Below are 257410 nucleotides of genomic sequence, written 5' to 3' on the forward strand. Positions count from 1 at the left end.
TAAAACGTCTTAACGAATTTCATATTATGCCTACTAAGGTAGTTATGCAATTATTTTTTACCTCCAAACACTATTTTTCATCCCTTGCACTAATACGTGTTCGTATAAAATTTTTTTGGACAAATATTTAAGATAATATTAAGATGGTAATTAATAAATTCCAATGAATTTGATACTAAGTTTTTTTTTTCATTGCATCCTCTGTTTTTATGGCAATAGTTGGTTTCGTTAAAAATTGTTTCAGCCGAAGGTTTTAGATAATTTTTAGGAGTTTTACAATAAATTATAATATTGATTTGAGATATAAAATTTACTTTATAAAAATGTTTTCAACAACATTCAAAAGTTTAAACAAAAATAAACATTAATTCAATAGAGTACATGGTATGGAATTTTTATTTCTTTTCTTAATTCAACCCCAGGTTTTTTTCAACCCCATGAAGTAATGGTTTGTAAGTATTATCAAAAATGTCAGACAAAAGTTTGAGAAAAATTTATAATATTTGAAAACAATTCGAACGAATTTGATAATGTGCCTACGAAGGCATTTATACTTTTTGTCCTCCAACCCTTGTTTATGCCACCCCTTGCAATAATGGTTGGTCGTATAAAAATTATTTTAGAGGGATTTTTTCGATAATAATTTAAGGTTATAAATAAACAAGAACGGATTTAATTATGTATATTGTACGAAAATGATATATATATATATATTATTTTTAATTCTGCCTCTTTATTTTTCAACCCCTGCAACAATGGTCCGTCTAGTAAAAAAATGTTTTAGACGAAAGTTTTAGATTAAAATTATAGATTTACAAACAATTTGAACGGATTTGATAGTGTACCTACTAAGAGAATAATGAATAATTATTTTAATTCAACCCCTTGCAGCAATGGTTCATCTAATCAAAAATTGTTTTAGACAAAAGCTTTAGATGAAAATTATAAGACTAAAACAAAATTTCTACAAATTCGATGTTGCGCCTCCGAAAGGAGTTATGGTTATTTTTTTTCCTTCGCCCCTTGATTTTTAAACCCCTTGCAGTTATTGGTGGTCGTATACAAAACTTATTCAGACATACAATTTTGGTATTACTCATACGTTCAAACGGATGTGCTATTTTCCATATTATGGGAGTTACAGCGATTGTTCTGTTTTTTAAAAAAAAACATCCCCATTTATACCCTTTTGATCGGAAATTTTTCATTAAGGAACTCGACCGATATACATATAGTCTGGAATATAGTCTGAGATAATGATAGTAATATTTCATTTGGAAATGAAAATAAATCACTGTTAGGATTAAACCGAATGAACTATTTGGGGACATGGAACCTTAATTTCTGCTTTTTTCACACTTATAAATACACAATTTTTTAATGTGTTTCACTGTATTTATTTGTGTTGCTAGATTTCTTTATCATGTAAGATCATTACTCGTTTGTATTTAACAATGTCATAATTAGTGTACGTTTCGCGAGCTAATGCACAATGCAGCGATCCTTGCAGTGGCTCCTTTCACATGACGTTACTGCTCTACAGCTCACTGCGCTGCCTCAGTATAGAACAAAAAGCCGAAGAAAATCAAACGGTCCAATCACAACGCATGTCCTCAACTTGTGCGCTCGCACCCTATCATCGCACCTCACTAGACCAGTTGATTTTTTATATTTTAATAGTATATTAATTTCAATAATTTAGGTATTCTTGTTTAGTCATCAGAGCTCTACTAATGATTACCATAATTTCTTTTTAACATTTACGTGCTTTTTTACCTTTAAGTAGCTGTTATTTTTTTTAGACTTCGTGTTGAATTTGTGAATATATATTTTTATAGCTTTTTTTTAAATTCCATATAGATGCAGTGAAAATACGTGTTGCGGCTCTCTAAAATTTGGCTCGTCTCACTCGAAAGTCTGCTGACCCCTGGTCTGGGCGATGACTCGCCAGGGCGTGACGAAAAATGCAACATTCCTAAGGGGAGCGCCCGTAGGCGTAGATGAGGTGTGAGGATATCGAGCGCCCCATTCCTCGCTCTCGGGCAAGCGCTAGAGAAGCGACGCTGGAAACGACAATGAGTTTTCTCTCTGATAGTTGAGGTAAATTAAATTATAGTTCTTAACACTTGCAGACATTTAGAATAGTGCTAGGTGTAATATTTTAGCTGTCACACACCGCACACCCATTGTTTCATTCTCATATTCCTCTGAAGACACGGACACTGGTGAATAAAGGTCATTTTCAACACATAATTACATGTCGTACAGCCTACAAATCTCGTATCCTTACATCTGTGAAGTTTCGCTTGTAACGCGCGTGGCGGCCATGTTTAAGCGATCCAGTGTGGTCTGGAGTATTACTGCAGAAGAAATTCAATCAAATAAATACGTTTTCGTTTCACCAGAAGTCTTTATACATGGATTTATTTAAAACGAGTAAAGACATTTTGGCCTCATGTTTGTTGTGCCATGTTGGGTTTATGAAACATTAAAATTTTTATTAAAAGGGCTTATACGAGAAGGGCAAAAAGGGTAGCTGCCCCACCCCCTCCTTTCCTACCGAAGTGGAAAAACAAGGACCGTGGAGCTGTAGTTACAAAGAAGTTTTCTTTGATAAATTATGATCTTCCTTTTGTTACTGCTTATTATTTTGTGCTATATTGTAAGCTCCTCGACCGTGAAAGAGGTTGAGTTTCCAAATCCCACCCCCACCCAACTTTCCTTTCCGTTTGAGCCCTTGCAAACACGCTCGCACACACACACACGCACACGCCCATTAAATGGACCTAACAACAGTTCTCAGCTTTGCCGTATGTTCTGTTTGTTGCTGTTGTTGTTTGTATTGACTGTTATTGTTGTATTTACTGTTTTTTTCAGCAATGGTTCGTCTTATCAAAAATTGTTTCAAAGTTTTTTTGAAAATATTTAAAATATCGTCTTACTAAATGCCTTCCGCGGAATAATTTTTGCTGTCTCTGCATTTATCATTTTATATGAGCTGATAATGGCTTGTCCTCCGTGTTATTATTTATTCATCTTTTGCTGTCCATTCTTGAGGATTTTAGTGACATACAATGAAAACCGGCAAGAACGTATGCCTATAAAATTGTTTTAAATATAAAGTTATCATCAGAGAGTAACAAATTCGTTATTCAACTTAATTTTTAAATGTCTAGGCTGAAAAATTAATTTCTTACAAAAAACTACTGAAAGGAATATGTTTTACTAACGTCATTTTTTTTTTTAGTACTCGTAATGAATATATTTAAGAGAGAGAGAGAGAAATCTTTAACATATTTTCAACAATAACTTACCCCATTTTGTTGCAGAGGAGAAGCATATGAGGAGAGAAAATTTACGAAGCGTGCGTTTCCAGACGCGATTGGAATCGCTGGAGCGGAATTAGTGGAATCCGGATATTAAAAAAAAAAAATTTATCTTGGATTAAATCTCGATTTCTTCAGGTCCGTTCTTCACCAGTTTATGGTGAAAAGTTTTGAGGAACAAAAAATATTTTTATGTACAAGCCAATACAAAATTATGTACGTATATATTGGGAAGCGAGAGTTTTATTGATTTCCTGTCAGAACGGCTGAATAGGCAACGAAAGATACGATATCCTAAAGAATACGAAAAAGGATTTTCTTTCTGGCAAGAATAAAATGATTTCCGTGTTTTCTTTATTCCGGGGCTAGCAGATATTCGTCATGCTGTATCAGGAAACTTCTCAGATTGCTGCCTTAATATAACGTGGGAAACACCAACCGGAACCAATAAAAACAAGGAAAAAATCCCTTTCCACATAGCCTACAGGTTAAAGTAGATTTCGAAGCACTTATTTCTTCTAGAGCGTACTGGAAACTTCTGAACTTATTATTTGACCTTCAAACACTATATTTCCTTTGCTATAATAAGTGATAGTAAAAAAATGTTTTCGAACAAAGTTTTATATCATGTTTAGACGTTTTACAATAAGTCTGAAATAAGTTGATATTGTAAGTACTAAGAATGTTTTATATATTTATTATTTTAACTCATGTTTTTTTAAAAAAACTTATAGTAATAGTTCGTTTCGTAAAAAAAATACAGCTAAAAGTTTTAGATAATATTTAGGATTTTTTTACAATGATTTCAACAGATTTCATAGTTTACCTATTTAAGGAGATTATGTATTTTGTCCTTCAACTCATGTTAGTTCCACTCCTTGCAGTAATGATTGGTCTTACAAATTCTTAACTATAATAGAAGACATAGAATGAAATTAGTTATCAGTTATTCAATCTTGGATAATTGAATTACATATTAGAAAATATTTCATTGAATAGAATATAAGAAAAAAATTTATCAATCATTTTATAATATTGGAAAATATCTAGGATGTTACGAACATTTCACAAAATAAGATATTAACTCAAACGATGAGCTCTTCGTAATTTCAAATAACTGAAACTTCGTAGAAACTACGCCGTATTCCTATTCCCAAGTCGTGTTTATTGTTGTAAACAAAGGCAAACACACACATGGACAAAATATGCGCTCCTACTGTAGACTTAACCATTTTGTTGAATATTTCGTTAACATACTGTTGCGATTTACCGCGGGTTCATAAAGTATAGCCCAATTAAAGATTTTTATCAAACGCACAGTTTTATTTATGGCCACTACTTATGTCACTTACAATTAATCTTATAAAATTACCAAATAATCAATTGCACTTAAAATAATGTTGCTTCCCCAGTCACTCGTTCTTACAATCCACACACCTCGCTGGGCCGCACCTCTGGCGCAACTCTCGCCGCAGCACCCCTCGTGGATCTCCGCCGCGGAACTCCGTCGCCGCACTCCGCCGCCGCCGACGCACTTGCCTTCGCCGAGGTTACGCTTGACGCCTCGCTCGGAACTTCTCTCGGGACTCCGCCGCGCCCGCGACACTTTCGCCCGGAACTGAACTCTCTGCCTTGGAACCTTCGTCCAGGGACTTCGCCGCTCTGCCGCACCCGCGACACCATCACCCCGGAAACTCCCTCGTGGGAAAGCTCCCACCTGAACTCTCACTCTGAACTCCACTGACTCACTGCCCTGACGTCCTCGGGCATATATATATATATATAGGCCCTGGCGCAATTCCAGAACTCACGAGAGCGGACGGGGCCAGTCGCGTCATTTCGAGCCGTCCCGACGGCAGAAATCTCTCGAAAACACGTGTCAGCGGCTTGCGTAACTCCGCGGCTGGTAGGCTTCGGATGTCAAACTAACAGTGCCGCGCGGGGGGAGCGGAGGGCTGCTGCGAGTGACGTGGCCTTGCTCACGTTCGTAACAATACCAAGAATATTATTTCGTATTGTGTTCAGAATAAGTGAACTCGGTGTTCATAATGCTACGAAGAAAGCCGTAAGTTTAAGATCCCTGGATAATTGGTGGCCAGCGTTCTTCGTAAATTGAAGGTAGAAACTTTTTAACGGTATAGAAGCCCGTCGCTCGTCGTCCACTATCGCTCGCCAAGAGGTCACTCGCTGCTCCTCGCAGGTCGGTCCCTGCAGTCATGCCTCCGGGTTCGTCCATGGAAAGGTCTCGAAACCCTGAGAAGTGTCGAGCAATCAAAGCCTCTGACCTAACACTCAAAGCTGCTAGAACAATGGCGTCCTAGAAGCGCCACTTCACGCGATGGGGCCCTGGGGACCTGCCGAACCCTCCATAGAGACTGAGAGGTGCCTGGGCTCCATGGAAAGGCGGTGTGTTATGGAAAGAGGGGGGGGGGCGAGGTTGGTTGTCAGAAAGCGGCTTCGCTAGTGGAGGGTCCTTGAACCAGTGTTGCGCCCGCTCCATGAGAGGGGGAGGGGTTCCCTAGGCATCACGCAAGGGGGGGGGGGGGGGCGCGTGCCGAGCCGGCTGGTTGGCCTCGTCTTTAGCTGCCTCGTAACATTTTACATAGCATGGCATAGATATATTTCAACGATCTGCTGGAAGTTCATAGAAAATGACTGTATTTTTACGAACCCCAAAACTGCTTGCCTTTCAGCCAGGTCACGTATTTTTTGTTTACTTAAAAACTCTTTCATTCGGGATTATTTTTTTCCCTTGAGTTTGAGTTAATATGACTTTCATTTTCCTTAGTGACGAACAGCATTTTTGGCGAAGGAAGGTGCGTTAGCTTTTTAAAAACCCATATATTAACGTGTAGAGACTTTGCTTTTTTTTTAACGATGAGCGTAGTTTTTTTTTTTGTTTTCAGCCTTGATAAAAAAAAATCAGTCTAATCTTTAATATAGCCCTATAAAACAATCAAATATTTCACATATGCAGCTTTTGATTTCTGATTTAATATTGCAGGATTTTCAAGGTTTTGTTTGTCGGCGGTAACTGCTTGCATTTAATGTGGGTTTTTTAAATGCTTTTAATTGTATAGAATGTGAGTATTTGTTATGTCAAAAATATATTACAGACAGACAGGACCACAAAATTAATAACATTTCTACTCTATAAATAAGTGGAAAGAGAGGACGATCCTGTTAAAATACCATCCCATGAAACCGTAGTCACTGTGAAAATTTAATTGTCATTCACTAGCACTCTGATTGCCATGTTTCTGGCTGCGACTAAATAATGAAGTAGGGCTGTCAATCACGTACCATATGAATTAACAAAGTAATACGTCGACCAGCATGGCAGTCAGCTAGGTAGGTTACCAATTCAGCTAATTGAATGATATTCCCGCGATACAAAATAAGAAATAAAGTTGCCACTTGTTTTGAAACCAAAGCTTTATTTGGTTACCGCGTAGCAGTAAACAAAGCTTTGAGACGCAAAAAAAAATACATATATATTTAGAGAGGGCGGAATATATTTTATTTAACGTAAAAAATGTGGCGGAACGATTGGCAAAAGAGAAAGTTTGTTTTCATTGGTTTTTCTTCGCCTTGCGAAAGGTTTACACCTGCACAAAGGACGGAAGGCAAAATTAAGTAAATCATTCTGAAAATTCAGCCCCTTTGCGACTTTTGAACACACAAACGTTCGTCGAGTGTGTTACAAATCAACAAACTGCTGCTCGCTAGGCAATAAAAATGATGTTCTCTGATGTACATGTAGCACTTACTTTGTTGTTTCTCCGCGCCACATTGTTCGTTGTCTGGAAAAGCTTACCGAAATAATAATAATAAAAAAAGCGTAATTTCCACCTCCCCTCATACATATTTTTTTATCTTATTTTTATATTTGTGAAAGAACATTTTTCAGAGTTTCAAATCAAAAGACGTGCATGTTTCGTCTCACTTAACTATGATACCAAATTTATTTATAAGTCATTATTAAAAATATATACTTTATTTTGTACATAGAATCTAACACCTCAGCTCACAATACTTATTTGAATGAGACGAAGCTTAGAGGACCGGAGACAAAAACATAATAGCATTATGTAGTTCTGCGTAGAGTGTTGCATGTCAAACTGAAGCTGTAATACCTACGCCTTTTTGGAATAACACTGTAAAAAACATTTTGAGATGTAGTCGTTGCCATTTAAGTATAGTCGAAGGTCAGATTTAATTATATGTATGCAGTGAGTGCTAACATTAAAAGGGAACCACACATAACTTAGAAACACACAACTTAGAACAGTCATAACTTAGAAACCTCGTTAAAATCAACGTAACTTAGAACTGTCATAAGTTAGAACGATCATAACTTAGAAACACACAACGTAGAAACACACAACGTAGAAACACACAACGTAGAAACACACAACGTAGAAACACACAACGTAGAAACACACAACGTAGAAACACACAACGTAGAAACACACAACGTAGAAACACACAACGTAGAAACACACAACGTAGAAACACACAACGTAGAAACACACAACGTAGAAACACACAACTTAGAAACACACAACTTAAAAACGTCATAACTTAGAAACACGCAACTTATAACAGGCATAACTTAGAAGATTCTATCTTGTTTGTTTCTAAGTTGTGACAGCACTCCTAACACTGACACTGTTCTAAGACTCTGTACTTCATAGCCAGATTGGTTTTGCGTGTTAAGGAAATAGTTATGGTTAATTGGAAGGTAAAGGTGCATGCTCCCAGAAGTTATGAAATGTTGTAGCTCAACTTTTGGCTAAGGGGTAAAGTTTAAAAATAAAATATTGATACTCCACAAAATTGTAGGTATTCTAGTCAGTAAGTTTCATCTGGCTTTTTTCAAAGCCATGTTCAAGAACTAACGCCATTAAAATATAAAATCTATGGGTTTGAAACCCTCAAACATCAACAATTTTTTTTGCAGCTCAAAAGTAATTGTTCCTTACATAAAATGTGTGAAACTCTTTTTAAAAGTATAAGTTTGTTGATAATCGCTGAAAACATAAGATAAAACAAGAACTATTGATACAAACGTAGCAGCTGACCAATCGCTTGAAACCTGAGAACGTCAGTCAGACGTAGTTTCTGCACAACTGGATCTTCAGACTACACTACAATAGTACAACAGTGTTTAGCGATTGAATATGTTAGTCCACTTCTTGCTGCCAATGTTGTAAAAAAGGAACAAGAAAATATTTGTGGGAGAGGGTATTGACGGGAACGCCGTACAAAGCTGAGTTAATAGAAAAATTAGCAACACAAGAGAAACTCAAGTAAACTGAAAAACGCAAGATCTTTAAAAAAAACATTGAGCAGAATGACTATCTCTCAACCACCGGTGCTGGAAACTCTTCAAATAAAGCAATGTATTTGATGAAATCACGGAAAGTAGTGCATTGTATGTATCATCGGCACTGCATTGTATGTCACCTACTGGCGTAAGTGCAGCGAGTGCAATGTGTGGGCTCATAAATCATGCGCAGATGTCCTTAATAATAAACGTTTTATCTGTGAACTATGCGAAAATGATTAACGGGGTAGTAAACAACTGAAGAGACTGTCCCATCTTAAGAACACTAAAGGGTAGTATGGGACGCGAAATAGCTTCCATTTTCTCCATCATAAATTTGGACAGCTAACCTCAAGTATTTTAAAATAATGTCACACTATCGAATTATTTTTATGAGCTGATAGGTATCTCGCAAACTTTTCTATTTTAATCTAATTTTGGAATTAAAATGCATATCCGTGCTGGATATAAATTTTGAACTTATGCTGATTGTGCATTTAAAAATAAATTATGAATGTGTTTATATTTAACTCGCATACTCGTTATATAATAAAATACAAGTTCAGTGACTTTTTTTTAAGTTAGACAAATAATTTCCTTTTAACACATAAAATTATTTCACACAAGACCTTTATATTAACATTATTTTAGTTCCTATTTCACTTTTATAACCTCTTGAATCAACCATGTGTTCCTCGCCATTTTAAAGATTGTTGTGACTGAAACGAATGTCATTTCCTTTTCACTAGGAGCGATTTTGAGTGGCTGATTGCATCCAACATCCAACATATTTTGGAACCTGCCCTATATCGAAAATATTTGATCGAAATACAAGTCATCCAACTTGCCAAACAAACTTGGCTGTGCGTTTACGTTGACACCATAACCCTCCAACTTTGTTAGACAACATTTTTGAAAGGTGTTAGAAGAAAATGTTTGACAGTGTGGAAGGGCCTTAACAGCTGACTTCAAAGCTTCTCTTGTTTTACTGGACATTTAAGGGCACACACACTTGCACACACTTGCACACACTTGCACACACTTGCACACACTTGCACACACTTGCACACACTTGCACACACCAACACACCTAAACGCACACCTGCACACACCTACACACACCTACACACACCGCACCCTTGGTTAGAGGTTTTTCCCTCCCAAGCTAACATATATTGATAGAACTTCCCCCCCCCCCTTTTTTTCTTTATAATTTATTCTAGAATATTTGTTTGGTGATGCTTTACTGAACAGAGCTAGCTACATTTATGGATTTAGACCCTGCTTAATTCTCTGACTCGCAAACTAATTTGTTGGGTTGGGTTTCCGTCGTGTTTTTAACCTTTTTCTCCGGTAATTGTGCCACTGTGCCATCTGGTAATAGTAAGAACGTGGTATAATTTAATGTAACATATGATGAGAATAAATCGTTTTACTCATTATTGGGAGACGTGAGCACATACAACGCCACGGTGTTAACAGCCATTACGTCCCTGTGCTTGCCAGGATAGAATGATTCTGCGGTGGTTTGCCAATGCCTTCCACGGGGGGAAGGTTTTGAAACTTCCCTCTCCGGCCGGGAATAGGCCCACCCGCAGGCATGCTAGCCATCAGACCAAGTGGGCGGACTATGTTACATACAAACGAAAAACTCTGCTGAATTTTTTGTTTTACATAAAAATATCACATATCCGTAGTTAATCAAAATTGAGATATGTATGTGTGGGGTTTAGCATAAAAACTGCTAACTCCTCTTAAAACTGTCAGGAAATTCTTCCTCGAGAGGCGCAACGAGCGTTATTTGGTGTTATGAAATCAAGTTTATATATTCTTATCGTTACAGTGGAAAGTACGAAACTGGGCATTAGTAGGCCTTACACGTAGCGTGTTTCCACGAAATCTTCGAGATTTGCTCGCTTATCCGGGCGAGAAATTGTATTTCGGTTTAATAATAAAATAATCATTACTTTGAGTCTACTTAAATGGGATAAAATAAACGTGGCATGAAAACCACACCAAAATACAGCCTTTTATGACTATCCATTCGTTTATTTATTTTAATGAGGTTAAAAATCTTTCTTACTTAAGCATATATTGAAAACATTTAAGCAAGAGTTAATATATTTTAGCATTTTTAATCTAAATTGAAAATTAAAGAATATTTAAAATAAATAAACCAAATGTTTCATTCCTAAAGTTGTAAATACAGGGACAACAAGTTTGGTCAACAGAGCGTTAGTAAGGACTTTTCCCATACAAATTTTACACAGAAAATAAAGTTAGCAACTTTTTATTCACCACAGGGGATGGAATGTTTGATAATTTTTTTCTGTTTAGGTTCAAGCATGTAACTTTCTCCAAACAAAGTTTGTTAACTATTCACAATAAGAATAATGAAGCCAGGGTTTTACAGTCTTTCATTATTATATCTGTTTTCAGGTGAAAGTTTAATTTTTTTATTATTAATTCCGTGTATACAGAAAAATCAAACAAGACAATTTAAAATTTTACATATTTTACATTCAAAATAAATATGTCGTGTTTTAGCATTTCCAAAATGCTGTTCCTAGTGGAGTGAAAGTCAGGTAATTTGAGAGTGATTTCGTCCAAGTTACGTATTTAACCGAGTACTTACACTGAAATGGGAGATAATAATCTGCACGTTTAATATATATTTAAATTAATTAGGTACATACAAACCCACTTAAAAAATTCTTAAATTGTATAGTTTCGTCATGAATGAAACTGTGTAGGTTACTGGCATTATACTGCGTCTATTACGTTTCATGAGGATGTTTAGAACTAATTACATACTTTTCTTACAGTGCTGCGGTATCAGTTCTATCCTGAGATTTGTGCGAACGAAGCGATTCAGCACGGTAGCTTTAACGGCTCATAAACCACATCCCCCCCCCCCCCCTCATCAACCCTTCTTCCCCCTAATTAGCGCCCGGCTCGTCGGAGGGCGGCTCATGCCTTAACTAACCTCTCCATCACTCTCGACACGTGGCGCATGTTAATGATGCGCAGAGGAACCGAAACAGGAACTTCGTGTGGGTAAGTTCGTCCTCAGCAGCGGCGGGTAACGGGGTAATCGATACCGATACCGTCCTCACTTTATTGCTGGCGAGTTTATTCACGTGTGCTGACGTATTTTACTTTCGCAAACCACCACCTCACGGGCTCAACAGTGTTCGTGTACATGTGGCGCACAGTGATGCCAGGAATTGTGATAAATCTAAGCGCACCGATAAAAAATTTCACCTTTACATTTACCAAGTGTTACAAACATATACAGGGATCTGCGTAAATTCGCGGTTAATCTTCGAAAATTTGTGGTACTAATTTAACTTATTTTTAAAATTAATCAACACTAATAATCTTATTGTATTAACAAAACCTTCAAAATTGTGTTTGATATACATCAAGAAACCTTCTTTTATTCTCCCACGCTTGTGTTTACCCTGTTTACAACGAAACACTCAACTCGAAGTCTGAACCAGGCGTAGTTTCTATAAAAAAAAACCGTTATCTGAGATTACGGCTTTGGGGGGGGGGGGTGGAACCTTCGTTTATATGAGGTGCATTCTTCGTTAGATGTCCGTAAATTTAGTATAATTTCGCGTGTGCCCTTCATACTTCAATTCATAAAGCACTATTTTCTTTAACAACTGTATATCTTAACAAACTCAGTGGTTATGAAAGTTGGACTTGTTTTCATAACATACTTAAAACAACGATATTTCAAGAAAACGTTTGTGTACGTTCTCTTTTCCAACTGAAAAGACGGTAGTGTCCCGGTTAACTAGAGATGTCGCGGAACACTGACGTGGTCGTCATGGGAAACGAGGAAAACCTATGTCACTTCATGGATTTCGTCCAGTGATTTACATTAGGTTTAGGGGTGGGGAGCTGCCATTTGCATGCACTTTAGCCGCATAAAGCACTGTTTACACTTGGTAATTATTAAGAAGCTTTCGTTTCAGACAAACTGGTCTCGTTTCTAATTGCCTTTTAGCATCCTACTAGAAAAACACAATCTGGCGCGGTGCTTTTAGAGAAGTCTCTAATAAAGTGGCTGTTTTAATGTTACCTCTCACAAAAAAAAATATGTAGGATTACTAAAGTGACTTCATTAGCAACATAACAAATAAATAATTAGCTGTAATACCATATCTCAGAAATGTATTGTTTTATTTAAAGTTTTTTTTTACTTTATAATCTAAATTTTTAATACACAAATAAAATAATAATTCTGTTGGTTTCTATTAATTTTATTTTCTAAGCATTTAGCAGATACCTTTGTGAGAAAAAAGCCTGAATGAAGTAATCATTATAAATTTTGTAGAATCGAGTTATATTTATGAGCTCTTTCTGAAATTCTAACACGATACCTCCTGCATTTGTTATATTGTCACCAATATTTGCAACAGATATCCACTATGTGTAATATAAAAGGTGAGAAATTAACGCAAGTGTTCGTAATTATTATCACTTGCGGGTCATTTTACACCCATGATATTACACTTAGTAAATACCTGTTAAAATATTTGTGACAGAACAAAAAAAAATGTATAGTTGTTAAATTTCATGTGTCCCTTAAATATGAGTACTGACTAGAAGATAAAATTTACAAAAAAAAATGGGTGCCCATACTTATGTAAGCGCGTTAGAAGGGATACTTTACTTGGCGTGATAAAACATAATTTTGCATGCAAGTAATAAATAGAAATAAAATAATAAAAAGATGTAGAGTGATATAAATACGGTTGGTAAAATATAAATTCAATCAAATTAAATAATTGTAACAAATACTCAGTATTCAATATTAATATAAACACATACATAAAATTAATTGTTTAATTTAGTAAAATAAGCGGGATCATTTTTATAATAATAATGTGCATCAATAAATATGCTTAATGTTTATTCTAATTTATTAATGTTCATTATTTATTAAATAATGCGATAATTTTTAATGCAAATAAATTATACATACGGGAACACAACCCCACAAACACTCCCATGAAAACGGTCAGGAGACTACTAAACCTTCCACAGACACTCCCTGCCAGTGATAATGGAAGCTTACAGGCAACCTGATATCGTTATACATACGGGAACATAACCTCGCTTTTATAAATACACTTTAAAAAGTTTATAAACACAATTTCTATCATTAATATTCACAACAAATAAATGGGTTTTTTTTTTACTATATGGACACTGTTCAACGTCAATCACTATATTATAATATTTAAAAGCACATATGTAATTTTTATTTTTATGTAGGTCTTTTTCATCGTGTAATTTTTTTGTTGCATGCCACGCGCGTATCGTAAAAATTAAAAAAAAAAAAAAAAAAAAACATGGTGCGTGGACCGAGCCTTAAGAAACAATTATTTCGACGGAAAGGCTGTGATGCGATACAGTATCGATAGCCATTTTTGGTTCTCTAGCACCGGCTGTTTTGCCTCTGCGGGGCACAATGAAAATTTCACTCGCGCGCGCCCTGTTGTTTCGTCACCCTCGCTTCAAAGCGTTTTTATTCTATCTCACGCTCGCTGGGCAACAATCACATTCGTCTCTTTGTGCAGGTGCACTGCGAATATTTCATTCGAAACGTGCGGGTCACATCTGTCAAAACAGGAGAGAGAAAAATTGGCGCCAGGTACCTATAAAAAGTCAGATATATGAAAGGCCTTTTTTACGACTCTCTCTCTCTCCCCTCCCCCACTCCCGAAAAAAAAGAGGTATTGTTTACTAAAGTGTTAGTTATTCGATCTACACAGTCCGAAACCCGGAAACGCAATAAGCAATAACTGCACCTTAAAACATGCACTTCACCATATTGCGTGAGGAGCTTTGTTATGGCTTTTAAGTTTTGTGGTTTCTTAACGGTTCTTTTTCAGAGCTTTTTTTTTTAATTATCAAGAACGCGGTACTTTCCTTGCTAACGTCTATAAATTATTTATTGAAAAAAATAAAACAACTAATGTATTCTTTATTCAACAGGGATAAAAATATAGAATTGTCTAAGAGTAGTATAGAAAAAATATTTTCTGGAACAGGATTCACTAGGTGGTGCTTGTGGTGCGGCCGCCATCTTGGATTGTGACGTCACGGTGGCCATTTTTGTGGCAAATTCCTCAAAATCCCTCAAAAATGACTCAAAATTCGCCAAAATATCCCTCTTTCAAGGGAAAATATACCGTTTTGAAGGAAAATTTCCCGTTATTTCCTAAAAAAAAATCTAGATGGGCAATTTTCCACAAAGGAGCAATTTTCCACTGAGAGGGTCAGCATGCAAGGAAGATGACAGCAGCGGAAGAGATTGATTACACGACATGGGAAGATCCAAACATGTTAGTCGACAGGTTAGCACTTATACTTGCTTTGCTTAGTAAAGGAAACTTTTCACACCTCTAACGAAGTAGCCACCATACTCCGTGAACTAATAAATTCAGGGTATATACAATAATGACCTGTTTTACCTGCTTGTGAATAAAATTGAAAAAATAAATCAATTTTTGGATTGCAAAAAAAAGTTTTGTTTCTCGTAATATTGTTTATATTAAAAATTAATTCTCCTAGAATCCTATTATATCCTATCAGTCGTATCCTACCAGTCGTAACTCTCTGATGAGAGCGTATCCTGTGATCGTATCCTACTGCTGGTATCCTACTGAGTTGAATGTTAGTGCAGAGTTACGTAGTCAATCTATCGTCAGGACTAAATACTTGTGTTATGAAACAAAACCTCTTGGTCTTGTATTAGATTAGATCCATAAAATTGGTCTGACAGTTCGGAGACTCTTGTCTGTTTGAAATAGGTCACTACTTGTTTGAAAGGAATGCCAAGTATCGAAAAAAATAAGACCTAATCGTTCGTGTAAACTTGGCCTATACGACAGACATTGTAGATGTCCTGGCCTCTTGGTTCGAAGACACTTGGGCCTATACACCTAAAATTGTACATGACCTGGCTGGAAGGTATTCCAGGTATGAAACCTTATTACTACATGGTATGCACAGCGACAATGTATTAATTTCGTCGGACAGGTATCTTGTATTGAGTCGTTATTCGTAGAGGAAATTATTAATGACATAACTGAAAATTTATTAAATGGCTGAGAATCTAACCAAGGACGTAAATATATCGATCATCCATTACATTAATAGGGTTTTTTTTATTTTAAGGTTTTTAATTTTTTTTCCCATTATTTCTAGGTCACTTATTACGAATTTCCAATATTACACTCAATATCTCATCAACGGCTTACTGGAGGCTGGTAGACTTTGAATCTAAGCCACTTTTAGGATTTTTCACCATGTTTTAATAAGGGTTTTTTTTTTTACCAAAAATTACACTTTTTTTTTAATAGTCCAGGGATCGAAACGAGAACAGGACTCGTTTGAATCAATCAGTAAATTATTAAGCGATTCTTCTAATGAATTTTTGATTTTTTTCCAAACTTCTAGCTAAAAAAATAAAGATTTTCAAGATGGCGGTCAAGACGGCCGACAAGATGACGAGTGCCCTGGCAATAAATACCAGTGCACTCTAGCGGGTAAAAATTAAAATAATATGGTGGCAACACACTCTAGGAGATGGCTGCCACAACTTCCTACTGGGTGACGTTATATCTGCAATGGCATTAGTGGTGGAAGTTCAGTCTGTTGGTGGCTGCTTTTTTTTTTCTGTGGAAGAAGCTATCTTACGTAGAATGTGTCTGGTTCAGGCCTAGCTGAACGTTTGCGATCTGAGACTGTAAACAAATGCTAAAATATGATGGAAATTACTTCAAAGTGCGGCAACAACAATGATCACAGAAGAAGTAGCACTGCGGGAAGAGGGGCTAACGAAACGGGTTTTGAAACTGTAGTTTCCGGACGCACTTCACACGCATGTTTTGCTGTATCTGTCAAAGCACTATTTCTGATGGTTTCACTGTGCTAGTTTGCCGATTTTGTGTTTAATAAACCGGTAAAGTCTCCATATTTATCGCATAACCCCGTAGCAGCTTCAGGAGTCCACATATTTACCGCTTTTATTAAACAATTAGTATGAAACATAACTGCCACTTGCATCACTAGGGGGCGCCCCACTGCTACCACCTGATTGGCTCACGAACCAAACCCTCCACAGAAAATTGCACGGGGCAATTGCACGGAACCTGCTGTCGCAACAGCCAGCTGTCTGCTAAAACTTGCACGGCAACTTGCACCGAAACTTTCATAAAATCTCCATCGTGTGATAGGGCCCTTTACTAAGCTAGGGGCAGGGACGTAGCCAAGGGGGAGGTTCGTGGGTCCAGACCTCTCCCTTCAAGGATTTAAATTAAAAAAAAAATAGCCAGTCATGGGAACTTTCAACATAAGTGCAAACTCAGTCATATGTAAATAACTTCATAAAGGACCGAGATGATTATTTATGAAATCATAATTATTAATAAATTATAAACATATAATAAAATAATTCAATGTGACTATAATACAAAAAATAATAGACGAAAAATTGTACCTCTCGGGATCCGAACATAGTAACTAAGGTTCGCTAGTCTTATGCGCTATCCACAACGCTACGCAGCCGACTTACATTTTAGCATTTTACTAGTAGTTGTACAGCACGCCTCTACAAATGACAATGCGTTATGTCGAATATTTAAGAGAGAAGGAGTAAAAGGTCACGATCACATGTAAAATTATTATGTACGTAGTTTGCAAATAAATAAAAGTTGGACTCTATCTTATTGGCTATAAAATATATCCTTTTTTTATTTTCTTGTTTTACTTTTTGGAAGATTATTTGTAAACAATTGGTTTTAAATTAAGAAAATTGAAATTTTTGATTTCTATTTTATCGGGCGAGGGCTTCACAAGATTTCATACAGATTTTCTCAGCTCTCTATACCTCGATTTCTATAAATATCAGTATGATGTCAGCATGATATAATTTATCCGTACATCATTTTATAGTCACAACAGATGTCAGTGGTATGTCAAAATTACGTAAAAATTCATTACCTATCTATGATTAACAGTGATATCAGACCTAGGTCATGTGTTCACTGGGCAATGCACAGTATACACATATTAAACTTTTCACTTGGTCAGTTTAACTTCACTTACTGCTACTACAGCATGTCGGTGACGCGAACTCACAAGATTTTACCCATCCAAAAAGAGTCCAACACGCACATGATACAGACGAGTATATACAATGTATTAGTGTATATATGCCTATACATGTACACAGGCCGCTGCGCGTCGCCAGTCTGGCGCAACACGTCACTAGCAGGTCGGTGACGCGAACCCTTAAGCTTTGCACCTACCGAAAATCGCTCAACGCGGCTAAAGAGGTTTTCACTTCAAAAATTAAGATTGAATAAGAAATTTACAGCAACTTAACTTCATAAGGTTACAGAGAGCTTTGGTAGGATTGTTGTAATCATCATAGTGGGCTACAATAAATGTATTTCCTCCCTCATCTAGCCCAACATGCCTCATACATAGAAGCGGCAGGAATTGTGTTTGTAAGAAGTCTATATTTAATGCCGATTTTGCACGCGTGTTAATTGTAAGCATGTCTTGACATGTGTTTCGTGTATTAAACAACATTAGCATATATGTATGTAGTTATGACTTTGTTTTAACGACAATATCAAACAATTGACTAAAGAAAAAAAGTATCGAAACCATTAAATAAAAACCGAAATATAAAATCTTCTGTTTTTTGTTTTCTCAAGCAAAATCATTACCTACTTTAACTGTCTAAATTTCTAGAAGGTCCTTGAAATTTTAGTGCTACAATTTTCTTTTAAAACTCAAAAAGAAAACTTAATCATAAAAAAAATTGTTTTAATGGTTTACAAGATGCTGGCTACGACCCTGTTACGTGTGTGTTCAGTGCACCCAGCGGCACATCACGTCGCAGTTTGTGTCATGTGGGACTTGTGGCGGTCTGGGGTTCGTGGCGTCTCAGGGGTGTTTCCTTAAACCCCTTGGCGTCCGGCGTTTCAGAGTGGTTCGAACAACCCAGGTGAACTTCATCCGTCAACTTTTCGGATACAGATAAAAATAACGCTGATTTGGTTGGTCATTTTTTTAAAATCGAGAATTGCGTGTTGCCTCGCGTTGTTTCAACTCGGCCATAGCATAATTTTCACGACTATCAAGCTTGCCGGGCTTCTTAGAGAAACCGGCTTGTTCGAAGACTTAAATAAAATTACGGGCTACACGTGAGCCGCGCCGAATTTCGCACGGGGAGTTTCGAATGTTCTGTGTAGTGCTAGAGAAGGTAGTGTGACTGTGTTAGAGAAAAGGAGGGGGGGGGGGGTAGAAACTGTAACGCGCGAGATTCTAATTTGTGCTCAGTGGCAATGCCTCGTCAGAGGAACGACAGGGGCCCGAAAATGTTTCGTCACAGTTCGCGACGTAATTGCTCTCCACGCCGGCGAAGGGTGGCTCTATGGAATGGGGGAAGGGGAACTGAGAGCACCGGAGGTGGCAATTAGCGCTTTTAGCTTCCCGCTTCCCGCAGTGCCGGTAGCGTTTCAGCCGGGGAATTTTTTTATTATTATTATTATTCTCTGCGCGCGTCGTGCTCGGCGAAGGGTGGCGCCGGTGTGTTGGCAGGCCTTTGCAAGGCAACGTGACGTCCGCCTCGCACGATCCTCCGCAAACGACGCGACGGTAGGCGCGTAAAGCGCCCGTTGAAAAATGATGAATATACCGAACACAATTTAATATACACGAAATATTCTTTAAAATTCAATATCTTCTAATACTGCGCAAATGAAAATTATTTATTTTTATATATGAAATATGAAAATATTTGACAAAAAATATTGTCTTTGATGAAGTACATCTGAAAAACTACATTGCGTGTGAATTGTCTCTGGTCATTCAATATACACCTTCACTTGACTTGCAACTCTTGGTCGTCACAAAGCACAAAGCCACATACGATTGGCCGAGTGAATATATTGGGGTCTCCAAATTGATTCAAACTGGCCTTGAGCCTTGTTTATTGTAATAACTAGAGACATGCAAAATTCGCGGATTCAATTCGCGATAAGCTAGCATCAAAACAACTATACCTTCATACAGCTTCTGCGATTGGCCCACATTTTATCCGGGGAACTGTGAACCAATGGGAAACACTAAACCAAGAAAGTGCCGAATTACGGCCAGCCTAGTTGAGACGTCTCACGCGTCAGTAGCCAATTAACAGGTGTCATTTCCGCGAGTATTTTAAGGACTGTGGAGTCTATCCTAGAGGTCAATGAATCCGCGAATTTTGCAGGTCTCTAGTAATAACGTACGCAGGAATGATCGGAATTTGTCGGCGTTTTAACATGAAAGGCTAATGTTGTGTCGGTTGGAGAGAGATCAATCCTGGGAATTAGAACTATATCATTGTGATTGCGTATTAAAATTATTTTTGCTCTTATCAAATTTCGTCCAGGGTCTTCAACAATCAATCAAGTGCCATTGTAAAAGCCCTTTTTTAGGGCTCAATTTTCTCAGCAACGTGATGACACCTTTCATAAGCAAAACACATGAGGAAGCATGTTGGACGGAGTTACTTATTGAGGAATTCGACAGGGAAATTGAGTGCATCATTTGGAGATTCAATGACAACAGAACCAGCACTATAATAGATTTGAGAGTTACCATCAATCAAATTGATTAGCTTCTTATTCATATATGTTTGCGCATTTGTCAGCATGACAATCTTCGTAAGCCTAAAGATAAATTTGGTTATTTATATTGATCATAATTGATAAATTGAATATTTACTTACTTTGCAAAGTTAAAATCAAATTTGACAAGTACAAGAATGATTAAAAACTCACAAATGAAAAAAAAAAATTTTGAAAATTCTACTGCCATTTTTTGGTGAAAAATTCAAACAAACTTCTTAACACACACAAAAAAATATGGTAAGCGAAGCGGGGTAAGTAGAAAAATTATGGTACAATGTAGTGTAATAGTCAGTCAGTGACGAGCATGTTTATATTAATAATAGTTAAATAGTTTCAAAAATACATCCAACCAAGAAACTTCGCTAGTTCAATAAGCGTGAGTAAAAACTACATCTTGAATTAACATAGCGTAGGTACAGGAGAATTACAGTTAAAGAATTTCTAAGTTTTACAAGCAAGTTTTATATTAAAATTCAAACCATTTTATTCCAATCAGCTGTACATACCATACTTAGCCATCTTCTCCTATCAAGGCCATGTTTGTCACAATACTGTGTAACTTGAGTAGATTGTTTTGAGGTTTGTAATCATAAATTACCCATTTTTATTTAGAGGTATCCTCCCAGTCGTTTTCTGCAACTGGAAGCAAATGAAAAGGGCTGGACTTGCTTTTCTTCATTTTAAGCTATAATTAAGCAATATTTGCTAACTATCTTTGTAAATACATGGAAATTTTGAATATATTTGTGTGTGTGGCAAATCCTTGCATTGCCTACTGTGCAGCAATGCAGCGGAACAGTCTATGTATCTATTGCCTCACCTGATCTGTAGACCCAGACTGTCGCTTCACTTAGCATGTATTGTTGTTTCTTAGATAAATATTTTAAAAAATAAGAATTTTTTAAAAAAAAGTTGTAAATGCAGAAGATACCTACATTCTCATTTTATAAAATACACATATTTTAAACTCCTGGCACCTTTAGTAGATGCACCTCTGAACAGTTTACTAATTTCCTATTCAAAATTTAGAAGTAAAAAAACTGTAGTAAATTTTTAACTAAAAGTTGACTAAAATTATTTTGTACCACAGCACACAATGGTTTTCCAAACAAAATAATTTTCTTTCCTCAATCCAATCATAAATTAATTTTTAAAATTTGTAAATAATAATTTACCTTTTTTTTTTTTTTTAGAATAATGATACTACATACAAAATGTACTGTACAACTTTCAACACCTGTCCACAGAAACACTTCTTAAAATCTTTGCCACGTATAACTGCAAAGGAGAAAACAATTTGTACATTGTGCTTTGTCACTTATGTCTTCACAAGCTAAGTATTTGCCCTTTTACGATTTACGAACTACTCATTTATCCCTGGATGGAATAGATAATTCTAATTAGCTTGTGGCTCGTAATGAAAGTCAGTCCCGAAAAAATATATTGGGTTCTGGAACTAACTTTTCATTCAGAAGAACTGCCTGTGTAATGTCCTTTTTAGAGTTAAATTAAAATCACATGTGGAATTTTAAGGCTGGGAAGTAATCAGGGCTGTAGCCAGGATTACAGTTTGTAGGGGATAATTCTTAGTATTGTCTACTAAAGATTTATATAAGCACTTAGCATGTAGTTTCGACCAATTGGTTTCAATTTGACAGCCTAACAATTGTTATTTTACAGACAAACTAAGACAACATGAGTAACAAAATGTAGGTATTTTAAGTGTGAACTGCAAAAGCAAAACTATATCTTACATCCATATTTTAATTACAGAACATTAATACGATTATTAAGAAACAATTAGGTTTTCTAGTGTAGAAGTTATAATAGGTATGCTAAATTTGAAAAAAAAAAAACTTTCTCAAGTGATACATTTTTTATTTAATTTGTTTTGCACTCCCATCTTCCTACATTTCATTCCACGAAACCAGTGGCGAAGCGTGAGGTTTACATGAAGGAAAGCAACAACTCCGTTCACCCCAAAACACGGCCGGTGGGTGGGTGATGGGGGGGGGGGGGGGGGGGTTCCGGGCACCCCCCCCCCGGAAAATATGGATTTCAAGGTACAAAAGGGTGCTACCTAAGTAGTTTTCTTAACTGAACATTGACTATTCCACAGGTAGAAAAAAAGACATTTTTTTAAAAATTATAAACTATTTTTGAAAAATAATAATGTTTGACATACATTATTCTGATAATAAAATACCTACTCTACATTATTTATATACTAAGTGGGAGTGTTGTATCATCGATATCTGGTACAAAATATATAAACAGACAACACATGGCAAAGTACTTAAAATAAAGAGAAGAACCTCATAAAAATGTACTAGAATAGTAAAAATTAAATGTTGGTATTTTTTGTACCAACACAAAAGAAATTATCTTCATACGTGATCAGAAACTCTGTTAACTGGTACGTGTACCAAGAAACTGGCACGTAATCATTCCATTCCTGAAACGCCACAATTAAATTTTTTTCCTAGCCTAAATTATTATTCTAAGTGTGTAGGGGAGAGTCCAGGTTAGGGGAGGACCTGTGTGTCTCAGGCCGAAGCCTATACACTTTACCATGCGGGTTTTTAACCATGCAGGACAAGGGCGCGTGCATCGTGTGCTATTTGGGTTTACTGGCCAGCCATGGCTGCAATTGGCACCATGACTGACGCCCCATTGGTCGCCTAGCTTAAAAGCTAGCTAATGTGACTCAGGTAAAACCTGCCTAGACACAGAGAAAGCCCTGGGCCGGGTCATGCGGGGATCAATTAACATGCATTAAGCAAGCAGGTAACTACTGGACAAGAGGGAAGAAGGGTCCAGGTAAGAAGAGTTGGAGGGGCTGAAAAATCAACCATGCTGGAGTTGGGTGCTTGGGCCTTGCGGCCCGCATTTAAATATTGGGTACTCCTAGGTTATTATTAGCCAGGGGCGCATGCGCCCCCAGGGGCGGGCGACTTCACTCGTCAGCCCAGCCCAGCTGCCCAGGCAGCCACAGTTAAGACAGAAGTGGGCAGACGAGCCAGTAAACCGGCTCGAACTGCGGGCGCACGGGGCGAAAGGCAGCCTGACATTGCACCATCTTCATCTTCCTTCTTCCAGTCAACAGCCAACGACCTTTCAAGCCAGGTGGGGGTAAGTCGTTCAGGCGAATGAAGTATCTTGCGAGTCGGACCCTCTTGTCCTCCAAATTCCCGGGACGGTTGAAGGTCGCGCCGCCCAGGCTACCACTGGCTCCAACAGGGCCCCAAATTGAAGGCGCCGCCATCTCTTCCTTCAGAGTTCCGATGCCGTTCAGTTCCGTTGCGCGCGCGGCAGTCCACAGCTCCGCAAGTTCCAGCCCGCAGTTCGACTACACTTCGCATTTTTTCAGCACATCGAGCTCCCCTGCGGTGCCTTCACCGACGGAACTGCTTCCTGCCACGCGCCGAGCTACATTCAGGCTACCTTATACCCCGATAACCGTGATAACGACTCCACAGGCCGGCCATTGGTCCGCGGACTGCTATTGGTTATTCACAGCCACCCCAGCGAGATTGCAACTCTCGAGCTGGGCTCCCGTATCCGCCACCCGCGGGACGCGGTCGGTAGCAGTTGGCACTGCTAGGCCGCCTCCCGTACGCCTACAAATCCCCCACGCACTGCCAGCCTTTGGTTACCCAATAGGGCGCAGGGAACTCCCAGCCAACAGCCCGCGAGAGAGATGCGCGCGCCCCAAGAGACGATCGCCGACTGAAACGCGACCTCGCCACCTGCCCTGACGAACTATAGCGGACATAGCCGAAGCAGTCGGCGGAATAATTCCACCGTCTGCTTCGGCCATGTTCGCTTCAGTTCGGCAAGAAATCGCTACCTTCGTAGCTTCTACCACGTGTTTTTACAGCCAATCCCCTCCTCGAACCTTTGTACCATGCCACCCCCCTTCCGAAAGGAAACTACTGCGGCAGCCTTCCTGCTGAAAGCGGTCCTACCAGCGCTTCTAAACCTAGCAACGCTTCTAAAACAGCATGTTTTGTGTGTCAACGAATTCTTTTCTTATAGCGCACAGTACTGGGTCCCAAGAAGATAATGTAAAAAATACATACACCTAACTGCACGAGCCAAAGTAAAATACTATTCTAAATAAAATATTTATTTAAAAAATACATTGTCTGGAAACTGCCTGGGCAAGCACTGCTTGCCTTGCTTGCCCTGACGAGACGCCACTGCACGAAACATTAAAAAAATTCACAGTAATGAAAATATTTTGAAATACTTGAAGAACAACCCGAAACTCCTGTAATGAGGCATGGTCTGGTGTTCCACCTCAAGTATTTATAACATTGATTTATTTTTCTAAGTCATTCAATAAATCTTTGTGTATTCATAAAAAAATTAATGACACTCACCTATATCTAAATACATACATGTCAGATGGTTAATTACAAACTTAGCTTTTGTAATCTTACTGTATTTTAGAGATTGGCACAGGGAAGAAGATATTCTTCCTCTGTCCCCTGTTCAAAGAATTCAAACAAGAAATCACTTCGCAATTATTTACGTACATCATACGAAAAATGAAAATGTTAGGGAATGTCTATGTCTCAGAAAGTGTTTGTGCATCTTCATCGTATCTCTATGCTGTTTTCAGGGAATTTTTAATATAGCTCAAAGAAACTAGTGCAAGTGTTAATTGCATCAGTACAAAATCTAATAAGAACCATTTTTAGTCATTTAGAACTGTTTGGTTATTAAAGTCATGCCCAACTTGTTCATTGTAACAAGACTAAAAACTGGAAATGGGTTGTCTCCCCTTATCTTCCTTGCTTTGTGGTTACAACCGACAACAATCAGGTGAACATTTGTAACACTGTGGTCTTTTTTATATTGACTTTCAAGTAACTATTTACACACACAGCCTTTTTCACACACAAGCAATCAGAGCTCACCGCAGTGCACATACATGTTTGACGCTCTATGTCACTGGATAGTTACAGTTATCCTGAAGTAAGCTTAATAGTCAAGTTACAGTTATCCTGAAGTAGGTTTAATAGTCATGTAGCTTGCGGACATGGTTGTAACCGATGGTTCCCTAGTTTCAGACGTGTGCCGGCTTCGGCTGATGATACATGTCATTACACACGTGGTGGTGCGTACTTTATTGCAATGCTCGTGGAAGGTGAGTTAAGTACTCTTAACATTATGGTTGAAAAGTTGTTGGATAGTTGCTTGAACGTGAGGGCTCCGCAGAATGCGTTGAGCCCTGTAGCACAATGGAGATCAGTTGCCAACCCCCTACCAAGAAATAACTTGAGTTCAATGTTATTTTAGCATGGAAAACGTGTTTCAAACTTTCCTCAAGGCCGCATCAGTGAAATGGATATGGAATGTTTAAAACACGCATTGTTTATAATGACAATTTTTTCTAATGGTAATGGTTATCAATATAGTTCATAATGTTTAAAAAAAAATACATTAAATACTTAGTTGACTGTAGCGTGGGCCATATTCAATATATTAATGGGGTTGCACATTGGTTATTGGTTGCGCTGTTTTGTGTGGTACCGGGTGCATTCCTGCTCTCGCATGACCGCACATGCCTTGGTTGGGATGGGAAGCACCAACAATTGTCATCAATACTTTAGCAAACACTGTTCTTCATGCATGTTTTCCCTAAAGTTATTATTAAGAAAGGCTTATGTATTTTACACAATTGCCATGTCTAATACAGGTTTTGAATGGCGTACATGCCCTCAGGGATTAGATAGGCTGTAAGTTGCACATATTCACTTTACCTTAATTTGCATAAGGCATCGCGTTACAAAATATTTTTGGCGAGTGTATAACGAATCTGTACAAATACTGAAATATATTTTGTACAGAGATTCAACTTTTAATTTAGGCAAAACGCCCACAGTTGTAGTGTGTAGCTACACAGAATCAGTGCTAGTTTCACTATACAATTCGCTACTCTACAATTTTGGTAGGTACTAAAAACCTAATGGATAAACTAGGAAACAAATACAATAATTTATTATAACCACATTAAATGAGAATAAAATATTATTATCCAGAATTCACAACAACACACAAAATAAAGCATTCTTGATAAAATACAAGGCTTTACATTTAATTCTGCTCAGATAGTACACACATCTAAGGTTTTTGTAATGCACCAGCTGAAAATTAACACCACAAAACCATCACAAATGCATAAGAATCTGCACTGCAAATAACAATATCACTTCAAAAAATTCTAGCATTTCATACACATCAGCAACAAAATACAGTAGAACCCCACTCTTACATTACCGCTTTTTACGTTTTCCTGTCATTTACACCATTTTATTTCGGTCCCGTTTTAAACTCATTTGTCTCAATACAAGAAATTCCTGATGATTACGTGTTGATCATGTACATATGAAGATGACACTTTCATGTAAAATACGAGATTCAAAATGCTCTTGGGAACAATGGCGCTATAGTTCCTAGATTTTTTCTATGTGCTCTTCCATCAAAAATGATATTGGCAGGCTGCCAACACTAGCCTAGTAATGGAAGACTTTGAGAAAATGCTAGCACGCAACGCTAGAGCTACAGTTAATATAAATCCTGTACTGAAGATCAGTAACTTATATGTACAGTTTGTATTTATATTTACGGTATTTATCTTTGTCCACGTCTGTTAATCATAACATGGTCAGTAACAAATTTAAATGTCAATATGCATAAAATTTTGTATTTTTTTTAGAGTAATAAACTAAATTTTTATCTATATTTTATTGACGTGCAGCATGTAAAAGATGGAAAACTTTCTCAATGGATGAAAAACTAAACATTTTAAAGAGCACGGACGAGCACAAAGGTACTAGTGTTTCACTCGCTGAGATGTTAAGCGTGCCTATTTCAACTCTGAACACAGTTGTGAAAAATCACAAAATCATTGAAGAAAATGGAGTCTAGTGTGGTTTATTTTTTGAAATACTGAAGAAGTGTTTTGATAAACCGTGCTTTGTGTTTTTTTTTATATAAACATAACTTTTGTGATAGTTCACTTTCCTTATTCTTTGTGATAAAGTACTGATTTTTTAGTACTATTCTTAATCTGTAAATGTGTGACGTTAATATGAATTGCTAATGAAAATATGTACAAATACTGTATATACAGTTACCTATACAGAATAAAAATATGGGACTTTAATGTTAATTCTTCTCTTTAAATATGCTGCAGACACTCTTAATGAATAATTATGTGAATATCAGAGTATGTCATGTTCAGGTCTTATAATATCATAGTACTCTGAGGGAAAAAAAAAAGGAATTTTTCATACATTTCCCACATTTTACACTTTCTCGCTTATAAAAACATTTTCAGGCACCCTTGAATAGCGTAAGAAAAGGGGTTCTTATTAAAAAAATTATACAGCACCACTAACCCACTGAAGTTCTTCACTTGGTAAGTAAAAACTTTCAAGGCTTTTTATCAGTTTTATCACATATTTTTCTTTACTTTCTACACACCTCTTTTAAGACCCAAGCCTTACTGTCAGGTTCCAAAAATTACAGCAACTAACTGCCAACTAATAAAGCTACACAAGTAAAAGCTTTGAGAATAAGAAAATCTGTCATGACTAGACCTCAGATCTTACAAGAAATTGAAGGCAAAAGCAGTGAACCCCAATAGAGCAATACACTACATACTAATAAAAAAATCTTAAAGGCGTACTCACATCTTAAACCCGTGTAAAATCAATAACAACATCATATGATATTTGCAGGGCTTAACACAATTGAGGTAAACAGAGATTGCAAGTGCACATTAATGTATAAACTCTTTGATTACATTCACACACAAAAAAATTAAATAGATACATGTATGCCTAAGCGTACAAACACAAAATAAAAACCCAGATCTGCATTGCTTTATATTCTCAAATTCACACTCTTTACAACTTTTTTCTATTTCATTAAAAGTTTTCAAGGCATTGTTGACTATGTACTGGACTACATTCACAGCCATTAAAAACAGTTGATATCATTCAGTTTTTTCTAATAGCTATACACAAAATAAAGTTCCCAATATTACATGAAGTAAATTTAAAGAAAATTAACGACATACACACTTGCATAAACCATCGCTGTTCAAAATAATTACAGAATTAAAAAATATTTTCCATTGAAGTCAGTTGAGAAAACTAGCAAAACATGAAAAAAAAAAAAATAACAAATAAGATAAATGCATATAGAGAACTAACAAATCAACACTGTGATGCTTACATGTATTAATAATAAATGCAGGTACGCCAAAAATTATCCCCAAACCTGCATAGTGCAGTACAACATTTGGAAATTAATTTATCAAAAAAAAATTAAGTTTCCATTAGTATAAATTAACACAAAGGTACATAATCAAATTACTGATAATTAAATGTTACATCCGATGGTTTCAAACAACACTCCCCGGACCATTAAATGTCAGTTCCATTCCACGCTTTAGGAGGACATGTAGCAGCTGCATTCAGGGCACGCATTAGTGTGGCCAACCATCCAGAATCGTACAGGTTTTCCTTTATCATATAGTTAAGAGAATTATCTGCAAAAAAACCTAAAAGACAACAGTTTTTCATTACTTATGCAAAACCATTGAAACCCAAAAATGTCCATTCATTGAATTTGCTTCACAAAACAATTGAAAACCACCACCTTCATGAACAAGATACCAGCCAATAACATCTGATCAAAAGTACACTACCAATCACTCAATCAGGAGAATGCATTGGCCACAGCAGAAGGGAATGGAAAGGGGGGTTTGTATCATGTATTGTATCTTGTATCTAATGCATACACACTGTTTCCCAGTGTTCCCAATTAGTTTGCATGTGCCCGATGACAGTTCCTGAAACATTGCAACTGTTTTGTCATAGAAACCTGCGCTGTCATTTTTTCTGACTGAATTCCTTCCTCTATGTAACATTTGACACCAGATAATAAAGGTTTTATTTCAATTTGTTTATGTATTCACATTTGATGTTCCCTGATAGCCAGCATTAAACCAGCAATGATGTACACCCAAGGTATTATATTATACTAGAGATGCCATTTGCCAACAACTATTTGGTAGTGAAGCTAGTTGTGGAAAGACAAAGACTGCATGCTAGGAACTGTACATAACATTTCAGTGGGCTTTTAGCGCCCCGTTCAAGCTGAGCAAGAAAAAAAATTGTGATTCATTGTCGCAAAAGAATCGGATTCGTGTACTGAAGAACATTGTCACACGAGAACTTGTGCAATGCATCAGCAATGTGCCATAGGCACATGCTTCGTGTTCACCAAGTACAAGTTAGAGTATAGATTTTTTTCCTTTAGCTGACTTATAAACATTTTATCGTATAAACATGTTTGCATTGGTATTTAAAAGGGCTTACTTTTGTCTCATATTAATTTCCTTTCATTACTGCACTCGTAGTGGAAGCTTGCTTCTGCAGTCATATTGACTTAGAGTTCTCTTCTGGCATTCGGCAGGTGTGTAAAGTATATTCAAGCTGTGTAAACATGGAGTGAAAAATGTTAATAGAGATGCCTTTTATTGATGTAATATCCCAAACAATTACATAAATGGCTGTGTCACAATTAAATCCATCTCAACTTCTATAATGCACTGCAGCTCTCTCTCACTGATCAATTTGTAACAATTTGAAATTATTTCTAACCTCTAAACAACTCCAGGTAATGTACTAAACAATGAAAATTTAAGTCACTTATTTATACTCCATAAATTGAATAAAAGTATTATTCATTCCTGTCAGTTTACGTTGAGATTCTTTAGCAAACCATTTGTTCATTTCAGACTGAAATTTATCCATGTGTGGACTATGGATTTCATTCTAAACCCATAAATTTAGCAACCAAGCAATCACACACACTTAAAAATTATTTTCATTTGTGAATTCCAAAATTAGCGTAAAAAATACTTTTCTTGATACACACATTTTTACTTTTCTAGGGTCTACAGTAAATAGCACTGGAGATATAATTATATGCAAGACTGGGCTACTATCTCTTTAAATACATCCATAAAAATATTTGCACAGTAAAATGAATTGCATATTGTTATGATACAACCTTAAGATGATCTCAATTATTTACTATTCTAAGACAGGGTGATAGGGGGCTCAAGACTAACAATGAAAGACAGTTCAATATAGAGACTTGATTTAATGTCACGTACTATTATAGAGTTAGCGGTCACCCATTTAGACAATTATCGGGGAGCCTCGCTACCACACCTCGGCAGGTTCCTTACCCACGCTGTGCTGGGTCGCGCTCGCGGCAGGAATTCAACGACGGACTGCGGCGGCCGAGGACACGGCGCTCCGTGGTTCCGGCGTCACGACTTCAGCCGTCCAGTCGCCGGTGACCAGAAGAAGCCCCTTCTCGACGGTGGCTGTCGTTTTTATTCTTCCATCCGCGTCCGTGTTGATGTTCCGTGTTGTCCTCTTTTCTCTCGCAGCGGCGGTCGGCCTTCGGCGACTCGCGTCGCTGTTTCGCTGGCGGTGTTGAAACTGCTGACACCTCGTGTTTGACTCAGGGCGAGCCTCGAAGCCGCTTGCCAGAGTGCTCAGAGCGAGTCATAACAATATGGTACACAGAAAACCCTCAACAATCATAATATGTTTATACAATCAAGGCTACATACACATATAGTACTATCAAATATTTCACATAAATTCTCTCAGCAGTTCGGTTTCACACACTATCACATATATTGTCACGTGCACCTAGCCGGTGCCACCGCCATTTCTGTCACGATCCACCTTCAGAGGGGGGGGGCGAGAATCGTAGCTCTTTACATAGAAACAACTCGCTTGGCATCAACTAGTCTTAACTTCATAAAATACTTTACTGTACCTAGGATCATAGGTTCGTCATCCCGTACAGGATGTCTGGTGAGAGCTGAACTAAGGAGATTTTGCAAAATAACATAATACTTAATTAAAATTATTTTATTCTTAAAGTCAAATACTCAACATCATTTTAAAGAACATTTAAATAGCGGGATTACAATTTAAAACAATAATCTCTTTACTTCCTTAACGATTGAACGACCTTACAAGAGAGAGAATGAGAGAACTTCACTAAACACTTCCCTAGTCCTTCCGAATACCTCAAATCATAATTAATACTTAAAATTAAAACAAAGATAAGTCCATACTCACATTTTCCGAAAAGCCTTTCTTGATCGATTACTTTAAAAAAATAACGTAGGGGCCTCTCCTGCCCTTGAAATCCCGAACGAACATTACATTTTAAAAACTATGACGCGTGACCCCTGACGAGGGCCATAGCCTCCGCCCGAAAGCTTGACGACTACATTATGACCTAACTTAAATTAAACGACTCGTGGCCTCTGGCGTCGACCATAGCTTCCGCCCGAAAGCTTGAATTCCTACATCACGAACGAACTAACAACTCGTGACCACAGGTGAGACGCATAGCCTCCGCCTGAGTGAGCCTGAATTCCTACATCACGAACGAACTAACAACTCGTGACCACAGGTGAGACGCATAGCCTCCGCCTGAGTGAGCCCCGAGTCACCACTCACTTGCGCTTAAATTCGCGCGCCCTGCCGCGCCTACCATAACAAAAGCTCGTTATTGAAGTCAAATTTACTAAACAACTAACTAGAACATCTGGGAAGACTACCCCCCCTCTACCCCGATGTGCAGGCCACACCGCGCGGCTTGTTACGACAGCGCGCCCCAGTAACTGCGGCCCGTGGCTGCGCCAGCGCGCGGCCAAACAAACAAACAAAATTCTGCAAGCCCGCAGCGCGCCGCGCCGGCCCCGTGCCCCAATTACATGGTCACGCCACTTGCGCTGACGAGTGAACAGAGCAGCCAGCCCAGAGTCCCGTCAGTAAAGTCCCTAAATTTGATTTCAACAACCCTGCAAAATTTCAACCCGCGACATAACCCTCCCCTCACAGAGCTCGAGCCCCATCGAGCTACCTCAAAATTACAAATTGTCTTTTTCCATTAAACCATAACTATAAATTCCTCATTTCACAAAAATAATAATTTTCTTAGTTCCTTGCTGTCTGAACATACATCTAGATTCTGCATAAGATTTATTTTAAAACAACAAGTATTCATAAAATTAAATGTAAAACTTTTATCTGGTTTGTTCTCACAGGAACCTTCAGAGGCTCGAGTTCTCAATTCAAAAAAAATTGTTCTGTTAGTGAAGCTCTCTTTACAAATTAAATTACTGTTCTTAGTTTCTCAGTATTCGTTAAACAATGTGCAAATTCTTGATAATTATTATTATTTTTTTTTTCCGGTTTCCGTTTATTACCATACTTCTTTCGTTCTTCAAAAAAAATTAAGTGTCCTTACAGTGTTTCAATTAATTAAACTCTTATCTCGTGAAGGTTGGTGCAACTCCTCGAAGTCAGTGTTGTCGAGAAGAGTAGCTCCCTGGGCTGGCCATCAGCAAACACCACTCAACTCCAACAGCTACTGGACTGGCTTCCAGGGCAGCTCACAACTTCTCCCCACATCTGCTTCGGAGTTGTGCCATCCTCATCACGAACAGATTACAATTCTGAAACATCATCAACAGGCATTACCATCACGCCTGACAAATACAAAACTAACTACTAAACTGCAATCGATGGGCAAGGATGCAAACACACAAAAAAATAAAATTAATTAATTCAACTGCTAACATAAAGTATCCCACCCTTAGCATAATCTAATCAGGCAAATAATTTGATAGGAAAAACTTAAGGAAGGGAAACATGACCTCCAATGATTTTCCCTACCTCTTGAGTCTTGATCTTCTCTATACAGCAAATAGTCCCCACGAAGTAACTGGGTTGAAGGTCAGTTCACATGACCCACCCATAACCTCTTCTACTCTTCTTTTCTTCTGGGGGCAACCACAATGCCCACCAATCTCTCTCCATGGTGCCGAACCAGCTATCCCATGAGAGTAAACAACGTAGTCAATAGGAGCGCAGAGGGGAAACACCAATCTCTGGCTTGTCGAGTCATAAAACTGCTTTATCTTCTTCTTCTTCTGAGTAAAAATATCTGACTAACCTTGCTTCTATTCTTCCAAACAGTAAAAGTTCATCAGGTATCTTCATGAAAGAAACATTCTAACTAATAATTCTTCATTTTTCTTCTTCTTTATTTCTGTTAGTTGTAATAGAAGGCCATGTTAGGGAGGTTATAGGGAAAAAGAGTGGCCAATTCCCACCCCATCACCCACCTAGATCATGACTAATTAACTTTTAAACTTTCTATTTCAAACAAATTAAAAAAAAAACATTTTTTTTTATTCAAACTTTTAAACTATAATTACTTTTACTTCATAACCTCAAAAGCTAATCAATAATTCTAAATGAAATTGTGATTTACTGCATCCTTGTTCCATCCGATCTGTTTGTTTATAACCTTTCTTGTAAAGTATAAAATTTTCAAACATTACTAATTCAAAAAAAAATTAAATTCTGGTGTCCTTTGAGTTACAATTAACTTTACTATTTCTTAGCTTGAAATAATTTAAGTTTTCAGAACTATTTCATTGTCTAATTCACAACACTTAAAAATCAACTCAAAACAACAAATCATCAAAATCAATAAGATCATCTGACCTACCTATCAGTACTGTGAACTTGAACTGTTCGTACACATTTATAATAAGCTATTGTATTTAAATTCCAACCTAAATAAGGTTTTAAAAAAAACTACTAATCCCTCTGTAAATTAAGAAAATTAACTTTAAAAATTAAACTTAAGGTATTAGTTCTTTTTGACAGCTACCACAACTCACTAGTTCCATTACATTACTATAACCTAAAAAGTTCTGTAAATAATGTTTATAACAAAAAAAAACTCCAGTTACTGTCTTCCATAAAAAAAAATAAAACTTTACATGACCTTATTAATCTCCACTTGTAAGTCCATGGCTGCCAGCTTTCTCTTCTCTTGAATCTTCAGTCTTGGCTCTTGTTTCAGTGATCTTGTATCTTGTCTCTCGAACTCTTGTCATCTTGTAAACTGGACTGCTGCTCAGCTCATCTTAAGGAATCTGTAACAGTTTCAAAAATACATGTTAATTTAAATTACATAATTCCTGTTCTTTGGTCCTAAAAAAAAAATTGTATTATTAGTACACATTACCCTGAAACAACATTATTATTCATTGTTTATTACTTAAAAAAAATGCTTTACCATAAAATCCTTTTTTGTTCTTTTCATTAGGCCTATTTATTTTCCTTCTTCTTAATTAAATTCTGCTTCAAATGTTAATCCTAACTTAAGACCTACCATCTATTTATTATTCATTACCTACATTATTTATGTTACCCTAAAATTCCCATAAGTTTCTAATACTTCCTATCAAAGACATTCTCTCTAAAAAAAAATTTACTTGTGACTCTTAACTTAACAAACTTAAAAAAACTTTTACACTAGACTTAACTTATTATTCATTCTTAGTTACTAAATTTCTATTTGTAAACTTTAGTACTTACAAACAAAAACTGCCTATTTCTCTCTACCTCTTAATCTCTTTCAATTATTACAATAATAATGTTACCTTGCATCTTTAAACTTTCTTCTTTTCAATTAAATTAGACATCTCATAACAATAAAAATTCTGCCTATACTCTTCTTATGGGTGTACAACCCAACAACAAAATTTCAAATTCTCAAGTTTCCTTATATTTAAATTATGCAATGCACATAACCTCTGTGGTGCCTGTACCCTTTTAGGCCTACCACCTTCTCCTCTCACAGCATGACAACTCTTTTTCCTCGGGGTCTGTATTCACTGTTCCAAATCAAATATCTCAAATAAATTAAAAACAAATTTATTATTTTAAGAAAACAAAAATTTACATTGACTTTACTATGGAGCCTGGAAATCTCAATGTCTCACAGCAGCTAACATGACTAAATCCCATGGAACCCCAGGTTTACATAACCTGTGCCCAAAAATTTAAGCATACCAGGCTTTCCCTGCACTGGTTTTACAGCATCACACACTATTTAGGGCCCCTGATCTGCCATCAGTCCCAAGGAGTTTTCCCACAACCCCTCTCTACACAAGCGCCTACCGCATTCCTCTCAATTGGCTATCGGTTTTACGGCATTCTTTTGGGATCCGACCATCAAGTTAGGGCTAATCGAACACTAAACCTCCATACTTCCAAACTAATGTAAATCAATTAAATTTTCTCTGTAATTTCTTAAAATCCAAATAAAAATTATTCAAACATGCCCAAGAAACTTTCAAAAAAAAAAATTCATAATCTTATCTTCAAACCCTTAAAATAAAAATAAATAGATTACTCTGTTTTCTCCTTAATAACTGTAAACTGTCAACAAATATTATGTCGTAAATTTAACTATGCTTACTGACTCTTAATCAAAAAATCTCATTTGTCCTAATTAATAAACAACCGATTTCCTTAAAATCTCACTGTATCTCTCACACTCAAACTCCACTGGCTGAATATCTCAATAAATTCAAAAACAATTATCTAAACTCTTAAAGAAATTCCTCCCCAATTATTCAAATTACTTCACATTATTTTATTTCATTACTTAAAACACCTTACTCAAAAAAATTAATTAATTCCCTTCCATTATTATTTGACCAGAAAAAACTTTCTCATTAATTAATTTATTAAAATTCAATTTCACATTAGGCAAGTACACTAACTCTCTACAGCAATGTTTCTCATTTCCCTCCTTCCTAACTGAATCCAATCTTACTTAACCTCCAGGGAATTTACCTCACAAAATAACCAAATTCACTGTAGTGCCTATCTGCTATAGGCCCACTACACAGGGGGCTCTAACCCCACCAACAAACTTCATTGAAATGGTACCCTATCCCATACAGGATAGCCACTTCGGTACTACCATGGGGAACTCCTGCCCCAAACTACTCACAACTCTCAGGATTCTCCTGACCCTTAATTCCGTAGTCAGCCCATCTCCTATGGTCTGCGCTACAATTCCCTTTCTTCCCAGGGACACAACGCCTCACCTTAGGGTCCCTCGCCCTAATGAAAACATTAATTTTGTCTCTCTGTTCTTTTGGAGTAAATTCCCTCTACACACAAAATCTAGCCTTCCCAGTTTTCTTAATGCTTATCGATTTTATAGTGTACCTCCTTAATAATGTTTACAAATCCCAAAAAAATATTTTTAAAACCGAGGTAGAATTTAACTAACAAAAACATAAACAACTTACAACGAAACACTTCTAGCCTATACATCATACACTTCTTAAAATAAATTACTTACATACTGAAAGTTCCTCTTCTTCTAAAACACACTTAAATTTAAATTTATTTAACCAATAGTCTATTTTCTTATCGCTAAGTTACCGTACAGCTGATCAAAACAAGGTCACGGCCTGTCCACGTCTCCGTATGAGCCCGTGACGTCACCGAATTCCATCAGGTGCGCCAACCCTCGCTTGCGGTTCCTCCGTTCTCCGCTAGGTCTCAGCACCTCCCCGTCACGTGTTCACTCTGCCACGTCCACTGACGTGTCGTTCTGAAACAACTCTCAACATTTTTCTAATTAAAACAAAACATCACTATAAATTCTATAACTCTCTTTTACATAAACTCTCGTTTTCTCTTTAATTCCTTTCTAACGTTTATCCTTCCCTCGACTGATTTAATTCGTACGTCTCGTCTCCTACGCGCACGACAACAAAACAAACTTCACTTGAAAATAATTCCTATTTACGACAAAAAATTTTTATTTTAAATTATAATTCTCTTAACCTACAATCTTAAAATGAACTTCAATTAAATTAAACCACTTGCATTATCTCTAATAAGCATTTAACTTATAACGTATTCTCCTCACGTAATAATCCCCGATATAAATCTACAATAAATTCAACGACTTAAAACAACTTATCACTATAAACTTTATCCTTACAAGTATCCTCAAATAAACATCTGTTACGTCAAAAAAAAAATCTCAAAGACTTCCTCCACTATAGACTAAAATTCCGTAATCCTCTCCTCAAGTAAACTCTTAATAACCTGCTATCAGAAGCTGAAACTAACTTAATAATAAACATAAAAATCTACCTCTCTCTCTCTCCAGAAATAGAACCTACCCGGCGCCTCCACCATTTCTGTCACGTGCACCTAGCCGGTGCCACCGCCATTTCTGTCACGATCCACCTTCAGAGGGGGGGGGCGAGAATCGTAGCTCTTTACATAGAAACAACTCGCTTGGCATCAACTAGTCTTAACTTCATAAAATACTTTACTGTACCTAGGATCATAGGTTCGTCATCCCGTACAGGATGTCTGGTGAGAGCTGAACTAAGGAGATTTTGCAAAATAACATAATACTTAATTAAAATTATTTTATTCTTAAAGTCAAATACTCAACATCATTTTAAAGAACATTTAAATAGCGGGATTACAATTTAAAACAATAATCTCTTTACTTCCTTAACGATTGAACGACCTTACAAGAGAGAGAATGAGAGAACTTCACTAAACACTTCCCTAGTCCTTCCGAATACCTCAAATCATAATTAATACTTAAAATTAAAACAAAGATAAGTCCATACTCACATTTTCCGAAAAGCCTTTCTTGATCGATTACTTTAAAAAAATAACGTAGGGGCCTCTCCTGCCCTTGAAATCCCGAACGAACATTACATTTTAAAAACTATGACGCGTGACCCCTGACGAGGGCCATAGCCTCCGCCCGAAAGCTTGACGACTACATTATGACCTAACTTAAATTAAACGACTCGTGGCCTCTGGCGTCGACCATAGCTTCCGCCCGAAAGCTTGAATTCCTACATCACGAACGAACTAACAACTCGTGACCACAGGTGAGACGCATAGCCTCCGCCTGAGTGAGCCTGAATTCCTACATCACGAACGAACTAACAACTCGTGACCACAGGTGAGACGCATAGCCTCCGCCTGAGTGAGCCCCGAGTCACCACTCACTTGCGCTTAAATTCGCGCGCCCTGCCGCGCCTACCATAACAAAAGCTCGTTATTGAAGTCAAATTTACTAAACAACTAACTAGAACATCTGGGAAGACTACCCCCCCTCTACCCCGATGTGCAGGCCACACCGCGCGGCTTGTTACGACAGCGCGCCCCAGTAACTGCGGCCCGTGGCTGCGCCAGCGCGCGGCCAAACAAACAAACAAAATTCTGCAAGCCCGCAGCGCGCCGCGCCGGCCCCGTGCCCCAATTACATGGTCACGCCACTTGCGCTGACGAGTGAACAGAGCAGCCAGCCCAGAGTCCCGTCAGTAAAGTCCCTAAATTTGATTTCAACAACCCTGCAAAATTTCAACCCGCGACAATATAGTCTATGCTGTAGAAGCAGAAAATTTTTGTGACACTTTTGAGATTTTAAACATGATTTCAAGTGTTTTACCACAATTTAATATCAAAAAACTGTTTTGTATTCTGTATTGCGAAAGGCAGCAGGTTTTGTGTAAACACTAATGAATGTACCAAATTTAACACAAAGTTTTACACAAAAGTTATCTACTCTGGGTAGTTCAATTTGCATGATATTGTAGATATGTACCAACATCTTACTTCAGTGCCTTCTCTGCATTAATTTGATGCTGAAAACGTCTCCAGAAAACATTTAGAATGGCTCATATAAAAATGTTATTGTTTATTTTATCTAAAAGATGCAACACTGTATTTTAAACTCCCTCATGTGCCCTTCTTGTTACCTACCCACCACAATGTTTGTTCAGAAAAAAAATTAGAAACAGCTAGTGTACAATAGTTATATTTTATTCTGATACAAATATTTTTCGAATATTAAAATAATTTTTTTTATAATTTAATTTCAGGTGAATGTACACTGTTAATAGTAAGCTAGAATAAGATGTGTCTCAACAATTAATTAAAATTGTAATGTCAGTAATTGTGGCCACTTAAAATCTTATAATTTGTTTTATCTCATTCAGATATAGTACTACTTTTACAATCCAAAACATTTCACGGTTTCACTTAATTGATATGTGGTACAGACACAAGTCACAAACCCACAACAAAGTAAAGTGTCATATGCAGTAGAAAACTACAGAAGAGGGTGAAAATAATTTCTTAAGCTGCAAAATCAAGTTATTCAAAATTAAACAAACTGTAAAATGTACACCACACAAACTCTTTACATGTCATTTTTAATGTTTTAAAAGATGATAAAAGTTGTATGTACGCACATATTTGGTACATAGTAGTTCAGAGCTATTGTTTCATGATGTTAGTAAAATAATAATGTCGAAAGGCAAAAGTACTATAAAAAATTACATTCATATAACAAAACACTTTCTACTATAGTAATGTGATATGCCAACTTCAGGAAACTAAAAGTGCTTGTCATTAATGTGCACTTCACAAATATATGCTATCTAATAAATATTCTTTTTATAAAATTGCAAAGGACAGTTTCACAGCCAAAACACAGGGGAAAAAAGTAAAAAATATATATATAAATATTACGCAATGACAGAACTTCGACTTGACGATGCCTGTACAGTTGTACTGCTGCTATCTACCATTTGCGGTTCAGTATTATTGTCTTCGTCAATCTCTTTGTAAGATGATTCAAAACCTGAAAACATCGTTAATTTTCATAAAGAACAAGTAGTAGAACAATGGGTCATATTAATATGGAAGTATATGTGCACAAACAATATATATATAAATGGACAAAATTAATATTAAATTTACATTTAACTGAATGTTTCTACTTTATTTCATAGTACAAAAAAGTAAATGTTCATTCTGTCATAATCTTACAATCTTTGAAATTTTGGCACAGCGTTGCATTCAAATATGAGTTTTTTTTAATATACCTATGTTACACCTGTGACAAATTAAAAGATAGATAAAAATATAAAAAAGTAAAAACATAGATTTGTAATATTTTTATTGCTGTAGTGTGACATATATAAAGATATATAAAGCATGGTTGCTACAAGCTTGGAATTCCAAAATTCCCTGACTTTTTCAGTTTTCCAGACCTGAATTGACAAATTTCTCTGGCCTTTCAGAGACGAACAATTCTGTAGCACCACTTGATGTTGATGCTTTTCTGCAGGAAAATAAGGTTGTATGTGTCATTCAAATGTTCCATTTTCATATTAAAACAAAAGCACACAAAATAAATTAATTACATGATGATAACCTTTTTTCTCAGAAGAAAACACTTTGCAAAGGACTGCCACCTGCACCTATAATATATTATTACTCAGTAGAATTCACCCTATTGAAATTAATTATTGGTAATTCTGAAAGAAAGCCTCTTTTCTGGTAAAGTTATTTTTACTCCCTGACACAATTTACAATCTTTCAAATTGTTTACCAGTAGTTTACCGTTCTTGAGGTATTAGATTGGCTCATATATTAAAATTAGTGTGATACCATAATAATCAATTGGATAGGTAGGCTCAATTCAAATTATTTTAAAATAGTGATGACCTTTGGTTAGGCTACGTTAGCTACATTTAAAATATTTAAATTATAACTACATATTTATTTCTCGTTTACTTGAGGTTATCTGATTTTGAAAGCTAGTTTTACAAGTCACTCACTTTATACCGACGCCCTTGAAGATTTTCTGACTATGGTCATGCCAAACTTCATAATAAATTTTGTTGATTTTTCTCAAATTTTTTCAGTTTTGTGTTTCTAAATTATTCCCGATGCTATTTGTTTCCCCCACCGGCATGAAACACGAACCGTCTGGTTTTCTATTTTATTTATTTTGTTTAATATTAACACATTAGCCATACCTATGCATCCAGTCTATACGAACATTGCAGAAATCACAAATATATTCTCCTTGAAAATACTTCGGTCTTGATGTCCTTAATGTAAATGATGAAATTATTCTGCTATTTTTGAATAACTCTTCGTAACTTTATTTCTATTATTCAAGTCGGTAATCTCCAGAATTATTGCACGTAAATTCAGCGTCTGATTATTTATTGACAACACACGTAGTAATTAACGCAGTTTGAGATTGAAATACGTGTTTTTGCAAAAGATTACTATAGATTCTCCTGAAACTATTGAGTAAAGACTATAGAACATGTATGTAAACATATGTAAATAATTTGTTTCTTGTAAAAATGTGTCTACTGAAAAAAACCTGAGAAATCACGAAAAGAAGGAAAATCAACTGTATTTCATGATATCAAACATTTCCGAATTTTTTAAGGTGCCTAAACATCAACAAAAGCAGTATTTTTATTTTTAATTTCACTTTTGTCAGCACAAAAGAATTTCCAGAAATATGTTGCGATTTCCCTTACTTTGTCCTAAATTCCCTGACAAATTTTAAATTCCCTTTCTTTTATATGTTTTCCCTGTTTTCTAATCCTGTAGCAACCATGATATAGATACATAGAGGAGAGAGATAAAGAGGGAGATATATATAGATATATGTTTACAAAGATATATAGTGATTGATAGAGAGATTATATATAATTACACACACACACACACACACCTACTTCAAAAAAATTTAAAAAAAAAACTGATTGAGCCATTGCAACACATGACAGGTATTACTAGTGTCTACATAAAAACCTGAATCACTGATATTGTTTGCTTTACCTTTGCTGACTTGTGTGTGGTAACATACCAAACAGAAACACTTGGAATTAAAAAATAAACTAGGCTCAGTTATTAAAATGTATACAGTATATGGTTTTTTACTGCACATAGGTATAGAGGGAAAAACTTACCCAAAGCACTTGGGGTTTGGTTCAAGTAGAGTGGGACCACACTCACCAAGCCCAGCACAGCCGCTCCACCACAAGCAAAGCTCAAAATGTCCCTGTAGTACATTGGGCAACCTGAAGAGCATTTCCTACAACAAAGGGACACAATTTTAATGGTCAAAAATCAAAACTTCTGAAACGTTTACGGGATCTACACAATGATTCAGCAATACAGTCAAACAACCTTAATCCAATACATTTGTGCCCGATGAGCAATTTTTCTGGATTATTAAACATCAATACACACAGTTTTGTTGAGAACACCAAACAAAATTTATAAATAACTTGCAAATTAAAGTATACACAATTAATAGGGATAATAAAGCATATGAATCCACATTGTTGAAATGTTTTTTTTTTTTTGTTTGTCAAGTAGTTTTTTAAGAGAAGGATGCACTGTACGTTATCGAAACACTAATTCATTTGAATACAGTACTTGTTCAGAATAAATTTATACCTTGGAAGGGCATATACGTCTCTCATTGCCCAAGGAAGCATAAACACAGTGCCGTGCCGTGCCGTGTGAATTATGACGGTTACTGCGGCCCTCTAGTATATGCATGGAACGATATTTAACAGCTAGCAAAATACATACATTATCTATGGTCAGGATTATATTCATACATATAAAATTACTGCGATAATAAATTGATATTTATTAAAAAATAAAAAAAATAGCAACTGGGTCACTACAGCACACTATAATAATGACAATCCGTATGATGACCAAGGAAAAAATAATGTTCAAAGCTAGTTGCCGTTACGGTGCACACAATTATTTCAAAAGTTCATTTATATTTATAATGTTGTAAAAATATTAGGGAATGTTTTTTTTAATCTGCTCCGGCGTAGTTCGGTAAGGTATTTCAACGAAACGGTACTTTCAGGACTACTAGTCTTGGTAACTCTAGCATGTGAAAAATGTATAATTGAATTTGTTAAAATGTCAAAATAGTTCACATTGTAGTCCTAAAATCACTAGGGAAACGTGATATAACGATGCGTCACCTCAAACCGCAGTAGCAACAGCCTACCTTAGCCGATGGATGCAAGGGTCCAGATGTGAACGCAGATATCACACTCACGCACGTAATAATCGTGGAGATTATTACACACAAATGTTCACTGCGATGTCGTGAAACCGATTTAATATGACAAGAGTGTCAGTGCGCGGATTATTAACAAAATATCCCGATTGCCGAGACACCGTCGGCACTGCACGCACTCAGGACAGCCGTCCAGGAAACCTTCTATATTTTACATTGTCGCTTTCGTACCGGCCGCTCCTCGGCTGGCCAATCACGACGCAACATCGCAGAAACGGCTGTTGAAGTTCTAATTAATTTCTTTATTTACTGAAAATGGCTTAAATTAGCGCAAATAAAACGTCCAAATGTATTTAAAATTAAAATACTAAACAAGTATGGAATGTTTTACTGTTTATATTTGTAACAAATAAAGTTTGTTGCTAGGCAACGTCGGTAAAAATGTAACACACGGCAGGCGGACAGTGTTAGAACTCGGTAATATAGTATGTAGATACATGTTATACCATTTTGCCCAATTGTAACAGTAGTAACTTGTAAATTAAACAATACCATACAAGGGAAAATACAACCTTTTTTGACCAAAAAAAAAGCACTTAGATTTATTAAGTGACCAGCTGATAGTCTATTTTCAGAGGCTTACTGCTATAAAGTAAGAATTTTATACTACTAAATATAAAATAATTTTGCTAACACCATGTACTAAAAATAAATTTTTACCAAACATAAGAATATTTTGTCTCTCATCATCGCAAAAATGTCTTATTTGTCACCGAGTAAAGCACAAGTTTTAGGGATGCACATGTAAAAGTTATTTTCAGTAGTAGTTTCGTACAATAAAGTTCAAAAATATTTGGTAGCGAAAAAAATTAGTGTCAGTAAAAAGACGTCTTGGGAAAATTCACACTGCAAATAAATACCTCCTAGATTGTAACAAATAAGCGTAAACTGATTTGTGCCCAACCAACATTGTGAATGCATTCTGAGCTTGCCTTGTGGGACTAGTGCAACTCAACTAAAGTCCTGCACGTGGGAATGGAGGGATGACTAAGATAAGACAGAAAGACTGCTGAAAAGCAGGTCATCTCTACCAGCAACGGGAAGAAAGGGGCGAATGAAGAACATAGAAGCCATAGTGCCACGATGTCGCACATGGACATGTTCCAAGCATGAGCAATGTTACCAATCATTCTAAACCACTGTGACTGCATTTATTAAATTGGTTAATTTTCACTGCAATTTTTTTTTAACATACTGGGGCATGAAAATCAAGGATAGTGACAAAAAAACCTAAAAATAATTTTTCTATTTTCAAATATACGATCAATCAATTATCATTTCATTTCTTCCACCTACAGGTTGTGGTAGGGAAATTTTTATTTACAAATCCTAGAGTTCTAAAACAACGCAAGCACAGGTTGTAGCCTAAAATAATTTAAAAGCTATATCTTGAAAAAAAAAAAAAAATAATGCTCACATGTACTGAATGATGATAACTGCAACACCATTGGCCAGCTTATCCACGAAGCTCATTGAGCCGTACACAAATGCTCCGTTGTTGGTGTTTATGCCTATGAAGTCAGCAGTTATGCCGAGACTCGTCACAAGCATCACGGAGCTCCCAGCACCTGAAACAATGTATGTAATGCACTCAACTGTAGCACTTACTGCAGTAGAGACCATTAGCATTTGTTTAGTACCATGATTCCTATAACAATGAATGAAAATGCATTTTTTAAAACTTATTCAAACAATTTTTAAAAGCCACCTTAAGCTCACATAAACAGTTATAGAACTATTGAAAGATGCAAGCTACGATTCTGGCTGCATACTCCCATTGTTGCTGTTAAAATTCAACTATCCAAAAATAATGATGGTACAACATACCTACTTATGTACCAGTCAAACCATGTAATTGCCTAACTGCAACTTTTAGATAGCTTCTGGAACTACACAGTTTATTAAGTATTAATTGTAACCTCAAGTCCTTAAGTATGATTAAAATTCTTAAATATATTTTTCACCATATTTTGATAACAATCATAAAACTTTGTGCTGACACGCAGCATAACGAGTACAAAATTTGGCAAATATTTTGATGGAGGGTTTCATTGCTAGAAATCACGTTTGGGTGTTTTTTATTGTAAGGCGCATACAGATCCGGTTGAGGGCACGACATTGTCCACATGGCTTTACAAGATTGTTACCTATACCTTTTAATGATGCCAAAAACCTGCCCCGCTCTAAGCGATGGGGATGTTATCTTTAAAAGATTTGTGCAATGGGAGTGCATGACTTGATGTAAGTTTTTGGACATACGCCATTGCTAAGAATTTTTTCTGTTGAAGAAAAACTAATAAATAAAATAAATAAATAAAAATACCAAAAAAAGACAAAAAACACACAAAATTAAGCAAACAATTGCTGTTGTCAACAAGGATATGAACACCACAAAATATTCCGAAACAGGAATATGGTCAACAAACAAAGAAAAACAAAGAAAAATGTACTAAGAGAACGAAAAAAAACCACAAATGATGACAACACAAAAATATTGAACCCAAAATAATTCAGCACAATAGTTGAAACGAGACAAAAAAACACGACAAAACGAAAATACAAACAAATACAATAGTTTTACCAAAACAGAAACAAGCGACGTTTCGGGAACTGCTATCTGCTCCCGTCCTCAGGCAAAGATGCACATGGTACGGAAACACAGGTGCGACTGAGAAGGGGCTGGAAAATGAGGGTATTTATCAGAGAAAGGGCTACATCTTGCTCAGCCAATGACAGACGAGCTGTCTCACCATTGGCTGTGCACCATATAGTTAAAGCGGATTGGTTATGGTGGGTTGAGTATTGGCTGTTGTTTTGTGCTGCAGGGGTGTTTCTCTCTTTATCAAAGGGATCCACATATTTTTTAATTCAATGCTCTGCTGGCTGAAAATATTTTTATTGCTAATAATGAAGGCTGATTCTTTGATTTTCCTTTTTTTTTTATCGGATTCCTGTATGAGTGGTGTGGATTTATTTTATTTATTAGTTTTTCTTCAACAGAAAAAGTTATTAGCAATGGCGTATGTCCAAAAACTTACATCAAGTCAAGCGATGGGGATGCTATAATAATTGTGGTCCAAACGAAGGTGGGCTCTCAAACACCCCAGATGTGTTAGATACATCCTGCTAACTCTCCCGCTTATTAAGGTGAAAATGTAAGCAGTTAAGTTTCCATAACTGAAAGCACACCAGATCAATATGAATCGTCCAAAGCTGTTCACTGTCCTGAAGGCTAGTGACCAGTTTAGTTGAGGTCCAGGCCACACCACGTAACTAGAATGACTAGCAGCTTGCCACATGGTGAAGCTGAACAAGATTGACTACGGAGAATAAACAAAAAAAAAGTTTCAGAAATAATCACGCTGAGCAGAACTACGAGGTCAGTAAACGCGAAGATGAATATCCTGGGGTGCATGGTTCATCACACCTCTGACGCTCATAGGTGAGAACTGGACTGGAAGAGACTTGTGTCGGTCAGCATCAGGGGTCACATGATCACCAACAGTCAAGCCCACACCTAATACAAGTACATTAAGTTATTAATGCAAACAATGGCTGTTTAAATAAAGCCCTTTGTCAATACAATTCACAAATGCTTAGAGATGCTGACATTATACATAAATACTGGTCACATTCAGGAATGCTGGGTTGGCAAGCCTGATTAAGTTCAATTGTTTCAGCCAGATTTAATCTAAGAAAACTTAATGATGATAAATATTCTTGACATTATACTTGTAATCTAGATCTTCGTTGTTCAAGACTGAGTTGCTGTTCAACTTGGCACCTGCGGGGGTGTGGCAGGTGGTACGAACAGCTGCCTGTGCAACCGTACACACGCTCAATGGCAAGGGTGCAACGGCTGCATCAGTCTTGCGAGCCAGAGGCAAGCTGTCTATAGCCTGTCTCATGTTCAGAACGTGTTAATGGCAACCACTGTTGCTATATTCTAACCACCCAGCTTGTTCAAATTATTTCTTTTTTTAATATCAAATATTATAATAAGTTTTCTAGATTTTTTAAAATTGCCTAGTTTTTTAATTTTTTAAGACCATCATAGTTGTTGTCATTCTGAAAAAATTCAATGCTAAACAACCAATAATAATTTCACTGGAAAAAGTATTTGTTGTAGCCAATATTTATAACAACACTTTTCATAAAAGTGCTAAGCTCAAAATATTTAAAATTAAAATACATTATATAAAAATGTTAATAAAAACAGTTAAAACAAAGATGGTATATTTTCTTTATGACTCCTTAGAAATAAAAAAAATTAATATTATCAGATTATGCTTTTTTTTAGAAATACAACAAAAAAAGTTATTTCCAAAATTATCATTACAATTTTGCTTTACAAAAAAAAAACTATTTCATGTATATTTTAATAAATATTTATTACATTACAAAGTTGTGTCTAAAATGTTTTTGCACTTTGGTATATGTTGCAACAGATCACACCAAAACAAGGACAGTGCTAATAGCAGAAACCATGCATTGGAAAAAGAAAGTGTATTCCCATTTAAATGCACACTGCAATCTAAGGATGAAATCCATTATAGTTGGGGTATAGTTTGGGTAGTCCTGTACAAAATGGAAACCCTAAAATTAATGTGTCAATAAAGCTGTACTAGAGGATAAGAGTAACCACAACTGATTATAGTTATCAGTTTTGCTTTCTCTTATCCTCTAGTACAGCTTTATTGACACATTAATTTTAGGGTTTCCATTTTGTTCAGGACTACCCAAATAACAATAATAATAATAATAATAAATGACTTACAGGACTGTAGCTTAGCTTAGGGCCAGTTTCACCAAAGTAGTTTAAGCAAATTAATCTTGATTAGTTTCAATATAAACTCTAGTCGATTGTGCGTTTCACCACATGCGTAATCTCGATTTTCCAGAGTAAAGCGAGATTTTATATTAACTGGCCAAGTTCTTCCAGTTTGTGCAGCTAATCTCGCTTAACGTATGTAAACAATTGGCTCGAGCAGCTTACAATGTTATATTTGAAGAGGATTCGGATGGAGATGATTTTATTCCCTTGCGTCGACCTCGTACAATTCGCGAAAGGAGTAATTGTTTTGAAAACTATGAAGTGGACTTCAGAACCCATTTCCGTCTGTCGAAACAGTCTGCACATAGACTGATCTAACAAAACTGACTTCTCATGTGGCGAAAGATTTCGACTTATTTGTCGCTTTTCTTTAATTACAGCTGAAACTGCACCTTTGCCAATCATGTTTATATGCGTTATGACAATTTCCACGATATTACTAATTTTTCAAAAAAATAAAAAGTTTTTTTTTAGGTTGATGCGGCCACCATAAATTACGCTCGGCCAAAAGCTGCATCTACAAGAGGGAAAAAAATACATATTCGGGTATCTCCGAATGATATTCGGGTAAATTAGCTAGGTAATGGGTGTTTTTATGTGGAAGGCATTTATAAATCGAGTTTTAGAAATCTCGATTAATTTAAACTTGTGTAACGATGGTGAAACACACGTCGGAATTAAACTTGCGATTATACTTCATCTAGTTTTGTAAATCTCGTTCTGTAACAAAATTAAACCTGCTTGGTGAAACCGGCCCTTAGACATGTGAATATTTTCAGGAAATTTAAGTTTTTTTTATGTCAAAGATTTCTCTAAATATGGTAAAGAAATTAATTGGGATCACACAGTCACTTGAATATTTTGTAAGGAAAAAAAAAAAAGAAAAAACTGTACTTACCTAGCCTTCTTCTGATGCCAAATAATTGTCTTACCTTTAATTAATAATATTTTAAAGTAAACTGTTCACTAAAAAAAATCTTAGCAACTTAAATACCACTGTTATGTTTTATGCATACTAGTTAATTTTAAGTAATAACATATTTCTCTTGATACCTGTACCAGGGGTCAAATAAATGCTCTCTTTGGTGTTCCGCTGTTCCCTAAGAGTATTTAATAGTACGTACTATGAACCATACTAGTTTTATTTTATGTAGCCAAAGTTAACTGATAACCATACAGCAATATAGTTATCTTTGAAAGATTTGTGCAATGGGAGTGCATGACTTGATGTAAGCTTTTGAACATACGCCATTGCTAAGCACATGTATGTCTGTAGAAGAAAACTAAAAAAAAACATAAATCAAGCAAAAAATTGCTGTTGTCAACAGGATATAAACATCACATAATATTCCACAACAGGAATATGGTTAACAAACAAAGAAAAACGGACTAACAGAATGAAAAAACCCCCACAAATGATGACAGCACAAAAATATTGAACCAATTTATTTTGTTCAATATTTTTGTGCTGTCATCAGTTGTGGGGGGTTTTTCCGTTCTGTTAGTCCATTTTTCTTTGTTTGTTGACAATATTCCTGGTTATGGAATATTATGTGATGTTTATATCCTGTTGACAACAGCAATTTTTTGCTTAATTTGTGTTTTTGTCTTTTGTGTTTTTTGTAGTTTTCTTCTACGGACATACATGTGCTTAGCAATGGCGTATGTCCAAAAGCTTACATCAAGTCAGCAATATAGTTACCCTGTGGGACAGTACAGATTAACAAGCCCAACTGTATTTGGGTCATTCTTTTTTAGCAGCTTAAATATGAAGCTGAAATAATTCTCACTACTATGTAAAACATTACGCCTATCAAACTTTATTACATGTAATTCACATTTTTTTCTCAATATTTAGCTACCCAGTACATACTACTTAAGCTTAATATGCTAACTGCATGAGCATCAATATTGGGACTGTTGCTAGAGCCCGCTATGAAGTACTTCCAGTGTCAGACCAAAAATCAAAAATTAATTATTAGTTTTAAGTTTTATGTACATAGTTATAATTAGTGATGCACTGATTATACTTTGCCGATTACGATTACAGATTACTGATTATTACACTAATAATTGCAATTACCGATTACGATTACAGAATATCAGTTTTTGCGTAAAGTTGAAATAAAAAACAAAGTCTTTTACTAAATATTCCTACTTGAACGCCGTTCTGTTTTTACTCGTCGTTTAACATCCTCAAACATAGATGGTATAACTACAGTAGTACATACTCAAATGTTTCCTGGAAGGAAGTTCATACTTTGGTACTGCTTTCTCCATTAGTAGCTTAAACCCTTTGTTGTTAATATCGACTGGCTGCATGTCAACACAGATCATTTCTGCAACAGCTCGAGTCATTTCTTGTGCTCTTGGATCAGTGGGCAAGTACTTTATTTTTTTTTGATACCATGGCTGGTAGTGTTGTTTGTGACAGTGCACGTTTTTTCAGGTGGTCTAGGAGTGACATCAGGATCATCTACTTCACTTTCCCAACTTTTATTTATTGTTTCTGAAATCACTTCACTGGAATGAAATTTTTTTTGCGTGGTTCCACATGTTTGTAGTTGTGTACGACTTCCGGTTCCCGCAACTGTCTCGTGAGATGAGTGTTCCACACATTAAGCATTTTGCTTTAGATTCACTTATTAAATCCACCGAGAAAAATTTCCATATGTCACCTTTCGATCTTGAAGACGTCATTATGTTGATCAACAATCAAAATACAAAGCTAAACTACAATGTGTTTACGTTAATGGCCATTGTTTACGAAAAAAAAATACAGTATTCAATATTCATGAATTACTATTGCAGTGTTGCCAACTTCAATTCTGATCGTCACTTGTGCAAACATTATGGTTGCAATTTGGTATTTTATTTTAGTAACTCCCGTTAATGACTAAAAAGAACTAAATTTAAAAAAGTGCCAAATCACAATTTCAGTTTATTAATTACTAATTAGCATCACGTGAGCCTACTTTTCTCAATCCTTTGAGAAAGGGAATTATGTCGCGGCAGTGGAATGTGAACCGATGGCGCTATTGTGTATTTGTGCGTGTTGTCCGTTCCAACCTCACATCATACATAACAAACATGGCCGACATACGGTACGCAGTGAAAATTAATTAGGCGCATCATTTCTACGATACCATGTCCAATTTTTTTTTTCAGACTTACATTTACTAATATAAGTAACATATGCCATATTGTGAATTGTGACAGCTTTAAAAATGCATTTATTTTCTTAACTAAATATTTTGTGCGAAGAAATCACGTGTGTGATTTGGCTGTGGCCATGGTAAATATTGTGACAATAATACCATTCACGACGTTAACTTAACAGGATAAATTGTACAGTAAGTAATTGAATTTAAAGGGGTAAATACTGTAAATAGTAAACGGGGAAGTTATGTATGTACGAGCACAATTCACGAAACAAGCAAATATTATTAGGCGAGTGTATCTATGTACACTCAGAGACGTTGACATTCCCTACCTTCCACGATCATATTCTAAGAGATTTCAGCCATTTGTAGTTTCAATTCAAGAACTTATTAAAGTTTAAACTTTAAATGTATTTTCTTTTCTTTCAATTCATATGGGTTTCAGCAACAAATTTTACAATAATCGGCAATTGGTTATAACCTAACCTGGTAATCGCCGATTACGATTAATCGGCATTGGGTCAATAATCGCAGTTGCCGATTAACCGGCTGCATAATCGGTGCATCACTAGTTATAATTAGGGCCTGGAAAATTTCGGTGTTTTCAATATGCAAAAAGCGGTACTTTCAAATTAGAAAAGCGGTGGTTTAAAGTCGGTATTTTCGTTATGCAATGGAAATTTTACCGGTATTTTAAATGTTGACTAAATTGTGCAGTTATTGAATATAATAGTTTACATATTTAATAAACAATCCATGTATACTAGGAATAGGCTAATATGCATAATAACAGCCAATTAAATCCAAAACAGTTACACAAAACAGACACGTTGCTATAGATGTTTGCAACTACAAATTTTCTTTCTTTTCTTTTTTTTTTTTTGGCTGCCAATGCCACATGCTTAGCCGACTTTAGGTGTTTGTCAATGAAATCTTTTCTATCCCATGAAACTTTACAGTTGCAAAATTTGCACATCACTGTGCTATTGTCAGTACAATAAAACCCATGTTTCTGATACTGATATGCTCGTATTTAATGGAGTGGAGGAACACGGGGTTGCCACTTGAACAAACCCCAGCGCACAAATGAGAAGAAACTTAGTGTGAACTATACCCCAGATCAATTTTGAGCATCAAAACCATACACAAACACGGCTTATGTAAAAATAAAGTAATTATGCTGAAACACAAGACTTGGGTTAAAGGATACTTTAACCTTGTGTGGATCAAGTATAAAACATTCGGCTATAAACGAAAGAAATAGGTAAGAACAATGCTATCCTGAAATGCTGTGACATGTTTTTGGAGTAGATAATCACAGCGACAGACCGACAGGATGCGCTCCCGCCCTTGTCGTCAGCGATGTTTATTTTGACAGCTCAAGCAATTATCGTTTCCACGTCCCTTCGCAGCGTAAAAAAAAAGAGAAAAAAAAAACACGCTGACAGTTTCTCACGCAGAAGGTTGAAAATAAGGGAGGGAATGTGTTGAAATGTTAGCTGTTAGAAAAAAGGGGGGGGGGGGGGTGGGTTGTTTTTACATGGTTTGTGGCTCTGGGAGGGATGAGCCTTGAAGAATTAGCAGGGGATGGGAGAGGTAAGCGTCGCGTCACGTCACGTATGACGTCAAGCCGCCGGGCGGGTAAGATAACATGACAGCTGAGACGGCTTTTCGTGCGATAGTGGAGGCGCCGAGCTCGGCTAGACACTGCCGCGTGGACAGTCTAGAGGGGTGGTATCTATTTTTAGCCGTCTTTGTCTTTTGTATGCCCGCCAAAATAAACGTGAACACGCAGCCCCCAACAAAGTGTAACAGACTTGTTTTTCAGCCGATTTTACTCAAATTTTCGACTTTCTCTGCTTAAATTTTTCATGTTTTCTCAAAAAACGGTCATATAAACGGAATGGACGCATCAGAGGGGGTCGCATCGGCGGGATTCTACTGTAATGGTACTTTTCGGGGATATATTCGCAGTGTAATATAGAAATGTTGTGGTTTTCGCGAATGTACTTACTTTTCGCGTTTTCATGCGAAATTCGCGCGAATTTTCGCAAAATTCGCGATCGCGAAAAATTCCAGGCCCTAGTTATAATATATAGTATATGAATTTGTTAGTATTGATTTCCAACTTAACCGTTAATAAATTAAATTTAAAGAAACAATTTTATTACTAACAAAATAATTGTGTATATAAAACATAAGAAGACATTTGCATACTAATAAATAAATCAGGAATATCATGAATTCTTTTTTGTTCAGGGGAAGTAGGAGAGACTGTTCTAGTGGTGTAGCTTTCTGAAGTCATAAAATAACAAATGGGGTTTGGTATAGAAACTAACATAAACATATTTACAGAAACAAGCAAATTAATTAATAGCCTGAAAATAAGTCATTGTAATGCCACATTTGGGGTAATACCGACATTTTAGTTAGCAGCAGGTTTCTGCCCCTTCTGTGACACAGCTTACGGTTAAGTATGGCAGCTGAAGCTTTTTGACATTCTACCCAGTTATGAATGTTATCTAACATATCATAGAGAACAAATAAATAACTGTTACTGTGTACAAGTTTATTCAATTAACTCCTATGACACACATTCAGCCTCAATTTTCTTGGAATGGATTACAAGCAGTTTAGTCTGTAAACTAATACACAACTACTGTCTGTGAATACCTCAAAATAAATGACATCATATAATCTACAAACTTTCCACAATTGATTGCAGTGTGACAGTAACAGAAATTAAATTATTACTCTACAACATCACAGCAAAATTTGTAAATTTTAGAAGTGAAATTGGCACCATTTCTCAATAACTGCAGAAACTCTCTTAACACAAAATCACAGCTGTGTACATTCAGATTATGTGGTCTAACAAATTTTTGTATGCTAACATAATGGAATTAAAAGCTTTTTAAAGTATGTCATTGTAAACTAAATTAATAATATAATAATACTTAAAGAAAATGCATTATTCACTTTACTGTGCACACCAACAAAGCAGTAAATATGTCTGTGATCTTGTAAAAAAAAAAAAGAGAGATGTTCGTAAATGTTTTTTTGTATATTTTAGGTCTCTCATCAAGTCATCACACAAGGCTCCTCTTTTATTTATTTGTTACTCTAGGTCTGTCAGAGTTATCCAGAGAGCCAAGTTAAAGAGTTATGACATAACTAGAATCTACAGCTCATACTAAAGAAACTCACCAAGTAAACATGCTGCAGCATAGATTTCATACGTCGCATATTGTGCACCAATTCCAAAGTATATCCACACACAGCCTCCGATGCCCAAAACTCCACCAAACATAAAAGCAATCTGAAAACAAAATTGCATTTGGTAACAACACAACCTTAACTGTAAATAAAACCATGAAACTACCTTTAATTAAATAATTTCTAAGAAACTTAGGAATAGCTTATTCTTCGCTAAATTTCACATAAAAACTTAATAATTGAATACAAGCATATTTTATGCATTCAAACATGAATTCCTCCAAAACTTATACTGAACACTAATTGTATAGTTGATAGCCTCAACAACAGATGTAACTGCAATAATTTAACCAAATCTTTCCAAGTATTCTTATTCTTATCACTGAAGTAAACAGACTGTTTGAAATTTTTACTTTAAATATTTTTTTTTATAATCACACAATATTCACACAATAAAAATTGTATCAGATATAACTAAAAAAAAAAGTTTAAAAGCCTGAATCATTTATTTATTTTTTTAACTAAAGTGAAATGTTGATTCAAAAGTAGGAAATATCACTAACGACACACTGAACACAAAGGCGTTGTCTGGTTACGAGATGCGAGCTACCTTCCGCCCAGTTCTCCTGTTGAGCGCCTTGGCGAAGAGCGACATGACGAAGCTGGCGACGAACATGACCAGGGGCACCACGGCGAGGCTCTCCGCCCCCAGCCGCAGGGACTCGTGCAGGTACAAGGGGACGTACACCTGCGACAGGTTGCAGAAGAGGCGGGTGGCCGTGTACACCACGGCGACCTGGTACAGTCGCACGTCCTGCAGCACGCAGGCCAGCGTCCTCTTGCTCTGCCCCACGGCGCTCACGTGCTCCCCCGCCTGGGCCGGGCCCTCCTTCACGAACACGTGGAACACCAGCGACGTTGCCGCGCCCACGCACAGCCCCGCTGCCACAATTTGCTGCAACCAGGCACACAGTCCTCCATATGACAGACTTATGAGCACAGCAGTGTCAGTACACAAGTGTCCAGAGCCCATTACATACAATCTTGGCGGTCATGTCACCTTGCTTAGACCTCTGGCAATAACTGTGCGAAGTTAAAACCCTAACGAACTATCACCTTCATTGAATTAACATAAGAACCATGTACTTAAAGTCTTATTGGCGTCGGGGTCGTTTGAGATGTTGAGGGGCGGTCTAATGAGAATGGAGCATTGACAGAATGCACGGATGGTGAAAACGGGAGAGGACTGAGAAAACCCGCCTTGTTTCCCATTTGCAAAAAAGACTGGGTTTGACCATGCCTGGAATCGAACCCAAATAGCCTCTGTGGAAGGCGAGCAACCTTAACACTCGACTAACTGGGGCCCAATCTTCACTGACATCGGTTAAAGGCAAAATGCTGGGCTGGTAAACATTGGCTCTTTTTAAACTGACATTTTACAAGAATACCATTTACAGCACATTTTCAGCTAAACTCATTTTGGAATCAGTTTCTGACAAATCGCTCTCGTCAATAACCGCATGAAATCTGACCTAACAATTGTTTGTCTTATACCTGTTCCAACTAAAAACATAATTCAAGTAGAATGGTTTTTAACACCTTCTCAACTAGAAAGATATGCCTAACAAGAATGAAAACTGGTTCAAACTAACTAGAATGCATATTATACTCATCTTTTGTAGTATGTGTTATTAATCACTGTAATTTAAGTGGTATATTGAACTTCCAGATAATGATACCTTTATTTTAAACAGTAACAAAATAACAAATGCAGCTATTACAAAAGAATTTCTATTTTAGGAACCTCTTCTTCACTCATTCACAACTAGCTATAACTCATATAAAGTGATACAATATTTTTCACATATTCATGCAGTTTCATTGGTGTCAAAATTTTGTGAAGAAACTAGAAATGAATTAATGTCAAATTTTCATTGTAAAAATTATTTCATATACATATATAATTATTTAAAATGAGATTAGTCCTACCTGGAATTTTACTGTATCACTGGGCCCAATAGGAGCCCCCGTAATATCATTTGTCATGTGGAATATTCCCCAGGTAATAAAGTATATCATCAGACTTGAACACACAGTGAAGCTATACCTGCAGATGATAAAAGAAAATTAAAATCTAATATATTGAGAGAATTTTGTCAATTTGAACACACACACACACACACACACTCTCTCTCTCTCTCTCTTTCTCTCTCTCACACATACACAATATCATACAGTAGTAAGAACAAAACTATCAATTACATTAGTAAACAATAAAAATTTTAAAAAAATTGTTTAATTTTTATAATGTTATTACCAATACAAATATAATAAGTTTTAACAGATATATTACTAGTATTTAATTCTCAGACAAATGTAACATTTTTAGGCACGTGATAGTTTTTTTTTTCTGGTCAACTGAATTACATAATATGTTTTAAGGCTTTAACCTGTCTCTGCTAGTTTCCTACCCCAAAATCTGTTGAAAAAATTAATTTTGTTATATTTTGTCAGTGATAACAAACTATGAATTACATGTGGTTTAGTCCGTTAAAACAAGAGGTTCTGAACCAGTTTAGGAAGGAGGAAGAAGGGGAGGGGGGTAAAAAAAAATATGGGGGAAAATTATTTTTATAAAATATTTATATCAAAAAATTATAATGATTAAATCACTTTTTCTGCACACTTTCTAACTATTTATGGACAGAACATTCTGATCCAGTCTATAAGTGGCATCTATGAGAACTTAAATAATTAATTGTTACAATACATATTAACTATATTTTCAAAATTAAAAAAAAAAAATTTTATAAATGTTAGTGTAAAAAAATCAATGCAATGAAAGTTAAATTCTGCTTAAAAGTTATCAGCGAATTAAACACATTTGAAAAAAAAAATTTCAAAACAGCTTATAATTAACAACAGAATTAAATTGAGCTATGCAAGTGAGGTAGCATCTCTGTAGTACCTGATCACAATGAGGCCTGTCCGCTCGTGCTCGCTCGGCGTCAGGTCGGGAATGAGAGACAGATGCGAGATTTGAACAGCAGCCCAACCAAACTGGAATATGATGACGAACGCAGAGTAATACACCATCTGTGCCACATGACTGCTGTCCCTGCAGCCGAGGCACGGAGAGAAAATAAAAGGGAAGCTTCCAATAACACAGACAGTTCCTGCAACAGTGACCAGCATGCAATCACGACAGTGTTGGGAAAAATATTTACCTTCAATGTAAATTTTAATTCTGAATAACCAAAAACTCGTACTTTGAAATTGCACTAGATACGCAGACTTTAACTTGTATTCTTATCTGTAAAAACTATATTTCTGGAAATTATGTTCAATTTGTAACGCTTCAAACTGCAAAATTTAAAATGGTGATGATAATTTCAGTTCAAGATCCTACATAGTACACTATAGGGCGGATATCTCAGTAGTGTTAGGGTACTAAGTATCCTAGTCACAATTCATCTTTGCTGGATAGCAATCCTGAGTTGCACTTTATGTCTCAATATAAGGGTTTCCATGTTTCAGAACTCAACGTCAAGCCGAGATGAGTTGATAAGCTCATTTAATAACTGCTCTGAATACAAAAAATGTAGTTTTCCAGTTATGCATTTACTTCTATAAGAAGTGACAGCAGGGAGGTTTCATCTGCCAGTCTTAGCTGCAACATGGCACACTGATGATGTTATATCAAGTGCAGAAACTTCAATGTAATTGATAATATTGTGTTCTGTTGTATACCCAGCTACTGAGAAAAACAAGTAAAATATATTCACAATAGTTAATACCGTACTTCTCAATGAACAGCGACAAGGAGGTGATTCAGTATACGTTGATTGTAATCGCAATTACAGAATGCTAACCTTTTAGGTCATACAGAGGAATTAAATGTGATGCAGCCCCGAGCCACAGGATTAGGATGCCTATGTGGAGTGCTTGGGGTTCTATTTCCAAGCAAGTGAAGTTACATCAGCAGATAAAAAAAAGTGATGTTTTTCTTAGTGTTTGTGGCCCTAAAACGTATTTGATTGTGAGGTCACTTGTTTCACCAGTTTTCAAGGAAATTATAAAATTGCAGAAGAACCACTTTTCACCGAAACCTTCTGAAATATTACAAAAAATCAAGTTTCATCAAGCAATCAACATGGTGATGAACTAACTGCCGAACACACAGCTGAATTACAATGCCTGGCTGAACACTGCAACTATGGAGGTAGCTTGTACTTAACCTCAAGAGACAGGTTCGTACATGGGTTAAATGACGAAACTGTGCAACGAAGATTGTTATCGTGAGGCATTTAGCATGCATCTTTGAGTTTGTGGCTCTAGTTTTCTTTTTCGCGCTAAGTTTAGTTTATACTTAGTGTGCTGGCTTCAAAGAATTTTCTGAATGAGTCCAATTCAGCACCTTGTTTCTTTGTTTGCCTCTTAATTTTGGTTTTAAACTTATTTCCTTTACTGCTGTTACATTTTGTAAGCATAGTTTAGTTTTAGTGCATGCTTATATTTCTCGTGTAATTAATAGTGGACAGATGTACCATTATTTTGTTTCAGGAACAGTAATTTCATGTACGAGAACTATGGGCAGGCAAACCACATTTCTGAAATTAAGTAATTCCAGATTATTTTGTCTGTTGCAACTTGTGCGCAGAGGTGCGTGCGCAAGCACGGAAGGCTACTTGGGAGCTGATATTTCTTTGCTGAAAAAGTCTTTAAACGGTTTGTTATACAAAATTATGTCACGGGTCAGATCTGGCTCGCCGGCCCCCAGTTGGCTATTACTGCACTAGGTCATACAGTTACGGTTAAGGCCATAGTGAACTACTAATCTTTGATAAACTCTTCCCAACTGGACGTCTATCAATGAGACAGTTGACCTACATTACTCACTATCATCTATGTAGAGAAGGAGGGGGGATGCCTTACTTGACATTGCCCAAAACACAGATAAGTTAAGTTGCTGAGTCATCATCATAATCATTCTCAAATGCTTCCAGCCTGCGGCCAAACCAGTAAAGTAAAATGCCTCCCATCTTCCTGTCACTCCACCATTCCTCTCCTATCCACTACACTCCTTTCACTATCTGCTCTTCTCACCTCCTCTTTGGTCTTTCTTGAGGCCTTCCTCTTGTGGTCTTCAACTCCATCATGGACATGGCCATACCATCACATTCTCACTTTTTCAATTATGTTATTCAAGTCCTGTACTCCTGCTCTCATTCCTGATCCTGTCTCGCCTCGTAACTGCCAACATACTCCTCATAAACTTCATTCCTATTGCTCTGATCTTCCCAGCATCTGCTCCATAAGTGACTATGGGTACATAGCAAGTATTGTACCACACTTGTTTATATTTTAATGGCACTTCCCTCTTCCATACCAAATCTCTCACACACCTTTAGAATGCATCTCTTGTCCTCGTGTTACAATTTCCTCCTCTTTTTTTTATATAATTGTAAAAATAATCAATGTCATACAACTTTGTTGATAACCAAAAATCATGTACTAGTCTATGATGTAGATATAAATGGTGTGGGATTTTCTTTATTAAACACCCATTCAGTAGCTGATATCTTGTATAATTATTTATTATGATCAATCTGTAATGTATCTAATTGGGAGAGTATCCTAAATTACTAATTCATCACTCCTGCTCTCCTCTGGTAAATTAATGATATTATTGTCTTGTTTTACTACCCAGCATGTCTACCAACCTTCTTTGTAGTGACTTGTCCCAGGCAGAGAGGAGGAGCGGGAGCGGTCCCCGAACAGGGGTCGCTGCCCAAGAGCAGGGGAAGATCGGGCAGAGGGGGGGGAGAGAGTGGGAGCGGTCCCCGAGTAGAGGTCGCTGCCCAAGCACAGGGAGTGGTAGGAGCGGTCCCCCAGAGAGGTCGCTGCCTACCAGAGGAGGAGGGAAGGAGGAGGAGCGGTCCTGCAGAGAGGTCGCTGCCTACCAGAGGAAGGAAGGGGGAGGAGCGGTCCTCCAGAGAGGTCGCTGCCTAAAACAATACTGCTCAAGTATTCAGTCACTTTTATTGGCCCAGAAATACTGGGAAGAGCTTTCTGCCTGGCTTAGCTCAGCCAGGGTAAATATACAAAATATGTACATATTCAGTAGGGAGGGCACATCTGCACCCTTCCTGTGCATACATATTCGACTTACAAAACTCTTTACATTCACTTGTATCATTAACAGTTTCTTGTCACAACACCATATATTTACATATTTGCCCTGAGTTAGACGGGGCAGGTAGACAAAGTCCCCTTACTTTACATTCCCCTTTGTCTGCCATCTAGGGGCGGGTGGCGAACTAAATGTCCTGCCCATAGAGTGTGTAGGAGGGGTGGCGCACCTGGGGCTTGTGCTATTATACCAGCCGAGGCCAAAATGGTGGACATGACAATTCGCCCCCCTCCCTCTGTGGCCTTGACTGGGATCGTTGCACATGCCAGGAGTCAGCACGCTGGGCTTCAGTCCCAGGGCTGGCTCCTCTACACTGGCCACTACACTATGTGGAGGATAGACGGTAGCGGGCTGGTCTGCCCAGCCGTTCCCATGGTCGTAGGGTACTGGAGGTAGTTCTCCTGGTGCAGAGGGGCTAGTAGGTTCCTGGGGTTCGGGGTTTTTGGACAGATCTGTTTTCCGTCTCCATGGCTGCAGGTGAATCCTGTTCTGGGGAAACCATATTCCTCGGTCTGGAAAAGGCTCTTTCTTCCAGTGGCATCTTGCCTTTGAGAGGGCGTCGCTCAGCGGCTGTCTCCATGACTGCATGGTCGATTTCCCCTTTGGGGTTCCTCCTTTCTGGCACCACTGAAAACCACTGCCCGAGTTATTTAGGCTTAGCTTGGTTGTGGCAGAGCGAAGGGAAGGAGTTTCTTGAGGTCTCTGGTCCCCTTGCGTCAACACAACCATAAGTTGGTCTCTGTGTTGTTCAGTGCATATTCCAGGATTAGGGTTACCACCACTTTGATTAGGGGCATTCAGGTCACCCATTCCTTTGGTTCCCCAGTCAAGAGTCCGGCGGGACGTTCGTCCGAAGTGTACAGTTTGATCTTCAAAGTCCAATATCGCCTGCTGCTGCGTGAGCCAATCTCGGCCCAGCACAAGTTCTTCTCGAAGGTCCTTTGCGACTAAACATGGGATCTCCATCTCCATATCGGCTATGCAGCATTGTACCACAGCATTGCCCAGTAAGGTCATGGTGGATCCCTGGGTGGCAAGCTGTGCCATTTGGGGTTGGGAATTAATAGGGGTCCCTATTATCTGCACCACACTCTCGCGCACATAATTAGTGGTGGCGGCTGAGTCGATAAGAGCCTGAATGGGCTGTGAGTCTAGTTGCACCTTGACTCTTGGCAGTTCTTGTTGTGGGTGGTGCTGTATGCACATAAGGCTCGGGGTCGGTCTACCTTCGAGCCGAGCTTGGGAGTTGAGGTCTTCTACCTTCGGTGTAGGGGTAGGGCTCGCTGGCACCACTCTTTCCCTCCAGGGGTCTACTGTGTTGAGGCTGTTCCTTTCAGACTGTTGGCAGCGGAGCAGTGGGCAGTCTTTGTGAAAGTGTTGTTCAGGGCAGTGCCAACACTTCGGCAACCTTTTGTTGGGGGTAGAATATTCTTGTACCAGGGTTGGTGGTGAACAAGGTTTACTTGTTACAGTGCCCCTAGTTTCGAGACAGTCTCGCTGCACGGCAGTGGCTCGAACCATAAGTTCGGATAAATTCTCGGGAGGCGGATGCCGTAGAAATGGCCGTAGGTTGGGCCGCACCAGCTCCAACAAGGTAGGAAGAAATTCATTTGGGTCTCTCCCTGGGTGTAGCCTCTTATAAAGTTTCCTTTTCTGTAGTAAGAAACTTTCGACATCCTCTCCTTCCTTTTGTTTGGTACCATATAATTGGGCAGTAAGCTTTGCCAGTCTTGATTGGCTTCCAAAATGGTTCAGGAAGCCCCCTGTGAACTCTTCCCAGGTGTCATACAGCCCTTCATGGTTATTCCACCATCTAGAGGCTTCCCCAAGTAGTAATGGACCTATCTGGTCCACCCATTCGGTGCGGTGGATTGCATGTGCCCGTAGGGCTTGCTCCCATTGGTGTACAGCTTGCACAGGGTCCTCATGATCCTGACCTCTAAAGGGCCGAGGTACACTTGCAGATCTTGTACTTGAAGGTAAAGTGGGATTCACTCTACACTGGGCGCAGGTAAACGACATCCCAGCAAGGTCCAGTGGGGTATCTTCCCAGCCTAGACAGGCGAGATGGTAGTCGCGCTGACAGGCCTGGCAGGTGACAAGGACTAGGGCTGTCCCAGGGCAGTTCGGCGCAAAGCAGCGCCGGGGAGCTGGAACTGTTGGCTTCTTCTCTACCAGAAGTTGTCTGCAGGGCTGGCATATGTGGATATACGCCTGTTCAATGACTTGTTCCACGATACCAAGGCATTGTAGGTGAAACTGGGCATTGCAGCATACACAGGGAATGCTGGGTCCATCCGGTGCACTGCAGCGAGGTGCGGCACAGGATCCAGAAGACATCCTTCAGTTGGGTTGGGCGCCACCAGGTGTTTTCTGCACTCCTGGAAGTGGATGTGGCTCCGGCTGTGCTGATAGCTCTCGTAGAGGCAGGGCGTGGTCCTCAGGTTATCCAAGCTGACTGGCCCCACGTTGGGCGCCAAATTGACTTGTCCCAGGCAGAGAGGAGGAGCGGGAGCGGTCCCCGAACAGGGGTCGCTGCCCAAGAGCAGGGGAAGATCGGGCAGAGGGGGGGGAGAGAGTGGGAGCGGTCCCCGAGTAGAGGTCGCTGCCCAAGCACAGGGAGTGGTAGGAGCGGTCCCCCAGAGAGGTCGCTGCCTACCAGAGGAGGAGGGAAGGAGGAGGAGCGGTCCTGCAGAGAGGTCGCTGCCTACCAGAGGAAGGAAGGGGGAGGAGCGGTCCTCCAGAGAGGTCGCTGCCTAAAACAATACTGCTCAAGTATTCAGTCACTTTTATTGGCCCAGAAATACTGGGAAGAGCTTTCTGCCTGGCTTAGCTCAGCCAGGGTAAATATACAAAATATGTACATATTCAGTAGGGAGGGCACATCTGCACCCTTCCTGTGCATACATATTCGACTTACAAAACTCTTTACATTCACTTGTATCATTAACAGTTTCTTGTCACAACACCATATATTTACATATTTGCCCTGAGTTAGACGGGGCAGGTAGACAAAGTCCCCTTACTTTACATTCCCCTTTGTCTGCCATCTAGGGGCGGGTGGCGAACTAAATGTCCTGCCCATAGAGTGTGTAGGAGGGGTGGCGCACCTGGGGCTTGTGCTATTATACCAGCCGAGGCCAAAATGGTGGACATGACAGTAGGTCCCAACAAGGGACTAATTTCTTAAACCAGAGCAAGGGTGACAGTATTTTCCTTTGCCTGGGAGCATTATGACATGAAAAGCATTGTGTAACTGGTAGATTTAATTATTATTTTTTAAGTGTTATTGTACCCTTCAGAACATAATGATTTGCACGCACGCGCGCGCGAACACACACACACACACACACACACACACACACACACACACACACCTATACGTGTTTAGGCCCCTATTCGAGGACCCCATTTTTTACCCTTAAATAGAGGACGGGAATACACAAACACTAACGTAGCTTCCGAGGACTATTACTTTAGCAAGCATATCAGAGGACCTGTCAGACTGAGGACCTTCACACAAAGTGTGTCTGGCGCATTATCCGAGGACTGTAAAGTTTTACAGTTAACTGCAGGACTAGCAAAATCAGTATAAATGTTTCAACAAGACAGGGTTCCTGTTAGTCGTGTAGTCGAACCAGTGGTCCTTGCTAAGGTGATACGGAGTCGATTCTCGGGGTTCTTCCGTTTTCTTCCCTCTATAATCCCGCTGCTGCTCCATTTACATTTGACTTCGCTTCATCGTTACTAAATACCTATATGTTATAATTTCCGTAAAAGTTTTTTTTTTGATAAAACCACTTATCCGAATTTGTGTAAACATACAAAAAAATATATATTTTTTAACTGAATTAAAACATAAATTTCGCTCCAAAAACTTTATTTATTTAAATGTTATTCACGAAAAAATTGTTATGATGATTAATTTTTCTATTAATTGAGATTTTGAACTATGAATTACAATTCAATATTTGTAAGAGAACCCGTAGAACCCCGTTTTTCAGTTCTATATGTTCCAATTCCGATATAAAAAAAATAATTAATGTTTTATTTGAAGACATCAATTCTTCTGGTATTGAACGAAGGTTTCAACCAACCTAAATAATAAACTAGATAAAACTAGTGATTTAAGAATAAGAAGTCAGAACTATATCCTACTTATCGTATTAAAGGAAAAATTTAATTTTCATACATATTAACATAGAAATCTCAACATATAAAATATTTAAAAACCAACAAATAAATTCTCAACGAAATGTTTAAACAACAGTGCAACCAATAATAAGTGTGATACAATTACAAAAATGTATTCAGTTACATTTTATAAAAATTAAAAAAAAATAAGGTATAATTAGTTTTTGGTAAGAGAATAAAACTTTCCGAAATTTTTGTCCAAACGAATGTTATTAGTTTCACGAAAAAACTGAATTACGAACTTTAAATAAGAACTATATTCTACGAAAAACAATGGACATTAAATAGTTTAGAATATTGTTTCATGTTTAATATTTAGACCGCATGGTTATATTTACACACCAGCTTAAAATCAATTCTTAACCGAAGACTGTGTACTGCACCAATCAATCTACGGACTTTTACACAGTTTGATATATACTATTTCATGTTAAATAAGAGTACCGCGTGGTCATTTACACATCAGTTTAAGCTCAATACTTAAACGAGGACTGTGTACTGTACCACTCAACCTAAGGACTGTTACACAGTTTTATATACTGTTCCATGTTTAATAAGAGGACCACATGGTCATTTACACACCAGTTTAAACTCAATACTTAACCGAGGACTGTGTATTGTACCACTCAATCTAAGGACCTTTACACAGTTTGATATACTGTTCCATGTTTAATAAGAGGACCGCGTGGTTATATTTACACACCAGTAAAAACTCAGTATTTTACCGAGTATTTTGTCTTTTATCACTCAATATAAGGACCTTTACAAAGTTTATATACTGTTCCATGTTTAATAAGAGGACCACATGGTCATTTACACACCAGTTTAAACTCAATACTTAACCGAGGACTGTGTATTGTACCACTCAATCTAAGGACCTTTACACAGTTTGATATACTGTTCCATGTTTAATAAGAGGACCGCGTGGTTATATTTACACACCAGTAAAAACTCAGTATTTTACCGAGTATTTTGTCTTTTATCACTCAATATAAGGACCTTTACAAAGTTTATATGCTGTTCCATGTTTAATAAGAGGACCGCATGGTTATATTTGCACATCAGTTTAAACTCAATACTAAACCAATGACTGTGTATTGTACCACTCAATCTAAGGACCTTTACACAGTTTGATATACTGTTCCATGTTTAATAAGAGGACCGCGTGGTTATATTTACACACCAGTAAAAACTCAGTATTTTACCGAGTATTTTGTCGTTTATCACTCAATATAAGGACTTTTACAAAGTTTATATGCTGTTCCATGTTTAATAAGAGGACTGCATGGTTATATTTGCACATCAGTTTAAACTCAATACTAAACCAAGGACTGTGTATTGTACCACTCAATTTAAGGACCTTTACACAGTTTGATATACTATTATATGTTTAATAAGACGACCATTTGGTTAAATTTACACACCGGTTTGAACTAAATACTTAACCGAGGACTGTGTATTGTACCACTCAATCTAAGGACCTTTACACAGTTTCCAGGGTGGTGGTGTTTTTGTGTTTCTGGCGCCACTCCCGTCCCCCTCCTCCCCACCATCCTCACTCCACCCTGCCCGCTCGTCAACATGCTCCATCGCAACTTGCAGTTCGTGGAAACGTGCGACTCTACACAAAATCACCTCAACACGTGTGTCTTCTCTCCAGTGCTGACAACTTATTCGTCACTCAGTGGCGGATCCAGCTTCAAATATTGGGAGGGACCGATGACCCAGTACCTCCTACTTTAATTGTGCGTCCGAAAATTTCGAAAACTAACAGCTTCTCAAGGGGCTATTTGAACACATGTATGACGTCACGTAAACATAAATTAGATAAACAAGTATCACAAAAAAATTAAAAAGTATTAAATTGAAATATTGAACCAAATTCTAAAGGTCAGATGCGGCAGGAAGCCTATTATATTTTTTCACACTTCAGTTTTTCGACAGTTTTTTTTCTTTCAATGCGAAGTAGAGAAAAATCATAAAACGTTACCTGGTCCTAATCATCTCAGTGAACAGATATTTATTTCCAAACTTGGCCTTCCAATGTGCGCCAACTTACCACAAAAACTCATACATTCCCCTAACCTTTCTATTTTGAAATGCCTAGATTCCTAATGTACCAATTTCTAAAAATACCAAATAAATATTGGAATAAAATGTACTTATAAACAAAGTCCTCGTCATCAGCATACATAAATTAAATTTTTACATGTGAGATTTTTATAATAATCACATACCAAATTGTATTTTTGTCGCCATAATTTTATTAATTTTGAAATTTCTCTTGCTTCAAAAGGTTGAACCTTTATTTTTTTTATTGAGAATGTTATGGTTTTTTGTGCATTTTCCATTTGAATCTCCTAAATGAAAAAATTATGGTCTGCGATTTTTAAATTTACTCCATAGAATAATCTATTCTCCTACAAAACACTAACAAATCACAGACAACACTTTAAAAGTTCTGTTATCATGTAGATGAAACTAGAGATTGATAGATAGATACGTCAATTTCTTCAATACCAACTGGACACTGTTCAGTCTTGAAAAGAAAGATGTATGTTCATATGTTTAAATATAGAGAACACTTACGAAACTGATTATACAGTAGAAAATTTTTGTATTTATACATCTTTAATGCACCTGTACAGTAAGTTTAGGCTAAGGTTATTCTTCGAATAACTTTAGTTTATGCTTTGATCGAAAACTTTTAAGGACGAGATACATTCCGATAATGGTTTTTATGTTTTTATAGTACTTCATGAAAGTTGTATAATTCTATGGGAGTGAAATGTACAAATGAAATATTCGAAACATATAAAGAATATCAACTTGAAAGTGTTAAAAACAATAATAAAGTTTTATAAAAACTATGTGATTATCACCATGTATGCCCTTATGTGTTCTTATTTGATTAGCATGCCGCTGTTTTAAATAAGTAATGAAGATGGGGTTGGAGAACGTTAGTTTAAATGTTTTGCATATCATAGCCGGATATATTTAAGGAGGTTGGGCAAAGGGGCATTAGTTCAGGTGGCTTGTCACATTGTGTGGGTTGGGGAGAAGTGAGTGGAACATTGTGTATAAATGTTATTTATTTATATACAGATAAAAAAATATTTTATCATATTGCATTACAACAAAATATAAGGTACAAATCGGGCAAACTTTCGGCACCGGAAAAGTGAAAAAAAAAAAAAAGTGCCGATCCTAAATACTGAAATACCTATGATGTAAATATAGGTAAATTACGTATTTTGTGATGTCATTTCTGTAAAAATATTTACATGAAGCGCTCAGTTTATCAGTGAAAACTGCCTACCACAAACAAATTTTAAGTTCTTACTTCCAAGAACCCTTAATGAAAGTAGCATTTTTCGTGGATAGTCAGGAAAAATGTATATCAGGTGAGACAATATATATTTAGTTTCCTTGAAACGTGTTTATGTCCAATCGAAGTGTTGAAACAGCGTAAACATTTCAAGCGTTGGAGTAGGACGGTGGAAGGGGTGAAGGAGGGTGGGAGGTTGGGTGAGTGGGAGGGAGGCAGGCAGGCAGGAAGGCAGGGAGGGAGGTAATGAGGTACTCTCAACCCATTCTTAACCAAGTGCAACGTTGCCAAATTAGCGCAGTAGCTGTGTGTGGGATAGCTCACTTGCATTTTTCCAACATTGCCTGAAACTGGTATCAATACACACACCAACAACAGAAGAGATATCTTGTATGTGAGCTTGGAAAGTAAGAGAAATTAGAAAGGGAAAAAAGATTAACTGTACTAAAATACTGTTTACTCGCAATGATAATTAATTTTTTTTCCCTTGTTTTAATACATCTATAATGAAGAGGTGGAATGAACATGACATACGACGCGTGAAAACATAATAGCGATAAATAAATAATATGTTTGTTCGTATTTATGGATTCATAAAGAAACGCACATCTACGCATTAAAATCAAAAATGTTTTTTCAAACACTTTTGTATTTATTTACTTACCCAGGTACCGAAATGGATGACTCTGAGTAAAGCTCAACAAATATAAAACAAACTATCTCGAAAACCCCAACTTGTAAAAGTGTTAATTCACAACTCAAATTCTATTTTCCCGACAGAATGGTCAATTCTTATAACCAGCATTTATTTATAGTCACAGAAAATGGCATCGAATGAAAGAAAAACTGATAGTAGAACTGGAATAGGGTATTTTTCATAGTACAGGTAACTAGAGATGATATTTTATTATATTTTTGATATATGTCTACAGAAATGACTTAACAGTTGTCTGTAAAAGTGCATTAAAATTTAATTGCGATACCTACCTTTTGCGATTATCGTTTTAAAACTGCATTTTAAAGACTTAAGTAAATAATATCATGTACATATGTAAGAACGCAATAACTTGCATTTGCATATGGGCGCAAGTTTGGTTTCGATGACACAAATTCACTTTGTGAGAACTAATTTTCATAAAAAAATCTACCCTATCCAGTTTTTATTATCGTTACTTACATGATATTGACTACGAGAACTTGTGCAAAACCAATTCCCATATCTTCGCATAAAGTTATATCTAATAATTTATTGATATTACAAAAAAATAATTATACAAAATATTTATACGTAAAAAGACGTGCATAATTTAAATTAGCAGGCTATACATTATCAAGAAAATTCCCTTAAATAATACTTTCGTTGCACGGTTATCTTATTATAGTGTTGATGACAGCAGGAACTGCAACATGATTAGAGTGGGATCCTAACCAAGTGGATGCCAACTCGGCCCTTATTTTTAGTACATTTAAAAATAACAAATAATATTTAATAATGTATGTTTTTAAAATATTAATTGAATATTAAGTATGTAAATTATATCACTAAAAATATTTATGTAGGTATGTTTATAAAGCAAGGCAAGGTTAAAATTTAACAATTCTAAATAAGTAAAACTACTTTAACCAACTATCTCTGTTATCCGTCACTACTTGTATGCGATTTTTTATGAAACGTTATTCATGCTGTTTCCGTAAAAAAAAAAAAAAACAGAACATTGCTTGAATAAAGCTCGAGCTGCAAATAAACAGAAGAAAATGACTTCTTTTTATTAGGATGTAAACAATTTAACTTAAAGAAATTCTCCAAAGTCCGTACATATGTACACATTGTACAACATTGCACATTAAACTATGTTATACTAAATTGGTAAATAAAACTACTATATATGTTATCTAATTAAAAATGGCTTACTTTTTTTCCCAAATAATTTAAAATCTCGTACTACTTATTTACTTATATTTAAATGTAACTGTTCACGTTTGAAATTGAATTTCTATTGTCCGTCTATTAAATTATCCGTTATAGGACCGGTCCCGAGGGTGACTATTAAATAATTAGGTTTTACTTAAAAAATATGTTTAGTCTGTAAATGTTAGAATAAAAATTAAATCTGTGTAAGTTGGAAACAAATAAATATTGAATTAAGATAGATTTCAACTTACAAAACGTGATTGGTTTAAGTTACTAAGCCATGACCTAACACACTCTTTCACTCCGCCACGAATATCTAAATTGGTGTAAATATATATACTTTCAAAAACATTATGTATGTTTTAGGTACACTTTTTTCTAATCACACGATGTTTGTCTGCTTAAGTGTTAAGGTTACTGTGGATAAATTTTTACGGTTTTTCCACTATCTTTGACGTCATCATCCCCTAACACAACAGCAGACTTGAAACCCAGATTTTTCCATTCTCTTTAAATTTTCAAATCCGGAGTTTGTAATTGTGCCTATTACTTGCTTTGTCTTCCTTTTGATTGTAACACATTCTAGCATCACCTTTTGTTTCATCCAACGAGAGAACTGTAAAGCGCTCTCTTGTTGACACGATAGCAATTGAAAACACAAAATCTCTCAAGAGAGCAGCTGCTAACGGTAAAATAATTATTTTACTAAAGCTTCTATAAAAACTCAAAGATTTCCAAAACAACAGTAATTTAGCAGGAAGGCACGTGTTGTCTGACCGCATGTTGCTAAAAACCAGCCCAAGGAATATAAAAGTAGACAGAGATTTCACCCTTAGAATAAACATGATTTCTGTCCCCCCCCCCCCCCCTCCTTCTGCTACTATCGGCTATAAATGATTCTGACGCTACTAACACAGCATAAAACCAAATGATTTAATTTTGACCCAAAATATATTAAATTCTAGGTTTTCTTCGGAATTCATCCAGTACAGGATTTGGTATTTTAATACACATATACGTTTAAATAAAAAAGTCTTACGTTGTATTTCCTTGTCTTGATATTCATGTCAAAAAAGTTAAGTCTTTGTTTAATGTTTTATTACAGATTAAATGTGTTTAGATTATAAAATACTTGATTCACACTCCATTAACATCTTTGGGTTCTAAAATAACTTTATTAATTTACATAAATTCCCATATATTGAAATACATTATTGATAGAAGTTGTTATAAATATCGTAAAAATGCAAATAGGAATTTAAAATTAGTGCCTTCAAACACTCGATTGTTACATTAATATACACATGGGCACAAAAATATTAATATACATGTCTGTATTGAAATACAAATTTTTGTCGAGGTAACGCTGCTCATTTATATTTGATGCAATTCCCATTATTTAACATCTATGCATCCTGTTTATTTTTTATTTAATTCATAAGCCAGACGTTTGCCAAATAAAACGATATTTTCTTGAGCTCGATTAAAAAAATTACAAGGACTTCACCCTGACCGTGTAACATTTGTTGATTTACTTTTTTTTATTTAAAACCATTTGTTAAATGGTTTCCTTAAAGCTTGAATAGTAAACTTTATTTTCTTGGGTGTAATATATATATAATTTAACTCTAAATGTGAATGGCATTTTGATATTAGTACAGACGAATCGTTAGTGTTAAATAAGCACATCGTGAGACCTATCTTGTGACGACCCCCTGGGCTTCCCCGTGACGTCACGACTTCCAACCATGTTCCCGTTACTCCGCCGCGCCGGGACAGTTATGGCCCTAACGCCGTTGGCGCGGCCCACACGGTGTTAGATGGAGACTTTCTGCGATTCTGACTTGTGCTCCAGGACACTTTTTTTTTGTTCTACCTTTATTTAACGAATTATTTTAAAAAAACTTAAAACCTTTCGCTTTAGATTTTCCATCCTTCATGCCGATATAAATTATTTTTTTGACAAAAATGGTTAAATACCTAAGCATCACCAACGCCTTCTTAAACACTTTAAACGTGAAGTTTCAAAGTACTTATTTAAGTTTCAGGTATATGATATTATTTCTTAGTTATCATAGAGAATAAAATTTTGAAATTAATAATCATTTTTAATGATACTACTCATCTTAGATAAGCTTCTTTAGTTTACAGTAAATGCAAGGATAGTATTTATTTAAAATTTTCATTAACCTTTATTGCCATAGAAGTTCTAATTTCCAGTGCTAAGTATATATTAGGGCCTACTGCCACAGCTACATAACCAAGCTTGCATCTAATAATTAAATACATGGCATTTAGACTGAAAAGCAGGCTCGCTCGATAATACAGTTCATAGCTATCTTTAGAAAAAAATATTTGCCAATTAAAAAGTTCAACATTTTTATAAAAATATATTTTATACAATACTTGATTTTTTAAATGTATAGACAATGGGTTTGAAACAATTCATTACAAATAATTTCAGCCCCTTTGAGAAATAGGTCACACAAAATTTATACCTACGCGCGAGATAAAAATGTAGCCGGCCTTAGTTTCATTTTTGACTGAAGTCAGTCGATAGTTAACTTAACAAAACTAGCTTTCCGTCTGCTTTAAAATAAATAAGTGTTGTTTTATTATTATGAGCTTATCTCATTCCTATTTTCTATGACCTGAAGATTGTACATGAAAAACATTTGTTTAGATAAAAGTCAACTTGTTACTGGTTGTAAAATTCACACGCTGTGAAAAATTCTGTTTGACGTTTTAACCAAGTCATGTTTAAAAATAATCTAATAATAAACATATCCAACAATTTTCCAGTAACAATAACATAATAAGTCTAAATAATAAATAAATTATCATCAGATAGTTTACTTAGATTTGAAACTAGGACTAAATTATCATATAAAAATAAAACTATTTTAGTGACAGCTGCAGAATAACACTACCATTGTAACATGGAAAAAATAATAATATGCTAAGCAATGGAGCCTTTTCATAGAATACATGTTTCATAATTTTGTTAAGTATATTCTTAAACTTCAAATATTACAAAAGGTCTATTGCATGACTAATAATTTAGCTTTTTCCAACAGTCTGTACATACAAAACATAACACACTACATAACACTACATACATAACACACATACGCACACTTCGTCCACATCAGTAACATGAATAGTATTGGAATTCTTTCAATTTATTGTAACAGATTTTGGAAGTAATTTATAACACCAAGAATATTTTGTTCATTTTATTTCAACCAATTTAAACTGCACAGTATGAATAGTTTACAATTTTCATTTGTTTATTCATTTTATATTGTTACGTAAAATAAAAACTCATAAATAATATTTATTTTATTTACAAATTTAACTAAATACCTACATATAACGCGTGTGCTACGTAGTTTTGGTGACAGTTACTTACGAAGTTCATAAAAATCAGAGTCGCTAAAAAAATTTTAAATAATGAAAAATTCTTAAAATGTAACTTATATTATATTTTTAGATGACTTGCAAACTTTCATATATATTAACACAAAGATAAGAGCGTTTTCATGTGACACTGTCACATAACGTCGTGAAATTTATGTGAAAAACTTGAAAAAGAAAGTTTGATTTTTGTGCTTCAAAGATTACACACAATCCCTTACAAATTAATAGCTATAATCCATAATTCATCCCAACCTATTTAAACAGAGGCATAATACAAAATCCCACTCTATTGACGAGGAATCCAACCCATGCCCAGGACGGATCTAGGGCTTTCCTTCAACGGGGTAAAAAATGTGTTTGCGATTCCCACTCACAATGTATTACAGACTAACAGCAAAATTTTTCATTTGCGTCCGTGTACATTATAGACCTAGTATAAAATTAAAGTTAACATTCGTCCAACCCGTGTACTTGCATTTCATTTCACAGGTTTTAGTATTAAAAAAAAATTTGGTTTGATGAAGCACGGACTGGATAAAAATTATTAATTTTCCTAACTAAGAAATGTGGTGAATGTAGCCGACGCTCGGTGGGTTTACTTGGGGCTCTCTCGTGTTTGATCAACCCTTGAGGAAACTATATTTTAAAAAGATAATAAAACTTTTGTCGCTATTTATTACATACAGCAAGCACTACGCGGCTTTCACGAGGGACTTCCAGAAAAACAATCTGTCGCTCTCATGCCCACCCTTCTTTTCCTCCCGCGGATCAAAACAACTGCATTCCATGGTGAACACACCACAGATTGCACAAGTCACTGGTGATGTTCTGGCTTGCGATGCTCGAGCCGATCCCCCAAGAGAGACTTCACTCCTCACAGCACCGAGTCGGCACACAAGTCACACAAGTGATTCAAAGCCCACTATCGCCAGGCTCAGGTTTACACGCTATATTAATTCTTCCCCATCCCCCCCCCCTTGCTTATTTTTCATTTTCTCTCAATAAGTATTGGTTAATAGGTAGTACCATTGAATGGTAGTACTGCTAATTGAATATAATATTTATTTTGCGTGTGTTGTTCTGTCACAGATATGTGTAACTGATATTTATAAAGTGTAATATAACGGGCGTAAAATGTTGCGTAAGTGTTAATTATTAGCAGTTTCGCAGCTGTCTACATTCATTTTGTTGTAGGAGAACTACAAATGCAAGAGAGTTCTAAAGATAAAATCTACAGAAATAGCATTTATAGTAGAGAAATATCGTAAAAATGAAGTCATCAACATACGCAGGCCGGGCTCGGCTTGGCTTCAAGATCACAGGTAGTGGAGTTAAGACGGGTCCTGTTGTTTTTCTGTAATATAAGTTTATTGTGTTCGTTGGGGGAGGGGAGTGGAGAGGTTTGTAAGCTGTCACCAGCTACCTACCCAGTAGCAAGATAGGCACACATAGTCTAGCCGTGGTTTTACTTCGCTCCTGACTGTGCGACCGGCCGAACCAACAGCAATTAGATACGGCACGCGGCAGAAGCGCCACGAACTCTTCGGCTGTGCACTTGATTTGCGCTGTAGGACGCAGCAAGCCTTGATCTTTACATTTAATGACCAATCCCCAGGTGCTTAGTCGGAGGAATTAGATTAGTTTTTCTGCGAGTCCGCCGGGATTCTACTTTAAATTAAAAATGACAAAAATCTCTACAGAAATTTGTAACATAAATTAACCTGGCATCTGTAATAAGAGACCAGCATTTAGTTATGAAGATACCTTTATGAATACGTCCTGTTGACAGCGACGAGTTTTGTTATGACTGCAGAATTTTTGAAATTAAACTTTATGCAGACAATAAACGCATTTATCCTTAATACTTGATCTATTATTTGCAATAAACGATTTGTTCATCTCCAACTTAAAGGCGTATATCATATTTGGAAAGCACTAATAACCATCAGTTGTACATTTATGGGTTATTTTTTCGTGATAAACCTTCAGCCGAAGTTTTTTTGAATTCTTACTCACACTGGATAGCATAAGTTCTTCTTCATTCCACTAACGGCACATATATCCATGATCTTAAATCCTTTCTCTATTAATAGACGTACTTATGTCAATGGAGCAAAATTTCCTTGAATACACCAGCAATAGTCTCCAACAATAAAACACTTACATAGGTTGGTTACTAAATGAGATTTTCTCCATGGTATCTCAGCTTCCTACATATAAAGAAGAATATAATAACAGTCATACATTACAAATAAAAAATAAAAATAATTAATATGGCTTAGGAAAATATTACCTATTATAGATAATATCAACACATGTAATAAATATTTTCTTTCGTTTCACAATCATGATCCTTGATTTATCTTCTCTTTGAAAATTTTATTTTTTACTTCCAAAATTTTCCTTGGTCCTGTATATTATTTTACTTACCTTTGTAAATGATCAAATCTATAGGGAACAGTCGGTTAAATTACGCGTTTCCTTCGTTTATGCGAAGTGGAAATTAACAGAAATACCGGCCTTCCTAATTAAAATCACTGTGGTTAAGTAACGAATGGTACATTGTGCGTACCTCTTGTATTTCGAATCTGATTTTTTAACAGTTTAACTATAAAACAAATGCGAGTAATTAAAAGCACGTTTTTAAATATTACTATAAAAGTGTTATTCAACATACCTAAAGTTAGTATTACTAAATTAAAGTAAATAATTTTATGATAAGCGGGGGTGAATATGTCAACGCAACTTAACAGATCAATACAGTTGCTAAGTTATTTAAATGCACTGTATTTATTTCAGTAATATACTTATTTTCTAGTACACATTTTAGTCCAATTTTTTATAGCGCGAGTGTAATAAATACTATTCATTATAAAATTATTTGTTAGGGGCTAGTTTTAGAAAACCAAAAGGTTATGCAAGTTTTGTTTCCAACAGTTAACCGTATTAACACGTCCGTGTACCACAACATTATCTAGTGAGAAGTTAAAAACATAAATTTCAACAACAAATAGGTTTAGTGGTTTAAATTTTTTAATGGCTTTTAAGTAGATAAGTTTCTTACATTATTTACGATTGGTATATTTCGTGTGCCTTTGCTGGCTATAAACAAGAGCGATTATAATAACAAATAAATAATTTATAGACAACATTCCATTATCATGTTATGAATTAAAATTTGTTTCTAAACAATTATTATTAATAAAATAACTTAAAGAGAGGTAAATAATAATTTTAAAATACATTCCTAAGAACTACAGCAGAAAATTTAAATGTGTAAGTGAAACACGTTTCTCAAACATGCATGTTATTCGGAAAGTCTTAGTTTTGCACCACGCGCGCAACGCGTGAGAAGAAGACGTGAGAGGATGACCTTGCGAAAGGGTTGGTAACATTCCAGGAAGGAGTTAGCAACGCAGCCTGCCTACGCCTCCTCTCCTCCTGCTGAGACTGCGCCCAGACGCGTGCTGGAGCCTCGGGCCCTCTATGTCTCCATTAGAAATGTGCTTGCTGTGTTTATTCTGTGTTTTGACTGTTAAGTTGATTAAATGACTAGTCTGGAACCTATACTATTTGGAAATTCTTCATTTTTAAATATAAAATAAATATTTACGCCATTCCTCTACAAAGCTCTTGAAACTCTCAGTTTCTTTAATCACAATGGTGATAACGGTGCGAAGATTTATTTTGCATATGGATACCTGTCCGGCAGCCGGTCTGGATTCGAATGATTCAACCATGCGACTTCGAAATCTTCTTAAGAGGATAGGAAAAGTATCAACGTGCATGACTCACGAAAATATAAATACAAAAATAGAATTTGAGCGACCTCAAAGAATACAACGGGGTTTGTTATGTCGTCTAAATATTTTCATTATGGTGACCTGAAGTACAGAGAAAGTAAAAAAAAAACAATATTTAGTTTTAAAATTTTTAACTTTCTTCATAAAAAATGGGCTTTAAAATAAAATTATATGGAAAGAAAAAATTGATTGTAAAGTTATAAAAATCAGTCAAGTTAAACCTCTACAATAACCAAATAAAAGAAAGAAATTCATAACTATTTTCGTTTTCAATTTTTAAATTAATGTGAAAATAATTTAAAATTATTATTTTGTTAAAATATTTAGTAATTATATTGCTTTTTCTTTTATGATTTCAATAATTTTACAGTTATGTTTATTTCATAGATTGTATTTTTTTCTAGGGTTTCACAAGCCATTATTTTATTTTAAAAAAATTCGACTAAAAATAACAATACACTCTATTATTTCAGGAAATCCAGGTCTCCATAATGAAAAGATCTAGTCGCCCAGATTATATATATAGATAGATAGGTAGATAGATAAGATAGATAGATAGATAGATAGTTTCTCAAAGATGTTTTTGGTCAGTTCGCCATACCTTCCTTACAACTTCAAAATTAATGATTTAATAACGTATATAGACAATTTACAAAAATTAATGTTTTGAATTAAATTATTATAAAAACATGTTTATAAAAGCCTTATTTTGGTCACAAGTCTACGCCATTTTTGAGATTGCCATAGCTATATAAATAATCTTACATGCATGACAGCTGTTGAAGCGAATTAACCGAAGTAAGTTCCACATACTTTTATAACTTAATTTGTAACATAACTTATTTAATTTTTTCATTACTTATTTATATAGAGTTTGCAATGTTACTTTATATTTATCTAAACCCCAATAACACTGATATTGTCTGCTGTTAGGCTATATATTATTTCTCATAGGTGTTTCTTTGCCGTTACGCTAAATCTCCCATTGTACTTCATCAAAATGTATGATTTGCATTTACACAGCAACTTTGCTCATAGACTCCGCATTATACTCACAATTTATTATACAACTTTGTATTTCCAAATGATGAGGAATGTATTTACAAATGATGAGGAAATAATTCCCAAGAAAAGTAGGCATAACAATGACCATTAATAAAGCACAAGGTCAGACGCTTTAAAGGGCAGGTTTATATTTCCCAGAACCTCTTTACCACGTGGTTTTTTCACGAGTTCGTATATTCAATGGTAGGCCTATTTATGTTTGTATCAGGCACATACAGCCAAAAAGTAAACGATTATCACATTATAACTTCTAACATTGTTATTGAAGAAGATTTTAACTGTAAGAAGTGTAAAAATAAATATTCGATACGGCCAAAATCTGTTGGTACTATATTTTCAATACTTTGCATTAATAAATACTTGCATTTACATACTCCCCCATTATTATATTACCATTCGATGTCTGATCAAGATAAAATGTTTTATTCGCACGGGTAAGTTATTTGTTTTTATATTCTCGTCATTCATCCTTACAGCTCCCGCACACTAGGCGACTAATCACACAAATGACATGGTCTGCATCCACCTTCAAGTCGTAGCGACACGCCTGAGCCTGGCCGCCGCGGACAAGTGTGTGCTCTCTCAGTAGTTGCCACGCACTCTCAGGTCGCGGCGAACTGGCCACGGCAACTTGGCCGTCTAGTGCGGGAGCTGTTAAACATTATATTTTAGGATTGGCATCCATGTTTTCTGGACCCGGCCACAGGCTGAAAGCAGTGATGATGTTAGCCATGCGGTGTCATTATTGACAGTTGAAATAACCATAAAGCCATTAATTATTATCTCCTTTAAAGAGTTACTTTATGTGATTAAATACTACATATCTCAAAATAAATAACCTACTTTAATACACGTGCTGTTCTGTTAAAACCAAAGTTAATACAATTGTTGATATCAATCACTTCACCACTTGATGCCGGGAACATAAAATGGGAACGTTTTAAAAACTGATCTCATCTAACTTACGTCAAGTACGTCACAAACCATCTCCCGAATGGTCTTTTGCTATAAAATACGTAAAGAGGCCGGCAAAAATGAGTTTAGTTCAAGTCCTACAAACGTTCATGGAAGTTACTTAGTTATATATTTGAGTTCATATTATTATGATACGCAAACACAAGTATCTATAGGTGTAATTTTGCAGAACTACACAGCGTTGTCTATGTCAAAGTTATTCTGTTTATTTTACCAAGGCGTGAAAGTGAGAATTTCTCAAGAATATCTGAATAACTGTTTATTTATCCTTACATATACATTTATTATCTCAAAGGCGGCCATATTGTGTTTTCGCTACGTATGGCCACTTGTGACACAACGCTAAGGCGGAAGAATACTGTGATCCTTACGGTGTTCCCGAGCCGTGATAAAACAGACTGCGTTTGAACATCACTGTGAGAAACGATAGCAACAACATTCACTGAAATACCATTTGCAAGTTTCATAAAAATTATAATTTGTCATCATTATAAAACTATTGCAAGTAGTGTTGTACTTTTTCTCGTAAAAATACATATTTATAATCAAATTCCCATGAACGTAATGAAACACACAGTAAAATATTTTCGGGGCGGTAAATTTATCTTAAGAAATATGTTGTTCAATAATAAACTTTTTTCCCAAAAAATATATTTGTTTAATGAAACAACGTAGGTTACGTAAATTATTTTTATTTATTTTCTAGGGATGAGCAGTATGATGGAGGAGGGGGGGAGGAAGCAAATTGCCAGAAGTATTAAAAAAACATTGGTTAAGTCAAAGCGTTCAGAAGCATAAAAATAGACTATTTGATGCCCCTGACTTTTTACTTACTGACATCGGCGATAAAGTAAACTTGTATAGACGGTTGCAGTGAATGTCCGAAAATATTCGTGTATGGACTGCACTACACGAATCTGAAATAACAACTAAGAAGGCAAAATTCGTTTGTAAAACAGCGTTTTATACATTCCAGGAAAACGCAAATTTCAGCTCTTGTATTCAAATGGTTGCAACTTTTATGTTTAACCGCATCCAGTAGGCTAAATTGAACAAGCTTAAAACGTCCACACACCATTTGGGTGTATATATACGTACACACACATACATATATATATATACATATGTATAACATATAAAATCACTGTTCGTACAACGTACAAGTCCTCGTTTACCACCATAAAATGCAAGGCCCTCTGATAGCAGTGTAAATACCAACGTGTGTGTGAAGCTATAGGTCCGCACTTCATATGGGTATATTTATATCATATTAACACACTGTGCCTACAAGTCCTCGTTTAACACCAGAATATGCAAGGTCCTCCGATTGCAGTGTAAATACCAACGTGTGTTTGAAGCCATAGGTCCGCACTTAATATGGGTATATTTATATCATATTAACACACTGTGCCTACAAGTCCTCGTTTAACACCAGAATATGCAAGGTCTTCTGATTGCAGTTTAAATACCAACGTGTGTTTGAAGCCATAGGTCCTCTTTTCATATGGGTACATTTATATCATCTAACACACTATACTTACAAGTTCTTCGTTTAACACCAGAAAATGCAAGGTCTTCTGATTACAGTGTAAATGCCTTTGTGTGTTTGAAGTTATAGGTCCGCATTTCACATGGGTACATATATATATATATATTTATATATATACATATATAAATATACATATATATACATACATATACATATATATAAATATTTGGTTTGGCACCGACTTTAAAACGATTAGTAGGTAGCACCTACCAATTATAATATTTTATTAAAATTATAGGTAATAATTATGTTTGGACAAGAACTGTCACATTGCAATTTATTGTATTGTTTATACAATTTTATTGTTTATACAATTACAATGTGAAAATTCGTATCCAAACATATTACCTATAATTTTAATAAAATATTATGATTGTAATTATTTATTTTTCGATTTCTAGTACCTATAGTATTTTGTTGTGTTTTTTTAGGTCCGTTCGGTTTTTTAAAAATATTATTTTTATGTTTTAATGTTCATGTTCGAAGGCTTAGGGTAATTATGACTTCCAAATAAAATTAAAAATACATAGGGCCTATTTCTAATAATACATATTCCTACTAAGAAGTTTATGATTTGAATGTAAGATAAAGGTTGTAAAGTAACGCGTAATAAAGAATTAATTGTTCATGTAGCACAGCTTACATGTATACGCCTGAAATGGCACCCAGTTAAGGTCCTCGGATCATGCGTCTGTGGCTTCGTAATGTGTGAAATGAGATACGTCCACCACGTCCTCGCAACCAGCGTTAGACACTACGGAGATGTGTATTAGATGTGTGTAAACTCGAGCGAAATGTCCTCGTTTGGAGCGTTGAGAAACATGGGATACACACCGTGTGTAAAGGAGTGTAAGTGACAACGATACTAGCGCGACGTGGTGGTAACACACACACACTACATACTTGATTCTCTACGGTCTATCCGAGGACCTCAAAAAAAAATTTAAAAATCATGTTTTCACACACTAGGTTGACAGAACAGCGTGAATCCGAGGTCTTTTAATCCGAGGACCTGGGGGAGGTCCTCGGATTGCCAAAGGTCCTCGGATCCACGCTGAAATATCATGCGCAAGTCCTCGGATGATATCCTAAGTCCACACACACACACACACACACACACACACACGAACGAATCTTATTATACACATCACTTTCTGTGTATACGTGAATAATGTCAAAATGCACACATCTGTATGTGCTGCTTCATGCAGTTGCACAAATTTGTGTATTCATAGCCTATCATAACACTAATTTCTACAATTTCTTACCAATTTTGTTGTTCTAAAGTTTTATTTTTGACTATTGTGTGCAAAATAGTCAATAATATACTGCCATTATCGTTATGTGAATGGTTGGCTAAATAAGTTTGAACTGGCACATTCTGGTTCTCAAGCTTCAGCTTTTTTATCAATGGTCAGTCTTTGGAACTGGACAGTAGCAGCCATTGACTGATTGTGTGACAAATTTGATTTCATTCCTGAATGCAGAATTTGTGCAGTGAATTTTCCCCTTCAGTTAATATTTAAACTGTCTTTTTAGGAGTGTAAAGATGGCCAAAATGATTGTATTCAGAATTATTTCTATACATTAAACTCTTAAAGATTCTCGAAAGGACTCAAGTGACTTGTAATTCACCTGTATCTTCATTTCTCTGGCATTTATGTTATAGTTACTACTCAAATCTCACCGTTGCCAAATGCACAAAATTGTTTCGTATTATGTATCCAAGTTTTTTTTCCTTTATCATGATGGCATTGTCCTATCTACATTGATCTTGTGGTACATGATGCTTGCTTGTTTTAATTTAGTACAGCGAATGATCTTGGCCACACAGAATCTCAAATATCACAATGGAAATAAATTGTGTCAGGTTCTGTGGAAAATGTTACATTTGTATTCAACTTAACATCATAATTCATTGTTTTTATCACAAGTTTTTGTTATGACCAGGGTCTTTCCATGTACTAAATTAAAACAGCAACCATCATGGGTAAATTGTAGAGTCCCGGTATATGCGAAAAAAAAATGCTAAAAATCCGAAAATACTTTTATTCTATGCTCTTTCACTTCCTCTTTTCAAATCAACCGGCAGAGATAAGAAATTCCAAATACTTTAGGAGATATCGAATTTTTTAATTTTCATCACAATACCTGTGTATTCATGCGGCAATCACCATTGCTTCTGGTTTACGAGTATCGGTTATGTTTCTTATTGGACAATTTTGTCACGTTACAGTTCCGTGATTGGCCAGTATTCAAATGAACCAATACGTGATTGTTTATTTATTTATTAATGTTCCGTCAGAGGTATCGCGACGTAGGTGAACGACTACATCATTTCCTTCTAATGGCAAAGGAAATGTACCCGCCTCCAACTTAGGTGGGTTTTTAACGTTTCTAATTTTAAAGTCTTATTTTTTATTTGGATATTGTTGCGCAAGTAATAAGTAACAAAAAAATTTTACGTGAGTTGTTAATGTTCATCATTTGTCAAGGTTTGTTAGGTCAGGTCAGTTACATTATAAATACTTTAAAACTAAAGAACCATTGAAATTAAATCATATTATTTTTAATGTATGCTTAGTTTGAAAGTATTCATAATGTAACTGACCTGACCTAATCAACCATTTTAGTTCCTACTGTTCATCCTTTGTCCCGGTTTGTTTGGTCAGGTCAGTTACATTATAAATATTTTAAAACTAAACAGCCATTAAAATTAATTCCACATAATTTTTTATGTCCGCTTAGTTTGAAAGTATTAATAATGTAACTGACCTGACATAATTGACCATTTTATTTATTACGCATTCACGAACATACTGCAAAATAACAAAAATTGCGACGGTCGAATGGTTGTACAGGTGTTGTATTGCAAAATTAAAAAAATTCGATATCTCCTAAAGTATTTGGAATTTCTTATCTCCGCCGGTTTTAATGAAAAGAGGAAGTAAAAGAGCATATAATAAAAGTAATTTCAGATTTTTTGAATTTTTATTTCACAAATACCGCTACTCTACATGTTCAAAATTAAAAATTTTATATCTCCTAAAGTATTTGGAATTTCTTATCTCCGCCGGTTGATTTGAAAAGAGGAAGTGAAAGAGCATAGAATAAAAGTATTTTCGGATTTTTAGCATTTTTTTTTTCGCATATACCGCTACTCTACATATTTACCCCATCATGTACTACAGAATCAATGTATACATGACCATACAATCAGGATTAAGGGATAAACTTGGATACGTGATATGTAACTTCTACCAAAGTAAAAACTGTACTGTAGTTCAGAGCCTTGCCGTAGAGGTGATACCACATTAGAAACACCAGCGCGTGTCCCACTTATCATCCCGCCTCATTTACACAAATACACCCCTGGCTAGGCAGGCCCCAGAGGGTCACTTTTTTCTTTTGAAAGGTCCCATTTTCAACATGGTAGAGATGAGATGTGTAAAATTAAAACAATGCCCACTCCAACCACAACATGAGAAAAATGTACATAACATACTTACCTATAAGATGCCAAGTTTTCCGTCGACCATATTTACAAAGCCAAAAGTCGTCATCCTTATCCGAATGAATACCAACGAAAGGTGTTGAAAGTGCATCTGCCACTTGACCTACTAGAAGTATCGTACCAGACAAAAAACTGTCAAACTGCAAAACTAAATGGAAATACACCAATAAGTATGTAAACCACATAGACGCACATATATCATTCAGAACATGTCCCACGCCGTAAGATAATCTCAATTTTAACGGCAATCTCCGTGTCATCTCTGAATAATCATTACTCAACCTCCTAGTGTTTTCCATCATATAGGTTGTAGTTTAGTTAAAAAGAAAATGAAGCTGGGCCTCCACGAACAATCCACGGCAACAACACTATGGCAGTCACAGATTTAATTCCGTTCGATTCAGCATCCCGTAAGCGTACAAAGCAAAACTTCATTAACAAAACACATTGTTTACGGATTCTCCAATGAATTACACCGGGAAGTAAAAGTGGGAGGGAACCATCGACGTTCACTTCAGCTGTCTGCCCACAAACTGTCAGATGATCACGTGGTTTTCCCAGAGATTAGTCCTAATTTCCCGTTTTCACAGAGTATTTTATTTAAGTTAAAACTTATCATGTGAGTTAGTATTATTTTTCTATATAAAATTAATCTGTAAAGATGCTTCTTTGGATAAAAAGTTATCCTAACTTTAAAATATTAAATTGATAAAAATATACGAGTGTATTTAGTTTTAGTAGTTTGCACATGCAGGAAATTATTCCCCTCTACTAAAAACCTATAAATGCAGCAGCGCATACTCGTACCTGAGATTGTGTGGACATAATTACTAAACATTGAATTATTTTCTATTTTTAACAAAAGGAACCATAAAACTGGCTTGCGCGTTTAATCGCTCCACTCATATTCTGGGATGATGAGCTTTATATGAGATATAATTATCATTTCTGTTTTTGTTGGTACCGTCAAGGCTAAGCGAAAAGCTTGCGCAGATGGTGGTTTGTGATGCTGCGTTTCTTGAGCATGCGCACTATTGCTGGCGAACAAAAAAAAGTGAATTGGCGGCAATTGAATAAATGCCTACCTGGAACCGGTTGACTTGCAATAAAAAAGGAAAGTGCTTTATTTTCACTCTTGTGTTGACGCCGTTGTTTGTTATGGGAGTAATCTTATTTTAAAAATGAATTGTTTTATTTAACTGATAATTAAGGCATGATTATAAAGAATTTCTGAATTACAACAATGAATATTTTTCACACCAAAGGTAATAAATAATCTTGCCTACTGTAACCTTTATTGAAATCACACTTAAAGATTGTTTATTTTATGATTAGAACTAAATTAAAAGCACAAGCAACTGCATAAAATTAATAAATATATTAATACGTTATTGTTGGCGTTTTGGGGAACAGTAGAGAAAGCGGGTCGAAACGTGACGGACGTTTTCGACCTTGAATGGTACTGGAGGTGTTTTGTAGTATTCCCAGTGCCATCTAGTTTTGAGCAGTTCCGCGTAGGTGGAGCGAGGTCGCAGTACATTCAGCCCAGGTGGCTGGTGTGCGGGAGACTGAAGAAACCCTGACTGATCCACCATGTTTTTCTGATCTAGCCTTTATGGAAAGGGAGAGGGAGGGGTCACTAGTTAACTTACACAAGAGCATGGAAGATATTTTCAGTTATGCAGGCCCACTTGGGGGCTTTTTATTTCCAGAGCCCCCTTGGTCCCCTAGGATTTACGTCCATTCTTAACTTCAATAGAATAACACTCACATCTGTCCAAGTGCCAAGTCGTTTATTTATTGCAGCTAGAGAGCGCTGATAAGTGTCAATACAATCGTTCACTATGTAATAACTGGAAATTTACACTTTGGCATGGTTGGTCCAAAACATCACTGCCACATGTGTGATCAGGCTAACTAACCAAAAAACGTAGTCCGGAGAAGGCCAATGCTAAACACGGATCTCTCGCGGTTCATGCAGCTTCGTGAGTGTACGTACATATAGGGGGAGGAAACAGGTCCCCAATAGAAATGGCTAAGAATCTCAGGGACACTGGCAAAAGAGGTTTAAGATATGAACACGTGGTCTACAGAGTCTAACAATCAATAATGATGTAAGTAAAATGAAGGGCCTCCCGGGACTAGTGTCCGCTCCTAGCCACCGTCCGGATCAGACTGACTGTTAGAAACACATGGAACCACCCCTTCACGGCTGGGGACAATAAGTAATGTCACCGAACCCTTGATTTAAAAACCAACTTTGATGTAAGAAATAAACAAAAAGGAATTGCTATCCAGGTGTTTACTCTGTGCTATTTGGTTCTGTTTTATTATTTATCTTTGTGCACATTCCAGTGCAGGCATGCTCTCCCTCCTTACTGGCAAGTCTGGTCCTGGGCATCGAAGACTGGCCAGGGCAGGACAGCGTCATGTGAGATATATTTCATCATACTCATTGTTACACAACATAACAGTTGCCAATATAAATTTTTAACTAGGATTAGCGTAGTCACTACAACATAAAAAATATACTTTTTAACTGTATAATAAAATTTAAGTAAATATATATATATGAATAATATTAAATGTATAATTTAGACCTAATATGAATACATAATCTAAATCATAACATTATATTGCATTAGTAAATAAATACATTTTATTGGTCCCATAATGTGCATTGAAAGGATTAACTATGTAACTGATGTGGATCTAAAAGAAAATGTCCTGGTTTCGCATTCCCAGTTGGCCGCAAGGCTTGTAAATGGCAAGTTCTCAAAAGTGTGTACGTCTCATGTGCAGGCAACACACAATGTCTCTTCTGCACCCACCTCTTCCCCTCACTCCCTCTGAAACCTTGGCCATGTTCTCCGCTCAGATTGGTGGCCACTAGAGCCCTGCGTGGGCCGGGTGTGCCTGCAGAAGTCCGTCGCACGCCTGACAGGCCAGGTCGGATGGACCGACATTCACAGCCCGGCCTGAGCGGGCCAGTGCACGCTATACGGACCGTACAGTCCTCTCTCAGACCGACCCGACCCAGGCCACCCTGTGAATTCACCTCAGACTTGGCAGATCATCAACTTGTGCAGGGTCCCATTTAGATCTAGTTCTTTCCTTGGTTAAATGTGTTATCCAATGGTTATCTGAATATTTATATCAGAAGCGCTTACTGAAAAACTTACATGGATAAAAATCCTCATGAGAAAATTCTGCACTTAACTATTGTAAACTCATTTATCATCGGTAGTCCTAGCCATTAAAACCAATAGCGTAGTTTTGAAGCAGTTTGTGAGATATTGCAGGTAGACATTATGCTTAAAAGTTGTTTTTGGTTTAAAAGCAGTACTAAGCAATGCATGGTTTCAGAAGGGATTCTCTTCAAATTTCAACTTTTTTTTTCAAATTTTTTTTTTTTGTTGCTAATGTTGAAAATTAGTACACTAAGTACTCAGAGGGGTGGGCTGGGGAGGAGTTTATTTCAAGCATTTCACTCTAAAGTAAACCTTGAAAAGTATATTTAATAGACTTTATGCACAAATACACAAGGGTCAATGTAGTTTAATATGGTCTAAGAATAAAATAAGTAGAAAGTGAAGCATAGTGCGAGAGATTTAAGCTTTATAATTCAAGTAATTAACCAGATATAAATATTTCTTACTGACCTGTTTTTAAATATCAGTAAGCTTCTATTTTTTTTTTTTTTTTTTCATAAATTTAAAAGAGATTGTTAAAGCCTTATAAACATTGCAGCAACTTGCCTGCAAATTCATTTGTTGCGCACAAACTCGCTTAATGTACTCACACTGACCCCCCCCCCCCCCCCCTTTTCACTCCATTTTTACATTCGTAAAAATTTCAACTTCTCTACTCATTAATAAACGTATAATGTAGTACGTATTCTAAATTCTTCATTTATCTGGCAATGCCCCATGCCCCTGCAGTTTGTACGCAGGTCGTTAAGTCAGAAATTCACAGTTCTTAGTTGTCGTTAGCGAGAGGTGACTGTTTGACTGTGACGCAGGGTGGCCGCTCGCGTCCCAGTGGCGCCACACGCACGCACAGTCGCACCTGCGACAGGTGCTGGCGCAGGAGCTCTGCAAGATACGAGAAGCGGGGACGTGGAAAGAGGAGCGAGTCATCACTTCCATGCAAGGGGTCGACATAAACGTCCAAGGATCACATAAAAAGCTGCTCAATTTTTGTGCCAACAACTACCTTGGTCTGTCAGTAAGTTCAGGTTTAAAAGTTTTAATTTTAAAAAATGTAACTTATCCTGCAAGTGAGTTTTCTTGACACCACGACTTCATTTCACTGATGGCGGCTCGTAAGATCTTTCTGTTGACGGGTGGAAATTTGATTTTGACAATAAATATTGTATTTAATGTGGAAGGTTTTTAATTTAGCATTCTATGATTCAACGCAGTCGCAATCAAATGTTTTCAGGTGGATTCTGGCGGTTAATCTGGACCATCAGGTCGCACTACAGCAGTGCCTGCGTTTTGACGTGATAACTTCCATTTCAGTGATGGTTGGTCGAATTTTCTTGTGTGACAAAATACGGTCAGATTTGAATCACTAATAACTATGACGCTAATGATCCGCCAACAATGGTTGAGCCCATAACAGATAGATCATGTCTGTACGTGATTTGTCTCGCAGTATTTGTTTTGCCTGTGACATCATGGTACCAGCATAGGCACATGCCCGTGATTGTTATGAATCAACTTTGGGTCAAGTTATAAATTGGTGTAGCATGGGAATGCATTTAGCTAGGACATTGATTCGGGTGTCATTGTGAAGAGCTTGTGGAGCACTGCTAGGATCCAAAAAGAGACAATAAGAATATTCGCCAGAATATAAGTGAAAATCAGTATTAAATTGATAATTACAAAATAATTATAGTCTCACATTACTTGTAAATATGCTCGGAATTATAGAAAACGCAATCAGAGGAAAGTTCTCTTCAAAAGTAATTCAAAAAGCTTAAAAAGTCTAGTGCCAAGTGAATGTGAGAGCTACAGCAGTGTTGAAAAGGAAATGGAAAAAAAATAAGGCGCATAGCTGGTCCATTGGGCATACAGTGGCCAGTGATAGTCCAAATGTCTTCAAATCATGTAACCATTGTATTAAAGAGATAATTAAATTACATATTCTTACGAAACACATTTTCTGATTTTATCCCGACTTTTTCACGAAGAATCTACAGGGTTGGCCCAAACTGTGCCTTTTTTTTTTTTTTTTCTCTCCCAGTTTGTCAACGCTGTCAGTTTTCATTTCAGTACATAATTTCTTTTTTTTTTCTAGAAAATTACATTTCACAATTTCACATCTGGTATTCTCATTAAAACTCTATTGCAGTTAGATAATATGACTTGGGCGTGGTCCCCAACATGCCAGATTAAAGACCTTGCCTGTGAACTGTGAAAAGTTATATTTTGTGTTACCAGCTAACCCAGATACAGAGCAACATAGATAACTGTTTTCTAACTCTAGCAATGGACTACAAATTTTTTGGTTAGCATGAATTAGATTTATGCTCTGGTATGTAATTTCAAGACCTACAATAAAATATTTTTAAAATATCATGCAGATATCAAAATAAATCATCCTAGCTAATATTAAGAAAATTTGGGATAAAGAAACAATGTAGCTTGATCTCTATAAAAGATTATATTAATAGATTATTATTGTACATTTAGTCATGTAAGTTGAGTTGAAGTAAAAATTATGTTTTCCAGAGCCATCCACGAATTATAAAAGCAGCTGAAGAAGCGCTCAGAAAGTACGGTGCTGGGTTAAGTTCAGTCCGCTTCATTTGCGGAACACAAAATCTTCACAAGGTCAGATTATAAAAGTTATTTTTTTCTATCACAGATTTTTAACTATCAGCAAAATATTCATTTTCTTTGGTCATTGGTATCACAATGATTGACATATCCAGATACTGAATTGAAACCATTAAAATTTTTATAAGTTATTGATATCTTTAACCACACTAGTTCTAATTTACAAAATTTCAAAAATGAAAAATGGTTTCAAACACAGCTAACTATTTGCTCAATATTATTCCTAGCCATACCTGAGATCTGTTAAGGAAATTTACTTTTCAGGAACTTGAACAAAAAATTGCTAAATTTCATAATCGTGAAGATGCAATCTTATATCCAAGCTGTTTTGATGCAAATGCTGGCTTGTTCGAAGCTCTAATCACTAAAGAAGATGCAGTCATATCAGATGAGCTGAACCATGCTTCAATTATTGACGGTATTAGATTGTGCAAAGGAAAGAAACTTCGTTACAAGCATCGAGATATGACAGGTACAGCTATGCTTCAGTAAACATACCTATACTTCATTAAACTTTTGCATTAAAATATTGTCTCAAAAGGGCTGTTTGTCTATTGTAGCTGTCATACATATTTTGTAAGTGAAAACTTTTAATATGATTATGTGTTTATTTATAATTGTTTATTATTGTGATTTAGAATTTATGTAAAATAATTAAATTAAAATAAGTAAGAAGACCTATTCCATTTAGGACTACTTAAAAAAATATTCAAATATTGTATGAGAAAAAATAATAAATACTCAGTTTTGGTAATTGTTTCTTCAATTTTTAATGTTAGCCTTTTTTAGCAGCATAAATATTGCATATATTTATAGGTTTATTTAAAGTAATGTCATAAGTAAACCATGCACTTAATTCGCTAGCATAATGCAATATCATTAGTAAGATTTAAAAAAAATATCTGCACCTTCCAAAAACATACCGGTACACATCTCAGTAAACGATATTTCACCGTTTAGGTTCTATACCGTAAAACGGGGTGAATTGCAACAGGAGTGTGAATTGCAACAAAACATCGGAGTGTAATAATATCCTTCATGACGAAAAAACATATATCTTATGTGGTTTCTCGAATTCATTTTCATAATATACATAAAACAGGGTACCTAAAAAAATAATTTCCAATATGGCACCCGAATATTCCTTGGCGTGGCATTAACAGAATAAATAAGTAAAAATATATTACTTTTCAAAGAGGAAATAACTTTATCTAGAAAAATATATTCCTCGTGTTAAGTTATATATTCAATGGTAAAAAATTATTCTTAGTGGTATCTTGTCATGATATTTAACTTAGGGAAACAACGTTGGAGGCTATTTAAATAGTTGAGAATTTTTTTCTGTAAAGTTAATCAAGCTGTCTAAAAGTGGGGTGAATTGCAACAGCTGTTTGTTGTGTGTGTTTGGCTAGAGGTTATGTCACAGGGTATACAATGTTAGTAATTTGATGTGTATTGACATCATAACAATAGTAAATCAGTGTAACTCGTTTCTCTAGTGTAATTATTGTTAAAATGCCGCGCGTTTATATTCGTGATTCATGCAGCAGACAATATAGAAAACATTCACAGGAAGTGTTGCAATGTGCAATGAGTGACATTGAAAAAGGCCTAGTATGCAGTGTCAGGAAAGCTGCTTTGAAATACAACCTTGACCATACAGTGCTTTCGCGATTCATAAAAAAGAAGAAAAAAGGTGAGACAATACGACAGATTGGAGGACAACAGGTTTTACCTCCTGAAGTGGAGACCCTTATTGTCGACAGGTTAGTACAGGTGAGCGAGTGGGGTTATCCAATGGATGGCTATGATTTACGAATGATAGTAAAACATTATTTAGACAAAAGTGGTCGTCGTGTGAGCAAGTTTGCAAACAACATGCCTGGGAAAGAATTTGCTAGGTTATTTTTGAAACGACATAAGGGTAGACTTTCAGAGCGCATGTGTCAGAACATCAAACGCAGCAGGGCAGGCGTTTCCTATGATGAATTGAAGCTGTATTTTTCCCATCTTGATATATCACTATGTGATGTTCCACCATCCCACATCATAAATTATGATGAATCTAACCTACAAGATGACCCTGGTAGAAAGAAAATCATCGCAAAACGAGGAATTAAATATCCAGAACGTGTTGTCAATCACAGCAAATCTGCAACATCTGTCATGTTTGCAGCAGCAGGTAATGGTGATGGCCTACCACCCTATGTTGTTTACAAGGCACAACATTTATATGAGTCTTGGACAGTAGGTGGACCAAAAGGAGCACGTTACAACAGAACCATCTCTGGCTGGTTTGATGCCTCTTGCTTTGAGGATTGGGTGTCGGAAATTGCAATAAAATATTGTAACAAATTAGGACCTGGGAAAAAAGTCCTAATAGGGGACAATTTGTCATCACATCTCTCTCTTGACACCATTCAGAAATGTACCGAACATGATATTTCATTTGTCTTTCTTCCAGCCAATTCAACTCACTTGACACAACCTTTAGATGTGGCATGTTTTAGACCACTGAAGATGGCTTGGCGTACAATACTAACAGAATGGAAAAAAGGTCCAGGTAGGAAGGAATCATCAGTTCCAAAAACCACTTTTCCACATCTGTTGAAAACACTGATGTCCAAGATCGAACCTAACCAGAAGAAGAATGTAGTATCAGGCTTCAGGAAATGTGGAATTATTCCGATAGATGCTGAGGCAGTTCTTTCTCGTTTGCCTAACCACAGTCTACATTCTAGAGAAACCAATGGTGCTGTTGTTGATGACGTTGTAGTAAACATATTGCAGTCAATGCGGTACAATGACCTACCAAAACAACGTCAACAAAGGAAAAAAGTTCAAGTCGTGCCAGGTCGAAGTGTCAAAGGAATGGATTTTTGTGGTGATTCGGAAGAAACTGATGATCCCGAGGAGTGTGTTGTGCGTGATATATCAGAACCAATCACTGATAGAATAGAAGAGTTGATATCGGAGTCACCATCCACATCCCTAGAGACATTGGCACAACCTCACGTGATGCGAAATGGCAAGACATTTAAAAATGTTTCTAGTGTACAGATTGATTGTGTGAAAGAAGGAGACTGGTTGCTAGTACAATTTCTTAGCCAGTTTTATATTGGTGTGGTGCAAAAATCACCAGAACAAAAAGATGGCATGTTTCAGGGGAGTTTTTTGAGAGAGAAAAAAGTTCATTCTAAAGATCTCATTGGTGGTGGTCTTTTTGTGTACCCTCTAGTCTTAGATATTTGTGCATTTTCTTTTTCTCAAATTATAGGCAGAGTGAAACCTCCTTCTGTCTTAAGAAGAGGAGTGTTGAAATTTTCAACATCATCAGAAAAGTGGAATCAATAAGATGTGGCTTGAAATCTGTGTTAATTTAGATCACAAAATTTGCAGCTATATATAAATGTAAACAAGTGCAATGCGCATTTATTTTGAAATAATATGTTAACTTGTGTAAATTAGGCCCTAATGTTTTGCTTTTTTTTTTAATTCTCTTAAGTTTTAATGATGGTAATGACTTGAAAATAATTTAATAAAAATCTATTCATGAATGTACTGTTGCATTTCACCCTTCCAGATGTCTTACTAGCAACATTCATAACAAAAACACTGTTGTTGCAATTCACCCCATTCGGGAGGTGAATTGCAACAGCAAAAAATTTATTAATTTATAATACTAATAATTTTAATTGCCGCATATACATTATAGATTTAGAAACTACCACCCAAGATAAGACTATAAAAAATATATATGTTGGCAACATCATTATATACCAATGAACTTTGAGATTACAAAGTTTAAAATTGTTGCTATTCACCCCGTTTTACGGTACATGTATTTCATACATTTCCTGCTAAAGAAAACAGCTCCCAGATCAGTTTTCTGTGCATAGTTTTAAGGGTTTTCTTACAAACTTTCTCTTTTTTTTTTTTTTTTTTTTTTTATTTGAGCAGACTTGGAACTAAGACTCCGAGAAGCGGACGGCTGTCGGATGAAGGTGGTCGTGACGGACGGTGTCTTCTCCATGGACGGCAACGTCGCCCCGCTGCCAGACATACGCAAGCTGGCCGATAAGTACGGTGCCCTCATGTTCATCGACGAAGCACACGCCACTGGCTTCTTTGGCAACACTGGAAGGTAATGTTGATACAGATATGTCAGCAGAAAAAATTTTCTGAGGACATTTTTCAGAAAAAATATAAGCACATTTTTCCTTAAACTTTTTTTTTTCATTACCAACATGGATTTACATATGTAATTTAAGATATGTTGTTACACTACGATAATAATGCAATCTTTCCATCCTGTAGTCCATATGCTTGTATTGTTTAGTATTTATATTACCTATATTACAAACATTTTATACCACTATTCAAATTTTACATTACTATAATATTATTACAGTATAAGTTACAAATTTTGAAGGTAAAAAGTATGCCTGTATGAATAGTACATTTGGTTCTTTCTTGCAGAACTAACATCTCTAAATTATGAAACTGTTCACATTTTTCAATCATTGCCAAGGAACTGCGCTAAGCATGAAAGGCTTCGATTGTGTTTTCTTTACCTTTGTTTGTCCATCATTTAAGTTTTTTTTAGAATTTGTAGAAATTGACATTTCTTTTGCATGACTATACGCAACACCAAAACTGAGTGGAAACAAAAGAGATATAGCGAGTAAATGGCACCAGTTTTGAACAAAGGTTTCAATTGGGCTAGTTTTATGACAAGCCAGCAGAAGGAGAAGACACATGCACAGTGGTAAGACACTGGACCTGCATTCCAGAGTACTCGGGTTGTAGTCTGGGTTTGTCTGTACTGGTTTTGGTTTTCCATGTTTTCCCAGAATCATTTCAGGGAAATGCTGGGATGGTTCCTCGGAACAGGCTGTGAGTAGGGATAAGAATATATGGTGAATTGCAATAAAACCAAAAATAACACTGAAAAGCATGTCAATACATAGTATAATATAACACCAAAATGCAAGTTAAATAATGAAATTAACCATTTAACCAAAAATTAATTCAAATCACGAAAAAAGGAATTATTTAATGTTTGAAATTCAAGGAATGTCATCATTTAGATACGAAGATGGTACCAAAGGACATATTTAACCCTTTCGGTAACACTTAGTGAATTCTTAAAATATACCTTAAAAAAAATTTTTATTGCAACTAAACTATTTTTTTTTTTTTTTTTTTTTAATTGTTTGTGTTTTTAGTAATACTATGTAATAATTACAATGTTTATGTATAATTATTTTATGATAATTAATAAAAGTAAAATAAACATTTATTTATTTCATTGCCATAAAATATGATATCCACTAGAAGTTAGATACACCATAACCCACACATTCTAGGTTTGCTCAACTTATATATCATTGAGACATAAATTGTCCACTTCAGTGGACGAATAGACTGAATCGGATAAGAAAAATAAATTTAATTTATTTCATCATGTATGTCTTGTTCAATCATTTTTAAACTATAAATACTGAACAATTTATTTTTACTATTCAGATTGTATCTGTATCTTATAGGGGCCATAAAAATTAGCATCGAGCAATTAATGCTAATTTTTTTTTGTTAATTTACACATCAGATACTTTTTAATTTTGCTAATATCCAACATAAATGCTATTTTAGCTCATTTTCTAAATAAATGTTTCTTTATTCAGCTACATTAATTAAAAATATCAGTAATTTGTCCAAAAAATAATAATAATGAAACATCCTTAAAAAAAATCACATAGCTGCTGTATATTTTTTGATAGTTATCAAAAATTTTGTACAAAATGTATTTATCACACAAAGAAACAACCCGGTTTTGTAGACTTTTTCAATGACCTGACTCACCTTATATTCTAGGACACATCCACAAGTTTAATTATATTATTTTAATATATGTCCATCACTTAAGACTTATCAGCACTTCAGTTAATAGGTACACAAACACAACATGTCCACAATCTTTGTCATAGATTTTATCACCTAACAAACAAAGGTGTGTGGTTGGCCAATAATAAGAACACCAAACAGGCTTAACAATCTTGCATTTAGTTTTAGCGGAAGAGTGGATTAAACCACAGCAGTACTACAATTCCTTGTTCTTTCAAATGTTACAATTGAACCATGTGGTGATTTTCTGGTAATTGTTCTGTACAATATCACCAGCATGATTCGTGATATTGCCATGTCTGTTATGCAGCCAAGTTACGTGTATCCTAAGTAACTTCAAAATATAAGCCCCACCTATTTAATCCAATTCATTTGTGTATTATTCTATTAATAAAACCTGTGAGTTAATGTTTGCTAGCATTATGCACTACCAATTGTTTTTTTTTTTTAAAAGAAAATAAGCATTTAATTTTTTTTTTATGATTTTGGCCTAGAAAGTCAAAAAAAAATTATTTATACAAAATATAATTTTTAATACGTTGAATTAAAAATGCTAATGCCACAATAATAAATGCTAATTTATAGCATAATATATGCTAATTTTATAATAAATAGATGCTAACTTTTCCAACCCCTTAAACATATTAAAAATTATTGTGAACTATCATTATTTCCATAGAAAGTTTGCACCAAAGTGCATACATCAGAAAAATGTCTTGTTTTGTTTCATTGTGTGTTTCTTATTGAATAGTTCTTAAACTATAAATGCTTGCCAGTTTAATTTTAATGGTTAGAAAATCTGTTTTTAGACAAACTTATTACAAATTATTTATTGTAATAATTCACTGTGCCAACATTACACTATTTTTGAGAAATAATTATTACAAACCAGAGTTTATAAAAATGGAAAAAAAAAAAAAACACTAAAATCATGTTTTTAAAATGAAATTGGGCTAAAAATAAAACCATAACATCGTGTCTCTAGACATGAGTGATTTCTTCGCCATACTCCCTGGCCTGTGTCGTGTGTTAACTAACATATCTGAGGCCCTTGTTGTAGAGATGTTAAACCCCAGTAACCAGTAGCTACAGTCCACACAATGTTTTGTTTCGGTTGATGCTGAAGGGGCACAGAGGAGTTCTTCAACATGACGGGCCGAGTGGACATCATCAACTCGACCCTGGGGAAGGCTCTGGGCGGAGCGTCGGGCGGTTACACCACGGGGCCCGCAGAACTAGTCCAGTTCCTGAGGCAGCGTGGGCGTCCGTACCTCTTCTCAAACGCCTTGCCCCCGCCCGTAGTGGCCGCTGGCATCGAGGTTGGTCTGTGCTCCTTACGCTCCCTTTAAACGTAACTTTGTCGACATGAAACAGTACATTATGAAATGATTACTTTCCTTGAGGCTAGGGAAATCAATAAACAGCCTATAATTTCTAAGAATGTGGATGGAGACTTCTAAAAAAAAAAAGATGGTGGTTTAATCTAGTTTCCATTTTCTGGTAACATAAACTGATGTCCCAGTGCTGTTATAATTCTCTAGAATTTGCTAGTAGTTCTTATTGAAGCCCGTAAAATGGTGTTGGTCAGTTCATAAAATGCAATTTTTTTTTTTTTCAAACTTGGGATTTTATTCTACAGTTTTGATTTCTTACTCTTTGGGATTAAAATGAAAAAGAGTGTGACTGGCCAATGTGTAAAACCACATGGCATAGATGTAAATTAATTTCTTAAAAAAAAATTCCTAAGGGTCAATTATTTAATGAAGCTGATAAAAGTATTTTTATTTGGTAAAGGTATTCAGAGCCCTAGAGCTGCAAGTACTGTGAAGCGCTACAAGAAGAATGTTAAGTATAATCATTATGATGACCTTTCTACAGTCCTGAATTTTGAACACCACCTAATATTCTCAAGTCCCATGACTTAAGTTATTATGGCTCAATATGCAGTTGACTAGCGCTCGATATTGAGCTGAAAAAAAAAAACACATGTGAACGTGACTGGCATACTCCATAATTGATGGATCAGTGAGTGGACTACCCTACTGTAACAACCATATACGTATAAGTGTAACTATAGGCCTGTACGAATATTCAAATTTTCAAATACGAATAATAATTTATTGTCATAATCAAAAACATGAACAATAAGTAAAATTGTTAACATGCAACAAGTTTTTAAAGTTTAGTTCACTACTGTTTGGCTAAACAGAAATGGGAAATTGGCGTGAACTATTCAAAATATGGAATATATGTGACATTTCAAACTTGACAACAAAATATATTTGTGTTCATTTCGTCACACGTACCAGTTTTGGGAAAGAATAAATAAATAAATGTCAACAACCATGGACTACAACACAACAAAACACGGACCCCCCATTGCAATGGCCATTAAAAGAAGGATAGCACATAGTTCACAGGGATGTAAGCCACAACCACAACCCAAACAGTTCCTAAGTTTATGGAAGTAAAAGGTTATGTTAGGTCAGTGTAGTTCTTTATTTTTTTCCAGGAGGGTAGGGCAGATAAGATTATCATAACTAAAATGAAAGGTTGGTTAGGTTAGCATTATTTAAAATTCTCTATGACCGTAAAATACATAAATCCTTGCAATATGGTGTTTTTTCATAAGCAATATGCAAACTTCAGAGAGCTTCAGAATTGTTCGTTTGTGGTTCTCATCGCTTTTGGAAACACTGCATTAAAAGAAATTCATATTTTTCATGAAATGGATTAGAATTCATGGTATTTTGCGGTTCACAAAAAATTTTTTGTATCAACACGTAGAGTAACAGGTTCTGGAAAAGAATGCAAATAGGAACTGAAATGTTGGTTGGTTAGGACGGTTAGGTTCACTGCATATAAAACCATAATATTTTTCTTTCAAACTTAAAATATTTTAACAAATTTTTTTTGTTTAATTATTGTTGCTGAAAACCTAACCAACCTTTCACTTTAGTATTATTTCTTTATTTGTATAATTTGCATAATTTACCAGAAGCCACTACACATTCACTTTTTCTTTTCCTATATATGTGTTACAGGTTGTGAAAAAATTAAGTGTAATTCTTAATCCTCATTTGTACAATTTCAATTCTATATTTGTATTAGAGAATAATTTCATCTTTGTATTCAATTCCAGCTAAAAAAAAAAAAAAAAATAGTAATTTATTGCCAAACTACCTAATGTGTAACAATTAGCAAGTGTTAAATGTTCTCATTATTACTAGGTTTTTTATTTGTGCTATATTTTTATGAATATCAGGTATATGGTCTCATGGTTAAGCTCAAATAAATAAACATAATTCATAGTTTACAGCAATAATTTTAATCCATGTTTGCTTCACCAAGATAAAGATAACTAGAATAAGAGCTTACATTAACAGTCAGTCCCTCAGCACAGACACTGATCAAAACATTGGTTTAGCATTGTTAATTTCCTTTGAATTCCTCCAGGCCCTGAACATCTTGATGAGCAGCTCGGAGCTGTTTGAGCGTGTGAGAGCCAACACTTCCCACTTCAGACAAAAGATGAGCCAGGCCGGCTTCACCGTGGCGGGGGAAAACCACCCCATCTGTCCGGTCATGCTGGGGGATGCTAGACTTGCCAATGTCTTTGCTGACAAAATGCTTGGTGAGTTAAGCGTTTTTAACACCTAAGCATGCTTAGATTCCTTGAGTCTAAAGACATTAGAAGTCAATGTGCTCCCATTTTGATTCCATAAAATATGAGAAATCTGAAGTGAAATTAAAGAATACAACAAGATGATTATTTATTATCTATAACTTTTTATTTTGTTCATACAGACCAGTTTTCCTTTATGTTTTAAAAGCAATACACCATTTTTTATCAATCAAATTATGACACCCTTTAAAAGCCTAAAACCCTTGATTGTCTGGAAGAAAAGACATGATGTAGACAGTTTGCAATCAGTCATATTTTTGCTGCAAAGCTGATACAGTTCTAATTTTATGGGGATATTATTAATTTTTTTGAAGTAGTAAACGTGTCACCGCTGCTAAAGTTACAAGGAGAAGCCAATTTACTAGCACTTACAGAAGCCTGATACAATATAATACTGCCACTGAAAGACTAGTAGTTGCAAGCATCACTAAGAAAAGACTGCTTGCTAATCACGTAATCAGTTAATTTTTTTTTTTTTGTTTTTGAAGTTATCCTATTTACCCGCGTATGGGTCACAGATCTTACATAATTTTTTTTTTTTGTTTAATAAATGTACTGCTATCAATATGCAAATTTTCCATTTTGGGTAAAAAAAAAATTAACATTGCACTGTTGTGGCTGACTATGTGCTTAAATAACTAGCCTGTGTTGGTTTTTAATAAATATGTCACGAGTAAATATAAATTGTTTAGTTTCAATAGCTCAGGAGTGCCTGTAGGGCTGGCGCTTAGCAAGGGGGAGAATCTAAACATAAACCAGCCAGAGAGGAAAGCGAAGGGGTAGAGGAGTGCGCATGCATAAAACTGCTGTAAAGAGAGTGCTTGTTATTATTGAAGAATGGTGGTCTTTTCTCTTTTGGGGGAGGCTGGGTAAAAAAAAAAATAGACAGGGGAAGGGAATTTCTTTTCCTTTGTATTTTTTTGTTATATAATGCAAGGAGGAGGGTGAGTTGGGGGGGGGGGGGAGAGAGAAATGCCATAAAATATGAGAGGGGAAGGATGCCATGTGGCAATAAGCTGAGACATGGACCATAAAGACTTCACTTGCATTCTACATGAGACAGATTTATGGTGCGTCTCATATTCCAGGGTGACTCTTATAGTGAAAAAGTTTTGTTTCTTTGCCCAAAATTATGGATGTGACCCATACAAACAAACGACACATCATTGAGTAAATACAGTATATGTACTTCTTTAGACATTTTATAAAAAATTAGTGAATTTTTATAATGCACACGCACCATGCAACATTTTCACGGGATTAAAAAAGGCTACATAAAAATAAAAATTATATGTGCTTTAAATCTTATACTTTAGTAACTGATATTGAAAACTGGTTCATATCATTAAAAACATTTATTTATTGTGAATATTAGTGATAGAAATTGTGTTTATAAACTTTTTCAAGTGTACTTATATTAATGAGGTTATGATCCTGTATTAATAATTTATTTGCATTATAAATAAAAAATTATTACATTAAAGGAAATTCATCTTTATTATTTTACTAAAATAAATAATAAATTTTATACATGTGCATGTGTTTATATTAATATTTAAATTTTTTATTTGTTTGATTTTATTCTTTACCGACCATTTTTATATAACTCCAGTCCTTTTATTAATTTATTTCTGTTAATTATTTGCATGCAAAATTAAAGCTAGTTTTTTATTATGCTAAATAAGTATAATTACTTATGTGCATACTTAACTATACAAACCCTTTTTTTTTTTTTTTTTTTTTAACTCTGTCAAAAAAGGCCATGTAACTAGTTGAAATATTTAAAATTCAGACATTTATTGTAATTTAATAACTTATAATTCAATTTCAACAACCACATTTTCACTTATGTACTGTTCTAAGAGGACTTAGTAATGCACTCATTAAATAAAATATTAGAGGTAGTGACAGCTTGCTGAGGAAAGTACTTACTATCCCCCCACCCACACCAGCAAACTCTCACCAGACACATACTGATAATTTAAAAAAAAAAAAAACTAAAATAAGTGCAGTGAGAGAAAAAAACTTCTCTAAATACTTCTTTCTCATGATTCTAAAATTCTTGTGTGCTATATAAAAGAGTAACACACTTACATATATAGATAAGTAGGTATTTTAAATGACTATATTTATCTGTTGTTTTTTCAGAGAAAGGAATATATGTGATAGGGTTCAGCTACCCAGTTGTTCCAGAGGGTAAAGCCAGGATCCGGGTTCAACTTTCAGCAGCTCATTCTAAAGAAGACATAGACAAAGCTGTTTCTGCATTTGTTGAAATAGGTCAACAGCTAAATGTGGTTGATTAATAACCAAATTATATCAAATCCTACATGAGTGCAAGTACGGTGTCAGTATTCCAAAATAATAGAAAAATTTTATTGAACATCAACGTCTTTTTAGTTATACTGTATTCATAGACTAGTACAATTTTTTTTTTCCATTAGTAAAAATTGTAATGATTTCATATGTAGTACTACTAAGTATGTACGTACAATTTTAAATCTTTTATAAAATATGTGATTAGAGTTGAAAGATTTTACACTTTTACATCTAAAAACATTTTCATGAACTAACTAAAATCTTATTGAATAAATTTATCAAAGGTTGTAATTAATTATTATTGCTGTTACTGAAAAAAACACATATCTTTCCAGTATTTTTTACTATGTACAGAAGTAATTTTCATTTCACAATTTAAATATTTTTAGTTTAATTTTCTTTACATTTTATTATTATTATTTCTCTAAAGAGAGAAACTTGTCCATACTTCGAAGCTCTGAAAGTTTTATGTTACAGTAAATTTTTTGTGTAAATTCTTTTCTCAGGTGTAAAGTTAGTTACTATGTATGTCACAATATTTAAATTTAGTACTAGAGAAATAACTTTTGTCTTGTATTATTATTAGTTAGATATTGTATGGTAGGGTTAGATTAGTTTTTAATTTCAATTCAACTAAAGTCCTTTTTCAGAAAAAGGAAAGTCTAAACAAAAAATCATTTGTTTATTGAATTTACACTTTCACAGCATTTTATTTCACACAAATAACATTTGTTCATGTCATGAAAAAAAAATGTTAAACTTTGTTTTTCAAAATGTACTATTTGAACTACTAAGTGTACACTGGCTTCATCTATATAAATCCACATAAATGTAAAACCACACAGTTCAACAAATCTATACACAATAATTTAACATTTAAAATGCAAATGGCAGATTTTGTAATTTTGATTGCAAAGGTATCAACAATAAAACAAGACCCAAGAAAAGATTATATGCACAACTAATAAAATACATATACATAATATTTACACAAAGAGTTTAAAATTTTCACATTTAAAAATTTGACAAACTGCACAAAACTGCATCATTGTATTGAAATTTTTCCAGCCAATGGTTGGTTGACTTTGGCTCAAATAAATACAGTTAACTAAGAATGACGTACAAATTTATTGGCATATTATCAACAAGAGTTGAGTCAGGTTTCTTTACTTACACTTTAGTGGGGGCTTCTATCTGTTAATTAAGAGTTCCTATGAATAGAGACAAGATTTTATGATTTTAATTTTAGTCCAATTTAATTTTTAGAATAGGAGATTTTTTTTTTTATAAAAGATGTTTTGTAATACTTACTTCACCAAAATAGGTAAAATTTATATGCTGTATTTTTTCCATAAAATACTTTGTAATAAATTAGTCTAAACTGGATACACTCAGAATATAAATTAATTAGCGAGCATTTATTCAATAAGAGCTGTATAATAAAAATTAAAAAAAAAATAATTTTTTTGTTCATGCTTTTTGGTACAATTTTTGTCTGGAAATGTCATTCCCTGAATTTCAATCACTGAAAGTTTCCTTTTTTAATTATTTGAATCAAGTTTTGGTTAAATGCAACTTAATACTTTGATATACCTTGGATTTCGGTAATATGCAGTGTTGTTTCAGTTTTATCACAATTCACCATATAATCTTGTCCCTAAATATGAAGTTTTGCACGCAGTATTTTAACAGAGAAAAGTATTGCTAGTAAATAAATACTTTGCTCCACAACGTACTAAATTTACTCCAATCTAAGATGCATCTCTCTTTTGAGTTTCTCTAAAAGAAAATGGGTTATCCACAAAAATAAGATGCCCTTCAATTTAAGTATAATGTTCATTTGTAACATGTGAATATTAACTATGATTCAGTAGTTCTTTTAATTAGTTTTGTAACCCTGCACCACTGCTCAACTGGTTTTGTGCACAAGCTTCTCTGGTTGACATTTCATTTACTTGGTTGCTCCAACCATAAGTGCAGATAGGTTTCCGTCTCGAATCTGTAATAAAATTTCTTTGATGTATCCCTGATGAAAATTTCAAATTTCCTTCCTAATTGTTTTTAAATAATTTACTTATTTTGCAATTTTTTTTAAAGACACCATCCCCTTAGCTGACCTAGTTCTCTCTCTACTTTCGTTTTTTTTTTAATTGAACCTTGCATATGCCGTTTTATAACGTGTAGGACTATGCACTAAAACACAATCTCAAACATACTATTACAGTCTGAGTGATAGAAGACTAGATCATGATATTTTCTCCTCATATTACTAACACTGGGAAAATTCCGTAACTTTTCCCGGAGTTCTAGTAAATTCCCTGACAAATTCCAACTTCCCTAACTTTCCAGAACGTGTACTATATGCTGTTCTTAGAATGTAAAGTGATTGGTGTCTTTCTGAAATGAACATGAGCCTTGCTTGTGATTATCAGCAGGTTACCTCAGTGTGACACATCTTGCTGGATTACCTGCTGAATTTATATTTACACAAATGCAGATCAGTTTGTCTGCAAATGAGGGAAGTTCATTAATATTGTAAGTTCCAACCCCAACACTCAATAAATAGGATCATTTTTAAGTGTAATTTATTCTGTAAATGTAACACCAATTTTTAAGACTTGCTCCATTTTAGAGCTCAAAGTGATAAAAATGTGCATCTTAAAATCAAGTAAATTCTGTACTGGACTTTGATGAGAATGATAGGCAAGAAGATCAAAGGTGGATGAGTACTGATAAATTTCTTGTCTCAAGTGCCTCCCCGTGTTGCACAATGATACATTATTGTGGAGCTATGAGAGACTAATGAAGTATTTGTCAAAATTGAGTGGCAGCGTTTGACATGACTCAACATTTGATACAGACAAGAAGAGGAATATGGATGTAAGACATTCATATATATTTTTATGAATGTCCACACCAGTAACAATAACATAGTGGAATGATTATAGAATCAAAGTGACTAGCTATTTAACTGTCAACCGACAGTGAAAAATTGGTTTAAATAAGGGGACAGTGTAAATGTAGAGAAACACATTATTTTATGTCATTTACTTAAATATGTATATTATCTCACAAGCACTACCTGAACTTTCTCTGCATTGTCCATTTTGGAAAAATAAATTTTTGGGAAAGACAGATTAAGTGGAATCTACACTGTCACTGCCATCCATTAAGGCCTAAAAATCTGAAATCAAGTGGCACATGGCTGCAATAAATTATTGCAAATGCAGTACATTATGGAAGTTTGTACACAGCATATTTTCTTGTGGTGTATACAACAAATGGAATGCATTGTAAACATAGATTCTACACTGCAGTGTTGCTTAATATGTTCAGCTTTCTTATTGACTAAATGTGACAAATTATAACTACAGTCCATCACCATATAAAAAAAAATTACGGTTCAGGGTGGCCACTCTTTAGGCAAAACCAAATTCCGTGTTTTTTTTCTTCAGGATTTTTAAGGTTTTTTAAAAGATTTTCATGAAATTTTATTACAGTAATAAAATTATGCGTAGCTAACTATTTTGGTTACATTAAAGCTAATAAAACCAAAGAACAATTTAATATTATATACAGTAAAAACTAAAAAGACTACATTACTTCTGTGACTAAAGTGTTTTTCCTTAACATAATTTAGTACCTCTTGTAATGACTGCATTGGTATAAACAGTACAGAAAAGCATAAGGGCACTAATAAGATTACTTCAACAGATGCCAGGCATAAAAACAGTTTACATATGATAAATAATAATTACACATTAATAAACAAAAAATTATCAGAATTTTTGTTGTTCCTATCTTTAAATTCTTCACAAGAGAGCCTTTTAATAACAGTTATCTACACATTATAAATTTTGAGTTGTTAAAGTACCTCCCTAATTGTTAAACTAAGAAAAGCACTTGAATACTTACTTGCTGTATTAGAATCACTACAATCTGCATAAAAGAAAAAAGAATTATGGCACCATCTGCTAATCTGATTTATTTTATGTTAAAAAATTTTTTTAATCTGCTTTTTCAAATCATGGTATTATTTTTTGGTGGTGACTTCTGTTTACTATTACCTTTTCAGAAATAAAAGTAAAAAATACACATGAGAGAAGAAAGAAATTGAGCAACACGCTTCCCCTCCTCCTAGACATTCCACTGCAACAGCAACTCATATGACATGCCCGAAGACCTGAAAAAATAGCAAATGCTATAATGCTAATAACAACACTAATTTTGGCATTTTCAAATGAAAATGCTAATATTGACATTTTAGATTGAAAACAGCTATTTATCATGCTTTTGACACAATTGCAAAGAATTTTTTTTAATTCCTCATTTATGTATGCAACTGTTGTAATTTGTGGATGGTATGGTTATTTTGATTTTAGCGCTTTACCGTCACCTTAGTTAACACATTGACGTTGACATTTCGTTGTACTGCTCTTTATAAAGTTAGCCAACTACAAAAGTAAAAACTCTCTTGTGCTTGAAAGAAATTTTGCCATAATTATGTTAATATTATTTTCAAATTCTAAAGTAATTTGTATTATTTTTATAGAGAATTGATTTAATTTGTGGAACTTTACTTTCACATTTCAGTTTTTTTTTAGACATTTTGAAACTGTTTGATCACAGCCTGCTGTGTTGGACATGCTCGAATAGATAAAAAATTCATTATAAATGCTTTCAACAAAAATCATTGAGTAACAATATTTGTTGACAAATAATTATAACAGATTTAAAACCTTTCTACACACATAGTTTTATAGTTATTGTTTTGATAGCAAAAAAAAGACATCAAACAACTGTCAAATTTACATTGTAGCTTCCAAATATGGATTTGATTCAGTAAATATGTGATTTATGAATCGCTTCCATTCTCGTTAGAATCTATGCAAACTGGCTCTTGGTATTAATTTTCCAAATACATCCCGCAACAAAATATTGCTTTAATTACAATCTAAAGCCAGTTGCCACGTCAAGTCATAAAGAATAAAAGCATCAAGTCAAAGGAAAATAATGCCAATTTTTGAGAAAAATAACTAATGGCCGAAAAAATTAGCATATTGCTATAAATGCTGTGTTTTTTTTTATGCGAGTTTACACTATTGATGCTATTTTTTGCTAATTTCCAACAAAATTTTCTAAATAAATGCTTTTTTTTTCCAGCTAAATTAGTTTAAATATTATTCATTTCCAAAAATATCATTTCTAAAATGCCACATAATTGCTACATATAGGTATTTTGACAGTTTTCAAAATCATTGTACAAAACTATATTCTTACACTTAAAAACAACCCTCTTTTGTAAACTTTCAGTGACCAGACTCGGCTTATATTCAAACTTTGTTGTTTGTCTAGGACACGTGTATGTATAATTAAATTATTTTATTCAATTTTTGTCACTTAAGAATTATCAGCACAACACAACAGGTCCACCACCTTTGTCACAGACTTTCTCATCTCACAGAATAAAGGTGTATGATTGGCTAATAAGATGAAAACAAAACAGCATGCACTTTCTTACATTATGCTTTAGTGGGAGTGTGAAAGTAAACCACAGCAATACTACAGATACTAGGTGTTCCCCCAAATGTGACATTTAACCCACGCATTCCAGTTATCATTCTCTACATTTGTTATTGTGACCATACTTCGTGATATTGCCATGTCTCTGAAATGCTGCCATGTTACATACATTCTGAGTTAATTTCGAAATACAACCCAACCCAATTAATCCAGTACTTTTGTATATTAGTCTTAAACTAAACCTGCAAATTAATGTTTATTTGCAATTTGCAGTACCAATTTTTTTTAGTTAAATAAGCATTTAAATTTTCTTGTGGTTTTAATATAAACAGACATTAAAAAATTGTGGTTATTGTACTAAACTAAAGGTTTATTTGCAGGTATTTGTATATATGAATATTTAGTTTCCAATTATGTATGATGTAAATATTAGGTTTCAAATAAATTTCATCTAAAATGCTAATTTCACAACAATAGATGCTAATTTATAAAATAATATATGCTAATTTTGGGAAAATATATTCTAATTTTTTCAGTCCCTAAAAATAACGCATATTTAATAAAGAAATAATATCTGCTCTTTCAAGTCTCTAGTTTTGTCACATCTACATAAGAGCTTCACCAGTACACAATGTTCAAAAATGGCATAAATGATGCAGTTTGTGGGCAAAGCTGCATGCAATTTTTCAAATAAGCTCTTTTCAACTTGCTAAAAAAAAAAGATAATTCTCTATGGCTTTCAACATTTACCAGAATGTCATGGCTAATTCAAGGTTTCCCCATTTTCCTGGTCCAGTGGCCACCCTTTGTATGTTGGATTATATTTTTATATAAAATTATATGTGGATCAAGTTATTATACATAACATTGTCTAAAGAAGGAATGTTTAAACAGAATTATGATAGAATATATTTCCAGCATGCATACGGATACCATTTAGAATGATGATCGACAGAAACACTTAAGTGATGTTTAGTACCACAGTAAGGATACTTAGTGCCACCTGTTTACACTAGAGCATGATGAATCATACATAAGCAAGGCGAACAGAAAAGGGAAACTCATAAAGCAAATTTTAAGTAATGTTACCTGTATACATTCAAATTCCAAAAGAGCCTTGCAAATTTTTCCAAAAATACCCAATTGTTCATTGGACTAACTTTAGCTTGGAAGCACAAAAGCCACCCATTGCTACATCCTCAGCCATGTTACACTTATCTATACATAACTTATTTATCGTACCCTTGTGTTCATTGACAAAATTTAATACAGTGACCCCACGTCATAACTCTTCTGGTGAAACCTCAAGAACTTATGTTATGCTTTATAAGCGTGACATTTTTAGAAAACGTTCTGAGGCATTTAAATGAATTTTCAGAACCCCTTGCTTAGGATCCGCTGTACTTTCTCTACTCTGAATAGTCTCAACCAGTCATCAAAATCTACACTAACGAGGTCCCAGTGTTACTTCAAAATGAGATTGCCACAGAAATTCTTGCTCTAGTTCACATGTGATAAAGCTTTGCTTTCTGCAACTTTAAAAATACCAACTAGACAATAATTTGCACCAACGTATAGACATTTTTTTCAGATGTTAATACTTTCAGGTAATTAGATTAGCATGCTTGTTCCAACAGGGATGTTATGAAAAGGTTCCACTGTATTTATCCTCGACATTTAAATTAATGTACATTATAATTTTATAATAATAGCATTAACTTTAAAATACACTTAAAATTTGTTCATGTATCCCACAATTTATTGTTTACAACCAGAAATCAAATACCACATTTAAAAGTATTACTAAGTTAAGTAATTTTTTAACACAACTTTAAGTACACCAATAAGCAAATATTTAATTTTAAAAAAACTTTGTTAGTTCGTCAAGAACTTGAAATAAAATATTTAAACAATATCCACAATATTACAAGATGTGGCTATTAAAAACTTTATTCAAATTATTTTTTATGTACTTTTTAACAGATGACACTCACCCATTCTACCAATACTATTCACACTGAGAAGAGTAATATGAGTAAATGACTCAAATTACCATTCCATATAAATTCACCACTTCTTTGTACAAAATTACAACAGTCAAGTTTGTGCACATAAACACAATTCAGTGTTATTCAAATATAACAATCAAACAACACACAACATTTTTCTTCTTTCCATTGCCACGGCTTCAAGAATCAGTCAGGATGATTCCAGTAACTTACTAAGGGTGCACTTTTCTTCCCAGTTATTTTATCACTTCTTAATGTCGGCTATAATTTCTGAAATTAAAATAAAAAATCTTAAACTTGAGGTTGCCATTAAAAGAATTTTAACTGGGTACAAAAATGTTTTTTATAGATACAACCATTTTGACAAATTCTTGCATATTAAATTTTACTTTTATACCATATTTACATCATGGGCATTATTATTTTAGGTATGATAACTTTTCAAAGTAATAGACAAATAGTTATCTATTTAATCATCCACTATTCAAAGTTTTAATAAATGGCAGTTTATTCCTCCTTGCATACTGCATCTAATTTTGCATCTCAGATACACTTCTGAGGAATATAATGCTACTGAAACAACCACTTCTACAACAAAGCAATGAACGCGTTCTATTTATATATAGTAGCCATAACCCTTCAAATAATACCCATAAAACTAGGCCAGTTTTTTACTTTGAATCGAATACTAATATTGAATTCGAATGGTAAGAATGAGATTTAAAATATCACTCAAAAAACTTTTTTCCATGTCATATAACAACTTCCGGAACATTAGACAAATAATACTAAAATGAAAGGTTGGTTAGGTTAAGTCAGCTACAATGTAGGAAATGTTAAAAAATTTTAATTAAGAATTTAAAAATTCTGTTTTTAATTATGCAGCTAACGTAACCAAACAACCTAACATTTCAGTTCCTATTTGCCTTACTTTCCAGGACCTGCTACTCTACATATTGATCTGAAAATTTTTTGCTAGCTACAAAATGAAGTGCAAAATAAAGTGAAATCCAATGCAATTAATTTCAAAATATGTGAATCTTTTTTTAAAATGCTGTATTCCCAAATTGGTGATTAAATAAGCTCATATTTACATATTTAAACCCCAGTTATTCACGAAATTTTGTTGTTAACAGCAGCCAGGTAAATTAAATTTTAGTTCAGAAATATTTTTAATGCAATTTCTGTTAATTTCATCTGTAATCTTAAGCCATTATTTACATATTTTTTTATAATTTTTGAGTCGCAACTTCTATTTCATCAAAGATACATACAACAAGTACGTGCTACTGTATCACATTGTTGATTGTGACTATCGATTTATATGCTATGAGCATAATATGGAGTGTCCGTGTTTTGTGATAATAATAATGATTTCCCCCCCCCCCCCCCCCCACACACACACACACACACACACACACACACACACACTTCTGGTGCGTGTGACAAAATGAATACAAATATTATTTTGTCATCAAAAAAGAGTATTTATATTGCACAAATACCTTAATCTTAACAGTGAACATTGGTATATGAAAAACTCGCAAATATTAATACGCAAACATATATTTGTTTTTTTTTTTAAGTGTTAATATTCAAGGTCGTATCGAATAAGAATCGTTTATTATTCATATTCCAAAATTCAAATATTTGCACAAGCCTAGTAACCAACATTGTGAACTTTTTTTATGCAAAGTTGCATCAGCATGGGTAACCAAATGCAATCTAAGTAAAGCACCATGCATGCTACTCTGGTGGCGAACGTGGTAAAACTGCAGGATGGCAGGAGTTGAGACACTGTGCGTCACCAGCCTTCAGGGGAAATTGTTCAAAATGATAAGCAATGTGGATGGTTATAAAAAGTTAAAAGGTATTAAAGGTATTGCAAATTGATTTGTGTTTGGGTACAGTAATGCTTACAGAAATATGTAGTCAGATATTGTGTTTTGTTAATCCCCAAAGGAAAAAACTGAAGAGGAACAAAAGGAAATTTGTGGATTAAAACTGTATGTCACTGCTTATAAAGTATGATAAATTTAAAAATAGTATGTATACATACTTGCCAACTTTTTAAATTCCAAATCCAGTAGAAATGTTAAATTATCAATTATAGCGTAAACCAAACACGGCAATTTGGTTACTCCACGATTAAACATAACAAATAACCAAATACTGTATATTTTATACTAACAAAAAAGAACATACAGCTATTAAATTACCTAAAAATCTGCATTGTAATATTGTGAATTTCATATTTCACACACATCTGATATGTTTACACAATATTGCACCCATCATCAGCTGCACTCAATTCATGTTCTTATCTAGGTATGTAATTAAATATTGGCCTACAAACTTATTTACAACACTTTTGAACTAGCTTTTTTTTCTTACGGAAAATGCTTCAGTGATGCTGCAGTTGCTTTCTTAGCTTTTTGAAGAAATTTCTCAGAAAACTTCTGATCATAGCAAAAACCCACTTGTCTGGATTTAATTACAGAAATGCTTTCAAGAGAGTTATTTGACAACTGGGATCTGAACTGGGTCCTGTTTTTCTTGACCAAACTAAACACCCTCTCGCACTCTGCATTACTGTGAGGGATTGTTAGTATGGAAAACATTACTCTAGATAGTCTATAAAATTTTGGTTCCCCAGTTATGCTTTTCATATTTGAGACACTGACCCATTTTTCCACAATATTAACACTCTGTGTTAAACAAGAAAGATCTTCCAGCTGAAGGGAAATGAACTGTTTGTGAAGTTCATCCATGGCCATGCTCCTTGTTTCATTGTCTTTAAGTGGTAACATTACAGGAAACAATTTCAGGAAGTACTCAACATCAGAGAAACTGACATTTTCAATGCCCTCAATGTTGGCAGCACTTGCTTTCATCAAAACTTCGTTCTTCAGAGGAAACTTGTTAACAATATAGTCACATGCAGTGATGAAATACTTTTTCACAGATTCATAAAACACTTTTTTGTCAGATGCTTTTAATTCACTTACAGTTTGTGAAGTCTGAAAGCCAATAACCATATCAGAGTCTTGCCTCTGATTTTCAACAGCATGATAGCTAACTTCAAGAATATCCACATTCTTGATAGCAGCAGGCTTAACAAACTTAGATAACATCTCTTTCAACAAGTCACAGAGAATATGTCGCAAAATGTGAATTTGCGGTTCTGATGCCTGGAGCATTATGTTTACTTTTTCAAATGTGGGTATCACATGCAACAAAAACAAGCAGAAAGCTCTATTCAGTGGCATTGAGAGAAATAAAAACAGCTTTTCTTCACGACTTAAATTTGGCCTTTTACTTTTCAAAATAAGGTCAGAATCACTTACTGACAAGACTGCACCAGCCATTTTCATGTAAGAGACCTTAGGATCACCATCTGCTTTTCTTTTACTTGACTGTTTTCTTTCAAAATTAAAAGATTCTTTTGTTCCAGACGGTTTGGTTGTCATGCTTGAAGGTGAGGAAGAACACGATGGTGAAAGAATATCTGACTTACCTACTGATGTGAAGTTCTCTTTGGGCAAGAGTGAAGAACCTGATGGTTTCTGAATAATGCCTACCCTCTCTCCAGATTTGTTACTCTCTTTCGGAATCCTGTAAGATGTCAGTGACGAACACTGTGGTTTCTGATGACTGACTTCTTTCTTGAAGAAACTCAACAAAGGTTCCCACTGATCTACAAATCTAGTCAGACTTCTACCCAATGACAACCACCTGGTACAAACATGTTTCAAAATCTTCTTAGCATCTTTATTGTGTAGATTTTGAAATTCTGCCAGACTTTCTTTTCGTTTACTGCTTTTCTCATGATAATAATAAATGTCTATTAAAATTTCATCAATTTTTACTGGCAAGCAACTTGACCCCTTTTCTGCAGCCAAATTAATCAAATGGCACAAACATCCCATTACAATAAGTCCCTCCTGAGCATTTTTTAAAACAGCTGCCATACCATTTTTATGTCCAAGCATAACTGCAGCATTGTCTGCAGAAAATGATACCATGTTTTTTATAGGCACTTTAAGACGCTCCAATTCTGCCAACATCAAACTGCCAATATTACGACCTGTTGCATCGCCTTGTAAATTAGGCAACGAAAGAATGCACGAGACCATTTTTTGCACATTTTCGTCAAAAAACGTAACCACCACTGGATACAGTTTGGAATCGGAATCATTACTCCCATCGGTTGACAAACAAAAAGGGCCATTTTGCAAATGCGTCACAATATCCTCTGTAGCATTTGCAGACATTTCTTTAACAATAGCAGATATTTTTGTTCTGCCACAGCTATATTTCTTCGCGACGTCGGATGAAGGAAACATTTTCCTAAATAAAGGCCCGGCGTGGTCGGCCACACTAAGCGGCCGGTTATGTTCCACAATGAAATGCGTGAACAAACACTCACTTCTAATAACGGCATTGTCCACGCTTTCAGTTTTCACAAAATAATTCTGAATTTTCGTATTTTCTTCGCCACTTTTCATGTTATTGTTGTGTTTGGTGGTTTTGCCATGATTTCTAATGTCGTTTTTTCCACCGTGTGCAATGTTTACATCGCAACGACAAACCTTACAGAAGGCATACGTATTACCTTCATCAGACTTGATAATATACGGAAACTCTTGCATATACACGTCTCTGAATGCCTGCGAGTACTGCTTGGTTTTTCCGCTCATATTGTAAACAATACAATCGTACTGATGCCACAAACGCAATTACAATACACGCATCTCTAAATAATTATTTACGTAGCACAACACATTTCGTTTAATGCAAGCTAAATAAAAAAAATAATTATATAACCGTATTCAAACCACAACACTTTCTTCCCCGCTAAAATACTCAAAGACTGCTAAAAAAAATACATGCCCAAAAGCCAGAGCCCAAAAGATAAACACAACATAAACTACGCGATGATTGGCTTGTAGCAACCAATGAAGAAACGATTTACACGGATGTATTTTATTTGACCTTGATATCCCGTCGCTGATACGATACCAAAATCTTACAAACGTATTTTAATAACGTAAAAATGTCGGAAAACCAGTAAAATAACTGATATGGTTGTACAATCGTACAATAACATGATTTTCCGTACATTTTACGGGTAATTCGTACAAGTTGGCAAGTATGTGTATAAGCTATTAGGAAGTCAGTTAATTTACATACGAACTATGTGGAGATTATGTTAATAGCATGGAAATCACAAATTCTACTTAAATTTGTGCGTAGTTTCTTTAGCTGAGATAGTAAAGCGGAGAGATGTGAAAACAAACTGTAAACTAGTAAGAGAATTCATACATTTCCGTACTGTAACAAACATATCTGTTTAAAAAATTAAACAAAAAATATATAAAACAATACAAAAATTATTACTTTTACGGCTGTTACATCCCTTTATACATTTTTTACACATGGTCCGTAAAATTAAGGATAAAGTTTATGTTAAACTATAAATTCTCTGTCAAATTTAAAATGCAAAATTAAATTTTAGGTCAAGAATAAATGATGCTGATTATCTCAAATTTTCAGCAAACAACTTAAGATCATAATTTATTGTTATATCACAAGTTTTCGCTATGTGCAGCGACCAACAAATTCATTTCTAGTCGCTCACAAGCCAATGACCAACTTTAAGATGATGGAACACAATTCTCTCTTTCTTTCATGTAATATTTTACTTACTTGATCGTTGATTCTAAGTCATCCTCAACACTGACTCCATCGTGAAATGCAGCATCTGTATCTGCAAAAACAAGTAATTAAATACCTATTCACTTTAATCCCATTACAGCAACTACAGAATAACAGGATGAATAGAAACAGCCTGCACAAAGAATCGTAATGTATATCTTTAATAAAAATTTTTATAGTGTTTTATTTACAAATAAATAATTTAGAGTATTTCATTGAAGAATTTGTAGTTAAAGATTCTTTGAGCTGGCTGTTTCTATTCATCCTGATGTTTCTACTCACTAATGTTTACGGAACACTAATTTTAAAAAGTTCATAAATTATTAAATCTGTTTTAATGGCTACATATTTGACTGGGAATATACTACTGTTTATCTATTAAAAAAATGAACAAATCCAGAACAATATGACCTAATATAACATGTTAAACTTAGCAAGTAAACCATTCAACCATTCATGAACTTATTGGAGTGTCATACAGTCATACATAATACACTGCTTCTTATAGGATCTTCCATATTTTTCCTGCATATGCTTATAGGAACTATCATAATTTTCCTGCGTATACGTTGAGAATTTTCTGCAAGTTTGATGAACTTAAAGCTGCTACTCATATGTCAAGTCATTTATGTGATGACAATATGTTGCCATTGCACGAAGGAGGGTGGGAAAGACACCAACTTAAACCTGTTTTTTTTTTACCCTTATATCCTACTTACAACCCTTGTGTGTTGGTTTTTTGTATTTGTTTAACATTTTTTACTTTGATATGGTCTCTTTTACTATACTGCAGAATTTAAAAGCAAGGCAGTTAAAACTGATCATATCCCATGCGCATGCCCTATGTTTATAAAACTGCTGGTCATCAAGCTGCATGCACCGAGCCTTCAGTGGACAACACACCCCCTCCTCCTGTTTTACCTCCCCGTCATCATGACTGTAAGTTCTTAATTGTTATTGGAGAGTGGAACAAAATTAAATAAGTTATTTTTTATACTGAATAGGTATGTATAAGCAGAACTGTTCTGCTTCAAAGCCCAATACCAAATCATATATGAAGGAGAAAAATTATTTTCCAATTTTCACTACTAAAAAGCTGATGTCCTAAATGACAGGTTGTCTCTGTGTGCAGGGAAACTACATAAAACTTCGCTAGAGTGATAAACATCATGAAAATAGCTAAGAAGTTTTGAGTTGGCAAACTTAAATATTTTGTTTATTACAAGAATATTTGTATTATGATTCGCTGTTGTGTTTGTTGTTCATATCATGAGTTATTTAAACACTGCCATAATTCTAGAATTATGGAATGATGACAAATGTGTATTTATTCCCTTCATGGCAGTGATAACTGTGTACTTGTCTATATGTGTCGTACCCACCACAAAAGTTTAACAACTGTTGGTAAATCATGAACCTGTTTGTTTTGGTTTAAAAAGGTGGTAAAGATGTTTGTAATGTGGTACCTAAAAATATTTTCAATTGTTTCCAAGTATTTGTATTCTTTTAGAAAAGCCACCAAAGAAAAAATTTACTAGTATAAGAATAGTCAAAAATTACCAAATTTGAAGATTTGGTGTTTGTTATTTCTAGAGTGTAAAGTTGTATTCATGAATCAGCGTTGCATGGGAAATCCATTGATTCAAACTCTCAATCTCTCCATCCAAACTTGGTCACATAGTCAATTTTGAGTCTCGAATTGCAATTTGCAACCCAACTGCTGTACAAACCCTCCTAACACATCTATAATTAACAATATGAGCTAAAATTAACAAAAAACTACTGTACTTCATTTGCCTGTTCATAATTTACAAACTTTGGGAATACTAGGCTAACTTAAATATAACCACTAGCACAAGGCCACTAATTAAGTAGTTAAAGATAATGCAAGAAACCAAAGATTGACAATTCTTTCTAAAATGTGATTTGTCCAAAGTTCACGTGGTCTATAGACATGTAAAACATTCATGAGAGCTAGGCATTGATAAGCTTTACTACAAATAAATATAAATGTTTTACATTTCTTGAGATTAATGTAAAGGGTCTGGTTGAAATACACATCATTATGTCACTTAAACAGCTAACCTTTTATGAAACTTAAGAAATGTCATCATGCTCTCAGACAAAAATATTAAATAATAATAGTCATGAGATAATATTTGTTTAAAACAATCTTGTTTTTTTTCTTTGTATGGCAGCTTTTATAAGTTTACACAAACAACTTCAAAAAAAAATATTTTACGGAGTGAAAAACTGACAGAAAGCTTCTTGTACCTGGCAACCTGACAGCGGGTGAATGGTGCAACTGGAAACTTTCCACTTGATGGATGTTATCCAACATGTTTCTAACCTCTGTGACATTTTCTGCCAGTTCGTTGTACTGAGACTTCACTTGCCATAACTGGGAGCTGAGCTCTTGCCAGTGGTTCACACTGTCATTGGACTGCAACAAACACACACCTCACTCATTCTTACTGCATATTGTAATTTGTTAACTGAACACCATTTTAAAATATTCTTAGTAAAATTTTCAAACTTACACAAATAACTTTTAACAAGTGTTCTTAACAAGTAATTTTTTTTAAGCAAAAGGGACTTGAACTTTGAAGGTTACAGCTATGTATAGCAAAGAGGTGTGATACCTGCGCTATCAGCCTTGTGATGGTACTCTCGATTGCAGCCTTGTCGCTGGTGAAGTCGGCACACTTGCCCTCCAGGGTGCTGAGGCGAGCACTCACATTCTGGGCACTGTCTCGCAAGGTCTGGATGACAGTCTGCAACCAACATGCTGGTGTTTTACATCAGCTACTTACAGTCTGACGGTATCAAACATTATGCACCCAGGGTTGCTACACATTTCTGAATGTGAAATTCCCAGACTTTTGCAGGTTTTTCAGTCTATATAGAATATAAATCCAGACCATAACAAATGATTGTAGTTGGTAACTTTTTGGAAAGTTCGTAAACACCAATTTTGTTCCAGCATATTTCCAGCAGGACTATCTGATAATTTGTATAAGAGGTTACATAATTTTTAACATAACTGCAATTTTCATATTTTTTGCAGCATTTTTTTTTTAAATTGACAAAACAACATGTTTATCCTTGCCCGATACTCATGCTTTAGTTGGCAACTACATTGGCTGGTTTTCTATTAACATTCTAGGTATCGTGTGCATGGAGTTAAGAATTATTTCTTCCCTTATGCTATACAAATTTTTATGGCCCTTTTTTATAACCATGGGTATAGCAGAAGTTATAGCAGAAAACAGGCATTGTGTGAGGTGGGCTTAACCATCTGAATACTCAGTTATTCATTCAGAATTATAACTGGTATTAGAAAATAACAATTTTGTTCATCCCTAGCTGATATATGAATTTAATGGTGGCAAGCAACGTTTACAATTCAATGAATATTTCATTATTCAAAAGAGTATACAGTGAGTTGCCTGAAATGATAAATAGTGAGGAATTCATAGAATGCTGTTAGCATGTGCAACAGATTCCCTTTTACAAGTGGGAATGAAATGTTTAGTGAGCTAACCAGTACGTGTCTATCTGCCCACAGATCATCACTACTAGCAAAGGTAGAAAGTAAGCCTGTGCGAATATCAGTTTTTTACCATGTTTCACCCTCTAATCTGAAAACTGTCACCTATAACACCCCGGTTGTGTGGATTTTACAGACACGTATTTATCTTTATCAGTATGCTGACAGTTCAAATCTATTTTAAACGACCTGACGACATTCTTCTACATAAAATACGTTAGTTATCGCTCCGAATTACTGTGTTCAAACGGGCTTTACGTGGCCAGATGTAGTGGAATAACTCCATATACATAAATCTAAAACATTACGAAAATCCCGCGGATCTTTTGCCCCCACCCAACGAGAGAAACCTCCGTGATCCCGAAATGTTTCCTGGTTTCAGTGATCCCGTTCAGCCTTTTTCGTAAATGACTGAATATTCGTTTTTTCGAAGTGTTAGTATTCGAAATCGAATTGAATACGAATAAACTATTCGTTTTGATATTCGAAAATTCGAATATTCGAATATTCGCACAGGCCTAGTAGAAAGAACAGAGCATTGACCAAAGAAGCTTAATGTGCTGATTACGCATGCAATGGCAAGAGTAGTGTTACCGGAGTCAGAGTCATTCTAAACCACTTTCACTGCAGCTTTCAAACTACTTTTTTAATGTATTTTGTTTTAATTACTGAGGCATACCAATTACGGGTAGTAGGTAACAAAAACCTACCATATAATCACTGTTATCTTGCAACTTGCTATTTGATATATGTATCTTTAATTTATTATAGGGTTTCTTAGGAATCAAATTAGTTATGTGGGTTACTTGGCTAAGCTGTCAAACATACATCTGCCCATGGATATAATTTTTTAAAAAAGAAAACAGAAGGTTGACATCAACCGGGGCTTCGCCCTTTTAAGCCTGGTCAGACTCTGCTCCTTTTGCTTTCCCATATCGCCCCTAACCACTCCTTCCTGGCATTAGTACTGCAGATATGTATGCAGACGTGTGTTTAAATAGCATGCCACAGACTCCCGCATGAGGGCGCCATAGCATCAGTGCTGTGTCATGCGTCCCCTTAAGTAATCATAAGTTAGTTATATTGTAAATCTTTAATTTTTGTCCCAAGGGTTTTGTGTCACGGTGGATCAGCCAGGAGGGTTTTGTTTATTAATTTTTATATATAATTCTGCTCAACATAAATACAGCACCGAAAATCCAGAGGCAGACCCGAGTCCAGCCGAAGCCAGACTTTATTTAAATTCTAAATTATTATATGTTATTAAGCGCTCCACACGCGAGAAAGCATGCAATATTTGTACTAGTATTTTATGTGTCTTACCTTTATTAATCCTTGGCATATAATCGTGATAACATAACGGTAATCTCATTCGGCACGAAAGACGCCATGTTGCCCGCGGAGAGCACTCAATCGCCCCAGTCCATCATCATCACCGGCCGAGAGCAGACGCGCCAGCATACCGGGAACATCATTTCTTGCCTGCACTGATAAGTAGCTTCCATTTATTTATTAAGTCTTTTGAATCGTTTACATATTTTTACATTTGTTTACAGGGCTACTCTCGGCCGGCAGACTGTTTAAATGATTACTTTCAACTTTTAACGAGTCTATGACCACTGGTTACATGATGTCTCAGTGTGGCCACGTGTGTGGACCTCACTGCAACTCAAACCGATTCGTTCCTTGGGGCTACTTACCTGCTTAAGAAAATACGTATATGGTATCGTGTAAGTTATAAATAAATCTGGACATGTGAGTTAAATGGTGTCCACGTGTGTAACTCGTGTAATACGGCACAGCGGCGTATGGGACGCCCTGAGAGCCCAATGCGTTCATTATTATAGCGTGCCCGACACAGAGAGCGGACAAGGTCTTGGCAAGTTTTAATCGAAACTAAGAGGGTCCGAATCTCGCTCCTATATGGGCTACGTCACACCCAGCTGGGTCTGTGTGCCCTTTCCACCATTTTCAGTATGAAATTACCCTATAAGCAGGCCCTCACTTGGCTTTCCCACCGCGGGACTAATTAATGACAATTTTCCCCTCAAACTAACATCAAGGTTTAAAAAATATGTAGACGTAAACATGTCTGAAAAAATGGATCTCGCTTCTACTATTGTAATACAGATTGTAACAATGAGTCATGTGGATTCGGAACTAATGGATTAAACTGGTAATGCAAGTCATGCAACCGAGCGAGGTGGCAAAAAAGACAAATGTAGGACTCGTATTAGTGAGGACTCAGGTTAGAATCTCAAGTCAAACCATTCTGACTTTGAATCTTCACGAATTCCTGGGATCACGTCAAGCAAATTCATTACTACAAGCTATAACAGATTCTTTCCTCAATATCCTTGAACTAAGATGTTTAATGTAACATTCTCTAATGATCTAGTTTTCTACAAGACAAAAAATTAGAATAAATTTAAAAAAAAATGTATTTACATTGTCATGGTGCTGGTCATCTGTGGTCCACTGAATCTTGTTGCTAAGCGTGGAGTTCACCGAAGAAAGATTTCTCACCAAATCGTTTATTGTCGCCAGCATTGCTTTTTGAGTGTCCTTGTCTTGAGGTGATGGTTGCAGTTGCTGTGAATGATTGGCCAATAAATCCACGCGAGACTGCAAAAAAAAAAAAAATAGAAATCATTCTGACACTCAGCAACAAGCACATAATTACTTTTGGTCATTTTCAAATCATTATTTATCTATGGAACACTTAACAAAAGTGTAAATATTATAAAATTTATTCGTAAAATTAAATATCATTAGAAAGTATCAATTCATGCTTAAAATGCTCACCAAAATATCAATCTCTCTACTTTTCTGTAAGCCTTTGTTATATTTTATGTTTACTTTTTTTTCATTGACAGTAAAGGGTACTTGCTTTAAGAAATGCTGTTTTTAAAAACATAAATCTTATGATAATCATTAGTGATTATGTTAAATATAGTCATTTCAGAAAGACTTGTCAACAGGCAGTTTCGTCTTTACAGACGTAGTATGTAAGAACAAGAAAAAAAAATGTGTGCGTGGAGTCCATGTGCAACAGAAGTGAAACTTCTTGCTTATTAGAAATAGAGGGAGATAAATTATTAGTATTTTTTATTAAAAAGAGATAATAATTGAGATTAAAAAGGATGCTTGTATGATGTAAATAAAAAAAAAATGCCTTTTTCCACGGCCTCTACTCTCCCATCCGTTCACTGGAACGTTTTGGCACCTCCTGTGGCAGTTTATTCCCTCGTTGCCTTTGATAATAGTACTTCTTATCTGCTTCTACCTTTTATTATTTTCAGGTATGATGTTAAATCACGATCTCCAGCAGAATAAAATAAAAGAACAAAAAACCTCCAATCAAACATAAATTACACTTATAAAGTCTATATCACAAGTCGGCAAGTCCTTTTTTCAAATCACAGTGTTCATAAACATACTTATAAAGTTAACCTCTAAAGTCCATACGTCTTTTTTACGTTTTCAACCACACTATTCACATAAAAGTGAATGATACTTATAAAGTTAATTACACAACTCAATAACTCTTTTCCACACGAATAAATAAACTGTACGCAGGGCGTCTACAAAACCAGCTTTACCCTGACTTTTCCCAGTTTTCCAGATCAAAATTTGTGATTTTCCCTGACCTTTCTTGTAAATTGTAAGATTATTTTTTTTTAATTTTGTTTCCTTAGTTTTGGTGTGGGAGTGTGTGTGCGTGCGATTGCATAATATATCTATACGGAAACAAAAAAACCTTATATATTTAACTGAACAGGCCTTCGGTGCATTGTAACATATTTGCAAATAATGAATAACTTAAACTAAAGGCAAAGTAAACAATAGTGTACTTACCATGCAATACAAATGTTTTAACTTTCAAAATAAGTTTAAGTATTTCAAGCAATAAAATATTATGCATGTAGATAAACAATACCATTTAAATGTAATCCCAAAATCTGTACTAATCCACACACAAACATATGACCATACTGAAATAACACAGCACTACGCAGAAAAATTACTGATTCCTCAGTGTGTCTATTTCAGCTTCCAAACGACTTGCTTCCTTTGCAGCATCTTCCAGTAATTTTGCTTTTTTTTTCTCCAAGTCTTTCACAGCAATTTCAGCATACCTTTTTTGCCACCTTTCTTTTTCCTTGGAACAAGCATCAATAGACTCTTTAGCTTTCACCTCTGCATACTTCGCTTGAGAATTTCTGGCCGCATTAATAAGAGATTTGGTGATAGGGACATCTCTCACTTCACCATAGGATAGGACAACATCATAGACGATACGCCGTGCAATCAATGAGGTCTCCTTCTGATTCGTCATTAAACACTCAGCATTTACAGAAAAACCCCGTTCAACGTTCGAGTTTCCATGTGACAGAATCATGATCATCTTCATTACTCTTAGAACTGATGGATTACTACCATTCTCTTGAAAAATGCTATTCCAAAATGAATCCAATCGCACTGTACTTCTTGTGTACTTCTTAAGAGATACTGTTACAGAAGGAAGAGAACACACGTTCTGAAATTCTGTAAGAACATCGTCAGCGGTTGAACCAGAAAGCCAACGATTTTCCGTCAGAATGTCAAGCAGAGAAGTCATTAGCCGTGCTCGAAGTTTGGGATCAGCTGTGACAGAAGGATCAAAGCATGTAATTGCTCTTGTCAGTGGATAAGCTAAAGGACTAGGTTCCAAAAACTTTGACACCATTTTCGCTAATGCATTGCGACAATCACGACGGAACTCCATAATCTGAAGGTCTTTAGTGCAGTACGACATGCAAACCCTATATCAATTTTTTCAAATAATGTTAGATTCTTAGTATCTTTTACATCTATAGATTTAGGACTACTTGCTGTTTTAAATACCTTTTCTTTTACAAACCTTGTCATTAGGTTGTTCAAAACAAGTGTGAGAGCACTATGCAAAAAAGGGGCCAAAGGTAGATCTGATTGGAATTCAGTGAGAAAAGATTCAACATGATTGGCCAGGGTTATGAAGAATGCAAGCTTTGCTTCTAGTAGGGGATCTTTAATAGCAGCAGAAAGAGTTTTGAAACTATCAATTTTTGGAGGGTAATAACATCCACACACGAATCCGGCCGGCAGCCATTACCAAAACATAACAAGAAACTGCCTCTGGCACAGAGCAAAAGGAACACACTAGCACACCCTACCGGAAAGTACGGTACTACGCAACTAATTTTGTTAAACGTCCTAGAAAAACCGCAACAGAAAATACTGCTGCGCAAGCAAGCAGTAATTGTAAATTTTAGTAAAATAATTATTAATTGCCTTGAGAATTTCCCTGACTTTTATGAGGCTAGGTTAAAATTCCCTGACATTTCCCTGACTTTTCCAGAAAAAATAAATTCCCTGATATTTCCCTGTTTTCCAGATTTGTCGACACCCTGTGTAGATACTTTAAATAAAATTAAAAAAATATGGTAGCTTCATTCATTAGCCGTTACAAAAACTGAGGAGTAGACAAACACAATCAGTGTTACAAAAATTCTGTATCATTTATGCTGTGTCCTTTCTGCCTCTCCCCTGTCGTCTCCACTTCCAGACGTTACAACTAGCATATAGCATTCTACACTACGTACCTATCCCCCCCTTGCCATCTTCCCATTCAACCTCTAGAGCATGCGTTGGAGTGGTGTCATCGCTAACGCACTATCCTCCTCTAGCAATTCCCCCACCACATATGTAATTATTCCCCTCATGTGAGTGGTTTTTACATCACAAACAAAAAAAAGCACCATAGCTTTTTACATACAATGAAAAAAATTTTATATTATTGTATTGTTTTTTCTGCTTATTGTGACTTGCTTAAATTTCTACCCAGGAACATTATCAATACATATTCAGCAACAAGTCTGCAAACTAAAAGAACAGAAGTAATTTGCACAAACAAATGACATAAAAGTACTTATATAATTTACAATCATTTGAAACTTATGTTATTATGTTTTTCTATTATGGCACCCACATATAAAACTAAGTTTGACCAGCAATTTAAATACTTGTAAAATAAACAGATTTAAAATTTATAACACGTAAGAAATTTCAACCGACAATAAGTACTTAAATATAAAAATAAAATCCAAATGTGTGTGAAGCTGTTGTGTTCGCACCTCTAAGGACGTAATATTCTGGAGTAAGCCTTTGGACACATCTTGCAGCTTGCCACTCTGATCCTTGGCAGAGCTGACACGGGTGTCCAGGTCGCGTATCTGGCTCCCGAACGAAGCCACGCTGTTCTTCACCTCCTGCAGGTCCTTGGGCACGCTGACCAACTCCGGCGCAGCTTTCAGCTGGTCCTCCACGCTGCGCAGACTCTGCTGCACGGCTGTCAGCTGCCCCACACGCATATCATGTAGCGTCAACGACAACACACTGCCTTATCCTCTAGAACTGCGGTTCTCAAACTTTTTGAAGTCAGAGCACATTTAAAATCTTACAAATAATTAACACCTCTGAGATATATTCTGATGATCAACTGTAGGCTTTAGGGCCATCAACAGAAACCAAGGGCCTGGAGCAAATAATTCGCCAACTTTTCAAACCCCACTAGAGAGAGAAACAGAGAGAGAGACTGTAAATGTTCCTGTGGCCATAACTGTTAGCGTAATGTGTGTATATCATGTTACTTGTAAGGTTTCCTATGAAATTTTTTTAAAAATCTCTTAATTAAACTGGGCCTCCCATTGAGCCAGGGCTCCAGGGATTTTTGGCCATCCCCCTTACAACCCCACCCCTCCCTTACGACGGCCCTGTTATTTGCAAACAGTTAAGAGCTGTAGAGTCGTACAAATACCACATAATAATAATGTGTTAACAAAAAGAGTGGTATATCAGTAATAAAATAGTATGATAGAGTACCGATAGTTGTTTTTATAACTGGACATGTATTTATTCGGAATACCAAAGGGTGCACCCGTAAATCTTCCAGGGTGCAAACTTTGAGAATCAATGCTCTAGAACAATTATGAGGCACTGCACGTAGTTAGCTACCATTGACTATTCAAGCTTTTGAAACATTGGATGAATGAATTAGGGCATCACATCTTGTCAACATCAAGGACTCTGTAGATAGTGACGGATGACAGCATGATGATGGAGCGTCGCCTGAATGTGTTGGTGGGAGAAACAGGAGAGCACCAAAAAACCCACTAGCTGTCTGCAACATCCGCCAATTTTCCCACTTGTACAATATACAGATTTGACTCCGCCCCAAATTGAAACCGAACCAGCATGGTGGGAGGGAAGTATTTCTGACCATTCAACTACCGTGGTCTCTTTTGAAATGTTGATAAGATAAGGTAGGTGGAAAAAATAATATGGATATGGGAACTAATGATGACATGTAGGTTAATATCATACACAGCTTTCTCTATGCTGTCAACATTGCCATTTAAGTTCAAGATGGGAGGGCTAAGAGTAGTTTGTTGTCATAATAATTTCACAAAATTTTGCAGTAGATTTTTTGAAACATTGTGTTGCATGTAGCTTAAAAAATCTAAGTTTTCAAGATATCTTGGAAAGCTTTGACAATAATATTTACATTGTAATGTAATATAATTATTGTGTAAGAGATGGTTTCATTAAGTGGTTGACTGTGCTCTTATGTATTCCTGTAAAATAAATTCCATCAACGAAATATGAGGAGGGCAGACCCAAAAAAAAGCATGCTGCCACTCGTAGATGTAGTAGAGAGTTCTCCCATTAGATGGGGTTAGTAGATACCTTCACTAAACAGCTGCCCAGATGGCGTCAGTTTGTAGGTTAATGTTTGATTGTAGTATTGTTTTTCTCTTACTTTTCTTCTGTTCCTCCTGCAAAGTTGTTATGGCAGATTTAAAAAAAAAAAAAAACAAAGAGCGTGTTTGAAATTTTGTTTCCTGCTTGAAAAATTGACAATGGAAGCTTATCAAATGCTTCAACAGGCTTTCAAGGAGGATGCTATCAGCCACACACAAGTTTTAGATTGGTTTGGATGCTTTAAACGTGTTGAGATGAGTGTTAAAGACCATGCTTGTTCTGGAGGCCCTTTAACATCTCAAAATGATTAAACGTTGAAAAATCTGCCAAAAAATCAACCAGGATCATTGTTTCATGATCTGCGAAATTTCAGAAGAGACAGGTGTGAGTTGGAGCTTGTACCAGCGGTTTTTGACTGAGGATTTGCAAATGAGTCATGTTGCCGCTAAACAGGATCAAAAAAAAACATTTGATTGAATTTGAGCCAGGACTTGAAAAAAGAGATTGAAAGTGATCCAAACTTTTTGACCAGTCATTAAAGGTGATGAGAGTTGGTGTTACGAGTATGACCAAGAAACCAAGAATGCGTCAAGCCAGTGGAAGACTGCCAACTCCCCCAGACCAAAAGAAGCAAGACAAGTGAGGTTGAATGTTAAGACGATCATCATTGTCTTATTTGATGTTCGTGGAATTGTGCCCGGGAATTTGTTCCTCTGACCAGACTGTTAACTAGCATTTTTATTTTAAAGTATTAAGACGTTTGCGAGAGGATGTGCGGAGGAAACGCCCAGAACTTTGGCTATCATGTGACTGGTTCCTTCATCACAACAATGCTCCCGCACACATGGCCTTACGAGTGAACCTTTATTTGGCCTCTCAAGGGTGGTCTGTCGTTCCTAACCCTCCGTATTCACCAGACCTAGCCCCAAGCCACTTTTCCCTGTTCCAGAGAATGAGAAAAATAAAAGGGAAGCATTTTGAAGATGTGGAGGCAGTAAAAACAAGCTTCTCAAAGGGCACTGGAGAATATCAAAGTTGAAGAGTTTCAGAGGTGCTTCAAACAGTGGGAAAAAAGACTTGACAAGTGCATTGCATCTAATGGAGAGTACTTTGAATGTTTATAACAAAAATTCGTTTTTTTTTTTGGATCCCCCTCATATAATTGTCATTTCATCATGAAGATGATTTCATCTTTTTCACAGAAGTTCTTTACATATTGTAATGCGTGTGTCAAAAATGATTAAAGATATGTTAGCCTCAAGTTTGTTGTGCCATGCTGGGTCTATGATTGATTGATTTATATTATATAATGTTCTGAAATTGCAGAATGTAAATTTAATGGGTGGCATGGAATGTGAAAACAAGCACTTTTGCTAAGGACCATATGCCTGGTGACTCAACCCTGCAAAGTTAAAGGCACAAAAAGTAGTGTGCAAATTTGAATTTTGCTTGCACTAGACATCACTTCACTAGCTGAGAGGACACACAATCACTGCACCATGATGTTCAAATGTTCTGCAGGAAGAAGGCAGGCAAGCCAAGGCGCAAACATTTAGAGTTAGCCATTAGCAGTAGCAACCTCTCAGCCAGTGGAAATATGTCTAATGTGTGCCAAATTCAAATTCCCTACATATTTAACTGGGTCACTACTTGCAAAATTTCACTAAAATACAGTGTATCCTTTTGCTGTGATTGAGAAAGTAACAAACAAACTTTATCATTTTGTAACAGTAAGTATTAATTTGCCGATATATTTTTGACTGTTGAAATATTTATGTTTTTGGAAGTTTCAAGTTAATTATTTCCTTGTTCCAAAGTGTGAATAAGGTAGTCTAGTCTGTAATAAACCATTTCAAGCACATCCTTTATTTGGCATAATACTAATTAAAAATCTTGTATCTTATCTAGTATTTAAAATAATCAGTTTAAAGTGCAACAAACTTGATTAACTTGAATGAAATCAAAAAAATTATGAAACAAAAGTTCTGACTTATTCATACAATGTTGTCACTGATATAAATTATGATGTCATTGCGAGAAAAAAAAGTTTTTACTGCTACTACAAGGCTATCGTCCGAGATAAGCCCAATAAAAGAGATAAGATTGTGCTGACTACACATATGGATACCGTGTAGCCTACATTATGTCTGTCAACCCACCTGGGCTGTAAAGTTCTCCAATTCCTGTGTGAGGATGGCGATTCTCTTGAAAATGGCAGTTTGGTTCTCTTGGAGGTCTTTTGACACTGAATGGCACTTCTGGAGGGCATCGGGTACACCCTGGCTGCCAGCAACCACTGCACACACAAAACACTTGTCACAAGCGCTGCGTCTCATTCTGCAAGGCGACACAATGCTCGAGAACAAATACTTCACAAATAATTTTTAACATGACTCACAGAACTTTACATTGTTTCATAGTTACATTTGCAAATAGTTACATTTTATAGAACTACATTTTTAGAACATTTATGCTCAAACAATGGCTCACAGAACTAGACACAGCCACATAGTTAAATTTTACAGAATTACAATTGTAGGACATTTTGTGAGGAGTGTTGGAAAGTTGGGTTCAGTGGATGGTGCAGTATGGTGAAGGGCGAAGTTCATTAAATGGTATGCCCCTTTCCTATTTTTTTTTACTTGTGCCAAAACACAACTTAAGAAACTGAGCATCATATCAGTAAAATCAAACCTCCATCCTTCAGAGATTGAAAAAAAAAATACAAATTGAAACTAAAACATTTATATTAGCAGTTGAGTATAACATCTTTGTTGGTATGGGGGCCATTGTCCAAGCCTTGGCATGCCAGAATTGACCATGTGGCCCATGGGTTGGCCACTGGTGAACTGCACAATGAACAACCTATGGGTTTTTAGTCATTATAAATAAATCCACATGTGATTTCGGTCATTGTAGAAACAGTTCATTTAAAAAAAAAAAAAAAAGAGATAATAAAAAATGCACTTACACCATGTATCTTTGAAATCCATAATAATTTTAACAGCAAACAAGGAAGTTTTCGTAAAACAAAAAAAAATAGTAAAAAATTTTCTTTAAACAAATTTGAAGTACATGTTCAACCCTGCTGGGTGCAATTTCACAAAATATTAATTAAAAATTAATAAAAAAATATTCTCATCATGGATTTCGGAGTTAAAGGGTCATGTTGAAAATATAGCAATAAAAAATCTCAAAATGAGCGTAAGAGTCCAAGAATAATTATCATTGAAGAAAACTTGCAACTGAAGAAGTGATTTACTGCTTTTTGTTAAGTAAATGTGGAACATGCAACTGTAGATACGGCTGCTTCATGTGAGACGTGATGTCATTCGGGTTGAGCATATGCACAATGCTTACGGCTCGGTGTCACCCACCGAGCAGCTGCTGATGCCATGTTCTTCTCATTACTTTCGATTAAGAGATTTTCCTGTAAATTTATTTTGATAGCTTTTTTTGCGTTTGTTGTTGGGTCACAAATTTGCTCACCAGATATTTACTTAACATTTTCGAGCTGTAAACCATTTAACACTTGCATGACTCTTCACAGCTATTAGGTAAGATTTAGTAAACATATGTAGAGAAAATTTTAGACACCACGTAAAATGCAAGAGAACTATCGTGATGAATTTAGCAGGAAAGGCCTCCCAAATAATAGTAATGACGAGAAAATTAAATAACACCAACATGGCGTGTGAGACCAACCCTTTATGGAAAACACACCCCTCCATCCTGATTTTGGTACTTTTTTTTATAATTCGTGTTTTTATATATTTCTCCTAATTATTGACATGATTAGGCATAAATAATATCATCCAGATATTTTTCACGCTGTTAAGGGGCCCGTCTGGTCAGGGGTGTATGTGTGTTAGTGAGACGGGATGACAAGCGCGATGCTCGCTGGTGCTTCCACCGCGGTGTCGCCTCGGAACTGACGCGCAGACTGCTGTCGTTCATAGGACAACTGTGAAATTTCAGCGGTGACCGTAACAATATATGGCTGAGAAATTAAGATAAAAGTGTAATGAAAGTCCCTTAAGTGCTTTCAAGAATCTGTACCAGTTGTTTTATGTCTAAAAATTACTCTGAAAACACGTATTTTAACCATTTTAACTCTTCTATAAATACAGTTTAAAAACTTTGCTTTCCCCAGCACATAACCGCTGGGAGGAAATCTGTGATTATGTTATAGGATCAGATTCAGTCGACGTACTAATACACAATACCGCGAACATCGATTTAAACAAGAATCCAGAGATAGGTCTTGTGGTTTGGGCCTATCTCGGCACAAATGCGGTGTGCAGCTTCAGAATAATCCCATGTTGATTTAAAAACTTCTCAAGATATCAGAGCGGCGTCTAAGTACGAAAAGCATTTAAGAATACGTTGAGGGCAGATGTGCAGTTATATTTTCGTATTTTATTTTAAAGTTTTTTTTTTTTGTGTTTGCAAAGTGTTTTGTCAGAATAATTTTAGGCATGAAACACCCAGTAGCGGTTCTTGAAAGCACTCGAGGGACTCGCATTGCACCTTTATGTTCATTTCTCCGCCATATAATGTTATGTTCACCGCTCGACTATCACAGTTGGCCTACGCACGACGAGGAGAATGCGCGCCAGTTCAGCACCAAGCAACGTCCTGACAGGGGCGACCCCAGGAAGACTTCCCGGGAGGAGCTATCGCACAAAGAAATGACGCAGTAAACAAAACAAGTCAAGAGATTGGCCTGCAATTTATGGTCTCCAAAAAAAATTACAACTTTTGTCGATAGAAAAGTGTGATACGTGTATGCCGTGGTCGGGAGGGGGTGGAGTCCCGGCTCTCGAAGGAGCTCCCCTCCCAAGGGCCGGACCCTCGACGCGGCGGCTCCGAGACGCGCGCAACGAGGTCAAGGGGCGGCCCTCGACATTCTGACCGTGCCCGGCGCACCAGCCCCCGTGTACTCTACACTCTACACTCTACACTCTACAATCTACACTCTACACTCTACAGTATAAGAACCTCGGGAGGAGCTGTGCAATAGACCAGTCTAAAATTCAATGGATGACTTAAAGAGATCAGGCTGGGGCCTGGTTTATAAACCACGCAACGTCGCAACAACGCAAGTAAATCACGGTCCACGAAGGTCGCAGGACGTCACCAACTCCAAACTATTAACAGTAAAACAAGACAAAACGATATATATATTTTTTTTTTTACTCCGGAATCTTTTTATGATAAAATAATTTGGTTTAATATTAATGTTTTGTTTTATCGTAGCCCTTTCAATATACAGTTCAACCTTTCGCTCTGCGAATAGAATGATCCAACCGTCGACGTAGCTGCTTCGTCAGCGAATTCTAGCGGCGGGTGCGGAATCTACGCGTGATTCGCGTCAATGGATGAAGTTTAAAACAACATTTTCGCATATTTATCACTCTCGGCATTATTTTAAAGAATTCTACGTTAACGTTCGTGTCAGAGTTTCGTATTATAAGTATACTAGTAACACAATAACACGTGAATTTGCTCGTTACCGAGGTTAGATGTTACACATTTCTGGCGAGTACAGAAAGATGTTTTTTTTCACGGTGGGGCTATTCCATACACCCCAGTCCCCCTCGGTGAGGTTTCTTTCCAAAAATATTAAGACCCCGCAAAGTCTAGCGCCGCCACTGATCCGACAACTCGACAACTCGGCGCAGTGGTAAGACACTGGTCTCGCATTCGGAACGAGTCCCAGACATTTATAACCTCGGTTCTCTGCCGTCACTCACTGGGACGTTTCGCTGCCTGTCGATGCCCGTTCCACAAGGACGCAGAAACGCAGGAAAAAACACACACACACACAGGGAGAGAGAGAGAGAGAGAGAGAGAGAGAGAGAGAGAGAGAGAGAGAGAGAGAGAGATACAATACACACACAGCGGAGCGCAAATCTGTAGGATTCGCAAGGAGAACCCGCGGAAATTAGTCTAAGAAGGGGGTGGGGAGCCAGTCCCCAGAGATTTGCGTGTGGTTTTTAACCGACACAAATCATCGCTAGATGGGTGCTTGTATGTTGTATACTGCCCATATTTTGGTCTATATGCATACGATAAGGAAAAAACTTTAAAATGTACAGAACATTTTCCATAAAACATAGTTTTGACGTTTGCATTTATCCACCACGTTTTACCTTCATTATTTTGAAAGCGCAAGCGGGGCCCCTCAGTGAGAGGCTCTTCCAGGGGCACCCTGGTCCCCCCTGCCTCCACTCCGGACCAACGCCCATACGCGCACACACACACACATATATACACACATTATCTCTCTCTCTCTCTCTCTCTCTCACACACACACACACATACGTAGGCTAATAACCCGCGGCTTTGCTCGCGCATTTTCATCATAGGCTATTGCTGATATATTTTACCATTATAAGAAAAGCATGTGATTTATTCCAAACAAAGAAAAAGATACATTTAACAGCCACGTGTATAAAAGATTTAATTCATAACAAAACTGTTCAAGAATGATGTTTACTAAAGTCGTTATGCGTAAGACCTTTTAAATTTTTAATACAGATTATGTATATCTGATTTTATAACACGCTTTTTCCCGCGACTTCGTCTTCTGCGTGGTCTTCAGAAATGGATCCAGAGGGGAATGAATAAAGAATGAAAATGATTGTAAAAAAAAAGATGAGTCTGATGTGTACTGCAGTTTTGCGCTTCACTGACACGGTAAAATCGCGGAATTTATATTGTTTCTTGACATTCATAGTTTAATGCAATAGATCAGTATACAACATTAAATGATATACTATTTTCTACCAGTAGTATTGGGCATTCGATGCTCTTGAACAACCAACACAGAACTGACCATGCGAGAAGTGTCCAAATGAATTCTGCCACTTTCAATTGTCATTGTAAATGCTAAAATGGTGATGAATTTCATAAATTCGTTTTTAGAATTTTGTATCTAATAAAAAACACATTTGCAATGTTTGTTTTACCCTTTTAATAAAAGTGCACTATGGACGTACTTACAATTTGGATTGATAGTCAAAATGAATACCATAAATTATTGCAAGTAGCTTGGCTTGACTAGTTGTTTCTTTAATTAACTATGTCAATGAAAACATGTAGCGGCAAAATTACAGAAGTTTAGCTTGAGGAATTTGAGAGAAGTATTTAATCAAATAACACAAAATTTTAGCTCCGAAAAAAAAAATATTTTCATACATTTTTTATTATTTTTAGTATTCACTTCATCAGAATGTTGTTGTGAGCGCGAAACAATTTAATGCACTGGCGGATACAGAAAAAGGAGCGGGGCCATAGCGGCATGCCCCTCCCCCCTCGAAACCTAAATAATTTTTTTAATGTTCTCATAATTCCTTATCATAGTTTACAGAACTTACTTAAGTATGATATTACTGCAGTGCGGGACGTTTTTCGATCCACAAATAAAAGGTAACAAATATTTAAATTCTAAATGTAATAAAATAAAATAATTTAAGTTTGCCCTCCCCTGACCATTCTGTATCCGCCCACGACTGAATGACGACTGCGTGCCTATTAAACAACAAGATACGTAGTGATCAAATGGAACAAGGCCTGGGCCAGCAGAATGAAGGCATCCCCTTGAAGCAGGGGCGTAACAACTAAATTTCCAAAGGGGAGGGGGAGGCAATATACATTTTTATAAAGAATCATCGATCCCCCGTATTGAAGTGTGGGGTCCGGGGGTCCTCCCCCGGGAATATTTGTATTTCAAGGTGGAAATGGTGCTATTTAAGCAGTTTTACTATCTAAAAATTGATTACACAGCACTTTCTTTGCCCCCGTTTGCCCCCACTTCAAGGTTTCAGAGGGGGGGGGGAGGCAAAATACCCTTGCCCCCCCCCCCCCTGCCTTGAAGCGTGTTTCAGCCAGCGAGCGGCGAGAGAGGTAGTCGGCGCGACCCACATACGACCCGGCGACCCTGGGGCCGGCGAGCACTAGACCGCGACCCAGACAGACCTGGCGCGATGGCGACACCGAGCGAGTAGTAGCCCACTGTCTCCCCGAACCCCCTGCCCCCACCACTCCCCCCGGCCCGCGGCGAACAGCCGACGGGACGTCGTGGATTGGAATGGATACCTCCTGGTTCGATGCGGAGTCCGAAATTAAATAGCATTTTTAGAAATTGGTTGTCTGTAAAGACGGTTTATGGACGATAGTTTAACGTGACGTCATAACAAAACATTTTAACATTTTAATAATAAAAGAATAAATACTTGAAATTATACCTACTAGTAATCAGATTTTTTAAAAACCAAGAATAATTAACCTTTATTGCCGAAATTGTTGTTGTAATAAGCAATGAAAACCATATTAACTTTTCACTTCACTTTAAAAACAGTCGAGTGGAAGAGAGATAGATGCGGCGCAAGCGTACAATGAGCGTAACGGGACACAGCGTAACGGAACAATGTACATAACGGGACACAGCGTAACGGAACAATGTGCGTAACGGGACACTTTTTCGTGCGTGCAGCCGGCGTTCATCGATTTATTAAGACGTTGTCACGTCAAAAGCTATTCTATCACTTTTATGACGTCTTGCAAGTCATTATTTAAAACTAGGGTTTTATCAAAATTTTCAGAGTACTAAAGGCGGCATTACAATAGCCCGTTCCTTCCGTCTGTCGGTCACGTAAATCGGATGGTCCGAAAAATTATATCCGTCCGTCCGTCAAAAGCTCGGCAAGCTCTAACTTTTGACGGACGGATGGATTACAGCCATGGTTTCAGGCCGCGGCGGTCAACTGTTACCAGAACACAGCCCTGTGTTGTCTGTGCAGGTCGTTCATATGTTTTGTACAACATTTCGGTTCATAAAACTCACGTCCAACACAATTTAATCTATACTCGAAATTTTCCCGAGGAAATTCTGATACAATAATTAAATAAAAACGACACAAATAACAAACAACATCTAAATAAATCTACCGAGAGAAAAACATGGGATTGCTGGCAGCTGTTATTTTATTTGGGGAAATATTCTGACGGAAGAAGTATAGTTGTAAATCGCTTGGCTAGATGCGTGACGGTCGGAGGCGAAGGGCAATTGTAATTCTGCTTTAACGTTTAAAAAAAAAAAAAAAAAAATTCCAGCACAGTACAAAAGCAGTAAACAAAAGTAAAATACATATTCAAAAATGAATTGAACCTACTTGAAAGGTCAGATGCGGTCTGGAATAGATTAGTATTGTTGTCTCTCCAGTTTTCGTTTTAGTTCCAGGGGTTCATGGGGAAAATAAAGGGGAAGAGTGAGTCGCCCCCACTGCCCTCCCACAGGACCGCCAATGTTCCCGCCCCACATAGAAGCTTCCACAGTCTGACATGCGTGAGTTGCCTGAGCAAAGTGATGTCTCCACAACTTCTTGCCACCGTTCACGATAGACAAACAAAAGTTCCCAGCCCCTTCGTCCGTGACACATCGAAAAAACATAGCCAATTAATTCCCTAAATATGCGCAGATCTATTCCATACACACGACCGTAACATGTGAATTGGTATAGGTTCGAAAAAATGGCGGTTAAATAATTCGCACACAACCAATATTATAGATTATTGCCCCCCCCCCCCTCCCCAACTAATTATGAATCCACCCTCAGCAGTCAGCACCCAACAATTCACGAGAACAGTGGGCTAAGACAGAAAAACACCTTCAAACTGAACGATACCAATTCAGTGACGAAACTAATATTTCTATTTAAGCGTTTGTTGTTTGAATATAATTGCATGGTCTACAAAGACCATTAATTTCAAATGTGTTAAGTCTTCGGATCCATCAACGGAATTTCATTACAAAATTAAGTCTAAAATTGCTTACTTAAGACGACCTCTCACGTCAAAATTAATACAAAATACAATAACGTATCTCTAACCTAATTATCTGTAAAAAGAAGAAATTCTGACTCTCCTTTTACATGCATTGAGTAGACTCTTCAAGCAAATGAACACGAATTTTTAGTTTTGGAGTGAAAGCAATGCACATTCTACACTGACGCACAGACGCAATTGCTACTGCAAAAGGTTTTTTTTTAACAAGCGCTAAGTATTTATATCTCATTAAAATATGTAGGAAATGGTGAGATAGCCCAAAGCCGTGTCCGAATTATCTCATATATACTTTATGTACTTGTCCCCGAAAATGACATCACGAAGGTTGTCCCAATTGGAAATGAAGTATAGAAGTACTTACGCATGTAAACGAATTTTTGTACTTATACTTCTAGGTAAAGAAACGTCGCGTTTTGTATGCTATGACAAGAGACAAGATTTTATGGTTTTATTTTAATGCCGATTTCGTTTTTAAAACAGGATATTTCGGTGTTATTGATTTTATTTATATTATGGAATCTCTTCATTAAAAAAGATAACATAAATTACTTAACAAATATGATACTTAAATGTTCCCGGATACTAATTTCTCCAAAACCGTGTCATTTTGACTGATAGATACATGACGCACTTTTTCAATGTAATGATTTGTATTAAACAAGTCGAACTTTTAGAACAAATAAAATAAATCTTGTAAATATTTCTTGTGATTGAAAAATGGTTCTAAGGTTTTAATGTAAAACTGAGTAACTAATAACTGTTGCAAGATCAACAAAGTAAACTTTTTCCAACCTTTTTTTTTATTATTAAATTGTGGTTCAAACAACATTCAAAATAAATAAATTTCACTGAATTTAATATTTAAAATATTAAAGATTTGATTAGTTTAATGATTTTAATTGCATTTCGGTGTTATATGGCGTATTGGCGTGGTTTTTTTTCGGTGTTATTTCGGTTTTATCGCAATTGACCAATTTAAACCTTGTCCCTAGCTATAACCGATTTAAGACTTACGTGAAGAAGAAAAAAAAGTAAGACAATTTTCACTACATACATTTTACCAGAATTACCATACAAAAGTTTTTAATTCTAACATTTTAATAGGCCCTTGGGCCGCAGAATGTCCCTCCTCCCCCCGCCTACCGGGGACCATAAAGGCCACTCCTCCGCGTCCTTCTCACGAGCTGTGTATCGCGTGTCTTCCCACGCCCAATCGCCACTGCTTTCCGGCGCACAATGCCGTGCTGACGCACTCGCAGTTATCCCGACAACTCTTCCTGGCTCAGGGAGAGACGAAGGAAGCTCTAGACGGTTGCGGTCGACCCGCACGCCGGTGGGGCGCGCCGTGCCAACAAATACCTACCTTCCAGTCAGCACCGAATTAATAAGTTACAATTTATAGATTGGCATGCCGGTTCTGCTGATGCATAGCCTTGATGCACCGAGATTGTACAATCACTGGGACTTTAAGAATCTACTAGCTGAAGTACCTCGCGTTCTCGTGCTTAACATCATCACAATATGTAGAACATCACTACCGAGTTTCAGGACATACACTTGTAAAACGTGAAACTTTAAGTCCCATTGATTGAACAATCTCGGGGCATCGAGGCTATGTATCAGAAAAACCGGCACACCAACCTTCAGCTTCATATTGTGGAAAAGCAGGTAACCCCTAGGAAATAAGTGACGGACGCACCAGAGGATAGCGCGTTACAAATTCGAAGCAACGCCATCTATTGACGAAGTTGTAAACTAAACTGTTATTTGCGTCTTTAGTTCGCTAGCAGCCGCGAGCTTCACTAAGCGGGTGGGTTTCGCCAATGAGGACAGGAAGTTGTCAGACCTTACTATATGACCGTGTGGCGGATATAGAGAAATGACAAAAGCTCACTGTTTGTGTGTATATGACCTACATTCTATGATTTTCTATTATAAAATTGAATTTCCCCCTTTTTCACTTCCTTAGGGATGGAATTTAATAATTATATGTTCGTCTATGTCACTCTCCAGCCCATAAACTATCTATATGCAAAAAATCATGTCGATCCGTTGCTCCTTTGCTGCGTGAAATGTCAGACAGACAAACACACTTTCGCACTTATAATATAATATTATATTATATTATAATATATAGTATAATAGTAGGGACGTAGGGTTTACTATGCCAATTGTTTTTATATAACGAGGAAATATGTGTGATTTCTTGTGGCCATGCTGAAAGACCAAGGTCAAGAGACATACTGGATTGTAGGAGACAGCCATACATACAGACGTTGCAAAGTGTTCACAAATGTATGGTGGACATGTAGGAACTAAGCAACTGAACAAATGTTTAACAAAATATGGTGTTTCGTTATACCTGAAACACGAAGAGCAGAGAAGAAGCATGTATCTCGACGTCAAAATTTGCTAAAGAACACAAAATGCAATGCTGTTAAGTAGAAAATCTGAAGAATTGTCCCAGACAAAAAAAAATTAATGGCAAGAAAATTCAATAACACAAAATGGCGGGTCAAGCTGGATCGGCTTTAATTTCCATGGCGAAGCTCCTTTCATAATCGATTTAGACCAACATGTTACGATACATCCCGCATATTTCCCATACCGTTGGAGGGCCGTCCAGAGAAAACTAAGAAACCGGGGGCAAAATTTTGTCTGACCACCTCCCTGTTACTTGATGTACAATTTATTTATATATATATATATAACACTGTAAACGTTACCGTGGCCTTAACTGCAAATGTGACCTGCACGTTTTGCATAACTTGTACGATTTCCAATGAATTACATTAGCAATAGACATGTTATAATTTCCTTCTACTATCAAGGTAAAATCCTACATTAAATATCATCTCGCAACAAAACCTGGTAGCTGGGCCCCGGAAAATATACCCCTCATTCCCCTTCTCCTCTTGCCAATCCCTGCCAGTGGCAAGCCTTTATTATACAGGGCATCGCGCAAAGACTCGCTATACCCTGTTTCACGCTTAGATTGCAGTACAAAGTAAATGGCGAACATGTTGCCACATTCATACTTCCCGGCTTTTTAACATCAAAAGTCTTATTTTGTATATCGTTTAGCATAAGAAGTTTTATTTTTTGTTAGTTTTAATATTTCTTGATTTTTCTAAGACCACGAAATAGTGTCTATTGACAGTATTATTACAGTTGCAATCATTCTGACAGAAAAAAAAATAATAATGCTAAACACCAATTATTATTTCAAAGAAGAAACTATTTGTACAAGTCAGTTACTATTAATAACGAGGCATTCCATAAAAGTATGTAGAATGTTGAAAAGAGCCAGGCTTCTTAAAAGTAAATGATATTAACAAAATGTTAGCAAAAGCGGGTGAAACCAAGGTGGCGAGTTCAATTATATGTGCTTAGAAATAAAAAATATATATAATTATCAGACGATGCTTTTGATAAAATACACCAGGAAAAAGTATTTCCACAATTCTTTTAAAAAAACTATTTTTCCCAATACAGTAAATAGATTTTCATTGCATTTAAAAGTCGTGTCTGAAACTTTTGCGCTCTATGGCGTGTACCTGGCAACAAGGACGGCGCTAATGGCATTGATCGTGCATTGGAAAGAGAGTAAATGCCCGTTTAAATGCACAGTGCAAGGATGGGTCGGGCTAAAGGCGGGGGGTTGGAAAACAGCGCCAGGTGATAAGGCCGGGTAGAACAGTGTGCTCGAGATAAGGCACGGCTGTCCGCAGATAACGCGCGCCGTCAGTGCGCACAGCGCTCTTGCTTCACGCAGGACGTGGATTAAAGCATCGTTCAATGATTAAAGTCATCGTCGCACCGCACTTTGCCAATCGACGATCTCTTCGTCATATCATTACTACGTTCAATTTTTATTTTTTAAAGTTTTTCCCCGCCTCATTACCGTCTCCTTTAAAGTCATTGTGGCCAGTGGCGTAGCCAGGATTTGTGTATGGGGGGTGTTAAGAAGCATGGCCCCCCACCCCCGTATTAAAGCGGGGGGTCCGGGGGTCCTCTCCCGGGAAAATTTGGATTTTAAGGTGTAAAATAGTGCTATTTTAGCAGTTTTCGGTACTTAAATTTAAATATTGTAATGGTAAAATTTTTATTAATTTTAATATGAAATTTGTTTGAATGATGAATAAGAAATTAATTAAAGATTTGGTGCTAAGGGGGGGGGGTTTGAACCCCCCCCCCCCCTGGCTACGCTCCTGATTGTGGCACTTCAGCTATTAGTTTTGGGGACAGAAGTTACAGCCGTCATTACGTGGACACTTCCCAACACACGTAACTTCTCTCGCGGCTGCAATGAATCATTTGGTTTCTTGACATTTCGCGGTATAATTTTAACACCAGGTTTGCCCTCTAAAACACTCGTGTGTTTCTTCTTGTTCGATCGGACCACCGCGTCGGTAATCTGACACGCCATGAACGACTTCCGAGCCAATGGTCGCACGTCACAGATGGGGATGACGTCTAACAAGAGCCAATGAACGGATCCCTGTTTCTTTAATTAGTATGTAAATTAATGTGGAGTCCATCCTGGTGGTCAAACACAACGCGCAAAGGTCAAATTCTCGTTGAATCTTGCATTGCGGTTACATGTTTGTTATTGTGTATAACTCCGCATGACAAAACGAAGAGATTGGTATGCTACCAAATTACCAAAATATAATGCGTGTATTTTTTTACATAATTTTCTTAACACTATCGGATACGTTGCTTTCCATTTTTAAAAAAAAATGCTATACGCGTCTTGCAATGGCTGCCTGGCGCAATTGTCATTTCCAGAGAGTTATAAGAGGGATATTTCTTATGGCTCACCACGAGAATATTGATTCATGATATACGAGGACTCCCAGGCTTATGCAAACGACACAAACGTATCGTGTTGGAACCGCGTGTGATATATTTGTTCCGTGTTCTCGAAATGTTCGAGTAAGCCATGCAGGTTGTTCGTAAACTCACCCTCGACATTTGCGGAGGTGATTCGCTATTAAAATGAAAGTAAGAATACATACAAGTCACGCCTACAAGCCTAAGGGTGGTGTCAACTCTTGATAATCTGCAGCAGGAGCAAGGGGAAAACTTAAAAGAGAACTTCGTCTAAAGCTGGAGTCATTACCCCTGCCTAAAGCCCTGGCAACGCCGCGGGCACTTCAGCTAGTCATTTTATAAGAGGCGTTTATGCCAAAGTATTGAAAACTATTTACAGCAAACTACAATTATGGGCTGTTTTAGTCGACGATGTTATTCATTATTCACCCTTTTAACCTTATTTTAATGACACCCCCTTTCTTTCATCGGACACCCTTCAACTGCCTACAGAATGTGTGTAACTGCCTCGGAAGCACAACCAGGGTTGAAGTGTCAGCAGAAACGACGCACTGCCTGTGACGCATGCACCACTCGGTGGACGCAGAGCAAACAACACGCGACTTCTCCCGACGGCCACAATGACGCGCGCCACGGAAGTCACGCGACCATACAGCGACTGGGCTGCAACCACGGCTCCAGACTTTCCAGGCTCTAATATTTGGAACCTTGGCTTCACCAAAGGCCTCCTCCCCTGTCTGGTGGTTATGAAATCCCACAGAGAAAAGGAACACTGAAATATTTGGAAAATAAAATCTTTAAATCAACGTTTCTATGCCAACCACGAACTTAAAATTCTAACTATGGTTTTGATAAAAAAAATTATAAGCTAAAGTAAAAAATTAATAACAATAAAGATGAATTTAGCGTTGTTAAAATCCTAATAAATAGTGTTTACGTAATGTAAAGAATAGGAGTCTACAATTGAAAGAATAACATTTTACTTTACAGGTGCATCCGTATATGAGAAGAGCATGCGCGAGGCCCTGTTGGGCGCGGGGCTCTGCTAGGCCCTGGAAGGTTTCCCGGCTTTCCCGGGTCTGGAGACGCCCCTGAAGGGTTGAAAGCTCGTCGCGTGTGACAGCGAAGGTACTGAAAAAGTTTCGCTACCTCCATTTCCACTACTTAGCACCTCCCGAAATATTTCGGGTGAATTTCTATTTCAAATGAGTTTCAGAACAACCTGTACGCAAGCTTTTTTTTTTTTTTTAACAAGGTTTCTACAAGTATCTGGTGAACCAACTAGTAAAAATTTTCTCACAACTTTTTACATAACAAGGTATTTTTCAAATAAAATTAACAAAATTTAACACTATGTGTGTGTGTGTGTCTTGGTGTGTGTGTGTGTGTGTGTGTGTGTGTGTGTGTGTGTTTGCAGGAACGCGCCAATTTATATGTTAGAGGGCTAAAACGTTTTCAGGGATAATTCCTACTTGATTTAAGTGGATATTCGCCAAATATTTATATTTAATGTGCGATAATAAACTGCAGAACAGCATGAGAAAAAAAAATGGAAGTTGTAAAAACCCCCTTCTTTAAATTAAAGTTTCGTGACTCGTAGCAACGTGACTCTGTTCATTCTGTGACTATCGTATCCTGTAGACACCCTGATTAACACCACCGAGCCCATCTGAGGTCGTACACGCTCGACGGTTCGAAAGCCTCACATAAACTTAAAGGTCATTCAATAAAACAATGACCTCGAACAATGCCAGATCCGGCAGCAAACCGAGAACGCAGTCTGCGTGTCCTGCAGTGGCTGATGCGTTGTTGCGTTGCAAATGGACGTGGTTGCGAGTTCGAACCCTGCCCCCAACTATAGAAAGAAGAAGGCAGAGGCCGTGATCAATAAGACGTGACGCTCGCGGCATGATACCTTGGTCGAGCTGCGTGCGCAGGGCCGCCACCTGCTCGCGCACGTCGATGAACAGCCACATGACGGTGGTGGTGGCGACGACGCAGGCGAACACCAGCACGGCGGCGCACGCGCGCAGCAGCGAGCCGCACGCCCGCCGCCTCAGCAGCAGGCGGCGGTGGTGGTGGTGCCCTCCGCCGCCTCCGCTGCCGCCCCCGCCGCCGCCGCCGCCGCCGCGCACCTTGGCCGCCCAGTACTCCTCGCGCTCGTCCGTCGACTCGGACAGCAGCTGGTCGCGCGACGAGGGCGCCGGCTGCTGCTGGGGCCGCCGCGACGCCGCCGTGGCCAGGGCGTCCAGCTCCTTGCGCTTCTTCATCTTCTTGCCGGCGCGCAGAGGCACGCTCACGTCCATGGCGCGCGCGCTCGCATGACCCCCCGCGCGGGCCCTGGCCGCCGACACGGCCGCGCGCGAGCTGCCGCCGGCGTCCGCATCGACCCGGCCCGCATCGACCCGCCAGCTTCGCGCGCCCGCCGCCGGGCAGCGCCGCCCGCCTCGCGCACTTCTCCCCTTCCTTCGTCCTCCGTCCGAACACGTTGTATTCAACTATTTCGCAGCTGCTGGCGCCAACAATTGCTAAATGACAAATGTCGATCCAAAAAAAAAATTGGCTTTCGCGTAATTCCATGCCAAAGTTACACACTTAAATCGTTTGTAAATTATAAGCGGTTATAAAACTAGAGCACTTTTTACACTTAGCCGTGATAAATTTACACAGTTCAATTCCCCCCTCCCCTTCAAAGTACAGATGCCGACTGATGTAGATTATTTATTTTATTCCAGTTTTTTATTGTAAGATATTTGATGAGGTTTCCCCCCATCAACCCTCCCATTGGAACGCCATGGCACCCCAAGCAACCAAAGCCGGACACAATAAAAAGATTTGTAGCTTACGAACAGAAACGTGTCCTCTGACCTAACTCCTTCATTCATTCCTCCCTCCCTTCGCTTAGTGACGTCAATAGGAGGTAGAATAAATTACGACTCAGAGAGGGAAGGGGGAAGGTAGAGCACTAAACATTTACTGCTCCTTCCCAACCTTAGCATGCTGTCCTTCCGAGGAAACATTAAAAATTACAACCTCCATATTACGCCCAACTACTGTTTTCCCTTACAATAATTTCACCACCCGTCCCGTGCTCGCTTTTAAAATAAAGTCCCAACGCCAGTCCTGGTGCAGCCTCGGTCTTAACGAAACCTTGCAGTGGCCTGTCCTTGTACAGATTCAGTCCACGGGAAACATCGTCCGCACTCCGATTCTATAGAATTAGTTTCGGCTCGGCCTATAGGCTCATGTGGATTTGCAATTTCATTACTCTTTGGGGGCATCCCGGAAACTTCTGGGACATTCTAAATAATTCTGGAACATTATTTATGCACAAAAGAATCAATCGGACATTTTTGCATATTCTATGCACCCAAAATTTCTGAATGTTTTGTATTCAATGCACCAAGCATTTCCACCAAATTTTCCGTAAGAACGACATGACTATGAGCTCGACATCGGTCCGGCGCAGGAAGGTAGGTTCTGTGCCGTACCACTAGTGAAAACTCCCGTAAGCTAAGCACCAAACTAATTTATTTGTCCCCTTGCAATAAGGGTTGGTGAAATTAAAATAGGCTCAATATTGTGTCTACTATGGGAGTAATAATTTTTTTAAGACATAATTTTGGCCATCCCTTTAAATAAGGTCGGTCATATCAAATACAGTCTCCAAAAAAAGTTTTATATGATATTTAGAAAGTTTACAATAACTTTTAATATATTTTATACTGTGCGTCTTGGGGGATGGTCTCTTAACCAACTAATAGCCCTCAATACTTCCATGCTTTAAATGAGAATCAAACCCACCAACTATGAGTTAGAAGGCTTATACGCTGATCACGACACACTGGAGTGGCTTGACTTGATTTTTTTTGGTCATAATTATTGGTAGTAGTTAGTCTATTGTGATACCGATATTTCATTATCAACACAATGATGTATGTTGATGTTACAACTTAAGGTGGTATCGTGAAATATAACAACCTGCCCTATTTATTACAAAATAAATAAAAGCTGCTCGAAAAGGGTAAATTATGAAGAATAAAATACCGGTAACGCAAATTAGACTAAACCGGGTGGGACTGTATTCTACTTCATGATACCTATAAATTATTTCAAAACACTTTAATTTCAAAAAATCAAATAAGTTACCAGTATCACAAAATAGACTAGACCGGGTGGGACTATATTCTACTTCACAATTGCGAGAAGATATAATACAAATGAAATATCAGTATCCCAAAACAAACTATACCTAGTAAAATTTAGTCTACTTTACGATACCCATCATCTATAATATACCAAAACAAAGTACTCAAAAAAATTTTATTAGCTGCCTACCCTCACCAAACTTTTCCCTTTGTTTTTATCATTTTAACGACAGAAAAACTAACATATAGGAAAACGAACTGTTTTTACATTATCTAATAACTCACCTAATCAAAGATACCATTTCTCCTAACATCACAAATAAAACACACACAACACACCTCTCACCCTACACATCAAATCACAAAAAATTAAATGCCACTAAATAACCACTTAACTTTCTTTCCTTTATGGCAATAATCATTTACTCTCAATATTCCTCTTGTATATATTAAATTTATGCCAAAAATAATTTGCTATTCTTCCTTTTAATTTATTCTATATCATGAAACACAAACCTTCACTTTCTTGTTTACTAATAACACAACCACACATTCTTTCACTTCACTGTACCATTATATTAATTCAATATAAATAACCAACTTGCTCTTCTCTCGTGACTAATACTTTCATTAACACATATATCAAATAAATTTTACAATATCTACTTAATACTTATTATGTACCTATTTATCCACTTTATTAATATATCCAATGCTTCTTATTAATTTACTCCTCATACCACAACCACTATTATCGCTCCAAAACTCACGTCTATATTCGTGTTTTTTTTTCTCAGCGCTATTTAAGTTTTCGCTATTGCCAATATTACATACATATCCTTCATACCAACATTCAATTGGTTATCAATGGCCAACGACCATGACATCATACATTTCCCCTACTTTATTTCCAACCAATAGGAATCTGGTATCATAAACAAGACTTGACCCATATTATTCATTTTCAATTGGGTAATATTAAATTTCTGTGAAATAAGCCATCACAGAAGAAGGCATCTCAACTTACAAATTTCAATTTTACCAAAAAGGTGGCTACTACATCAAGTTATTTCTAATGCCATGTTAAATCATGAAATGTATTTTTTTTAATATGTAGTGGCCCAATTCAGACACTTTTAACAAGATCAATTTCAAACAAAAACCACACTGTGACCACTGGCTGGTCCAATTACGCAGATTAAAGAACTTAGCCGAGATTTTTCAGCTATATGTTTTATGTATCAGCCTGGAAGTAATTTGTACAAAATTACAGCAGTTATCATGTGTACAAAAAGTGATATAGGCATAAAAATACATAAACGTTTGAAGTGACAATGGTTTAAGGGTCTAGGGACCATGAAATGAAAAAAGAAAAAAAAAAGGGGGGGGGGGGGGGGGTGTTAGTAGCCACAACTGGAATATGTAATCTTTCTTTGAAATATACTTAATTAACAAGCAAAAATATTTTCCTAGAATACATATTTAACATTTTACGAATATCCTTTCTCGAGGACTAATACTAAAGGGCTATAACATTCCAGCATAATTTATATCATCTGTAATAAGCTAATGGCTGCATATAATAAAGTCATTACTTCCATAAACCTATCCTGTCACATTAGAAAATTTGCAGTTATTACTGGAAACCCTACAAAGTAACATTGTAAATGTGAAAATGTGGATGTTTAAATTAAATGGTTGTTCCTCAATGACATTATTACTAACTCAATGATTTTGATGATAACTGGATAGCCAAAATACTGAATGAATATGTTGGTTATATATAGTAAAACCTTGATTAACCAAGGTAATGGGGAGAAGGTTGGCATGGATAAGCGAAAATCATGGCTCATGGAATGCAAATGTATTTAGGTTATACAATACAGCAAAATTTTGTAAGTAATTTATACAAAACAAATGTACAAGTATTACTGACATGAAGGACAGGAAGCGATTCTAGGAAGGAAGGACAGTTGTTCCGTACTTGTAATCCAGCTTAACCCAGTCTAGTATTTCATCTCACGGGCAATTCTAGTCCATTTCTTTGTTCGTTTGTTTCTACTTTAAAACGTAGTTTTTAGTTTTACACCTTTCTTGTCCCTTTCCTAATGAATTACACTTTGCAGGCTTGGTTCCAACCCTCTCCCCCCCAAATGTTTATTTTTAATTGAGAAACTGGTTAATCGGGTCACGAATAATCGAGGTACTACAGTATACGTATATATATTTGGAAAATTCACTTCTAAGGAAGTGAAACAGGATAATTTTTTTTATAATATGAAACATATATCCAAAGCTAATGAAGCAGAAGGTAAGATATTGGGTATGAAAAATAAACGTACAAAAACTACCAATTCCTTTATAACACTTTTTCAATATTTCACTCCTAAGATGGAAAAAATAGCGTAGGTTCAATTGTATTATGAAAAATTCATATCACATATGTCACTAAAAAGCAGGGTTAAAAAAAAACAGGTTTTTTATCGCATTAGTTATTTGGTTTAAAAATTAAATGAAAGCCACACAACATCCTACTTTCTGCCACTTGTATTGAACCAGAAAAGTTATTAACATCAAAGAACTGAAGTCCGGAAAATCTGCACATCTGACGAACTTAATCACAGAAAGGATTTCCCCACAGGAAGAGAATTCTCCATAGAATGGGTGTTTCCACAGAAAAGGAATCTATACCATTGTCAGGGATTTTAAAAAAAATAGTATATTTTTAAAAATAATGTATTTATTTATTTCCTCTTTTTTTACACTTTTGACTACAATTTGCTAATTAATTTGTATATGAGTATTTACCTGGGTAAAATTTACAACTTATTCAGATATTTAAATGATAAGATCTTGATTAGTATATAATTATTTGTTCCTGTATCACAAAAAACATTAATGAGCTAACTATTGTTGTTATTAGAGTGGAATTAGACCTTTCATTAAAATTTATTAAGCTATTCTATTTCAAAATACATTTTGTAATTTTTTTTTTTAACCACTTGTTTTAAACCATGGTTTAAACCGTGGTTAAAATCAGCCAACCCTGCTAAAAAGGAAGGTAATAAACAGAGAATAATTACATAGAAAATAATTTACATAGAGTGTTTTTTTTTCCATCTTTCGAAATTCAACTGCTTAGGGGGTTAAATAAGGTTAAGTTTCATTATACAATAAATAAATCTAAGTAAAATACTGGATATGAATAATATTATCATAAAAATTACCAACTCCTCTTTTAATCTAAATGACTTCAGTGCTCATTTAAAAAAAAAAAAACATTTTCAATGACGATAAGTAATATGGGCAAACATTGACATTGTAGCTATCTCAGCAATGCAATTTCTCCAAGTCTCAAAAAATAAATAATGAAATTCAGCCTTGGAATTCCAAAAAGTGCACCAGTTAAAATATTACGCTGCTCAACAAAAGTTTGGTTTAACATGGATTCTTAGAGTCAACCATTTGGTAGTTTTACAATAAATATTTAACAAAATAAGCATATTTCCCTTCCTTATTCCTAACTAAATATTTTGAACAATATGTACAGAACAAGAAAAAAAAAAGAAAAAAAGGCATGTTCTAAAATTATGTCCAGATAACAACACTTTGAATATCTCTCATCGCACAGTAATAGGTGTGGCAACCCAGTATACGGGTGAGTTCTTCCACCCTGATGCATGCTTAAAATGAGGTCATCAAGTTTGTCTTGAGGTAAACTGTCCCACTCCTCTATTGCAGCTTCAGTAAGTTCCTGAAAATTGTCTGGTGGGTTTGGACGGTCTAAAATTTCCACTTTTAGCAAGTCCCATGCATACTCATTCATGTCTGAGAACTGTGCAGGCCAATCCATCCGAGTGATGTCATGACTTTAGAGATACTGCAAAACTGTCCCATGTCATCTGCTAGGATGAAATGATCTCCGAATGTAGTTCGGAAATGCTACCCAAATGGTTGTAGCACCTCTTGAATGTATCAGGGGTCATTCACTGCACCCTGAATGGTAGTAAGAGGGGTCCACCATCCCAGCATCATTCCTGCCCAGAATATAACACTTCCATCAGCTTATGGATGGACTTCCTGAACATGCCTGGATTGCTAACGTTTTTCAGAGGTTCTCCACGTTCTTATATATCAAGTCTCAAGTCTCAAACCAATCCTGGTCTCATCTGTAAACATGAAATTACCCTATTCTGCAATGGTCCAGTGTTGATGAGTAAGAGCCCACTTCCTTCAAAAAGCTTGATTCCGTTGGTTCAGTGCAACGCCTCTCATTGACCTCTGGACAGAAGACCAACTTCATGCAGTGTTTGGTCTGCGATACGAACCCCTGTTGATCTGGAGAGGTCATTCCTAAGAGCCCTGGCAGTTGATGTTGTCATCTGCGTGCAGACACTTGAAGATAACGATCCTGGGGTGATGTTTCAAAACGAGGATGGCCAGAACCAGGCCTATCGTTCACATTTTCCATCTCTGTACTTTCTCCACACCTCAGACACACTGATTTGTGTGACATTTAACCGATTTGCAATATCTTGCTGTGTAGGGCTTGCCTAAAGTAAAGTCACTATCTAAATCCTGTCAAACATTTGTATTCGTCTACGTGGCATGTCACTGCAAGGCTGAACACAAACTGACTGTATCGTTTGGTGATGTGGGACAATGCACCATCTGCTACAGCACTCAGGGTATGTTCACATGACTAGTATATGAGCACAAAGCATGCCTAATAGTTTAATAAATAACATACCTATGTCAATGCAGCTTGGAATATCTCACAATACTCATTCTGGAAGAATTCCAATCTTTTTTTTTAAGGTGTGTATTTAGAGCTGGAAATAACATTTTTTGCGAACATACTTTCAACGTGCAGCTATTTCACAGTGTAAATAAAAAAAAATTTTCTAAAGTTTCTCTTAACATACTACAAGAGAATCAAAATTATTTTTTACCTTGTAATGTATTTGTTTATTTGGATTTTAATTTTATTTTGAAGTCAATTTCTGTATGACATCATCATCATCCTACTCAACTGCTTCCAGCCCGCAGTCACGTAAGCAAAGTAAAATGCCGCCATGCTTTGTGACACTCCAGCTCTAACCTCAGACCAGTCAAATGCTGAGTTACCAGCGATGACACTTTCACCTGCTTTCTTAATGACTTTGACAGTTACATTCCTTAAGCCAAATGTTTGAAACTTATTGTTAAAGTTTACGTGTAATTTACTTTCCGTTTGATATTTGACTTCATACGCCAATTGCTTAATAACGGAGGATTCAATTTTCTAGGATTAATATCATTTAATGGAGTCGTATCTTTCTTTGCTAACCCGACATTTCTTAAATCTCGCCATATCTGAGCCATTTAAGAATGTTGCTGACTGATCTTGTAGGTGTAAGAAAATTCAGCCTTGCGTGCCTCTTGGGTACATCTGTTCCTTGGGAAGCGGTAAGATTCAAAAATTGTATCTGATGCTCTAACATTGCGTTTAAGAGCTGTCTAATATTGTGAACAATTGTATATGTATTGAAAAAATATCTGCACAAATAAATGCTTCATAGAAAATACTACCATTCTAAAACAACATTAGTTATCAATACTGACATATTTTAACAAAAAAAAATTAATTAGTGCATTTAAACTTCAAGGATTTATATTATACAATTTTTATTAGTAACATACAGTAAAATGCACCATCAATAAAATACACCATCAAATTCAGTACTTAAAGAACAATTTTACAACTATATAATACAGGTCAAATGTATCCTTTCTTAGTCCTGCAAAATAAACAAGTCCTAAAATATTTGTTTAATATGACACCTACAAAGTCTGAGATCCTTGATTGCTACAGTCCAAGCATGAAGTTGAGAGTGCTCTAGTGTTCACACTGACGTCGTCCGGGCCTGCGGCCCCTTTGAGCCCGATATACCACCGCCCAAACACCACCATCTCTGTTCAAACCTCCCGCTTTTGCGTGCGTGTGTGCGTGTGTTGGTAGCCCGGCAAGAGGGCACTTAGCTGCAGTGCGCCGCACCCCTATATGTAATTAATAATATTGTAACATTTTCTTTTCTCCCCTAAAATAGTGTCACGACAAGTCAGTAAGTGAGTGTCTTTTGTTTATTAATATATTATAATTTTTGTAATAAAATACGTGCAAGCACGGACAAGGATGCTCCCTAGCGGGCGATGACGGAACTAACATATAACTTTATTCAAACTATTTTACCACATAAGGAATTATTACAGATGGTCTGGTCGTGGATGTGTATCTGGTAATTTTATAAAGAGTTCATGTTATTTTCTATAATAACCCAGAGCACGCAATAGCTAGGATGTTAACGGTAATTGTGTTGGGCGCGAAGGGCACCATGTTTCCTGCCGCGAGCCCTTGTCTCCCCCCAGTCTCCTTCTACAGCCGGCCGAGAGCAGACGTCTCTGCAGACACCCCGAGGACATCACCGTTGTCTCACCGATAAGTAATTCTGTTCAGTTAATTAATTCAAATTGTCTTCTTTCATCCTCTGGGCCTCTCTCAGTCGGTGGGGCTGTTTAAGTAGTAATTTCTATACTCTCAGGAGTTTTTTAACCACTTGTGTTTTACGTAATGGCTTGAGGCGACCACTTGTGTGGTCCTCAACTAAACCGATTCGTGCCTCGGACGTTTTTAACAGTATCAAGGGAGGATTGTATGAGGACGTGTAACGTAGAAGTAAATAAAACCAACTTAATTGAGTCACGTGTTATTGTGTTCGGGGGGGCCACGTGGGTCCTTAACCCAGTCAGCGGCGTGTGAGATGTCCTAAGAGCCCACTGCGGTAGTAGCCACTGAAGTAGAAGCGTGCCCGACGCTGAGAGCGGGCTCGGTTAGGGACAGGTGTTGGTTTCAAGATCAGGAGGGCTAATATCTCGCCACACACGGGCCACGTAACGCCCTGAGTAAGAGCATCAAGCCGGGTCCACGTGCCCACTCACGTGGTGGCACCCACTATTTCCACCAATAATTCAGATCGTAACACCGGTACGCCCTCAACACTGTAAGTGTCTAGTTGAAGTTATATAATGAACTGCAGCAAAATCAATCAATTATAACATCTCATTCACAACACTGAAGATGTTCTGTTGTACTGTGAGGGTTTTTTTACTCATAAAATACTAAAATAGCAAAAGGAAAAGCGCTAGTGAAAGGCAAGCATACAAACACACTGCTAGAACTTAAACAATAATCCTAGAAATTTTTTAGAGTTATTTATAATTCTGTCAAATTTTTTTAACCACATCAAGTCAGTTTACAGATACTATTCATAAAAAAATAAACAAAATATTTTTATGATTATATCATTATATGTTGATATAAAACTTTTCAGTTAGCAACAGAAACTGCATGTAGGGATAAAATGTATATATATATATATATATTTTTTAATTTAAGGAATCTGAGCAGTAATTGAAAAATATTGACAATTTCACTTTGAACATAAACAAAAAAGTAAATTAGTGTGTACACAATTGCCAAGTTTGATTCTGAGAATGTTATTTCCAGTTGCATTTTTTAAGAACTCAATAACATTATATTTTATAGAACTTAAGGTAGGTATGTTTATAGCTATTATAATTAATGAGCATTTTATGTACTTGTGTATGAATTTTGAATGATGTTTTGTCAGTGTATTGTAGGGTTACCAACTATTTCACCCTGACCATAAGGGACACTGAACCCCACCTAATAGAGTAACATAAACAAAAAAGTAAATTAGTGTGTACACAATTGCCAAGTTTGATTCTGAGAATGTTATTTCCAGTTGCATTTTTTAAGAACTCAATAACATTATATTTTATAGAACTTAAGGTAGGTATGTTTATAGCTATTATAATTAATGAGCATTTTATGTACTTGTGTATGAATTTTGAATGATGTTTTGTCAGTGTATTGTAGGGTTACCAACTATTTCACCCTGACCATAAGGGACACTGAACCCCACCTAATAGAGTAACATAAACAAAAAAGTAAATTAGTGTGTACACAATTGCCAAGTTTGATTCTGAGAATGTTATTTCCAGTTGCATTTTTTAAGAACTCAATAACATTATATTTTATAGAACTTAAGGTAGGTATGTTTATAGCTATTATAATTAATGAGCATTTTATGTACTTGTGTATGAATTTTGAATGATGTTTTGTCAGTGTATTGTAGGGTTACCAACTATTTCACCCTGACCATAAGGGACACTGAACCCCACCTAATAGAGTAACATAAACAAAAAAGTAAATTAGTGTGTACACAATTGCCAAGTTTGATTCTGAGAATGTTATTTCCAGTTGCATTTTTTAAGAACTCAATAACATTATATTTTATAGAACTTAAGGTAGGTATGTTTATAGCTATTATAATTAATGAGCATTTTATGTACTTGTGTATGAATTTTGAATGATGTTTTGTCAGTGTATTGTAGGGTTACCAACTATTTCACCCTGACCATAAGGGACACTGAACCCCACCTAATAGAGTAACATAAACAAAAAAGTAAATTAGTGTGTACACAATTGCCAAGTTTGATTCTGAGAATGTTATTTCCAGTTGCATTTTTTAAGAACTCAATAACATTATATTTTATAGAACTTAAGGTAGGTATGTTTATAGCTATTATAATTAATGAGCATTTTATGTACTTGTGTATGAATTTTGAATGATGTTTTGTCAGTGTATTGTAGGGTTACCAACTATTTCACCCTGACCATAAGGGACACTGAACCCCACCTAATAGAGTGGGGGGGTCCGGGGCCCTCCCCCGGAAAAATTTGAATTTCTAGATGCAAATTGGTGCTATTTTAGCAGTTTTTGTATGCCGTATCAATTTTGTATTACAATTAAAACTGTTATAAATTAAACCATGCTTCGTATTGTGATAACATAGAGCTAGTTCAGATGCTACAACAGAATTTTAATCGCTAGTGCCTTGTTTAACGAAATAACTGTTTATCTTAGTTTTTTCACTCGCATTTGCTTGTTGAACCGTGGTTCTATATAACAATGTTGAAGCATGCTGTTTTACATCGTTTTCACCGCCGTGTGCTATTGAAAACTCTCTTTTGCAAAGTACACATTTGGCTTTGTAACTATTATCACTACATGTTAGCCACTTATAGTTATGTTCCCATCGAACTAAATAAACGCACAGCCGTTTCTTTTTTCGCGGTGGCGAATCGCACATTTTTTCAACTTAACTTTACCCAATTTACTCAACTTATTCCGTTTTCAACTCAACACAATATCAACATAAACATAACAGACTAAGCGCGGACGAGTGATGCCACCTGTCGGCGTCAACATGAACTATTTGGTGGCCAGTGAACTGCGGAGTAAACGGATCCTCGCAATGTCGCAATACATATAACAGGTGGTGCAGCGCAGGCGGGAAAATACTTTTTCAATTTTATGCAGGTCTGTGGATTGAACTTTAAACAAGATACGGGAAATATCACGTCCCGTCCTGCCTACGTACGGGATAATTCTTTTAGTCACGGAATACGGGAAATCCCGTACAATACGGAACGGTTGGCAACCCTAGTGTATTGTGAGTTCATGAAAAAATTGTAAATAGCTTGGCAAGTTTTCATTATCATGTACTGAGTTATGAATGCTTTTCATCACTGTACCAATTTGTGAACACAAACATAGGCAAACACTAAAGTTATTTATTTTACTTACCCAGGTCACCAAACAGCGAAAATTACCAAAGACTATGCAACAATTATCATAGAATGAATTGAATTTATTCTGAGATAACATGGACGACCAATATTATAATGGTTGTACTGGGAAACACCAGCTCACTCACCGCCTCGAACATTTTCATCAAGTAACTTGAGTTCGGAGTGTAGCGCCGCCGCCAGCCACGAGACAATAACCAACCAGCAGAGCAGCACAAACACCGCTATGGACAAGCCAATGGTGTGGCCCCTGCAGTGGCACGAATGGGTGCTGTGGAAACGCTGCGATGCTGACGAAGAGCGGAGGCGTCTGCAACATTTCACAACCGTGAAATGAAACATTTAGTCATCCTGGACATATTAGGACTTCACAACACAGATTTAAAACTACATTTCTGTTCCACAACTTTGTCAATGATTAACATTTATATGATATGATAGGTCTACAAACCATGGGCAAACAAACAGATAGTAGGATGTGGAAAAAGAGGGGGGGGGGGGGGGGGGGTAGCATAAAGCTACGGGGATGTGGGGGGTAGTATTAAACAAAGGGGATGTGGAGAGTAGCATAAAGCTAGGGGTAGCATAATGCTAGCGGGATGTGGGGTGAGTAGAATTAAGCTAGGGGGTTTGTGAAGAGAAGCATAATTCTAGGGGGACATAAAGGGGGGAACTTAAAGCTAGGAGGATGAAGGGATGTTGGAGGGAGCGTAAAGTTAGGGGAATGTAAAGGAAAGGGGGCATGAGGGGATACAGCTGTTGTGCCATATTGAAAAGAACAGACTTTTTTGTTTTTGTCTTAAGAAAGTTTTGAGTGATGTGTATGAAAAAAAAAGAAGGGGGGGGATATATATGTCCCGAAATCCTAAAATATCTTTAGAGAAATATATCATTCCCACCAACAAAAGGAAAGAATTTAAAAGCAACTTTGAGCAAAACAAGAGTGGACACAGCTTCGAATCTTGGAAGGGGCGAATGATGGAGGACTTTGAGTGGTACTGAATACTTTTCAAGTTAATGTGAGAATACAAAATTTTTTAAAAATATTAGCCTAAAGGATACTTTAACACCATCCTCACATCTTTAAAGTTTATTATCAAATATATATTAAGTAGATTATTTGTTGTTATCACTACGTAGTTATTTTATTTTAGTTCCAGTGGGTTATTTTTTGTGTGCCAGGGGAGGGGAGCTGACCATTCACAGATCCCTTAGAACCACCACGGGGGCAAATTGGTTCTATCACACCCACCCCTCCGAAATTAAATTCTGGATCCTGGATGTGCTCCTGTGAATGGCTGTTATGACCAAAATATTGAGCAATTTCCCTGTCTGCATGTTTTGTTTGGCTTCACTTTCTCTAGCACACGGTCCATCCGGATTCTCACAATATCTTAGCTGAAAACAGAGTTTTCTAAGCATTGGTCTCTGAACCCTACCTGAACCCACTCAACATAGAGAGACTGCACTGATTCTTTACAATGATTAACACCACTCTTTGTGCAAAGTAAGCAATTCATTAACATATAACACCACTCGCATATATTCTACAAAGTTGACCTAAACCAGAATCAAAATCTACATTATTACTTTAAATACAAAATAACATTACATACTACTCAAATTCATGCAAACAATAGAAAATAATTAATAATTTGCTTCAGTGTTTTCAAGCTTGTTAAAAAAACACTGCATTAATTTTTAGAAAAAATTAATGCTATAGTATATTCATGCATGGCACCCAAAATTTTCGATTTCAAAGTTGGCTGTAGTGCATTCATGCTAACCTAAAATGTTATGAAATCAACTATCGTAAGAATTGGCTCGCTATATAACCAAGTAACATTTTTTTTACTACCTAATTTCATTTTGACACCATAGATGCATATATTCAAGACTCAACAAATAGGACCCTGTTAACATTGAATTGAAGCAGAAAAGGGGTGATTAGCAATACAAAGTACATACAATCAAGCAGGATTTTGAAAGTGTGCACTCAACTGTGAACAAAAAATAATAGAAAACATCAAAAACAGAAACTTTGCCAGCGTGACTAGGGCAAATTTAGAAAGCAAATTAAAACAAGAAAATTCACAGAACACTACTACTCATTAATAGTTAACACAGTAAAAATATAAGTAATTTATTGATAAAGTGATAAATGGGCATACACATAAAATATTAATGATTTTTGTTTAATGAATAGCTATGAAAATACGATTTTGGGGTCTTTCGCTGATGTATTCTAGAACTAGACTAAACTAGAATCATATCTCAAAATGTACATCAGCTTCCCACAACCTTTAGGCTGCTATCAAATTCCTAAGAATGCAACAGGCAAACATATTTGTTAGAGATAATTTATATTTAATGATTTAAAAATATTTATTATTACTATCTAATGTTTTTTAAGTTATCCAATGTCTTCATTTTGAATTATTTCACACATAATTTTTATATTTTACTTTAAATTTAATATGAAAGTCTGCACAATTTCCTGCTTGCTGAAAAATACTTGTAGCCACCTCCAAAATACTGTAGATGAGTTTCATGGCATTTTTCTGTCATTTTCAATGTCCAGGGAGTCTAGGTTTCCCTAGCAATGTTAGGTTTCTAGGAACACTAAGTTTTTTTAGGTCTAAGTTACCATGATTAAAGTGAAAGTTCATTAGTTCGGGTCAGTCACATTAAAATTATGATATCACTGTTAAGTGTTGTGAATGATAAACTTCATAGTCTACTTACAGCAAAATTGTAAAAATGGTACTGTAATGTAAAAAAAAAATAAGGAAAATAAATAGTTTTCAGGTAAACTAAGCTGCATATAATATCACAATGACGTGCAGTAAATAACTCAGGTGTTAAAAGTAAATGCCAAAAAATAATTTTGTTGGTTGATTACAAGTTTTAAAAAAAGATGCTCTGGTGATAATGAAGCTATACAAAACTTTTTTTTTTTTTTTTTTTTTTAAACAATCCTGTAAGATTTGCCTTTAAATTAATATTAAAGTTATAAAAGAACACTTCAAAGTTAAGGCATTATTCTCCTGTAACTGAAACTATAAGTATTAGCAAGTAACAGTTTTCAAATTAATACTGGGCAATTAAATATAACCAGAATTTTAATATCATATATTTTGAAAAACTCTGCATATTGGAACTAAGCAGGATAAATAAAGTAAATAAATGTTCTCTACATCTAAGGGACATTGAAAAGTTACAATTTTTTTTTTACCTGCAAACAAGAACATATGCCATTGCTGGTTTACACTGTATGTCATAGAAAAATGTTGAAAATGGACAAAAAGATAGCTACATAAACACACAGGGACCAAACTGAAATCAGCTGCCTGTATCTGTTTGTGCCTGTTGATGGCAGCAGATGTCAGTTCTCAAAATGTCGCAAGTGATTTGTTTGTCAGTTCTGTAACGAGGCCTGTGTGAATGCCAGTTTTGTGATGCGAAGCGAATATCAAATGAAATGTTTAAAATATTCGCGAAGTCAAATCGAATTATGAATATTGTTCTCGGCGAAGCTGTATTAAACTTATTTTATATAAAAAACAGTAATGAAGAAAAAAAATCATATAACATTTGTTATGTTTTAACTGATTAAGTGATAAACGAATGGGCCCTAAGTATAATATCATTATATAAGAATTATAAAGTAACCATGCATAATATTAATATTGAGCATTAAAAGTAAATGGAGTACCACCTTTTGATATTATTTAAGTAACCAACTTTATTTAAGCAACAAAAAAACTAAATTATTTCATGAGTGAATCTTATGTTTCCAATGTTTTAAAGTTTTACAACAAATGTGAAGCTTCACATACAACGTGAAGCTTTGCATCACACATGAAACTTTAAATAAAACGAATAGAAAAATTCCTGGCGAAGTCAAATTGAATATTAAAAAGAGCTTCAATTGATTAGCTTAGTCAAAGCTTCACACAGACCTAGCTGTAATCACCGTGTAGTCCAAAATATCTGTTTAGTTTCATTGTTGGGTTCTCCTGCCTGTCGTATTGTCCAAGGTTATTGTATTATCTGAATTTTTTATTCTTTTCACAACTGTTTCATCGTTGTCAGCCCACTGTGATAGCCTGTGCTGTGATATTTTTCTGACGAACTCCTTTTGCAGAATTCTGAGCACTGTCTAGGCACGTAACATTTCACCTTGGCTTGTTCTCAGTGTAATTGTGTATTCATTTTTGTCTGTTTTTGAGGTTTTTCTATGACATACAGTGTATACCAGCAATATGTCCATACAATTTTTTAAATGATGTGTTGGATGAGAGGTGCGTAGTGTGTTTGATTTGCAATGTAAGATAAAATAGTTTATTTGGTTAGGTGAATCATAAAATTTAGTAGGTAATGTAAAGAAAGGGTCTTTTTTCTCTAGGTTAGTTTTGCAATCGATGAAGTGATAAAACAAATGTGAAAGTTTTGGTGAGAGTAGGTAAGCTAAAATACATATATAAAAATATATTTATACGTTTACATTGCCATATGATAGGGATATCGAAGTCGTCAACAAAGCTGTGCTGAAGTGATTAAGACCTCAACATTCTTACAGTATAAGCATGGGAATGTGTATTTTGGATAGCTTGGTTTTCAAAATGTATTGTTGTTGAGAAAAGTAAATTAGTGTATGGAATATATTTTCAGCAAAGTGTTTTATAATTAAATTATAAAATGTGGTATCACAAAATACAATAAACAAGGCGGGTTTGTAGTACATAATACGATACATAGAAAATGTAAATTTAGTATCGTGTTCTATACGTGAATAGGTAAGACTGAAGTAGAGAACACGATACTGTGGGAAATATTAATTTGGTATCATATCCTATACTAAAATAGGTATGACTGTAGTATACAATATGATACCTAAAAGTTAGTTTGGTAGAGAAAAGTGGGGTAAATATGTAGTTGAGCGGTATTTGCGAAAAAAAATGTTAAAAATCCGAAAATACCTTTATTAGACGCTCTTCAACTTCCTCTTTTCATTAAAAGCGGCGGAGGTAAGAAATTCCAAATACTTTAGGAGATATCGAATTTTTAAATTTCATCATATGTAGTTGAGCGGTATTTGCGAAAAAAAAGTTAAAAGTCCGAAAATACCTTTATTAGATGCTCTTCAACTTCCTCTTTTCATTAAAAACGGCGGAGATAAGAAATTCCAAATACTTTGGGAGATATCGCCGTTCTTATTTTGCATACAAGACCTGTGTTTATCATTTGACCGAAGCCATTTTTTTTATTTTGCTGTGTGTTTGTGAATGCCTAATTAATGAAAATGGTTGATTAGGTCAGGTCAGTTACATTATAAATACTTTGAAACTAAGCGTACATTAAAAATAAAATGAAATTATTTCAATGGTTCTTTAGTTTTAAAGTATTTATAATGTAACTGACCTGACTTAACAAACCAGAACAAAGGATGAACAGTAACAACTCACCTAAAATTTTTTTGTTACTTATTACTTGCGCAACAATAAAAAATAAAACTTTAAAATTAGAAACGTAAAAAACTCGCCTAAGTTGGAGGCGGTAATTAAACACCGTTTTAAAACAATAAATGAACTAAATAATCACGTATTGGTTCATTTGAATTCTGGCCTATCACGATCAATCACGTGACATTATCCAATAAAAAAAATAGATACTCGTAAACAAGAAACAATGCGGAATTCCACATGAATGCACTGGTAAAATTGTGATGAAATTTAAAAATTCGATATCTCCTAAAGTATTTTGAATTTCTTATCTCTGCCGCTTTTAATGAAAAGAGGAAGTTGAAGAGCATATACTAAAAGATATTTTCGGATTTTTTACATTTTATTTCGCAAATACCGCTCAACTACATATGATGAAATTTAAAAATTTGATATCTCCTAAAGTATTTGGAATTTCTTACCTCCGCCGCTTATAATGAAAAGAGGAAGTTAAAGAGCATAGAATAAAAGTATTTTCGAATTTTTAACATTTTTTTTCGCAAATACCGCCCAACTACATATTTACCAAAAGTGGTTTGTGCAAAACAAGCGTGTGAATGTTCCCTGCCCAAAACCCCCATATTCCCGTGCTTGTTCTGTAACAATGTAAGGGTGGTAATGATGTCAGTACCGCCATGTTAGTGATGTCATCAATATTGTAATGGTATTGGGTTCCAGACAACTCCCAAAAAATTTACACTTTCGGATTTTCTTTCACTTTTCGTATGCATCCCTCTTCTAGATAACTACCCAAAAACAAAATTTTCGTATTTTTTCAATAAGAAACAACTTTCAACATTTACCACTTTTTGTATTATTTTAACAAACATTTTTAAATCTTTTGCTAACCGCTTGAGTCTCTTTTTCCTTGCTGCTGGAGGCGGTGGTGGTGCCACAAGAAATTCTGGAACTTCAGAGAGCGAGTCGCTATCTGATGTCGAAAACACCAGTAAATTACGTGACTCTTTGTTATTAGTATCCATTTTTTGAATACATCGATACACTCAATCATGACAATCTTCATGCATACGAAGGCAACTAAAATTTGTGGAAACAGGTACAGTACACAGATATCCTAACCTATAAGACCAACTATATCTCTTCATACTTCATTTCCACAATTTCACTTAACCACCATCCGCAAAGATTGACTATGTTTAACTACTACCACAAAAGTTAATTTTAAATTATTTAATTATTACTGTCATTATTTATCTTATAGTTACGAATATCTTTATCTCTCTATGAAAGTCCAAAGAAAACCTTGTACAAATAAAAAAAAAAAAAAAAGGAGTCACAGACACATGAATTTTCAACGAATACCTCATGGAGTTAGAAATAGTGAATATCATAAGTTTTACATGCAAAAGAGAATTTATATACAATCACAATCAATACTTAAGACTTTTCCTATAGAGAGAAGCCAAACTTCCACAACATTAAAGTTCAACAGCCTAATAGTTCAAAAGATCATCGAAATTCTCCGCACTTTCGTGCAGGTTAGGTAGCACCTATTGTAATTTATAAAGGTGTTTGGTTGTGATTTCTCGGCGTGTAGTCATTGCACCCGTGAGCTGTGAAAAGGGAGTACCTTACTACTTTTAGGACCGCCGAAGGCTTGCAGTGCATGGGGGTTTTGTAAGCTAACCGAGGACAAATTAGCAGTACCATCAGCTACTAACCGTATATCGTGGGTGGCAATTAAAGGATCCGGGTTATTATTTTACTGGGGTGACTGCGAATAACCAATTGCTGTCCATGAGCCATTAGTTGGCTCGGTAGGGTCCAAATATCATCAATTGATGATGAAACCAAGATTAATATAGGCGCAAAGCAGGGAGTAGCTTTATCGGTAAAGGCACCGCAGGGACCCTGGAGAGTTGAAACATTGAAAAATGTGACGAAATGCAGGCTGGACATTGCAGGTTTCGGGCTGTAAACATCTCCATGCTAAATGAAACTGAAAAGTGTCGGATGCCCGAGAGGAATATTATGACGCCTTTCTATTGCTGGGGCCATAATTGACAAAATGGTAGACTGCCAGCTGCATGACATTCAACTTACTAGTCATGGCTGTTGATGACTCCAAGGACAATGGAACAATTAAAGGCAGCTTGGATCCCCAATCGCCAGCATATTTTGCTGGTTTACAGGGCTTGGCTGTTCACTGATGAGAGCATTTGTGCTCTTGGTCCTTCCTCTGCTGTAGGTGTTGCTGGACCTGAGGCATTAGCTTAGGCGAAGGGTATACCTGCCACACCACTTTTTGTTTACCGGCAGCTGTCAGCTGGCCAGATTGAAGACCTTAGTCACCCGCATGTGCCCCTGACAAATTTTATATGTCATGTTAATTCACCGATGTCTGGTAGAGAACTGGTCTTCTGCAGACAATGCAATTTCTTTTAAAGCAATCGGGTCTCGTAAACTTAATGCCCATCGCTTAAAATGCAGACGTAACATTATTTCATTTATGTAAGTTTTTCTGTTGCCCGGGTTCTTGTGTTCGAGCTCCGGCGTAGTTCCTAGCGGGGAGGCTGGTTCTTTACGGAAAACGTGTCCGGGAGGGCGCCAGGCTAACTCGGTGGTTAACCACGAGGTGGGTCGGTGGGTACGAATGCCCCTGCGTGGCCCACTAGGAATGGCGGCGGCGGTCGTGGTGTTAGGGATCCCTGGTTACTGATACACTACTGGCCCTACACAGCATAGCATGCTGATCCCTAACTGGATTGGGGAAATTCACAAATAAAATACAAGAGTCTGGTTTGCACTGTCTTGTACACGTCGCGCACAGAGTGTGCAGAGTGGACGTTTACTTGAAATTGACAGTTACACTTGCATTTACAGTTACACTATTTTTTCCTACACAAATTACACTATGTTGGCACTGGGCGCTCTGATGCGCCGTCACTAATATTAAGCCCTCACGCCAGTCGACGTCGTGCGGGAGAGTTCGCTGGAGTCGGCCAATCCCGTAAATTGCGAACGGCGGCACTCAGGCCCAACTGTGTGGACCGCGGCTCGCTATGAAATTCGTTAAAAGTCTTTAACTCGATGTGGCCGGTGCCTGTGCACTTTGGCAATTAACCAAATGTCTGTGATTGCGGGAGTCGGCCCGCGCCGTATACTGCACTGCCCCACGTAATGCATTGTGCGGGGAGTTTATGTTTAAGCGGCTGGGATAGGCCCTACACCGTACAAGGACCGGGCGCACACGGGGAGTTAATTACAAAAAGGTTTTGGAGAGTGACTATAATTACCAGGAATGAAATCAGTGAATACAATGGTTGAAGGCTCCCTGTGGGACGCACGTCCGTCCCGGTCTGTGGGTCACTCGGTACTGGCGTCTGGCCCTGGCACGAGGAGAGGGCTCCGCGTCCTCTCGCGCCAAGGTTTCTAAAGTTCCGTTATTCGGAAATTATTAAATTAATAGTGCCGTCCGCCGCGGTCTCGTGTTCGAGGTCGGGCGCAGGTCCTAGCGGGTGGCTGGCTTTCTTAGAGATTTCTGTTCCGGGAGGGCGCCAGGCTAGCTCGGTGTCTAACCGTGTGATGGTCGTGGGTTCGTTGCCCCAGCGTGGCCCGCTAGAACCGTTGGCGGTGATGGAATTTGTTTCCTGATTAGGTTGGGTTGTTTAGGTTAATTTACATACATGTTCTAGTTGTTCTACGGGTCGCACGTCGCGCACGGGAGGTGCGGGATGGACGTTTTATTGTTCACGATTTACACTGGTTCATTACATTGGGCGCGAGGTCTACTCAGCGGTACATGACTGCCAGTGAGGCGTCGGAACACGTAGAAGTTTTGATTACACTATTATTACAATTACACTTGACAAAACGGCACTCTGTGGTGCTTTTACGTCCACGATTACACTGCACACGTTATCTGAGAAGGACACCTGCGTGCCTCTACGTGTGTTTACTTATTAAGTCCTCACGCCAGTTGCAGTCGAGGGAGAGCGTTCGATTAGCATCGGCTAATCTCGTAATCTGTAACTGGCGACGCGCGGGCCCACCTGTGCGGACCGCGGCTCGCTACTAAATTAAAAACACGTTTAAGCTTGAATGTAGCCTGTGCCTGTGCACTGGGCGATTAGATAAAGTTCTGGGGTGGCGGGAGACGGCCCGTACCGTATACTGCACGGCCCCACGTAATGCTTTGTGTGGTGCGTGTTAAATTGACGCGGCTGGGTTAGGCCCTACACCGGAAAAGGACCGGGCGCACACGGGGAGTATTAAAAAAAAGGTTTTGGTTGTGACTATAATTACCAGATGGACGTTCGGTGAAACAAAGAGATGCTGGCTCCCCGTGGGACGTGCGTCCGTCCCGGTCCGCGAGTCGCGCTGTACTGGCGTGCAGCCCTGGCGCGAGAGGAGGGGTGAGCTCCCTGTCGCGCCAGAGTTTCTAAAGTTCCGTTATTCGTAAAAATCTATATAATTAACTAATTTTAAGTGGCTCTAAATTCACATAATAAAACTTAATGATTAACTTAATATCTATATATGTTTTAGAATTGACATTTAATAAGTTTGTCTAAAATAAGTTTGAATATTAGAGTCAAGCTGGAGACTGTCTGTTTCTTGATAACTACTCCAGTGGCGAATGATAATGCTAATTTGGGGCGGTTTGCGTTACGTCACACGTTTCACTACTGAATTTAGGCTGAAGGCGGCAAGGGTTGCACTCACAGCTGTTTTAGTAGAAAACTACACGTGAGTGACCCGGGCACTCCTACGTCGCACTTTATTAATTAGGGGTTTTTGTTTGTTTTTGATTACTTTATTATTGTGTGGGGAATTTTGTAGGCACGGGGAGTGCGTTGCATGATTAATTAAAATGGTTCACTATTCTCTAACTTGGGCTGCGGTCCGCTCACTTGACTCAGGTGGGACATGGCTAGGGGTGCTTTCCGTTAGCGGAGCCGAGTACTGGTGGGTGCAGGTCGGGCTTTGGGGTGGCCTTCGGCCGTACGATGTCAATAGGAGATTGAAAGTGGCTCTATATTCACACATTAAATAATAACAATTAACCTAATACATAGATACATTTTGGAAATTGGATTTAACAAGTTTACATTAATTAAGTTTGAATAATGTGAGTCACACTGGAGACTGTTCGTCGCTTGATGACTGTTCCAGTGGCAAATGATACATAAAAATTTGGGGTGGTTATAATTAAGTCACACATTACTTTATTTAAATTAGTCTGAAGGCCGCAAGGGAAGCACTCACAAATGTATTAATAAAAATCCACACATGAGTGACCCGGGTACTCCTACATCGCACTTCCTTTGCACGGGGTTTTTAATTAAAAGTGGTGTTATCATTAATTTACGTTGAATTTACAATATACCGGAATCGTGGTGTCTGGTTGATTACGGCATGGGCTTTAATTCTACCTTTGCTCCACGGTGCTCGCCTGATTCGGGTGGGCCATGGCTAGGGGTGCATTCTGTTAGCGTGATCGGATACTGGCGGTTTCAGGTCGGGCTTTAGGGTGGCCTTCGGTCGGGCGATGTCAGTTTAAAAACAATATTTGCAATTTTGTAACGAAAGAGTTTCAAACTAAATATTTTAAGCAATTGATTTAACTGAAAGTTAATATTTAAATAATTAGACAGACTGTGATAGTTTGCCGAACGACTCAACTATTCAGCTGAACTAGACCACATAATATACATAACATCTCAATATGGTCTTAGAGTGACTATCTGCCTCGAGTTTAGAACCTCTGGACCTGTCCCTAGTTGATTCAGGATATCTGGTAAGAAGCTAGGAAATTGTCTATCACTAAAACTTAAGTGAGAAGCTGTAGTCTGGAACACTATTGTCCTCCTTCGGGTTGGCTGAAAATTCCTAATCATGAATTGGTATCACCAACGATGACATCAGGAAACGTCTCAGCTCTGAAGAATACTTGAGGCAATTAACATCGGCCATCTATGCGGTTGCACACCAGCACTGTGACGACTGCCGAAGACTGATCAAAATACAATTCAGACGTCCTAGACTTGAACTCTAGATGAAATCTAGTTAAAATCGCTGTCGTCGCGCATTTTCCTGTCCCCATCGTGGGATCCCTAGACCATCAGGATGCCCCACGAATGGAATATGTCTTGCCATGTCCGAAGCCTGGACTCAGCATTCCATTTCTGTTTCTAATTATTGAAGAAAATTATTATTCAAGCTCATTCGCTGGCCAAGTAACTACCATCCTAAGAGAAAATTTGGAAAATTCAGAAAATCCTACTTGGTGAGCTTAGTAAAGGTTGACGTCGTCCGACCGAAGGCCACCCTAAAACCCGACCTGAAACCACCAGTATCCGACCCCGCTAACAGAACGCACCCCTAGCTATGGCCCACCCGAGTCAGGTGAGCACCGGAACATAAGGTAGAATTAAAGACCATGCCCTAATCAACCAGGCAACGCAGTTCCTGTACATTATATATTAAACATAATTTAATGATAACATCACTTTTAATTAAAAACCCCGTCCAAGGGAAGTGCGACGTAGGAGTGCCCGGGTCACTCACGTGTGAGTTTTTATTAATACATTTGTGAGTGCTCCCCTTGTGGCCTTCAGCCTTAATTAAATAAAGTAGTGTGTGACATAATTATAACCTCCCCAAATTATGTGTATCATTCGCCACTGGAGTAGTCAACAAGTGACGAACAGTCTCCAGTGTGACTCGCATTATTCAAACTTAATTAATGTAAACTTGTTAAACCCAATTCCCAAAATGTATCTGTGTATTAGGTTGATTTTTATTATTTAATGTGTGAATTTAGAGCCACTTTCAATCTCCTATTAATTTAATAATTTCCGAATAACGGAACTTTAGAAACTTTGGCGCAAGCGGATGCTGAGTCCTCCCCTCGTGCCAGGGCCAGACGCCAGTACCGAGCGACTCGCGGACCAGGACGGATGTGCGTCCCACGGGAAGCCTTCAACCTTTGTCTTCACCGATTTCACTCCTGGTAATTATAGTCACTCTCCAAAACCTTTTTGTAATTAACTCCCCGTGTGCACCCGGTCCTTTTACGGTGTAGGGCCTATCCCAGCCGCGTAAACGAAAAATCCCCGTACAAGGCATTACGCAGGACAGTGCAGCATACGGTGTGGGCCGTCTCCCGCAATCACAGACTTTTGGTTAATCGCTGAAGTGCACAGGCACCTGCCTCAGCGACTTAAAGACTTTTAATGAATTTCATAGCGAGCCACGGTCCACACAGGTGGGCCCGGACGTCGCCGTTCACAATTTACAGGATTGGCCGACTCCAATCGAACTCCCCCCCTCAACCTCGACTGGCGTGAGGACTTAATATTAGGGAGGGCGCATCAGAGCGCCCAGTGTCAATCTAGTGTAATTTGTGTAGGGAAAATTAGTGTGCATAGTGTAACTGTAACTGCAAGTGTAACTGCCGATTTCAATTAAACTTCCACACCACACACTCCGTGCGCGACGTGTATACGACAGTGCAAACCAGACTCGTGTATGTTATTTTGTGAACTCCCCCAATCCAGTTAGAGATCAGCGTGCTATGCTGTGTAGGGCCAGTAGAGTATCAATAACCAGGGATCCCTCACACCACGACCACCACCGCCGTTCCTAGCGGGCCACGCAGGGACATTCGCACCCAACGACCCACCTCGTGGCTAGCCACAGAGTTAGCCTGGCACCCTCCCGGACACGTTTACAGTAAAACACCAGCCTTCTTGCTAGGAACTACGCCGGATCTCGAACACAAGAACCTGGACGACGGCAAGGTGTAGGTGAATATAATGAAATGTGAATTGATGCACAACATATAGTTAAAACGGAAAATTTAAGCAGACAATAAAAATATGTATAGAAATGAGAACCAAAGATAAATAGAATCATGATAGAAACATTTAGAAACTAGAAAATCATTTTATTTCTAGATTCTAGATGAAACATATCTGGCTAAGTACTGGGTTGCTCAAATATTTAAAATCAATACTATGACAACATAAATTGACAAGTTAACATTTTTAAGATTTAAATAAACATTAATTTATGAAATATCAATAATAAAAAAACATGTAAACATGTCCATAGTTCACAATTGTACCATTGTTGTTCAATTACAAGCTATGCCTCTCGAACAACCGAATTTTAAAGGTTAGAATGACACTCGTGTTGCATTTTTAAATGCAGTAAATTGGACATATTCTTTAAAACAATGCTTGACTTTATTTAAATAATGGTTTTGGTTCCTTTAGGATTAAATTAAATTTCAATCAAATAACCTACGACTCGGTGATAGGCCTACCTACAGAATTGCGTCGCGTATTTTTATCTGAATATACCTCACATAATGTAACGAGGTTGAACAATTCAGAATTTTTACATGTTATTTATATTGGTTATTTTGCAGATATTTGTTTCTAAATATTAACTATAATTATGGAAATGTTTCGTACTAAAGTTATCCTATTGGTAGACAGAGCTACCAATCATTAGAAGTGTTTATCGTTGTGTTTATCGTTACTGCAGTTTGTTAATTCGATTTATTTTTATAATTGAGTTATTCCTTTTTATGCTGAGTCTGCACTAAGCACACATTCTCCTTGAATTTACACCTGAACGCGATTCGCCAGGTAGAAATTATCTCATCCAATATTTCTCATAAGACTGTTTCTCTTTGATGCCTTACTCTGTTTGAATTGAAATTTTCTAGTAATAATGCAGTTTAAGCAATGAATACTTATAAATAAAATTAGAATTCGCCACACTAAAATAAATATTTTGTGCACTTTTGAAACTAGTAGGATTGCCCGACAAGAGATGGCATTGTAATCGCCTCGGTAAGCTGGGGGCGCCGTTGTGTGGTTGGCAGGGAATTACCTCATAATATTGCTCTTTCTCTGTCCAAACAACATGCGAGTGGAATAATAAAATAAAATAAAAATGCCTTTTTACACCAAGGAGAATAATTATTATTCAAATCATACTTCCTTTGTGGTTTGCTGAAATATTGTATTTGGATAGATCAAAGCTAGAGAATGTTTTAAAACTGTAAAAATTGAATGAAACCATAAAATCTGTTTAGCATATGGACATGGCAAAGAGAAAGTTGTCGATACAGATGTTATACGTTGAAGTGTGTGTACAACGGCCTGCGCTTGTGATACTGCACGTGCCACGCCAGAAAATGTTGGGCTTGGCGGTGAAGCCACGAGCAGTGTCGGACGGGAGGCTCGAGGCCCGAGATGGACGCTGCATCTGATTTATGGAATGAATAAATTATGATTTATGTTTATAATGTCTCGGTTAAAAGGTGCCGCAGTGAAGTGAAGCGGCGCGATGTGGGGAGGACAAGAATATCAAATTTACCGGAAAATAACCCAACAATAGACAACTTGTGCACCTTTAATAAACGCGAAAAAAAAAAAAAAAAAAAAAAAGCTTGGGAACTAAAGCTCAGAATGCTTAAGCATCCAGAAACTAAACCATTCTGTTTATTGCGAGTTCCAGCCGCCCACGCCAAAAATATAGCCGAGCTGGACAGCAATGATGTGGTTTGCAGTTTGTCAATCATTACCCAATCATAAACAGCCAATGAACAACCACCTATGCCTTCATCTAAAAATAGACCACGCCACGGCCATTCTACACTGTTGTATTTTTATTACATTTTCTCTAATTTAACCGGTATAATCAATTTTATAATTTCTTTTTTAAATTATTACTCCTTTGGAATATAAATTAATCATAATGTAGTAAATTTTTCGAAACTCTATAATCTTAAGGAAGCAGTAGCATAGGCGTGCCCAGACATTTCCATTAGGGGGGGCCCTGCTAAATTTTTAAATCAGAAGCTGAATTTAGAATGTTAAATAGCCTAAATACATTCACTCATTGCCGTGTTAAAATTTTTGTGCAGTATCAACGAGATATGTTTACTAGTTAATATTTATATCGGTATAGTTTTAAAAATCTTAAAAATTTTTTTTTCCATAGACAACGTTTAAAGGCTACCTACTTACACATTTTTCCCTCTCGAATTTTCCAATAGCTTGGTCCAGATCTACCTTGAACTTCTTTTTAGTGAATGCAAACACAGCAATTCAGACAACAGAACTTTAACAAACCTCTTTTTTTTTTTTTTTTTTTTTTTTTGCTTGGCCATTTTAAGGGACCTTGTGTTTTAAATAAACTAAGGCGGCTTTATTTCCAGAACGATAAAATGTTCAAAAATATTGTTAATTAGCACACTGCAACACTGAAAAACAGTTTGAATGTCACAGTGCCAGGAATATACGAATATTAACGAACGCATTAGAGAAAATGCCGATCTGAGTGATTACATTAGGGGGGGCCATGGCCCACCTGGCCCCCCCTGTAGGCACGCCTATGAGCAGTAGTTATTTTAACAAAGGCTTTTAGCTGATAATGTATAATTCGTTTGCCAGTAAACACATCAAATGACTAATATTTGAAACTTGATTACACCAACACAGTTATTCTTGTTTCAAATGTCCTGCTCTTTGCTATACAGAAGAGTGGGTTCTTATATATACAGAAGCGAAAGTAAGAATTAGTTAAGTTAGATGTTACCGCTACGGATTAAAGATACTCAAAATGAATAACAAGCGCAGAATATGTGTGTACAAGTGCTACAGTCGTGTTTTAAGTGCTTCAGAGTGCTTCAGAGACAAGAGCATCAATGTTCCGATTTCCAACCAACGACAAATCTCAGTAAGAATAGTCATATCTTCACTAGGCGACTGTGCCTCTGTTGCTTATTGGTAAAAATAAGTATGTTGTCTGGAGGTAAAACACTTTATTTCCATTAGCGTGATATCAATTACATGATATATAAATTCATAACAAATTATTCATCTTGTCAATGGGAAATAGGCATTTATCATGTCATATTCATTTAGAAGTATTTCATTTTGATGATTGATAAACTTTTCTTTCAATTATTTTCTATAAAATTAAATTTTAAATTTATTTTAACAAGATTTTTTTCCTTCCTTTCTTCCTATATTCACTTGAATCTTAAATGAACAGATAATCTTCTCACTGGACACATTTCTTCAGGAACATCAGGGGCGTAGCCAGGAGGGGGGGGGGGGTTAGGGGTTCAACCCCCCCCCCCCTCCTTAGCACCAAATCTTTAATTAATTTCTTATTCATCACTCAAACAAATTTCATATTAAAATTAATAAAAATTTTACCATTACAATATTTAAATTTAAGTACCAAAAACTGCTAAAATAGCACTATTTTACACCTTAAAAACCTAATTTTCCCGGGGGAGGACCCCCGGACTCCCCCGCTTTAATACGGGGGGGGGGGGGGGGGAGCGCATGCTTCTTAACACCCCCCATACACAAACCCTGGCTACGCCACTGAGGATCATAAACTATAAGAAAAAAAACTTAAATAAAACAATATACGTTATGATTCGTTTTAAAATGTATGATAAGTAATTTTATATATTTGTGTAGTTAAAAGTAAGCCCTTAATAATTTTTGGTCTTACGCCCACGGTGGTTCAGTTTGTTGCAGAAACAAACTTTTAAAAAATATATAGCGTCTGTCATTTGTAAGAAGGGGCTAACCTACAAAACATAAACTTTTCAGGAGAGCAGAAAAACAAAATGAGCACACTGTAATGCATCACTGTATTTTAATTATTTATGGTTAGCCCCTGTCATATCTTAAAAACTATTAGAGATACAGTTATCCCCTTCTTACAGACCATGAAGGATGAAAGAAAACATGTATTTCTGCAGTTAACTCATTTTCAACAAAAATGTAAGATGGCCCCTTCTTACAAATGACAGACGATAGAATAACTAGCAAGAATTTATATATGGTAATTATATGTTTTATCAATGTTTATTTTTTAAAAAAATAAAATATTAAATAAGAAAAGAGCAGCGTGAATTGGTCTTACTGGTGCAAGATAAAATTGTATGCAAGCAACCCCTAGCAAACGATGCAGTATTAACCAACTCTCGAGTAACGTATCTAGTTGCACAGTTAGTTACATTAAGGTAGTAAGTTTCTAAGCCTTTAGAGTTAAATTTTTTCTTGTAATTCCTTGTGTTTTTAAAATATGAAGAACACAAGTTAATCGAAAATTTTGGAATTAACATCTGAAGAGTCATTTCTTCCTATAACTGAACGAAATTCAAATAAAATATAGTCTAACACCTGTTTCAATAGACCATGTATCAGATTTTTTAAAAAAAACAAATGCCTTATTTGCTTTATTTACTGAAGGAAAACACCAAGAATTCCGTGTTGAAAATCTAAAGTATGTATTCATTAAATGATTACATATCAGAGGACAAATAAATTTTTTTCCAAATTTGTTAAAAATTGTTTTAGAATGAATCTTCAAATAGAATCGATAAATAATAAATTAAATAGTGCTTAAAGTTTCATCGACATCGAGGTCCTTAGAGACGATGAGAAATTTTAATATGAGAATGAATCATTGGCAGATTAAATGTGTAAGGAAAAACGGGAGTATCTCGAGAAAACCTATAACCACACTGTATGTCCTCAGATTTTTCATTTGCGAACAATTCGGGCGTGACTCCGCCAGGACATAAGCCGATTGCTTTAGAAGGAGGCGAGTGACTTGATCATTCAACCACTGCCCACACTTATGTAGAGCACTATGGGATGTCAAGCCATCTCATGTATTATGCAAGGTCTATGTTGCAAGCAATGGCGATATATTATTTTTATGGGAAATTTTCATCTAGATTCTTCTCAAAAATGGAATAATGTTCAACCTATGAGTTTCTGAAGTCTGCAACACAAACATCTATGGAGTAAAAATACTACATTGACAACTTAAAATTTCGGAATAATTTTAATAGAGGAATGATGAAAGTCATGAATCTGCATAAATGTCTCCTGTGAAAGTAGTGAAGCACTGGAAATCACTGGCACTTGCTTTTTGTTCCAGGTTTCTCGACTGGATTCTTCACCCGGACAATGACAGCTTTGTAGAATTGAGTGATAAAAAGCTCAAAGGAAAATAGATTTGTTCATAACATTTTGCAGATTATAAACGAGAAGAAAATTTCTTTGAATTGGTTTGCTGTACCATTAAAGTTTTGTGAACAAGAAAGTGCAGTACATCGGGCAAGACGTCTGCTGTGTGTGGGGCGGTCCCGATTCCCAAGGGAGCCTTCACAGAAGACAAGAAGACCTCGCGACGACTGCAGATTAATTAGTCGTGTTCTACATAAGTTAAATTTCAGGACGTCTGCCATTTGTATCAACAGACGTACGGTGTAACGCCGAAGCCTTGGTGAACTTCCGCGTCGGTGGTTTACGATATTCCAGTCTGTAAGTTTCGTCCGAGTCGCCAATGACATCCTACAACCTGATCCGAGATTGTCCCAAATTCATAGCAGTTTTCAGCATCCTGGAGGAGCTGCTGTAGTTGAGTTCCTGACTTCTACAGTTGTAGTTTTAGTTCATTCTAAATCGTTATAGCTGACGTTCCTGGAGACTGTGCTGTCCGCCTAGAGGTCTTGTCGATGAATATTTCACAGCTCTACCGAACCATTAGTATTTTCCAGCACGTTAGTGTGGTGAAAGTGGTTTCGAGTGTTCATACATATAACCCAGAAATTCACACTTAAATCTGGAAGTATTGCAAAGCATTCAAGGGTAGATCACTTAAATACTACATTTTACATGAATTGAAACTTCAGTTATTTGCATAACTTGATATAAACGTATTGCTATTCAAAATTTAATTTTAATACTGTATGGATCTATATGTGGGTGTCCTCTTTGAACGTTCAAAGTAAATTTTTTGTTTCAACTGAAGTAATAATAATAACAGTAATTGTTTTTTTTCATATTTACTTCATTTATTGCTATAGGGTAAGTCCGGGGTAGATGGCCATACGGTAGAGATGGCCAATCGTCATAGTTCGGCAACCAGGCGCTAGAATGCATCCCAATTCACTGTGTGTTGAGTTGGTGATGAGTTACGTGGAAGGTGTTGTTTACGCATCGGAAAAGCGCTATAATTGTGAGTATTTTTGCCTTTTTCTTTTTACTTTCTGTCTAAAATAATTCTCCTAGTCACAATTTTGGCCTGAAAATTAAAGATAATAAGTAAAAAAAAGGGATAAACTTGTTTGTAGGTCTTTTTATACCTTCCCGGACATATGTAATCATTGAAGGTTCCAAGCATCATTCGCCATTATTTTTATGCTCCTTCGCCCTCTCACCCGTACAATCGGGATAGATGGCCATGTTTTATTCGGGATAGTTGGCCACCCATTAACCTCTTGCGTTTTCTATTATGAAAATAAATTTTTAATCTGTCTAATGGAATAACGAAAAACTTACATTTTTTAAATTTATGAAATCTTTATTTTACTGAAATGGTTTTCTTACCAAAGTATACTTGGCCACCCATATATTTTAATACAATTGTTTTATTATATTAATTTATTAATTTTGTGTAAAAATACTTTTGTTGATGTTAAAAACTGTTTAACAAAAAATTTAAAATGTAAGGAAAAACAATACAAATTTTAACAATTATAATAATGAAAATATGTTATTTCTTAAAAGAATTTTCTCGCTTATAATATAGGCTATTTGAAAATCCGTGCACGCACATCATCACTTAAAATATTTTCACCAAAGAAACATTTTTTAAAACACAAAATGCTGTAAATAGTTTACAGATAGAGTAGGGTGTAACAAATCTACCTACATACTTAAAAGCAACGAAATTCGTTACTCTTGCCACCGAGATACCTAGTCGAGATGTAGTCTATGTGATTGCTCACTCGTCATCTTTGAACGTGGTGCTATCTATGATGTAGTGTAGAATATAAAGGCAAACTGCGCCGTGGTACTGTCTTGCAGCCCAATCTGTCGTGGAAATACTGAACTACTTTAAAAGAACGATTTAGCTCTGCTAAAAAAGTATGTAACAGAAAAATATTTCACGCGAAATAACTTGGGTAGTTATATTCCACCAAGTCGGTAGTGGCCGAGTATACTCTGGTAAACAAGGAAGGGTCGTGTAATTATTGCAATTTCTTTTTGTTCTTTCTTTCTAGATGCCAAATAAATACACTCCTAAGGTGGGGAGTACTCGTGGTAGATGGAAAGCAGAGGATTTAAAACACGCTTTCGAAGCCGTCGAAAGTGGTACATCTGTCCGCAAAGCATCTGCAATGTTTAATATACCCAGAAAAACTCTTGAAAGAAGAATAAAACAAGGAAATATAACAAAAGGGTCAATGGGACCGAGTTCTTGTTTCGGCAAAGACAATGAAGAAAGACTTGTGCGTCACATAAAAAAAATGCAAATGAGTGGCTTCCCTCTGACTAGAGACGATGTTCGTAGTTTAGCATACAATTTTGCTACTCAGTTAGGAATCCATCATAGATTCAATAATGAAAACGAGAAGGCCGGATATGACTGGTTGCAACTATTTCTTTCGAGACATCCAGATATATCTGTGCGCAAGTCTGAGGGTGTTTCACTTGCTAGAGTTCAAGGTATGGACCGTAATGAAGTGGCAGAATATTTTTCTCTTTTGAAAATTATCTTGGAGGAAAACCAACTTATTAATAAGCCATCAGCGATATTCAATATGGACGAAACAGGCTTGCAGCTGAATAACCGCCCTGGTGAAGTTCTAGCTGAGAGAGGTTCCAAAGTAGTTCACACTATTACTTCAGGAGAAAAAGGAGAGACAATAACAGTCATAGCATGCTGTAATGCAGAGGGCGTGTTCCTCCCTCCAGTTTCGGTAATGAAGGGGAAAAACAAAAAACCAGAATGGGAGGATAACATGCCACCAGGCAGCATTGTAATGATGTCTGAAAAATCTGCCTATGTTAACACAGTTATTTTTTTTAATTGGCTTAAAAACCATTTTTTTCCTCGCAAACCTGCAGGGAAAGTACTGTTGATTATGGATGGCCATTCTTCTCACTGCAATTCTGTGGAAGTTCTTGAATTCGCAGACGAGAATGATATCATATTACTGTGTCTCCCTAGCCATACAACACATTATTTACAGCCACTAGACCGTGCTGTATTTAAATCTCTGAAACATCACTTCTACACTGCTTGTTCTAAGTGGCTAACAAACCATCCGAACCGAAAGATAACTAGGATACAGTTTGGTGAGCTTCTGAGTGAAACTTGGGGAAAAGCAGCAACACCTGAAAATGCGATAGCAGGTTTCAGAGCCACTGGAATCTACCCTTTCAACGTGGATGCTATTCCAGACTATGCTTTTGTTGTAAACTCCAGGTCTAGAGACAATGAAAATCGTGAACATGCAACACATAGTTTGCTTGAAACTAATTTAGAAGAACCTGGCTGTTCCAGAAATTCTTCTGGTGTTCCCAACGAAGATACCGAGGAAAATTCGCCTTCCGGTGTAAGTAACATGGAGATAAAACAGATTGACACTTACCCAGCCATTGAAGATCCCGGTACATCATGTCAGAATGCAGACAAATGCTTATTTAGCACAACTGTAGATCGCATCATGACTACAAACGTTACTTCACCGTCTACTTGTGGTGCCGATGCTATCTCGCCTACCAAAGTCCTGACTGAGATTTTGCCCATTCCAAAAACATCAAAACAGACGCCGAAACGTAAAAAACAGAAAGCTACTCTTCTAACATCTCCTGAAAATATTGCACAATTGAAAACGAAAAGAAAGAAGATGGACAAAATATTTCTAGGGAAGCAAAAGAAGGCTATGCCTATGCAGGCATATAACACAAAATCAAAGCAGAGGAAAGTACTTCGACCCAGAAGAAATACTTCGTCAAGTAGCAGATCAGAATCGGAAGTAACATTGCAGGACGAATCTAGTGACGATCTTGATCAAGAAGACGAGGAGTGCATCGGTTGTGGTGAAGACTACAACCTTACAGTACTGACATGTGACTGGATAAAATGTGTTCGCTGTCGTCGTTGGTTACACGAAAACTGTACTAACTTTACTGATGTGTGCAACAACTGTGGAAAAGCTATAATAACCTGTAGGTGTTTTTTAAGTTTAATTTTCGTCCATGTTTTATGTTACCAATCAGCACACTTCATTTCATAACTTAGCAAAAGGGTTCCACTTGATTTATGTCTTTAAACATGTGTATGTATTGTTCTTTACAGATTATTTCGGCAGACTCTTTGGTTGGCCATCTGTCCCTGAAGCATATGGCCATCTCTACCGGTACTATGGGTGAGATGGCCCAGGTTGTCTAAAAATATTTTAATGAACTTTCTTCTAAACTATACAATTGGGACTATCATAAAAATATTACTTCATAAATTTAGTATACAATGAATGCTTTACCAATTAAATCAGGAATTTTACCTAATACATTTATTTAATTTGGGCATTTAAAAAAACTATGGCCATCTACCCCGGACTTACCCTATTCATAATAAGTTTAAAAGTAACTTTGATTTCTTGGGTTTGTATGTATGTTCATTATATATCGCAGTTTATACCACAGCCACTATATTCAACACATCACATTACTTTCATCACTTTATTACCACGATACATTCTGTGGTCTGGTACAGGCACATTGATGAGAGATTTTGCATATAGCACGGGCCATGCCACCAGTTGCCGTACAAGGTGAATAATTGATTGTTGCTTTTTAGTGTAGCTAACCTAATATAACTAGCCATCAACACTATTTTAGACAATTTAAATGTATCTAACCTAACCTAAAAACCATACACGCGATTTTTAAGTATTTCAACAAACCTTAAGTTTTGAAGATCAACAAACTCTCAAATCTCTAGCGAATCGCGATTTCTCAAGCAAAGGAGTTTATGACGTCATTCCGATACCTAATTCAGCTAGCGAGTGTTCAAGAATAGGGTTTCACAAATCTCTATCGAAGTTCAGTCATTCATCTAGCGGGATTATTCCGACAGCTTCAAGTACAGGGCCCCAGGAAGCGCTAAGGGTGACACCAGCACGCGGTTCAATTGCCTCGTCGCTTCTACACGCGCGATGCAGTGAACGGGCGTGCACTCTTCTCTTAGTGCTGCGTGCGGTATCTCTGTGATTGCATCGATGGATAGTGTGTGGCAAAGTTCAGAGCACGCTGGGTGGTTCCGTAAACGTTCACTTGAAATGTTTTAGAACGCACCCGTGGAAAAATGACAATTTTTTATCATGTCGAACTACCAAAGACAAAAGTTTTGAAAGAAGGAAACCCGTGTAGTTAGAAGACTTTTTTATCGTAAGAAAACGTATTATGAAAACGTTAAGTATTTTCGTGTAAAAACATGGGTTTTAAACACTCCAGATAGAATTTTTACTCGGTATGTAGGTTTGCCCCTTAATTAACAGTCAGAAAACAATATCGAGGATACTTCTAATGGAAGTAGGTGTTAATTTTAGTACGTGCTAAGTTGATTTGGGACGTGAAAGTTACGACAGGATGTGACGCATTTTGCCTCTACGCAGCGATTTTAGTGTACTGAAAGCCTCTAATAGGCATGCCACGCCACCTGCGTGGCCGTTACAGACGAATGGGAGATGCAGCAGGGCTGCCCAAAAAGTAGGTCGATTTTTACTACTTACTGTCTGGGCGGCAGTTCATCATCCCACGATAGAACTTCGTGCGGTGAAGTCATTCGCCACCCATATAACTGCGATGGCAATGAAATAGCCTATCTGGTAGGCGTTACATTCAAAGCTTATCGTGGTTCGAATATCGCCAACTAACGATCTTACGTTTCATCCTAAAACTTTCCCTGCGAACATGTAAACAGACACGTTCTTAATTTAGTTCTTAATTATCATTACTTCCCGTAATCTTTTTTTATGGTTCAAAGAAAAGTGAAGAGATAGAATTTTTTTTATTCATTATGGAAAAAGCATTATATGACTAACAAAAACTTTTTTTTTTACCTTTTAAGGTTTTTATTTAGTTTATTTTTGAATGGTATTTAATTAAACATAAATTTTATTAATTTATCAAGCTATATATTTGCTGATTAATTTTTTTTAATCCTTCTGTAGTTGTGATGTTTCCTAACGTGGTAAAAAAAAAACATTTTGTAAAGCAAATTAGTAGTACAATTTTTTTTATAATTAAAAATACATATGGCAAAAATGTAAGCAAAGCAAATATTTTAATTTTTTTCAAACAATTTTAATGAAGCAAATTACTTCTTAAAAATATTTTCTGTGAATTATTGGCAAGTCCTTTTAAATTGTGTACCTTAATCAGAAACGGGTAACTTTCATTTACAAAAGCATATATCTCCCAAGAAACCTAACTGCTGGACCTTGTATCAACCGAAGTCTTAGAAGTATTAGGCGGCATTTAAGTTCTGCAAATGTCTATAATATTTTGGAAATAACTTGGGTGAGACTTGAACTCTCTTACACTATCCAGAGGTAACTCTATAATCTTTATTTACTATTCAACAATCTTGACCTCCCTCTCGAACTCCAGAAGCTTCCACTTTGCAGTTGAAGAAGCTGAGCCACAGAAGCACACACAAACTATTCGCATGGCCCTCGGAAGAGCGGGCAGTCCTGATGCGCCGGGGAGAGAGATATCCGAATGACGACTTCTTGGTTTTTCAACAGTGCTCTATTTTTGGATATTTGAAATTTAGCTTCATAAAAGCTTTAGTGACTTGCCTGAAGATAGTAATGGCTGGCTGCTATAGATGAAATAATTATCGGCCCTTAGAATGGCATTTACTTTTTGATGTGTAAACATCTTAGCTCTGGGAGTAAGTTCGTGAAAACTAAACGGAAGTCGATGAACGAAAATGTGTCACAAAGATGGCGTACCCACGTGTAGCAACTTAAACTCGTATACAGACACTTTCCTAAAGATTAGGGGACACAAAAAACGTATTGGTGTGCCGAATGAAACTTTTTGATATTGAAACTACCCTGGAATATATTTGGTAACAGTCATAGTAAAAGTAATCATCAAAATTTAAAATACCTAATAATATATATTCTCCTTATTTCTCACAGTGGTGGAGAGCGCGCTTGGTAACCTCAGAGGGCGTGATTCAAATCACATCACTGATTTTTTATTTTTACTTTTCTAATAACATTATAATAAAATAATAATTTTTAATCAGCTAGGTATGATTGAGGTTGGTTTTAAGGAAATGTTTACATGCTGATTTCAGTTGTTGAAAAAAAAATACACAAACATATACTTATATATGTTACATATGTGTTATAATATGTTTTTAAATGTTTCAGGTTTATATTTTAATAATACCATTGAAGTATATCTTCTAAGGCGTGTAGAAACTTTGCAGTATTAACAGTTTAGTGAATTTTAACTAGATGGACAGTATTATAATAAAATTCCTTGTCTAAAATCAGTTCCAAAGCCGGAGTTACAAGTTCTCAAGTATTTTTCGTTTTTATTGGAGCCGTTTCTAATATTTCAATTTTATTTTAGAAGTAATTGCAGACTGTTGACATCAAGGACCATCGGTTTTGGTGAGAACGTTTTTGGCTGCTTTTGTAGCTGATTTGTTTATTTATGTTTTTCTTCTTCCAATTTTCTAAGATCACGCCTTCTGAATTCTAACCTTTTTGTAATACTTCCGGGAATTGAATTGTTCTACATCATGTATGAAGCTTCAATAATGTGCAGCCAAGTACTGGAAAGATTTGTGGTTATGAGATCACAAACCAATTTTATTTTTAACTCCGGGACAAAGTTTGGCTCACCGTCTTTTTGACTATCGCGCAAGTAACCTAAGGAACTGGAAATTTTGTGCTCACCTAAAAACGTGGCTTGGACAATTTTCAATATTGCATTTCAACTGTGAAACTTTAACTGTAAAATTGGTGTCCTGTGACTTTTTGTACGCGATATTTTTATTACTAGACTATATAGTTTATTCTTTTTACCATAAACTATTTTCCTCACAGCGGTATTTCCAAGAGTTGTATAGATAATCAGTTTCTTTGGTCGGCAACTACGTTGGCTGATTTTCTGTTAGTTCTTTAGATATTGTATGTGCGAAGAAACAACTATTTGCTTTTATACTGTTCTACAAACTTTCACAGTCACCACAGTTGTAAATTCAAATTTTTAAACATGGAGTGTGTTACCTTTACATAGTTTATAACTACACTTCGTCATTGTTCTACCAACCAATAAAATTTTGATTCTAAAAATCATTACATATTTTAATACAACACATTTCCTTTTCAGAGAAATGTGTTTTATTTATAATACTTAAGAAATATATAAGTTGTTTTTCATTCGTTACGTTGCCACTGTGACGTCATGCCCATTCAAAGTCTCAGAGAAGGAGAGGAAATCGAAATACCCGAAATTACCAGAGTGATTGTAGCGTCTTAACAATAAATTTATTTGATACTCACAGATTCCAACATTTATAATTTTGGCCGCCATCTTGAAAATTATTATTATCCAATATTCGGGAAGATTAATTTTTTTTTTTAAATGTACTTAATTTATTTTAATATTTTTTTTATTTGCTTTGTATATTTTTAGGGTAAAAATATGGCAATTAATGGGAAAAGTAAAATTACATTTTTATTAGCGTCTAGTTTAAATTTCAGGCAAATATTTATTTCAATTCATTATTTCGTAATAGAAAAATCTTTTAAAAGATTTCACAGTAGAGTGATCGTAAGACTTTATAAAATTAACCTGCGGATAAAATATCACGAAAAAATATCAAAATATTTTAGTGTAAGTTATAGAACCATCGTCCAAATTTAAGTTCCAGATTGTCTTTAAAAAACTTTGCCTGAAAGTGTTTTTTTTCCATGCACCCCATTCTTTCCGACAAGGCTTCTCTTCAACATATAATTTATTTATTTTAATTTGTCGCATGCCCAACAACAGTCGAAGGATTTTCACGGTGAGCTCGACACATACAGACAAGAGACAAATGTAGTCAATGAAAATACGTAGCCTCCCCCCCCCCCCCCACCCTTTTCCAATCAGCACCAAGAGCAGGCAAGCTTAACCTGAAGGGGAACACCTCAGTAGGTAAGTGCATACACATTTGGTCTACAAATGAGGGTGAGAATACCACGTGCCTGCAGTGAACTGAACAGATGCGGACAAAACACTAAGGTAACCAAATACTGGGAAAGACAAGACCAGAAAAAAAACAACAGAACAAAATGAAATAGACAAACAATGCCAACAACAGTTAAATACCACAACCCTTAAACAAATAATTATGGGTTAACAAGAATAAGAACGTTTATATTACTAAATTAGATCATTCCTGGAATGAGCTGCTATCCCTCTATCAATTATTTTGTAATTTGCTTGAAGTAGGTACACATATACAAAGCATCTCTCTTTATCTCGCTATATATATCTATATATATATTTCTCTCTATAAATCTCACTATAATTTATATATATACATATACCGATCTTTATATCTCTCTATGTACCTATGTTTTATCTATAATTCAATTTATATTCTTATCTATATCTTTATACATCGCTCACCCTATCTCTAAATATCTCTGTATCTATATATCTTCTTATATCTATACCTTAATATACCTCTCTCTATATCCTTATCTCTCTATGTCTATATCTTCCTATCTATAACATTTACAAAACAGATGACAAACACACAAAAATTCATTTACGAGGGTTGTCGGAATAGTTACCTACCTCAACATGAAGATGGCAGCACTCGTCAACAAAAATTGGGCAATGTATTTGCTCTTTGGGAAATACCCTCTGAAATTTCAGCCATTTTGGAAGCACAATTGGTTTTTCAACAATCGCTTGCTTGAGTTTCTGCAAAATAGTTGTTTACGAAGGAGATGGCCTCTCCTTATTCGACAAAAAAATATCTGTCCTCCGAGCGTAACCTTTAGCACAGGGAACAAAAAAAATGTCAATTGGGTTTATATCTGGGGAGTAAGGAGGGTGGTCAAGCAGTTCAAACCGTAATTCGTAGATTTTCGCCGTGACAACTGCCGAGAAGTGAGCTGGTGTATTGTCTTAGTGAAACAATTTTTTTTTTCTGCAAATGTCTGCTTTTATCTTGTCAAGTATTGATACGTAGTATGCATCTGCTATGTATTTTTTTCTTTTTCAAGATGATTGATTGAAACGATTCCATGACTATCCTAGGAAACAGTCACCATCACTTTCCCGGCCAAAGGAACAGTCTTTGCCTTTTCTGGAACTGATTCCCCTTCGGAGTTTTGGTGTCGCAAAAGTTCATCGTCACCCAAGCTGGTACGGCCATGTTTGTATTTAAGCTGCCGAACAAAATATTACTGTGGTCAATGATGGTGCAGGGTCCTAGTACGTTAATGTAGCGTAGGCGGATTGCCTTCTAAAAACAAATATTCAATGACAGTTCGATACTCAGTTTTCCATTTTCACAAAAACATGCGCCATCGACCCACATAATTGATTATTAAAAAACCATTGCACGCCCAAAATGGCTGAAACTTCAGAGCGTACATTCCAAAGCATAAGCAAACACTTTCGACAATTTTTGTTGACGAGTGATTCCATCTTCATGTTAAGGTTGGAAACTTTTCAGACAACCCTCGTGTGTGTGTATATATGTGTATATATATTGTTACGATTTACTGCGGGTTCGTAAAGGATAGCCCAATTAAAGATTTTTATCACACACAGTTTTATTTATTGCCACTATTTACATTACTAGCTAATAATCTAAAAATGCCAATTAATCAATTGTACTTTAAAAAAAAATTTGCTTCCTCCAGTCACTCGTTTCTCACAATCCACACGCCTCGCTGGGCCGCACTTTTGGCGCAACTCTCGCCGCAGCACCCCTCGTGGTCCTCCGTCGCAGGACTCCGTCGCCGTACTCCGCCGCCGCAGTCGCACTTCCCCTCGCCGAGATCCCACTTGACGCCTCGCTCGGAACTTCGCTCGGAACTCCGCCGCGCCCGCGACACTATCGCCCGGAACTGAACTCTTCGCCCTGTAACCTTCGTCCAAGGATTTCGCCACTCTATCGCCCCGGAAACTCCGCCGCGGGAGAACTCCCGACTGCACTGAACTCCGACTCAGCTCGGCCGGCGTCCCGGGCACACATATATATATAGGCCCAGTCACCTTCCAGAACTCCCCAGCGTGACTGGGGCCAGTCGCGTCATTCCGCGCCGACCCGACGGCAGAAATCTCTCGAAACACGTGTCGGCGGCTCGCGTAACTCCGCAGCTGTCCGGTGTCAGTTACGTGTCAAAGGCACGGCGCCGCGCGGGGAGTGGTGGGAAGGAGGGGGAAAGCGACAATCCTTGTTATCTTCCAGGCGCGTGCGGCACATATCATGTTGCGGCAGCCGCCAGCCAGCTCTGCACCTGCACGTGTCCCGGCCTTACTCACGTTCGTAACAATATAAATAAATATATAAATGTATATATGTATACCCATCTATATTTTTGTCTACATTTTACCTGTCACAGGTGTGACATAAGTATATAAAAACACACGCGTCTTCGGATGCCAAGTTTTGTCAAAATTTCAAATCAACCGGTGAAGAACTTTCTGAGATTTAAGATTCTGAACGAACGAAAATTTACATTGTTATTTGTATAGATTAAACGCTGACGGAATTTCCAAAATTAACACGATATCCAGATTGAATTAAGTGTTGTTATAAACGATGGTAAAGTAATAAAGCAAACTACAAAAAAAAACACAAATGACAAAAACACACATTTTTGCTTAATTTGTGTTTTTGTCATTTGTGTGTGTGTGTGTTTTTTTTTTTTTGTAGTTTTCTTCTACAGACATACATGTGCTTAGCAATGGCGTATGTCCAAAAGCTTACATCAAGTCACATGGCAGAGTGTGTTTGAGGAATCGCAGGGGTTCCGCCACCGCGCGCGGGGGAGGGAAGGAGCGCGGCGGTCGTAAACCCGCGGGCGGCCCCCGGACACCTGCGGGCGGCGGCGGCGGCGTGGGCGTGCTCCGGGGGCGGAAGAGTACCCCCGCCCCCCCCCCTCCCTCGTCTCAAACCCCGGGGGCGCGTGACTCGGAAGGCGCGCACGTCCGCGGCCCCCGCTTCCCTCCGCGCTGTAAGCACAGTGGCGCGGCCGGCGGACGCCATGCTTCTGGGTTGGGAAGGGTGGGGATATTTTTGATGTGTAAACATCTTAGTTAGCTCTCGGTATACGGCCATTTGTGATGGGAGTAACTTCGTTAATTACACGGAAGTCAAGGAACAGAAATGTGTAACAACCACGGTGCTGCTATCTGCGGCCGATGGAGCGAGCTTAAGTTCACAAAGACAAGGGGAACCTTTATGGTATGAACAGTTTAATGAATCTTAACATAATGGGCATTTTAATAGATGAAATTCCTTTGCCATGAAAGAGGTTCAAAACCGGGTGTTTTTTTTTTCTTTCATCGGAGCCGTTTCATTATATAGTTTAACCTTTCGCTCTGTAAATCGAATATTTCGATAGCCCGTGTAGCTGTTCCGGCAGAGATTTATAGCGGCAGGTGCGGAATCTACGTGTGATTCGTGAGCAGATACCTATGCAGTTAAAAACACAATTTGCGTATATATTTATCATACTCGGTATTATTATAAAGAATTCTACGTTAAATTTCGTGTCAGAATTTTTCGTATTTCAAGTTTATTTTCAACATGAGAACACATGAATTTGCTCGTTACCGCGGTTAGATGTTTATACATCAATGGCGAGTACTGAACGAACTCGCACAATTTTTTTTTTTGACCGACCTCGTTCGACACACCTGGACGTCAGCGCAACTTTAATGGCGTACGCGACAGACTTTCCGATTAGAAATATTTTCTTTTTCCATCGCGTGATGGCCGCGACGTTACTCTTCTGATCGTCAGAACGGCTGGATTGCCAAAGTTCTGTTCACTAAATTTATCCGTTCAAGCTCTGGAATGTTTTCTGGCACAGTAGGGAACATTTCCTGGTTGGCTCCCCGTAGCTCTGAGTGTTGCTTTTTGAAAATGTCTTCAGGAGAAATATGTTGGATGTCGGTCTACTGGTAAATCTAGTTCAAGGCAGTTTCTCAAGTTGGCATCTTGTAGTTGAAGCTTGTCGAGTTCATCAAATGTGGGCACAGACATACCAAAGGAATTCAAAATTTTCACAACCCCTCTTAGCTCAAGAAGCCCAGATCGCTCCATGCAGATGTTTTATTTGTCTAAAACGGAATGAAGCCACACACTTCTAAAGCGTTTTATTCTCCGTCTGTGTGGAAGCGAACACGCCGGCGGAACTTGACGTCTGTCTAGGTCCGTGTCCGGCCCACAACTGCCGCATGTTAAGGGGCCCGCCTACCTGGTCACACAGACGGTGCGCAGAGCTTCAGGAAAAACAACGCGATTTTAAAACTACTCAAGATATCCGAGTGGGGTGTGTTTACGAAAAGTATTTAAGAGTTCACTGAGGCCCGAAAAGTACTTTTAATTTTGGATCATGTTTTTAAACTGTATTTCTAGAAGAGTTAAAATGGCTAAAACGCATGTTTTCAGAGTAATTTTTAGGCGTAAAACAACCAGTACAGATTATTAAAAGCACTTAAGGGGCTTGCATTACACCTTTATCTTCATTTCTCCGCCATGTAATGTTGCGGTCACCGCTCAAATTTCACGGTTATCCTGTGACGACGAGAAGACTGCGCGCCAGTTTAGAGCCTCGCGCTTAGAGGCGATACCGCGCTAGAAATACCAGCGGGCGTCGCGCCTATCATCCCGCCTCACTAACACACATACACCCCTGACGAGGCGGGCCCCTTAATGGCGTGACCACGAGAGAGCATTGCACGGACGGTCGAGCGCTCGGACCTTGTGAGGTAAGGCCTGTTTCACACATGCCCCGAAAGCAGTGTGGACGTCGTCACATACACGATTTTGGGGGATAGAAGCGTACGAGACATTTCATGCTCGCCGAAACTCCTAACAACCCGTGGTGGACATCGATGCTTCGTGAAACACACTCTGACATATACTTATACGGGGGCATATTGGATACATATTTAGTTTACCAACCATCCAACAAACTAATAGTTTTATATCAACCATACATTCACTCTATATATCATGTTCACTTTGTAAATCGCATGAACATTTGATTTAGTATTATGAATCTTATTTTTGTCATCCCTTAATTCTTTGTTTGAGTTTTGTGGTATTTAATTGTTGTCATTGTTTGCCATTTCCCTTTGTTTTGTTTATTCTGGTTGCGCCGAATTAGGTGTCTGCAGCTTTTAAAGAGAGAAAACCATTTATCTTACTATTTTACTATTCGTGTGATTTAAAATGAGAATAAATTGTAATGTTAAAAGAAGCCTTAAAATCGAAACACATTAGGTACAGTTAACCAACTATCACTGTTAAGCATTTTTTTAAATAAAATTCCATTTAAATGTTTGAGCTGGTTCGGTCCAATATAAAAAATAGCATATAAAAAATCAGATAGTTGGCAACAAGAACAGGCAAGGGAAACACCTCAGCAGGTAAGCGCATCTCCAGTTGGCGAGCATGCCAGCATACCTGCCGTGTCCACAGCAGGTACGGACAAGCACTAAGGTAACCAAATACTGGGAAAGACGCCCTGCTGTCGTGCTGTTGCCGTGTGAAGCCAACAGCTCATATGTCGTGTTGGCGAAAAGCACTGGAGAGCACAGCTAGCCGTCACTCATGTCGTCTCATTGTGTCCTTTTCTCTTGTTCCGTGTTTTGTCGTGGACGCACCGCTGTCGCGTGGATGTGAAGATCCGCCCACAGCTACTATCAGCGCCGGCTAGACCCTAGGGGAGAAACTCTAATTTTCCATGAATGAAACCTAGTTTTTGTAGTATTTTAGGGCCCATTCCCTAGATAGTGGCTTTCATTTACATTACTAACATAGTTAACATTGATTGTGAGAGATATTATCATGCAAAAGAAGTGATTCGTGAGGAATTTGTTAATTATATATGTTGGTAGCCATTTTTTTTGTGGTGTGGTATACCAGAAATACTGAAATTTCTATTTATACATTTAGAATTATATGTTATTTTTATTACAAACCTGTATTAAGGTTTTTTTTTGGCACAGAAATTGTCATCTACTGGCAATTAGTTGTCTAAGTATAAAGCTAACATGTTGGATGTGGACCTCTCGCCCGAGATATTTGCTAGTAGTTGCGGGCCCGCCCAACAGGTAGCGCCACTGACGGCCGTGCAGGCGAGGGACCCGGCCCGTAGGAAGCGAGGCTGGTTCGAGGGCGCCAAGTGGGCTGACCCGCCAACTGCACTTCACACGCGCGAGGGAGGCCGGCCGCTAACAGCCCTAACTGCCCCGCCGCGGTGTCGACACGTCGCCATTGTTTTAGCGGCCTTTGTTCCCGCGCCCGAGCGCTAACTGCCCGCCGCTAAAACGTGCCGGCTTCCCACACACCGCGGGAGGAGGGGGAAATGGCGAGCCAGGCGACCTGCTAACTTCCGAGGGAGAAAATCCCTTTCTGAGACCAGCAGTTTCTGTTCACGTCTTCAGAAACCATCATTTGTAATGTTTTTTTTTTTTTTTTTTAGTTATTGTTACAAATATTTGATGCTAAACGGCAGGGGCGCAAATCTGTAGGATTCTCCAGGAGGGGGGGGGGGGGGGGCTAGTAGCCCGAGAGTTTTGCACGTGGGGCTAACCAACACTTCACATGCATGCAATAAGCAGAAAACCTTAAAAATATATGGAAAGTTTTCCATAAGACATAGTTTTGACATCAAACCCGTTTCACAGTTACGTTCTTGTAAAAGCAGGCAGGCCTCCTCCCTGTGAGAGGCTTCGAAATTCCAGTTACCCCCCCCCCCCTTGTCCCCCCCCCTCACCCGACATGATCTACGCAAGTGCTACACGGTATAAATTTTGGCTGTTTCCGAATACCTCATTAAATGACATTGAACCCTTAAGTATCCTGGAAAAGTATATAAAGGATCTCAGCCATTTTTGTTGATGAGAAAATCATTTCAGAATTGTCAATGCAGCCTTTTGTGAAAGAAGGAGTCTCTCGCGTCCTTTCGTGCATCCTCGTGGCCTTGTGGTTTGTGGCGCTATCTTTTAGTAAACATGTAACGGCGGTCTGTTGCGTAGCCAATCAACTGCTGTCTACGTCCTTTATTGTTTATTACTGTGTAATGATTAACTTCACCTGACATAACACCATGCGGTTTTTTTTCTTTGGGGCTTTATAAAAGATCGTGTCTACGTTCCACCGCTACCTAATGATTTGCCATAGTTGAGACACAAAATTTAAGATACCTACTATTGCTTCCATTACTCCGGACTTGTTAACAAAGTATGGGATGAATTGGACTTAAGGTTGGATGTGTGCCGCATAACTAAAGGTGAACATATTGAACATTTGTAAGAAAAAATATGTTTGTTTACGTTCAATTTGATGTATGATTTGTTGTAAATAGTCTAAATTAAACTATTATACCATTGAAACTGTGACATTCGTTATGGAGAACCTGTACTCTGTATATCACAATAAACCACGTGTCTACCAACAGAATTCCATCACAACGGTAATCTTCACGCGGAAAAATCGCTTTCTTTTCAATGACAGCGAAAACAATGACGGTGACAAAAAGTATATGTGACTTTTATCAGTGACTTACTTTTGGTTCAAAGCAGGTTTATTATTTTCACCATTGCCAAAAAATACATTTACGCAAATATAACTTAAAAAAACTAAAGAAAAATCTTTTTTTCTTGCATGTACAATGCTTATTCAGGTTCCATAGGTGTTTTCTGAAACGCTAATACATATGAAAACTATATGGAAGTAGATCGGTCTTGAAGCACTTTAAGAGTAATAATTGACATTACATTGACAACTCTGTAGAAGTAAAGATTGCTTCAAAGTCAAATGTAATAAATTTATATATTTTTTCATGTTTCAAAATTGAGTCAGTTAATATTTTCAAAAGCATGTTACTAACCTACTTACATAGTATCAAACCGTCAGTTATTATCTATTTTAAACCACCGGAGTAGGCCTGTCAATGCCCTCAGGACGATAATTTCATCATGCACATACAAACATGCATCAGTTGCGCAAGCCACACGAAACGCGGAGTCACGGCGCATTAAGTCAATTAGAGAGCGATAAACGAATGAGAGTGCGACCTTGTTAACCAGTAGTTAAACGCCAGGAAGGTTTCTTGTTGTGATGCAACTAATGACTCCTTCCTAGACATTGCAATCGCGACCCCCCCATCGCTGAGTCCTAGATACGAAGTATCACTTTTTTTTTTGACGTGTAACATCTTAGTTCTCGGCGTACGGCATTTGGTGGGAGTAATTTCGCGAAAGCAACGGAAGACAAGAAACGTAAATGTGTAACAACCACGGTGCTGCCATCTGTGGCGGATGGCGCGAACCAAAGTTCACAAAGCCAAAGGAAAACTTTGTACTAGTGTTAACTATTTAAAGAATTTTAACATGATGGGCAGTATTTTAGTAAAAGTTCTTGTTGAAAATAATTTCCAATGCCGGGGTTTAGTATTTTTTCAAGTCTTTTTTTCCCGCTTTTTTCGGAGGTAATCAAATTATTCAATAGTCGACGTAGCTGCTCCGGCAGCGAATTATAGCGGCGGGTGTGGAAACTACGTGTGATTCGCATCCAGAAATGTAGTTGAAAACACTTTTTTTCGTATATATTTACCACGCTCGGCATTATTTTAAAGAATTTTACGTTAAATTTCGTGTCCGAGATTCGTATTATAGTTTGCTCGTTACCGATGTTAGATGTTACACATCACTGGCGAATACTGAATGACTCGCCTATATTTTTTTTAGTAACACTGGGGGTGAACGTTTACTGTATGAAACGAGTGAAGAGGCACAACGGTAAAAAGACGGAGAAAACGGGTTCAAATCTTTGCCCGGCCGTGCTTCTTGAAATCACTCCAGCCTGGGATGGATCCTTACTATATGGGTCATGGCCGGTACCTTACATGGGTTCCCTGACTTGTAGGTGTGTCTCCGTCTCTAATGACTTCGTAGCTAGCGAGACGTGAAACAAATAAAAATAACGTTATATAATATAATACTTTAAACTTACTTAACTACATATCCAATGTATATTTTTATTGGGGTATTTTTTATTGTTTTTAAGGTTATTTCCACTGATTTCTAGTAAATTCATCATTCTCGCCTTTCAGTAGGCTACTACTTCAATCAGGCCGTATTCTATATTTAAAAAAAGAACGACGTGTGACTTATCTACAGTGTGTGACTTATCTACAGTATTGGTTACTCTTAAGTATTAAGCTACCAGTTAACTTAATGCAGCGACGTGTTGTGATATTTTTAATTGATTACAAATTGTTCATAATTTGTCTTAGTATGGCGGTTTCAGGTTGAGCCCCTTTTCAGTAGGCCTATACCAATCTATAACTGAGCAAGGAAACATAGACGTAAATAACTCCTGAAGATGCGGTGAGAAGTAAAAATCTCCCAATTCTGACCATATCTGCGAGACAGTTTGAAGCAAGTTTACAGTCTTACATTATACGATGGGAAGTAGCGTTACATACCAGTAGACAGAAGGGAGTGTGGTAGTTATGTTGATTATAAATGTAAAAAAAAATCTTACATTTCAATGTTTTAAATATGTAACTTATTAAATAGATTATATATTTTAAACAATTACAACTGCAAAACGAAAAGTAAAACACATGAAGAGATTTTCAAAACACTTTAAGGATTTTATAATAAGTTAGCACTTTGGACCAAGTGCGAGAGAGAAATTTAAGATGGATCATGGGTAAATCAGAATCAAAGTAATTAAAACGGAGAATGCAGTTACGACCAAAGCTTATGGACAAAATATCTTGGAAACTTGAAAAAAGAAAGTTATTATTAGAGTCACTTCACTTGGCAATGGCCTAAATTGTTTTAACTATATCAAACACTCGTTTAAAGATGACTTGCTTTGATACAGCCAGCTGAGCTCTAAAAATCTGTCTTCTTTCATCATATGTTATATTAATTAATGCCATAATATTACCAAGTAAAAATGTGTATTCCATTTTTAACACGTTTTGATAAGAGCACAATATCGATTGAGATAGATAAGCTCATAGTTTTCTGTCTCACAATTATTCTGTGCAAATGTTTTTGATACAGGCATTATCACGGGTCCTATATCTACGTTAATCTTTAAATAATTTGGATTCATTTTCTATTTATACCTGGAATTCTTTTCTCCATTTTTTTTGTCTTGGATGTATGAATTTTTTGTAAGAACGAAACCCATATTGTGTTTAAAGTAACGTTACGGACATGCTACTGTAAAATAAAAGTAAACTCGGAATTACGTTTCTGCCGTCCGTAGTTTTCATCTTGATGGACCTAACAGTGCATTCCGAAGAAAAACAGTGGACTGCAGTACATCGCCATGGTATGATCGCAGAGAAATGGCGACTCTCAGAAGTATAGACGGTAACAAGGCACTGTTTGCAGGTGGTTAAGGAGCACCCTATTCGGTAGCGTTGCTTGTGTACATAACATTTTGTCGAGTACACCAAAACATACGAACGCTACCGAAAGACGCGTGAATGCATGGGCCGTCACTACAGTGACGAAAACGCAGCGCGGAGGAGAATACGTGCAACAGCCGAAGAGTGAACGGTCGCATGAGAAAGTAACACAATGTTTCCATAGTTGTTTCTGCCATTAGGCTGATTTAAAAATGGCAGTGATTTGATTACAGCTTGAAAATATTTTAACGTTAAAATACCTAAGTTTTCAAATCATGCTCGTTAATTATCATTAAAAGTGGTTCAAGGACCATATTAGCAATATTTTGAGTGATGCAACTAGGTCACAACATGCCATATCTAGACATTTAATAGATTGCCAAAATAAATCATGAAATTAAATGTAAAGATTCTTTAAGTGCAGCTAAAAATTTATAGCATGAATAAATGTATTTATTTGTAAAATAATTAATAACCTGTTTTTCTGGCTAATTTAATCTGTAAAGGGTAAAACTTATACACGTACGTACTGCTCTCTCAAACCACAAGATGGAAGAATAGGGCGATGAAAAAGAAGGCCCCGTGTTACAAACCGGCAAACCGGGCATTTGTCAAGAGCGCCAGTTTTTTAAGGGGCGGGAGAATTTGATGTGCAAAAAAAATTGGTTAAAAAATTATCTATGGGACAGAAAATATAACGTACGGTAATGATTTGATTTTAAAATTACGCATGTCAAGAGGGAATTTGAAGTGCGCTTAAAAACATTAGGACTTAAACCAAATAGGTTATTAGAAATATATTTAAACTCGTTTAACAAAATACAGTACACTATAAATAATGTTTTATCATGGTAGGTATAACAGCCGTATAAAACTGTAACAAACATTTATTAAATCTAAATAAGAACCTATGTCTTTGAATAACCCCAGTATTTAGTTGAACATTGTCCTGTTTGAAAATTAATAGTAAATAAGCTTGAGTTTGTAAAATGTTATATTTGGGGATAACTGGAACCAGAGCTCTAGCTGCCGGAAATCGGGGTCTGGGTAGAAGAAATTATCGCTTGTGACTTCAGAAGTGAGGAAGGGAAATGAGAGTGCATAACCATGCAACGTAAGATCATATCAGACGAAACAAAACGACTCGTTTATAAATAGCAGGGGTTAAAATAGCGCGTGTAAAAGCAATATTAAGGATTTGTCGCACTGTCAAACTTTCACTTCCAACACCTTCCAATAAAGTTGGTCAAGTGATTCAGGAGGGTTATGACGACACATAAAACGTCACTGCCGCAGCCATGTTCGTCTGACGTGATAGATGGCGCGAGTTTCCATTCAATATTGTGTGTGTGTAGGACGAGCTATAGAATTGTTTGAATGTTTGACGGAATTAACCCATCAGAATCGTCCCGAGCGTAAACGGACATTGCGGACGTTTATGCCATGATTTTTTTTTTTTAATGGAGACGTAGATGCATGGGAAAGTAAACCTTTATGGAGGTAAAAAAATTGGTCTTATGAATTTCAATTTTAAAGTAATTTATTTGAAGAAAGCAAATCAGGTGTTTGTAAATTTTAAAGAGAGGAGACCATTTATGTTATTATACAACGAGTATTCGTGTGATTTAAAACTAGAATTAATGTTAATGTTAAAAGAAGCATAAAAATCGAAAATATTATGTGTATCCTCTATCACTGATAAGTTTTTTTAAAAATATAAAATTCCATTTAAAAAATTGGTTGTCTGTAAAGTCGGTTTACGGACGATAGTTTAACGTGACAACGTCATAGTAAAACATTGATGAAATTATTGCATACTTTTATGAATAAAAATGAATTATTTTTATTGAATTATCATTATTTTGTATGGATACAAAGAAGGAGTGAAATGAAGTATACAATTTAATTGATAAATTTAATTTAATTTGCACTCATTAATTCAAATATGTTTATTACTTTAACGAATAGATTATTTTAACTATAACTTTTATACATGTTTGCTATTTAACTTCAAGATCGTCGAGAATGTTTTACGCTTTTTCGCAATTAGACATTTAACGACGAAGTTTGTTCGTCGTGAAATTAAACGTAGAATTTAATAAAAATGCCCTTGCAGTTAATAAAATAAGTATTAGTAAGATTAAGAAAGAATTTCGGCTTTAATCTTCAACCCAGACGCTCGTGGTGCGCTGGGACCGAGATTAAAATTCGTCGAGAATATTTTACGTTTTTATGTCTTCCAGTGCTCAAAATGATATGCAATTGTGGCCCCGGCCACGAAATTTTATTTATAATTTATTAATAATAACGCCCCTCGCGATAAACAAAGGAAAATATGTATTAACGAGTGCCTGGTTGCCGCGGAAGCGGGTAGATAGCACACTTCGTTCGGTTCGCGTCCGTCACCATAGATGACAGCACCGTAGGGGAATAATATTATTTCGTTTTTATAATACGACTAGCTGCCAGACCGGCTTCGCACGGCTATACTAATGGAAAAAAATTAAGCCACATCTCCCATTTACAGTAATGGTAAATAAAAAAAATCAGTGAAAATTTATTACAATGCTGTATAATGTACCAGAGAGAAAATGAATAGCACCTATGGTTTCCCGACTCGTGCACGCAACGTACAACTGATGTACCCATACTTCGCTACGGCAGTCTACAGGCAGATCACTCTTGCGCCGCTTGTGGGTACGCCACAAAGAAAAGAGAGGTACGCCACTGCCGCGCGATGCCCGTTGCCATGGAGACGCAGAAGGCATGAACAATGCAAAATCCTGTTCTCATGCAGACAAAGTACCCACTGTTGCCTGGTTTTAACCACCCATGGGATCTAATTTTCAGAAAATGTCATCCTGCGTAACATAAGGAACATTACTGTGAAGTTTCAAGTCTGTAAAATATATATACTTGAAAAAAAGGGCAATTTTTGATATTTAAAGTACCAGCAAAATTTCAACGGTGATGAGGACTGCACTAACAATGAAATAGTCGTTGCCATAGAGACGAATGAAGTATCAACAAAGCAACAGCCGTTGCCATGGTGATTTCCTACCAAAAACTGGAAATTTTGATATATTACGCCCCCGAAACTCCCCTTGGGATCGGATTTCCGCAGAATCCGTTCTTAGTGAGCAACTACATCACAAAATGAGTAACTATGCTAAATTTCAAGTCAATCGGGTGTATAGTTTTAGAGATCTCGTGATGAGTGAGTCAGTGAGTGGTATTTCGCTTAATAAACTTCTAGCGCCTGCGGCATTGTCAACACACACTTCGTACGTGTACTGCATGTTGTATCTAACCCCCTCCAACGGATTTGATTCTAAATTGGACTTTTAGTAAGGATCCCTAATGTTATTGATAATATAATATAGCCTATAGCCTTCCTCGATAAATGTACTATCCAACACTGAAATAATTTTTCAAATCGGACCAGTGGTTCCTGAGATTAGCGCGTTCAAACAAACAAACAAACAAACTCTTCAGCTTTATAATATTAGTATAGATTTTTTAACAAATACGCATCCCAAATACACCAAAATTATTTATAATGTGTTACAATATTTTTTTAAAACATTGTGCAAAAGATCCCGGGTGTAATTTGAATTATTATGTGTAACTGTAACACACCATTTTTCTTACAAAAACGTATTTGAAAATTCAACATTACTTTTAAATAACCGTACCGATTGTGCTGATAATCGGTGGACTATCGTTAAATTACATAATATTAATAATTCAATCGACGAAAACATGATTGAAAAGTCAAATCGATGGTTGTTCCAATAGAGTGGAAGAGAGATAGATGCGGCGCAAGCGTACAATGAGCAAAACGGGACACATCGTAGTGGGACAATGTGCGTTACGGGACACTTTTTCGTGCGTGCAGCCGGCGTTCATCGATTTATTAGTAGAGACCGGAAAAATTCGCGGGTTTAATGACCTCCAGGATAGACTCCAATATCCTCTACACACTCGGGGAAAATGCCAACTGTTCATTGGCTGCTAACTTGTGAGTCGTCTCGACTGGGTGGCCTGTTATTTGACACTTCAATGAGTGAGGGTCTTTAATTGGCCCTCAGTCCTCCATATTAACAGTTGACCAATGGCAGAAGCAGCACTAAGGTATAATTATTTGAATTTTAGCATAACACGAAATGAACCCGCGAATTTTTCAGTTCTCTATTTATTAGACGTTGTCACGTCAAAAGTTTGAGTTGGCTAGGTCCAAATAAAAATGTTGATATTCTGACAAGAATAAAAAAAATGTCCCAAGTTCTCTGTCACACTAAATTATAATGAAAAAAAATTGGAAGTAATACTTTGTACAAACTTCCCTCCAAACATCAATGGACATACCGGGCATAGAAAAAAAAAAGGGGGGGGGCTAAGGGGACTGGGACCCTCTAGAACTAAAAAGCCCGCGAAGTGCAGGGGCAATCACAACTGTGATACGTGATAATAATTATTAACGAAATAATAACGTCAAAAATATATATTTTAAAATCTTTGAAATATTGGTCCCGTCACATGGGCACACGTACGGTGTGTAGAGCTTCAGAAAAGAACTACGCGAGATGAAAACTACTGAAGATGTCCAAGTGGAATCTTGTTAGCAAAAAAAAAAAAAATAAGAAGCATACGCTGAGGGCGGATAAGTATTTATGTATCCGTATTTCATTTATAAGCTGTGTTTTTAGAAGCATGAAAATCGCTGAAACGTTTAGGACCTGGAACTCTTGGTAGAATCCCGTCATAGTGGCACCACATACGGTGTGTATATAACTTCAGAAAAGAACTACGCGAGATGAAAACTACTGAATATATCCAAAATAGAATCTGTTTGCAATATATATATATATATATATATATATATATATATATAGTAAGAATACACCGAGGGCGGGTAAGTAGATATGTATACATATTTCGTTTTTGTAAGCTAAATTTTTAGGAAGCATGAAAATCGCTGAAACGTTTTGGACATGCTTCTTGGAAGCACTCGAGGGACTCGCATTACACCTTGTGACCGCCGACATCTCGCAGTTGCCCCACGCACGGGGGGGAGAAGGCTGCGCGCCAGTCCACGGGAGCACCAGAGAGAGAGAGGGGGCGAACACACCGGACACCCCGCGGACCCTGCAGCAGCCGCAGGTCGCCGGCGGACACCCCGGAGCGCGGGGCCAGTCGCGGCCGTGACCGCCTCGTTAGAGGCCGCGACGTGGCGGGCCCTGCTTGCGCTGGCAATTAGCGCATCTGCCCGGTCTGCGGGCCGTCTCACCGCGCCGCGAGCACTCGCGCGCGTCTTCTTGGGAACCTTCGCTCGCGACGTGTCGCCTGGCACAGGACACGACATGGCCCCCGCATTCGATTACTGGCCCTGGACCCGGGATCGGAGACGGGCTTCTCCCCCCTCCCAATGTTACAGTCACGTGCCACATTATAATTGCGTGGTTATTCCTTACCTACGCTCTTCTCAGTATGTTATTGAACCTGAAAATACAGGCTATAATTATGGTTACTATTTTATAAGTCCAAACTAAGCGTTGTTTATAAAATATTCAATATGTATTTCCTAGTTTGTAAAAAATTATAATAGTTAAACATTTAAAAATAAACAGGGCTGGGCCCGGGCTCTGGACCCTGAGTTCCACGCAGCCGCACCCTTGTGGGGGCCATGGCATAATTATTAATGTCAACACCAGAGCACGATTTCATACCATTTCTTGGACATACGACATTGAAGTTTTGCACTGTGTCATGGGAAAAGTTCATAATTGCAAAATAAGAAATTTAAATAAATGAAAACATAAACCAATAGAAAGCAAGTAAGTCTAAATCAGTTGATGGCAAACAGATAAACTCATCGACGAACCTAACCTTGGATTATGGACAAACACAACGACGACAGCACAGACGAATAAATTCAAACTTAAAATAACAGACAACACAATAATTCCATCTACTACCGACGAAAGCAGAGATCCCGATGGAAGGTGTTCTGTTTGAAGCGGAAATATCGACGATAGCGACGCCGACGACAGCAGAGACCCCGTTGGTAGCTGCACCAGCATCATATACAATTATATACAACTTGTATACTAGAGACTTCAACGCTTGCAGTTTCGCCAGCAGAGGAGACGTTAATGTGTGCATTGTCTTCAGCTAAGGAGACTTCAGAGCCCACAATTACGTCGACTTTGGTGAATTCATCTACATTGATGACCGCTAAAGTTTCACCACATCTTCCGAGAGTCGACGCCACCACTCTGGACATATGTTCTCGACAATGCTCGTCGACATGAGTAGAGGTAATGTGCTAAGAATTCACCTCACAGGCTGTTTAACTGCGAGAAACGCCTCAAGTAGTTTGCTAGAAATTATAAGTTGAAAAGACACTTGAAGACATGCAAAGACTGTGCTGGGTGGCAGAAATGATATATACCTATCTCTTCAACAGAGTGGATCATTGGTGCAATATCAGCAACTTTATCAAATAGACATCTTTGCAGCTTCTGCGATACGTCGTTCACATTTATACATGGTGCACGAAGACATGAGAGGAGAACATGTGTGAAGAATCATTCTCGCAAATAGTTTCGCTGCGATAAGTGATGATTTGAGAAGGCATGCAAAGAAATGTGAAGGTGAATTCCGCTTGTCTACTATGCAGCATCCCGTGGATATTTCGACGTCTCAGTTTAGGTTCAAGAATCGCACATTTACAGACTCTAGTAGTAAAAAAGATGAGCAGCAAACATTGCGTTGCTGCCTGGACATGAATCTAAACCTAAGACTGTGATTGGTGTATTACAGGTAAATTATAATGGGTTCTACATATGGAAATCTATATTTCCCGGAACTTTAAAAGATTACTTTTAGATACCTCATGTGAAACATAAACTTGTACTCTTCTTGGATGTATAAAGTAAAATACAATAAATCAGTTTATGGATGTGGTAGTGAATCTTTAAAATATTACTTATGGTTGGACTGTATATAAGGCAAATCGGAGCTGCATGAGAACTAAGTGAAGAACCGTGCTTTCAAGACTATGGATATTGCCATTTACAATTCTGATGGAGAAAAGCAGCCTTTATAACCTAACATCATTAATTTATGCCTGTAAGAAGTCTATAGGAAAAGGGCCTGACTAGACTCTGACTTACGTGAACCGACTGAAGCTGAGAATTAGTCATTAAGACCCGCTATGAAAATAGATTTATAAAGGTCTGTTTACTTTTGCATTTATACATGCGATAGAATAGCATTTAAATCAATAAATAATGATTTCGTAAAACGGTTTGTTTCTTTTTTAACCTTGATTCTAGACTTTAATGGTTTGTGATTATTCATTTATCCAACCAAGGACATAAATACTTAACCTCTTTAGAACATTTCAAACCACCAACATTTTTGAGTAATAAAACGGGAAATTTTCTATAAAAACGGGTATTTCTCTTCGAAAATGGAAACATTTGGGTAATTTTGAGCAATTTTTGTGGACTTTTGAAGGTCAAAGTACTCCAAAACCCAAGATGGCGGCCGGTAATTGACTTTAATAACGCACCATACCCACCCTACCTTGTCCCCGCTGCCACCAACACCCTACTACTTTACACTAAGTTTTCAGGAAATTTCAGGTACAAAAGAAAGCTTGTGAATTGGTGCTTCTAATGATTTTATGCTACATGCGGTATTTTAACATTACTAACCATAATATATAAAATCCAAAAAGATATTAAATATTTAAAAAATACAAAAACTATACAATACAAAAAACCCAAACTATTTTAACACCAAAATTTTTAAAAGAGCAGCTAGCTGAGTTTTAAGTAAGGTAAAGTATTACATTGAAAAATATATGACATTGAAAATTACGACTAAATGAAAAATACACGTCTCTAAGCTACCAAAGAAAAGAAAACTCTTCTTAATAGAGTTTTTGAAATAAGTTATATATTGTATCACTGCTTTAAATTTAATATATTTTTTTTTTACAGAAACGTGTTTCTGCTGATGTTCATATGGTTTACAAACAATTTCCCATGGTCTTGTTCACATCTGGTGATTTTGACGGTTCCGCTGGTTAGTCAGAAGGAAGCCATGGATGACCTCGTTCTCAGAAGACAAGAATCGGCCACATCCATTATCAGTCCATGCTTACATGTATCCATTTCGAGGCAATGGCATAGCCCAAGCCTTTCCAGAAGATAGAACATATATAATTTATTAAGAATTCAGATCCTATCTGGGGCCAAAGCTGTGGGGCTAGCGATTTTATCTATAATACTCAAAACTATTAAATCATGTTACAGGTTTTTTTTTTGCGCCCTGTAACACTCTTTCTATCCTCCCGGACTTGATAGTGTTTTGTCGCCTGTTAGCAAACACACCCGCTGGAAAAAGGAACATCGTGACTGTTATGTTCATCCCTGAGTGGTTAGGCTTCCCAGCAGTGTACCACGTCAGACCTCGTGGCCGGAAACCGGTGGCCACGTGACTCCCGATCTTTTCCGAAGCAGACTTCGGAAGATTGCTCGTGCCAGTTCTCGAAGGCGAAGTTCGTCGGGCCAGCCGAGTATAAATACCCCCTGAATACTGGCGGGAGCAGAAACCAGTCTTCAAGACAAAGGTAACTCGTCGGGCGAGAGCATCAACGTACTCGCTGTCCACTTACCGAACGAGTAGAACCTGAAAACTCGCTCTGCGGGAATCTGGTGCCTTTTCGTACCATAGAACATCTGAGGGTACGTTAAAAATTACTCACTGAAGAAGGTGGCATTTTTTTTTTCCCCCATTCGATGAGCGCGTTGGGGCGAGAGAGCAAGAGTGAGTCAAGTACCAGTGGTTCGACGTATCGCTAACCTCAGCCATTTAAGTTCAAGTGCAGTGCCGAGTTCAGAACAAGGAGTTGGACTCTTGGGACTCTAGGGGGTCAGGACGATGTCATTGCCAGTGCACTGACGTGTGAAGAGGGCGTACCTGAAATTAAAGGTCTCTTTGTGAAATAAACTCTTGTCGCGTGGCGAAGGGAAGCGAATCAGAGCACTCGTCCGGGAGTCGCGAGTTGAGTTCAGCTCCCAGGCTTCGTGGTGTTACGGGAGTCGTGTCTTCCTGAGGTCCCGCCATCGAAGTCCAGGCGTTCGTCGAGAAGAGATGGAGGGTGGACGCTGGGCTGAGATCATCAGTGGCGACGACTCGCTGCAGTTCGCCGCGGGACAAGTCGGTGTCTGAGACCAGGCGAGTGCCGGCGCAGTAAGCCACCCAAGTATAGTGGGGGTTATCGTCGGCACAATACTTCTGTCAGCATTTCGAAGAAGTATTATTACAGAAATGAGAATTGACTGTTGAATGAAGTTTTGACGTGACGTCTAATAAATCGATGAACGCCGACTGCACGCACGAAAAAAGTGTCCTGTTACGCACATTGTCCCGTTACGCACATTGTCCCGTTACGCACATTGTCCCGTTACGCTCATTGTACGCTTGCGCCGCATCTATCTCTCTTCCACTCGATTGGAACAACCATCGATTTGACTTTTTCGAGGCACATTAAACTTGCAACACTCCCATTCGTTTCCTACTTTTCCTATCATCCTATCCTTAACAGAATAACACAGATTGGAAAAAGTTAAATAGCAAACATGTATAAAAGTTATAGTTTAAATAATCTCTTCGTTAAAGTAATAAACATATTTGAATTAATGAGTGCAAATAAAAGTAAATTTATCAATTAAATTGTAGATTTAATTTCACTCCTTCTTTGTATCCATACAAAATAGTGATAATTCAATAAAAATTATTCAATTTTATTCATAAAAGTATGCAATTATTTCATCAATATTTTGTTATGACGTTGTCACGTTAAAATATCGTCCGCAAGCCGACTTTACAGACAACCAATTTTTAAAGTTGTAAATAATCGAGCTAAAACTATTTTCTAAAGTGTTTGGTAACCAGAGGTTTTGACGAGTCGAGTCTCCCTTGTTAAAAGTAATGCTGAGAATTTATAATAATTTTCATAAAGTAAAACAATGAAGTACTTATTGAGTCAAATTAAGGTTTGGAGAATTACCTCAGTTTTACTGTAATTAATGAAGCACCCAGTTGTAGAAAATTGTATTCAGTATTATTGTGGGTGTAATATTATTCGTGGCATTTGCTGCGTGTAAATATAATCAGCTAATTTTTTTTTAACCAGCTATAGCAACAGTACATGAGATATTCATGATATCGGTTTTGTTTTATTTTTCTTATTTGAACATATATGTTGCTTTTACCTTCAAAGTACTACAGTACTTTGACCTATTACAACACACGCAGTTTTGCTGATCAGCGTGATACTGTTAATATTCTTGTTTAATCATTGCTGAAGTTATATGAGAGTAATATTACCAGTCACATATAAAATACATTGTGTTACGGTACAAAAGAATACATTTATTAAACATGAGTAATTATAAAATTTAAGCATTTAATTGAGAAACATGATTGATTACAGTTGTTTCGAAACTAGTGTCAGGTTTATATTTTGACAATATTTAAATTTTAATTAATTTAAAAAATTATTTAAAAGAAATATTACATTTAATATTTTTGCGAACCATGCTGTGTAGTGTTTTTTTAAAAACATTTATTTACTATATGAAAATCAATGATCATAATTCACTATGAAATGAATTTGCATTGCTGTACAGTAATAAATTTGCATTACTACATAACTTTACCACATTAATTTTATATTTATAAAAGAACATGTGTTATCATACATCATATTGCTATCAGTGTTAGCCATGTGTTCGTAGATTTTTTTAAAAATTTAGTGTATTTTGTTTTTGAAATGTTTGAAAGTGTTGTGACATCTTTGTTATTCTAAATGTGTATGTGTTGACTAAGGGGATGTCCTGATAGTTAGCAGTGTTCGTTTTTACGATTGGCTGTAGAGGTCCTTGGGAGGCAAGGAGGTTTAATGTTTAGTATTTAAAATACTTTGGAAGGAGGCTTTTTCCCCTTTGGCACTCTCACCCTCAGTACTGTAACAAAATGTATGTTAATGTTTTGTTTGTGTTGTTAACCAAGCAGTCCATATGACTAAGGAATACTTGTATGTCTTTAGATGCAAGGATTTAAAATCCAATGCTAAACATTTCAGATGAACATTTCTTTCAGGATAGATGTTCCATAAACTGTGGCAAGTAAGGAAGGTAGCAATATTTTATAACAAGTTAAAAATGTGTACTTGTCAACTATGTAAACAGAGTATTGAATATTGCCAGTTGAAGTGTATTGTTTTATATTTTGTTTGCTGATAGGATAGTATGAAAAAGTTGATATTTATTATTAAATAAAAGAACAACATTACTATTTGTTATAAACAAAACAATAAAAGCACAAAAGCAAAAGCATAAAAAGCATAAAAGCAAAATAGCACAAGTTAGTAATGTTTATTATGGAACCATTTATTATTGATGCAAATATTTTACCCAATTTATAAAAGTTTTGTAGCTTGTAATTGGTATGTGGCAAGAGTTTTTCTTTTTTCTTCTTGATAATGAGAAATAGAAATACATGAATGAGATTTATCACGTTCACAATTAAGAATTGTTTAAATTTTTTCGCTTGTCTTGTACTTGTTATTAAATTTTTCAAATTCAATAATAAAGTAGGGGATTATGTGACGTAGTATAACTCCTGCTCTCTGCTAATAATATTTTAACTAATTTGTGTAATATTTTTTTGTTCATAATTAATTTGCTATCGTGTTTCTTTTATTATGAATAGGCATTAGAATATTTTTTCTGTGCTAAAATAAATATCAATAAATCATTATTCATTTTGATTAGATCTTACATATAGTTTGAAGTATATTCTTTATTATTTTATTGTTCTGTGATTTTATTCTGGTACGCTAAAACATGTGTTGTGTTTGGACAAACTTCAAAGTTCCAGAAGGTTTAAAAAGAAAGGAATACCGCAATGGGACACTCAGGTGCCCTGATATATTTTTGTATCTAATAAATGCGTCTCTGGAAAACCCATTGCATAAGCGCATGACTGCGCAGCAATAGCTGAGAAGGTTCGCTGAATGCTTTCTAACCAGCCAATCAGGACGAATCATGATGTGGTGTGACGTGAATTTTTCCAGGCGTGCAGAGAACAATATTGTCAGCAACACACCTTCCATGCACGGTTATGTATCTGGTTATGTTTTATGATTGGTCAAGGTGACCACGGGGTTGCCTCACTTTGTTTCTAACTTTGTGAAGTAATGCAACTGCGTGGTGCAAGCCAGTTGTTGTCGTTCTATTTGCGATTGCGTCGTCGGAAACTCAATAACATATAATGAGAAATACGTGAGTGACAATTTAACACCTGCTGGCCAGGTGGTAAGTTGTGTGTTTTTTTTTGCAGAGACTAATAAACAAATTAAGTTTAATAACTCGATTTTTTTCAAAATAAAAATAAAAAACTTTTCCAAGTAACTAAGTTTGGTTAAAAAAAAACCTAACTTAAAAATAATCTTAAAGTTCTTGCATTCGAACATCAAGTTTTCAAGTAGTTTGTTTCGGTTTTGGGTTGTTTTGCCAAGCCAACCTGAAATGTAACACGGTCAAGTCACGTGGTTGTCGCAATTTAAAACAGTGCGCGACAGAGAAACATTGCTCGTATTATTCAGTGCGAAAGACAAGGACCCAGTGTAGCAGCTGATCGTGAAGTAAGTAGCGCGTAAAAGAGAGTTCGCATGCCATGATACTTTCTCCATGTTATCACAAAAATAAAAACTGCTGAGAATCATTTTGGGGTAAAAGACTACACCTGCAATTATCTAATATACAAATATGTTAATATTAACACGAATTTTTCGGGTCTCTATTCATAAGTGTTGTTTGTCTTCCCGAGAGTCGAACGACAGAACGCGGGAGAGATATTTACGTGTTCACGAGCATCTGAACTCCGTATATTCAAAATACAACCTAAGTATGGACCAAGATGGCCCAATCGCACTTGAATAACAACGCATATCAGGCCGTATCAACAGTGAGGCATTCTGTTTGTCTGATCTAAATAAGAACTTCTAGACTCACTGGCATTTGCATTATCTTGTTGATTCGAGTTGGTTGTCTGTTTAGCATGCGTGGTATGTTTATGTAATGAAGTAGTTCCTATTATCGTTGCTATCGCTTTGAAGTTAAATCGACAACCGTGCCAACATGCAACACAGATGGACGCTAGATCTTGATTCTAGTGAAGCATTAGTCTTTAGTATATCACTCTTAATTTTTTTTTCGCATGCTCGTATAGCTAACTTAAACTTAGGGGTGTATGTCCAGTTTCAGGTCATTGATTTGTTTTTACTTTTAACACGTTTAAACTTGTAGATTTTTTGATTGACCGAACATCAACTAAAGAAATTAATATATAATGCATATTTTTGCATGATTAGCTGGCAAAGTTGAATTTTTAATGTTGTTGTACAGTACGGATAAAGAGAACCAAATGGAATAAGTAATTTCAAAGTTTTATGTTTAAAGGCAATTCTGCTGGTAACTGCGTGGGATGGTTTAAAATTCATTCAGAAGAAATAAATATTTAGTCTTTTAAAATTATAAAAATTTTGTTGACTTTAAAAGGCCAGATGAATTTAAATAACTATTTTCTGGAAAAAAATTAACCAATTACATAGCAGCCAGTAAAATAGACTTTAAACCTAAATCTGTTCAAGTTTTATATTCCATTTCATGCTCCTTATCTACTGCACAAAAACGTTAAAACTGCAACTTTGCCTGCTAATTATGCTAAAAGTAATGCGATATATATTTTATTTTGTGAAAGTTTAGATACTAAAAACGTCGTCAAGTTTAACGGTGTGAGACGTAAATATAAAATAATGATCTGGAAAGGGATATATGCCCTTAAGTTGGGGTACTCACCGTCGGAAGTAATCACATCATTTTGGCGCTCGTATCAAATACTTAAACTTTTACTGACTTTATCGTATTTATGAACTGTAAACGAAACAGAAAGAACTACCCCACACAATGCATAGACATTTGCCTCTCTTCTAGGGAATGGAAAGGGAGGACTCACGGCTGGCAATGGTGAAAAGAGCAGACATTTCTTTTTCTTCTCCTTCGTTGACCATTTCCGGGACTTGAGCGGCGACTGGATCGAAAGTTTTGACAGGATGTTCTGGCTTCCCTTGACTGGCGTCCTGTTAGCTTACTAGTCTTCACGATCTTTTAGAGACGTTTACTTAATCTTTACTTCTATATGTAATTTTCTAATGATACTACCTCTTTCTTAAGTTCGACAAGACTATTAATGATTGACTCCAAAGAATCCAAGCATCGATATTAAAACGAAAAGTAATAACACAAACACTAAATTTTATGCAATTATGAAAAATATTTATATCATGCGGGCACATGCCATAGTTATATGCTATACTTCTTTTGTCGGCACAGTAACTTAATCTGATAATTTCCCTAGTAAATTAATTTTATCGATGCTAATTACTTTTATGTCATTCACACCTTGATAATTTTCTTTATGTAATCGTAATGCAAATGAGCCACTACAGAATTAACTGCACGAATACCTTACACATGATCAGTTATAGCTTTTTATACAAGAGAATTGTTAACTATAATATATCCAGGGTCTTAGTAAAACGCGCCGGTCATATACCTCAAATGCTAACCTCTGAAAATTTGAACATTTAACTTATATACTGGCCTTTAAACTTGACTTTTAAAGTAATATTAAACTAAACCATGAAATAAAATTTCACTAGACCAAATCTGATTATGCTCACCCAAAATATATTTCAAAAGTTGAAAATTTAAAATTCTCTGTGTCTGTTCGTATCCCAGAAAAAAAAAACTTAAACCTACCGTCAAAATTTATTATTTCAATACGTTATTTTAAATGAGAGAAAAATGTCTTGAGTATCGGGGTGTTAACGCCATATTTTTAATTAAGAGAAGGGTTAAATTTCATGTGTATGTGGATTATATTATTTGTGGTGTAAAAGTGAATGATTGCAGGTTACGAGTAGTTAAATGCCAACCAGATAACTAGTGCAAGCAACTCAAAACTCCTAGAGAACACTTGCGTTTCTTTCCTAAGAAAGATTTTTTTATGGTTGTTTCGTGCTTCGCGGCAGTCTACCTTGCACGCGTTAGGAACTGTTTCACGACTAGGCGTCATACGAGTCATCTCCGGGAATCGATGTTACAATATACCATTTCTCTCTCTTAATTATCCTCTATAAGTTCCACGTAATGGCATATATATTAACCATGCTCGACAATTGCCTTTACATTAAAAGTGCTAAGATTCGTTCTATTTTTTTTTTGTTCTATGTACTTTTTTTTGTTTCTCGTGTTGAGAACAAGAAAATGCATATTAATTTATGTGTATCGAGTACTTTGAAACATTACATAATATTTTTCCCTTTATAATACTTAAAAAGAATATTTCTTTTGTATGAAGCTAACAACACACTTTATTTGGTACTGTATACTAGGGTGCTAGTAGAGTTGCAGAAACGGCCGCACAGATGAAGCTTAAAACATTTATTTATTACTCTATATTGGAAAACATACTCTATGTTGTCACTAGTGCCCACTCAAATATCATTGCTGAGGCCCGTCTAGGGAGTATTTATGTGTTCTACGTATTTATTATTTACAGTGTTTTACTAGAAAAATAAACATTGACAGTTATTATAATTTCAAAAAACAGTGACTTTTGGAACTTTGATTTAGTTTTTGACGTGTATTTTGTGTGACTTATGTGTCTGTCGCTGTGACGTCAGCGCAGTAGTGGTCCAATTTAGGCGGTGACATTTCAAAACCCAGGAACTTCTAAACTATTTTAAATACAAACGATCTTCTACGTTCATCCTACATGATGTGTGGATGCAGCAAGAGAAGCGCTGCTATAGTCAATGAAAACTGGCTTTAAAAAGAGTAGCATCCATCAAAAATATGATGGTCAGGTAAAAGTATAGATTCGTTTCAAGCTAGTTGTATAGCGCAGCACCCTACGGTGTTGTGCGTAGAGTAAGTACCTCTCCTGCCTTTACATAGCCGATGTAGGGATAATAGTTAATTTATTTATATTCGCTAAGGGCGTGGTTAAAAAACGAAGCGTCCGATCGAAAAAAAAATAAAAAAGTTGTTATAATTTAAACACCATCAACCATCACCTTTTTAAGACAGTAATTTATTTTATTGAGAGTGAAATACTTTAGTTTCTAAAAATTAATATAAATAACAGTGTGGACTCTCGCAACTCAGTGTACCTGTGAGTACGACTTTGTTCTTGCCACTGAACTAAACTAGTCGGAGCAATTGAAATTAATACTTTATTAAACTATTATGTTGTGCATTAAAATAAATTTGGTGTTAACATTTATATTCGCGATTGAAAATATTGTTACGAAAATTTGTAGTATTCATGTGTCCAACATCAATCCTGTTAATTAACAAGCTATGAAGTAGTACATTTCTGATATCTGGTTTTAATAAATAGTATTTTTAATACTATCTTAAATTTCATTAAAGTTTTTGTCAAAAAGAGAATGATAATCTGACTTTTTATGTTTGTGTTTATTCAAAATTACACAAAGAGTGTAATTATTTCGTATTGACATATTTCAAGGATTATATAATGTATTTTGTTTAATTATCTCAAACATAGTTTTATTAATGCGTTTATTTCCCCCTCTTGAACTATCAGTTCAGGTTAATAGTCATTATTTCCATTTTGAATTGAGTATCACGCATGTATTGCATAACTGTATTAACTGCACTCAGGATAAACGTACAGATTTTAACCTGCACATAATTTGGTACGTGCACAAAAGGTATTCCAGGTTATGGTTTATGTTGATAATTTTTATTTCAGCTAGTGTCGTGTTAATTCTTTATTGGTTTGTTATTGAGAAAAAAATTCCTTATAATAATTTTTCATTTTATTTGTTCGATCATTAAACATACGTTTTAATGTACGTTTTTGCATTTTATATTTTTTCTCTATTTAATTATTGTTAAGGTTTGGTATTGCACTGGCTTCTAGAGTAAATGTGAACATATTTCTGACCCCGCAGTAATCTTAGTGGCGCAGTCATGAAATTATTTATCTTCTGCCAAATGTTAGCTTTCGTTAGTCACTCGTGTATCTTATAATCATGTCTCTTGTAAATTCTAGAAGATATGCGCTGTGCGCACTGAGGTAGCGTAATGTTCGCTGGATGATAATATTATGTTTGTAAGCATCTCGTAGAAAGCACAACGTAGTTGCGAATAGTTTTCTTGCCACCGAACATCATGGAACATGTTGTATTTATATAAAGCTAACACACTTTACTCGGTAATGTATGTTAGGGTGCTAGTAGAGTTTGCAGAAACGGCCGCTCAGATGAAACTTTAAACCACTTATTTAATACTTTATTGACATTTATTAATTTTGGTATTTTTTTTTACAGTATTGTGTTTTGATCTAAAGGTGACTGTTTGATAACATACTCCATGTTATCACTAATGTCCCGTTCAAACGTCATTGCTGAGATCCCTCTAGGGAGTACTTATGTGTGCTACCTAATTATCATTTACAGTTTTACTTAAAAAAAAAAAAAAAAAAAAACATTGCCAGGTATTTTTATTTTAAACCAGTGACAATTCAGAACTTTGATTTAACTGTTGACGTATGTTTTGAGTGTCTGCTGCGTCTGTCGCTGTGACGTCAGCGCAGCAACGCACCAATAGGATGAACTTTTATTGTGAATAGTCCTTGCAGCTAGTCGCATGGTATCGTACTGCCCGGTCGCGTCGTTGGGCGGCTCGTAACCAGGGACAAGATTATATGGTGAATTGCGATAAAATCGATATAACACCGAGATGCATTTCTATACCTACACCATATAACACTTAAATGCAAGAGTAATGCACAATTTAGCAACGAAATGCAACTAAAATCATTAAATAAACCCTTATTTTTTTTTTTAAATTTGAATAAAATCATAAACATGTAATCTTTTATTTAGTAAATTCAATGATATAAATTTATTTAGCATGAAGTTTGTACAAAAAATTATGAACTAAATTAATTGCAACAAAAATAATTTTATTTTGCTTGAAATTGCATCTCTGATTAATAAATATTTTACTTGATGACATTGACACATTTTTCAAAGACAAACAAATTTACTTTTTTTTTTTACTTTTCTAAGTATTTCTGTCTCATTGATGTTTATTAAAAATTGTTAACACGTTTTTATTAGCTTCACTTGTAAATAACTATGTAATCAAATCTTGTAAGTCGATTTTAACCAACTTATAATTATCTGGATGACAATGCAATAATTTCATAACTATGACCTGAAGATAGTGGGGGATCAGAGGAGCCAAAAAAAATTACTTTCGAGCTATGTGCAATAACCATGCATTTTGTCCATTCATGACCCCGTGGCATGGTGGGAAATCTTCCCGGAGTTTGACTACCCCCCGGGCCGGGGGGGGGGGGGGGGGAGTGGACATTCCCTGAAACAAGCGTGCTTCGCGGCAGTCTACCCAGCTTCATCGCGAATCGATTTTAAAACAAATGTTTTCTTTCTTAATGCGACCTATCGCCTCTAGAAGTTTCACGCAATGACATACAAATACAAAAAAAAATATGTATGCTTGAGCATAGTATATATCTTTTACATCAAACATTGCCGAAATTTGTTTTGATTTCTTTTACTACGTATTTTTGCTGCTAATGATGAAGACAAACATGTGATTGTTAATTCATATATTTCAAGTATGTGCACAGACCAAGTTGTTTTATAAAATATGTGTTACTTTTTAGGCTTTATTTTTTTGGGGGGGGGGGGGGGGCGGAGAGGGGTGATTCTGATTAAATTTGAGTTAGGTTGTCAATGTTACTCGGAATGTGTTTCAGTCGAGGTTTAACTTCCATGGGCACGGAGATCGAAGCTAAAAATGGCAGTGACAGTTTTACGTTTCGGGACACTGCATCCCGTCCCGGAAAGCAGATTTCTTTGCTGCATGCATCGCGCACCTAACCGGCGCCCGGCGGAGGGTGTATGCTCAGTGACTGGTAAAGACTCTTTGTACTTTGCCCGCTTTTGCCCGATCGCGAAGTTCACGAAATTGATTGTTTACCACCGCGACCGGGAAGGGGAAGGGGGGGGGGGGGGCAAATACTTTTCCTCCTTCCCCCCTCCGCGGTGAGTACGCTAGATTGGCCCATTTGCATCTGTCCGTGTTTATCTCGGCTTTGTTTGCGTTGATTGGCGACGGTGGCTGACGGACGTGGCTACAACATGCCAGGGGCTTCCACCACGCACTCCCGTGTGCACTTCGAGCTCCAGTTCGCTCGCACCGAGTGTACACAATCCTGCGCCGTCTCCTGACTCAGTCTGCGAGGGGGACTCACACTAGCGCGACTGCGAGATGCTAACATGCGTGACGCGACAGAATAGTATCGCGTATTTGTGAACACACTGTTCATGCCCGCGCCACAACCAAACATAAACGATTTCATATAAAATGTTTCTTGCTGTTCCATACGCCCCAAAACATTACGACAGCAGGCTTTAATAAAATATACTTATGTTTGAGAGAGTAATTTGTTTAATTCAATTTAACACTCAGTTGTAAGAATTACTTTCCTTAATTATATTTCAGAGATTTCACAGATAAGTAAAGCAAACAAAACCTCTAAAGTACAACAACAATAATAATAATAATAGGATTACAAAAGTACCAGTTTGTTACTGGTGTAACGGCGTGAGGACTTTGCAAGAGTGCGCACGTGCCAGAACATAAGAGATTCGAAAAAAAAAAAATATTAATTTATTCACAAATTCACACTGTGGGACCAAAATACAATTTAAACATCAATGAATATTCGCGCCTTGCGGCCCTATGAATGCCGACTCCACAATGTAGAGCTTCGTTGAGTGGTTTTATGTGAGCATGAGAAATACTGGGCTCGAATAGTAAAAATAAAAACGTTTTGAAAGCTACAGAATTAAAACGTATATTAATAGACTTAAAAGTTCGGATGAAAAATTCTGCTGAATATTTACTCCAATTCAAATATTATTATAAATTAATATTTGTAAAACTTCTCAGATGGTGCTATTGAAATATTGTTGCTAATCGCTCAAAGACTCGGCATTACATTCTAAAAGTAATTAATTACATAGCAACGTACATTTAAAAATGGACCTCAGAAAAGTTATCACAATGGACAGTTATTATACTTGTGACTAGCGTCTATAAGGTTTAGATTAGGTTTTAATATAACCACCACCGAACATGCGGTCACGACTACTCGCCTCATTCGTGGCCGGACGTCTGGTGTTGACGCCGCTGTCGTCTCCTCCTGCGAGCGGTGGACTCGGCCAAAGGGCCGGTCAGAAACTACCTTCGATGTTACCAGCTCGTCACTCGCCGAGAGCAATCTCTCGCCGACTCTGGACTCGCACCCGAAACCCCTCGGTTGCGGTGACGCACGAACCAACACCTCACCAATCAACATCTGCGACGATGTCGTCACTCGGTAGACGCGGCGGGCGGTCAGAGCTTCGCCGAGTCCGTATTCGAAAATACCAATACCAATGTACTCGCAAAAATCATTGAAGTGAAAAGTCTTTGCTGAGGGGGGTAACAATTTTCGAGCGTTACGAAAATTCGATCGCATGAAGGGAAATAGCTTAGTAAGTGGGGGGGGGGGGGGGAAGAGAGAACCGTCAGAGGACGAGACGGCATGGCACGCTATTGTGCCCACCTTCTTGCCCAGTGCTGTACCCCAGGAGATGCAACACTAGACGGTAGTTTTTAATATCCAGCGAGAGAAGTGCTTTGCTTATAAATACTTTTATTTTCCAACTCTTTTTGAAACAAACATAAATTTCCGCCTTGTTCTCTGCCTTGAACACTAGGTCTTGGTCGTACTCATCAACGAAATAACCTTCTGCGAAACACAAGATTACACGCTTTAAATATTACAATTACAATAATTCTTGAAAACGTAAATAAGGTCTATGTTTTCAAAATTACTTTGCAACTGAACGTTAAATTAAATTAAAGTTCATCGGAACTTTCGTTAATACAGAACTTGATATTTAAAAAAATCTTACCAAAATACTTACTTTAATAATCTCAAATAATTTATAACATTATAATTTAGCATTTAGTTGTTATAGATGTCTAGAATTATTTCCAGTTGCACAGTCGCTAAAAAAAATGCAGAATTTTACAACATGAGTTCGTAAAAATTGTAAATTGTTTATCTCTCTTGGCTAAAAGTGTTTCAAGACCTTCTCGCATGAGGGCGTTTTAAAAGGAAGTCACTCGCCTTCTGTTTCGGCGTCACCGCAGCGGAACCACGCAGATAATTCCCCGCACAGCGAGTGGAGCACTCGCTGTGCGCCGGTGCTCGTACAAGGACGTCCTTCACGTATTTACTGCTACGCGAACACGAATACGCGAATACATATCTACGAATTTTAATATATATATGTATAATACAAGTTTTTGTATCCTCTAGTATGCGAATACGAATATATACCCATAAATACGAATATATTCATATTCGAACTCATAGAAAATATTTTTTTGCGGATACATTGGTATTCGTAATTACGAATACGCACACGCCCATCACTGGTCCTGGGCAGTGGCTGTAGCTCTCTCACGCTGTTCCGACCTCTCCTCTGCTCTCACTGGGGTGTGCATACCCCCCAGGGGCAGAGGTGTTCACAGCCCACAGTGTTCCTGATTCTGCTCGCCCAAGGTGCGCCATAAGCCTGCACGCCGGGCGATAGTAGCGGTGTCGCGTCGCGGTCCAATGAACGAGGAAGTTTCTATACAACCACCCCACTCGAGCTTCGCGGGTCACCTAACCCACAGGCGGACCGAGGGGAGCGCTGCGGGTTGCTTCCACCCAGGGATGCGCGAGAACTCACACAGGTGGGTGTCCACGTGTTGCGTGTTATCCGTTGCGTGGCATCGTTACGTAAAAACCCTGTGCCACGAGACGGTGCAACTAAGTTGGAATTTTCCCACCGTGTCATTCGTCCGTTTACAGCGTCTCCGTATCAAAATCAAACTTTAACGTCCCGTAGACACACCGGAAGGGCAGTGCGTCAGAAGCCACGAGCGGAGGTAAATTTGCAGAGGCCGCCTACATTTTTATACCTAGTTGGTGGATGTCAAAAGTATTTAAAAGTATGCAGCTGTACGGTGGTTCGATTTTTTTTGGCTGATTTTAAGTTTCAGGGTAGCGAGTGAACTGTGCAGGAACTTTACGAAAATGCATCTGTGTTCAGTTGAAGCAGAATGACGCGCCACCCGCCAACACCGGTTCTTTTCGTCGAGCCGTGACTTCCTTCGATGCGACGGCGAAAGACCGACTTCTCGTCGAGTTCTGTCGCGCAACGCTGCGACGAATCCCGTCCACTCATGCACATTCCGGTTACGTAACGGGGGCTACGTTACGGTCGTTTTGTAAACGTCTGGATACCCGCCTTTGAAGAACAAAACGTAACGGGTTAGTGAGAACCACCCGTAACAATTTTAACCATCTTTCGAAAACAACATTTTAAAAACAATACGAACTAGAAAATAATTTCCAAATATTATTTACATCATTGATGTTGTTAGTCAATATACGAACGAGAAATAAACTGCCACTAATTATTTTGTTTTCCTGCCCTTTGTCAACGTTTAAAATAATAATGTATTATGAGTATAAAACCTAAATTTTCAAACAGTGCATCCTAATACTTTAACGTTTTCTTTTTTTCTTTTTTTTTTTCGGATCGTGGTCCAGTTCAAACCTCTGGAAATTTACATTATGATACCTCCAGATTTCTTTTTGTTATAAAAGAGATCTAAAGTGTCTTTCCACGAAATATATTCATGTGTAAAAACTATTTTTCACGGTCCGGCCACTGTCAAATACTTTCCGTGATATTTTGTCGCGTGTGGCTGAGCTGAAATGTTTAAACACGATTTTCGTTGGCAAAGACTATACCTATAACGGCACTCAGCGGTTGCTCGGAGGATAAATAAGTTTTGTTTTCGAAAGTACAATGATCATGCGAGAAAAAGGTTGTACACAAAATCGTATTCTTAAATAAAAAAATTAATAAAAAATAAGTAAAAAAAACTAATGTTCTGTATGGAACACGTTGGGTAAATTTTGACAGTGACATCATACTATAAGGGTAAGGGGAAAACAGACTGAAGCTTTGAGCACGCTCTTCACTGTAAATTACTTGGTTAGACTTGCCTGGTAACTTCGTAGGCATACGTCGTATTTGAACGGAACTGTTTAGCGTAGCCGTTTCTCCTTTCTTGAAAAAAAATCTTCCAGTAACCTAGTTCCAGCTTATTTAGAAACTGTATCGGTTGCTTGAATACTTAGCACACGTAAGGAAAAAACTGAGTCAAAAAAAAGAGAAACCTGGGATATTTATTATCCAATGACATTAGCTTAACAACCAGCGGCTTTATTCATAATTACTGATATTAAAACATTTGTGATTAATTCCAGACGTCATTATGTAAACCAATAACTCAATAAAATTTTATGTCTATATATGGTTTGATTCTATTCAGAGTTCGAATTTCACAACCAATATATTAACATCAGTTTAATTAACTTAGTACTCTACTGTTATTTTTCTTCAGTTTCACACATCTTACTTTGTTTGCTTTGGAGATTATATTTGTTTAAAACAAGATTTAGTCTCTTTCCTCCCCATAAAGAAAAAAAATGGAGATAAATTTTAAGTTTTAATTTAATTTCACATTTTAATGAACACAATAACATATAATTAATTATTATCTTCGGAAATATTATTTTTATTTTATAAAAATCAAACACGGATTTTTCACTTACATACGGTCAAATTTTGAAAAAAGTGAAAAATCTCACACAATTATTCTTCGCGTAGGTACGTTATTCTTGCCCAGTTTGTTATCTCCCGCTCTAGTAAATTACAAGATAAAAAATATTCTTGTCCCTTTTATCCTCTCGACGGGAGGAATTTCTGATAGTAAAAAGGAGTTGGTGGTTTATGTTTGTTCCCTATTCATACCCAACATCTCATCTTTCGCTTGACTAATTTCGTAGATGTGAATTTTTAGCATAAAATCATAATTTCCTTAGGGGTAAAATCCCGTAATGATATTTAGCCTTACAGTTTGCCAAATAATTACTAAAACAAAAAAAAATATTTAATTGAAATCCGTTTAGTAGTTTTTTTTATAAAATATTCCATGCAATGTAAAGACATTTTACCCCAAACGTTTTTATAATTAGAATAGGCTGCCATGTTCTAATTAATTTAATAAACTACTCACAACATAGTTTACAGTGTAGAGTGTGAACAGGAGCAACGGTCACAGATTTTTTTTTAAAAGTCAACCGAGGGCTTTAAACACAATGTAGCAAAACAAACTAAATTACTGTTACAACAAACTATCGATCGTGGGAGTCCCATGAATAAGTTTGGCGTAGGCAGCCTGTTCTCAGGAGATCGTCGCTTTGACACGTGTTTGACAGCTGGGGTGCTCAGTCTGAAGGTAGCGCCAGTCCCTGCGTAATGTGTCAAAGTACACATGCATTTATAATGCTAACGTTTACGTATTCCACGATAATGTAAAAAAAAATCGAATTGTGTATGGTAAATAAAATACTTCAAATAATTACACTAATAATATTTTAAAGGTTGTCCACAGTAGGTAGGATTTAATGGGCTAAGTAGGTCTGTAAAGTAATGTCAGGCACAACTTCTGTTACAAAAATAGAATTGTGGATTAAATATGATTGAGCAGCTACAGTAATTTAGTTTGAAAGTATAGTAGCATGTACTTTATATGAGTCGTTCAGTATATTCAGTATTTGCAAAAACACAAATCTCAGATCGCCCTGAAATACCTGTTTACGCCAAAAGGATATTGTATATTATGGAATGCGTCGCATTGATTGGGCCTATCTGACTTTTTAAAAATATTTTTCATTGCGTACCTATAGCCAGTCTTACAATGACTTTTTGAAGTGTAAACACCTTGACTCTCGGTTCACGGCACTGGGTGGAAATAATTTCGTGAATAGAACACAAGTAGAATGAACGGAAATATTTAACCATGGTACCGAAGTTGTCAAGATGGCTGACCCACGCGTAGCAACACAAAACCGTATATAGTCACTTCCGGAAACTTTTAGGGGACATACTAAACTTATTGGTGTGCCAAAAGAAACTTTATCATAGTGATAACCATATTGTACCTGTGATTAAAATTAAATGACGGTATTAAATAATTTTTTTGAGATACATATTTAAATTTAGATTTTACGAAACCAGACTACATTTTGTTTACTGTGTTTTTTTAGTAACCATTTGATACAACCTAACAGATCATAGTTACTGTGAAGCAACATCAAATGTAATTTGTTTGAGTGTTTTGATGAACATGTTCTACGTTTATAGTTTAATTTGGTCTGGAGTGAACTGTAAGTTAACATTCCTAGAGCGTTTAACGTAAAATATTCTATTTTTTGGATTTAAATACAAACTAGAGTGAAAACGATGAGATTTTTTTTAGTTGTCTGAATTATAGAATAAACTACTCGTGTTTTCTTTAATATGCACTTATGAAAAACACCCAACAAAAGTTATATTTCCTTATCAGGCCAAATGTTTGTGTGTTACTTTTCCCTGTTAGACCTTACCCACCACATGCTACTCGAGTGTGAAGAGCGAACAGGAATAAAAAAAAATTAATTTTGACGTTCGATTTCCTCGGCAGCGATGATTCACCGTTATCGCTTCTTGAAATCATCGCCAACGCCGAAGTTGACGAGTAGAAGTTGGGAAATGCCGAGTGGAAGGACGTGTCGTGGCCAGAGACTGTCCTGCGGGCGCCACAGAACCACAACAAGGCCGGCGCTAGGCGCTAGCAGCACCGTTACTCTCGGTCCCCGAATAGTCCGGCCGCCTCACGCGGTGTGCTTCACAAGGCCCGGGTCTGGTGGGCCGAGGGGTTCGCCCGCAGTCAGCGGAGGGTGCTCAACCAACTGAGTCATTTTCACTATGGATATATTTGCTTAAATATCGTAGTGTTAGCACACAAAAACAAACTGCTGGAGGTCAGATAAAATGAATTATTTGTATTGAAAGATACATACATTAATATCGTGAAATATTTATTAAAAAAAAACTAGTATTTTTCGCGTACTATCCAACTTGAGAAATATTAAAATGAAAATGACTTAAAACTATTACCGTCAAAGTTGAATTTAAAAAATATATATTTCGAATAGTGGAATTAATATTATGTGGTGGCGATGTGAGGTGTTGTCGAAAAAAGTTTTTTTTTTTGTTTGGTTGGTTTGAAAAAAAATAAAGTAGGGAGAGGAGTCAAGATGGATTCTTGTCCCGAGTGTATAATAGTCTAGTTTACGTTGCTGAGTGTATTTCGTGTTGGTGAGGCGGGATGATTAAGTGCGACGCCCTCTGGTGCTTCTAGCGCGGTAACGCCTCCAATGCCCGCTCTACAACGACACGGAAACGGAGACGGATATCCAGGAACATATCGCGTCTCTGCCGCTTCCTCAACGCACGGAAACGTAAAAAAATGGCACCCAATTACACTTCGTTTCAAGGTTACGAAATATTAATTTAATTTTAAAAAAAAATTATGCTTCGAGAGTATAGCACGGGCAGATTAGGCATACGTTATAAAAAATATACGACAACGTAATAATATAACACTAGATATTCTAGTACCTGAAACAATTTTTAACATAATTAGAACATAAACAAACACGGCTACCACCACCGCAGCCAAATACCCGGCTTCTACTGGTCGCACGGAGCAAACGTAAACGGAAGAACTCAGCATTGCCGAGCTAGTCCGTGCGGGTCCGTCTCTTCCGTCCGCGTGCTACGGTAGACACTCTGTTCCGTCTCCCGTCTCCGTGCGATTGTAGAACGGGCCTGAGCGAAGTGCAACTACGGGATGTGGAGCTGTCCTAACCTCAACAATAAATGGCGGAGAAGTAAAGGTAGGATGTGTTGCAAGTCCTTTGAGCACCTTCAAGAATCTGAAAACACGCGGTTGTCGGACGGTTCTCGTGAAGAGGCGCGCAGACAGGCGCCCGAGCCAGAAGGCCCGCCCAAGGGTGAATCGAGGCCACCGCGGCGCGGAATAGCTGCGGGTAGGCGGGCCAGTGGTCGCGACACTCCCCTCGCGGACCCCGGAAGTACCTGAGGGGGCAGGAAGGGGGAGGAGGTTGGGCGAGGAGGGGCGGCTCATTACTCATGCCTCGCACGCTGCTGGTTATTGCTGAGTAAACACGCGGGCGGCGGCCATGTTGGCCGGGAGGGGCCAGAAAACCGCGCGGCCGGCGGGCGGTGCGCCTCAGTGCCGCCTGGGGACCCGCGCGGCGCGGAGCAGCGTAGAGCAGCGCAGAGCAGCACAGAGCAGCACAGAGCAGCACAGCGCAGCACAGCGCAGAGCCCGGGCCGGGACCGGCAGGTAAGGCGGGCGCCCCTGCGCCTACTGGCAGGGTGTCCACAAGGAAAAAAATATTTCGTACCAACTTAGGCGAGAAAAAAAGAACTAGATTAGAAAAACAGTACTATATTATAATTTGTTATGGTTTATAACAATTTAAGAAGTTATTATGACATTTCAAAGATCGAACTTAAATATCACACCACACACACACACACATAGTTTTTTGAAAATAATTACGCTTAATAATAAAACATATTGGAGTTACAATAATATTATTATATTAAAGAAAAATGTACTAGATCTGTACTAAACCATTAAAAAAGTTATAGAAGTACTAGATCTAGTAGGAAAGTACTAACTGTGGAGACCCTGCCCAATGTTGGCTTCCAGGCCGAGCGGCAAGCACAACCGCAATGTAGCCATCTCAGTCGCGATAGCTACGAATCCAGTCAACCATAAATAATTATCAATTTTAAATATTTAATGTGTCGTGGATGTTATAAATGTTAGCGATCAAAATAAAATAATATTATGCTTCTCAGATTATTAAAAAAAAATACTTAATAACGAGTATTAAATACCCTTGTAAGTTTAATTTCGACTTATTTTAATATATTAACGTGTTTGTCTCTTTGAGTTATCAGCTACCCTTATAACGTTTTAAACAAATTTGATGCCAGAAAAATTAATTTGTGTGTGTGTGTATATATAATGTGGTATGTAAGAGTTCGATAAACTCACACATCGTTTGACCGATCTCCATGAAAGTTGACACATAGAATTGTTTTCTTTTTTATCATGGAGAAAGTTTTTATGCTATTCATTTTTTTTGTAACTCGCCGTTAGATGGCACTGCAACGCATCGACTTCTAAACCGTTACAACCGATCGTCATGGGTAAATTCCTACGTCGTGGACATACAAATCGTAATTGTGTGTAATGTATTTATGTCCACCACACTGTCATATAGCGCTATCAATTTTGCTCTAACTCGCGTACAATATATCATGCTGTGTTCGGCTCGGCAACGCTGGGTACTGCAGCTAGTATTACATAACAAATGAAATAAAACACAATTCCGAAGCTAATGGATGTAGGTATGCATCAGTGGATGCGAGTGTCGCATTTCTAGAAATCTAGATTTAGTGGACGCATGTACATAGGAATGCGTCGGCACCTTTTGTGAGAATTCGGAAACCGCGCAAATATGGCCTCGTCCACTACGAAGTATCTTTGGTGGATCCCTTAGCTAAGGGATCCATTAGGCTAGTATTCGAATGCAACTAATGTGTGAAGCCGCTTTTATGTCCAATTGATTGTTGGTTAAATGCCCAAAACATTGGCTGAAGTGAAGAGTGTTGACAGTTTTTAAGGATAGTACTTTATGGAAGTAACTGTGGAAGAGGTATGAAAATTATTAGACTCTAATGATTTAGTTTTCTAAAATGTTACTGTCTATAACATATTGTTTTTTCACAAATTAATCGGTATACAAATATTTTGTGTGCTTTTAATTGAGTTGAATTGTCAAAATTACATGGCTGAGTGATTCTAGAATCTAGAGCAAGGAAAATGTTTTGCTTAGTCTAATAATGTTCAAACCTCTGTACTAACTACCATCAGTGCTCAGGCACCAGGTAAAAAAAAAGTGACTTTAACTACACCTCTGCATGCCGTCTCCTGAAAGTTCATGAATCCATGCTGTCGAGTGTGTATTGCATGTGCAGAGCATGATAGCAATGCATCGCGGGCTTTTCGGCATGTCGAACACTATCTCGGCGAATGTCGAACACACAGGTGACTTAAACCTCGCTCACTACATCGCGGGAAATGATCGCTGATTCTGCATCAAAATGATGCGTACTTTACTGGTGCAGCTTTAGACAGGTGACATTTTAAAAATAAGGCTTCATTTAGTGAGAAACATGATGGTGAAAGGATGTCCGAATTATTTGGACGCTATCATAACCTGGTGCATCAAAAAATTAAAAACATGTCATTTGGCGGTCATTTGTTTGTATTAAATGCTTCTTAGCGATCTATTTCCAAGTAATTTTAGGTAGATTTCGAATAAATACTACCTATTGTAGCCGTTACCATGGTGCGAATTCCGGAATATATTTATTTAGTTGTTTGTTTTTTTTTGTTTCATTGTCTATAGATCCCAAAATTATTGTCTATTCAAAAGTTTAAATATATATACATATTATATCGCATTTTTACTGACTCAATAACTGCTGTAATGTGCACAAATCACTTCCAAACTGATAACATAAAATAAAGTAATATAAAATATCGGTTGAGTTCGTTGATGGGCAAAATCCGACCAAAAATGGTAGAAATAAATTATTGTAAACATTCTAAACATTATCTAAAACTTTTGGCTGGAATAATTTTTGATGACACGAACTATTGCTGTAAAAACAGTGGTTGAAATAAAAAAAAATCTAAAATTCCTTCCATCAAATTCGATTTTATTTTAAAAATGCTTAATATTATCTTAAACCTTGGTCAAAAGCAAATTTTTATACAACGTTTTAGTGCAAGGGATGAAAAAATAATGTTTGAAGATCAAAAAAAATCCTAACTAGGTACCTTATTAAGCATAATATGAAATCCGTTCTAAGGTATACACTGCTGGCTGCACTGAGTTAAACACATTCGAAATATTTTCGATGCATGGACTGTAGGAAAATGTCTTGTCGATCATTTATTGCGGATCATATAAGATGTAATGTACATTTAAGTTCTTAATGTTCCTGTAGTTTCCAGAACATATATATATATACACACACTCCGAAATCTACCTACACCTGCATGCTGTGCCAAAAGGGATTTTTTTTTAATTTGTACGTTTTATAAGTTGATTATTTTCCGATAGAAAATACAAAGAAAGAAAAAAGTTGGACGTCAAGTGGCTGGTTAACTACAAAGTATCGTCACATTTCTACTGAGAGGCCACGAGTACCCATGAAGGATGCTAGCAACTCAAGTTTTCACAAAAGGCTGCCTCGGTTCTCCTGTAAGAATCCTTGAAACTGTTCGGAAGTCCAACAAAAATGGCTGACATCCTTTAAGATGCATTTTTCAATGATGATTCAGGGCTAAATGGTCCCTCAAGAAGGTATTCGGAAACATATTTGTAACCTTTATCGTGTTTTCACGCTTTTGAGAGCTGGGATTACAACGACCAGTTGCGCGAATACAAAATTGTCTTGTAACCCGGTAACAATTGGTTATTGACAGAAATAAATGCAAGAATACTGCTGCGACAATAAGATAAAACTGCGTACTGTCAAATTCATTTATGTATGAGACGCACTTAAGTAATATGGTCTACTCTTCTGATCTATTCCATGCCCATAAACAGTTTCCTTGACATTAGGTGTTTTAAAATAATATTCTTTTTAAGAAACTGGGCTTGTCAAATGTTACTAATATAACCCAATACTATATAGCTGAGTAATGTTCCGGTGGCTGTAACCGACACGTTACAGTTCGGAGATAATAGCAGATTATTGTAAAACGGGTTTTGTTCATACTATGTTTTGTTTATTTAGGTGATACTTCCCTGCATGAGATAGTTTTTTTTGTATAATTAGCTAGTAAGTCATTAATTTGACCTTTCTGCGAAAAAAATCAAATTAAAAACTGAACCACTACTTATGGCTAATAAAATTAAAATAGTAACATTACTTTTTGTAATATCAGAATTTTATCTTTCAGGTAATTTACAGCAATGACTTTTTAAGTTTTACAGTTTTTTGTATGCCAGAAAGAGGATAAGTCTCTGGCATTTGAATTTTTTCCATTTTGGTATATGTATCCCCTTTTTAACACGCTTTTATTAGCTTCACTTGTAACTATGTAATCAAATATTGTAAGTTGATTTTAAGCTACTTCTATTTTTCGTATCGATTTGAAACTTTGCAAGTAGTAAAACCTCGTCTATCCGGACCATCTAGGACCATAGGCAATCTGGACAATCGAAAATCCGTGTAATATGGGTAATACACAAAACAAGATCCCTAAAAAGCGTATTTTCTATTTATTACTATAAAAACATTTTTTGTGAGAAAATTGCATAATATACACGCCCCAATATTGTTTACAATACATTAAGAAATATAAATATTACTTTTCACATATCATTCCATAACAAAGAATTGGTGAACGATCTTCTGTTTCAAACACGTCTGGCGTTTGAATGAAGCACGGTCACGCAAACATTTTACCATGAATAGTTCAGCTGTAGTAGTGTCTGGCTGACGCTCCTAGTGCGCCGTGATGCTTGTCAGCTGGCGTGCAGCTCTGCATGTGTAGTCCGCTGTTGCTGTGTGATCGCTTCCCCCTCGTCCACTTCACCTTCCTCGCTGTTTGCTGTAGATGCGGCATGCCGCGGCAATTTCTTCTTCTGTAATAGTGCTGTAGCCACCGTCAGAGGCGTATGCCAGGGGGGGGGGTTAGGGGTTCAACCCCCCCCCCCCCCCTTAGCACCAAATCTTTAATTAATTTCTTATTCATCACTCAAACAAATGGCTGACATCCTTTAAGATGCAATTTTCAATGATGATTCAGGGCTAAATGGTCCCTCAATAAGGTATTCGGAAACATATTTGTAACCTTTATCGTGTTTTCACGCTTTCATATTAAAATTAATAAAAAATTTTACCATTGCGATATTTAAATTTAAGAACCGAAAACTGCTAAAATAGCACTATTTTACACTTTAAAATCCAAATTTTCACGGGGGAGTACCCCCAGACCCCCCACTTTAATACGGGGGGGCCATGCTTCTACACAAATCCTGGCTACGCCACTGGCCACCGTCACTGTTCTTCCAGCCACTCGCTGATGTCTTCCACACCAACATCTGAGCACCCGCTTATTGCTCCCAACATTTGGAGAAGGTCGTCTGCAGCCACTTGCACCAAATCATCGCAAGCCATTAAGTTTGTAGCACAAATATCAGGCCACAGTCTCTTCCGTGAATTTTTTCAAAACGTTTTGTGTGATGCAATCCCAAGCGCCAGCAACCATGTAAATCACGTATCTGATATTGATTGATTTCAAAAAAATTAGTCACACTTTTTTCCCCTTCCTCATCAATTATTTTACCAAGCAGTTTTCCACTCACAAGTTCTTGCTCTCCTGGATGAGATGGAGCAATGTCGATCAATAAAATTGCTTTTCCGGTAAACTATTTTCTTTCAGGAATTTTCGAACTTCAAAAACAAAGTTATCAAAAAAAATTAACAAAAAAACTGTCCATCCACGCGCTTTTTTTTTTTTTTGTCGATAAACCACTGGCAAGTAATTGCGGTTCACATTATTTTTTTTTAGCGCTCGAGGATTCTTGGATTTCCCTACAGTGATAAGAGGAAATTTGTGTTTCCATGATGCATTGCTACAAGCCATAGCAGTTATCGTATCTTTGGTTTTCTTGTAGCCCTTACCCGAATCTTCAAGCTTTGATGCTTAAGCTTTGCTTGAAAGCATCCGGTAAAATAGCCCAGTTTCGTCAGCATTATAAATTTGATCAGGTGTCAATTCTTCAGATAAAAAAATATATGTTTGAAGTCCTTTTTAAATTTTTTAACACCAGCAATATCAATAGACAAGCTCTCTCCAGTCACAATAAGTTGGCGAATACTGTGTAAGTTTTTCCAACGCTCTAACCACCCCTGGCTAGCAGTGAATTTTATGTCTGGATTTGGTAACATTTTGTTTAAGCTCAAATCTTTTTGGGTTGGATGTGTGCCGTATAACATATTGAACATTTGTAAGAAAAATTGAAGTTTACCTTCAATTTAATGTATGATTTGTTGTAAATTATCTAAATTAAACTGTTATAGTATACTGTTGAAACGGGACATTCTTTATGGACATCCTGTATTCTCAACAGATATTCAATAAGTGTAAAAAAAGTCGCACAAGTATTCCTAGTTATTACCACATTTACACCTACGTATTGAATAACCGCTGGAAATATTTGTGATATAACATAAATTGCAAAGCGGTATCGTGTTAAATTAATAGAAACGGCCATTAAATAGTGGCAATGACTAGAAAATGAAAAGTCAGCATGAGTACAACTACATTTTTTTGACGGAATCACTCGTAGTTTCTACACTCGCCTCTAGAATTCGCTCCCGGAGTAGCTATGTCGACTATCAAATAATTTTACTAGCAGACAGAAATTTCAAACTATGTACATATTGAAACGGCTCAGATAAAAGTGAAAAAGACTTGAAAAAAAAATACAAAATGCCCTTTCTGGACCTGATTTTCGACATGGAATTTTATTGAAATACTGCCCATGTTGTTAAACTTCATTAAACAGATGATACTATAACGTTTCCCTTTGGCGTTATGATATTTGGTTCACGCCATCCACCACAGATGGCAGCACCGCGGATACACATTTCCGTGGCATGCGACTTCCGTTACATTCAAGAAATCCCTTTCAAACGCCGTATACCAAGAGCTAAGATGTTACACATGAAAAAAAAATTTGAATTGGAAAACTCGCTTAGTGTCACCGTTAACTGTACAAACATCCAGATATTCTGAATAAATGACTTAACGTCCTGTCTACGTAGAGGCCATTAGAGACGATTAAGCGTGTGTAGATAATGATGGTCCATGGGCGGCAGTACTCGGAGAAAACCCACCGGCTTGAAGGTCGCGTCCAACTCGTTTCCGACTTGCAATAAGCCCAAGTGCAACCCTGCCGGGAATCGAACACATAAACTCTTGGTGGAGGGCAAGTTATCTGACCGCTCGACCGGTAATTGTTTGTTAATTATTTATTCACCTTTAAAATGAATTTGTGTCAATTTCAGTGACGGGGACAAGTTTTCAGTTATCTGGACACTCACAAATGTACACACGTACCTTAACCGAAACTCGAACCGTCGTTAGCCGGCGTGGGTCCAACCACGTTTTTTAAATTTTTTTTTTGAAGTTTTTAATTTTAGCATTGCTCCTCATATGGTCCCTGTTTTAAGGCAGTATTCAAAGACGTTCGGATAAGGTGGCGAATAAGTACTGCCTTGTTAGTGTACAACCGTAACGTATTCCAGAACGTGTCCAAACCGAATCTCGGTAAGGGAACATATCGGCAACCGTTTTAATAAACGGTGCCTTGGGCGTGGCCCTAAACTGGTTTTTAACGCATTCTAGCGATTTCGCAGCCATCGATACAATAAATTGATACGGCAAAAATCCCATATAGAAGTACCATCGCACAAAAATAAACCGTTTTTCTAATCTTCTCAAGTAATTTTAAATTGCTATTATTTCACTATGACCATTAAAGTTTACAAAATGTATTCCAGGAGATGTTCGCTTATTTAAGTTTCATTTGGCACACCCAAAAGCTTGGTCCGTCTCCCGACGATCAAGAAATTGAATGTACAGTATTCGAGTTAATGGCGCCAGACGTGGGTCCGCCATGTGGATGAAATCAACGGAAAAGTGAGCTGTGCGCATGCGCGGAATTTGACCAACAGACCGGCAACAGTCCCTAAAGGGGCCCTCACACTGGCAAAAAATTTCGTTCAATATTTTGCGCAAAATTGTTGAGCTCATTTTTGTACAATAATATTGAATGGTCTGGACCCCTCACACTACACAAAAAATATTGCGCAATATTTTGTCAGCCGCCTTCACACGGCACTCTCGTGCTATAAAATATTGACGGGTCCGCAAAACTTGTCTAAACTTTCAGAAAACTTTTGAACACTCCACACAAAATATTGAACACCCCTTTTTTTTTTTGCGCAATATATTTCCTCACACACTCAATATTTTTGTACAAACACGTCACCTTCAAAATATTGAGTAAAATGTTTGCCAGTCTGGCCGTGTCCCACTGGGAATGCGGTTCGGGTACAGTTGCAGCGTGTTCGAAACCTAGCTCCGCAGTTGGGTGTGTCGGAATGCCGGCCGGTAGTTGGGCCGGGAGAGGAGAGCGGCGGAGTGTACGGATCGGCGCGGGTCACGGAGTGGCCGGCCGGCGCGGTATTAGCCTTCCTAATGGGCGACATCGCCCCGACGCGCCGCCGGGAGGGGGCGCGACCCCGCGCGCAGGCGGGTCAACACATCGGCCGCCGCGCCGGTCGAATTCTCCGACGACGACGCCCCCTGCCAAGGAGGGCGGCTCGCCGAGCTATGCGGGCACCGTTAGCGCGGTATGGGGCGGTATGCGTGACGACCAGCCCGGAGGTCTGTGAGCCGGGCCTCCGGAGCTCCTCCACCTCCACTTGGGAGATGGCCAATCAGGTTTACATTGTTTCGATGAAGGGGGCGCGAATCTGTAGCATTCTCAAGCGGCCCTGGAGTTTTGCGCGTGGGTTTTAACCGACACAAATCATATCTGGATATGGTGCTCGTATGTTGTATAGTTCCCACATTTTGGCTAAATGCATGCAGTCAGCAGACAAGTATATTATATAGGCCCTACAGAAAGTCTTCCGTAAAACAAACAAACACACACACACACACAGTTTAGGTTCATCAACCCCGTTTCAGTCACGCTTTTGCAAGCGCAGTAGGGTCCCCTTGGTGAGGACTGCTTAGTTCCAGGGGGCCTGCTCCCCCCTCCTCTTTCCCCCTTCCGGGATTTACGCCCGTGGTGTTAAGTGACTTTGAGGTGAATAAATAGAAGTGGTTGTATTCAGGGCGCTGTGCCGAGGGCAGTTTTCCAGAAACAACGTTGGAGAAGATAAATGGATGATATTCTGGAACATGGTTCGAACCCCGGGAGAAGCGGTCAACAGCTCAGCTGCCTGCCCGGCGCTCTGTACGCCGGGTTCGTTGGCTGATTGCCGACTTGCGTTCACACTTCATTGGATAAAGCGAGTGCGCGTGTTAGAAGCACGAGTGCCGATTACAACTGGCTTACTCGCTCGCCGGAGGCTTCGCTTGGGATTGCATTCTTACTCTGGAACGATGGTTACTGTTACATTATTTTGTATTTACAATTATATTTTTGAATTAATCTGAAAGGACAACACTAGTGTTTATTGTTGATGTGTAATAGCTCTCGATTGGTGGGAGTAATTTCGTGAATGCGACGGAAGTCGAGGAACGGAAATGTGTAACAGAAAGTGAGACGCGTGCGCCATTAAATTTTTCGGTGCGGCCTACAGTTGGCGCTTGTGCTGTTTGAAAAGGGAGAAGAGGAGGAAGAGAGAGAAAATAGAGAGAGCTGTTTACCGTTCGTTCCGCTAACAGTAGTCTCGGACGGCGCGACACATTGCCGTGCGGCTATTTTAATACGGTATAAATACGCTTTGAAATAATATATTTTATAAATTCAATAATATTATAAGTGTTGCACGAAAATAGGTTTTGTATTTATACATTGTTTTTGATACGATAGGTTAGATGTTACACACCACTGGAGAGTACTGGAAAACTTTCTCATTTTTTGTTTTTAACAGTTTAGCACTTAGACTGTCCATCGAAACTTCGACTGAGAACCTACAGTACTTCAGTACGCAACTGATATATTGATTATACCATTGCATAGTCGACTTTCCCACTAATTCTAAACGTGCCAAAAACCCACATTTGCGTACACGTCGGTTACGTGGTATTATTTTTTTTATTTAAGGTTTTTATAAAATTTGTGAACAATTCAAGTGTACAAACATGGCGTAGTTCACAAATAAAAATTACGAAAAATCGTCTTCAGATTTAATGGTTAATGTTGTTAAGTCTCAACATGATAAATATTTAAGTGAAATGGTGTTAACAATGTTGTATATGTTACAATTGGTAAGTGTGTTTTTAGTATTTTAAAGTTGGTGTAATTTCAGTGTTGTGAATTTGTTGTTGTGTAAAAGAATGGCCTGCTGGGCGTTCAGTTATATTGTGGTGTTGAAACAGTCAAGTTATGGAAACGTCTATTGCTTTAATTCATTACAGTCACAACAAACAATACGATAGGGCTTACGGCCATGACCTGTTCCCGCGCGCGGTGGCGGTGGTGCCGGCCAGCGACCGTGTATCTGAGAGACTGGAAACTCAAGAGTGGGTTTTCTGTACCCGCATACGATCACCGATTACACTGCCATACATGAATGTACAAATGAAATAACGGATCGAAAGTGTGAGACGATATACGTGTTAAAAAAAAATCAATCTATAACTTTTTTTTTTAAGATCGGAGACATCAGAATTATATCAGTGTCACAATAAACGCCTCAACGCTTGTTTATTGTCAGGTTGTTAGGTACAATTTTAGAACGCTGAAAAGGTTATATATATATATACAATTTTCAATTTAATTTTATTGTTTATTTAATATTATTTTTTTCGGTAATATATTACCACCTAATCGCTTTTATGATAAATGGAGAAAATGAAAGTGGCAGATATAATATAGTCCAAAATCTGAAGAATTGATATATATATATATATATATATATATATATATATCATAAATGCGATTAGGTGGTAATATATTACCGAAAAAAATAATATTAAATAAACAATAATATTAAATTGAAATTTGTTTATGATTTAAATACCGTCATAAATATTTTAATTATTATTTAACTATAAGTTTTAACGTTCTCTGTGAATTTACAAAAGAACTAGCAAGCTACAGTAGCGCTATCTAAACACTACTTGGTGCATATCGAACTGTTGGAGCTGCCTCCCGCTGGTGCTGCCTGACCGGCTGTCTGGAGAACTAGCGCCGCGACCCGGCTATGGACGCTGCCGAAGAGTGCAAACACGGCCGAGCTCGTTCCGTGCGACTAGCCTCCCCCCTCCCCACTCCCCCTCCTCTAAACACACGTGCTCGTCTTCACGCTCCGTCCACGCACTCGCCTGGTACGAGGCTGCTTTCAGTCAACTTTGTCGTGAAACGTCCTTAAAATCACACGGAAACATAACGAGAACCAGAACAGATTTTTGTACCGTAACGAAAAGGTCTATAACGTCTTGCCTTAAGAGGCCTATACAGACAGGGCGCAACTCCGCCAGCGGGTTCTGCGCTTACGACATCGTGCAAGGTGGGCGGGACAAAGCTGGAAGGAGGAGACGTGGATTGGTTATCTTGGCGGCGCGTCACTTCGACTGGGAGGCGGAGTGGGGAAAACACTTTCCACCCCGCCGGCATTCCAGCTTACAGTGTCTTTTAGGACAGATCGCGGTGTTCCGTACCCGCTATCGCTCTGTCCTCGAGTCTCGTGTTGTCGCGGTGTCGAGTTACCTTCGAGGCACAGTTATTTACTATACGTCAGTGGATAAAGGCCGCACTTGGCGTTGTGTTGAGCGCATTGCCCACCAACCTCCCAATTCTCTCCCCCGGCCAGGTTATTTACACTAGACAAGACTATTGGCTGGAGTATTTCTTCTCAGAGATCTCTCATTTTCCATGCTTTCGGAGCTGCGCCGAACTTTCATTGCAAGTTCTATGGAGCTGTCAAAACTACGCAACTCATCCATATAAAGAATCAAATGCATTTTACGTTATACTTAACCAAAAATATTACATATTTTAATATCATAGTTGAAAATATGTAGGCCTACATGTTACCTAGTCAAAAATAATGCATGCATAGCATAGCAAGTGCGCATACCTACGCATAAACAACACAGGTACGCATACGCGGACACATGCACACTTCCTTGCTGGGAGATTTTTCGTTTGTAGTTTTAAACCTTGCTGACTAAGAAATTAAAATTGATTTGTGCCAATTATTGGCAAGCAATGATTTACTTAAATAATTAAGTTGTGACTTATTGAGTTATATAATAATTCAGTTATACACTTGGGTCTGGTTACCCTTCAAGTTTTGTGCTATTACGTTTCCACCAGCAACAAAGTAATGAGATTACCATCAAATAAAGAATAATATTTTTCAAATTTTCAATTTTATACTATGTACGAAAATAGTTATATTATTGCTGGGTTTCAGAAATAACTCATAAATAGTTTACATGATTTTTCACCCTTCCGGTATATTTTTTTTTACAATTTCTTTCATCATAAAATACGTATTAGATTTAAATGTACGTACTAAACTACAATTTATCATACGAATACAAACGAATCTAAGCATGCACTGATGCAACAATGAGTCAACAAACATTCGTACATAAAAATATGTTAGTTTCAACAACAGGTTGAAATGCATCTCTTAGCTCAACGAAGTCATATAACATAGTCACAGGTACTATTTGTTGCTGCAAATTGTATTTGAAGTTTGCAAAATTACGGAACTAGTTGTCTAAGTCATCCGAAACGTGGTAACGTTATGAGGCAAAAATCGTAATTTTGTTCACCCGGACTTTCCCCATTCTTTAACATGAAATGAGTATACAGGAAGATGTGTGGCGTTTACGGTGAGTGACTAGTGTTCACAGTTTTTATTCCAAACGTACACAAACAGTTTTTTTTTGTAATAATGACGCGATTACTCAGCATGTCATATCATGTATTTGTAACTCTTTATTCCGTTAGAAATAGAATCTTTGCACCATTGTCAATATCAATAATTAGTGATTTAAAAAAAAGTATGGTAAGGATAATATGTGCCAAAATGCATTTTCAATACGGCACAGAATCATGTTATTTTTTCTACCTTATATTTTGTACATGTTTAGATTGTTTACAATTTGCTATTTAAAATATTTGTATGCATGTCCACCCAATAACTGTTCAGAAAATAACAATCATCGATTTATCTGTACAAATTATTTTTGGCTTTTCTGAAGAAAAAAAAGTTAATGTATGAAGTTGTACAAATACATCTTCTTTAATGAAATATAATTGAATTTGAACACATTTACACACCACAAAGACAAAAAACATATGAGTTTATGGATACGCAGTTGAGTACATTTAGATGGTCTGCTTTTACAAGCATAATTTAACAGCGCACTGAGTTTATATTTTATTATATAATAATGTTATATCGCAATAAATACTTTAAGAAAATATACATATTATATTCCCCCATTTTTTAAGAAGCTACGCTACATAGGTAATTAATGAGCAGCTGAACAAGTCTTGACAGCAGCAAATTTTTTTCTTGCTCTTTTTTCAATAGCGTCAATAATGTATGGAGGGTCTCGAATTTCCATGCTCCTCGTATTCCTAGGGTCCACCAGTTCTGGCAAAATGCAGTTATAATAGAATTTTGTAAGATGTGGTTCCATCTCTTGTTTCCAACAATTGTCATCCCTTTCAATTCGAAATATTGCCATCTCTTTTTCCACTGATGTCCAAACACCAAAAATGCAATATTCCCTCTCTGAAATGCGAAGCTGTGCCTGAACTTGATAAAAATATGATTTTTTTTTCTTTCCCAGTTTCAGTTCATCTCCTTCGAAACTCAGATATCGGATGTTCCCTTGTTTAACTGCTGCAGTAACATCTTTTCCAATTGCAGATTATGGACACTTGACTTCTGCAAGACCCTTTTCTCCAATAACACCATCCGGAGTGGCACCCAAGAAAGGCAATTCCTTGTCAATGAAGAGTTCACTTTTTCCAACCTTAATTCCTTCTTGTTTTTCTAGTTGTTCTATAGCTATCACCTCAAAATTTTTACCATGGTAAATTGCAGGCACATTCAAAATATCGGAGGTATAAACAATACTGCGAACTAAGTTCACGCAGCTTGTTGATGCACGTCTACGACAGACGTTCCCGAAATTAGAAGCCGTTAGAATTTTTCTACGTGTTTAAAGCCATTTTCCGCTTCCTGCCTGGAGAATTGTGTCTGTCTCTAACTGTTGATGGTCCTATTGTGTTAGTTGTAACCTACTGAGGAAAGCATGTTTCTGTTCCTCAAATGTTTCTGGATCCATGTCAGGCTGTTGACATTGAGGACCATAGTCCTTTTCTCCATAGGTTTTGGTGAGAGATTTTTTTGGCTGTTTTTGTTGATGATAATTTGTGCGTTTTTTTTTTAATTCCCGTCTTCGAAGTTCCCGCCTTCTGAATTCTAATCTTTTTGAAATTTTATTCGGACTTATACCCTTGAACATGCTTTTTTGTAACACATATTGTGGTGTTTTTGTATTGTGTGCTATTACAGCATCAGCACATCTCCCTTGATAAGATCGTTTCGTGGCACTCTTTTTCCTCCGGAAAATTTCGCAATTATTGAATTGAATTGTTCGACTTTGTTGCTATCTACATCATGTATGAGGCTTCAAGAATGAGCAGCTAAATACTGACATTCTTTATAAATATGAGACCACAAAGAATTTTTTCTAACTCTGGGACAATGTTTGACTCGCCGTCTTTTCGACCATCGCAGAAGTAACCTAAAGTACTGCAATTTTTGTGCTCACCAAAAACGTGGCTCGGACCATTTTCAATATCGCATTTCAACTGTGAAACTTTAACTTGATCGGTGCCCTGTGACTTTCTGTAAGCGATTGCTTTTTGCAATCCAATGGATAGTTTACTCATTTTTATATAAACTATTTTCCTCAGAATGGTAGTCCCAAGCAGGGCCGGTGCAAGGAGTTTTTTCGGCACATGCGAGATCTGGATTTGGCGCCAATATATATATATATATACACACACACACACACACATATTAGTGACTTCATATATTGGTGCAAACGCATATATATATATATATACACACTTATACACACTAGCCTACTGTAGTAATAAAAACAAAGGAAATAAAGACTAAAAATTTATGATACAACTATCTTATTTTATTAACAGTTTCTTGAACAGTCAATAACAAAACAATTAATAAGGTCATCATCATCAACATACTCATAACTTCCTAACTACACTCGTTCATCAGCAGTGTTCTACTTCAGAAAACCTTTCTTTCTTGATTTAGCTTTTGCAAAATCCTTTAATATCGTATCTGTATCTATTGTGTTCAATATTTCATTTTCAATGGCCAATGTGGCAAGACCACTAAGACGTTCTTGTGAAATGCTAGATCGAAGGTAGTTTTTTATTCTTTTTAGTTTTGAGAAGCTCCTTTCTCCACTGGCCACTGATATTGGTAATGTTAGTAGAATCCTCAACGCGATGAAAACATTTGGAAATATGTCTATTAATCTGTTTGTTGTGAGATAGCTCAGTATTGTGTGAGGGGAGCTCTCTTCTTGTGACAACATTGGAATTAATATTGATATTTCCTTAAAAAGATCTTCTGCGTTAATGTCTCTTTCATCACCTGCTGTCAGTACTTCGCTCAAACGTTGACAATTTCCTTTGATAGTTTTTTCTTCACCATTTTCTAATTTTTTTTAAGTCATAAAGAAATTGTAAATGTTGGCTATGGTTGTGCATAAGATCAAATCTCTCGGATTATGAACTGATGGCTGTATCGAGAATCACAAAAAAGAAATTTATTTTGAAAGAATCTTTTCCTGTCTCTGTCTTAATTGGTTCGTCGACACCTTCATACAAAAATTGACGTTTAACCTTTCTTGCCCTTACTACCGTTTCATTAGGAAACTCAGAGCTGATTCCGAGTTTATCAGCCAACTCCTTTGCGTCTGTAACAACATTATTAAATCCATTTTCTGTTCTCATTTTGATCAAAAACGACTTTACGCTTTCAATTAGGGTCATGGCACTCTGCAGGTTGACTTCTTTTGCCTGAAGGGTTTTGCTTACCAAATTTATTTTGAACAAAACCTCATACCATGTGATCAAGCAACAAAGGAACCGAAAATCTGTTATTTTTTTGGCAATACCAGTGGCTGTATTTTTTCCAAAAACATCAATCTTGGCATCAGTAGAGGCTGCGTAAACAGCGTCGTATATTTCATCAGTATGGTAGCGCAGAGGTTCAAGAGCGTCAATCCTACTTTCCCATCGGGTTTCACTTAAAGGTTTTACTGTTAAATTTGTTACGTGATGTTTCAATATGTCCCATCTATGGATGGATGCTGAAAAATAGTTATAAATCTCTTGAACGTTACTGAAAAAGTTCACGGCTACAGTACAGGAAAGAGCAGCGTCGTTTACTACTAGGTTTAGTGAGTGACTTCCACAAGGGACAAAGAAGGCTCTTGGGTTGAGGTCTAGGATCCTTTTTTGAACCCCAACATGTTTACCCTTCATGTTAGACCCGTTATCATACCCCTGGCCTCGCATGTTGTTTAAAGCTATTCCTCTTTTTGACAACTCATCCAACAAAAGAGCTGTTAGTCCTTCTCCAGATGTATCAAACGCTTGCAGAAACCCAAGGAAGTATTCTTTGATTATTGCATTTTCTCCTGGTATAACGTGAACAAATCTGACTACTAGAGTCATCTGTTCTTGGTGGCTAACGTCAGGTGTACAGTCAAGAATGATGGAATAGAAGGTAGCTTTATGCAATTCACTTAAGATGAATTCATTAACTTTACGAGCAAGTACATCTATGAACTCATTTTGTACTCTTTGCTTAAATAGTGTACATGTGTTTCTTTCGAAGTTATCCTGCGAAGATGTTCAGAGAGAACAGCGTCAAATCTGGAAATGTGCTCCACTAGTTTCAAAAAGTTTCCTTTATTTTCTTGGAAAATCTTATCATTAGTGCCACGAAAAGCTAATCCTTGAGCTCCAAGGAACTGCACTATAGTAAGAAGTCGCTTCAAAACTTCATACCAATGCTCTGTTTCTGATTTTATGATGCGTTGGTTTTCGTCGTCAATGGTTTTCCCTGACTTCAATCTCTGGGAAAGTTCTCGATAAGAAATAGCAGCTGTTATATGATGAGGTGAATTTTCGTGTTGGCGTAAGAATGTTGACATGTTTTGCCAGTCAGAGTAACCCTCTGTTCCAGAAACTGATATAACTTCATTACTGAAGAGTTTACAAAAGAAACAAAATACTGAATTTTTCGATTTTGAGTACACGAGCCATTCTCTGTCGATTTCTTCTCCATTTGACAATTTTTGTTTATAATTGGCAACTGTGAAGCGTCTGCCAGATTTATGGTGAACAGGAAATTTAAAATGTTTAACCTGCACAGGGCCTTTCTCGACGAGAACTTGACGGATGTCATCGGTGATTTTAGCCGGCCATTCTCCACAGTCGTCAAGATCGTTCCTGTTTTCCTTGAGATGAAAATCCTGAAAACACATCAACACAGTGGTTAATTTCAGTGGGAACGCAACATAACGGCGTTCCCTTACCTCCCAAGAGTGCCGGAACGCAAGGGAACGCACGTAATTCGTAACTTGTAAAACTACAAATAAAAAAAAGTATATGGTTAGGATCAATTTTAGGCTTTGCTCGCGATCAGGGAGGGAAGTCAGTCATCTCGCCCGCGCTACACAATAACAAAACAAAAACCCCCGCCACTCTATTAAAACAGCTGTTTGTAAATGTTTGTTAGAAGTCTAGTCGGAAACCGAGAGGGTCAAAATCAGCACTTTAAGTATGTGTAATAATATAAAAATTGTTGTGATTTTTCTACATCGTTTTTTGATTTGGATTAACATTAATAATAAAGTTAAAAACGAATTTTGAAAAAATAATTTTTGTTCATCCTCCCTTAATAGTGTGCTATAAGCTACGATTTCATAATCGGCTACTTACCAAATATAGAAACAATTGAACAAAAAGCACCTAAAATATATTCAAATTTACCTGCAGTGGATGTTGTTCGATGTTCTCAGATTCAATTTGAACAGTTGGTCTAGATGATTTGGGTAATGGAATAACCAAAGTTTCCTCGGAATCAGAATCCTGAAACACGTGTAACACATGTTGGATACTAAATCATCCCATAGAAAATGCACAACAAAAGTTGAGAAAATTTGTAAGTAAGATGGAGAAAACTTAATTTTTCGTTTAGTTTAAAAGTACAGATAAATATAATAATTGCTCTCTTACCTGCATTGTTGTTGTTCTGCGGTGTCGTTCTTATGAGACTCAGACTCTACGGAAGAGCCAACTTCAGATCTAACAAGAAATTTACTCATTGCTTTCGCCTGTTTTTCGTTTTCTCTTTCCATGTCCTTTTTTCTTTTTCTATAAAAACTACCCGTAGGTTTCTTCTTGTCCGTCATGATACCACCACAATAATAATATCAAACTGGACAGTGGCGTGTGCATGCACAGATAGCACTAGCACTGAGACTGAGCGGTGCAGTGAGCAGGCACTTACGGTGGGTCGGGGGCAGCGGGAGGAGGGTGGGGAGGGCTTCACGTTGTGACAGGAAAGCAGGGAAGCACCGCGCGGCGCGCACCACCACCACATGAGTCATCGCCATCGCATCACCACCGATGCTCGCATATTACTGTATTAGCAAACAGAAACACTCTATCTTTTATAAAATTATAATCATGTTCATGGCGTTTTGTTTATTTATAAAACTATTTTGCTCAAATAAATTTAAAAAAATTTGTATTTTTTTTTTCCGATAGCTCCGTTGGCGCCACTGCCCGCGTGGCGCCACATGCGGCCGCATGTGCCGCATGGGCCTGGCGCCGGCCCTGGTCCCAAGATTAGCATTTTCACTCGCAGAAATAATTTTCTTCCTGTAATTGCGGAGCAGATGATTCCTGCATTCTATCTTCTCAACAGTAAGAGTGTTATATGGCCTAGCTTCCAGAATTTTCTTGTATACACTGCTGTCACCATCGGCTATAATTTTGGCATACTTTATGTTGTAGTTAAACTCTTTTTGAATCCTTCTACTATTATTTTGGCTTCCATGTTACTTGAGCTACCTTCGTGGTTTTTATAGCAATCGTGTGAAGGGATAGATTCGTTATTTTTCTCTCGAGCGCAAACATAGCACTATTTGTTTGCAACTGCCTTGAACAAAACTTTCTTTTTGTTTGCAACTCCAGAAAGTGCATCGTATTTACATTTGTAGGAGCGTTTGCACCAACAGCCATCGACAACAATAGTAATGAGGGGAATGTTATGCTCGTCAACTTCATCATTGGCTCTCGCTAATTCAGCTTCTTCGCGTGCAGCCTCTTCCATTTTTTCTGAAGCTGCTTTTCCCCGGCCATTACAGCTAACATCGTGATGTTTGGAATAAGTTGCTGGTGCCATGCAAGGCACGCCTTTTGCTGCACATAATTCTTGTAATTGAGAATACCTTGCCCCAATGCCCATAACTCCACCAACAGCCCTTGAATTCATATCCATAACTGAATTATCTTCCATATTATGCGTAGGAACACAGAGTCATGTTGTACATAATACAAAAAAATACAATAATAGATAAAAAAATTCTTTCGAATTTTTTTTATTACACACATATTTGCAAGAGTACACCCAAACGATTCATTATGCTGACTTGCTTCCGTGAGTATTTGTAAGTACGACATATCTACAAATCAGACACCGTATAACACTTCTTCAGTTTTCTCTTCTTCATTTGAAAACACTCTTTCGCCCTGAGAACAGCTAGTTGGTGAGGATGTGGATGTTTGCTGCTTTTGGAGTACCAAACCGTTGTCTTCCTTTACATGTTCAATATATTCATCCAAATGTTTATATTTTCTTGGAATAATGAATAAACTGTTCGGCTGAAACAATCCATAAATACATTATTTTTGAATAACTTATATCTATTAATGTACCTAAAATCATGTTATATTTCTATGTCCATAAAATATGTAGGTATATATTATTGTTTCTCAAGTTACGAATAAAACAGGAGTATTGATAGCAGTAAAAGTACTTATAGTAGCTGTAGTATTTTTAATAGTTTTTTGTCCAATGTATGATGCATAATTTGAAAAGTCTTGCTACAATATAAATATTTTTAGTGCTTAAGTCAATGCTGTTTATGTTTTAACTGGGGATGGTGTATCACTTTTAAGTAAGGTCAATAAAAGATGTTGTCTATTGTCACTAAATGGGGTTAAGATTTTTTACTGTCTTCATTTTTTAGCCCTGTTTTTAGTGAAATTTCTGATTAAAAAACATTTATGTAGTTTGAGTAGTTGTGTAATTTTTCAATTGAAGTATATTCGTAAAGTTAAATTATAACTTAACTGTAATTTTTTTAACAGGTCAATATATTTAAAAGCAATATCATTGTCATTCAGCTAACCTGATTGCTTGTCACTGAATTGTTGATACATCTACTGTCTACAGTTGGCTCATTCCTGTCCACCAGCTCGTATGGAATGTCAATGGCTCCTTCGGTGGTTGACCAGAAAGAACATCCTGCTTCCATCTCAAATAGTTTCAGAGGCGGTTGCATTTCTATGTAAGACATGGCTGTAGAGCTGAAAGAGCCACATTACAGTAGCAATAACATTTAACTATTTATATTGATTTATTTAGATAGAAATATAGTTTCGAAAGAATGTCTAGTTTCGTGTAATAGTATAACTACCCGACCGTGTGCAAATTATACGAAATAATTAAAGTAAAATTTTTTTCAGGAAATAGTTGAAGAAAGAAAAATAGCATGTATTAAAAACGCTTTGTAATTAACTTATTTCTAAAGTGGGCTAAGGGACTTACATACACTGCCCATCTTCATTGTGCAGGACATTGGCTACAGAGTAGTTATTCTCTTCATCTGATGTGTCATTTTCTCTTGAAGAAATTTCTTGTGCCGTTTTTACTCCCTGGCTGCCAAGGTGACATCGTGAGTCTCTACCTTCCGGAACTTGATAACTGCAGCTATAAAATTTAAATTTTTTCCTGCAATGCATAAAATTTATCCTTTTTTAATACCTAGACTTCTTTATTTTTTGTGCAATAAATTGACCTTACACTGAACAGACCAAAAATCTTATGTATATTTTGGCCAAACCATATTTGTTAAATTAATAGAACTGGTTGTGTTGCCGATCTTACTTTCTCTAAATTAATAACTTAGATTTGTTTTAAATAATATGTAAACAGTTACTCAATTTGCCGGATAGCTTTCTTCATAGTACACTACTTCATGCACTCCGGATGTTATTTCGTTTTCAATCAGTGCTTGATGTCTGCAGTGATCTTGATAGGCTCTGGTTTTCCAATTCTTCATTGACATTGTTTTGTTTAGGTATAGTTTTTTTCCTGTGAATAAATTGATAATTCAGTGCCAAATAAAAAAATGTACACATATGTTATACACATTTTAAAGGTTAATACTACAACGTTAATACACACATATTATATGCTTCGACAGTGAGGAGCCAGAGTTTGTTTCCCCCCTCCCCCTCCCCAACAGGGAGCTCAGCCTGTCAAAACTTATAACTTATGGATGCATTACATATCATAAACTTACATATTTAACCTATATATTTTAAATAAACTTTTCAATATGCGATTGTTCATCTAAGATAACTCAATATTATGGTCGGGAAGGTGTTGGAGGTGAGAGATCACAAGGTAAGTTTCGACTACGCAGGCTAATGAACGCCATATGTATTTTGTATGACATATTACAAAACAAACTGACCTTTGACTCCAGTATGCTTTGAGATCAGTAGCTTTATTTTTCTTTCTTGTTGGAGAAATATAAGGATTTCCTGCGAACACATGTGCTTATCGCGATATCCGATACCCCGACGCGCTGATAAGGCGACCGAGCAGCCGTCAGACGAACTTCCCCTCCGCTGCCTTCACAGCAGCCGCTAGCCCCACTCCTCGGCTCCAGTCGCCGGCTGAAGAATACGCCGCGCGAGGGAGACACTTCCCGGCAGAATAAATGTGCCGAAATGCATTTCGTCGTAGAAGAATTCTGGGCGTTTTTCAGCGGTGACCTATGTATGTTTTTACACCATTTTAATCAACGATTAATACTCTATCGGTGTGTGTGTCTACTTTTTTTGTGTGCATTACACACGATACATAAAACAGCTGCGTAAAACCACACATTCGGAAATATTTTTACCTATGTTACGAATTTTAAAAAGCATTATAAAAATTATAGATCGACCCATTCATCCTTTCCCTATACATACAAAAAACATGACAATTTTATCTGTAATGGAAAGCTGCAGATTCTTCTTAACAAAAGGCCCTACAATCATGCCCTGAACACTGTCTGTATAGGCCTCTTAATAATTCCCTAGCTATTAGTCCTGGAGACGTGTGGTGTGGTTATTTGACGTATGTAGTCAGTTCACTGATACGACCTTGAGTTTGCGTCGCGGGCGGGCGGGCGGGTTGGCGGGGAAGGGGAGCCGCGCGGATTGGTCACAACCGGTGCTCTCGCTCCTTTCTACTCAGAGCAGCTCGCGACTCAAGACGTGACAGCGCGGTGATTCGTGTGGTTGTGCATAGTTTATTTAGATCGATCGATTTAAGCCAGAAATAGTGTATTTTGGACAATGTTTATTGTTAAAATGAATAGTAAGCCTATTATAAAATATTGAAATTCAATGTCAGCCTCAGTTCGTGCAAGAGCCAGCCGAAAATATAAATCACGCCTATTGTTGGAAAGAGGAGGCTACGGGCCACGCACAGGGACCTCAGTGTCCGGCGCCGAGCGAGCGAGACTGTCTCTGGAGCGGTCGCACAGCCGTCGCGGCTCGCTCAGTGAACACCTCCGCCGCTGTTGTGCCTGTGTCAGTGGACATAACGAGTGAAGATAGCACCCACATATCGGTCAAATACTTTTTCAAATTAATTAATATGAACGTCAGTCGACGTGAAGTGATGCAGGATCGTTGGCGTGCAGCGAATGAACGCTTCGAAACCAATCCGTTTGGTCTATCTTGCAGCGTTTGTAATCGACTTTGGTTTGACAGATATTTTTAAAAAAGACGAAAGCTCAAAGCTTCAGTCTAAATTTCCTGGCGTTTCACGTTAAACCAACGGCCGTGTGTCCCGACACTGCCCCACCCAATTTTTTTTTTTTTTTTTTTTTTTTTTATGGCAGGGACTGCTTCAGGGAGACTTTTCGGGAGGAGCTACGTACAAAGAAAGAGGCGTTTGCAAAACTTAACATTCGTAAAATATTTCAGAGATCTGATCTTTGAATATTTACAAATTTATGGTCTAAAATGTTTAACTTTATTACTTTCATACAACTTTTGATTAATAAAAAGCTAGAAACATGAATTTAAGTATTTGAATAAACCTAAAAACATATGTATCCTTCAAAAAATAGTGATTCGCTCTTGTTACATGGTGTCGTGCAATAATAAACAATAACAATAGCATGAAGATCTTATATTGAATAAAAATATCTGATTTCACCTAATCTCCAAGTGAAGTTTTTAATGCACAAAAAACAAAGAAAGAACGCAATTTTTCCTTGGCCTGGTACCTGTATTAACTAACGTGTAATTTTCGTTAAATCGTGTAAGCACACGCTAACCGCTAAGCAAGCCCACCCTATATCGCAAGACACTTGATTATCGGAAACAATCACTTGCCTGCGCATAAGTGTGGCAAGCCTTAGTAAGTTTTTAAAGATTCGTTCTATTTATTAATCACAGAGTTTGTTCATCCATAAGTGGAAAAAATAAAAGAGTGAAAAAAGTACTCAAAACTTTTATCAGTCGTTAAACCAAATAATAAACAAACATGGGTGCGTGGTCGCCACGCGGGTTGGAAATGAAACCTCGCAGATGGAAGTATAAGGGAGTATCAGGATACTAATGAGCGTTCAGATGTTTTCGCGAATAATACGTGGCCCTGTGAAGGTTCACTATCACACCAAAGAAAGAGGTCCGCGTGTTAACTGGTGGGAAGTTTTGAAACCCAACATTGACAGTTGCTCGTCATCTCGGAAGATGTTTTTCTACAACAGTACTGGAATGTGAAAATTCAGAGAAAGTTCACAGGTGAGTGAGCACGTGTGCAAATGTGCAAACTTGTGTTAGCGTCCCAATCAGGAGCCCATCCCCCCTCCCCATCATCATCATCATCATCATCATCATCATCATCATCATCATCATCATCATCATCATCATCATCATCATCAAGCACTCCACTTGTAATACCCACTCGTAATCATTGATTTTTTTTTTGTTTTTCTTTTGAACTTTAAACTTTCGTTGTGCTCTGATGAGCCATCGCCTCGACCATGGTCATATAGAAAGGTCTGGCCACTTCTTATCCTTTGCCTTGGCTTAGTGAAGCTCGCGGTGGCCTGCGAACTAACGGCGCTAGTAGTAGTTGAACCCATCATTAACATTGTGTTAGATGGGAGTTTCGTATAAAATACATAAATCGTAATTCCGTCTCAATTTTGGAAATTTTTTTCCCAGATTACAATTTTTTTATTGTTTTGGGTGCTTGGTGAATGCCCAATATGTACCAATGCCTTTAACATTTTTTTCCGCATTTATAAGTTAAGTTGAAGTGGTGGTTGAAGTTGAAGTGATATTGTATGAAGCTGAAAGAGGCGCCTATCAACCCTTCCCTTGTTAATTTAAAAATAATTACTGGATTAAAAACCACATTTGAAAGAATGACGCTTGCTTGAAGATTAAAATGTATAGCAAACGAATATCTTGAGTCAAATACGCATCTATCATTTAAACATGAGCTTTCTTGTGGCAGATCCCAGTTTGTTTGGGATCCGTATTCTCAACACTCCAACTTTTAACTGAAAACTGCGGCAATGTCACACGTTATTGCTGTGCATTAAACCCCTACAGAGCTCCCAAATAAATTAAAACTCTTAAAAAAATTTCCGAAGTTTAAAACGAAACAAAGAGTTTTAATTAATATTCCCACTTTTATGAGAAACTCCCATTTAACTGAATGTTAGTGGTGGGCTCCACTACTACTAGTGCCGTTAGTTCGCGGGCCGCCAGGCGGACGGAGGGTGAAGGTAGGTTGCCAGCCCTGGCCTCGACGTAGCCCGCCTCCAGGGAGCGAGACGCGAACAAGGGCGGGCGGCGAGGCACAGCGACGGTGGCGCTGCGGGAAGATAGCGGAGGCTCCCACCAAGCACGTGCCTGCGTGCACGTGAGCGTAGCACTTGCAATGCCCACGGCTCCCCACGTATGTCCGAGCAGGTTTTACTCGGAACCATTCAGCCACGTACAGAGCCAAGTAATTTTTTCGCTAAAATATTTTAGGAATATTTTTTTGTGTTAAAACATTGTAGCATCGTCTGTATTTGGTTGACCGTTTTGAATTCCTCTCTGGTACACGAGTCGCAGCAGTTTTGTGCGGAAGCAAACTCGTTCCGATTGGCCTGGTCAAAGGAGGGGATGGCTTCTCTTGCAGACATCCACCGATCGCATTTAAGAAAAACTATTGGTGCGGACATATTTCGTTGCAGTAGAACGAACGCTTATATCGTTGCGCGAAAAATATATGCCCTACTCATGTATTTTTTACAGAAAAAAAAATCAGAACGGGCAGTATGCCTTGCGCCAGCGATTTTATTTTGTGATTGGTGGCCGTCTGCAAGAGAAGCAATTGCCTTATTTGTGCAAGCCCTCCAGGACGCGTTTACTTCCGCACTGAATAGCTGTGATTCGTGAACCAACAGTAAACATGTACTACTGAAAGAAACTCAACCAGATGGTGCTACAGTATTTCAACTCTTCAGCTATAGTCTCGAAATCTTTTTGGCGAAAAATGAATGCCCCTAAGAATAAGTCTATAAATTAAAGAGTCGACATGGGGGAGCCAACTGCTTCGAACGCTGCCCAACTCCCGGACCAAATAAAGCGGTTGGCAGCCATTCCAACCCCAGGCCTGTCCCAAACATCAGTGTAGTTTTAACTCACGTTATCGGCCATTGCTTGTTTGAAATTTCCGATTAAAAAAAAATGGTGACCGAGAAGAATCATTGGCCAGTTTTAGAATAACTTAGTATAACTTATTGTGTACATCGTACCTGTGTGGGAGTGTTTGTGACTAATGTGGTTTTCAGATTATTCAATGGCGTACGCAAACCATAGTTTATGAAGTGACCAATTTTTCATGTCACTAACGTCTGAACTCGCGGCTGCATGCCAAGAAAGAAATATTTAAGTGCTGCAAATTATATTAAGAGTGATAAGAATTATTCGTCGAAAAGTATATTGCGGGGTTATAGGAGTTTGCGTTATTATTACTATACAAGTATATTGCGGGGTTGGTGAGCAGAGATGCCCTCGCACCGAGAAGTGCAGCGGGTTGCGGCTGTTCAGGGATGCGACGAAACACACCTCGTACGTCGCGGTGGAAAATCGTAACGGGTTGGAGGAGACCTGTTGAAAGGTATAGTGCACCGAGTACCTGAGGGAACCCAGCGATTTGCCATGATTGCACCGTAAGAATAATGGCGAGCTGTATTGGGAGCGTGGGCGAGCCAAATTATAATCATTTTCCTCCTATGCACACGACTTCTCTCCCATGCACACGACCATCCTATGCGCTATTGTGAATCAGTAAGTTGGAAAACATGGTGGTCAAATCTTGTGCGCGCGATCTACTGCTTCTATTTTTTTTTCATTGTGCACCCAGCTTTACACTTGCTGATAACGTATTGGGACGAGAAGTTTAACAATTAAACGTATTAACGGAAAGGAAACAATTGATTTAAAATCATGTAAGTTGGACCACGGTCATATAGATAGGTCTGGCAACTTCTATCCTTTGCGTTGGCGTCTCTCGTCGGCTTAGTGAAGCTCGCGGTGGCCTGCGAACTAACGGCGCTAGTAGTAGTTGAACCCATCATTAACATTGTGTTAAACGGGAGTTTCGTATAAAATATATTATTCCTAATTCCGAATCAATGTTTTAATTTTTTTCCCAGATTACTATTTTTTTCATTTTTTTTTGGGTGCTTGGTGAATGCCCAATATGTACCAATGCCTTAACATCTTTCCACATTTGTCAGTTTAGTTGAAGCGGCGAGAGAAAATGCCTCGCTCTTGTATTACGCCTGGTCAGTTTTTTTTATAACTACCTAACAACACGCTCAAAAGAAAAAAAAAGAAAGTACAGTTTGAAAACTAATTTTTTCATAATTTTGGTAAGTGGCATGGTGTAGTTGTTAAACAAATGCCGGCTTGAGTTCAATACTAACTATAAATTATTTTTTTTTAAATTTTCATTTCTTTTATTTCTCGCAATATCAAACAAATAATTACAGAAATTAATATATTTAAACATGTGAATTACATAATTAGTTGATGTTTTGAACAAAATAAACCTTAAACGAAAATTATTGCAAGTAATTGTTATCTATTCTGCTTTTTATTTATTATCAGAAGGAACATTGATTTGTTTCTATTTTCCAATAATATAATGTTACGATTTACAGTGGGTTCGTAAAGGATATCCCAATTAAAGATTTTTATCACACACACAGTTTTATTTATTGCCACTACTTATGTCACTTACAAATAATCTAAATGGCAAATAATCAATTGCACTTAAAAAATGTTACTTCCCCAGTCACTCGTTTTCACACACTGCACACCTCGCTGGGCTGCACCTCTGGCGCAACTCTCAATGCAGCACCCCTCGTGGGCCTCCGCCGCGGAACTCCGTCGCCGCACTCCGCCGCCGCCGACGCACTTGCCTTCGCCGAGGATCCGCTTGGCGCCTCGCTCGGAACTTCGCTCGGGACTCCGCCGCGCCCGCGACACTATCGCCCGGAAACTCCGTCGCGGTAAAACTCCCGACTCCACTGAACTCACTCACTCCCTGCCCTGGAACCTTCGTCCAAGGACTTCGCCACTCTGCCGCACCCGCGGCACTATCGCCCCGGAAGCCCTGCTCTCTCTCTGAACTCTCCCATTAGGCTGACATCCTCTTTTTATATATCAGCCGCCATTTCTGGAACTCACGAGCGCGGCCGGGGCCAGTCGCGTCATTCCGCGCCGACACGACGGCAGAAATCTCTCGAAATACGTGTCGGCGGCTCGCGTAACTGCACAGCTGTCAGGTGTCAGTTACGTGTCAAAGGCAGAGCACCGCGCGGGGAGTGGAGGGAAGGAGTGGGGAAAGCGACAATCCTTGTTATCTTCCAGGCGCGCGCGGTGCATCTCATGTTGCGGCAGCCGCCAGCCAGCTCTGCACCTGCACGTGTCACAGCCTTGCTCAAGTTCGTAACAATAATATGTTTTACGGCAAACCGCTGCAGACGCGAAGCCAGACGCTTTTCACAACTGTAGAGACTGTTACAAACTGTAGAAAACAAATGTATAGTAATTGCCGACTTGGGCCATGTGCTGTGAAGGTACGAAAGACATAAATAAAAAGGATCAGTAGGGATATAACGACAACAAAACGTTACTATTGAAGAACAAATGTTTAAAATACAAACCACGCACGAAAGTAAATAATTCCAAAAAGTATCATTTAAAACATTTCCTATTTAAATATATTAACTAATTAAATTAAAGAAAACTTTAATAAATTGAATACAGTATATTTAAATATATACATTTAACTGTTTAAATATATATAATTTTTGTAATTATTTAATATTGCAAGAATAAAAATGAAAATGTAAAAAAAAAATTGAATCCAGTGGGAATCAAATCCGAGCTACAGATTACCAGACCATGCGTCTAACCACTTTTAATTTGTTTTTATTGACAAATAGTTTCAGGCAGTTGACAAATGTTACATTTACATTGGAACATTTGTGGGCAGAGGCTCAAATGTGCATGCCCAAAATTTTCACATTATACCTACATTCACAAGGCCATTAACATTATGTTGTTATTTTTACAGATCAAAAGAAAAGGAGGTAAGGACCAAACACTGGTTGAAGAGTTTTGTTTTTTACCATAGTCTATCGGGCCCTATAGAGGTTTTCTATAAAGTCACATACTAAATAAGGTGTTTGGGTGTGCAAGGTAAAGTCAATCAAGTTCATCATGAGCCAGGCCAAAGCTCACCGTTTTACGAAGGGAAATATTGAAAAATCAAGAAAACATATTTTCGCTACATTGTAATGGATCGGGGGACAGAGTTGTCTTGCAGTACGTCTTTTACACCAACCCCAAAGGGGTTCGGAATATACACAGTTGGTGCCTCGGTGAAGTTCTGTATCACAACGTCCACAACAATTATCACTGTCTATAGAAATTTTATGTCTTCTCATTTTTGTAAGAATGACATCGTTGATGAATGCATATGCCGACGCACGGAGATTTGTTGGTAAATCGACGTCAGCTATGTCCATCCAAATACGTGTCCAGTTGGAGTATCTTCAATTGATTTTTACTCTTGGGAGTAATGTTGACTGTTTGGCAATATTTTTAATGTAACAGCCGGGTAGATACACACTCCCAGTCGGGCAATTCACCTACTGTCCGGCACAAATCGTGTACCACTAGTACTTAATTTCTGCGGAAGAATTCACTCGTTTGTCCACACTGCATGATGTAATGTCGCAATGTCTTCGTTGGTCAGTATTCGTTGAAAAATAGCTTTTTTTTTTTCAAACATGGCTTTGGCTTTGTTTTATTGTCAAGCGCTCGGGTTTCTGTGTTATCTGGTCGCGACTGGCCCGTAAGAGAAATCCACGGCAGACGTTATCAGACACCTGGGCGGGGGGACAAAATGTTAAAGAGTGACTTCAACTGCGTTACAGCGTGCCCTCTCCCGACAATGCTCCTCCGGGCCCGGCGAATGCGGAAAGAAGTGTTCGGATTGGCCGGAATGCACTGGAAGCGGGACCCTGGCGCTTATCGAAGTGGGTCGCGCAGTCGCGCCCCGGAATGCGACCGTGTTCGCCGGGCTACGCGCCGACCCGCGCGCGCCAAAACTCCCCTCGGGAGACGGCGGCGGCGACAATGCGTCTCATCAGCCATTGTCCGCACGTACAGGAAACCACAATAATAAAAAGTTATTCAGGTGGCGTCGCAGAGAGGAAGGGGGTGAGCTGGGCTGACGCACGGAGCTAGTACTGGAGGAGGGGGGGGGGGGGCGGGTCCAAGAGACTCCATGTTAGGCCGGCGCGGCGCTGCCTTTCCGGTGCCGGCCACTACCCAACTGTCTCGCGTCTCCGCGGGGTCGGACATAGAGTGAACTCTCGGTAGAGTGCGCGCGCGATCCGTGCGGTGTGCCAGATGTGTGGTCCCAACTATGATCAATCTTTTTTTTAAGTTACACAATATCATGGCTACTATGTGCCAGTGAACCTGAATGCGATCCTGTCTAATGATAACAACGCATTTTTTTTTCTTTCTTCAAAAGCTATTTGACTATTTATACTCGAAGTCACTTGCACAATATCGCACTGAAATAACATGACGGTTTCGTGTGTCCGAAACTGTTTAGCAGGAGACTGAAATTAGGGTGGCCACTTGCTTATAAATAAATAATTTTGCAGAGAGCATGTAAAATATGAGTAATGTTCGCGCTCTGGAGTCTGTACAGTAAGAAAATCGAGCTGATTTGTGCAGGGAAAAAGAATTGCTGGAAATAAAGTACTCTGCTGTGGCTTTGTACCTTTTTGGACCAATTGGCGTGACGATTGTACCGTTTTGGCTAAAGAAGCAAAAATGTCCACATTTTTGGAAAAATTATAGTTAATCTAAAATTGCATGTTTGTGAAGATTTATAACGTTCGTAACGTTTCATTACATATTGATGTTTAACCATTTTAGCTCTCGGTATACGGCACTTGAATGGAATGGAAGTCGAGTGGAACGAGAATGTGTAACCACGATGCTGTCATCGCGCAAACCAAAGTTCATCAAGCCAAAAGGAAACGTTATAGTGTTAACTGTTCAAAGATTTTAGCAAGACTGGCGGTATTTTAACCAAATTGCTTGTCGATAACCAGGTACAAAGCATGGGTTGTGTATTTTTTAAAGTGTTTTGCGCTTTTATCGGAGCCGTGTCATTATATAGTTTAACTTTTCGCTCTGCAAATAGGATGATTCGATAGTCGAAATAGCTGCTCCGGCAACTAAATCTTAAGCGAGGGGTTCGGAAACTACGTGTGGTTCGAGTCAAAAAATGTAATTGAAAACACAATATGCGTATTTTTTTTACACTCGGGATTATGTTAAAGAACTTTACGTTATCAATTTCGTGTCTGAGCTTCATAATATAATCATATTTGCAACGTGAGAACTCTTGAATTTTCACGTTATGGAGGTTTTTTGTTAAACATTTTCTAAAACTTTTGGCAAAGTTTTAATAATTTCAAGTTCAAAGCTTTAGTTGAGCCAGACAAACGTAAGTCCAGTTACAATATTATGTCCCTGTGTAAATATTCCCATTTGTAATAAATTAATAATTTCTTTCTCGCTGGTCACGCGCATATGGAAGTTAATGGGGAAAAAAACAGTATCACTGAAAGTGCATAATTTTTCACTCTCCTGTAAAGTTTGCCATTTGTGGCTTGGGCTAGGTTGGTTCCGAGGTACATTTGTATCGTAGCTATGTTTGTGCAACACTAACCACCAATGGCGGGTGCCGCGCAGGGAAGGGGAAGGGGGGGTATATAACCTCCCTGACTATGAATAAAATATATTTAATCTCCGTGAAGGCAGCATGTTATTTCGGGCAACGCAAGGTGAGCTCTTACAGCACCTGAAACCACATACTCTACAAACATTCTTATTATATTTTTGTACAAATCCCCTCCTGAAATAAATTATTGTGCCCATTACTGTTAACCCCAGGTTTTCGCACACGGACTATTCCAATACACAGTATGTTTCGCTCATACGGTAGCGTGTTCGGCTGGTAGCTATAAAGGTTATTGTATCAAACCCAGCTGCCAAAACTGTACATTGTAAATTTTTCACATTAAGCAAGAAGGATACTTGGAACTTTCAAGTCAAGACAATATGTTTTATGCACCGAGACCAACCAAGCATTTTCCAGTTACGGACTGCGTTCACGTAAGAGACGCTTTTCTTTTTAACGTAAACCCGTGAAAGCTACTTATGTAAATTTTCTGATCACATGCGAGGAAGTGCCCCGCCTTCCCCCCTTTTCCCCCTACCTACAATTACTTATTTTTGTTAAAATGTATAAAGTTGGTTAATATTGTTTTAATCCACGTATGACAAAAAAAACGTTGACACTGTGCTCCCTCCCTTAAGTCGATCATTTACTAAGGTACAAAATACTTATGTCATTAAAAATGAAAATAATAAAATTAAACTAAAATGCATTTAAAAGTTTGAGATAGATTTAGAGCTTTATTCAAGTTCCCTTGGAAAGTTGAGTGTTAACGTGAATATGTCCGTCGACTGTAATTGACCCAGTGGTAATATTCATCTAACCAAAACAAGAAATAATTAATTTTAATTTAATGCAATTATTTGTACATTCGTATTTTCAGTTTTTCATTGTTTGTCACGAATCATTTAAATAACGGAAGAAATAATTAATTATGTTGTTTGACAAATTCTTCCGCATTATTGGAGGTGAGGGGAAAACACCATACTCAGTTCTATAGAAAAGTCCACAGGCGAAAAACTTCTGACCCTGCCCGGAAATGAACCCGTGAATTTTCGCTGACGGATTTTGTAATCACTGAGCCAACAAGTGGCGTGTGCCTATTTACGGCTTCGCACGTCTACAATGTGCACACGTGCTCCACCGGAACTACACCAACCGTCGCGCACGAACAGTAAACAGTGACACATACAAGCAGCACGGAGTGTTTATGTCAAACTTTTACGACGGCTTCTCGTAGGCTACGAGCCAGTGAAGAACGTCGGCATCCAGAGGAACTGCACACACGCGCGAACGGATTCAGATCTGCAGCCGAATTCAACTAGCCCTATCAACCTGTGCGCACGCTAGTTTCTTTTAGAAGTTCTCCTTTACAGACATGCTGCTAGGTGCAATGCTGCAGAACGTTGAGTTAATGTATAAAAATTTATTCAAATAAAGTGCGGACCAAACGTCTTAACGACGGGACCTTCGAGAGGGAGGTAGTGGGGCCGGTTAGGGAAGGAAAAAAAAAGGGGGGGGGGGGGGGCAAAATCCCCAGGGGTGGGATCGTGTTCCTAAACAAATGTTTTTTTCCTAGTTTCTCCCAGAAAATTGTAATTGTATCTTGGGTAAGCTTTGATCAGAAGGAAGGGGATTCAGAAACTCAAGATCACCCCCTCCTCGTCACCGGATCATTCTCCATTCAGCTTGATGCGTGTAACCTTAAAATCAGTAGTCTACAAGCGATTGAGGCCAAGGGCGTATCCAGATCAAAACAAAATGTTTGTGTTTGTGTGGGGAGGGGGGAGTGTTTGGAAATTTGTCAAAAAAAAAAAGGGCGGAGGAGTGTTTATTGTGACTTAAAACTATGACTCATAACGAAAGGAGGAACATGAGTTATTAAATTTTTTTTAACAATAGCTTGCGAATATTAGTTACAAATGTTGTCTCAATACAGATCCTTGAACCTTGTTTAAAAAAAAATCCCACCACGGACAGGAAGCGAGTCAGCTCTCTGTTGAGCAACAACCTATTTCCCAGCAAATTCCAAATATTTCTTCAATTCTTCTTACATTATGTGTCAAAGGAAAATTCAATTCCTATTAAATCACCGTTACAAATTTTTTTGCACACAGTGGTTTACAGTTAATGGAGGTGCAACGAAATAACTGTGGTACTTCCCACTTCACCTCAGATAAGTGCAGCGTGAAACATGTGACACAATCCAACCCGTGCCGCAATGCCTTGATGAGGGGGGAGGAGGCAGCGGTGTGGAATAGGTATCTGTATCCAAGTTTATTACCCCTTGGAAATTTCAGAATCTTTATTTTCCTGTAACAGTGATATTCGGGGCGACTGAAATGCTGCCCCTTGGAAGGGCAGCCCTTCAGGATATTTCTGGCAAAGGTTTGTTTGTACAGCGACTGGAAGGGCAGCCCATCCAATTTCTGAAAACATATTTCTTTAAGTGTTCAAATAATCCTGAAAACTTGCCCCTTGGAAGGGCAGCCCATCAGGATTTTTCTGACAGTGGTGTTTTTGAAAGGTTGTCTGAATTGTTGCCCCTTGGAAGGGCAGCCCTTCAGGATTTTTCTGACAGTGGTTAGTTTGTAAAGTGACCTAACCTAACCTAACCTAAACTAACCACTGTCAGAAAAATCTTAAAGGGCTGCCCTTCCAAGGGGCAACAATTCAGCTCCCCCTGATATTCAAGCTTATTTAGTGCCCACGTCAGATTTGTTGTCCACCATATGGTAATTAATATCAAGCGACTAAGCAGTCAGCAGTGGTCACGTGAGCACTACGATGTAACGCAGCAACGGTACGAAGACTGATCGTGAATGAGCGTGGGCGTCACCGGGCAGTGACCTGGCGCCGGCACACGGCTGCAGGGTGACCACCGCTTCAGGGGGAGCGCGGTGCCGTGGAGGAGGGGAAGGTGAGGAGGGGGAGCTGTCTCCGCCGTCCGCCACACGTGCGCGGCGCGCCTAGTCACCGGAAGACGGCCGCGCGCGACACGTCGGCGACAGGTAGACCGCGGCGCGGGCTGCAAGACCGGGAACGCTCGTAGCAGGTAACATCTCCTGTGCAGCGTCTGACGCAGGTCACAGATACTAGTGGATGTTGAGGAACTGTTTCCCATGCTCGCAGGGCAGCCACCACTCCGACGCGGCCGAAGGAAAGTTACTAATTCACAGTTGGGCAACTTTATGAAACCGTCAGTACTCGCAACTCTACAAGAGAAGGATATCATTGTGTTTGGAAGTAATCGAAATGTCTCGTCGCCTTGTCATCTTTTAACAAAGAGTAGATTGAATGTTTAAAACAGCCTTCCATAGTCCTTGTATTGAATAACGGTATTTCAGCATTCCCCTCGCATATTTGCAGTAGAATTTCTTTATATTCAACTTCTTCTGAACATTAAATGAAGCAACAAACCGCGCTCAGCATTGGGACTGGACGGCCGCTGCCATCTATGCGTCAGCCGTGTTGCGTCAGACGCTGCATAGGAATCTCGCCTTAACACGGCTGATGCGATCATCTTTCTACTCTGACCTAGTCAGGGGGTTATTTGTGTTGGTGAGGCGGGATGGTAACAGAGACTTGCTGGTGCTTCTTGCGTGGTATCGCCTCTGGGCGAGTGCGCAGTCTTCTACAACTGTGAGATTTGTGCGGTAGCTATATCATATTGCGGAGAAATGAAGATAACAGTTGTAATTCAAGTCGCTTGAGTGCTTTCAAGAATCTCTGCCGGGAGTATCATGCCTAAAACATATTCTGAAAACAGGTGTTTCAGCTATTTTCGCTCTCCTAAAGATGCAGATTAAAACGAAATACGGTAACAATTACTCGGTGCATTTCGTAAACATGCAACGTTCGCATATCTCGAGCAATTTTCAAATCGCGTGGTTTCCCCTGAAGCTCTGCACACCGCACGTGTGCCCCGGTAGACGTTCATTAGAGACATTGAGGGGTAGCCCCAGGGCCTAGGGAGGGGGGAGAAGTATGTGGGATCCATAAACTCCCCCGAATTATCAAAGTACAACAAAAAGGGGTGTGTTTACTTATGCAAGCGCGTTAGAAGTTCTACTTCTTAGCGTAATAAAAAACTCTTTAATTTTGCATGCAAATAATTAATAGAAATAAAATGACTGGAGTGATATATATACACGGTTGGTAAAATATAAATTTAATAAAATTTAAAAAATTAAATTAACAGTATTCAATATTAATATAGACACTTGCATAAAATTTTAAAATGTATTTAGTAAAATAGTTAAATTTTAATTAATCAAAATAAATATGCTGAATCTTTATTCTAATTTATTAATTTTAGTTATTTATTAAATGTAATAATAATAGTATGCAAATAAATTGTACATATAGGAACATAACCTCACTTACATAAATACACTTGAAAAAGTTTATAAACACAATTTCTATCACTAATATTCACAATACTAAATAAATATTTTTAATGATTTGGACCAGTAATTAATATAAATCACTAAGTATAAAATTTCAAAGCACATATATAATTTTTATTTAGCTTTTTTTTTTCATCCTATGAAAATTTTGTTGCATGGTGCGTTTACATCGTACAAATTGTTATTTTTTCATAAAGGACATATTTAAAATTGGAGAAATAACTTTTACACCTTACTCTATGAAGTTTAAATTGTTTTGGAAAATTAAATATGTAGTTTACCTTGAAAGTATTTTATTTTAATTTTGTCCCAAGCCCGCAGTGAAATCACCTTATAATGTAAAAACGTAGTTATTCAGAGAGTTCTGCCATCTTTCACAGCCTTGGTCCTGACGGTGACGGTTAATCAAAGCTTACTGTACCACTGAACGATTAATATTAAAACACTGAAATTAATAATAACACGAAACATGAACCAAGCTGTTCTTTACCTTCTGGATTACATGATTACAGGTAATTGTGATTGACACATTTATTTTTAGGTGTGATGTTAATTCAACAAATTCTTAAGACAAGGGTACACTCATTGCAGGGACGTAGCCAGGCAGGAAGTCCGTTAGGTCCGGACCCCTCCCTTGCTGGATTTTTTTTAAAAAAAGAGCTAAAATAGAATAACACAATTTTAGCAAGCTAGCTGCACTTACAGAGATTAATTTTGGAGGATTTTTTTTTTCTACCTTAGTGAGCTGCAATCATGTATATCATTCTTGTTCTGGCCCGACATGCCTGATACACAAAAGCTGCTGGAATCGTGTTTCCGA

At 37.1% G+C, this 257410-nt stretch overlaps 3 protein-coding genes across 13 annotated transcripts; 1 reads left to right on the forward strand and 2 right to left on the reverse strand.

Moving 5' to 3' along the window:
* Positions 1 to 20870: 20870 nt before the first annotated feature.
* On the reverse strand, positions 20871 to 84990 carry LOC134541879 (major facilitator superfamily domain-containing protein 12-like). 4 transcript variants are annotated; one of them, XR_010076695.1, is made up of 9 exons: positions 84440 to 84990; positions 57460 to 57667; positions 56481 to 56598; positions 55102 to 55446; positions 54483 to 54594; positions 44698 to 44848; positions 42139 to 42263; positions 36669 to 39998; positions 20871 to 34440 (listed from the first exon to the last, which is right to left on the reverse strand). XR_010076695.1 is itself a non-coding variant. In XM_063385586.1 (8 exons), exons 1-8 carry the CDS (start codon positions 84744 to 84746, stop codon positions 39939 to 39941), a joined length of 1380 nt encoding a protein of 459 aa, XP_063241656.1. In that variant the 5' UTR covers positions 84747 to 84990; the 3' UTR covers positions 20871 to 39938. The 4 variants fall into 4 exon arrangements, 2 of the variants coding, with proteins under 2 accessions (XP_063241656.1, XP_063241655.1); XR_010076696.1 differs by having other exon boundaries at positions 20871 to 28947; positions 29768 to 39998; XM_063385586.1 differs by having other exon boundaries at positions 20871 to 39998; positions 42185 to 42263.
* Positions 84991 to 85241: 251 nt separating this feature from the next.
* Positions 85242 to 103316, forward strand: LOC134541881 (2-amino-3-ketobutyrate coenzyme A ligase, mitochondrial). The gene is made up of 8 exons (XM_063385596.1): positions 85242 to 85709; positions 88466 to 88671; positions 90183 to 90284; positions 90555 to 90762; positions 94251 to 94434; positions 97324 to 97516; positions 99654 to 99831; positions 102031 to 103316. The coding sequence occupies exons 1-8, from the start codon at positions 85688 to 85690 to the stop codon at positions 102186 to 102188; spliced, it is 1251 nt and encodes a 416-aa protein (XP_063241666.1). The 5' UTR covers positions 85242 to 85687; the 3' UTR covers positions 102189 to 103316.
* LOC134541880 (structural maintenance of chromosomes protein 6) lies at positions 97013 to 162134 on the reverse strand. Of its 8 annotated transcripts, none has more exons than XM_063385594.1 (9): positions 161688 to 162120; positions 155463 to 155644; positions 128943 to 129079; positions 125157 to 125378; positions 121450 to 121626; positions 118094 to 118225; positions 117726 to 117894; positions 115443 to 115503; positions 97013 to 97552 (listed from the first exon to the last, which is right to left on the reverse strand). In XM_063385594.1, the coding sequence occupies exons 1-9, from the start codon at positions 161819 to 161821 to the stop codon at positions 97543 to 97545; spliced, it is 1224 nt and encodes a 407-aa protein (XP_063241664.1). In that variant the 5' UTR covers positions 161822 to 162120; the 3' UTR covers positions 97013 to 97542. The 8 variants fall into 8 exon arrangements, with proteins under 8 accessions (XP_063241664.1, XP_063241660.1, XP_063241659.1 ...); XM_063385592.1 differs by lacking the exon at positions 97013 to 97552 and adding an exon at positions 109659 to 110003 and having other exon boundaries at positions 161688 to 162134; XM_063385595.1 differs by lacking the exon at positions 97013 to 97552 and adding an exon at positions 109659 to 110003 and having other exon boundaries at positions 161919 to 162120.
* Positions 162135 to 257410: the final 95276 nt, after the last annotated feature.

This window comes from Bacillus rossius (assembly GCF_032445375.1).
Source record: "Bacillus rossius redtenbacheri isolate Brsri chromosome 4 unlocalized genomic scaffold, Brsri_v3 Brsri_v3_scf4_2, whole genome shotgun sequence".
NCBI lineage: Eukaryota > Metazoa > Arthropoda > Insecta > Phasmatodea > Bacillidae > Bacillus > Bacillus rossius.

What these genes read in the sequence shown, in the direction of transcription:
- LOC134541879 (XM_063385585.1), bottom strand. Translation starts at nt 84,746, where the DNA reads ATGATGGAAAACACTAGGAGGTTGAGTAATGATTATTCAGAGATGACA. An exon ending in ACAGGAGAACTGGGCGGAAG is followed by an intron (nt 54,595 to 55,101) that starts GTAGCTCGCATC and finishes TTTTGTTTTCAG; the next exon opens with ATTGCTTTTATGTTTGGTGG. An exon ending in CCAAACCCCAAGTGCTTTGG is followed by an intron (nt 39,999 to 42,138) that starts GTAAGTTTTTCC and finishes CGATGTTTTCAG; the next exon opens with GTTTTGAATCATCTTACAAA.
- LOC134541881 (XM_063385596.1), top strand. Translation starts at nt 85,688, where the DNA reads ATGAATATTTTTCACACCAAAG. An exon ending in CAAGCATCGAGATATGACAG is followed by an intron (nt 90,763 to 94,250) that starts GTACAGCTATGC and finishes TTATTTGAGCAG; the next exon opens with ACTTGGAACTAAGACTCCGA. An exon ending in TTCTTTGGCAACACTGGAAG is followed by an intron (nt 94,435 to 97,323) that starts GTAATGTTGATA and finishes TTGATGCTGAAG; the next exon opens with GGGCACAGAGGAGTTCTTCA.
- LOC134541880 (XM_063385587.1), bottom strand. Translation starts at nt 143,777, where the DNA reads ATGGACGTGAGCGTGCCTCTGCGCGCCGGCAAGAAGATGAAGAAGCGC. An exon ending in AGAATATTACGTCCTTAGAG is followed by an intron (nt 121,627 to 125,156) that starts GTGCGAACACAA and finishes TTTTTTTTGCAG; the next exon opens with TCTCGCGTGGATTTATTGGC. An exon ending in ATGACCAGCACCATGACAAT is followed by an intron (nt 118,226 to 121,449) that starts GTAAATACATTT and finishes TGTTGGTTGCAG; the next exon opens with ACTGTCATCCAGACCTTGCG.